At 38.2% G+C, this 232,044-nt stretch overlaps 2 protein-coding genes across 3 annotated transcripts; one reads left to right on the top strand and one right to left on the bottom strand.

The window, feature by feature from the left end:
• The first annotated feature begins 33,716 nt into the window (after positions 1-33,716).
• On the top strand, positions 33,717-86,009 carry Prosalpha6 (Proteasome alpha6 subunit). 2 transcript variants are annotated; one of them, XM_090381839.1, is made up of 8 exons: positions 33,717-33,831; positions 41,675-41,821; positions 55,701-55,804; positions 61,967-62,055; positions 65,699-65,769; positions 81,049-81,178; positions 82,902-83,053; positions 85,777-86,009. In XM_090381839.1, the coding sequence occupies exons 1-8, from the start codon at positions 33,829-33,831 to the stop codon at positions 85,921-85,923; spliced, it is 843 nt and encodes a 280-aa protein (XP_090237965.1). In that variant the 5' UTR covers positions 33,717-33,828; the 3' UTR covers positions 85,924-86,009. The 2 variants fall into 2 exon arrangements, with proteins under 2 accessions (XP_090237965.1, XP_090237966.1); XM_090381840.1 differs by lacking the exon at positions 33,717-33,831 and adding an exon at positions 40,431-40,451.
• Positions 86,010-95,154: 9,145 nt separating this feature from the next.
• On the bottom strand, positions 95,155-219,620 carry LOC150080439 (centrosomal protein of 290 kDa-like). The gene is made up of 10 exons (XM_090380693.1): positions 219,550-219,620; positions 196,378-196,452; positions 186,115-186,339; positions 179,620-179,784; positions 163,723-163,911; positions 139,179-139,400; positions 127,124-127,297; positions 110,279-110,386; positions 101,596-101,721; positions 95,155-95,286 (listed from the first exon to the last, which is right to left on the bottom strand). Exons 1-10 carry the CDS (start codon positions 219,601-219,603, stop codon positions 95,155-95,157), a joined length of 1,470 nt encoding a protein of 489 aa, XP_090236819.1. The 5' UTR covers positions 219,604-219,620.
• Between the last annotated feature and the right edge of the window lie 12,424 nt (positions 219,621-232,044).

The raw sequence follows: 232,044 nt of genomic DNA, 5'->3' as shown, positions 1-232,044 counted from the left end.
TCTAAATTTGTTCTTGTTTTAGCCCTAGCCTATACACCAAGTTTTTATTGATCGATCACTAAATTTTAAACTTTCAGAATTTCACCTCTCAGTTTAGTGCTCTGTTTTTGGGATAGCTCTGAAATTGGGAGCATGTGCTTTACTTTTTCTCATTCTACTCTGATTTAGGTAGCAACCCTTTGATATTACTGGTCTCTAGGTTCCTTGTACTGAAACTGTTTTATTGGATTCTAAAGAAAATTTTCTTTAGAATACCGGTACAAAATACCGTGAAAAAATTAAGAACTCCACAAAAGCTTGCACTTCCATAATGTTTTGTGGGAATGCAGATGGCCAGTTTGCTCCACTTTATGTGAACTACAAGTCCAAGCATTTGTGGAATACACGGACTGAAGCTGGTCCTGCAGGTGCAAGATATAACTGCACTCCTGGATGGTTTGACTACAATATGTTCGAGGACTTCTTCACCAATTTAATGCCTTCTATTCTGAGAAGACACGAGGGACCCAAAGTGTTAATTGGTGATAATTTGAGCTTGCATCTGAACATTGAAGTTATTCGACAGTGTGAGGAACACAACATTTCTTTATAGCACTGCCGCCGAATGCTACACATTTGCTGCAGCCTTTAGATGTTGCATTCTTTTGACCACTGAAGAGAAATTGGAAGGCCACTTTAGCGGAGTGGAAGGAGTCAGTTGTTGGAAGCAGGAGCATCATGATACCTAAGCAGGAATTTCCAGCTTTGCTTTATAAACTGGTAGAAAAAGTCAAGGAGAATAGGAGAAAGAATCTGAGTTCCGGATTCAGAAAATGTGGGATTTAGCCCCTAAATAGAGAAGAGGTCCTGAATTGGCTATGCAGTCGTGTTCAGGAAAAAGAAAACGAAACAATTCGACAGATTGTAAGTGACAGCTTTGTAGAGCACCTTGTTCGAAAGAAGACTGAAGTGACTGAAAAAAGGCAAACAAAAAAGAGAAGGGTTAATGTCCCACCAGGCAAAAGCATATTAGAGTTGGATCTGCAGAGTTCGTCAGAGATGAATATTCCTGCGCCACTCGAAACCAGCACAGATAATCCGAAGAACTCAGGTCGTAAAATTCGCAAAATCAAAACTTCTGATGAGAGCGATGCAGATAATATAGTGTATGCAGAATCAGATGACAACTGGGAAGAAGAATCTGAGTCTGAAGTCCAGCACACACCTGACATTGTGCCCTTCAGTGAAGAAGATAAAGTTATGTTGTCACTTATGAGGGAAAATATTATCTGGGAACAATAACTAAAATTAGTAAGAAAGGGACACAAATCAATGTAATGGAACCAGCAGGTAAACACTGGAGATGGCCTGCGGAAAAACACGAAATTTGGTATGAAGACAAGAAGATTGTATGTAAAATAAATGCTCATAAGCAGAGGGAGAAGCGAGCAATTTTTGATGTTCCAGAAATAACCCAGTTGTTTTCAGTGAATGAGTAATGTACCAAATGCTTTGAAGGGTTTCTTTTTGTTGTTTTTAGTAAAGTTTCTGCCCTATGTTCTATAAAAAATGTTTGTGCTGAAGTACTGTAACTTAACATTAATAAAATGCATTCATGACATAGTTCCATTGAAAATACTGAATGATTTGCTTCCTTTTATCCTTTAATTGTCCTAAATTAGTCATTTACAGGTACAACATTGACAGATGTTGAAATACAAAGGAGTGATAGCAGAATGTTGGTTGTCACAAAGTTGTCCTACAAAGGAGTGTAACATTGTGACACCTAATTTCTCAAATTCTAACTGTTCTAATACAAATTTGTAAGTAAACGTAATGGTATTCTGAAGATGAGAGGTAATTATACCCATAATCATAATCGGAATATCATTTCTTTTATACTTACATCTATTTATTTTTAGAAAACAGCAAAAAGTATCACAAAGTTGTCTTGGTTTACAGTATTGTTCAGAATATTGTGTATAACATCTTTATCTGTCCATGTTGTTTCCTTAATTCCGAACCAACAGCAACTCCAGTAACAACCACTCTTTCTGTCCCTGCTACTTCTTCAGTTTTTGATGCCATCACTTCTCCTATTTAAATGGGTCGAACACACTGAATTCTGATGGGATCCTTCCACTTCTTCAGATTACGAACCTAAGGGGACATAAATTCAAATTAAGAAAGGACAGATGTAGAATAGATGTGCGGAATTTTGCCTTTAGCCAGCGGGTGGTTAATTGCTGGAACAAACTTCCATCTGCATCTGTCGTTCTGGAAGTTGATAGGTTGAATAAATTTAAGGAGGAACTGGAGAGGCATGTGGAGGGAATGGTGTGATTTTTTTTTTTTTTTTTGGCTGATGCTGCATAAGCTCATACACTTGCTTTCTTGCATCACATGCCGCTCCTACTACTACTACTACTGCTAATGTGAAGAGCATATCGACTACTTCTACTGCCTTCCAACGAACTATTTCAGAGCTGTACAGAACCTTCCCTGAAGTTCATATGCCTTTGATATCAGTCCACTCAATGTTGACTGTTTTTACTGGTAACCCTGGTGGTTGAAACAGAAATTTTATTTCATTACTTTTTTAATAATATTTTCCATCCTGACACTGGCTTTGGTCAGTGCGGGATTTATTTATTTCCTCTTTTTTTCTATCCTGCCTTCTGTTTCATTCTTTTTTATCTAGATGTGAAGGTATGTGACACCTGTGTGTAAAAAAAAAAGCTAAACTATTAGATTAGGGTCACCTAGAAAGTCACTTCAGCTGTCCATGCATATTGTGTCTGTAAATTGCATGTGTTCTCAGGTTGATTTGTCTGCTTTGCTGGATGAAAAACTCTAGTTTTTCTTGGGGGAATCTTGCTATTTACACCTGAGACCAACTAACTTGTCCACGGAGTGAAACCCCATAAACATTCCTCGTATTATCAATGGGATTCAAACCTGTGTGTTTTCCACAGGTGTAGGGGAGGACTGTGATGATACCACTGAGCTGGCAGCAGCTAGCTGGTGCAGGATTTTTGTTTGTCCCTCTTTCCTTGGGGCATTCAGTAAACGTTTATCAAGGCTCACCTCCTCATGGCAGTGATGGATGCTGGAAAGCCATTTGGCTAGTTGCTTGTGCTTCCTACCAGCTAAGTATTAGCATTAGCATTAGCATTAGTAGAGGCATTTGATGCAAGAAAGCAAGGTTATGCAGCATCAGCCAAAAAAAAAAAAAAAAAAAAAAAAAACCACTTCCACTTCACCCCTCTGTTCGTTCCAAATACCTGTCCAGCTGAGCCTTAAACTTATTTAGGTTATCAACCTCCACCACAAGGGATGGAAGTCTGTTCCACCAACCAACCACCCGCTGGCTAAAAGTGACCAATTCCTACCAAATAAGTGACCCAAACTTCACTTCTACCAGAAAACACTTTACTCACATTAGCATTAGCATTAGTAGAGGCATTTGATGCAAGAAAGCAAGCTTATGCAGCATCAGCCAAAAAAAAAAAAAAAAACCCACTTCCACTTCACCCCTCTGTTCGTTCAAAATACCTGTCCAGCTGAGCCTTAAACTTATTTAGGCTATCAACTTCCACTACAAGGGATGGAAGTCTGTTCCACCAACCAACCACCCGCTGGCTAAAGGCAAATTTCCGCACGTCTATCCTACATCTGTCTTTCCTCAATTTGAATTTATGCCCTCTCATGTGATTATTCTGAGCTAGAGGAAGAATCCCATCAGCATTGAGCATGCTCAAACCATTCAAGGCTTTATACACCTCTATCAGATCACCTCGCTGGTGCCTAGTCTCCAGACACTGTAATTTGCAAAACTTAAGCCTTTCTTCGTAAGAGCACCCCTTTGTTCCATTCACTAATCTTGTTGCCCTTCTCTGTACTCTTTCCAGCAGCTCTACATCCTTCTTGAAATGAGGCCTCCGGACCTGTATACAGTACTGTAGATGTGGCCTGACCATTGCCTTATACAAGGGAATAATCACCTCCTTATCCCTGCTGGAAAAATTCCTCTATATCATTGACAATACTCCATGAGCTACTCTTGCAGCCCGTCTGCACTGCTCAGAGAACTTCATATATGCCTGCACAACCACCCCCAAGTCCCTTTCAATTCTCTACCACTGTCAGTGTAGTACCACAGAGTTGATACGGTGCTCTGGGGTTACTGTTTCCCATGTGTAGTACTTTACATTTGTCAATGTTAAACTTCATTTGCCACCTCTCAGCCCATCTGCTCAACCTTTCCAGATCCTGTTGCAGCAGCATAGCATTAGCATTAGCATTAGCATTAGTAGAGGCATTTGATGCAAGAAAGCAAGCTTATGCAGCATCAGCCAAAAAAAAAAAAAAAGTAACATAAATAAATAAAAATAACCACTTCCACTTCACCCCTCTGTTCGTTCGAAATACCTGTCCAGCTGAGCCTTAAACTTATTTAGGCTATCAACTTCCACGACAAGGGATGGAAGTCTGTTCCACCCACCAACCACCCGCTGGCTAAAGGCAAATTTCCGCACATCTATCCTACATCTGTCTTTCCTCAATTTGAATTTATGCCCTCTCAGGTGATTTTTCTGAGCTAGAGGAAGAATCCCATCAGCATTGAGCATGCTCAAACCATTCAAGGCTTTGTACACTTCTATCAGATCACCCCGCTGGTGCCTAGTTTCCAGACACTGTAATTTGCAAAACTTAAGCCTTTCTTCGTAAGAGAACCCCTTTGTCCCATTCACCAATCTAGTTGCCCTTCTCTGTACTCGTTCCAGCAGCTCTACATCCTTCCTGAAATGAGGCCTCCAGGCCTGTATACAGTACTCTAGGTGTGGCCTGACCATTGCCTTATACAAGGGAATAATCACCTCCTTATCCCTGCTAGAAAAATTCCTATATATCATTGACAATACACCATGAGCTACTCTTGCAGCTCGTCTGCACTGCTCAGAGAACTTCATATCTGCCTGCACCACCACCCCCAGGTCCCTTTCATTCTCTACCACTGTCAGTGTAGTACCACAGAGTTGATACGTTGCTCTGGGGTTGCTGTTTCCCATATGTAGTACTTTACATTTGTCAATGTTAAACTTCATTTGCCACCTCGAAGCCCATCTGCTCAACCTTTCCAAATCCTGTTGCAGCAGCATAGTGTCAGTAGTGTCCTTGACAACCCTGCCAACCTTCGTATCGTCTGCAAACTTGGACATTAAGCCTGATATACCATCATCAATATCATTTATAAATACAGAAAACAATAAAGGCCCCAATACTGAACCCTGAGGGACTCCACTAATAACATTAGTCCACGATGAGCAGTGTCCATTGATTACCACTCTCTGTCTTCTCCCCCTCAACCACCCCTTTATCCATAGCAGCAACTTGCCTCCAATGCCACACTGCTCCAATTTGTGCAGCAGTCTTCCATGTGCAACAGTATCAAAAGCCTTTCTAAGATCCAAGTATATAATATCAAAGTTATTCCCTGCATCCAGTTCTTTTGTGACTGCATCATAGTATCCAATCAAATTGGTCAGGCAAGACTTCCCCTTAACAAAACCATGCTGTGTCCTAGCTATAACTGAAGTCTTGTCTAGATGATCCTGCAGTGCTTCTTTCACCAGTGCCTCCATTAATTTTCCGGGAACAGAAGTTAAACTCACAGGTCTATAATTACTTGTGTCAGCCTTTGATCCCCCTTTGTGAATTGGGGTCACATTTGCACATCTCCAGTCAATGGGTACCTCCCCTGAGTCCAAGGAAGCTCTCATAATTATGGCTAAGGGTTTGCTTACCTCCTTTGCTGCCTCCTTTAATATAACTGGATAGATCCCATCCACCCCAGGTGCCTTTCTTGTGTTTATCTTCAACAATTTCTCCTCCACTTTGCTCTCAGTTATTACAAGATTCTCTAGCTTACTGCTAGAGTTGAATACACCTCTGGCATTCCCCTCGCTGAATAACTCCTCATGTGTGAATGTCGATGCAAAATATTCATTTAGTTTGTTAGCTACCCGAGCAGGGTCATCAACAGTTGACCCATCGATCTCAAGTGGACCAATCTGATTCATCCCCTTCCTTCTAGAGTTTACATAAGTAAAGAACTCTTTGCTGTTTTTCTTCGCATCCCTTGCCAAGGATCTCTCGTAATCTGCCTTCGCCTGCCTAACCTCCTTTGTAACTTGGTTACAGATCAACTTGTATCTATCATAGGCGTCCGTGTCACGTGTTAATTTGCATGTATCCCATGCATTTTTCTTCTCTGCCATATGCCTCATTAGTTCATCTGACAACCATTTAGGCCTAAACCTTGAACAATATTTCTTAGTTGGTATGTAAAGCCTAGTAGCTTCCACGATAAGTTCTTTGAATGCTTCCCATTTTGAATTTGCTGTTGGCAATATCATCAGTTGATCCCACTGTATAGAATTTAAATACTGTCTCAGTCCATTGTAGTCGCCTTTACGAAAGCAATACCCCTTCCCTTTACCCCTAATGGTAGTTACCTCTTTGAGTAACTCCCACTTCAGCACACTGTGATCACTGCCACCAAGCGGTTCATTTATCTGCAGATTCTTAATGCATGAAGAATCACTACTGATAATCAAATCAAGAGTATTACTCCCTCTAGTAGCCTCCCGAACATGCTGATGTAGAAAACAATCATCCAATAAATCCACAAAAGCCCTGCTAGTGTGTGAGTAACCAGCCCCCAAATTCCAGTCAATATCTGGGAAATTAAAATCCCCCATTATAAGACTCTCTGATTTACTGGCCCACTCTATTTCTCCGAACAGTTTCTTATTATACTCATCAGAGTCATTAGGCCTATAGCACACTCCTACTCTCAATTTTGATCTCCCAATGCTTATGTCACACCAAACTGACTCGACACTGCACTGTCCAGCGATGTCGACTGGCTTCACTTCCTTGGATTTTATGTGTTTTTTAATTAATAGCATAACCCCTCCTCCCTTCCTATCCTGTCTATCCTTTCTGTAGACATTGTACTCCCCAAATTCCAGTTCTGCATTTCTTATATCTGTGTGACACCACGTCTCTGAAATCCCCACAATATCTGCCTTTGATGTTTTGAGCAATACCTCAAATTCATCAAATTTATTTACTAAACTCCTAGCATTGGTGTACACACAAGTATACATGCACCTGTTCTTTTTCTTAGCTACCCTAACACAACCCATGTGTTTACTTGTACCCCAATGATTCCCAGCAGTCTCTGAAATATCCTGCATCTTATTTTCCAGGCTGCGGCTCATTCCAATAGAAGCAGTGCAAGAATCACTTTCACCTCTGCCAGTGGCTACTGTTAATCTATTAGTCCTTGTATCCCCCCAATCTAGCAGTTTTCCGACCCACCTAACATTGCCTCGATAGCATCAGCAAACATTCTTGCACCCTTTCTATTTAAGTGTATCCCATCCCTGTAGAAGCAGTCTCTCCTGTTAACAAGTACAGACCAGGCTGAAAAAAATTCTACCCCTTGAGCCCTGCACAATCTTTCCAGGGCCGAATTGATTGACAGGGCTCTCATCATATACTCCCTCGTATCGTGTCTGGGCAGAATTGCAGACACTTTCAATTTCAACCCTAATTCACGGCTTTTTTTCATCAGTGACCTGTACTTGTCAAGTAATTCCGCCGGTCTCCTACTCTTAATGTCATTAGTGCCAACGTGTACAACTATATCACCTTTTGTGCCCTTAAAAGATGATATCCGCTCTACAACATCATCAACATTTGCCCCTGGCAGACATACCCTGGTCCTATTCCACCTATCCTTTTTACAAAGCATGTTTCCCGTTTCCCTGACAATAGAGTCACCAACAACTACTAGTTCCTTTTGAGCAGTGTCCATTGATTACCACTCTCTGTCTTCTCCCCCTCAACCACCCCTTTATCCATAGCAGCAATTTGCCTCCAATGTCACACTGCTCCAATTTGTGTAGCAGTCTTCCATGTGCAACAGTATCAAAAGCCTTTCTAAGATCCAAGTATATAATATCCAAGTTATTCCCTGCATCCAGTTCTTTTGTGACTGCATCATAGTATCCAATCAAGTTGGTCAGGCAAGACTTCCCCTTAACAAAACCATGCTGTGTCTGAGCTATAACTGAAGTCTTGTCTAAATGATCCTGCAGTGCTTCTTTAACCAGTGCCTCCATTAATTTTCCTGGAACAGAAGTTAAGCTCACAGGTCTATAATTACTTGTGTCAGCCTTTGATCCTCCTTTGTGAATTGGGGTCACATTTGCACATTTCCAGTCTATGGGTACCTCCCTGAGTCAAAGGAAGCTCTCATAATTATGGCTAAGGGTTTGCTTACTTCCTTTGCTGCCTCCTTTAATATAACTGGATAGATCCCATCCACCCCGGGTGCCTTTCTTGTGTTTATCTTCAACAGTTTCTTCTCCACTTTACGCCCAGTTATTTCAAGATTCTGTAGCTTACTGCTAGGGTTGAATACACCTCTGGCATTCCCCTTGCTGAATAACTCCTCATGTGTGAATGTCGATGCAAAATATTCATTTAGTTTGTTAGCTACCTGAGCAGGATCATCAACAGTTGACCTATCAATATCAAGTGGACCAATTTGATTCATCTCCTTCCTTCTAAAGTTTACATAAGTAAAGAACTCTTTGCTGTTTTTCTTTGCATCCCTTGCCAAGGATTTCTCGTAATCTGCCTTCGCCTGCCTAACCTCCTTTGTAACTTGGTTGCATATCAACTTGTATCTGTCATAGGCGTCTGTGTCATGTGTTAATTTGTAAGTATCCCATGCATTTTTCTTCTCTGCCATATGCCTCATTAGTTCATCTGACATCCATTTTGGCCTAAACCTTGAACAATATTTCTTAGTTGGTATGTAAAGCCTAGTAGCTTCCAAGATAAGTTCTTTGAATGCTTCCCATTTTGAATTTGCTGTTGGTAACATCATCAGTTGGTCCCACTGTATAGAATTTAAATACTGTCTCAGTCCATCGTAGTCGCCTTTACGGAAGCAATAACCCTTCCCTTTACCCCTAATGGTAGTTACCTCTTTGAGTAAATCCCACTTCAGCACACTGTGATCACTGCCACCTAGTGGTTCGTTTATCTGCAGATTCTTAATGCATGAAGAATCACTGCTGATAATCAAATCAAGAGTATTACTCCCTCTAGTTGCCTCCCGAACATGCTGATGTAGAAAACAAGCATCCAATAAATCCACAAAAGCTCTGCTAGTGTGTGAGTAACCAGCCCCCAAATTCCAGTCAATATCTGGGAAATTAAAATCTCCCATTATAAGATTTTCTGATTTACTAGCCCACTCTATTTCCCTGTGCAGTTCCTTATTATACTCATCAGAGTCATTAGGCCTATAGCACACTCCTACTCTCAATTTTGATCTCCCAATGCTTATGTCACACCAAACTGACTCAACACTGCACTGTCCAGCGATGTCGACTGGCTTCACTTCCTTGGTTTTTATGTGTTTCTTAACGAAAAGCATAACCCCCCCCCCCTTCCTATCCTGTCTATCCTTTCTGTAGACGTTGTACTCCCCAAATTCCAGTTCTGCATCCCTTATATCTGTGTGACACCACGTCTCTGATATCCCAACAATATCTGCCTTTGATGTTTTGAGCAATACCTCAAATTCATCAAATTTATTTACTAAACTCCTAGCATTGGTGTACACGCAAGTATACCTGCACCTGTTTCTATTCTTAGCTGCCCTAACACAACCCATGTGTTTACTTGTACCGCAATGGCTCCCAGCAGTCTCTGAAATACCATGCATCTTGTTTTTCAGGCTTCTGCTCATTCTAATAGAAGCAGTGCAAGAATGTCTTTCACCTCTGCCAGTGGCTACTGTCAATCTATTGGTCTTTGTCTCCCCCCAAGCTAGCAGTTTTCCGACCCACCTAACACTGCCTCGATAGCATCAGCAAATATTCTTGCACCCTGTCTATTTAAGTGTATCCCATCCCTGTAGAAGCAATCTCTCCTGTTAACAAGTACAGTCCAGACTGAAAAAAATTCTACCCCTTGAGCCTTGCACAATCTTTCCAGGGCCAAATTGATCGACAAGGCTCTCACATGATTAGCTTTACAGAGATCTATATGCAGGATAGGTTTACACAGCAGAGTTCAACATCTGTTGTTGAGCGGCCCTTCCTTAGAAACAAACATACATGCTTTTTCTTTATACACATTTTACTCACCATTTCAAATTCTACATCTCTTATGTCTGAGTAATGCCATGTCTCTAATATTTCTACGAACGTCCCCATTGGTTGAAATAACCAGTACTTTAAAATCTTCAAATTTATTTACTGTGCTCCCAACATTAGTGTACATGAAAGTATACATGCACTCATTCTTATTCTTAGTAACCCTAAAGGAGCCCATATATTTTATTGATGAAAACCTCTAGTATGCCTTCAAATTCCCAATGCCTTGCGTTCTAGGCTGCTGCATGTTATAGAGGCAGCACAATAAATTGCTTACACCTCTGACTGTGGTGTTAACCTAATAATCTTTGCATCCTCCAAGATAGTGCTTTCCGATCCACCAGCACTGCCTTGATAGCATCAGCAAATATTCTTGCAACCTACCCCTTTCACTTGTGGAAATGGAAGGGTGCAATCACTTCTACCTGTCAGAAGCTCTAAATTTTTAGTCATTTCATTCTCAACAACTGCTTATCTTTACAAAACCTATCCATTAAATTAAAGAATTTTACTGCAATGGTACTCTGAATTATTAGACAAGACTTGCGGTTAAACACCTAAACCCTACATTTATTTTAAAAACCTGTGAAAATCCCAATTACAACCTATATCACCAGTCTGGTTTAAGCATAATGCACTTAAAACTACAAACTATGTTATACACTATTCATCATTGATTTCTTCTTCATGCTTGTCGAACACTATCAACACCAGTTCTACAGATCCTTGTGGGCACTTTACCACTGGACCTGCATGTTCCACTTAAAGGCCTTTGTTTTTAATTTGGTGAAGCATTTTTATGGAATTTCATAGTTACTCCTCAAGCTAACCCAAAAAGTGAATAAACCAGATGCTGAAATTTATTACTTGACATTTGGCAGAATTGATGGAATTCTACAGAAAAAGGAGCCAACACCAAAAAATTCCATTGCAATTTAATTATATTCTTGCCCCAATATAACGATATTGTAAGAGTGAATTGGGAAATTACCAGCCATTCAATCTAATTGTTTATTTGGATTTCATCAAAGCCTTTGACTCAATCCCACACGAGCCGGTACGTTATAAGCTGGAATAGATTGGAATCACAGAAAATCCTTAGATGGATAGCAGGATGGCTTCAGGGTAGGAGGCAGAGGGTTGTGATAAATGGTTATTCCTCAGATTTGGTTGATGTGGGGTTCCCCAAGCATCACTATTGGGACCGCTGTTTGTGATTTTCATAAATGGCATAGTTGAATGGGTTAGAGGGCATGGTGTCTAAATTTGCAGACTTCAGGGATGGTCAGAAAAATGGCAGCTATGCTTTAATCCAGTAAAGTAAGGTAGTAAGGTACTAGGACGTCACCTGGAGAATAGTAACCCAAAAATAACCTATGCACTTGGTGCAGTTGAACTAAAGCCAGTAGTGGAGAAAAGGGACTTAGGTGTTCTGATACAGCCAGACATGAAGTTCTCCGAACATTGTAGACAGTTTGCAAGGAACGCTCATGGTGTCCTATCAGTGATTTAATGAACATTTGCTTGTAGTGATAAGGACGTCATAATCCCATTATATAAGGCTATTGTTAGACCACTCTTGGAATACTGTGTTCACATATGTAGACCACACCTAAACAAAGACATTGAGCTTCTTGAAAGGATCCAAATATGGGTAACTAGCCTGGCGAAATCGGCAAAAGGGTGTTCGTATGACGAAAGGCTTTGAATATGTGGATTGCAAAGCTTGGAAACTAGGCACCTTAGAGGAGACATGATTGGTGTGTTTAAGGCTTCTGAGAGACAAGTAAAATGAATGAGGATGAAATTTTCCAGTTATAAATGATTCTAGAACTAGGACCCATAAATTCGTTACGGGGGAGATGTTTAGACTGGTAGAAAGAAGTGTTTTATCCAGCGAGTTATAAATTACTGGAATAAGTTACCTACATGGGTGGTAGAGGCTGATAGTTTGGGGAAATTCAAAGGTCAGCTGGATAATTACCTATGGGAGAAAGAAAATGCATAGGTTGTCTATTTCCTCTCCTTTTATTATTTTTATTTATTTATTTATTATTATTAGCTTTTTTTTTTTTTTTTTGGCTGGTGCAGCATAAGCCATAGGCTCCTTTGCACCATGTGACCATTGCTAATATTAATGCATTCTCTTATGTTTGAGAAATACATGGATGTGAGCAGCTACTCACGTCTACCAAATTATAGATGGAAATGAGTAGCTGCTCACATCCAGAATACAAGTTTGGAATGGTTGCCTTCTTTATGAGGGCCTAAGTTTGGAGGCAGCAGTTCCAAACTTGTACCCTAAATGTGAGTTGTTATTCATTCTTATCAATGATTTCTGGGCTCTTCAAACCTGCAATGTTGTTTTTAGAACTTCCACCACAATATTAATGCAAACAATCAAATTGAAACTACATCATATGTGTAAATACATCCTCTTGGCTCGTCTGTCATACTGATGACTTCACGAACAAAATTTGGCGAAGGTAAAAGCCTGCACGAGAACGACGATAAACGTCGGATAACTTACGCGGAAAATTAGTTTCCCGATACGGCACTCTAGCGCTGCTCACTCGGTAAACAGACGATAGGTGTTATCGGTCTGGAGTAAAGTCGAGAACGATATAGTGGTAGGCGTAGCAAACGATGTGCTGATTGGTGCGCGAACCCAACACACGATAACATCGGTTTAGTATCACTTTAGCAGCACTAATGACATGTCCTAATCGCACATGTCATAACCTTTTTTCACCATTACAGTAATTCGTAATGTGAAAAAGGTCAGGTTACCTCGACTTGAATACCATGGGAGCTTGAACCGCTTCCGAAGTGGAGGGGCTAAATATGACCTTTCTTCTTTAGAATCAGTCATATTTAGAAATACATTCAAAAAAAAATTATGACTGTATTTTTATTTTCTTGTTCAATAATGATGAAAAGAGGTCAGGTTACCTTCACTTGAATCCCATGGGAGCTTGAACCCCTCCTGAAATGGAGGGGATAATCTAACCTTTTTTTCATAAATTGTTTATTAAAATATTAATTTTTTATTGCTGTACTTTTATTTTGAAAGACACTCGCGCCAATACACACGTATCATAACGTCAATCAGCACCTTAAAAGATTCATCACTACTATTACCTGTTCACCGTTCATTACAAAACTATTATGCACCGTTCTTTACTGGTAAATAAACATCATAATGCCAACCAATGACTACACAGTACCTTGTCGTCTGTCGTGTCCACCACCAATCATTTCATCGTTTGCCACGCCTACCCGTCAATCAATATATCCTTCTCGATTTCTGCTCCAGTCCTGTGTCGGGAAACTAATATTCCGCGTAAGTTATCCGACGTTTCTCGTCGTTCTCGTGCAGGCTTTCTTTACCTTAACCCAAAATTTTTTCTGGTTTTTCAAGAACATGCTAACAGATGTAGTTCTCCAACTTCAGGGGCTCACATCTGGTCAGTATGGGCTTGGCGCACCCAGGGTTGTGAGCTGGATATCATCATTCTTCTCTTTCTTGGTGATTCCTCTCTCTCTCTCTCTCTCTCTCTCTCTCTCTCTCTCTCTCTCTCTCTCTCTCTCTCTCTATCAGGGGTCACTCGGGGATGAATTTTATTTGGCTGGTGCAGCATAAGCCTCAGGCTTCCTTGCACCACGTGGCTAATAATAATAATATTCTTCCTTTATTAAGTGTCTTTGCAACTCAAACCTTTCCCTCAGTTGCCAATGCAACATTGAACACCAAACCAACCAACTGAAACCTGCCTCTGCACTAGTAATTGAAATACCTTAATCAACTAGTACACAGTAATACCTTAATCATCTGGTAATCGGCGCCTCCGTAGCCAGGTGGGAAGGAGCAGATGTGTACTTGTCATTACGAGTTCGGAGCTTTCAGGTCTGGTCGTCAAGTGTGTGGTTATCACTGTACTGTGTCACTAGTACGGGTCTCTTCTCGGATTTTTCCCGTGTGTTAAGTCAAAATTAGAGATGTGTGTTCACTGCAGTCTGACTTCGGGGGGTTTTAGGGCTTCCGTCCATTTGGTCACTGGGTCAGCAGAGCTGCCTAATATCACAGTTCGTAAAGAATCTAAATCAGGAAGGTCCAAAACAGTGTTGTCATTCATGGGACAGAGGTCCCGTCCCATAATCGATGGTAGTCGTTGAGAGTCCTGCTTGAATTTTGGTAAGACGAGTTAGTCAGGTGTACGTTCGTTCCAGCGGTAGGGATCTTCTTGTGAAGAGCTCCTGGCAGTATTGCGAGAAGGCCTTGTACTCTCTGTCGCTGTCCAACAAGTAATGCTCCGGTAGTTTTGGATTGAAGTTAATTCTGGTAATCAGAATGCAGCGAAGGTCCTCATACAAAGGGTAGTCATACATTAGGTTAGTCCAACTCTCCAGCTCTCCACAGTGGCAGAGGGAATCATCAATAATTCCAAGGCTTGAGAGTTTGGCTCTGATGGATCCGTGACATGTTAGCAAGAAAGTTGCGTACAGGCCGGGGGAGAACCATGATGGAAACTTGGGATATACCTTATTGATATGTGGAATAAATTTCCTAGTGATATCTCCTTTAGTAGAATGTACTACACTGACAGTGGTAGAGAATGAAAAGGACCGGGGGGGTATTTGTGCAGGCAGATATGAAGTTCTCTGATCAGTGCAGACGGGCTGCAAGAGTAGCTCATGGAGTATTGTCAATGATATACAGGAATTTTTCTAGCAGGGATAAGGAAATGATTATCTACTTGTATAAAGCGATGGTCAGGTCACACCTTCAGTACCGTATACAGGTCTGGAAGCCTTATTTTAAGAAGGATGTAGAGCTGTTGGAACGAGTACAGAGAAGGGCAACAAGATTAATGAATGGAAGAAAGGGTTGCTCTTACGAAGAAAGGCTTTAATTTTGCAGATTACAGTGTTTAGAGACTTGGCACCTGCGAAGTGATCTAATTGAGATGTATAAAGCCTTGAATGGTTTGAGCATGCTCAATGTTGATGGGATTCTTCCTCTTGCTCAAAATAATCACCTGAGATGGCATAAATTCAAATTGAGGAAAGGCAGTTGTAGGACAGATGTGCGGAATTTTGCGTTTAGCCAGCGGGTAGTTGATTGGTGGAACAGACTTCCATCTTTTGTTGTGGAAGTTGATAGCCTAAAAATTTAAGGGTGTGAAATCTGAGCGTTTTTTTTTTCTTGGCTGATGCTGCATATGCTTGCTTTCTTGCATTGTATGCCTCTACTAATGCTAATGCTAATGCTAACATTCAATTTCCGCATCTACTTCTGCGTAATCTTTGAAGCTCAAGTTTTCCTGTAACTTTAGATGATGATGCACACACTCAAATATTTTTTCCAATTTTTGTACTGTTAATAGAGAATTGTCGCAATTAATAGAGGAAGAAGCATACGAAATTTCACACATTGCATCATTCAAGGCGCAAATTAGCATGTTGGAACGAGTACAGAGAAGGGCAACAAGGTTAATGAATGGAAGAAAGGGTTGCATGGGATCCGGATGTCAAATTCGCATTGAAATTTGCTTTTCAAACAGCACAATTTTGTTTAGTAGTATTCTTCGTTAGTTTTTCTTTAAACACTGGCTTACACTTGCTGAAGAAGTGACGTCATATTTGTTGTTAGGGGTCGACAATGATTGCACGTAGGTCGTTACTTGACACTGAGGGGATATACCTCAGTATATCAAAACATCAAAGGCTTGGGATATCAGAGACATGGTGTCACAGAGATATAAGGAATGCAGAACTGGAATTTGGAGAGTACAATGTGTACAGAAAGGATAGACAGAATAGGAAGGGAGGAGAGTTTATGCTATTAGTTAAGAAACACATAAAATCCAAGGAGGTACAGCCAGGGGTGTAGACCGTGCTGATTGAAAATTACTGTATAATTTATGTAGCTTATGATCATTCCTACAGAATCATCCACATTTTCTGCCTCCACAAAGAGCAAAATTTTTCTTCTCTTCTCACTCATCCTGCGATCAAGGTCTCTGATATATTCTTCGTAGATTTGCGATGTCGTCCATGCCTTTTGGTTTGCTCGATAAATGTTGGGTAATGTCTTCAATCCTCTAAAGCATCGACGCTTCTGAGATTTCCCAATGAGATTCTTCTGAGATTTCCCAACTCTTTTCTCGCAGATTTCTCTAAACTTTCACTCTTTTTTGACCTTTCAGAATAGTAAACAGAGTATTCTTAGGAATGCTGAACTGTTTGGCGATGTCACTCTTAGTATGTACTCCATTATCTACAGTTTGCAAAATCCTAATTTTATCTGCGATTGGCAAAGCTATCCACTTTCTTGGAGCCATACCAATAAACATAGCTCGAACTAATGAAATGAACTTCTAACCGATATTTATTTCATTATACTGCGAGAAAAGAGTGTGGGAAATGATTTCTCGCGGTCAGGCTGCAAGTTCCTCAGTAACTTCAATAAACCCCAGGGGCTCATATCTTGTGAGTATGGGCTTGGCAAACCCAGGGTCCTGAGATGGATATCATCACTGCCTCCTTGCACCACATGGCTAATAATATATTTGAAGCATTCTGTCATTTTTAAACGCAAATACGTATTGTAATAAAAAAGTAAAAATCCGGATTAAGAGAAATAAATTCATGGTCGTTTTAAGGAAATCCTTTTGTTTTCAATGTCATTATAATGAATGTAAAAAAGCATTAGGTAAATGAGAAATTGGCTGGGACTGACCAAATAGGACGTTATAAAGTGTTGGGACGTTAAAAAGAGGTAAAGAGTTTCGACTATATTATGAATAGTTTTTTTATTTTTAACAGTTTAATTTTTTTTTATGTATATAAAAATATTAAAATCATTGATTGATTGATTTTAATTTAATGCTAACGATTGCATTATTACTGAAGTGTTGATACAAATAAGATTTAATACAAATTCTCTTAATGCGTCATTTATTTATTTTTGGCACTGGGGATTATGGATAAAAACTGTGCCAATCGGATTTGGGCACAGTTCCAGTTGCTGGTGCAGTTATAATGCAGAAGGACTATGGTTGCGTATAATGTGGCCTAGAATGTCTACATTCCATGAAAACCTAGCTGTTGTGAAATTTGTGAATATTGTCTGCGTGCATCCTATGGTCGATTTCTGTGCACTAGATGAAAAACCTTAGTTTCAGGAAAAGGAATATGCCTTCCCCTTATCGAAAATCAATCAGCTCGTTAAAAGTGTGAAAATAATTCATGCATAATTATGCCAACATAAGACACGATAAATCATGCGAACTCGCACTGGAACAAAAGCATTCAATTGACAAATCCTCAAAATACAAACAACAAAAATAAATATTTATCATTTTATCAGCATTTTTTTTTCTCATAAAAATATTTGTGCGATTATATGTTCTGTAGGCCATGCTGCTCTTGCTACTGCTATATGACGTGTTAAGCGACAAAATAGCTAAGGGTAGGCAAGAGTGTCGTACAAATTGACTGGTTGATTCGGCAGCTCTCTGGATTTAAAATGCGAATTTTCAGTAGAAAACCCGTGCACCTCTTGCCTGAGGCCGACTAAATTAGCTACATTGTGGAAAAGCCTATATAAATTCCTTGAGTCTTTGAGGGAATTTGAACCTGGGTTTTTCCCCGGTATGGTAAGAACTGTAATTATATCCAACATGTATCTCCGAGGGCAAGAATTGCTGTTCTTCTGGACCCAATGGCGGGAGGGAGCCCACTGGGAAATTTTCTGGTGGCTCAATCTGTCCCATTTATAAGAGTCCACCCTTCGGGGGTCCTGTATCATCTCAGGTAATATAAAAAAATATTTTCTGTCAGGAAGGGACTTTCTGATGGAAAGTTCAGAAAAGGCTCAATCCAAGTTTGCCCCTATTCATAAAAGTTCCCTTCCTGATAGGAACTAATTTTTGATATTACCTGCGATGGTAAAAGACTCTGGAAAAGAAATTTTTATCATTGTCTTGTAACTTTTATTACTGGATGAAATTTTGTTCATAACTACACTGCTCGACAAATTTAACAGTACAAAATGTTTTTCATGAACATTTTATTGTTAACAAGTGTCAGCGAAGGCGTATATTTGATACAATAGGCATGCAAATTCCGAATATCCAATAGAAATCAATCTACTATCTTACAGAGCCGCACATTATTCAAATTATTCATACCTATAAAAACATGGGTTGAACCACATCACTTCATTCCTGCTTTTTGGCTTGCTCAGTGGGACAGCCACATCTCCAATACTCAGGATTTCAAGTCGTCGTTTAAAGGATACTTTGAGATGGCGAGCTCTTGGACGACTTGAATCCAGACAGTCTCAGGTGGAGGTGGCACGTTGGCTTAATGTTTTATGCAGTGTCGTCTCGGCATTATGAAAGCAGTTAGTCCGAGTGTGCAGCAGAGTGGTATCGTCACCGTCCTCCCCACACCAGCTGGAAAACCCCGGTTCGAATCCCGTCGATGACGCCAGCAACTTTAATGGGCCTTTTTCACACCGTGGCTGAGTTAGTCTCAGGCGTAGATAGCAAGGTTTTTCCCTGTTTTTCGAACAGCAAAACAATAAAATCGACTAGAGAACTCACGCAATTTACAGACACAATACACATGGGTAATTGAATTAGCATTCTGGGTGACCCTAATAAATACTTTTTTTTTTCTTTTATGGAAGAAGTTATTCATGCCAAAAATACACGGGTTTTCACGACTTCACTTCATTCCTGTTTTTGGGCTTGCTCCTGCCGCGAGTATAGAAATTTTAAGAGCAAACTGACAAATCCTGCAAACCCCCGAACAGCATAAAACGAGGAAGTGCCAAAACTGCACACTGATTTAAACCAATGAGGACAAATAATCAAACTAGCATAACCTCCTATGCCGCAATTATGAAACAGACAAGACTACTACCGAAAAGATTATCCCATAACCCAACTGAGACACCACCGAAAAGAGAAAGTCACACCACGCCAAATGGCAAACAACCTGTGGAACCCCCACTCAGGCACTTTCGATTCCCTACCCCCTTCCTTATTTCTTCACCTGATGGAGGTAACTTAATTGTTCTGGGGGATGCAAATTTCACCCGCATATTTCAACCTGTTTCCCCCTTTTCATTATAACAACACTCCACATACTCTAACTTCACTTTTTTTTTGCTCTCTGTCAGAAAGCTCAGGCGACCCTGTCAGACACCAGCTAGATATTTTTGAATTGCTGGACTACCTCCCAGAGGTAGTCCAGCAATTGCAGGCATCGTGGGGTCCCATTAGGGGTCCCTCGGCAGAAAGCCAGATGAACAAGACAACCCAACACTACACTTACATAAGCAACTCACACTCTCAGAGAAAAATAAATGTCGTCGCACCGTACAAAAAGCTGACCAGACTGGTTTGCAGGGACTACCCCCCAGGGGTATGTTATGAGGCCACTCCTGTGGAACATGATTGTAGATGAGTTCATGGCTATGGATCTTGGTGACGTCAGCTCCCAGGCGTTTGTTGATCACTTAATTTTGAGGATCGCTGCAGACAGCAGGGCCCAACTTGAAACAAAGGCAAACCAGGCATTGAGGATCCTACAAGACTGGGCACAAACCCACTTCTAAACAATCTCACCAACCAAGGCGTTCTTCATCTTACTTAAGAGAACCCTCAGCCTACAGAGACCACCACAGATAAAAGTTTATGATACAACTATCAAACTGGTAAACCAGCTAAAATATCTTGGCGTCATCTTGGACCCTAATCTATCATTTCAACACCACTTGAAGCACATAAGAACAAAAATCAAGAATTACTCTGCACTGGTTGCCAGAATCACAAGACGGGATTGGGGACTCAACAAGTGCACTCTGTCACTCTATTATAAGACTACATTCATACCTGCAATAACTTACGCCTCTCCTATTTGGTTCCGTAAAGCTGCAACTGCAGTAAATCGAAGAACATTGGACACAATCCAACGGTCGATACTACTCAGCATCTCCCTTGCGTGCCGTGCAACCAGTACACATGCCCTCCAGGTGCTTGCTGGGCCTCTCCCATTGGACCTTGAGATAATCCGCTGTTGTATGGCATATTACATTGCCAAGGGATTGCCCTGCAACTTTTTGAATTTCATCATACACCCAACAGCTAATCAGAAGGCAGAGAAAACTAGACTACAAAAGCATCTACAGTAGGCATGGCAGGATCGATGCACTGCATCAACAAAAGGCGAAATCACAAAAAAGTTCTTGCCCAGTATTGACCGGGTGTATCCCAAGCCCCAACCTGGTTCCATCCCGGACTGTTCACAACTTATCTACTGACAGGCCATGGATCATTCAACACAAAATTAACCAACTTTGGGATCATCGAGGACCCATGCTGCACATGCAGGAAGGCAGAGCCCTGGCACCACCTTATGTTTGACTGTACCCATTATGAGTACTTTCGCTGACGGTTAATGACAACAATCACTTCCCGCGGAATCTGGAATCACAGCTACTCGACTCAGCAGAACAGTACAAGGCTTTTACTAAGTATGCACAGGGCTTTTTGCCCGATGCAGGATATTAATTGCCATCCACAGAGACCACTAGCATGGACCTTACTGATGCATGCCATGGAATTGACTATATGACTAAAGTGATGAGAAATGGACAAGCAACCTAGACAAACTGACCTGACATAAATGACCAAAAAAATAAATAATTCTAATGAGAGGCAACTGAAAAATGAAAACACCCGACTTGGCAACCCTGGACTTGAAACTGCACCTTTAAAATAACACTTACTGGACAACATACCCTAGGGACCCTTTGGGAACCGATATGTGCTACTATCAAATTACTGACTTGAAACAATTTATATCTTTATTGCAGGAAGTGAATGGTTACATAACTGATTGATGCAATAATACCCGTAACAGCGACAATGCTAGGGGTTTAAAATAAAATAACTAATACAGGAAAAATTACATAAAACATATATTAGAATAAAATGTACAATTACATATTTTACATATAAAATTAATATTAACATGGGAAATGAAAGAACATGAAAAGCGATAAAAAGACGATAGCAGTCACTCTGCTGAAGACGAAAGCTGTTCCCTGATGATGAGTCTTCTGTAGGATTTGTCCTCTATGTAATTTTTGTAGCCCATATCCATCTCCTGGCCATTGTGGAGCATCTCCGTGGGCAGGAATTTATCGCCTATCTGGGCCTCCAAGCTGCAGACTGCAGAGAGAGGAGAGGGCTCTTAAAGGTTTTGGAGGGATTCTCCAATTGCAGATCTGCCAAAAACTTTGCATATTCGCTTCACCCGCTATCCTTTTAATTGACACGAGCAAGCGGAGGGTGAATATCCGTTTGGAAACTTTTCTGTAATTTAGAAGTTGGGTGATATCTAAACTGTGCGTGAGGGGTGGCAGTTTATTCTTGAAAAGGGCCCACCGAAGAAGCCAGTACTCATCAGATGCAATGGTTTTCGTTGCCGACGCCCACATTTCTGAGCCGTAGTTGAGGACTGGCTCCAGAAACCGGTATATGTATTGGATCGTGTACTCAGGTATTATGACATGAAGGATTATTTTATGTTTAATAAAATGTTGTTTGCCAAGCCATCTGGATCTGCAGACCTTGTTGTGAATATCTGCAATATGGTGTTTGAAACTGAGTTGGAGGTCGAAGATAACGCCGAGATCTCTCAGCTTGGTTACTGGGGTGATTGGCGCCTCCGTAGCCAGGTGGGAAGGAGCAGCAGTGCGTAGCACACGCTTCTTGATTAGACCGGGGTTCGAGCCCGTCACCACCAAATACGGAGGATGCGGAAAGGTCAGGGAATGACCACCGCATATCCCGGAGCAATATGGCCTTAGTTGCTAATGCTCCTAAAAATTAAATAACAAAGAGACAAAGACTGGGGTGATGGATATTCCATGGATTTCCAGGTTTAGTTGTATTGGGTTTGATTTGAGTGAGAATACCATTTGTGCAGATTTGTTTGGATTTATCTCAAGAGAAAACTGTGCCCGGTATGTAATAAGATTCTTAATGCTGTTAATTATGGTTTCAGAAACAGAATCAGGTCAGGCGGTACCGTGTATCCGATAGAGGAGCTTCAAGTCATTGCATAACTGATAACTTCTGTTTGCTGGCACAGGAATGGGTGGATGGCAGCCGTAAAGAGAACCCCTGATAGAACTCCGCCCTGGAGAACAGCTACACAAACTTTCCTTCTGAATGATTTTTTATTCATAGTCAGGTGAAGGACCCTGGTCGTAAGTAGCGACTTCAAGAATTCCAGTATATTGCGTTTTATTTGGTATCCCTCCTCACAAAGTTTCAGGAGGGGCTAGATGTCTCTGCTGTCGAATGCAGACTGGATAAACAGATAACCAATTGCCATCTGAGCTCTATCTTGTAGAGCCCCAGAATGGTGTTGGTGGTTTGCAGCAGGTTGGTGATGTTGGACCTGCATTTCAAGGCATAGTGAATGAACGGTGATTCACATGGCAGAACCAACCAGGTTCTGCCATGAACCAACTCAAAGTCATGGAGAAGTGCCATGGAAGAAGGCACTTCTCCATGACTTTGAGGAGGTATGAGGCTTTCATTATTGGTCTGAATTGTGAAACTGAGGTCGCTCCTTGTGTTTTGGGGATTGGTCGGACAATATATTGGTTCCAGGCTGTTGGGAACCTTTGCGTTGTGAGGATTCGATTAAAGATTCATAGGAGGGCATCAATGATGTAAACACTAACGCTCTTAAGGATGAATTGTGGGACCCCATCATATCCGGTGCAAGATGTTGGTGGGGTCCTCTTTACGGCTGCCATCCACCCATTCCTGTGCCAGCAAACAGAAGTTATCAGTTATGCAGACGACTTGAAGCTCCTCTATAGGATACACGGTACCGCCTGGCCTGATTCTGTTTCTAAATTGATGGCCTGAATAAGCTCTCTTTTTGTGATGATGATGGAAGCGAGAAAATCTCGCTGACAACTGTTGTGAACGCTCTTGAGGTCTGACACTGACTTTGCCTTAAATCTTGTGATGTAGTGTAGCCATTCGATCGGATTAAGTTCTTGAGGGAATTCGTCATGCCTTGCCTTAAACGGTGCCTTCTCGATCTTCATTGTTTTGTCGATGTAGGCTTTCATGGCTTTAGATTTGCTTCTATTGAACTGGGCACGGGCTCTTCAGTATGCAATCCTGTCTACTGGGTCTGATGTTTCCATTTTACACGTAGCCTTTGTTTATTCTGAAATTTAAGGCTGAGCTCTTGGGTCCACCATACTTTGCTCCGACAGGTTGTTGTTGTTATTTGGTTTTTTAGGAGCATTAGCAACTAAGGCCTTATTGCTCCAGGGATATGCGGTGGTCATTCCCTGACCTTTCCGCATCCTCCATATTTGGTGGTCACGGGCTCGAACCCCGGTCTACTCAAGAAGCGTGTGCTACGCAGTGCTACTCCTCCCACGTGGCTACAGAGGCGCCTTGCTCCGACAGGAAATTGAAACTGTCTTGACGCTGCAGTTCGAGCAATAGACTGCAGCCAGCAGGTAAGAAAGTGCAGCCTGAGCTGTGGATGACATTGGTTTAGGGCTTCCTAAGGAAAAATGGATGCTGCGAAGCAGCATTTCTGTGGATTGAGGAGTAAAGGGATAATCATTGTCTTCTTAACTGATGCCTGTGTTGCCAGGATGTCCTGGATGTGATTGGAAGAATGAGGGTTACTGCTAGATGGTCTGACATGAAGGCTGTTTCAGGCTGGCTGTCGACGGTGAGGGTGTCTGTTGCATAGATTAGATCAAACAGGTTAGTGCCTCTGGTAGGGAAAAAATTCCGGAAGGTCAGACCTACTGCAGATTAGATGACGATGCGAAGACTGTTTTGGCCTATGCTAATATTAACGTCTCCACACACAAGTAATGTTTCTTTGGGGTGGCATTGATTAATGATCCAGTTGGAGACCTCTTGTAAGTGTTCTTTATTGTGGGAGGGGGGGATGAAGACGGTGCATACGTCAAGTCTGTGGCCTTGAATGCTGAGTGAGGTTCTAGCAGCTTCAAACAGTTCTGTTTTTATTAGTGCTAGAGTGGCTGAGCTAGTCAGGAAGAATTTTTGGGGGTAAAAATGCCTAAAAAGGAAGCGAGTTGAGAGAATGTGAGGTCTTCTTCATTGGGGAATAGCCATGTCTCTTTGATACAAATGATGTCATACAACCTTGACAAGCGAAGAATTTCTATTGTCTGAAGTTTATTTCTCAGGGTTCTGATATTTTGATAGAAAATTGTGCACATTAAAGAAGTTTGTATGTATGTCCTTGTTGGAGCTCCGAACGCCTTTATAAATTGTCTATGATTCGTTCTGGAGGTAGTTCTCACCTCAATCTTCATATGTCCTCCCTCAGGCGTTAGTGGTGGGTGATCATGTCACTGACAAGCTTCTGTGAGAGTGTTTGAACCTTTATGAAGGTCCTGTTCAGTATAACCTGAATGTTCCTCCCCGAACTTTGACTTGATGAACAGGTCTGAGTCAGGTTTTCCCTCATAATTCGTTGTTTCAATCCGTCGAGGATACTGCATCCTGGTAGAGGTATATTTGTAATACAGAAATGTTTCACGAGTGCCCCTGCAGGCCAAGATGATGCAAGGGTGAGTAGTTTGTAGTTAGATTCTGCTGTAGTGATTTTGAATAATGCATAGCATGGTTGTTTGGTGGTGAGCCTAGTAACTTCTGTGTCTACGCCTAAATCTTCATTCAAATAAGACCACATCTGTTCAACAGTTGTCTGTGGAAAAAAAAAGAAAAAACCCGGAGACAAAAATTGATTTTTCATGTGAAGAAATTTTCAGTGGAATCGCATGTATTTTCGGTGAGTTAGCGGTCCCAACTGTGGGCTTCATGTTGTAGTTTGGCTTTTCTAGTGCAGTTACTTGGTTTTTTGTGAATTTCTGCTTCCCTTTGCAAGGCGTCATTTTCTTAGGAAATTTTGGGTGTCTTGGTTTGGTTGTTTCTTCGATGTGGCAGCGAGATGAATAATTTCGGGATGATTTCCTGTGGTGCAGAAATTGCGGGGTGCGATTTGGTTGTGAGAGAGGCTTCGGTGCCAGATTGTAGACCTTGCACGCTGGGAATTGGTTGCTCCTCTTCTTCCGGTGCGTGCGGCCTAATCCGTAAGCTAGGGGCATTCTTCCAAGGTGTCCGGACGGTTCAGTGATTAGATTTAAAGACATCTGCAAATGTAGCACATCGGCTTACTTCTGAGTCTTGGACGGAATAGTTTTGTTCCCGAGACGGGAGAGAATGGGTGGTGCTGTTCTTCTGTGATTGATGTGAGGAGGGGTAAGAGGAGGTTTGGAGTTCAGACGCTGGTTCTCTGGGGGGGGGGGACCGTTCATTGCGTTGAAAACTTTTATTCGCTCCCAACATTTGTTCCTTAAATGGCTCGGTATTGATCTTGGGTGGGTGGTGCAGTTAATTTTTCCTGAGTGGGGGATGATATTCATCAGTTGTCTTTTCCTGTGATCGATAATGCTTTTTCCCCAGGGAAGAACAGTGTTCGTTCTTGCCTTTTGAAGAGGGCTGTTGGAGACCAATGGATTGGGCCTGATAGGCGATGTCGATCGAGACCTCCACGGAATCGCTTCTTCTGGGATTTGTAGAGGAAGGAACGTGAGCAGATTTCCTTTTACACTCAAGAGGAATAACACGACATTGGTCTTTTCATAATTTTTATAAATCTTAATAAGGTCCTGTGCGTTTAGAAGGTTGGAAAGCTCTCTATTATCCTCAGACTTATTCAGTTCGATTTTATTGTATATATCTAGAAGAATAAGCTTGATGTCTTTGTTACATCGGTGCAGAAAGGTGATGTTCTGCGAGGTCTGCTTTCATCATACTGAAGCTGGATTTCATTTTCGAAATGACGTCGGATGAGGTCTCCTGGAGGTTCCTTAACTCGTTTTCAATGAAGTTGACTCCTGACATCACGATTTTGGAACTGCTGACAATCGCATCCATGACGGTGGAATTATTTGCCGTTGTCAATTTATGATGATGTTCGAGTTTTGCGACTACATTCTCTGTCAGACGCATGTATGTGAGCATCTTTTAACTGATCACATACATGTGTCTATGTGATAGCGGATACTAATTCCGTAACCCTGACTTGAATTGGGTTCACAAGGATTCTCAGTTCATCCCAGCCAATGGGATCAGTCTGTTCCGAAGGTTTTCTGTTCTGTAAAAGGTGGGATGTGCTGTGTTATCTTTATCCATGTCATTATTGATCGTTTTGCAGGCATCACATATCCAAGTAAGTTTAATCTTCTTTGCAAGCTTTTTGACATCCGAATATGGGCTACAAGGTCCGCAGAGACATTTCTGCTTACAGGAAGAACATACAAGTAGAAAATCTGCTTGTTTGAGACATCCGGTACACATCAGATTTTCGCCCATGCCGAATAAACTGAAATGTAATGTCAAGGCTGGCTTAACAAGGTTGGTGAAAGATTAAAATATCTTCCATCTTTTTACGTTAAACTGAGGAAACTGTAATAAGGTCACTTCGAAAGTGTGCCCTGGGGCGGCTAGTGTTAACAAGCTCTCCTGTTATAGTGCATTCGCCGGGAAACCTTTATCACCTAGCGATTAAGACAATCAACTATTACAATTACTCAACATTCAAGTGTATATAAAATGGTTTTCCTGACGAACTCATCACTAACATTAGCATTCCAGGAGGCCTGAGCTTCGATCTGATCGACTAGCGATTTAGTTAGGACAAATTAATCTAGTGTTCTAAATTTACTCTGAGAAGTAAAGAGCAATTGCAACATCTAGACGCGCTGTGATTTTCATCCAGAGGTCCCTCTTAGATAAGGGGCCCCCTAAATGACCGCAATTAATGATTCTTTTTTTAAAAAAAGATTGTTAAGTGAATTGTGTGTATCTAGAAAAATGGTCTTAACGTAAATATTAACAAACTAAAAGGGTTTATTTAACATATATGTATACAACTGAGTACAATATAATTGGTACATAAGTTAGATTAATTGGTATGTAATTGTTAAGTAAACTAACTGGATAGCAGTATCTTGCTTTAGCAATATTATAATTTTGTAATGTTCTTCATGTGACTTTTACACTAACTATCCATCAAGTACAAAATTCTTTGTGTTTGTCATAACATAACCTTGTTCAAATACTAGACAGGGAATTATATTAACTTAATAGTGTAATTAATATTCAACAATTAAATTAGTAAGTTGCATTATCAATTAAACTGAGTTCTAAGAAAATAATACAATTGTCGGGGTATATTTATTTACATTTATGTGAGGAAAGATGTCTTATAAATGCATTAAAACGTATGCGGGTAATAGGTCCGGCTTTTGGGTGATTTAATACAGTTTGTTATTAAACAATAAGGGTTGTCTTACCCGAAAATATTCTGCAACGCCTCGGGGGGGGGGGGGAAATCTGTTCCAGACATCAATATAGTTCTTTTCTCATCTTTTCCCTCGTAATCATTAATTTACCTCTTCTTTACACAATGCCAAAAATCGGTCAAAACTATCACTACTCTTTCTTCAGTCATGTCTTGCTCAAAGATAACTGCGTGTGTGTGTGTGTGTCCTATTTTTCCCCTTTCAAATATATACATCTCCGCTTCCCCTCAACTGCGCTCCCTAAGAATTGTCTTATTCTCACGAGTCAACTATGCGGGGGGAAGAATTAAATGGATACTGTACCATGCACGGAGTTACACCGGAAAACAGGTGACGTCACTGAGTGTAGCATTACGGCGAGCGCACCCCTGGGGTGTTTGAAATCGAAAGTAAAAGCTTAGCTCTGTCAAGTGACGCTATGTTCGTTGTACAGACCGTAAAAAAAAATATCAGGCGCTATTAGGCAAAATTACTTCTTGAAAGCAAGCGAAAGGGCTGAAAAGTGAAAATATTTTTCACACTAGCATTTAGCAGGGCGCAGGAGACAATCAGCAGGGAAATGCGCTGACCTTGTCCACAACTGGAGCTCGCTGGAGTGACTTTCTTTGTCAGAGGTAGAAACAACGATAAAAATTATAAATATTACTTTAATCTGACGACCTGATGCAGCGTGTCCAGATCTAGAGATCCTTTGTGAGTTTAGCCCCTGGTAGACGAAAAGACAATGACAGTGAAATCAAACTGTTAGCTGACAGACACTGACATGGACCTTTTAAATGCACACCATGGAACTGACTATATGGCTATACTCAAACTCATCAGAAACTGACAAACCATTTGGACGAACTGACAAAATAATGATGCTTCTAATGAGAGACACAGGGAATTGAAACCACTGTATTTGAAAACCTGGGCTTAAAATTGCATCCTGAGAATAAAAACACCTCTGGATGGATCAATACCCTTGGGACCAACTGAGAATTGACATATCCTCCTACTGATTACCTTTGTTGACTAGGAACGATCTTACAAGATCGGATATGTCGTACTTCGATCAGGAAACAGCACAGCCACTGGATATGCACCATGTTTGTCCTTGAGAAATGGAAACGGAGACCATCAAATTCTAACTGTGACTTAGTCCTATTAGAGGAAATTAAACTGGACCTAATATCTCCGGACAATGGCCATTGACAAGGCAAGGAAGACCGAAGAAACACCCGGAGGAGGAAAAATTACACTAAATGCCAGACTCGTGAATGTACGTCTTGTCTGGGATAATGGATTCATTATCTGATAGTGACTGTTGACATTGGCGACCTGAACGGTGCGCTCTAGCCCAGTTCACTTTTAATACCCGTCCTTTGGGCAGGGGGAACGGTTTTCCGTCTCCTCCCTGCTCCCTTCTTTTCTCCTGGTGGTCTTGTCCCCACTGACCAATTTGGGGTTGCCTGCCCTATTATTCCCATGTTTCTGCCTGTCCCCCTTTCCTTCAGATTACCCCTACTCTAACTTGTCACATTTTTTTCCTTTATTAATTTTATTTTTTTGTTATTTTTCTTTTTATTATTATTATTTATTTTTTTTTAGGCCCTTGACACTGAAATCTACCGAAATTAGGTGTCAGGCCTTGCCAGAGTACTTAAGCGATCCCTCTGCTGCCTGACCTGCCTCTTCGAGGAGAAGTGTGGGCAATGGGGTTCCACTAGGGGGCCCAACAACTAAATGGTTAGAAGAACAACATAACACGACTCTACACAATGCTAACGCACACACACACACACATTACACTTTTTTAAACCTCTGGCCTACACCGAGTTCCGTGTTATACAAAGTAGGCAACGCGGAGATGGAGGAACCCCTGGGGCCGTTAGGCATAGAACAGTTTACACTTTACACTTTACACAACTCACACTTCTAGCTTATATAGAGTATTGTTTCACCGAACAAGAGAAGCCGGTGCGGTTGAGGGAAACCAGAGTTGGCACCCCTCCCACCAAAGCACTATGCCTATATGCACTTTGGAAGCAGTTTCAGGAGACTGCAACATTACAAAAAGCAGGGGCGTATTCAGGGGTGGGCAGAGAGGACATTGCCCCCTTACCCAAAAATTTGAAATTAAAGAAAAAGAACGTAGGGGACGTTGTGAAAAAATACCTCAAAAGCCTGATCAGCATCTCTCCCCCTTACGATGAATCCTGACGATACGAAGGTTGGCGTGGTTGTTAAGGACACTAATTACAGTACGCTGCTGCAACAGGATCTAGAAAATTTGGGCAAATGGGCTTAAAAGTGGCAACTGAAGTTTAACATTGACAAATGCAAAGTACTGCATATGGGTAGCAATAACCGTAGAGAAACGTACCAACTGTGTGGTACTACACTCAGGGAAATCGAAAGTGAAAAAGACCTGGGAGTAATTGTGTAGTCAAATATGAAGTTCGCTGAGCAGTGCAGAGGGGCTGCCAGGGCGAGTCATGTAGTCTTGTCAATGGTATATATGAATTTTTCTAGGAGGGACAGGGAGATGATTATCGCGTTATACAAGGCAATGGTCTGGCCACACCTAGAGTACTGTGTACAGGTCTCGAGGCCTCATTTTAGGAAGGATGCAGAGTTGCTAGAACGAGTACATAGTCAGGCAACAAGAGTGGTGAGGGAAACAAAGGGGTGCTCTTACCAAGAAAGGCTTAAGTTCTGCAAATTTCAGCGCCTGGAGAGTAGACATCTGCGAGGTAATCTGATTGAGATGTATAAGGCCTTGAATGGGCTGAGCAAGCTGAATGCTGATGGGATTCTTCCTCTTGCTCAGATTAAGAACCTGAGGGGGCATAGATTCAAATTGATGAAAGACAGTTGCAAAATAGAAGTGCGGAAATTTGCCTTTAACCAGCGAGTAGTTGATCGGTGGAACTGACTTCTACCTTTTGTTATGGAAGTTGATGGCCTAAATAAATTTAAGGCTGAGTGGAAAGGCATTTAGAACGAATGAAGGGGGTGAAATGGGAGGGTTTTTTTTCTTGGCTGATGCTGCATAAGCTTGTTTTCTTGCATCGTATTCCTCTACTAATGGTAATGCTAATGTGTCTGGCCGTTCTACAGAGTTTTATATCATCACCGAGTAACAAGGTGGAGATGCTGCCAAATGGGGCACAGTTCTGTTTTCTGTTGAGTCCCGTTTTATCCTAAAAACAGATCCAAGACGTTTTTTCATCTGGAGAGAACGAGGAATGCCGTGTCATACCTCCAACATCGAAGAAAAGGACACTTACGGTGGAGGCGGTGTTCTTGTGTGGGTTGGAATAACGATCAACGGTCTCCACCCTTCTTCACGAGTTTGATTGGGGTAACGTATTTGCACAGAAGTACCGAAAACAGACCCTCAAACTGTATGTGCGACTTTTTAGGGGTGACGCTTGCGCAGATTTTATGTTCACGACCACGTCACTGCACATAGAGCTGATGTGGTGGGGGAGTATCTGTAAACTGAAGATCTAACGACCGTCGTGGCCAGCACGATGTAAATACTTATTGTGATCGAATATTTGTGGGACTCCCTTGGGGCGTCGCATTCCATGTCGAGAGCCAACCCCTCGGTAAGTTGGACAGGCTAAGTTCTGCGCTGGTGGAAGTATGGGATTTATTGCTACAGAATCTTATTGACACCCTTATATCCAGCATGGTTCTCTGCTATCAGGCCTGTTTAGCTATTGAAGGGATCAATACGCCGTACTGATGTCATGTGACCATATTTTCGAACATCTTGTATCGACTTCTCTAATGTGACCATTTTTGGTAATTCTTAAGATACTATAAATGTCCCTTATACCTGTCCAAAGTTTCAGGTTGTCTCCTCGTTTCATTGTTGTTCTATGGTACACTACATAATAAATTTTTCCAACTTCATAGCAAGCTGCACGAGTTACTCCACGTTTTTGTGTTTTTTTTTAAAATTTTGTCGAGCAGTGTATTCCAATCGTGGACAAAAAAAATTGCGTCGACTTAAAAAAAGTAAAATTTGTAGTTAAACGTATAAGATATTGTTTGATTACAGTCAATTACAGTCAAACGCGTCATTGTATTGCGCGTCAGATAGCGCTTCTATTGCATCAGTGTTTTATATAAATACGACGTTGGAAGGGTATACACGCTCATTAGTAACCTGTTTTGCGAAGGTGTAAGCATGGCTCCATATGTTCAATTGACACCAAGAAAAAAAAGGGTAGCTGTTGCTCTGTCCCAGGAAGGGCTACGCGTGCTATCACTGATAAAATAGGCTTCCACCATTCAACGGTATCCCAGGTGCTGAAATTAAAGCCTGAAACTGGTGATGTGATGTGAAGAGAAGACCTGGATCAGACCGTAAGAGAGTGACTCCGCCTTTCCAAGGGCGATATTTGAAACGGCTATGCCTTCGTAATCGTCATGCTAGTGCTTCTAATCTAAAAGTGGACTTTGAGATGGCCTCTGGTGTTTAAGCAAGTGCACTGACTATCTAAAGACTGCTTTTAAAATGTGATCAGCATGCCTATCGGCCCAAGAAGAATCCTTTGTTGATCCAAAAAATGGGGAAGAAGCGACTTGCTTGGGCTAAAATGCATGTTTCATGGACAAAAGAGCAATGGGGCACCGTCATCTTTTCTGCCAAATCGAAATTCAACCTGCATGGCTCAGATGGGAAGTGATATATCAGAAGACGAAAATCGGAGGCTTACCATCCTGACTACATAACACCGACTGTAAAGTTCCCTGCCGGTCACATGGTCTGGGGATGTATAGCAAGCAAAGCGGTGGGCGAATTAAGTTTATTAATGGAACGTTGGATGAAGAAACCTACAGCGCTATCTTGGAGGAGTGCTTGAAATCCGTTATTAGGGATCAGCACACAGACGTCCAAAACTGCATTTTTCAACAGGACTCAGCGCCTTACCACACAGCAAAAGTGGTAAGTTTTATAATATTTAGATTTAATGATGAGTTTGTCTTCTTGTCTCACAAGGCTTAAAACATGCTTACACCAGTTTTCCGTCGTTTTTCTCCCTTAAAGTCCATTCATACCTCAGAAATGCTGTCATTACAGTGTTAGACTGGCCCGGCCGACAACAGTCCACATTTGAACCCACATTTGAATTTGAATTGAAAATTGCTGGTACGTAATGTCGTCTAAAATTGCTCTGAATCTTACTTGCAGGCAACAAGTAAGATTTAGCATTTTAACGGTGTGGTTCCACGAAATTGGGTAACCGTATATCCAGAAGGTGATTAACCCCCCCCCCCCCCCAGGGCTCACATCTGGTGAGTATGGGCTTGGTACACCCAGGGTCCTGAGTTGGATATCATCATTCTTCTCTTTCTTGGTGATTCCCTTCTATTTCTGACGTTCCCCCTCTCTCTCAGGGGTAACTCAGAATTTTTTTTTTTTTTTTTTTTTTTTGGCTGGTGCAGCAAAAGCCTCAGGCTTCCTTGCACCATATGGCTAATAATAATAATAATAATAATAATAATAATAATAATAACTCTATGCGAGATCATTGCAAGGCTGTAATTGCAGCTCGAGGAGGAACAACAAAATATTGAGGACTTATTTTGCTGATTTGCAGTACATGATACTATTACATTAACTTGTCATTTCAGTTTGTACACGTAAATGCAATAAAATGTATGTTTGGTTGTGACGATTGCCACTTTCATGATTTCTCATATTTCCATTAATTACGCATTTTACCCTTTCGGAAGATATTTATGGCAATTAGGTATATCAGGTGGAGTCTTTTTATTGGATTTCATTCGCGGAGATATATATGTCCCATCTAACATATACATTTTGAACATTTCTGCAACCCACAATGCAGCTCAAAACACATCATGTCCAAAATTCACAAATGATGCAGTTTTTTTGTCCGCTACTGTAGATTTAAGAATGACGTGACAACATAAAATGATCTTCAAGTGGATATATCGCTGCATTAACCCTTAAAAATAGTGGCGCTTTGGGCTATATTTTTAGTGTTTGAGTGAATCACTATGACAGTGCGCTATTCGAAGTGTTAGAGGAGTAGAACTTGGGTTGTGTGGGTCTTGAGTTGATATTTTTGGTAAACTATTGTGGAGTGTATATATAAATATTTAAAAATGGTAAGCGTGAATATATAAATTATTTAAAAATGGTACTAATCACCTGCACCGCAGGAAGCTGTTTCCCTCATGGTTACTTGCTGTTAGACAATTTTATTTCATTTCCATGCATCTGCCGTTTCCAAGATTTGGCTAATGGAAAGCCAAAGGTTAATTCATTTCTATGTTGTAACAGCATTAAGGTAGCTCGTGAATTTAACTAAAGTAATGCGAAATAAAATACTAGGGAGTATCATTTTTGTGCATAATATGAATTTTAAGAACGGAAATTTTTTCTGTAGATTTATTTAGATTTATAAACGTTACTTGCATACAGAAATATGAGTATTATCAGTAATTCGCTTCAGTACCAGAAATGTGAGTATTTTAAAACCAGCAATTTTTTTTTTTTTTTTTTTTTCTGTGCTTAAGTGTATAAAGAAACTTCCACTTGAGTGTTACTATAAAGCCTTTACTGCTGAGGTGGCAATTTTGTACAAGCATTAAAAAATGACCTAAGTGCCAAGGTGAACTATAACCAGTGTGAACGTTGAGGCTTTTCAAACAGGCATCTTTCAGATATCAATTGTCCTGCTTTTCAAGTTAACATAAAATAAGTGCATGTGGACCAAGTGCTTACAGCAATTTTGTCAGGTCACTCTTAGGTTAGTCATTGTGGGTGTGCTTATTCTAAAGCTTTCTCTCATTCAAAGAGTTTCACTCTTTGGAAACCACAGCAACTGCACCCAATGTTACATGTAACTACTGTCAGTAAGCTGTGTCACAAGGTGTTACACATAAAGGGTTTTATTACTTATTATGCATCCAAATTAAAAATGCAAAACAATTAGCATCATACTCAAAATGATTATGATGTAGAGTATCACTACTACTACACAATGTCCTTGTGTAGAGTAGTGATAGTCAACATTACATGTATTGTTTGTGTAGGTACAGTATTGGAGTATCAAATAAAGGAAAAAAATGGCTTTATCAGACACTGTAACTGAAAAACAAATGAACTTTATAAAAAAAGTTTTTTTTTTTTTTTTTAAATTATTATTATTATGTTGTACACCAAAAAATCATATTTCATTCTATTAAAGTTGGTGTTTTCCTTATAAGAGAGAAGCCAATTTTGGTGTTCTCCTTGGTGGCAAATGATGCAAGAAAATAAGCTTATACAGCATCAGCCAAAAAAAAAAAAAAAAAGGAAGCTTATTTCAATAGTCAGCCACCCATTTCTTTTGGCTGAAGGCAAACTTCCTCATATCTATTCTGCATCAATCCTTCCTCACTTTGAATTTATATCTCCTTGTGTACATAGTCTGAGCAAGAGGAAGAATCGCATTAGCATTGAGTTTGCTGAAGCCATTTAATGTCTTAAACACCTCAAGCAGATCCTCATGGGTGCCATCTCCAGATGCTACAATTTGCAGCATTGAAGCCTTGGTAAGAGGACCCCGCTTTGCTCCCCTCACCAGTCTCGGTTTACTTCTCTGTTACCTGTTCCAGCAGCTCTACATCCTTCCTAAAATGAACCTCCATTACTATATGTGATACTGAAAATGTGGCCTAACCATTTCTGTATACAATGGGATAATCACCTCTTTATCCCTGCTAGCAGAACTCCTGTATATCATTGACAAAACCCAACGAGCTGGCCTGTCAACCTGTCTGCACTTCTCAGAGAACTTCATATTAGACTGCACAGTTATCCACAGGTCCTTTTCATTTTTTACTAACCTGAGTGTAGTACTACACAGTTGGTATCTTACTCTGGGATTACTGCTACCCATATTACTGCTAACCTTTCATTTGTCAATGTCAAACTGTAAAGTATGCATATGGTTAGCAGTAATCCCAGGATAACATACCAACTGTTTTAAATGTGATGGCTCTAGGCAAGTGACAAGACCCAGGGCTTGTGGTTCTTCATTTATCTCATAGGGGCTATTCTCAAATTATGTAATGCTGTTTTCTTATTTTTTCAGTCCTTTCCCCCCCTTACCATATTAATACAGCTGACAAAGTGACAACACTTAAAATAAATTGCAATGTGATTCTCATTATTCCTCCTTATTCATCTTTCACCAAAAGTTGTGAATTTAAGAGACCATTCACAGATCATGTAGCATGGGTGGGGAAATGAAGAAGGCAAGCATGTCTCAACAGTTGTATTTCGATTCATCTCCAAAACGTCTAGGGAAGTTTACAGCTTTAGTGCACTTTTTTTTTTTTTGCAATGAATATACAGTAACAGTACTAGCGCTATAGTTAACAACATAGAGAAGTATGTTACTGTGTGGTTCAGTTGCACAACGAGTATTGCCACAGTAGTAATATAAATTGTGGTAAGATTAGGGTGACCAGAAGTTATCTCATCCCTGGAGCCACCACGTGTTTGGTACTTGCAGCTGCTAGGCTGAAACACTCGGCAACTTGACCTAATTTATATGATTTGAGTTCATTGCGGGTCATAAGTAATTGGGGACCAAATTGATATGGAAAATAGTAGGTCGTCCACTACTCTTCTGTAGGAGTCGACCACTCTCGTTTCGATTTCAGAGTGCAGCGTTTTTATTTACCCGCTAAGCAGTTATTTTTATTCCAATCTCATTATTTTTGTATCAGTTTCGATTCTAGAGCCCAACATTCCTGGTGCCTCCGTAGCCAGGTGGGAAGGAGCAGCAGTGCATAGCACACGCGTCTTGATTAGACAGGGGTTCGAGCCTGTCACCACCAAATACGGAGGATGCGGAAAGATCAGGGAATGACCACCGCATATCCCGGAGCAATATGGCCTTAGTTGCTAATGCTCCTAAAAACCAAATAACAAACAAACAACAAACCAACATTCCTGTTCCTTGTGCAATCACCTAACGGGATTCCTTTGCAATGCGACTTGTTGCCAAGTCCCATTTTTTTTTTAATTAGTGCACGTGATTTTAGTGCCAAGAGTGATACACAGGTTTTTAGAATGTATTATTAATTATACAGATTATGAACTAAATAGAAGCATGGGGTGATAGTTAGGTGAGTAAGCTATCTTGGTCTTCTGAATGTTGAGTAGGGGTCCATACTACCATGAGTTAATGAAAACAAAAATTGGAGGTGAAAGAGAGGTGCTTTGTCTTAGGGCCCATGCTGGCTTTTGACAGCATAGCGTAATATTTCATAATACATGGGGTCCCCAGTATCATTATCCAAGTCCCTGCAGTTATGAGGATTAGAAAATTAAAGAATTAAAAGAAGTCCTTGAAAAAAATTGATCGAACACTTGAATATTTTTCTGAGAACCCTATTCATGATCTTGCAGCAAAAGTTAAGCATGAAGTTGACTTTATTTAAAAAAAAAGGCAAAAAAAAAAAGAAAGAAAGAAAGAAAGAAAAAAAAACAACTCTAGATTCATTCTTTATTCATAAAACTGAAAAATAGTGCAACTTCAATGAACTCTACTTAACTTTAATTGTTTAACATATAATAAATATGTAATAAAATAATTGTCATTTTTCAGTTCCATAAATACATTTTTTAATATGTACAAGTACGTAATACACATTATGAAAATTTGGTCCGTTTTAAGTGGAATTTTCTAGAACCAATTATTCTCGGATATCAGGACCCCCCCCCCCCGTGCTATTATTATTATTATAGATAATTTCTTTATAATGCGTTAAATACTGTTTCTTCATTGCTGTTATTATTGTACAGAGTAGTGAAAATTTAAGCACTTCAATCTATAGGTTGAAATCTGTGTGTAATTTCTAGAAGAAATGCAGATAATTCTCAATGTTTTGTGGTACCACTTATATGATTTCTTCAGTGACAAAATTGTAATAAGGAAGTGTAATAAGGACAGCAATAGGTGGTAGATGACTCATCAACCAGTGCAATACCACCACTTTGCTTATTGGAGGCTTGTTGGAAGTGGTGAAACCCATGTTTATTTTCTAGATCAAAGTTTCTGGCACCCCCCCCCCCCCCATAAAAAATTAGTACTGGCATATGATGCAAGAAAGCGAGCTTATATAAGCCAAAAAAAAACCACTTCCCATTTCACCTATCTTGCACTTATGCACTTGCCCTCTGATTGCTTGTCTAGTTCTTCCTTGAATTTATTTAAGCTATCAACTTCCACAACAGATGGAAGTTTGTTCCAGCAACAAACCACTTGCTGGCTAAAGGCAAACTTCTGCACATCTATTCTGCAACAGTCCTTCCTCAATCTGCAGATAAAGGAACCACTACGTGACAGTGATCACAGTGTACTGATGTGGAATTTACTTAAAGATGCAACTATCATCAAGGGTAGAGGGAAGGGTTTTTGTTACGTAAAGGTGACTACAGTGGTCTCAGACAGTTTTTAAATTCTATACAGTGGGATCAACTGATGATGTTACCAACTCTGAATTCTAAATGAGAAGCTTTCAGGGACTTAATCTTGGAGGTTACTAGGCTTTTCATACCAACTAAGAAATACTGTTCAGAGTTTAGGCCAAAATGGATGTTGGATGAATTAATGAGGCTTGTGGCAGAGAAGAAAAATGCATAGGATTCATACAAATTATCAGGCGACAGAAACCTATTGCAGATATAAGCTAGTCTGTAATCAAGTCAAAGGACGTTAGGCAGGCGAAGGCAGATTACGAGGAGTCTTTGGCAAAGGACACAAAGAAAAACAGCAAAGATTTCTTTATTTATGTAAACTCTAGAAGGAAGGGGATGAATCAGATTGGTCCATTTAACATAGATGGTTCGACTACTGATGATCCTGCTCAAGTAGCTGATAAACAGAATGAGTATTTTAATCTACATTCACGCATGAGGAGTTATTGAAGGAGGGCAATGCCAGAAGTTTATCAAACTCTAACTGGGAGCAAAGTGGAGGAGAAATTGTTGAAGTTAAACATAAAAAAGGCACCTGGAGCAGATGGAATCTATCCAGTTATAATGAAAGAGGCAGCAAGGGAAGTAAGCAAACCCTTAGCCATAATTATGAGAGCATCCTTAAAGTTGGAGGTCACCATGGACTGGAGATGTGCAAATGTATTTCCAATTCACAAAGGGGGTTCAAAAGGTGACACAAATAATTATACACCTGTTAGTTTAACTTCTGTTCCGGGTAAAATAATGGAGTCACTGGTTAAAGTGGCGATACAGGATCACCTAGACAAGACAGCAGTAATAGCTCAGACACAGCATGGGTTTTGTTAAGAAGTCTTGTCTGACCAATTTGATTGGATACTGTGATGTGGTCACAAAGGAACTGGATGCAAAAAATAATTCTGATATCATATACTTGGCTTTCAGGAAAGATTTTGATACTTTTTTTTTTTTTTTTTTAATGTAAACCCCAAACACGAGAGGTATTAGAACCTATAGTACTTAGTACCGTGCTTGGGTTGGAGGTTGAGAAGACGAAAGAAGATATTTGTTGACATTGGACTTGAACTTCTGTAGACTGTAATTTTCAGAAAATACGTATGAAGGAAGGTTGTTCCAGAAAACGGCAGTTGAATGAATAAACGAGGAAGATGAAAAGTTGGTTCTGTGAGTTTGGAGTTGGACAGTAAATGGATGTTGGCTGGTGGCGGCACATGTTCGGACTGTTTTGAAAGTTGTTTTTAAGGAAAGTTTATTAATGTAAATTTAGCAGAATCAATTGAATTATATCAAAAACAAGATTGATATTATCAAAATTAAAATGATTTAAAATTAATTTATTTTTATATTATTTGTTTAAAACTTTAAAACTCAGGATAACATACTTCTCTCAATGTATGTAATCCTGTGTGTTAGTGTTTAATAAAAATTTCTCATGTAAATGCATTTTATTATATTCCAGTAAGCAATGGATGTAAGATACAAATGGTTGGAGCATTAGATACATTATGTAATAATGGGCAAAAGGTTCTATGATTAGAAGGGTTGAAAAAAAAAAAAAAAAAAAAAAAGGGAAAATTACTTTACATAATATACCACTACTGGAGGTTTATCTTATAAGAATTTTGAGCAGAACAGTCGTATGTTTGTGGGTGCTCTTTCTCTCGAAGTAACAGCTAAACATCAATATTTTCAAAACTACTGATATTGATAAAATTAATAATGAACATCTCACTTATGTGGGGGGTCCTAAATAATTAAAGTAAAATTCTTTACAGTTATACAGAAAAGATACCTGCCAAATGGGAAAGAGTATCACAGTTCCAATTCTGATAAAAGGATATAAAAATAAGCCAGAAAATTATATAGGAATATATTTATTATGTACCATATTGAAGTTATACACGAAAATAATATCAAAATATCTTGTGAATAATTTTGAATTGGTGTGCCTCAAAGTCTTAAGAAATACACATTCACATTCTGAAAAATTAATAGTTTGGTGTCATATCAGCAATTTAAATAGTTGTTTCACATTTCTTTGTGGACACCAGCACTGATGAGATCATAACCATTACTTCTGGTTGCTGTATTGAAATGTTCCAAACATTTTTAGAACCAGAATTACACTAACTGAATGTTGAGAAGTATTCTACTGGGTTTTAACAGGATTTTTTGGGGGGGGCTATGGATAGTAGCTCCCCCCCCCCCCAATAAGGATTTTGGACTAAAGATGAATATGGCTAAAACAAAAGTAATGAATGACAAGTATGCCACAGAAAGGGAAATAATGATTGAAGGAGCAATAATTGAAAAGGTGGAGTCATATACTTATCTGGAACAAGTTATTAGCTGTAATAATGATAAATGGCTGGAAGTCAAGAGAAGAATAAATTTTGGATGGATAGCATTCAGGAAATATAGTCACATACTGAAGAGCAATATCCCAGTTTGTCTGAAACGTAAAATAATGAACCAATGTATACTCCCCACCATGACTTATGGAAGTGAAACTTGGGCACTCACTAAAAGAGTGGAAGAGAAGCTGAGAACTACACAGCGAAGAATGGAACGAATTATATTGGGAATCAGACTGTTAGGTAAGAAGAGAAACACGTGGATTAGGCAGCAAACTCAAGTAAAGGACATTCTTATCAAAACTAAAGAATTAAAATGGTCCTGGGCAGGACACATAGCTCGAAGACATGATGGCAGATGGACTAAGAAAATAACAGAATGGTACCCAAGACGAGCTAAGAGAAAACCTGGAGAAGACAAAGGCGGAGATGGATGGATGAAATTCGTGAGTTTGGGGTATTAAATGTGCTCAAAACAGAAGGAACTGGAAAGCTGCTGGAGAGGCCTTCATCCTGCAGTGGATTTAAAATGGCTGATGATGATGACTATCCATGTTACAAAGTGTAGACTCTTAAGTGTGACAGTGTAAACTTTTCACACAGTGTGTCTCCTCAAAAAGTGACCTCCTACACTAGCAGTATTTATTTCCTGGTGGGAATGCCAAATTTGTCTTCACCAGATTATTACTTATTGGAAAAACCTGAAAAACAGTTTTTATAACATTCCTGCAAGACTTTTCTCATTTGAATTACATTTAGACATAAATCAGCTTATTCAATTAGTCATTAATAATGGGATTGTTGCATCCAGTTATTAATGACTTTTACAGAAGATTGACATAATGTGAATGAGAAAATTATGTGTATTATTTTTTCATATATAGACTTTGCCACAAAAAAAAAAAAAATCATTAATAAAAAAAAAAGAAAGTTTGCCACAAATGCCACCCAGTATTTCTGAAAGAGATGTTTTAGTGGACAGTGAAGCATGCAGTACATGCAGAATTAAAATGTTCATACAGAATAGTTACTTGATTTGTTTTAGTGTTCTGTGCTCTTTTTTTCCAATTTTATAATACTTTTAATCTTATCGTCGTTATTTTTATTAATTATTTTTTAGTTTCGTAACCAGTATGATAATGATGTGACTGTTTGGAGTCCACAAGGAAGGCTACATCAAGTAGAGTATGCAATGGAGGCTGTAAAACAAGGATCAGCTACAGTAGGATTAAAAAATAAAACTCATGCTGTTCTAGTAGCTCTTAAGGTATTTAATTAATAAAATCCTAAGAAGCCTTTAATATGTAATTTCTTGAATTTCGTTAGTATCATTTTTATTAAAAAAAAAAAAAAAAATGTACAGAGTACAACAGATATCAAGTGCTGTGGTTGCCTGAAATAATCAAATTAGCATCTGGTATTTTCTTCAGTGTTCTAAGGTTTTTCTGCATTCATGCATTCTTTCATGTGTAAGAACACATGAAAGAATGCATGAATATGAAAAGTGTGTGATGAACTGCCGACCATTATGGCAGCACTTGTCATATTACTAATCTTTCTGGTGGTATTGTCAAGTATCATGAAAGACAAGAGGACTGTAACCAATAATATTTGACATTTCTTTATGATAATGTGCAAATGAAACAGTTATCTAAAGAAATATCTGCTTTTGTTATCTAGCACATCTAGCAAATAATATTGAGTTGTAATTGATTTTTTTGTGTGTTTGTTTTTCTATGGCATAAAATTCTATATTATTTAATTCAAATGTATATTCAAAACTAAATGCTAATATTGCAAATGTCTTAAAATCTTTTATCTGTTAGATTGATGTTAGTGTGAGCCATAGTATTCCCTTGGAATACCAAAACTCATACTAACATTTTAACTTTTGATCTGCATCATTGACGGAGTTTTAGAATTGTGGAAGTATGGCCATTAAAATATCAGATTCACAAGTATACTCTGATTATTGTTGCTTTATGTGCCTTTCTTGTGTAAAATATATTCATTGTTCTGTACAATCACAAGAAATTTGCTGAAGTAGCATGTAAATTAAACACCTTTTCTCTGGACTTGCGTATTCCCTCAAGTGGTATTAAATCCATATTGAAAGCCACTGTTTCAAATTATTAACCCCCCTAGCTGAAAGCTAGAATTTTTTCAAATAAGGAGTTTGCTCAGTTTAAGTTTTCTTAAGTTTAATCACCATGCCAACCTGTAGAGTGATGCGAGCCACTTGATTAATATTGGAAAACAGGATGCTATGACAAGTTCCCATGATTTTGTACAATTTGAATTTGTAGGAATAAATTACTGAAGCTGCCCTATCATCATAGCACTTAGTAGTGGATAGGATCATAGAGTATCAGAGTTTTTTTTTTTAGTAATGATTTGTTTTTTCTTTACTTTTTTTTTTTTTTTTTTGGCAATTAAAGTGCAGCCATTATCAACTCACTGCAGGATGGAAGCCTCCTCAACAATTAATGCTGAGGGAAATGGACCATAATCTGCCACGCTGGTCCAGTGCGGGTTGGCAGATCGACCGTATTCAGCAGTCAGGGGCTTGAACCCCGGTCTACTCAAAGAGCGTGTGCTACTGCACTCCCGCTTCTGACCACTCGGCTACGGAGGCCCAATTGCCAAAACTGGGTATAAGTTTGTACCCTGGTTATATATTTTAAAAATAACATTAGAGGACATTTGTTTTATAAATCAGACTGTGGTAAGATATGCTATTTTTAATTATTGTGCATATTTCATATCATTTTTTTTTTTTTTTTTTTTTTTTTTTTTTTTCATCCTGTATCTACACACAGTAATTATTATTGTTATACTACCTTTTATGTTAATCTCTGTAATATGGCAAATTTTCTATGATGGGAAGATGTCTTGATTTCTTCAGAGGAGGTGTGCCTGCCATCACATTGACTTTTCAAGGGACAAGATCTTTGATCTTCTCTCTTGGAAATCTTATAAAGGAAATTTAAGAAGAGCAATTTCTTCAGAATCATATAAAGCTGCTGTCATTCCTTTTCTTTCAGAAGTATTGACACAAAATTCCTTATAGGAAATAAAGCTGTACTTTGCAATTTGGTCTCTACTCTGTGTCAATGAGATATTCATATTTCATCCATTGTAATAAGATGTATAAAGTCTTAAAGGGGGCGCCTCCGTAGCCAGGTGGGAAGGAGCAGCAGTGCGTAGCACACGCTTCTTGATTAGACCGGGGTTCGAGCCCGTCACCACCAAATACGGAGGATGCGGAAAGGTCATTCAGGGAATGACCACCGCATATCCCGGAGCAATATGACCTTAGTTGCTAATGCTCCTAAAAACCAAATAACAAACAAACAGCCACATCACTTCCCGTATTTTTGCCAACCGGGCTAGCCGAGTGGGTAAAGTACCTTCCCGGCAACCCAAAGGTCGCGGGTTCGATTCCCGCCTCGGGCTTGGATCAAAGTACAGCAAAAACCTTGGGAGGTGCAATATGGCCACAGAAGCCGATGCGCCAACAACTACCAAATCAAAAATCAAGTCTTAAGGATTTTTTATTTTTGAAATGACCCCAAATATGATTTCTGTAATCAAATTTGATTTTATTAACATCCTTGAAATCATAATTTGCTAAGCAATTCTAATAAGAACCATATTGATGACACATATTCAGTGTCTTAACCCAGTATCTTATTCTCTCAGTATTCAAAATAGGCGTCTCTGTAGCCAGGTGGGAAGGAGCAGCAGTGCATAGCACACGCTTCTTGATTAGACCGGGATTCGAGCCCGTCACCACCAAATACGGAGGATGCAGAAAGGTCAAGGGAATGACCCCCGCATATTCCCGGAGCAATATGGCCTTAGTTGCTAATGCTCCTAAAAACCAAATAACAAACAAACAGTATTCAAAATATGAAGTTTTTGTACCACTCTCTTATTATTATACTAACAATTTTTGCAAATTTTTTCTTTCCCAGTCTGTCAGCCCATGAAAACAGAGAACCTCCCTCCCAAGATCACAGAAGACAAGAAGGCATGCTGGAAGAAACTTATTGGAAAATTACTGAGGGCATAGAGATCAATTTAATCAGAGCGGTTACTTGGGATCATTAATTAATGGAAAATGACAGATATCACAAAACTATCTTAAGAGGCCTGATTCATTGGTGTCAATAAGAAATATAGGGTTGGTGCTTTGCATAACCTTGGAAATGTCTCACTCTGGCCTCAAAGATGCCGCCCTTAGCACAGTCATTGTACTTTTCAGCTTGTCTTTGTACAGTTTCTTATGCAGAAAGTATGTTCAGAAATCTTTTAAGGGTTGCTTTGATACTAATGCCTCCATTTTTTTTTTTCTTGTATACTACTGCAGATATGTCAGTTGAAACAGTATGTTACATACTTAAAATCTTTTTAAGTATTTACATTTATTTTTCCACATATTCACTGCCACTCTATACATTTTTCTCTACTGCTGAACCAGAGCCTGCATTCCCCCTCCCCTTTATAAAAGTTGCTGCTAGCTTTGAAGGGCCACTATTTGACAGCTACAATGAAAACATTGTCATTGGTGAAGTGTTCCTTACAAAGGCCATCCTTCATAGGGCCAAACAAATGAAATGTGTGTGTTGCAACGTCAGGGCTATATGGGGAATGTGGCAGAACATTCCACCCAAGTTCTCCATCTCAGGATGCTGGTTTGAGGTCTGTCGTGCCGAAGGTGAACATTTAGTTTCTTCTCTGGCCTCACTCATGAATTCATGTCATTTACTTCTTCAGTGAATGACATGAATTCAGCTGAATAGTAGGCAGAATTGATTGTGTACCCATCCAGGAAATCTGCAAGGATAACTTCTCTCCTGCTCTTTTTTTGCTGATGCTATATAAGCTTAGTTTCTTGCATTATTTGCTACTATTATTTATACTAATTATTCATCTGCAAAAATTAAGTAGACTAATACAAATTCTGCACAATACATAAGCCATTTCTCTTAAAAAGGTGACAAAAAATATGTCAAAGTTATATATCTGTATGCTTAATAAATTATAGATACCAAAGAATTAGTCACTTTTGATATTTAGGGTATATAACAGCTTGAATAATATATCTGCTATGCTTGTTTGCCTACCTATTAGAGAAATTAGATTAGCAAACCTGTTTCCTTCATTTAAAGTATGCCAGCTGTGACTGAAGAAGGAAGGATTTTCAGTATGAAATATGGAGCACTGTAAAGATGTTAATGAGTGCAAAATAGTGATAGCATTTGCCACGTCTAAAGGATAACCTGTTAAAGATGTACTGAATTTCTTTTGTTTCAGAAAGAACAGTAATAAGAGTTTTTAGGTAATTGATTGAAATCAATCAAAATTCAGTAGCAGAAGAATAAATCCAACATTTACTTATACAGTTGATTCCGGTTATTTGGGACACATTGGGACTAGTGCATTTTGGCCCGATTAAGCGGCTGCCCCAGTTATCTGAAGTTTCACATAAATAGTTAAAAGTACAATGAACCCCTGCTTTACAATTGGTTCGCTGTACAATCAAATCGCATTACGATGGACTCACCATAGTAATGTACTGTTCACTGTACGATGTGTAATAAGCGTCGGTCATTGTGATCATGTTTGTGAATTGAATTTTAATTCTATTAAACAGCGATTCTAATTAGCGAAAATAGGAGGAATATTATCCACAGGCTATAAAAGTAAAGATATATATTAAGCACAAATTTCAACCTTTATTATCTTACCAATTAAAAAAAATGTTACGTGAAAATTGGAAGAATATACGTGATAATCGGAATAATTAATACATACTGTAATATGTACATACTAACTAGTTGACATTTCTGTTCACTGACATTTGTGGGTAGAGGTTAAAATTTAAAACAGTAAAAAGATAAGCAATCAATAACAAAGAACACGGCACACACAAATTGCAAGTAACACGATATGCGCAAGTGAGAATGGAGTAACAAGTTACGAAGCTTTAAATATAGGAATGAAGAGAAGATTATGAAAATTAATTTTTTTATATGATTGAAGATTTCGTGGAAGTGTAAACACATTTCACCATAACCCACAGAATTCCAGCTGTTGGTATTTTCGCAAATTCAATAAGATCGAGTTTACCACCCGTTTATGATAGATTGCACTAACAGAAAAGCCCAATAAACAGGTGACTGCTAATTGTTTTTATTGTTCTATGGTTATGATCTCCAGAAATCCGGCTGACCGGGCTAGCCGGGTGGGTAAAGAGCCTGCCTGGCAACCCAAAGGTCGCGGGTTCAATTCTCACCCCGGGTTTGGATCAAAGTACTGCAAAAACCTTGGGAGGTGCATTATGGCCACAGAAGCCTATGCGCCAACAACTACCAAAAAAAAAAATCCAGAAATCCGACTGATCCCCACGGTACGGTCGGAGACAATCGTAGGGTAATCTCCAGTGCTGCGGTCTCTTGCTCCCAATTAAGCGAAGTAAACCATGGCTATTTTCTCGATTGGGTTCTGTTTTTTTAAGATTTGTCCCAAATAAACGACTGCCCCGATTAACCGGTGGCCCAAATAATCAGAATCCACTGTATTCACAGAAAAGTAGCCAAAAATTTGATATATAACTAAGTTTGAAAATCAGTGGTGTTTTAGAATTTTACCTAGTTATCTAAAATTCCATGTTCACCACTGATTTTTAAGCTTAATTGTTTTCTGTAATTTATTTATACATATCATGTGTGTGTGTTGCTTTAATCTTTGAGTGTAACTACTAATTTTTATTGTATTTCATTCCAAATTTCCTATTTTTATTTATAGATAATTGTAGTATTTTATTATTTAATTATTCCATATACAGTTGTGCCCCCGTATCCGCTGGATCAGTTACTCGCTTGTCAAATACAATGCTTCCCTTTATTTTTTACAATGTCGCGTATGGTTTGGTCACCAACATTATAATGGTTCTTTAGAGATTTAATGGATGCACCATTTTCAAACTTTTGAATAATTTCAAGTTTTTGTTTAATTGAAAGCACAACTCTTGCGTTTGCCCATCATTTTCGCAATTTCTAAACAAAAAAAAAAAATTCCAACATCCCTGACAAATAATGAAACAAAATTTGTCCTTTTGTGGTGCAATGGAACATAACAATTGACGTGACACACTAAATCAAACTAAACATTTGGTTGGTCTCGTTTTTGTTTTGAGCGGGGGTTGCAAGATAATAGGTACACTAATCTCACAGTGACTACTTATAATGCCGGTTTTTGTTACTTATTTACGACTTGCAAAATATCTGTTTATACCGCTTCTAGTTATTACTTGAATTTTATGATTTCTGGTTGTTTTTTTTTTTTTTTTTTTAATTGGAGTCTTGAAGTGTCCCGGTTAATCCAGTCCCAGTAAAGCGAGAGTCTGCTATACTTGATTATTACCATATGTACTGTTGGTAATGGCTTACTGTGTTCTTATTTTATCAATTAAACTTTATTATACATATGTATTTTATGTACAAGAAAATCACGTTATATATGGGGTCAGCAGGTAGTAGTAGTAGTGGCATGTGATGCAAGAAAGCAAGTGTATCAGCTTATGCAGCATCAGCCAAAAAAAAAAAAAAAAAAAATCACACCATTCCCTCCAAATGCCTGTCCAGTTCCTCCTTAAATTTATTTAACCTATCAACTTCCACAACAACAGATGGAAGTTTGTTCCAGCAATTAACCACCCGCTGGCTAAAGGCACATTTCTGCACATCTATTCTACATCTGTCTTTTCTTAATTTGAATTTATGCCCCCTTAGGTTCGTAATCTGAACAAGTGGTGGCGCCTCCGTAGCCAGGTGGGAAGGAGTAGCAGTGCGTAGCACAGGGTTCGAGCCCGTCACCACCAAATACAGAGGATGCGGAAAGGTCAAGGGAATACCACCACATATTCCCGGAGCAATATGGCCTTAGTTGCTAATGCTCCTTAAAAAAAAAAAAAAAAAAAAAAAAAAAAAAAAAACAACCAAAAAAAAAACCTGAACAAGTGGAAAGATCCCATCAGAATTCGCGTGCTCAACCATTCAAGGCCTTATACACCTCAGTCAGATCACCGCATAGGTGCCTAGTATCCAGCCACTGCAATTTGCAGAACTTAAGCCTCTCTTGGTAAGAGGATCCCTTCATTCCCCTCACCAATCTTGTTGCCCTTCTCTGTACACGCTCAAGCAAATCTACATCGTTCCTAAAATGAGGCCTCCAGGCCTGTACGCAGTACTCAAGGCACAGCCTGACCATTGCCTTATACAGAGGGACAATCACCTCCTTCTCCCTGCTAGCAAAATTCCTATACAGTGAAACTTCTCTTAACGGACACCTCTCTACAACGGACATTTTCAAATTCCCCAGCTCTCCTCTATTGGTTTTAACGTGTTTTCAGCTTCTGTCTAGCGGACATTCTCTGTAACGGATGCGGACAGGCAATCTGCACTGTTTCGTTTAGATTAGCACTTAATTTGATCTCCCGATAACGGACAGCGGGCAAGCTCACGGCCCTTTTTCTAGGAACTTTTCTTCCACGTATTGCCTCAATCGTGTGTTTATTTTCTATTTCCGATTCTCTGAATTGTATCAAGGTTTACGTCGCGGTTCTAAACCCCTTTTCAAGAATTTTAAGGCACGTGTAAAACTTCTGATGAATTCAGTGTGTGCAGGGGGGGGGGAATTTGGTCAGCCTTTCGTCTTTTGAGTTTCAGTTTTGTTCAGTGTCGTGTGAAGTGCACAATGTCTTCTCGTAAACATTTAACTTTAAAAGATAAAGTCGAACTCATTAATGCGTATGATCGGCAAAAAAAAAAAGTGTTTGCAATCTCGCTGCAAAATTGAAAATCGGGTAGACGCAGGTAAGCGACATCCTAAAGAAAAAAAATGAACTGCTCAAACAATTTTGGCAACACTGAAATGATCAGGTTCAAAAAATCATTCCCGAAAACTGTTGGACTTCAAATTGGCAATGTTACGTATGAGTGGTTTTGTCGCGCACGTGCTAAAAAAAATTTCCCATTAATTATTAGGGAAAAGGCTTTGGAGGTTGCGAAATCTATGGGAGTAAATGAGTTCCAAGCTTCTGTGGAATGGCTAGACAAGTTCAAAACTTGGCATAAAATTTCTTGGAAAACCATAAGTGGTGAAGGTGGATCTATTGATACTGGGGTTGTAACAGAGTAGACTGTCAAATTGGAAGATTTATGTTGTGATTTTGAAACTAAGGATATTTACAACTATGACGAAATAGGGTTGTTTTTTAAAGCTCTTCTTGGAAAACTAATGAGTCTAAAAAACGAAAAGTGCCAGGGCGGAAAAATTTCTAAGGAATGCTTGACTGTACTATTGTGTACAAATATGCTGGGAGACTTTGAACAACCTCTTGTTATAGGAAAACCACAAAATCCTCGTTGTTTCAAGGGCATAAAGTTGAATCTTTTGAATATTGACTGGAAGTCTAATAAAAACGTGTGGATGACACGAGATGTCATGAACGAATGGATAAGTCACTTTAACCAAAACAGAAAAATTATTCTTTTCATGGATAATGCTGCATCTCACCCGCACGTTGAATTGTCCAACATTCAAATTGTTTTTCTGCCACCAAACACAACTGCAGAGTGTCAGCCCTTGGATCAAGCGATAATAAAAAATTTTAAACTTCACTACAGAAAACGTGTTTTAAGACATCTCATTGCAAACATGAATGATGTAACGTGCGAGTGACCTTGCAAAGAAAATCAGCATCCTAGATGCGATTCAGTGGATTCCTCTTCAGTAAATGCAATTAGAAAACAAACTGTCGTGAACTGTTTTGTAAAGTCTGGCTTCTCAAATGCAAAAATTGAAGTTGTGAACAGCAATGTGGAGCAACAAGAAGAACGAGAACTTCAACATCTATTGATAATGTATACGATACTTCAGCTACAAGTGACCCTGGCTACAAAGATATAGACTCGAACCTCACTACAAGAAGATGGTGCTCTAGATATCAACGACATTATCATCGATATTGTTCAAGAAGTTCCTCATGAGGATGAAGAATATTAACGACGAACCACCGATGAAAATGGAAGAAGCGCTCATACAAATCAATCGTTTAAAAATGTTTTTCGCCGCTGAAGAAGATACTGAAGGACTTTCGATGGTTTCTTCACTCCAAACAAATGTTGAAAACAAAATTATCAGCTGGAAGGTGCAGAAGAAAATAAGTGATTACTGTATGTATTTTTCTTAAGATAAAGTCATAATATGCATAGCACAATTGTATGTATATTATTTACAAAAATATTGTGCAAACTCTGTATATAATTTAATTTTACATTAAACGTTTGACGATTTTTTTTTATCTCTTGTTTATGTAATTGTATATTATTTACAAAAATATTGTTCAAAATCTGTATATATTTTAATTTAATTTTACATTAAACGTTTAACGATTTTTCTTTCTTTCTTTTTTTTTTTATCCCTCAGACTTCTTGTTAGCGGACACTTCTCTCTAATGGACAAATTATCGTTCCCCCATGGCTGTCCGTTAAAGGGAAGTTTCAATGTATATCATTGACAAAACCCCATGACCTGCCCTGGCAGCCTGTCTGCATTGCTCAGAAAACTTCATATCTGACTGCACAATTACTCCCAGGTCTTTTTCATTTTCTACCACCTTAAGTGTACTACACTTAAGGTGGTAGAAAAATGTACCAACTGTACACAGTTGGTACATTTCTCTGGGCTTACTTCTACCCATATGCAGTACTTTGCATTTGTCAAGGTTAAACTTCAGTTGCCACTTCTTAGCCCATCTGCCCAAATTATCTAGATCCTGTTGCAGTAGCACACTGCCATTACTATCATTAAGAACCCTGCCAACCTTTGTATCTTCTGCAATCTTCGACACTAAGCCTGATATACCTTCATGAATATCATTGATAAATATACAAAACAACAGAGGACCCAACACCGAACCCTGTGGGACTCCACTAATAACATTAGTCCACAAAGAGCAGCACCCATTAATTACCACCCTCTGTCTTTTCCCACTCAACCATCCTTTTATCCATTGTAGCAACTTACCCTTAATACCATTCTGCTCCAATTTGTACAATAGTCTTCCATGCGCAACAGTGTCAAAAGCTTTCCTGAAATCCAAATACAGTAAACCCTCGCTATTCGCGGGGGTTACGTTCCTGAGAAATGTCGCGAATACCGAAAACGTGAATACTGAGTTATGGCTCTCATAGTAATAAAGGGGTTCCGTTCCAAAGTATGTAATATATAAGAAAAACTAGTCTAAAATTTTGTCTATGTATGTATTATATGTACCTTCATAATATGACTATGTACATAGACAGTACATAGTGAAATGCAAGCATATGGCATCGAAATGAAAATAAGAAACAATTTAATATTAAATGTAATATTTATTAGAAATTTCAAACAAATCTTTCAAACCAGCGCCTTTGCTAGCTAAAACACTTATCCCGCCAGTGCTATCACCAGTTTCGCTAAAGTGTTGATAAAGGAGTTTTGCTTTTTCATGAATGATGAGTGAACTTAACGGAATTTTATTTTGAGTTCGGTCTTTTATCCACAGATTTAAACCTTTTTCCATTTTTTTCTAATTTAATATCACTAGTTACAGAGCAAATTTTTGAAGCAATTAGCACGTTTTCACAGACACTACGGCGGATTTTTTCTTCCGATTTTTTGATTGACCATACTGTTGACTCATTGATTTTATAATGTTTTGCCACTGAGGACACTTTCACCATTAGAAATTTTGTCTAATAACTCGATTTTATTCGCTAATGTCATCACCTTCTTTGATCTTTTCACATTTCCCTTGTTATTCGTAGCCATATTTTTGTACGGGTTAGAAAGAACTTGTCCACAATAAAGTCACTTTCTTCTGTTAACACACTCGAAAGTCTGTTTTGCACTGAAAAATGGTAGATTTATCACTTTTGTAAGCATATCAATTTATAAATTGATAAATTTATTCAATTTATAAGCATATAAATTAAAAGCAAACGATGAAACCTTCCATGACAAGCTCATAACACATACTGAACAAGGATTAGCGAGAAACATCCACGCTCGCGATTTTGTCGCCCCTCTCCCCCCCCACCCACTGAGTGCTGTTTTGACTGGGAAAGATAATTTTAGCCACGTCCATGTTTTTTTATGGTGGAAAATATTCACGGCACTTTAAAATTCACATTTTTTTAGGTTTCATTTTATATTAAATCAGCGACCGCGAATGCAGATACTGCAAATAGCGGGTGTTTACTGTATATGATATCAAAATTATTTTTTGCATCCAGTTCCTTTGTAAACACACATCATAATATCCTATCAAATTTTTCAGACAAAACTTTTCCTTAACAAACCCATGCTGTGTCTGAATTATTGCTGCAGTCTTGTCTAGATGATCCTGCAATGCATCTTTAACCAGTGACTCCATTATTTTACCCAGAACAGAAGTTAAACTAACTGGTCTGTAATTACTCGTGTCACCCTTTTATCCCCCTTTGTGAATTGGGGATACATTTGCACATCTCCAGTCCGTGGGAACCTCCCCTGAGTCGAAGGATGCTCTCATAATTATGGCTAAGGGTTTGCCTAGTTGCTTTGCTGCCTCCTTTAATATAACTGGATTGATCCCATCCACCCCAGGTGCCTTTCTTATGTTTAACTTCAACAATTTCTCCTCCACTTTGCTCTCAGTTATTACAAAATCATTAAGTGTTCACTTATATCCGCGGTTTCAGCCATCCATGGTAGGTCTTGGAACGTATCCCCCGCGGATACGGGGAGTCTTACTGTATACTTGACTACAGCCACAAGGGATCAGAGGAGGTGCCAGCTTTATTGTAACTGCCAAGTGCAGCTAATAAACCAATGTAACAATGGACTTTGCATTTTTTTGAGGTAGTGATGGTCTGTCTTGCAATGTGGTGGTCTGTCATATCAATGTTTGCATGGCATACATTAGCAAACTTTAGTTTCGGTGTTTGGAGTCCTTTCTTTTCTATAAGTGCAGTAAACTTTGTTACAATTCCAGTCATTCTTATCCAAAAAAAGCCTTGTATTGAAATGTAAATTTCTTTCTTTTATTTATAATAAAGAATACTCTTTCTTTTAGATTAACTGAAACATTGTAATGATTCAAAGTTTCCAACATTTCTACAGTTAGTGATACCAGATATAGTACTACTGGTATGTAACTAGGGGATTGAATCTCCTTTGTGCCATCTCCTCAAATAAATGGCGCTTGTTCATTCAAAATTAGACTACAGGTCCCAAGTGTACGCATTGGCTAGAAATAGCGTACTACGGTGGCTAGACCCACCTCATCACCAAGCCATCCGTACTGCTACTGGAGTATTTAAAACATCCCCTGTCCAGAGTTTATATGTCGAAGCTGGTGAACCACCACTATTGCTCCGACAAAAGCAGTTGTTGCTAAAATATATTTTTAAACTAAAATCCCTGCCAGACAACCCACCGTAGACTTCGTTTTTGAGCCACCGTGGGAAACTCTTTATAAAACCCATCAGACTGCTAACCGTCTCTTTGGCATCTGTGTCCAAGAGCTGCTCAGAGAGCTTAATATCACTTGGTGATATTAAGCTCTCTGAGCACTTGGTGACTGGACAATGTTGCCCAGTCACCAAGGCATCTAATTCCACCCTGGCATGCTTGCTTACCATCATGTGACTTTTCCATTAAAAGTTGGGGTAAGGCCATAACTCCATCCTCTGTCTACCAACAACTCTATGCTGCCCACTGATCTGATTACTCTGATTTCTTGCCTGTGTTCAATGATGGCTCGAAGTCAGAGTTGTCTGTTGGACCTGCTTTTGTCTTTCCAGATAGTATCTATATCTGGGAAGATTCCCCACAAATGCAGCATATATACAGCTGAGTTGTATGCTATAGAGTTAGCCTTGGACCACAAAACCTGTAAGCACCAAAGATGTATGGTGTTACACTGCAGGCTTTATCGGGGGATGAGGTATAATCCTCATCCATTCGTCACCTGGATTCAGCAAACACTATATTCTCTGTTTGAGTGTTCATTCGACATCCATTTCTGCTGGATCCCAAGCCACATTGGGATCAGGGATAATGAACTGGCAGATGCTGCGGCCACCAGAATACCACAGCACTCATTGTCTGTTAGTCCCTTATATAGACTAGACTACAGGCAGCTAATACATGCTAAATTACTCTCCCAATGCCAACAATCTTGGCATGAGCCAGTCACAAGCAAACTCTATCAGATAAAGCCTGAAAGTCTAGTCTGCATAGGAACCGCAGAGAGGAAGTTGTTCTTGTTCGCCTCTGCATAGTTATCTCACACTTGCATTTCTGCTGAGGGCAGATGACTCTCCTATGTGCGAGAACTGTGGCACCATTTTAACTATTTGTCACATTTTAACCGAGTGTCCACGTTTTAGACATCAATGTGATTTATATTTTAGCACTTTTAGTCATCTGGCTGAGCCTTACACACAGATTTTATCTGACAATGACCATGTGACTGCGGTTTTTAGCTATTTAAAATCAGTAAACGTTTTTACCTGTATTTAAAATTTCCTTTTTATTGCTATTTCTTTATTGATTTATCTTTTATATTCTTTATACCTTTGTTATTATATATCTTGACATGGTGATCTAACTAATTAGGGCGCCTCCATAGCCAGGTGGGCAGGAGCAGCAGTGTGTAGCACATGCTTCTTGATTAGACTGTGGTTCGAGCCCGTGAGCCACCAAATACGGAGGATGCGGAAAAGGTCAGGGAATGACCACCGCATATCCCCAGAGCAATATGGCCTTAGTTGCTAAGCTCCTAAAAACCAAATAACAACTAATTAGGTCGCTGAAAACTTAAATTTTTTATATATGACCTGTTCTTGGCACATTATAGCCTTAGTTGCTAATGCGCCAGTAAAATCCAAACCAACCAACTGGTATGTAACTTGAATAAGATAAACATCCTGACATTTTTAAAATGATTTCGCATAATAATGTAACATTTTAAATGTAGTTTTTATTTATGATTTTTATAACTGAAGAATATTTTTGATTATAAATATAATTTTTACACATATTTTAAGAGAGCATCTTCAGAGTTATCAGCACATCAGAAGAAAATTATTCCTATTGATGATCACATTGGGGTTTCAATTGCTGGTTTAACTGCTGATGCTCGACTTTTAAGGTAAGAAAAACCAAAAAAAATTTAACATTTTCAACTTAATATTTTATTAGTTTCTCTTGAACAAACTCAAGGTTTATATTTGTTTCTTTTTTCTTTTTTTTTCTTATATATATAATTTTTTAGCTTTTTCATATGGTTCTAAAATTTTAATGAGTTTTATGGTGAACTACATAATTTTTGACAGTGCAATACATTTAGCTTAGAATGGTAGGAAAACAGCTGACCTGTATACTTTAGGATGTAGATATGATATATGATTCTAAATGTTTGGGATTTGATTCGGAGTACAAAAAAAAAAACTTTGAATGATCTTGTTAGCATTACTGAGTCTCTTGGTCTCGTTTGTATTCCTCTTGGGATTTGTTCTATTTAAAAGCATTTATGTATATAGTTTTATCATTTTTATAAACTTTTTTTTTTTTTTTATATATATATATATAAACCCCAAAGAGAGGTGTTAGATCCTATAGTACTTAGAACCGTGCTTGGGTTGGAGGTTGAGAAGATGAAAGAAGATATTTGTTGACATTAAACTTGAACTTCTGTAGACTGTAATTTTCAGGAAATACGTACGACGGAAGGTTGTTCCAGAAAACGGCAGTTGAATGAATAAACGAGGAAGATGAAAAGTTGGTTCTGTGAGTTTGAAGTTGGACAATAAATGGATGTTGGCTGGTGGCGGCACATGTTCCGACTGTTTTGAGAGAGAGCGGGAATTATAGAAGCCAATTCAGAAGAACAGTGCCCATGGAAGTATCTGTAGAAGAGGCATGCAGCAGAAAGAATACGTCTATGAGACAGCAAGTGGAGAGACTCTGTTAGAGATGAATCATTAATTAACCTAACTGCCCTCTTCTGAATGGAATCAAGAAGCCTGAGAGAGGTTTTGGGGAAACCACCCCAGATGTGGGAAGAATATTCCATGGCAGGGCGGATTTGCGATTTATACAGAGTGAGCAGATGTTTGAAAGAAAAGTAATGCCGAGAGCGAAAGAGAAAACCAAGTTGATGCAGAGGAAGCAATATTTGTAATGTGCTTGTGCCGAGAGAGATTAGAAGTCAGGGTAAATCCCCAAAAGAGATATATCATTTTGCCTATAAATCGGAGTGTCACTAAAGATAAGCATAGGAGCAGAAGAATCCTTTTTGCGAGATATAAGACAAGACTGAGTTTTAGAAGGGTTGAAATCAACTAAGTTGTCTTTGCCCCACTGGAGAATTACCTGAAGATCGGCATTTAAGGAACTGGCAGCAGATTTTCGAGAACTTGAAGCTGATTGAGCAGGACAAGGTTTCTCAAAATAGAAAGTTGAATGCAATGTGCTATCATCGGCAAAACTATGGATAGGATTTCCAGTCAATAGAAGAAGGTCATTAATATACAGGGGGAAAGAACTGAACCTCTGGGACACCGGCATTAGTGGAGAATATAGAAGACAGAGAGCCATCTATTATCACCCTCAGTGAGCGATCAGAGAGAAAACTGGATAACCAATTACTAAAAACAGTTGGCAAACCATAAGATGGAAGCTTGTTTAGAAGACCTTTATGCCAAACACGATCGAACGCCTTTGAGATGTCAAGAGCAACTACTTGTGTTTCACCGAACCTTTCCATTGAATTAGTCCATAAATTAGTAACATAAGCCAGAACATCACCAGTGGATCAACAGTTATGGAATCCATACTGGCAATCATTGATCAGACTGAAGGTTTCTAGGTAGTTTAAGAGTTGGCGGTTAATTGATTTCTTCATTACATTAGAAAGAGTAGAAGTAATTGCAATGGGACGATAATTGGATGGGAGGGATTTGTCACCCTTTTTAGGAACTGGCTGGATATGAGCAAATTTCCAAGCAGAAGGAAAAACACCTTTGGAATAAGAAAGTGAAAAAAGGCGGCAAAGAATAGGAGTAAGTTCAGGAGCAGGTTTTGAGAACAAGTGGAGAAATACCATCGGGACCAGGAACTTTCTTAGCATCAAGATTCGTCAAAATCCTTCTGACATCCTTTTGACGGAAGACCACAGGAGGCATTGAATGGAGTCTGTTGGGAATGGTGGGAGGTGTTTTACCAAGATCATTAATACATGAGTTGGAAGAAAAATGGGATGCTAGCAGGTCAGCTTTATCCTTGGCTGAAGTGACAACAGAATCATCTGGTTTGGACAGAGGTGGGAGCAGAGATGGGCAAAAGTTGTAGCCAATAGCTTTGGCAAGGGACCAGAATGCCCAGCTACTATTAGGGCAAGAAGCAAGTTTTCTACTCTTAGCCTGTTCAAACACTAGTTTGGATTGATTAATAATTGCTTTACAATTGTTGCGAGCTTTGGTATAGGCAGAAAATGAAACTGAAGAATTAGAAACAAGCCAATTACGATATGCAACATTCTTCTCTTGAACAGCCTTAGCACATTTATTGGAAAAGCAAGGTTTAGATAAAGGGCGAGATTTTAAAGTGGAGTGTGGTATAAAGGATTCCATTCCTGCAAGAATAATTTCACTGACACGATCTGAGCAAACGTTGACATCAGAAGATTTGAAACAGTAATCCAACCAAGGAAAAAAATAAAAGAAATCTCGCAGGTCATCCCATTTTGCATTCTTTTAATGCCAAACAACACAAGGTTGGGAATAGCCATGAGATAAAGGCTCCATTAGAGAAGAGACAATCACCAAGTTGTGATCTGAAGTGCCTAAAGGACCTCCCACTTCGACCGTGTACTTAGAAGGGTAGTTTGTGAGAAAAAGATCAAGTGTGTTGGCTGTATGATTAGGATTGTCCGGTATTCTTGTAGGTAAATGAACAATCTGTGCAAGGTCATTAGTAATTGCAAAAGCCTCAGCATCTCGACCAGCTGAGAAGATCAAAGAGAGGAGATTCCAAATTGCCAATCTCTGACAGGGAATATCAGAACAGATATATGCACAAGTACCACCTTTGAGGCGAAAGGAATCATACAGCGAATAATTTGGGCAGTAGTTGAATCAACCAATAATTGAGATTTTGTCAGAAAAAGTACATGGAGTTTGCTAGAGTGCAAGTTGAAATGGACATCATTAAGATTACAATTGAGACCACATATATTTGTGAAATGAATTAGGAAGTGCTTGGCGGATTAGATCTTTTCGCAGATAAGCTTGCTCTATTAGTTTGACAATTCACGATGTATTCCATAGTAAGAAAAAGTGGGTGGGACATACTGTATGAAGTAATGAAATTTTTGGATATGGTGTACACATGGCAAGAATATACCCAGATCCTTGGTATAACGTGGCCTCGACAATGCTCCCCACATACACGCTACTCGGACTCCCTCCAGTCAGTATCTGGCAGAGTAGAGGTAGCAAGATTATACACTAACTGATCTGGGCACCTCCTAGAGAGTTACCAATAGGTTTGGTCCGGTATACTAACTAGCAGCCGGCCTGCGAACACCGTTTTAGAGCTGTACCCTCGAAATGTAAGGAATATTGGATCTCGCCACGATGTTCATCATAACCTCAAAAGTCATCAATCATACTACATGATGGAAGAGATACGGAAGGGTTGACCTTAACTTAGCTCTAGAGACTAAACATGGGTTCCACCACTTCAAGCCTCCAGTAAGTAAAGTGGTGGTATTGCACTGGTTGAAGAGTCATCTACCACTTAGTACTGACTGATAACATAGAGGGGCAGCATTCCTCTATGTGGTGTGGGTGCCACACCTCGACCCCTGCGTACGTTGGTTCACACCTGGGTGGTCACCCACCATGTACTTGTTTCTGGAGGTTATACCCAGGATTACTAACAGTCCCACCATCGTGAAGGTGTAAGCAGAGGATTTGGCTGTCACAGACTGTCTGGACTTTGCTGAAATTGGGTCCACTTGACTTGAGTGTCACCCGAATATCAGTTCCGTCAGCGTTTTAGACGCCCAGGTAGCAAGTGCAGCTTGTCTGGCATATCTGAGAGAATGCTGTGGCAACCTCAAGGACCAAAAAACTTCTAAATTCCTTAAAATAAATTCACTCCAAGTTGCTTCCATGTGGTCCATAAACAAACTCATGAGAGATGGAAGCAATTGGAGTGAGGTTTTTGTTAAGAAATTTGTAAAGTTTTTAAAAATGAAAAAACTATATACATAAATGCTTTTAAATATAAATTTTTTCTATGTTTTGACTTTACATCTGAATATTAGAGTAGGGTTGTTGTTGAAATTAAAATGATCAAGATTTTGTGAAAAAATCTTTATTCGTTCTATTTTTAATTCTAAAAAAAATTAAAAAAGTCAATCATTACCTTTTTTTTTTTTTTTTCTTTGCAATAATATCCTCTACATTTATATATGTATTATTTAATTTGGTTTGAACTTCTGTGAACCGAATTCCAGAGAATTTTTTCAATTTTAGCTTGTGCAAGTCTACATTCTGTCTAATCGTGTTGAAAATGTATGCCTCTTATTTTGAGTTTCAAAACTGTCATAAATATTAAAACAGATATTACTTTTAAACACAGTTGATAGACAGCAGCACATTTCTGTACAGTTTCTAGAGAATCTCTTTATATACAGATGTGATTTGTTGATATTGTGTTGAAAGGACTTGCAAAATGTATGAAAAACTGCATGTATACTTATGAAAAGATGAATGTTCATTAAGATCCTTGCAATGGCAGAGTTTCAGTTATATATGAACACTGGAAATTAGATAGAAATTCATTTTTTTTTTTTCTAGGAAGTTGAAGTTGGGCCGATTTATTAGTGATAAATGATGACTGATTTAAAAAAAAAAATCAAAAGAGTTGAAGAAATTTAGCAAATGATTGAGTAGTAGTAGTATTCAAGGTAGTTTGGTTAAGGGAAGCTTTTGATGAAGTGAATGGTAAGGCCAGAACTTACATCATCAACATAAGTAGTGAAGTTAGCCAATTTAACTGCTTACCTGACTTGTCCATATGTGGCAAGATGGCCAGATGCGACAATTGAAAATTGATTTGCCTGTATGTGGTATGTGCACCATGCATTTCATTATCTCAGTTTTGCTTTGAACAACACAAATATTCATTAAACTGTCATAGGGTTATGTGATTTGCCCATAAAACACCGTAATTATTTTCTATTGAAATGTAACATGCGAGTTGATAACATTAACTTCCTTGTTACATTTTATGTGAATGCATAGGTTATTTCTTTAAATAGCATTGAGAAGTGTTTACCTTTGTCATTTTATTATTGACACAATGAAAAACATGTGCATACTCTGAGCATAGGCATTGTAATTACTTTTATATTATGTTGATTATTGTAAATGAAAACTGGCAGCTCACAGTGAGTTAGAAATCAAAATTTCATTAGGGAATCAAGTACTGGATCATTACATACAGGGTGATTAAATACTATGTCATTAGATACTCACAAAGCTAGAATTGTACAGAACTGGTTCCAGGAACATGAGTGAATTCAGCATATTCACTCTTTTGGCCAGGTTATTAGATCTCAGTGCAATAGGTTGTGGGATGAGGTGGAATGAGTTCTCCAGAGGAGAAAACTGCAACCAGCCAATTTGCAACAACTGTGAGAAGCAGTTGAATCAGTGTGGCACAACATTTGGATCAGCATCCCTGTGAAATGCTTTTGACAACTCATCGAGTCCATGTCTCAAAGAATTCAGGCTGTTTTGAGGGCTAAAGGGGCTGTCTGTTTGCTATTAAGTAGGAGTACCTAATAAAGACCAGGCCTCCGTAGCCGAGTGGGCAGGAGCGGGAGTGCAGTAGCACACGCTCTTTGAGTAGACCGGGGTTCAAGCCCCTGACTGCTGAATACGGTCAATCTGCCAACCCGCACTGGACCAGCGTGGCAGATTATGGTCCATTTCCCTCAGCATGAATTGTTGAGGAGGCTTCCATCCTGCAGTGGGTTGATAATGGCTGCACTTTACTTTTACCTAATAAAGTAGCCAGTTAGGATAATTGTGCATAAATAATGGGTTATGTTGTTTAATAAAAAAAGAAAGTGTAATGTTGCCTTGGAAATAATTTCTGCCATTTTGGCTTGGCAAAATTTGTCCGAAAATTGTTTTAAGATTTTCCTTAGCTTTGTAATAATGTTGAGATATATAATGAAAATAAATATCACACTCTGAAAAGCACTTTTGAATATGTATTTTTTTTTTTCTTTCAGCAAATTTATGCGTACTGAATGCCTTAGTAATCGTTATGCTCATGATGCTCCACTTCCCATTAGTCGATTGGTAGCACTATTAGGAAATAGTATCCTTTTAATGAATACATTACACATTTAGTAGTATTTCAAGTAGTATTTTTACATTTAAAAATACTACTTGAAAAGTACATTTACTAAAAGTACATTTAGTAGTATTACCAGTGTATTGTGACACAACGAATAAGCACACTTATGCAGGTTGTCAGTGATATCAGCTTGGTTTGCAGAGAATAGAACCACTGTGGGATGAACTAGAAAGGTGTATGTTAGTTTGTCTGTAGCAAGCAACATCATTTGTCTAATTAAAACTGTTCTACTGGAAGAATTAATACCACTAACTTTTCTTAAATTGTTGGAAAGTCTTTCAGAAAGATTACTTGCAGCATTATAATTCAAACAGGAGGGCTCTCTTATTAAAATGTGATCTGTAAACTATTTGCCTTTTCTCTTAGTTTCACTAAACTTTTGGTAATATGATGTATATAAATAAATAGGTTCTCATTTGAAAAATTTCATATTAATGGATTTCTCGGTTAAATAGTAAAGAATATGATTCCTTCGCATGATTCTGTAAATAAGATGATACTGCCTGTAAAATTAATTTTGGATATGTTTATTATATCCTCTACAACAATCCATAGAAACTTGTAAAATAGCATTGTAAGCTAATACCAGTTTTTATTAGCTAGCTTGTGTTTACCAACCAGTAGGAAGAAATGAGAATAATATTAAAAAGTATGATAACATTTGAGCAACAAGATGTTAGTGAGCATTGCCCAGTGGCAGTCATTCTTTTTTACTACAGTTGGTTGAATGATAGAATTCCAAAGAGGATTCAGATATGTCACCAAAAATCTAATCAGTATAGTCACTGGGTATAATCAGTGTTGGTTATTCATGTAATTAATTCATTAAACTAATAATTTCATGTAAGAAAATAGAACCACAGTGGGATGAACTTGAAAGGTGTGTTAGGGCTTGTCCAGGCAACATCACTTGTCTAATTAAAAAGCATTCTACTGGAGAATAGTTCAAATTAGTATACTGATTTCACACATGTCATTTTGTGAGATCATTGTTGTTATTTTTCACCTAAAGTATGCAGTTATTATTAGTAGTGGCATGTGATTCAAGGAAGCAAGCTTATATAGTATCAGCAAAAAAAAAAAAAAAAAAAAGTAAATAACACCCACCTCATCTCTAATAAATTGTCTAATTTTTCTGATTCTTCTTTAAATTTGTTCAGCTACCCATTTCAGTAACACAAGATGGAAGTTTGTTTCAACAGGCATTTGCTCTCTGGCTGAAAGCAAATTTTGCACATTTATCTTGCAACCATCCTTTTTCAATTTAAGTTTATGTACCCTTATGTCTGAAAAAGAGTAAGAATGCCACCAGAATTTAGTTTGTTCAAAACATTTCAATCAGGTCTTTCAGGGTGCCAAGTTTCTACCCTTTTGTGTCCTTGACTAAACTTGTTGCACTTCCCTGTGCCTTTTCAAACAGATCCATATCCTTCATAAAATGAGGATTCCAGACCTGTATGCAGTACTAAAGATGTGGCCTAACCATTTCCTTATACAATGTGATAATCACTTTCTTGTCACTGCTTTTAAAATTTCTTTATATCATTGATAGAATCCCTGTGGCCTGTCCTAGCAGCCTGTATTAATGAAAGTATGAGGCTTAATGTCAAATTTTGCAGATGATACAAAGGTTGGCAGGGTGGTTAATTACAGTAATCAGGGTATACTATTGTAACAAGATCTCTACAAATTAGGTACTTCTTATAGGTAGCTGTTGTTGGTTCATTATAGCCTATGTTGCTGGTGATCCAATAAACCACAAACCAACCAACCAATCTTATCGGTAGCAGTAGTCCCAGATTAGTGCACCAACTGGGTAGTGTAGAATGTTAAAAGGCCTATGAGGAATTGTGCCGTCAGAGATGAAGTTCTCTGACAGAAGTGCAGATGGACCTAGGACAGCTTGTGTGGTTTTGGGAATGATGTGAACGAATTTTGTAAGGTGTTGGTTAGGCCACATCTTGAATATGGCATACAGCTATGGAGGCCCCTATTTTAGAAAAGATGTGAATCTGTTGGAATGGTTGTGGAGAATAGCAAGGAGATCAGTGAGAAGAACAAAAGGGTACTCTTTGGCTTTGGTTCTGTAAACTAGCATCTGGAGACTAGGCACCTGTGAGGTCAGATTGAGGTGTTTAAGTCTTAAACTACAACTGAGGAAGGAGGGTTGATTGTGGAAATTTTCCTTCAGTTAGCAGGCAGGCAATTGTTGGAACAAACTCCCATCTGTGTTGTAGAGGTAGGTAGATTGAATAAATTAAAGGAAGAACTAGACAAACAGAAGAGATGGACAGGTGATATTGGGAAGTGGTGGCTTTTTTTTTTTTTTTTTTTTTTTTTGCTGATACTGTATAAGCTTGCTTTCTGGTATCATTTGCTAATACTAATATGCAAGTTACACTTGCTATAGCATTTGAGATATATTAGTTATTAATTTGGGAGAAAAGTCTGGGAATGCTGTTTGGATACTGGTGGTATGCAGTTCTGCTATGCTCTGACTAAAGCCAGATCTCTTAACTGTACTATTTTTGATGTTGAAATGGTGCCTAAAGTAGAACTTCTGTTATTGTTTATTAGCAAAGGTTTGTGGTTGAGTTTTGTGTTAAACTATGCAGAACTCCAGGTTTGTGGAATTTTGACTTATCACAAGGTGACATATGAGATGATTGAAGAAATCTACAAGTTAAAACAAGGGCAAGCAAGGAAGTGGCTGACTGAGCTTCTGTAATAACAATGCAAATGTTGCAAGAATGGAACAACTGTTAAATAAGTGGAAGAAGACTCATTGCGAGAATTTAGCAGCAAAATGAAGTGTACTCTTTAACTGATATTATAGTATTTTTGCTGTGGCATCAGCCACACTTCGTTACATTTAAATATTAAAATTATGTTAATGCAGATTATTGAAAATTATAGCCTTGGGAGCTTTTAGTTATCCAAATACTAATAAAAATATATTTAAAACTTCTTTTTACAAATAACTCACCCCTGTAAGTAAATCTGCATATCTAAAATTCTCATGAGGAAAGTTTTAAAATAAATAAAAATAAAGGGAAAAAACTAAGAAGGTTGGAAAACTATTAAAAATTCAAAATTCTACCTGTTCTGATCCAGTCAAGTTTAAAGCCACCAAGAACCAGGCATTAAAAATAAAACAAACGAGAGAGAAAAGTAATTTAAAAACATACTAGCAAGAAGAGCAATTAATCTTTTTGTAATTTCGTTATGAGTTGCCATACAGATTGTGTGCATGTTAGGAAATGATTTAAATACTCGAGTGGGGGGAGTCAGCTATTTGGATTTTGTGTGGATTTTCCATTTATACTTAGTTATGATGAGTGCTTTAGTAGTGCATAATTTGTAATCATTACTTAACTTATTATAATTTTATTATCTAATTAGGGTCTGTGTGGAGAATCCTTCAGATTTTCAGAGTATGGCATCTGTAGCAAGATGGTGGTTCAGCTTTCATCATATTTAAGGGATTTTTAAACTAATTGAAAATAATTTTCATTTAGTTAGTTTTAAAACTGCAAAAAAAAACTTTATTATAATAATGCAAATATAGGATATCTCAGGGTTTTTTTAATCCTTAATTATAAAGAAATGCAGGTTTGCACACAACGATATGATCGCCGTCCATATGGAGTTGGGCTCTTGGTTGCTGGTTATGATGTAAGTAATAGAATTAATGTATACAAATATTTTTATTTATTTTATATAAGATTACTATTTAGTTTAATTTTCATTTTTAGATTGACTTTTTAAATAAAGTTTTGTCCTTATGTTGCTTACAGGTTAGAATAAGTAAGCATTATAAATTTTTTGCAAAGGAGCAGCTGCCAAAATTTTGTCATTAATGAAATTAGTAAAAATAGTGCAACAAAAGCAGTGTGTATCTACAGCATTATGCACTAAAACCTGAATTTATAATATAGGATGACACAAATAAGATGGATCCAACTGTCTGTTAATTGTGCTAAAATTTTATATTTGTTCATTGTTTTCATTTGATATTGTACTATAAACAAAAAAATATTGTACCATTAAAAAAAAAAAAAAAAAAAAGCCTAATTATTTAAATTGGTGTCCATTGCATGAGACCTTTATAGTCCCTTTCAAAAATAACTGCTGCCATTAACTGTTAATTAATGATTAAAAATCTGAATTTTTTCCCACATACCTAAATATAATTAATATTTAGTCAATATTCCATACATCTCAAACTTATTTGAGATGGTTTGGAAGTGAAAATTTGTTTATTTGGAAATATATATGCAAGGAACTAGTGAGGTTCTGTATGACTGTTTATTTTTTGCTTTGTGTTTCAGTGTGCCAGTTTTGCTTTTAGTAGAGATGCTGAAGAGATTGACTTTTAAGAGATTAAACATGTTGCTCACATGTTTGAAATTATCACATCAACTGCTGTAGAAAGTAGTTCTCTTTGTTTTGTTTTAATTGTTGTGTGAAATGTATTTTTTGTCTCAGTTATTACTGGTGTAAGATTATTGCTTTAATTGATATTTATCAGTTAATTCCTTTTATTCATTTGACAAAACATATTAATGTGTGCGTATGTAAGTTGAGATTTTATACCCTTAATGGTTTTCTGATTTGGAAAATTGAAGTGATTATTAGTTTCATGTTTTTATTTTATGACACATTTTTTTCCACCAGAATTAACATTTTTTGTTTTTTTTAAATATGTAAAAAACACGGCATTTAAATTTTTGATTAAAAATTAAAACATTTACATTGAATAGGTATTGCAATTCATTAAGAAAAAAAAAGAAATATTGTATACTGCAAGGAAATTTTAAAAAAGCCAAAAACTTTTTATAGAAATAAAAACAAAGTTTGGCACCTTTGAGGTTCTGCACCACTATGTTTGAGTGGCACAACTGCTGCTGGGTTAATAACAGTTAGATTCACCTTATTTGTATCACCTTATACAAAGGAGTGCTTAAATGATTAACAGAATCGGATAACTGTTATTTTTTGATTGTTTTTTATTATATCATATTCACTAGGATATAGCACATTTAACTGTTGAAGTCTTTCTTTTTCCTCTTTACTAGGAGAACATGCCAGTGGTACAGATGTCACTTCATCCATTGTATATTTTTATAATGCCGATACTTGAATATAATCATATGCACACAGTAGCACATAAGACTTTAGTTTAAATCTCACACTGTAATGTGACTCTTCCTTCTTCTACTACAAAGGGTACCAGGAAAGTTTTGCAATACAGCTTTGTTTATTTAATTTTTTCAAAGTAATTTCCTCTACATTCAATACACCTCTCCATCCTCCGAAACCAATCTTAAACCAGTTCTGCCAAGTTTCACTAGGGAGTAAAGCACACTCGTTGTCCCAAGCCCGTAGAAGGTCCTCATCACTGGAAAACCGCCTCCCTTTTAGCTTCATTTTCACATGCGGGAACAGTGCAAAGTCGCAGGGAGCAAGGTCTGGACTGTAGGGAGGGTGCTCGAGAAGTTTCAGTCCTGTCGTGGTCAAATATTCGGTGCAGGCTTTGGCGCGGTGAGCTGGAGCATTTTCGTGATGGAGGTACCAGGTGTCCATTCTTGACTTTGGCCACAGGTTCTTCATAGATCCAATGACTTTAGGCAGGCATTGTTCAGTATACCACTTAGCTGTGACCGTCTTCTGCGTGTCCAAAATGACACGTTCCACAATTCCACTCGATTTGAAAAATACAGCTATCATTTTCTTCTTTACAGATCGGGATTTTCTGACAATTACGGGTGTGTCGTCATCATCAAAGACCCAAACTTTGTTTTGAGCCTTGTTCGGTAGATCGTAATAGTACAGCCAAGTCTCGTCACCTGTCACGATGCTGTTCACATACCGAGATTGTCCCTTATCAAATTTTTTTTTAACATCTCCCGGCACCAAGTCACACGTCGTGTCATCTGCTCTTCAGTCAGTTGATGCGGCACCCAGAGAGAACAAAGTTTCTTCACGTGCAAATGATCTTGCAGAATCGAACGAATTGCTGGTGCATTTAGGCCCAAAGTATCCTCTATCTGTTGGTAGGTCACTCGCCTGTTTTTGTCAAGCATTTTCCTCACAGCAGTAACGTTTTCCTCCGTAACTGACGTTCGTGGCCTTCCCGGACCCTCAGAATCCTCCAGAGTGAAATTTCCCCTTTGGAATTCTCTATACCACCTGAATATTGTTGTACGATGTGGACAATCATCATCTAGTGCAAGAGTCATTTCTTCTAAGCACTGGTCTATGGTTAAACCACGCACGAAATTATACCGCAAAACTGTCCTTATCTCATTTCGTGACCACGATGCCATCGCAAGCACTTTACACTCTCACTACTAATGAATAACTGAGCCCATCGACTTGGCGCGGCGGCTACTATGCACGTATGAACATGTCTCAACATGCAGCAACAAGCAACTTCCTGTGATTCATTGTTGCGTCATATTGCAAAACTTTCCTAGTACCCTTTGTACTACGCAAATGGAATATTCCTAGCACATTAACAGCAAGGTGACTAACTGAATTGAATATAATGGTACATTTACACATGAAGTGTTTAGGGATGGATACCAGAAGTATAACATCATATTATTTTTGTGATAGCTAAAAGAAAAGTGCAAGAGAAATTGTTGAGGCCAAAAATAAGACAGCTGGGGCTGTGGGATTCTATCCAATTATATTAATAGAAAAAGAAAAAAAATGGTACATAAATCTTTAGATATAATTATGAGACCATCTTTGGATTCAGAGGAGGTCCTTATGGATTGGAGATATATGAAAGTCTCTCCAGTTCAGTGTGGGGGTCCGTTCCTAGTATCGCGTCATGTCGACGACTGTTTACCCTGTTTGCCACTAAATATGAATGGGGCACCATGTTTTCACATCCCTGTAGTCTTATCTTGTCTCTAACTATATAATCGGTGTGAATTTCTTCAGCACCTACCCCTTCCACTAGAATTTCGCGGCAACATCTTATATCTCCCTTATTTCACCCTTTGCAGTATCTGATGAGGTAATCCCACATTAAAATAGACCTTGAGGCTCCTGTGTCCACCAGAAATTTACCTGGTACCCCTCCTAAGCTGCCCTTTACATATAACAGGTTGTTTCTCCTGCCATTATCACTTACAGCACCTAAACATATGTTTTTTCCTTTGGCTGTGTTTAAGTGTAATGCTTGCCTCTCCCAGCGGGCATGTCTAAAAGATCTATGTCTTTTAACTACGGCATTGTTAATGCGCTCTCGTTCATTCCTGTACTTACCATGTTTAGCGCAATGCCTTTGCTCCCTTGCTCCCTTTGCTTGTCCATGTTTCTGGGGTTTTTAAAGTGTGGGTACCTGTCTCGTTCCCAAAACTCTCCCCTTTCCCAGTTATCTTTAGCACCCCGTCTCACTTTGCAGTCGCGGGTCCAATGGTCGGTGTTCTGGCACTTATAACACCATTTACAACCCCCATCCTTGTCTCTCCCCTCATTTGTTTGTGAATCTATACCCAATCTTTGTTTCACTTCAGTTTGTTGCTGATTTTCTCTAGCATCATTGCTTAAGGAGAGCCTTTCCATCATCCATTCCATCTTTCTTTCGATGCTATTTAAATGTTTAGATAACCCTTCGATTTCACTTTCCCACTCCCTTGATTCCTTCCCTGTTTCTGGCTGTTTTCTGTCGGTCATTGCGTTTATTTCCTTTGCCCCCGTATTTCTACTAAAGTTTTCAAGTCTTTCCTCCTCTAATGAAAGGTTGTAGGCTTGCGTTAATGTTTCGGGTTTTTTCCTTAGTACTTCCTTTTTATAATTATGCCGGAGCCCTGTGATAAATTGCCCTGTTAGTATCTTCTGGAACGCCTGTTTCTCTACTCCTGTTGTTTCTGTATTTAGCTTTAAATTTAGAAGGCGCTGGTGGAATTCGCTTACTGTTTCGCGAATGGTCTGTGTGTATCCTCCCAATTTTCCTACGCTGGTTAACAAGTCATTCTTTCTCCCAAATAATTTTCTTAATGTTTCTACGAATTTGTGAAGCGTTTCTACTTCTTCTGCCACTGTAGCCTGCCTGTATTTTTCTAATGCCTGTCCTTCTAATTTAAATTCTCCTATCGTTATGATATCTATATCGCTTAACCCTTCTTTATCCTTAATTAGATTTAATTTATTAATGAATTTTTCCACTCTTTCGCCCGATTCCCCCTTAAATGGTTTCAAATAATCACTGTATTTGATTTGCCCTGACCCCTTGGCTACCATGCTTACCATTCTCACCTCTGGATCTTCTTGGCCTTCATATTCATTATTGTGGCCCCCAAAATTTTCGCAATCCTCACCGCGTCTCCTACCCTTTCTTGGCATTTTTATATTTATTACTCTCTAGCTATCAACTTTAACTAATCAATAAGTCTGCCGCTTAATCTTTCTACAATTCCTTACCTATATTAGATAATCCAATTCAATCTACCATTAACATTTACCTGCTTGATCAATAATCAATTTGCTAAAAATTCAACAACCAATAATTATAAAAATTAATTTTTTATTTTAATAATTAAAAAAATCAATAATTATCTCTTTACATCCACAACTATCTATCCTTGAAGTTTACCTGATCAATCTCAATAATTAATTCAATGGTACATAAATAATAATTTCCAATTCAATGCTAAATCAATACTTGCCTATTCAAATCCACAGTTATTTACCTGTTCAATCTATAATCCATTCAACGATAATCAACTCAATAATACATAAATAATTCTAACTTACACTTTCTGGCTCGCCAGCTGAATTTTACAGTTTCAGCAACTGATTATAATGAATCTTTGTTTTGTCATTCCTAAACACAGCCTTCCGTTGAGGAGTTTTCCTGGCTGGCATATCGCCAATTGTGGGGGTGGGGTTATGTATATATATATATTTTTTTTTATTTCTTTGCTTTTGTTATATTATATTATTTATCATTTATTATTTAATCCCCACTTTGCATCTGACTTGTTATCTCACAGAAGAATTCCTGTTCTGAGGGAGTTTCTATATTAGTGCACTCCTCCTTTGGGGTTTGCTGTGTGTTCAGAAATGACCAAACTCCATTTTCATTAAGTGAAATACAATCAGTTTATTATACATACTTACAAATAAAAGATAAGACAAATCATTACACATTATTCACTTCATATATAGGTACAGGGCATGGATCACGTTCCTGGTCATTAGGCTCTCCCATCCATCGTCTTCTTCTTACTATAGGCCCACTAACATCTCGTACAATCAGTTTAATTTAACTCTTTCTTAATTACAGTTGACATTTATTATTTATTTATTTATATCTTCCTTTTTCATACCTATCTAGCACAATCCTACATTCTTCTTCATGGTTGAAACAATTCTTCTTCTGGAATTATGTCCACTCTACAAACTATTCTATTCTATTCTCTCCCCAGCACTTTAAAGTTACATGTTAGTGAAATTTACATGGGATTATTTATTTCTTCATTCCCTCAGGTAAACTTCAGCATATAGCGACTAATTTCTCTACTTCAGTAACATTATATAAATAACATACAACTGTACCTGCTCTATAGGCTAACCCGTCCAAAATTATTACTTTTACTCCATTGATTAATCAGTAAATAAATCATAACTGTAAACCATCCTTCATTAACTATTTCTATGATATTTCCTTACTTATCTCTACCTTAACTTAACTCTTAACTGTATGCTTCCCTAAATCTCACTTAATATTTATCTCTATCTTCCCTGCAGTCCTTTGCAATTACATAGAGGTAAATTCGTTGTTTAACCACTTACTTCTGGGGATTTGGATCTTACCGCTAATACAACGTGTGGCCTGTGACTTTCTGCTCTGCATCGGGTCCTCCATTGGTTTGGGAACGTTCTTCTCCGATTCCGGAATGTTAACTTCGGCCAGGGACACTATTCGCTTTGCCGATCATCCTGGTGTCGCATCCTTCTTTGCTGTGCCGGATCATTCAGTAGGAGTCGCTTCCCATCACTTTATTTCTACAGGATGGTACGGTGTTCTTCTGTTAGCATTATCTCGCTGCCCTCCTTTCAAATATATTTCTCGGTAGACGCTTTCGGACTTCTATGTTCCATCTCGAGAAAGTTCCCCTTTCCGTAACTTATCTACACTTTATTAAAACTATCAGAATTTAGTGAACTCACCATAACTGGTTCTACTGGTGGGTTGCTTCCGGGGACTGTTTCCTGGGCCTATCTTTCCAAAAACACCCTTTTCGCCCTCCAAAGAAACTTCATCACTCCCAAAAAAAACTTTATCACCTTCCGAAAAACTTTATCACACCTATCTAAAACATCTTATCACCAAAAAAACTTTATCACATATCTAAAACATCTTATCACATTCCTTTTTGTGCGCGCTCTTCCCCTTTTATTTCCCAAAATTTCGTAACGCCCCTCCCTTTCTCAACCAATCATCTCCATCTGACCGTCGTCATCTCCCTTCTCATTTGCCTATTCCACATGACAGGAAGGCCGAGTTCCTTCCAGTGTAGAAAGAACTTCCGTTTCTAGAGAATTCTCGATTATTCTGGAAATGACCAGAAATTTCTGGAGCTCGGAACCCATCCGGAAAACACCTGCATCCATTTACTTGATTCGTCTCGCCTTATTATAAAATGACCACACCTGCTCTGTTTGCAGTAAACAAAAACGCTTACACCTGTTACCTCTATTGTAATCTCTGGAGCACTCCGTCCCTTTTGCCATGCCATAAATTAACCCCCCACTGTTCCGGCTCGATATCTTCACTTGCTGCTTCAGGTAGTGGGCGCTGATCCTATATCTGTTTCTAATGTTTATCTTCAAGGTATATTTGCTTGTACATTAAATTTAACCTTCTCTTAAATTAATTCCATTAGCGCGAGACCCATTATCTTAAACAATATTTGTGACTTTAAGTGTTTTCTTGTAAGGTCTATAATATCACTCAATCTAGCGTTCTATCATAAATTATATAGACATTTAATTTAATTTGTAAGACTTTGTGTCTTACACATCATATTATTTTTGTGATAGCTGAAAGAAAAGTGCAAGAGAAATTGTTGAGGCCAAAAATAAGACAGCTGGGGCTGTGGGAATCTATCCAATTATATTAATAGAAAAAGAAAAAAAATGGTACATAAATCTTTAGATATAATTATGAGACCATCTTTGGATTCAGAGGAGGTCCTTATGGATTGGAGATATATGAATGTCTCTCCAGTTCAAAAAGGGGATCAAAGGACGAAGTGAGCAATTACAGACCTGTATGCTTGACTTCTGTTCGAGGGAAAATAATTGAGTCAACGATCAAAGAAGTAATGTAAGATCAACCAGACAGGAGTGCAGTTATATGTCAATCACAACATGGATTTGTTAAAGGGCAATGTCTGAAAAATCTGATTGGCTACTATCATGTCAAAGAGAATTTTAAATCATATACAGCTAGATCAGGATTAGTACGACTACTGAATCCCATGAAGTAGTCGCATTATTCGAATTCGCACTATTTGAAGTTATAATTATGTGTAAAATATGGTAATTGGTTCTAGCTCGATGGAAATAGGTAATGAAAAATTTTAAACAAGTTTTTATATTTTTATTAACGAAATATAACAGTAAAGGATAAAAAGAATATACTTATAATTTAAATTTATTAACAAAGTCAGTGTACTGTAATTATAAAAATCAAAATAAAAACAAAATTCTAAATATCATTCCTAAAGGTAAGCTTACACTGATGAAAACATCTTTATTGTCTTTCGAAATATTTTAGCAGCGTAGACTGAACTGTTTTTTTCTTTCTTTAAATCTTTGTACATATGCTGGTAGATGCAGAGTGCTTTATCCACATCTTGGCAAATTGGCATGCTTCAGTTAGGATCAGCATCCATAATTTTTTGTTTCATGACTTCTACAGCTTGAAAGATATCTTCGAATTCCTTGAGAATGAACTCCTTCACTTGCACTTTATCTCGTTCTTTGGCATCATTATCAACTTCTTCAAATGCTCTTTATTGATCTAAAAGTAGGAGATCATCATCAGTCAATTCTTCCGAGTATGAATTGAGCAGTTCCTGAACATCGTCATTTTCTAGTTCATCAAATCCAAGTTTTCTTCCAATATTTGTTTTTTCTTCTATAACAGTTTTTTCTTCGAAACCACTACTATTTGCACAATGATGCAAAATGCGCTTCCACACTCCACCCATGTTGTTTGCAGTTATTTGTTGCCAAGCATTCTGAATATTTTCTATTGCATGTCTGATATTATAATTTTTCGAGAACACTGTTAAGGAAATTGTATTGTCTCCTGTAGTTTTAGCAATTACCTGTTCAAATGTTTTTCTTATGTAGTAGGCCTTAAATGTTGCAATGGTCCCTTGATCCATGGGCTGCAACAAAGATGTGTTTGGCGGCAAAAAAATGATTTTTACATTTTCACATAATAAACCGAGTGTAGTTGGATGACCTGGAGCATTATCTAAAATTAGTAGTACCTTAAATGTGATGTTGCTTTCCTTGCAATATTTTTCAGCAGCTGGGCAAAAATAGCTTGAAAACCAGTCAGTGAATACAGCTTGGGTCACCCATGCTTTCTTATTTGATCGCCTAATAACTGGAAGTGATCTATGGTTGTAGCCTTTTAGAGTGCGAGGATTTGGAGACCGATAAACAAGCATCGGTTTCAATTTAAAATTGCCTTGAGCATTGCCTCCCAATAAAAATGTTAGGCAATATATGGATACTTTAAATCCAGGTTGAGTTTTTTCTTTCTTAGAAATGTAAGTTCTGGAAGGCATTTTTTTCCAGAATAAACCGGTTTCATCCACATTACATATTTGTTGATCAGTGTATCCACCATCTTCAATTTTTTTTTTTTTAAACATCAGGATATTTAGTTGCTGCGTCCTCATCTGCACTGGCCGCCTCGCCAGTAATTTTAACATTATGTAGCTGAACTTGATTTTTAAATTGATCAAACCAACCAACACTTGCACTAAACGTTTCTTCTACTTCATTATTTTTGTCTTTCACTATCTTAAACAAGGTTAAAGCCTTTTGTATGAATGGCTGCTCTGCTAAGGGAATGCATTTTTGATTATAATCCTCAATCCATAGAGTTAAAAGACGCTCCATTTCTATCAGTAATATTTCTATTGCTTGTAGATGTTTACAAACCACAAAAAGCTGATGCAACTTTACATTTTTCTTTTATTTTTCCTTCGTGTTTTAATATTCAGTACCGTGGATTCAGGCATTCTGACATCTCGTCCTATTTTAGAGTTGCTATGACCACGTTCATGTTGTTCAATCACATCAGTTTTTTGCTCTAATCTAATAACAAGCCTCTTCTTTTTTGTGCTCGTAGTGTTTTTATCTGAAGGAACCTTCCCTTTTGTCCATTTTGTTAAGGGCACTTAATTAAAACAAATCGTGAAAACTAACATATATTATGACAGACAGACAGACTGCACAGCGAAGATAAACAAGTGTGAGGCTAGCTGCACTAGCCTCGCATTAACTGAATTTTGGTTCACATTAAATGCGACCTGGTATTGTTATAAAATTTGCACTAAATCAAATATTGCATTATTCAAACTCGCATTAATTGCGACCTAGCTGTACTTAGATTTCAGAAAAGCATTTTGTACTGTTCCACGTGAAGACTTATACAAATTGGAGCAATATGGCATTAGGGCAAATTTCTGGTATGGTTAAAGGGATGGTTGAGCTACAGAATGGTTATAAATGGGCAATGCTTTTCTTTGACTAATATTATTAGTGGAATTCCTCAGGGTTAAGTACTGGTGTCTTTATTATCATCAATATTTATTAACAATATTGATGAAGACAAAATTTAATGTCAAATTTTGCAGGTGATACGAAGGTTGGCAAGGATGGTTAATTAGCAATAGTGGCAAATGATGCAAGAAAGCAAGCTTATACAGAATGAGCAAAAAAAAAAAAAAATCCTTTTCATATCACCTGCCCATTTTCTCTAATAGTTTGTCTAAAATTATTTCTTAAAGTTATTCAAAGTACCCATTTCATTTCCACAACATCATATGGAAGTTTGTTCCAACAATAAACTATCCACTAGCTGAAAGCAAATTCTGCATATCTTTCCTCTAACCATCTGTTCCTCAGTTTAAATTTATACTCCCTTATGTGTACTGTCTGTAAGTAAGGGTGCAGTAAGCAACAGTAAGGGTGCCCAAGTGTTTAGGTTACTAAATCCTCAATCCTTCTGCACTTCCTGGAGAATTTCAGATCTAAGTGCACATTACCATAGGTCTTTTTTTCATTCTCTACTATCCTGAATAGTACCATACAGTTGGTATGTTATTCTGGGATTACTGTTACCCATATGTAGTACCTTCCATTTTTCAATTTTAGACTTCAGTTGTCTCTTCTCAGCCCCTGCCTAATTTTTCTAGAACTTTTTGCAGTAGCATACCCTGATTACTGTCATTAACCAGCCTGCCAATCTTCGTATCATTCACAAACTTAGACATTAAGCCTGATATGCCTTCATCATATCATTAATAAATTTAGATAAATAAATTTTATTTTAATAAATTTAAAACAAAATGATGACACTGAATCTTGGGAAAATCCACTAATAACATTAGCCCAAGAAGGGCATTGCTGACTGATGATCAGTCTTTTATGTACAATATAAAAGTATCAAAGACTTTTCTGAAGTCCAAGTATAGAATTAGAATGTGTCCGAATTATTTTTTGATCCAGTTTCTTTGTTACTGTTTCATAATATCCAATAAGATTGGTTAGACAAGATTGTCCCTTAACAGATCCATGTATGACTACAGTATAAGTGCATTCCTGTCTAGATGGTCCTGCATTACTCTTTTAACCAGTGTAATTATTTTCCCTGGAACAGAAGTTAAACTTACAAGTCCATGTTTACTCTCTTCACCCATTGATCCCCTTTGTGAATTAACGATAATTTCAATGCCAGTCTGTAGGGCCCTCTCCTGATTCCAAGTATGCTCTTGTAATTATGGCTAAACATTTGCTTACCTCTCTTGCTGACTCTTTTAATATAATTGGATAGATCCTATAATGACAGAAATCAGGATATGATGCTGCAAGAAGACCTAGAAAATTTTGATGTTTGTTTGTTATTTGGTTTTTAGGAGCATTAGCAACTAAGGCCATATTGCTCCGGGAATATGCAGTGGTCATTCCCTGACCTTTCCGCATCCTCCGTATTTAGTGGTCACGGGCTCAAACCCCAGTCTAATCAAGAAGCATGTGCTACACAGTGCTGCTCCTGCCCACCTGGCTACGGAAGCGCCTTAGAAAATTTTGGTCTTGCAGGTGGGATGAGAAGTGGCATTTGAGGTTTGACATCAAAAAATGCAAAGTCCTGAATATGGAAAGAAACAGTAATCCCAAAATAACATACCAATTGTGTGATATTAGCGAACAAAAAAAAAGACCTGGCAGTAATTGTACAGGCTGCTAAGCCAACCATTGAGTTTTTTGTCAGAATGGATAAGGAGTTAATTATTCCACTGTGAAGGTCGTATTCTTGATGACTATATACAGATACAGAAGCCTCATTTTTGGAAGGATGTTGATCTGTTGAAAAGGTGCAGAGATGAGGAACAAAATTAATCAAGCATATAAAAGGGCATGCTTACCATACCCTTGCAGCACCTGGAAACTAGGCACCTGTAAGGAGATGTAGTGTTTAAGGCATTAAATGGATTGAATGAATTAAATGTGGATGGCATCCTAACTCTTACTCAGTTGACTCATATAAGGAAATGTAAATTGAAAAAGGATGGCTGTGGAATGGATGTGTAAAATTTTGCTTTCAGCTAGAGAGCTATTGATTGTTCAAACAAACGTCTATCTGGTGTTGTGTAGATGGGTAGTTTGAATAAATGTAAGGAAGAATTAGACAACTTACCCCATTATTTGCTACTAAAACTATTGTGACAAGAATCAGAAATATAGCAATGTTAAATTTAGTGTTATGTTCTTGTATCACTACATTAGTCCTGCAGCAAACTGAATTTTGACAATAATCCCACATGGACTTAATTGTTTTCTGTACATAAATTATGGAGCTTGGTATTTCAAGTTTCTAGAAATTATTTACAAGCAACCCCTGTATAACATGGTACTTCTACAACACAGTTTTGCTCTAACACGATTGATGAAATGCGGCAATCCGCGCACAACACGGTATTTATAAAACACGGTTTCGCTCTAACACAGAGAATTGTGACAACCTCACATAACAGTATTTTTGAACTTTTGTGCAGGGAAAACTGCTATTATGTTGGATGTAATTTATCAACATTTCTATTCTTTTTTGTGAATCCCTGCTTTTTGGCTTGCTAATTTTTATGATAAAAAAAAAATATTGGGAAATTCCCGTGTTAGGTTCTGTGGTGCTATTAAAGTTGGTAGGAGGAGGTTTTTATGATATAACTACTGAAGCCCTCGTGGTAGCACAGTTGGTAGAATTGCAGTCATCCCCACACCATATGGAAAAGACCTAAGTTTGAATCCTGTCTGATGGGAGGAATTTTTATGGGTCTTTTTCTCAACGTGGCTGAGTTAGTAGGTCTCAGGTGAGGATAGAATTTTTTTTTCCTCCCGGAAACTCTGGTTTTTTGTCCAGAAAAATAGAAAATCAACCTCAGAACATGGAGCAACATAGCCTTGGTTGCCAATGCTCCTAAAAAAAAAAAAGATGTTACTAAAGACATTCAAGAATTACTACTGGTAACTGGTAGAAAAAGAGGCTGGCAAAGAGGATATGGTGGAAATGGCATTGGAGGCAATCAATTCAGAGGATAGTGCAAATGACAATTCTAAACTTCCAAATTTTACACTGAAAATTGTAAATTCCGTTTACATTGTAAACAGAAAGGCATAAAGTTAGCCAAGCAATTAAATCTTTCTTTTTGAATTCAGATTCTTTGACTGAAAGAGCCCCAAGTTCAAAAGGGAGCTTCAAAAATACAGTTCCATATGACGAAATTACAAAGATCTATCAAGCAAAAGCACACAAATCCAGATTGCTGATTTTTTAAAGAGAGCAGAAGATACACAATCTAGAATGGTATATTTTTGTTAGCTCTTGAACTTAACCGCCATTTTTGTACTGGTTCTTAGTCCCGTATAACACAGTTTTGCACTACATGATTTTTTTTGGACCCTAACTACCATGTTGTACGTGAGTTACCTGTATATAGGTATATTTAAAGAAAAATGACATGGCTAAAAATTGCTAATTTTTGAAATGTATTACTGTGAATATTGGTGGTTTGCTACAATTAATGTTAAGTGCTTCCTAACAGGTACTTATTTTATGTGCAAATACATCACAATCAACTTTGCCTTAAACTGCAGCACACTTTGTATTAGATGAGTAATTTGCAAAAAATATCCCTGCTCTAATACAGTCAGTCCTCGTATAACACGTGCTTACACTACATGAATTCGATCATACACGATTTATAAATAGGAGAACGATATCTTATATAACACGAACCGAATTCACTTATGCACGATTCGCCTTTGTGTTTACAAGAAATGACAGTCGAACCATTTTTACAAGAAATGGCAGAATCACCCCAACCAAATGCAACACGATAGGAATGAAGAGAAGATTCTGAAAATGTATTTATTTGTTTTTTACATCAGTGAAGGGGGAACACATTTCACCATAATAATGTAAAAACCCACACAATTCCAGCTATCGGCATAATCGCAAATGCAATTAGATCGAGTTTACTACCAGTTTATAAAAGATTCCACTAGCAGAAACGCAACTGGAAATTGTTTTTATTGTTTTATGGCAGTAACCCCCAGAAATGTGCTTTAGTAAAATGTGAGGTGTTAATAGTGTATCTCTGCCTTTACGGTGTTGTTTATTCAGTTGCTACACGCGCACAGCTTTGTTTATGTGTATCAAGCGTGCCTCCTCATTTTGTAATTGTGCTTTATTCCCTAAAAATTAGTAAAATACTTAAAAGGTGTGAAAAGGAAGCGTCCTGGTGAAGACACTACAGATTCAGAGAGAAAAAGAAAAGCGATATCGATAAACAGAGGCGGACTGGATCAATAATTCTTACCCGGGAAAATTTATAGTGGCCTCATACTATGGTTTATGGCCAAAATCACTCCGGCCCACCGGGGTTTCCCCGGAAAGGCTTATGACCAGTCTGCCTCTGTTGATAGAGGAAAAATATGAAATTGTGAAACGCTTTGAGCAAAATGAAAGACCATGTGATATTGCACGTGCTACAGACCTAAATGAGGCAACGCTGAGAATTATAAAGAATGCAGAGAAAATAAAAACAACTTTCATAGCAGGAACAACTCAAAGTGTAATTAAAAACTTAGATTAAGACACAAAGAATTGAAAGAGATGGAACGGCTGTCATCTGTTTGGATAGAAAATTAAACAAAAAACAAGTTTGCTTACGATAGAAGCAAAAGCATTAGCAATATTTTATTACGTAATAGTTGTAATAAAATACGTAAGTATTTTATTCGTAAAAAATACTTATGTATTATTTATTATATTATAATAAAATATAATATTATAATAATAAAAAATATTATAAAAATTATATTTTTTATTACGTATTTTAATCGTTATAAAATACGTAAGTATTTTATTACGATTATTTATTGTGTTTGGTAATGTTTTGGTTACCAATGTGTGTTCAATCTTGGGTGGTCGGCACCTAACCCTATTTTTCCCATAGGGCCTGTTGTTTATATTGCACGATTTTGCATTGCACGAGGGTTTCTAAGAACACGACTATCTTGCTATACGAGGACTGACTGTATATGGCATGTTGGATTATAATTTTTTATTTATTAATTTTTTAATGTTTATTATTTATTAATTAATTTTAATTTTTTATTCAGGATATGGGACCACATATTTATCAGACCTGTCCTTCGGCAAATTATTTTGACTGCAAAGCAATGGCTATTGGAGCACGTTCCCAGTCTGCTCGTACTTACCTAGAAAAACATTTTGATGACTTCAAGTCATGTAAGCATTTGTCAATTTTTTACGATTGTCAGCGAGACCTAAATTATTTCTATAAATATTATCACACATGATTTTAGGAGGGCCCCCTGTGTGCATGTGTTCCCCTCTCATCCCTTCCTTGTAAGCACTCACCTTATGTATATCTCTGTGCAGAGTACTATTAATGAATGTATTCAATTTTTTTCCTTGTTCCAAAGTGTTATGTTTAAATACGATATCAACGCTTGTGTGTGCTTTTGTAATTGATCAAATTAAAGTTTGTTATATGAAAAAGCCAAGTCTTTTTTTTATTAGGCACATGATCTCTCTAAACTTTAGTAATTTAGGAACTTAGCCTCATGTCTGTCTGTAAGGTCAGATGGTAAGATACACTGACTATACCTGTTATTTGAAGTTGGTGGTGGAATTGTTTCCTGGACATTCTACACACCATTTATAGTGACCCAATGACATTTCAGGGATGTGCTGCAGGCCATTTTTCAAAAGCATTTTTAGCAGTGGCCTTCCAGAGCTTGTGAATTTGCACTCCTGTAATTTTTTTTTTTTAGTTTGTAATTTATAATTAGATAATTCACAGGGAGTGAGGTCTAGACTAGAGCTTGAGTGTTCTACCAGTGCTCAATAGGATATCTTGTGTTACCTTGATGATATGAGGTTTGTGTTAGCCTACAAAAGAAGCCACTGCTGCTGCTTCACTTTAAATTGAATCTTTTTTTTTTTTTTTTTTTTTTTTTTGCAACTGGTCCTACCCAAATAAACTCACATTGTGTTAACATAATAAGAACTATTATTCATTTAATGTCAAAAAAACAACTATTGTGATTATTTGTTGAACAGTAACAGAAACACTTTTGCTTTGGCCACCATAATGATTTGTACTTCACCAAAAAAACTTCACTACATAATAATGAAACAAGTTAGAATGAAGATTACAAACATGCCAACCAAAGAATGATTACTCTATCACACTGTGCACTTGCTGAATTGATTTTAACTATAGCAACAGAAAAATGTTCTCAGTTCACATATTTTTTTGCTTGGTTCTCATAACTTACTATTTAAACATGGTAACAAGTGAAAGTAGCCTGACAGTTTGAGATCAATTGCCTACTAAACATTTATTTTTTTCTAGCAAACTTTAGTTTGCTTTTACTTATTGATCAAGAAAGCACATGCAAGTGTTTTAGTTATGTCTAAATATAAAAGTTTCAGATGAAGCATAGACTTTTGATTATATATAGTCTCGTTTGGATTACTTTTACAGTGTTTATTGAAAAAATTGTTTGATTCCTGTTCATTTAAAAATTTAAGGGGAAATGTTTTTAAAAAAATAAGGGAATGCCCAGTGGAAATTGTTTTAGGTGATCTTATAAAATGGATACTTTGTATAACTGATCAAAGTGAGTGAAGGAAAAGAAAGGGGTAAGGCCAAATCTAATCACTACTGGAGAAATGATAGGTCAGTTTCAAAAAAATTGAGTGAGATTTCTAGAAAAAGGCAGTAAAGGAAATAAGAAAGAGCAAGCGACAGGTGAGAAAAGGAGAAACACCTTATAGAACAAAGATGATAAAAGGTACAGGTACCCAGCAAGCAGCACAGAGAAAAATGTATATTTTGCATTGGGAGTGGTGGGGGCAGAGGTAATTTTGCATTCAACATAGAATATGTTGAAATTTTGCAATTACCATATAAATCATTGAATAACTTTTGTTTTCTTTCTAGGTAATCTGGAAGAACTTGTAAAACATGGTCTTCGTGCTTTGCGAGAATGTTTACCTAATGAGGTTGGATTGTCCGTAAAGAATGTATCTGTTGCCATTGTTGGAAAGGACACAGCTTTTACCATTCATGAAGATGATGCTGTTAGGCCCTATGTATCCTTTTCTTTACTTTACATGCTTAAAAGCATGTTTGGTACTTTTTTTTTTTTTTTTTTCATCTGTAGAAGATTAAGAGAAATTTGCCTCAATATGATACATAGAACACTTCCATATGACTCCCCAGAAATTAAAATGAATGAAAGATTAATGCAAAATGATTACAGTAAAAAATCAATTGAACACAATTCAAAAAATAATTAAAATTAAAAAAACAATTTTCCTTCTTTAGGAAGGAAAATCATTTTTGAACAATTCAAAAAGGAATTGATTTCCAAAATTTACGTTTAACTTTGATTTTTTTAAAAATTGTTTTTTGAATTTTAATTATTTTTTTGAATTGTGTTCAATTGAATTTTTACTGTAATCATTTTGCGTTAATCTTTTGTTTTAATTTCTGGAGAGTACCATACGGAAGTGTTCTGTGTATCATTGAGGTAAATTTCTCTTATTCTTCTACAAATATTGATATCAACGTAGAATGCATTGAGCACCATAGCTCTGTTATATACTTTCTTTTTTTTTTTTTGCCTAAAAAATATTTTAAGCTGTAGAAAGGACAGAATTCATGAGGTTCCTGGGCAGTGCAATGCTGTCACCTCTCTCGCTAGTGGACGAACCCACCATATAGGCACACTGCATTCATGTAGACAGTAATTCGATGTCAGTATGGATAAATGTCGTGAGTTAACTGACTTTGAAAGAGGGATGATGTGGGTGCCTGGGTCACTCTATTGCAGAGGTGGTACATAAGTTGTACTATCCCCGTTCGACTGTATCGGGAATAGGTACAGCCTATTCTGGAATAACATCTCATCGTGGATAGCGCTGTGGGCAGAGAAAGGTGGTGGATGAACGTAGCCATCGACGTCTGTCTCGCATTGTTTCGGCCAACTGGAGCGTGACAGTGGCACAAACCACTGCTGACTTCAATAAGGTAGGTGCCAGAAATGTCTCCATCAAGGTGATCATTAGACACAATAGGTTATGGGAGCCGCTGACCCATCAGAGTCCCTTTGCTAACACTACAACACTGGGCGAAAGAACATCGGCACAGGACTCTACGCCTCAACTGGGCGAAAGAACGTCGGCACAGGACCTCTTGGATGATTGGAGATGGGTCTCCTGGTCAGATGAGCCCAGTTTCCAGTTATTTCGAGTGTACGGTATGGTGCATATTTGGCAGAAACTGCATGAATCTATGCACCCATCATATCAACAACTGTTCAGGCAGGTGGACAGTCAACATGTGCCAGTTGAACATGCATGTTAAACTGGCACGTGTTGGGACCTCTGCTACATCTAGATGCATCTCTGAACGGTCCAGGTTACGTGTCCATCCTTGCAAATCATCTGCATCCCCTTCGTGGTCATCGTGCACCCACAGAGCAGTGGTGTGACAGAGCCACGGTTCGAAGAGCATTCCACAGATTTTACCGCCGTGGAATGGCCTCCCTGTTTACCAGGCATGAACCCTGTGGAGTATCTTTGGGATGCTGTGGAAAGATCCATTCGAGCTTTGGATCCTCCACCCAGGATTGCAACAGAATTATAGATAGCGGTGCAGCAAGCATGGATGGAAATACCTGTCGAACGTTTTGTTAACTAGTGGACTTAATGCCTTGCTGTATGACTGTCCTTATCCAGGAGAAAGGTGGGCCTACTACTCAGCGTATATAATGTAAGTAGTGCAAATGCATTGTTCAGTATTGCAACTGTAACAGTAAGCCAAAATTTGCACACAAAACCGTCGTACATTTCATATTTTGAAACAGATCACAACTGGTTACGTCACTTTTGAACTTTGAATATCCCCCTACAGAGAAGTACATGTGAATTTCAGTTGCAGCTAAGTATAGAATGATGCTTCTCATTATTTATTAAAACACTTATGTACCTTCCATAATGTGAAACTTTTTAGCTTTAAACTTATATGGATTTAAATCATCTACATCCTCTGGCATCTCTCTTATTGTGGGAATTTATCACAACTGAAATGTGTGCTCTTAAACTGAGGAAACCTAGTTACCCACCAATAAAAGAACAGTAATCTCCAAAAATTGTGTGTCTGGGCAATGGCACTAACCAAGAAAAAAAAAAAAAAAAAAAAAAACTTCTGTGTTTTTGCTATTTATTTAAAGTTTTTCAGTGAGGCGACACTGTAATCTGCCTCAATATGAGATGTTGGTTTGCTATTATTAGAAGATGACACACTAGCACTGCATGTAGCACTGCATGTTATATATCTTCTGTAGCTTTAAGCTTTTTACTGTAAACTTTTAAGCACATTTAAATTAACTACTATTATTGTTTACAGAAATAAACTTAGTTAAATTGAATCTGGTTTATATATTAAATTAATTTCATATCTTTGGTAAATTTTGTTTTATGTCGTATCAGATTTCACATCCAATGCTAAATGTGAATTTAAAAGTACACTGAATAACTTTTTTCCTTTCTGAAAGCTGCTATATCATTTGTGGCTTATATTTGTCTAATTGTTTAAAAGACTACATTATGGTTACTTATTTAAGTAACCTTAAATCAAAATGCTAGGTAGAAGAGCAGTCTTGTGTTATATGGGAATAGTGGAATAAAACAGTGGCCTTAATTAGTTTTGAATTTGCTGACTTGGAATTATCATAAAAATTATTTCCTTTTGCTTTATAGCAAAACCGATATTTATTATTATGGAAGAGAAATTCTTAATTAATAATCAGCTAGCTGGCATTGAAGGAGAAGAGAGAGTACGCCATCCAGTTCCAGAAGAGAGGTCCGTTAAGATGGAAGAAGACCTAGAACCTGTACCTCCTGCAGAACCCTCTCCTGAAGTTCCATTAGTAGAAGAGAGGATGAACATTGACTAATTTCTCTTAATCAGATTCATTGTTGATAGTAGTTTGTAGAATGTGTCTCTAAGGTATTTTGTTTTTAATAAAAAAATAAAGTTTTAGTGTTTGCATTATTTGATGAAAAGTATCCCATATGGTTATGTTTAGAAATAGTAGCCATTTCTAAACTTTTCTTCATTAGTGTAATAATTTACTAGCAGTGGAATATACTTGGGTTTTTATTGAAAATGTCCCAACATACAAAGGGTACTAGGAAAGTTTTGCAATACAGCTTTGTTTATTTATTTAATTTTTTCAAAGTAATTTCCCCTACATTCAATACACCTCTCCATCCTCCGAAACCAATCTTTAAACCAGTTCTGCCAAGTTTCACTAGGGAGTAAAGCACACTCGTTGTCCCAAGCCCGTAGAAGGTCCTCATCACTGGAAAACCGCCTCCCTTTTAGCTTCATTTTCACATGCGGGAACAGTGCAAAGTCGCAGGGAGCAAGGTCTGGACTGTAGGGAGGGTGCTCGACAAGTTTCAGTCCTGTCGTGGTCAAATATTCGGTGCAGGCTTTGGCACGGTGAGCTGGAGCATTTTCGTGATGGAGGTACCAGGTGTCCATTCTTGACTTTGGCCGCAGGTTCTTCATAGACCCAATGACTTTAGGCAGGCATTGTTCAGTATACCACTTAGCTGTGACCGTCTTCTGCGTGTCCAAAACGACATGTTCCACAATTCCACTCGATTTGAAAAATACAGCTATCATTTTCTTCTTTACAGATCGGGATTTTCTGACAATTACAGGTGTGTCGTCATCATCAAAGACCCAAACTTTGTTTTGAGCCTTGGTCGGCAGATCGTAATAGTACAGCCAAGTCTCGTCACCTGTCACGATGTTGTTCACATACCGAGATTGTCCCTTATCAAACTTTTTTAACATCTCCCGGCACCAAGTCACACGTCGTGTCATCTGCTCTTCAGTCAGTTGATGCGGCACCCAGAGAGAACAAAGTTTCTTCACGTGCAAATGATCTTGCAGAATCGAACGAATTGCTGGTGCATTTAGGCCCAAAGTATCCTCTATCTGTTGGTAGGTCACTCGCCTGTTTTCGTCAAGCATTTTCCTCACAGCAGTAATGTTTTCCTCCGTAACTGACGTTCGTGGCCTTCCCGGCCTCTCAGAATCCTCCAGAGTGAAATTTCCCCTTTGGAATTCTCTATACCACCTGAATATCGTTGTACGATGTGGACAATCATCATCTAGTGCAAGAGTCATTTCTTCTAAGCACTGGTCTATGGTTAAACCACGCACGAAATTATACCGCAAAACTGTCCTTATCTCATTTCGTGACCACGATGCCATCGCAAGCACTTTACACTCTCACTACTAATGAATAACTGAGCCCATCGACTTGGCGCGGCGGCTACTATGCACGTATGAACATGTCTCAACATGCAGCAACAAGCAGTTTTCTGTGATTCATTGTTGCGTCATATTGCAAAACTTTCCTAGTACCCTTTGTATGTAGGGTCAGAAGAAAACAACTTTATTCTGACCCACAAGATACAGAAATTTCACAAACCATTCCTGTAGACCCAATTTTAATTTTGTCTGGAAAGTGTAGGTAACCTGGTGTTGGTGTCATCAGTTACTTGAACTGTTATTACATGACTCAGCCTCTCTGTCCTTTAGAGTTTAGAGAAGGGACCATGCTGCCCAACACAGATACTTATAGATTTAGAGTTCATGGTCAGTCAGATTTTGGGATTGTTTCTAAAATTTTATTTTTGGGGCAGCATGAAGTTTCATTAGTTTTAAACTGTGTTTTATGTTAGAAATGATATTATAATAAATTGTTTTTTGTACACAATTTCCTCAACCTGGAACATTCAGTACATTAAATTTTTTGATGTTTTTGTTTAACCTGCTTTGTGATTCTTATTTGAAGTATGATGAGAAAAGATTGATCAAATTCCGATGGGATTTGATTATACGAATCTGACATTTTTTTATCATAGTGTCCCATTTGACCACCCAAATGGTGGTCCCATTTGACCACCCTTTTTAACCAGATTTATATTTTTTTCAGGCTTGATACATTATTCACCAGTCAGTATAAGCTTGCTAATAGACACCAGTAATTCCTTAAACAGCTGACAACAGTGCCTGAGGGTGCTCTCACGTAGAACGCAGGTGACCGCTTACTTGGAACCAGCAGCCTAAATGAACGATGTAAGTCAGTGGGAGTGCATACAATAAGAGCGTGTGGACAGCGGCATCGCTTGTGTTAATCCCCCAGCTTACCTCAACAAATTAAGCTTACTGGTTCTCAGGGAAGTACAGATATCACTCAATTGGGTATGCGTTGTTCACACCTCTGATATAAATCTGGCCTTCGGGCAATTTTTAGAACTGCTGTTGCTGTAGAAAGCACGAATTCACGGAGATGTAGAGAAAACTTGTAATCCAAAAGTTTTAAACATGGATACTGAAAATTTTATTTCAGACTGACTTTTATGGATTTATGTCAAACACGCAATATGGGACAAAAGTGTCAAACTGCATTAAACAGGAATACATGGAGAAATGCTGATAAAAAAAAAAAAAACTATTTTTTTTATTTTCTCAAAGTAACAACAGTTCTTTGTTTTCTTCTTATATTTATTTGTAAAGTGCTAATAAATACTGTATGTAGAAGTAGTCGGTCAGTCAGTGTTTTTATTATTCGAATTGGAAACAGTTTCTCTATTCATTCTGAATATTTAGAAACTTCCAATTCATTACATAAATTATGATATTCAAAATTTTGCCTGCTGTAATGTACAGACATTGGGTATGCCAATCAGTTCCTTATTGTTTTCAAATCTTGAAAAAAAAATTAAATAAATAATCATTATGACAACAAAGAAATAGTTTTGGAATATCTAAAATGAACTTTTCATTACTTCAGTTTCTAGATTTATACTTATTGTTTCTAAAAACATCACATTAAATTTTATCATTGAAAACAATAAGAAACTTTTTAAACAAAAGTTTCTTATTGTTTTGTACAACAAATTGCAGACTGCACGGTGTATAAAATATGCATTATATTTTAAATGAAGACCTTAAAGAAGACTAACTGATAACACCCGTCGGTTTCATATTTCCTCCCTTCTAATTAATCTCGGTTTTCCTTCTGCAGTTAACATTAAATGAAACTTAATTAATATGAAAAATGCATATTGTATGATTTTCATTACTAAGTTATACCTAAAAATCACTGATAATTATCCAAATTTAATCCATCCACCAAGTCACGCGAGACAGTGGGGTCCGCAAAAACGTATCGGAATTGGTTAGTGCTGGTTGTGCTAATCCAACTGCTTGCTTAAATGAATTTTTATTTAAGCTCTCTGGTTGTTGACACCACACATTCATTGCAACATGGACATTGAAGCTTTTATTTCCAAGGTGTATCTTCGACGACCAATATGGGACAAAACAGAAAAATTGCATTTGAACAGGAATGCTGTGGAGAAATGTTGGAAAGAAATAAGCCAAGAAAATTAATTACAACAGAAACTTACAATTCAAAAAATTCACTATATATTTCTATAACAATTTGTTGATTTATGTATGCAGTGCATTACATAAATATATATAGCTATATAACATCTATATATATATTTAAATAACGATAACGTATAAATCCAGTAAAATATCTTATATGTATATGGTATGAGGCACAGAATTATATAACCTGTTTAATGTTTGTATTATGCTGTTTTTTTGATTTTCTTTATAAATATTTGTGTGGACTGTATCATCATTTGTATAATCGAAAATCGATGATATTAGATTATTTGACCAAATTACGATGGATACTTTAATCAATGCAAGAGTTCCCAGATATGTTCCAAGCTTTTAAATATACATTTCAATCTATATATATATATTGCTCACAATGGAACATAGAGCATGTATTTTCATTAATGGAGCAACATTATAAATAATATGGAGACAAATACTGTGAATAGTATTTCGTTAACTTTTTTGTGCATATAATTTCAAAATGGATTGAAAAACATTTTATAATTACTTACTTTGTAATCCAAACTTATTGAAAATAATTGGCAGTAAGAATAAGTATGTATTTTAATTTTTTAATAATAATTATATCATTTTTAAAACTAAAAGTGTCCTAGATTTTCAATTCTATCTAGATCTCGTAACCTCCCCCCCACCCTTTCGGAGATAAGTCTTAAAAAAGAATGATTGCAAGGAAACCGATATTGTAAATTTTTTTTTTTTTTTTTTCCTGTGCAATTCTGGTGTTTCACACTGGAAGAGACTCCAGGATTGCTCACCGTCCGACAATATACTTATGAATATAATTCTATTTTACGTTTAAAATATATTATTTTTTGTCTTGATTGTTATGCTTCATTTTTCGATTTGTAGCTATGCTACCTCCTCTCATCTTTCCAGTTTTTTTTTTTTTTTTTTTCATTCTCCTCAACTGTTATCAATACATAAGACGTATTCATATGTAGTAACTTCTGAACACTTTGCAACTTTATTATTATTTTTTTCCTTCGATAAATTTTAAATTCTTCCCCTGCAGAAACATTATTCCCTTCCTCTTTCAATTATTTCAGTGCTCATTCCAATGAATATTTTATCGAATGTCCTGCAATGGGCATTAGTAAACAACCCGCTCCCTCTCTTTTCCCCTAATTATTTATCTTTTGATAAGTTTTCACCTGAAAATTACGGGACACCCGCTGAATTGCAGGAAGAGATAATTGGAAATTTTATGGTAGCCATTTACCCGAGAGCTAAAGGGATTACCGTTCCGCAATACAGTAGTGCCCGTAAAATCTACCCCAGTGAGAAGTTGCACCGGTCAGACTTTCTATGTGTTCATACCCAGTGAGAAGCTTCAGCTGTGTGTCGCTGCCGGTTCCAAGTAAGCGGTCACCTGCGTTCAATGTGAGCGCACCCTTAAGTTGTAAATAAATAGAGCCTAAGGCAATTTCTGATGATGATATTAGGAATTTAGTTTTATTTGTGGATGAGTTTCATCAAATGTGAATACAAGTTGAAGCCATGAAGATGAAAAGTCTGCCTTTTTGTTGCTGTAGGAACCAAGGTGTGTTTAAGACAGATGTTGAATGCAGAAATGTCAGATTATTTTTTCATATATAATTTAAGAATATTCTCGGTCATTTTTGTCACTCAGTGACATATCACTTGCAGTGGAGTACCAAGAAATGTACAGAAATGAGGGCCTCCCAAATTATGCTCACACTATCTTTCATTGCCCAGAGTAACTGATGACACCAATACCAAGTTACCTACATTGTCCAGACAAAGTTAAAATTGAGTCCACAGTGTTTCACCAGTGAACCTTTTTTAATGTGACAAATATGCAAATTTTCCTAATGTTGATTCTGCTAACTAGTCTCCATTCAAACTTGTTTTGGGGAGAAGAAACAGTCCAATGCACAGAAATTCTTCTGTTTAAACTATTAGTTAAGCATAAACTGGTTTCAACACTGGAATAATATGTAATTAAAAGTGGTTCTTATTATATTGGGGTATCAAGATGTTATTTTGTTTTGTAGTTATACAGTGTAGTGCAATATCAGTACCATTTAAATTACCAGTATAAGTAATTTAAAATGTGAGCAAATAAAATACATGAACCTTGATTTAATGGATTTCAGAAAAAAACGGACAGAATCCAGGTAATATAACTGCCTCAGTCTAGTGTTATTTACTCTCAGTTAAAATATTTTCACTTCTAGGAAACTATATGAATCTTCAGTTGAGGGTGCTTGAGAGCACTTTCATAAGCTGTATCACATAGGCAATTTCCACTGACAATGTGACAGCAATTCAAACTCTTACTCCATACAATAAGTGCAGTAAAATACATTATTATGACGTTTTCATAGTACAGTGCTTTTAAACATTCTAGATATGGCCCATTAAATTGAGGTTTTACTGCAAGTATATTAGACATTGTATAATAGATTGAATGCTTTGTAGTTTTATAGTATCAGTGACATCATATGGAAGTTGATTGATCAGGTAAGAGTCTGGGTTCAGGCCTCAGCAGTCGCATACAAAATAATAACATCTGAAGTTATCAAATGATTACCTAAGAGGTCGGTGAGTACATTAGGAGAGTGTGTCATGGTGCATGTATTCACAAAATTGTATAATTTTTAATTGTTTTCTGTTATTGCAAATATGATGGTTTCAGTCCCACATGAGAAGTTATTGTATAAGTTGAAACATGTTGAAAATCACAAGGGGAAGAGCTTCAGTTGGGTGACAGGAGACAGAGGGTTGTGATTACTTTCAGATTGGGATAACCTACGAAGTGGGATCCCTGAAGGATCGGAACTGAAATTTTTGTTTTTCAGATTTTTTTTTTTTTAAAGTGACATCAGCTGAAGGAATAAAACGCAATGTCAGAATTTGCAAATGGTGATCAGCACCAAGTAACACTATTTTAAGATGATGTAGAATGACTTAAATAGGCTTCAGGCATGGTCAGAAAAGTGGCAGCTATGTTTTAATGCAGCACTTGGTGGGGTTCAATTTTAAAAAAAATGAAATAAATTGATTTGGGGTGGGGGATACAGCATGTGCAGTTGGCAAGGAGAGCCTGTGGTGTCCTATCAATGGATTGTCCAGCACTTGTCTATAGAGATAGGGAGGTCATAATCCCACTGTACAGGGCAATTATAAGACTACACCTAAAACAAAAACAGTTTCTTGAAATGGTCTAAAGAAAAGGAGTGATGCCTGGGTAGATTAGCAAACGGGCATTCATAAAAGGAGAAACTTTGAATATGTGGGCTACAGTGCTAGGTAACTAAGCATCTCAGAAGAGAGCTAATTAATCTATAAATTCTGAGAGAAAATAATGTAAATGATGGCAAAATTTTCACTCGTGAATGAATCCAGAACTAGAGGCCATGAATTCATATTATGAGGGAAGAGGTTTAGACTGGATTGATTGCAGCAAGTTTTCTTTTAGCTAGTGAATTGATAATTACTTAGTATAAGTTGCTTCAATGGGTAGTTGAGGCTGACAGCCTGGGGAAATTCAGAGGTCACCTATGTGAGGTGGCCATTACAAAGGTAGTTCATTTATTTATTTATTATCTGGCTGGTGCAGCAAAGGCCTCCTTACACTTATGGCTAATGCTATCTGTTTGGTGAATATCAGCAATTTGAACTACAATAACTTATATTCTGATTAAAATGATGATAGGATCTTGTCATTGATGGTAAAAACTTAAGTCTTGCAGGTTTACAGATATAGTACATTAATGCTTAACAGCCTCACCTATTTCTTAATCCAAAAACCCATCTCACTATCTTGAGAACTCTGGTTCTCCCCATGAACAGGGAAGTATAGTGATCTACACTGCTCTACCATTAATATCCAGACACTTGAATGTCTACAAATAACCTTTATTTACAGAAAAACTATTGTGTGCTGAAACCTCTAACTTATATGTCAGCATCTGCACTTTATGGACCCCTCTCCACCAGTTTTTGTAAATGCTCTGCTATTTCTTACCATCTGGCCTTCAAAGCAGCAACCAGTTAAGTTTTTTTTTTTTTTTGGCACACTCACCTCATAATCCAGTTCACCCTAGAGGTCCTCTGTAGGATTGAGGTCAGCTCTGACCAGTTCTGACCAAAACGAGCAGTATAATATGGATTGTTCTGCAGATATAGGTATGAGCTCTCCTCAATATGCTGCCACAATGTAGGAATGCATTATCTAGAACATCTAGTTTGACTTCAGCATCAAGGTTTTGTCCAAAACAACCAATTGTCCCAGACCATTGCACTGCCTCTGCTAAACTTCATTGTTGGGATGACGTAGACCAGCAGCAGGTAGCTTTCTCTCGACATCTGCCACCCCTCAAGTATGGCCATCAGACTGGTAGACCATGTACCGTCACCAATTACTTCAAAGCTTTCTATGCATATACAGTCCAAGAACTGTGGGCCTTACACCCAGCTAGATGCCATCAACCATTAGTGGCATGATCTTATCCACATCATGCAGCATCCATTACCCTGTACTGGTGCTGACGTGTCCCAATCATCTCACTGAGGACATGTGCTGCAACGTCAGCCCATGTTCTGAGTAGACGATTCTTTGCAGGGCTTTCCAGTTATGTTTCGTCAACAGGTTTTCTAGGTCATTTTGTGGAAGTTTTAGCACCAGTCTGCTTCTATTTGCAGATCACCTCACCAATAGTCAACCATTTTCAACATTTCAACAGTGCTGTTGAAATGTCACACACATGGATTGATTGCTAATGTGGCACCCTATTATCATTCTGCACTGGCAGTCTGTTAAAACCATCAGTCGTAGCATCTTTCATTTACAATTGTACTACTGTCTCCTTGAAAGCCTACCTGTAGTTGTCTGACATGTGCTTGGGTATGATGTGATCAGCTATCAACAGAGGGGTGTCTGGTATTAATGGTAGAGCACTGTATATTCTCAGAATCAGTGTTGATAGATGTGGGTATTTTAGTGTTGAACAAGTGGTAATAGATTGATGTATTGCAGTACAGTAGAATCTCAGTTATCTGAAACAGTTGGAAGGTATTTCAGATAATCTCATTTTAAATCACTCAATCTGCTATATGAAAGGGAAGCAGGGAAAAAAATTGAGAGCAAATTACAGTAATTCATTTATAATTTACACATATTGTACAGCTTCAAAATAATTGCCAGTGTTTGTAGATGAAAAATTCTGTATTTTCTTCATTGGTTCATGTTCAGTTCCCCTTATGCATCACACCAGACCGATGTGATGCATAAAAGTCATGCTGGGAATAACAATGGCTACAAATTGACTATTAACATAAATTTTTATTTGCAGTGATTTATGTAATAGCAAATTTGTAGCTTTTATTATGATGAAGTTTTTATGAATTATTTCAGAATGGCTGGTATTATACTTGAAATTTACTCTTCTTTGCTTCATTCATAAACTTTACATAAGTGGAATCATGATTTTATGATATTCATATATATGTGATGACTGTTTTTTTTTGCACACATATATCAAATGTGTCAATTTCTTTGAGTGAAATTTGGATGACTGGAATTCTTCATTTCCAGAATACAAATAAACACTACAGTGCAAAATTATTTTATTATAAATATACAATATAGTTTGTACAAAAATAATTTAAGAAACACACAATAAAATCTATTTAAATGTGATCATGTTAACCCAAAATGCTGTTTTAGTTGATACAATTCCATTTCACGTTCCTGATCTCTTAATGCAGCTTCCAAGCATTTTTGGTGTAGTTCATCTTTTTGGATCTCAATATCTGATATGGCCTTGTTTAGCTAATGAAAAGTTTAATTTGTTAAAACTACAGGAAATTGTAACAAAACAAACAAAAAAAAAATTATTAGCTTCATATTACAATATCTGATATACAGCTCACGTATATGTTATTAGTTACAATTGGGTTATTCAGTAATTTTGTAATTTATCACTCTATAATCTCTTTGGGTGCCTCATCTGTTACAGTTTTCCAAACATTTGTGTCTATTGTTTTTACTGATTCTAGGCAGGATTGTTTTCCAAGCCTCCCTTCTTCGTAGCATTCCTCAGTAATGTCATTCTACCCCCCAAACATTCTTAGGGCAAAGAATTGCTTTTAACTAATTTCTGACCCATTCTTATTCTTTCAAGGATGATTTTCAGTGTGTTGGCTACATTGACTGGTACCAGTTTTTTTGAGAATAGCAATTAGTTCAAATGAATTTAAATTGTCAGGTATCTTTCCTATAGAAATTTCATTTGCAATGCTAGTGACTTCCTCTAGTCCAAATTACTGTAACCCTAATATCCATTCTGTTATGACTTGATATGGACCATCCAGAACCCTGGAGGATTCTTTCCTCCTGAAAGCATCTCCGCTGTCAAAACCAGGATATAACCTGCTATGACAGTTTAAGATTTTTAAAAAAATCCTTAATGTAAACTCTGTATCGAACAGACGGGGTAGAAAACTTGCCAAAGCTATTGGCTACAACTTTTGCCCTGTATTCTTCTCCACTGTATTCTCATCTAAAGCTACCTTATTAGCAATCTGCTTTTTAACTCTTTCATCAATGATCCCCTCCAATCTTTGTTATCTTTCCTAAATACATTATTTGTAGCGTAGTTGAACTCATCATTCTCAATTTCCAGGTGGCACCACGTTTCTGTTAGCCCTATTATATCAGCATTAGTTGTACAAAATTTAGTTTTAACTCCTAACCAGGAGTTAAAATTCAACCGTTTTATTGACAACACTGTAGACACTTAAGACTAAGTAGTCTATCAACTCTGATACACCCCTTGAAGTTATTTAGAAAGCAAGCTTATTGCAGCATAAGCCACAAAAACCTTCCCATTTCACCCATCCAATTGCTCCAAAAGTTTGTCCAGTTCTTCCTTGAATTATTTAAGCTATCAACTTCCACAACAAAAGATAGAGGTTTGTTCCAGCAATCAACTACCTGCTGGATAAAGACAAATTTTCGCACATCTAAGCTACAACAGCCTTTCCTCAATTTGAGTTTATGTCCCCCACCCCTCGGGTTTGTAATCTGAGCAAGAAGAAGAATCCCATCAGCACTGCGCCTGCTCAAACCATTCAATGCCTTATATACCTCAATCAGATTATCTAGTCTCCAGATGCTGGACTTTGCAAAACTTAAGCCTTTTTTTTGGTAAGAGCACCTCTTTGTTCCCCTCACCAATCTTGTTGCCCTTCTCTGTACTCTAGCAACTCTACATCTTTCCTAAAATGAAGCCTCCAGACCTGTATGCAGTACTCAGGGTGTTGCCTGATCATTGCCTTATACAAAGGGATAATCATCCCTCTAGCAAAATTCCTGTATATCAGGAATTTTTGACAAGACCCCATGATGTGCCCTGGCATCCTGATTGCACTACTCGGGAAACTTCATATCTGACTGCACAACTACTCTCAGGCCTTTTTAATTCTCCGCTACCCTGAGTGTAGTACCAAAGTTGGTACATTTCTCTGAGGTTACTGCTACCCATATGCAGTACTTTGCATTTGTTAAACTTTAGTTGCTACTTCTTAGCCCATCTGCCCAACTTTTCTAGATCCTGTTGCAGTAGCAAACTCATTAAAAACGCTGCCAACCTTTGTGTCACTGCAAACTTCTACATTAAGCCTGATATATCTTCAGGCGCCTCTGTAGCCAGGTGGGAAGGAGCAGCAGTGCGTAGCACATGCTTCTTGATTAGACCGGGGTTCGAGCCCATCACCACCAAATACGAAGGATGTGGAAAGGTCAGGGAATGACCACCGCATATCCCGGAGCAATATGGCCTTAGTTGCTAATGCTCCAAAAAAAAACCAAACAACCTGATGTATCTTCATCAATGTCATTGATAAATATACAAAACAACAATGGGCCCAACACCAAAGCTGGGGGACTCCACTAATAGCATTGGTCCACAAAGAGCAGTGTCCATTGATAACCACTCTCTCTGTCTTCTCCCACTCAACCATCCTTTTATCCTTTGTAGCAACTTGTCCTTAATGCCATACTGCTCCAATTTGTACAGTAGTTTTCCATGGTATGAACATCAGCTGTTGTGGCAAATGCAAGCATTACTTTGATAAATGTGGATCTAAATAACTTCTCCCCACTACCTAGCAGTTTCTCTGAACCCTTAAAGTATCCTCAGTGATACTGGATAAAATCCTTGCACCACCTTTGTTCAAACGAATACCACCTCTACAAAATAGATTCCTTCTACATACAAATGTGGGAATACTGATAAAAATTCCCCCAAGTCTTGAGTTAATCCACAATGATTTCAGCATATAATTCCTCCTACTGTATCCAATTGCAATCCAACCTAATTTGCGGTGCCATTTTTTTCATAACGTGGTACACGACCTGACAGATGGTCAGGTCACATATGTTTAATATCATTAGTCTCCACGTGAATAACAATACTCTCTTTCCCTGCCTTAAAATCTGATAATCTGTTGGTAACGTCATCAGTTGTTGCTCCTAGCACACTATAGTCCTGGACCACTTATCTTTATTACAAAAAATGTTACCCATTTTCACTACAATAGTCTTCCAATAAAACTATGTCACCTTTGACCAGAGCAGTGTGTATTGGAGTATTCTTTTCTAGGACCCGAACTGAGGATGCATCACTTGACAGTTCACAAGATATTCGAGTTCCTGACGAGCTCCCAGTTACATTTGTTTCTAGAGCAAGCACTCATTTCTTCGGTGACTCAAACTCTCATAACGTATGAAGTTTTAATTTGAGATCAGTACCCCCTTACATCAAATGCAAAGAAAAGAATCATCAATCGAGCTAGGTCTGTCTGCTAGACCAGCCTTAGAATGCATACCACAGGCTATACAAAAGATGAAGTAAACTCACTCTGGAAATGCCTGCAGACATTTCCACCTGAGTCACAACGTCCTCGGACTTTGTATTGTAAGTGGATCTTGTAGCAACCATTATTGAAATTTAAATTTACATATACAGTAAACCCCCGCTATTTGCGGTCGCTGATTTAATATAAAATGAAACCTAAAAAAGTGTGAATTTTAAAGCGCCGTGAACATTTTCCGCCATAAAAAAAATATGGGCATGGCAAAAATTATCTTTCCCGGTCAAAACAGCGCTCAGTGGGTGGGGGGAGAGGGGTGACAAAATCGCGAGCGTGGATGTTTCTCGCTAATCCTTGTTCAGTATGTGTTATGCACTTGTCATGGAAGGTTTCGTCGTTTGCTTTTAATTTATATGCTCATAAATTTATCAATTTATAAGCTTACAAAAGTGATAAATCTACCGTTTTTCAGTGTAAAACAGACTTTTTCGAGTGTGTTAACGGAAGAAAGTGACTTTATTGTGGACAAGTTCTTTCTAGCCTGTACAAAAATATGGCTACGAATAACAAGGGAAATGTGAAAAGATCAAAGAAGGTGATGACATTAGCGAATAAAATTGAGTTATTAGACAAAATTTCTAATGGAGAAAGTGTCCTCAGTGGCAAAACATTATAAAATCAATGAGTCAACAGTACGGTCAATCAAAAAATCGGAAGAAAAAATCCGCCGTAGTGTCCGTGAAAACACGCTAATTGCTTCAAAAATTTGCTCTGTAACTCGCGATGTTAAATTAGAAAAAAATGGAAAAGGCTTTAAATCTGGATAGAAGACCGAACTCAAAATGAAATTCCATTAAGTTCACTCATCATTCGTGAAACGGCAAAACTCCTTTATCAACACTTTAGCGAAACTGGTAATGGAACTGGCAGGATAAGTTTTTTGGCTAGCAAAAACGCTGGTTTGAAAGATTTGTTTGAAATTTCTAACAAATATTACATTTAATATTAAATTGTTTCTTATTTTCATTTCGATGCCATATGCTTGCATTTCACTATGTACATAGTCATATTATGAAGGTACATATAATACATACATAGACAAAATTTTAGACTAGTTTTTCTTATATATTTCATACTTTGGAACGGAACTCCTTTATTACTATGGGAGCAATAACTCAGTATTCGCGGCATTTCTCAGGAACGTAACCCCCGCGAATAGCAGGTGTTTACTGTATTGCAAAATTTATGTTAACAAAATACAGTCGAACTTGGTTATAACGAGCATTAAGGGACCAACAAAATTTCCTCATTATAACCATTGCTCACTATATCAATGATGAGTTAAATCTACCTCCTATTTTTTTTTTTTAATTCTCAATAACTTGATAAAAAGATAGATTCAAAAAAATAAATAGAGAGAAAAAAGTAATATTAGTATATACCTACATATTTGTATTAATATGCTTGTATTTGGTTTTTAAATCGATCCAGCTGACCCTTGTTACGTACAAAATCATTGCGTCCAAATTTGTTTAGCAAATTTTTCTGCTTGAGCCTTTGAGATCGGACGTCTATTGAAAATCCAACACTTCTTTGTGTAGTGAACTATTCAAGCAATGCTTCAATGTTTGTAACCTTGCACTTTCTTTTTTTTGTTTTTTTTCCAGTTGTCTTTTCTAGTGCCGATATGTAAACATGTTTCTGAAGGAAGGGTTCATTTCTAACTGATTTTACTTTAAAATGACAGTAAAGCGACCTGAATACAAAATTCTTAGAAGTCGCGAAATAAATTTACGGTTCAGTGAATACAAGACAATCTGTAAATATGTAATGCGACAAACAGAATGCCAATGCACTATTGTATAGCTCCTCCCGTCTGAAAGGAGAAGGTCATAAACTGGCTACTAATCAAATGTGGGTGGTCATAAAAGCTAAGTCACCCTTTTCATTTTTGTCTATTCCAAGAATTGGGTTTTTTTGACTAACTAAGCAATTAAGAATGTTTGCATAGTTACTAAAATTTGTACGGTATATCAGTGCAGTACACTATAACAGTGAGCAATTGTATGGAAACATGCATAAATTAAAATCGTTATGGTTCTTTGCTCATTGCAGCTGTGATCTCGTTATTTCTGTGCTTGTTATAACCAAGTTCAACTGTATTACAGAAATTAAACTGTTGACAAAACTTTAACCATTAAAGAAGTTAAGCTGCCAAAGGCTATATGAATATTAAGTCATAGCTTTCCCAATACTTGACAAATTCAAACTTACAATATACTATAGAATTAAAATTAACAAAGTATTACAGAAGTTATACAATTGACAAATTTTAACCACTAGTGAAATTAAATATAAGTTATCCAATGAAAGCTGAAGTTCGTCAAAATATCAATATCAAAGGCTATCTGAATGTTAAGCCGTAGCTTTCCAAATACTTATGGTTATCTAAATACAAAAATAAACTAACCTATGTGACTACAGTTTAGTATGTAAAAAAAAAAATTATTACAAAATGTGTAGCCTGCTATGAAGAGCTTCAGAAATATGAATTAACTTTCAACTGGGCATTTTTGGTGTACAGCATCAAACAAAAAACAAAAAATTCAAAATTTGTTTGAATTTTTGAATAACTGAAAATTTTAGTATTCCACAAGTACAGTTAAAATACCCACCCTCTCCATTTGCATCATTAATTATTTTTCATCGGAGAAATATAGCCATAAATTGTTTAATACTCCTTTTTGGAACAAAATTTTAAACTTAAATTTTCCACAGAGCTGTTGGCAAAGCAGAGAAAAAACTTCCTTAAGGGAAATTATTATGTATTTTATATATATAAATACATATTAATTATTATATACATAATAAAAATTATGTATTATTAATTAAAAATACATAATAAACTTGTTTCTAAAGTTAATTATCCAATATAGTATCAGAATTAAAAATAATTTGCAAAGCTTCTCATTTTAAATTATTTCATGCCATTTATTCCAAACATTGAAAACTGGAGGGCATGAGACCTTAATGGAAGGAGATCACCTGAAGAGACCACACTGGAAGTGCTAAATTCTACCCACTACTGCACTCGCTGTTAAGACTTTAAAAACATGCTCTTGGTCAAAGGTTAAATGGCTATATACCTTTCTACAAGGTTAAGAATACATTAATTTCACAGGGAAGGGAAATATAACAATTTAACAATTATTTTAACACAAAGAAGAAAATCTTTTGATAACATCTTTATTATAAAAATACACACCTCTTCTATGTCTACTTGCTTTCTGTTCAACTCCATTTGTGTAGTTCGAAGTTCAACTCTTAATTCAGCATTTTGTCTTAAAAGCTGTTCAGAACGCTCCTGCTTTGGTGAACTCATATCAGAAAGCTGTATAATAAGAATATAGCCATGAATCATTTATGATATAAATGAGCATGCATATATGTAACATGTCTGTTTTAACTATTTCAGCACATATGCTTATACATACATTCTGCAAAGCTGTTTTATATGTGTCCATTTGTAAATTAATTGTATTATGTTTCAGAAGGTGCTGCCATCTCTTATCTTGTTTCCAAGTACTGTATATTTCAGCACAAAAGTTGACTTCTATTTTTTGCCTTGAAAAATATGCTTAATCAAATGTTTGTTGTATAATTCTCTTTCATACAATCAACTTTTATATTTTACTTAGTGGTGTTATTACAGTAAAATCTGCATTAAGGACAAATCTACTTTTTAGTTCAATTTATTTGTGCTTTTTTTAAAAAAGTTTTTATTATATTATGACAGTTTATTATGCTTCACAGTAATCCGAAGAAAGCGATACACATATACAGTACTCTCTTGTGTATACGGTTATGAAACTAAAACCTATAGCACAGGTGATGACACGACATTGCTCTTATTGATGCATCATCTTTGATTTTGTAACTGTGCCTTTCTTTATTGCCTCTTTAGTAAAAAATAAAAAAATATATATTTCTGTTTTTGTACTCTGGAAAACCCACTTATGATCAGAGGAGTTAATGAGACATAAAGAATAAAAGAACAGCACTGAATTTAGCAGTCAGTGTGAGCTATGGCAGAACTGTACCACAAATTGGTTTCTCCATAAAAAATGTCTCAATATGGAAGTGCATTTCTTAAAAGAAACTGAAAATCTCAAATCTCAAAAGTTTTACTTAGAGAACCCAAAAAAAATTACTTCCAAAGAATTCCATGAACTGTTTTCATCTGATGAATCTGAAAAAATTCTTGAATTTTAAAAGATGAGCAATGGTAAATTTGATTAATCCGGTGATTATGAATAATTACCAGTTAATATGTATAATCACCAATAATATTGGAGAATTTAACAAATATATAGCAATTTATTAAATATACCAGTCATTTTACATATTCTCCAGCGCTCGCTGATGTATTTGATAAATAGGACAAAAATCATATGAATGAAATGAAGGGAAGTGCTTCTGCGCACTGTCGAGCCGACTAGCCGCTTCTAAAACCTATAATATACTGCCATTTAGTTAGTGTAGCACTGTTGGGCTGAACGAGAACGACCACTGTGTCTACATTTCTACCGTTTAGTGCAACATACAACAACACATCAGCATTTAGTTAGTGCAGCTTTGTTGGGCTGAACTAGAACGACCACTGAGTTTGCATTCTTACCATTTAATGCAACTTTATACTTATAGATAAAGTTAATAAAGTTAAACGTATTTAGTTTATGTCCATAGGTAAGTTTTCTTTGAAAAACAATTAGAAATTAACATGTAATGAAAAGTTTTGTAGTTTGCCAAAGTGTAACGGTTATGGATACCATTGAAAGAATGAAAGAAAGTTTTACTGCAAATTTAACAAAAGTAATAGAAACAAAATGCACTAACAAAGGTTTTATAATGAAAGAAAAATATATACAGCTGATAAATGACATTTTTGCACTAAAATTGAAAAACCACAGGGAAAACTCCAGAAGATTACCAAAGACTCAAGTGCTATGATATAATTAAAGTAGGTGATTGTAATAAATTGATTTACCCTGTTCAATAAAATAACCAAAGCATAAAATATTATGTCTGCACCGAGGAAATTTTTGATACAATACATAATATTCATATAGCTATTGGCCATGGGGGAAGAAATCAGATGATGAACGAAATTCAAAAAAAGTATAAAAATATAACCGCTGAGTCTGTAATGGTATATTAAACTTATGTGAGCCTTGTGAGAAGAAAAGTAAAATTCCTAAAAAAGGCTTAGTGGTTAAGCCAATGGTGTTTAACGAAATGAATAGTAGGTGTCAGGTAGACCTGATTGACATGCAAAGTCAGCAAGACAAAGGATACAAATTTATTCTTGTATATCAAAGACCACCTAACAAAATTTGTACAATTGCGGCCCTTAAAAAGCAAACATGCTGAAGAAGTTGCTTATGTTTTATCGGATATATTTACTGTTTTTGGAGCTCCTTCTATCCTGCAAAGCGATAACGGTTGCGAATTTGCGAATAAAGTTATCGAAGAATTATGTTCTTCTTGGGAAGAACTCAAAATTGTACATGGTAAACCTCAGCACAGCCAGAGTCAAGGTTCTGTCGAGCGTGCAAATCAGGACATAGAGAATATATTGAGTATGTGGCTAGAAACTAATGAAACACGCAACTGGAGTGAAGGATTACGATTTGTTCAATTAATAAAAAATAGAGCATATCATCAAGGAATTAAATGCAGTCCCTACGAAGCTATGTTTGGTTCTCCCATTAAAATTGGCCTCAAAACCTCATGGCTTCCCAAAGAAGTTCAATTTAGAGGAAGAACTAGAAAACATAATGAAGCAATTTAAAAATGATCATAGGAGAAGGAATCAAATATTTATGATTCTGGAGAGATTGCAGGAGACACTAGCATAAAGAGTATTGAAAATGACAATATAATGGAGAACATTGAAGAGAATATGGAAAAAGTTGAGGAGAATATGGAGAACATTGAGGAGAATATGGAGAATATTAAAGAGAATAACAAGGACTTGGATAATATTGTTGCGAATAGGAAAGCACAAACATACAGAAAACGTAAAATAGTAAAAGAAAATCTTAAAATACAAGCTAAAAAAATGATAACCGTGTCTAAAAAAAAGTTTCCTACTGGAAAAGTAGGTGATACGGTACATAAAAGAATTCCTGATGTTGACAGAGCCAGAAGCGACCCAAGAAATTGCTTGGCAGTTATTATGGATATTGACAATAGTGGACTATATAAATTGGGTACAAAGAAAGGGAAATTGGCCAACATTTATACCAGAAATGAGTTTTCTATATGCCATGAAAAATTTATAAGTGCCACGGAAGTTCCAGACTCAGAATTGTGTTAAGAAGTTTTCCATATTTGGTGGTCAAGGTTACAAAAAATGTAATTGTAAAGGAAAATGCAACAGTAATAAATGTAGTTGTAGAAATAGTAACAAACTGTGCAATTCAAAATGTCATCATAGTTTATCTTGTAATAATAAATAACATTAAACTTTGATTTTTTTTTGTATTCTGTTAGCATCTAATTTCAATTAATTACCAATTCTCCAATTGGTAATTAATTGGAGAATAATCTCCAATGATTACCAGTAAGCATTGGAGATTATTCATAATAGCCAGTATGTTTGATAAATTAAGCATATTCTCCAATATTATTGGGAATTATACATAATAGCCGGTAATTATGTATACTTTCCGATTTATCATATTGCCCGTAACATATATACAGTAAACCCCCGCTATTCGCAGTATCTGTATTCGCGGTTTCGCGTATTCGAGATCGCCAATATGAAACGAAGGACACCGAACAAAACATTAGTCACTTGTGATATTTAGGGTATGCAGCAGATTGAATGTTTATTCTTCTATGCTTGTTTACTTATTGCATTGAAATCAGAATACGAGGTTAACCCCTTTTCTCTATTAAACAGCTATACCAGCTATGACTGTAAACTTTGTTGCCTGACAGCATTAGAGTATTGGCAAAATTTGGATTTTTCAGATGTCACAGCTTTCCAATCATCAACAATCCAATTTTTATGCCTTTTAGCTCATAAAATAGTTGGGCTTTTTTCAGTGCACCTGTTAACATTGGTCTTTTTCTGGAAACCCTACTCCAGATATCCATGTAAGCCAATCTTTGCTCTCTCAAAGATTATATGATTACGTCTTTGGTTAACTGTTTACAGTAATTCTTGTCTTGGAATCGTTTTTCATTTCATCATCATCAGCCATTTTCAATCCACTGCAGGATGAAGGCCTCTCCAGCAACTTTCCACTTCCTTCTGTTTTGTACAATGGCCATCCATTTACTACCCACAAACTTATGAATTTCATCTATCCATCTCCGCCACTGTCTTCCAGGTTTTTTCTAGCTCCTCTTGGGTACCATTCTGTTATTTTCTTAGTCCATCTGTCATGTCTTCGAGCTATGTGTCCTGCCAACCATTTTAGTTCTTTAGTTTTGATAAGAATGTCCTTTACTTGAGTTTGCTGCCTAATCCATGTGTTTCTCTTCTTATCTAACATTCTGATTCCCAATATAATTCATTCCATTCTTCGCTGTGTAATTCTCAGCTTATCTTCCATTTTTTTGGTGAGTGCCCAAGTTTCACTTCCATAAGTCATGGTGGGGAGTATACATTGGTTCATTATTTTACGTTTCAGACAAAGTGAGATATTGCTCCTCAGTATGTGACTATATTTCCTGAATGCTATCCATCCAAAATTTATTCTTCTCTTGACTTCCAGCCATTTATCATTATTACAGCTAATAACTTGTACCAGATAAGTATATGACTCCAGCTTTTCAATTACTGTTCCTTCAATCATTATGTCACTTTCTGTGGTATACTTGTTCATTACTTTTGTTTTAGCTATATTCATATTTAGTCCAAAATCCTTACTAACTCTGCATAACTAATTAAGATTTTCCTCTAATTCTTTGGGATTGTGGCATATGACCACAGTGTCATCTTTGGATTTCTTTTTACCTATAGGTTTCTTGGGCTTTATCACGTTCAGAAAGTTGTAATATTCCTCGTCAATATCTTGGTCCTGAGCAGTCTGCAGAAGCTCAAACTTGTTCTTAAGTTCCAGCACATACTGCTTTTTCTCCTCTTCTGTTGTCTCAAAGATCGTATTATTTACTTGAGTCAGTTTTTTTCTTTCTTTTCTTACATCTATATCGTGTGCATCTTACCATTCTGTGTTCACTTCCAACATTTACCTTGTTCAGGACGGTAACATCATTCACGATATATCTTCTGTTAGTGAGGATGAAATCGATTTCATTAGTTGTTAATCCATTTGGACTCTTCCATGTCCACTTTCTGTTCACCCTTTTTTTGAAAAAAGTGTTCATTACTGACATTCCTTGAGATTCTGCAAATTCCACAAGTCCTTCACCTCTTTCATTTCTTTCACCAATTCCAAAATTTCCTCTAGTTTCCCTTTCTGCACTGTCTTTTTGTCTTTTGTCTTTTTCCAACCTTAGCATTGAAGTCCCCCATAATGATAGTGTAGTGGGTTTTCTGCTCATCTAGAAGACTCTCAATTTTGGTGTACGAAATGTATATCGAAATTGAGAGTCTTCTAGTTGAAGAAATTGATTTTTTCAACATCTTCATCATCATGACTCAATGTTGGTGTATAAATCATTATAACCTTTAGCTTGTACCTCTTAGAAATCCTGAGTCTTGACACTGCTAGTGATGTACTTTTGAATTCCAAAATGGTTTTCATATCTTTATGGACCAGAAAGCCAACTCCACCTTCGCTCCTTTCACTGTTTCCATTGGTGTACAGCAGATTTCCACTTGATAAACTTTATAAGTGATTCATTTCTTCTTGTTTAAGCCAAACCGATGATATTCCAATTCACGTTTTCTAATTCCTTTTCCAGCTCTAATATCCTGTTTTCACCGATAAGCGATCTTACGTTGTAACAGGCCAAGTTCATTTTACGTGCATGGCAGCCTGGTTGTACCCAGAGATTCTTAGCACCCTCTGCTTCCACTCTGATCCTCTCACTGCCGTAAGAGGGAGAGTGAAAGCCACTGGGGACTGAGAGCCATTTGTTTCATTGTGCTGGAGGGTTTGGTCTTTTCCTCTTCATGCTGACCAGGCGTCTTGAAGAGAACCACTCTACACGTTCGTTGCCACCTAAGTGATGTAATAGGGCTTACCATCGAGAAGGTGTGCATGAGTGGATTTTAGGGAGGCAGGGCAACAAGACTTCTCCTGAATTTGTAATAGAAAGATATTGGATCCATCAGTGTTTTAGATTGAGTGTCTGATAACGCACAGAATACCTGTTCTCCTCTAAGCCCCTTTTCATTTACTAAATGTAAATAAAATATTTGTGGTGCTATCACTTCTTTTTGCTACTCACTAATATCTTTTCCATACTACATCTCTTTTGGTGGAAACCCTTGCTTTTACAGTCATAGCTGAATTACAGTCATAGCCTTTACTAATACTAATGCCAATAACCATAAATTTCAATCTTTTAATCTGAATTTTTTCTTTTTATTTCAATATTCACATTGAAAAATGACAGAATGTGTAAAATAAGTAAAGTAATTGCAGCCTGTCCTGTCTTGTCTGTGAGAAATCATTTGTTAACATTTCCCACGCTCTCTTCTTGCAGTGCAGTAATGAAATGAACATCGGCTAGAAGTTCATTTCATTAGTTAGAATGTATGTTCATTGGTATAGCTCAAAGAAAGGGGATAGCTTTGCCAATTACAGATAAAATTAGGATTTTGCAAGCTGTAGATAATGGTGTACATTCTAAGACTGACATCGCCAAACTGTTTGGCATTCCTAAGACTACTCTGTTCACTATTCTAAAAGATCGGAAAAAGATTGAAAGTTTAGAGAAATCTGCTGCTCCAGGTAAGATTCGAGCATGAAAGGTGAAGTATCCAGATCTTGAAAGGCACTTTTCGAATGGCTAATGATGATGCATGCAAAAAAATGTTCCCCTAGATGGTAATCCTTCACTAAGGCTGAATTGTATGTGCATCGATTGGATATTGAAGATTTTTAAGTTCAGATGGATGGTTCCACAAATTTAAGACTCATCATGGCCTGTCTTTCAAAAAAGTGTGTGGCGAAAGTGCAGCCGTGGTGGATATTGATGCTACAAAGGAATGGAAGGAAAATCATATAAAAAATGTTTTGCTGACAGATGACCACAATGACATTTTCAATGCCTTGAAATTGGACTTTTTTTTTTTTTTAATTGCTACTGAATAAAACACATTTAAAGGTGAGCAAACTAAAAGGCATCACAAATCTACAAAGAAAGGATCAGAGACTTAGACTGCAGGATGTGAGAAGAATAGAAAAATTTTGCTGTTTGTGGATAACTTCACCCCTCATTGTCAAGTAAACAAAATATGTGCAGTTACTGTCGAGTACCTAACACCAAATATGACATCACTTCTTCAGTCACTTGATCAAGCTGTAATCCAGTGTTTTAAGAAAAATTACGAAGAATGTTATTAAACAAAATTGTGCTATGTCTTGAAAGCAAAATTCAATGTGAAATTGACACCCTGCAGGCAATGTGTTTATGTTTCAGTATGGGATGAAATTGATGAAAAAGTGATCGCCAACTGCTTTAAACAGGCTAGATTTACTGCCTTGAATGTGTGAAGTTTCGCATGCTTCTTCCTATATTAATTGCAAAGAACAGTCTGATAATAAGGAAGAAATATTTGAGCATGTGCATCATCACCTAAACTTACAGAAAAACTTACGCTTTAAAGATTACGCAGAAGTGGATGCAGATATTGATATGCTGGTTGTTGGATGGTTTGGATTTTATTGGTTCAGGATATGCATGAATGAAGAGGAGCTCATTGCAGACATAATGGAATCTTCTGAAATTTGTAGTGATGAAGATGAGGAACCTACTTTGGTTGAACAAGAAGTTTCGGTGAAAGATGCTCATGAAGGATTAGAACTTATACATTGATTTTTTTCAAATGCAGCCTAACTGTGAAAGTGAAATAACTGCTGTCGCACTTTCATAATTCTCTTTAAAAACATGCTCTGCCATTGAAGCAGCATAATTTATTTTAAAGTATGAAACAATTCTCTTATTAGATCTTGATAGATATGTAGCTTATGTAGTGAAATTTGCAATTTAATTGTAACCTTACTGCATTCTACAATCAAAGCAAAAATTTACAATCATAATTTCCTTGTTTAATACTGTAATATATATTATAAATAAGATTATACTATATTTTTGAGAGAATTACATTACATGTTCAAGCTTTTACTTATTTTGTTGCTGATTTTATAAACGATCGATATAACGTCCCTCCGATCTAACAACTGTTTTTCTCATTCCCCTATGCGGTCATTATATAGAGCTTCAACTGTATTGCATTAATAAAAAGTAGCGAATTTTGTTTTGTTTTTTTAATTCTGATTTGATTTTTGACAATAATTTCACTCTGATGTTGGGCAATCAAGTCAAAACAGGAAATAACATTTAAAAGCATTATGTAAGAGGTTTTCATTTTTACAAATTCTCAAAATTCCACAAAGACACAGAACATATCTGACTCTCATAGATATGTTCTGCAAACTTATACACCCAAAAGGGTTAAAGTAGGTATGACAAAATGATAGTTAATGGCTGGGATTTGTACACATGTATGTGTAAAAATTTTATACAGTAAAATCCCAGCCATATTCTTTTCGACTTGTTTAAATATGTTATTTGAATCTTGCAAATATGTTATTTGCCAAAAATTTCTTATTAGAGCTTTCTTTCTACTTGATATATCTGTGACTTGGTTATAATCATGTTTGCTTTTTTATAAAATAAACTGTAATTTCATAACTGACAAGACCAAAATAATTCAGAGCTACTTTTATTTAGCTCACTACCTTGATGCTATGTTCTGTTATTTTATAATCCTCTTTTCCTTGATGACTGCTGGATTGTAACTTCCATGAAGGGATATGTTTCCTAAGTCTTGCAGTTAACTCATGTACCTGTTCAATAACAAAACCAAACAAAAATCACTCAGCATTACAAATCAGTTGATATCAATTATTTATATAACAAAACATAAAATATCTCTTTCTGACAGGCAGTTAAGATGATACAGACATTTAACAAAATTGCAGCATATTTCACTCTATTTATGCCTTAAAATTAATTGAATCAAGAAAGTTTTTTTTTTTTTTATGAGAACCCCAAACAGAAGAGGTATTAGAACCTATAGTACTTAGTACCGTGCTTGGGTTGGAGGTTGAGAAGACGAAAGAAGATATTTGTTGATATTGGACTTGAACTTCTGTAGATTGTAATTTTTAGGAAATACGTATGAAGGAAGGTTGTTCCAGAAAACGGCAGTTGAATGAATAAATGAGGAAGATGAAAAGTTGGTTCTGTGGGTTTGTAGTTGGACAGTAAATGGATGTTGGCTGGTGACAGCACGTGTTCGGACTGTTTTGAAAGAGAGAGCGGGAATTATAGAAGCCAATTCAGAAGAACAGTGCCCATGGAAGTATCTGTAGAAGAGGCATGCAGCAGAAACAGTGCATCTATGACAAAGCGAGTGGAGAGACTCTGTTAGAGATGAATCATTAATTAGCCTAACTGCCCTCTTCTGAATGGAATCAAGAAGCCTGAGAGAGATTTTGGGGGCACCACCCCAGATGTGGGAACAATATTCCATGGCAGGGCGGATTTGCGATTTATACAGAGTGAGCAGCTGTTTGGAAGAAAAGTAACGCCGAGAGCGAAAGAGAAAACCAAGTTTTTTAGATGCAGAGGAAGCAATATTTGTAATGTGCTTGTGCCAAGAGAGATTAGAAGTCAGGGTAATCCCCAAAAGAGATATATCATTTTGCCTAGAAATCGGAGTGTCACTAAAGATAACCATAGGAGCAGAAGAATCCTTTTTGCGAGAAATAAGACAAGATTGAGTTTTAGAAGGGTTGAAATCAACTAAGTTGTCTTTGCCCCACTGGAGAATTACCTGAAGATCAGCATTTAAGGAATTGGCAGCAGATTTTCGAGAACTTGAAGCTGATTGAGCTGGACAAGGTTTCTCAAAATGGAAAGTTGAATGCAATGTGCTATCATCGGCAAAACTATGGATAGGATTTCCAGTCAATGGAAGAAGGTCATTGATATACAAGAGGAAAAGAGTGGGGGAAAGAACTGAACCTTGGGGAACACCGGCATTAGTGGAGAAGTTAGAAGACAGAGAGCCATCTACCATCACCCTCAGTGAGCGATCAGAGAGAAAACTGGATAACCAATTACTAAAAACAGTTGGCAAACCATAAGATGGAAGCTTGTTTAGAAGACCTTTATGCCAAACATGATCGAAAGCCTTTGAGATGTCAAGAGCAACTACTTGTGTTTCAGCGAACCTTTCCATTGAATTAGTCCATAAATGGGGAACATAAGCCAGAATATCACCAGTGGATCGACACTGACGGAATCCATACTGGCGATCGTTGATCAGACGGAAGGTTTCTAGGTAGTTTAAGAGTTGGCGGTTAATTGATTTCTCCATTACTTTAGAAAGAGTAGAAGTAATTGCAGTGGGACGATAATTGGATAGGAGGGATTTGTCACCCTTTTTAGGAACTGGCTGGATATGAGCAAATTTCCAAACAGAAGGAAAAACACCTTTGGAATAAGAAAGTGAAAAAAGGCGGCAAAGAATAGGAGTAAGTTCAGGAGCACAGGTTTTGAGAACAAGTGGAGAAATACCATCGGGACCTGGAGCTTTCTTAGCATCAAGATTCGTCAAAATCCTTCTGATATCCTTTTGACGGAAGACCAAAGGAGGCATTGAGTGGAGCGTGTTAGGAATGGTGGGAGGTGTTTTACCAAGATCATTAATACATGAGCTCGAAGAAAAATGGGATGCTAGCAGGTCAGCTTTATCCTTGGCTGAAGTGACAACAGAACCATCTGGTTTGGACAGAGGTGGGAGCAGAGATGGGCAAAAGTTGCGGCCAATGGCTTTGGCAAGAGACCAGAATGCTCGGCTACCATTAGGGCAAGAAGCAAGTTTTCTACTCTTAGCCTGTTCAAACTCTAGTTTGGACTGATTAATAACTGCTTTACAATTGTTGCGAGCTTTGGTGTAGGCAGAAAATGAAACTGAAGAATTAGAAACAATCCAATTACAATATGCAACATTCTTCTCTTGGACAGCCTTAGCACATTTATTGGAAAACCAAGGTTTAGATAAAGGACGAGATTTTAAAGTGGAGTGTGGGATAAAGGATTCCATTCGTGCAAGAATAATTTCACTGAAACGATCTGAGCAAATGTTGACATCAGAAGTTTTGAAACAGTAATCAGACCAAGGAAAGGAAGAAAAGAAGTCTCGCAGGTCATCCCATTTTGCATTCTTGTAATGCCAAACAATACGAGGTTGGGAATAGCCATGAGATAAAGGTTCCATTGGAGAAGAGACAATCACCAAGTTGTGATCTGAAGTGCCTAAAGGACCTCTCACTTCAACCTTGTACTTAGAAGGGTTGTTTGTGAGAAAAATATCAAGCGTATTGGCTGTATGATTAGGATTGTCCGGTATTCTTGTAGGTAAATGAACAATCTGTGCTAGGTCATTAGTAATTGCAAAAGCCTCAGCTTCTCGACCTGCTGGGTTGGTGTGACTAGAAAACGGAAGCCAGCTGGAGTTGTGAACGTTAAAATCACCAAGGAAAATTACCTCACTGTTAGGAAAGTTGGACTGGAGAAAGTCAAGTTGCAAAGAGAGGAAGTCAAAGAGCTCCAAGTGATTAGTGGAGTTGGGAGAACGGTAGAGACAACAGATGAATTTTACACAATGAGGTAGAGAGATTTTAAGCTAGAGAAGATCAAAGAGAGGAGATTCCAAATTGCCAAGTCTCTGACAGGGAATATCAGAACGGACATATGCACAAGTACCACCTTTGAGGCGAAAGGAATCATACAGCAAATAATTTGGACATCTCAGATGAGCAGTAGTTGAATCAACCGATAACTGAGATTCAGTCAGAAAAAGTACATGGGGTTTGGAAGACTGCAAGTGGAAATGGACATCGTTGAGATTGGAATTGAGACCACGTATATTTGTGAAATGAATTAGGAAGTCCTTGGGAGGTTTAGATCTTTTCGCAGATAAGCTTGCTCTATTATTTTGACAATTCATGGTGTATTGAATAGTAAGAAAAAGTGGGTGGGACATGCTGTTTGAAGTAATGAAATTTTTGGATATGGCGTACATGTGGTAAGAATATACCCAGATCCTTGACATAACGTGGCCTCGACTATGCTCCCCGCATACTCACTACTCGGACTCCCTCCAGTCACTATCTGGCAGAGTAGAGGTAGCAAGATTATACACTAGCTGATCCGGAAGCCTCCTAGAGAGTTACCAATAGGTTTGGTCCGGTGTACTATCTAGCGGCCGGCCTGCGAACACCGTTTTAGAGCTGTACCCTCGAAATGTAAGGAATATTGGATCTCGCCACGACATTCATCATAACCTCAAAAATCATCAATCATACTGCATGATGGAAGAGATAGGGAAGGGTTGGCCGGAACATAGCTCTAGAGACTAAACATGGGTTCCACCACTTCAAGCCTCCAATAAGCAAAGTGGTGGTATTTCACCGGTTGATGAGAGTCATCTACCACCTAGTACTGCCTGGTAACATAGAGGGGCGGTGTTCCTCCATGTGGTGTGGGCGCCACACCTCAACCCCTGCTTACGTTGATTCACACCTGGGTGGTCACCCACCATGTACTTGTGCATGAAGGTTATACCCAGGATTACTAACAGTCCCACCATCGTGAAGGTGCAAGCAGAGGATTTGGCTGTCATAGACCGTCCGGACTTCGCCGAAATTGGGTCCACTTGACTTGAGTGTCACCCGAATATCAGTTCCATCAGCGTTTTAGACTCCCAGGTAGCAAGAACAGCTTGTCTGGCATATCTGAGAGAATGTCTGTGACAACCTCAAGGACCATGATAGAGTTAATCTAAGTTAATCTTAGATAAATTAACTTATTCGAAGTTCATTTATAAAATATGTTTTTGGCCTATTCAATAGTGATAATTACTAAAAAATAATGATGACATAAATACACACACAAAAAACCGCTCACAAATATCTATAAACGCATAGGACCTAGAGGAGTAATAAATTATGGATATATACTATCCTACCTTCGTAGCCGAATGGTCAGGATCGGGAGTGCAGTAGCACACGCTCTTTGAGTAGACCGGGGTTCAAGCCCCTGACTGCTGAATACGGTCGATCTGCCAACCCGCACTGGGCCAGCGTGGCAGATTATGGTCCATTTCCCTCAGCATGAATTGTTGAGGAGACTTCCATCCTGCAGTGGGTTGATAATGGTTGCACTTTAACTTTACTATCCTACCAAAAGTTATGGGACTCCCCTCTGCTTTCAGGAAATTATCACTATGAAATATGTAAATATTTTGGCTCATAAAGGCAATAAGTAGTTAGCCTGGAATTCATATCAAAATTTTTTTGAATTTTGATATAAAAAATATTTTCCCCATGACATCCTGTGAGTGTGTCATTGAAAAAAATGTCTATTTTCTATTGCTCAGAAATGAAGCATTCCAAGTTAACGATGCAATAAATGAAAGTCAAGAGGTGATGCCTAGCCCAAAAAATGAATAGGTTAAGCTTGAAACATGGACTGACAGGAGATGATGCACCCTGAGATGGCTAGTTACCTCATCTCACAATCAGACCTTAGGGAATGTGAATTTGTACACTCATGCCTAAAAGTTTACAATCACATTTCATTTTCCATAATTTTCAAAGTTTTTATTAAAATAGGACCAACTTCTTTACCAATTTTTATTAAAATATTTTCTATTACAGGAACTCACTGACTTACATAAGGGTTGCGTTCCATGGAATGCTACGTAAGTTGGATTTTACATATGTTGGAATTTACCTAAATAAGCATCTAGGGAAATTCCGCACTGGAACTATGTGTGCTGAATTTGATAGAAGCAAAAAAGAAATGTTCGACGAACATGTAAATAGAATTATTCAATTTTTTTATCTCATGTGTAGAAAAAATTACAAAAATTTAAAAATTATAAAATTACAAAAAGAGAAGACACAGGCATAACGTCAGGAAGTTTTACCTTTCAAGCATCGTTGCCAGAATTAACTCTCCAGCTGATAAGCACGCCGCTGCGGAAGTTGAGGGCTGTGGAGATTTAGAAGGGATTTTTTCCAACATATCACAAATTTTCTCTGCATCTGCAGAATCAGCACTGGCAACTTCGCCACATACTTTAATGTTTTGGAAACCAACGCAATGCTTGAACCTATTAAATCACCCACTGCTTGCCATGAACTTGGCTTGGGTTTCGCTGTACAGTAATACCCCGACTTACGCTACCCCGACTTACGCGAACTCGGAGTTACGCGGTTCTTGATTTTTTCGTTTGGCAACGCTGCCGCCCACTATCTTCAAGGTCGTTTTTCATATGTTATCGATATACGGTGCAACGGCGTAGAATGAGAGCGAAAGTTGAACAAAATTCAACTTTGCTGCTTTTATGTTTTTTATATCAGTGAAGGGGAAACACATTTCACCATAATAACGTAAAAACCAACACAATTCCAGCTATCGGTATAATCGCAAATGCAATTAGATCGAGTTTACTACCAGTTTATAACAGATTTCACTAGCAGAAACGCAACTGGATTTTTATTGTTTTATGGGAGTAACCCCTAGAAATGTGTGGTGTTAATAGTGTATCTCTGCCTTTATGGTGTTGTTTATTCAGTTGCTACATGCGGGCAGCTTTGTTTATGTGTATCAAGCGTGCCTCCTCATTTTGTAATTGCGCTTTATTCCCTAAAAATGAATAAAATACTTAATTAAAAGGTGTGAAAAGGAAGCGTCCTGGTGAAGACACTGCAGATTCAGAGAGAAAAAGAAAAGCAATTATCGATAAACAGAGGCGGACTGGGTCAAAAATTCTTACCCGGGAAAATTTATAGTGGCCTCATACTATGGTTTATGGCCAAAATCACACTGGCCCACCGGGGTTACACTGGCCCCGGTAAGGCTTATGGCCAGTCCGCCTCTGTCGATAGAGAAAAAATATGAAATTGTGAAACGCTTTGAGCGAAATGAAAGACCATGTGATATTGCACGTGCTACAGACCTAAATGAAGCAACGGCGAAAAGCACATGACAATTGCAAACTTGACAGGTTGAAAATTGAAAAGGGCTCAATTGTAAAGGGCTTAAAAATTTTAGAAAACATAGACTCCAACGAAGAACGCGTTATAGCTACAAAGCAAGGAATAAAAAAATTATTAGCTTGCTACGAAGAAATTCTGCGTGAAAAAAAAGAAGGCGCGTCAGACGAATTTGTTAGATTTTATGAAGCCATCGACATCGAAATAACTTTTTAACGTAAGTCATTTGTTTTTTTAATACATATTTTGTATTAAACTGTATAAAGAACTGCAATTTTATTAATATTTTTCTTCTAAACTAGTGTTTTTGTTAGTCCCTGGTCCCAATTAAGCAAAATTTATACGTATTTATATGCAAAGTTGTACCCCGACTTACGCGAATTCGACTTACGCGATTTTCGTCGGACCCACCTATCGCATAACTTCGGGGTATTACTGTACTTATCATAAATCTTCATAAATACTTCTTGCTTTTGCTTGAATGGCCTTTGGACTCAGGGGCACTCTCTTCTGAATCTGATTTTCCATCCATATTATTAATAGTTTTTTCATCTTCAATATAGTACCTGAATGCTGTTTTGTGATCACTGTTGGGGCAGACTGGCTCCAGTGTGAAATACATTGATCCTTTAGCATGTTCTTTTATATACGCACTGTCCCTTAAAATAGTATTCACTGTTGAAACAGCAAGACCTAATTGCTTGCAATAGATGACAAACTTTGTCTTGCTTAATTTGTTAAAAGGAGAGACTGCTTCTACAGGGATGGGATACACTTTAATAGAAAGGGTGCAAGAATGTTTGCTGATGCTATCGAGGTAGTGTAAGGTGGGTCGGAAAACTGCTAGATTGGGGGGGGATACAAGGACAAAAAGATTAACAGTAGCCACTGTCAGAGGTGAAAGTGATTCTTGCACTGCTTCTATTGGAATGAGCAGCAGCTTGGAAAATAAGATGCAGGATATTTCAGAGACTGCAGGGAGTCATTGGGGTACAAGTAAACACATGGGTTGTGTTAGGGTAGCTAAGAAAAAGAACAGGTGCATGTATACTTGCATGTACACCAATGCTATGAGTTTGGTAAATAAATTTGATGAATTTGAGGTATTGCTCAAAGCATCAAAGGCAGATATTGTTGGGATATCAGAGACGTGGTGTCACACAGATATAAGGGATGCAGAACTGGAATTTGGGGAGTACAAAGTCTACAGAAAGGATAGACAGGATAGGAAGGGAGGAGGGGTTATGCTATTAGTTAAGAAACACATAAAATCCAAGGAAGTGAAGCCAGTCGACATCGCTGGACAGTGCAGTGTCAAGTCAGTTTGGTGTGACATAAGCATTGGGAGATCAAAATTGAGAGTAGGAGTGTGCTATAGGCCTAATGACTCAGATGAGTATAATAAGAAACTGTACAGGGAAATAGAGTGGGCCAGTAAATCAGAGAGTCTTATAATGAGGGATTTTAATTTTCCAGATACTGACTGGAATTTGTGGATTGGTCACTCACACTAACAAGGCTTTTTTTGTGGATTTATTGGATGATTGTTTTCTAAATCAGCATGTTCGGGAGGCAACTAGAGGGAGCTTTTGGTTTGGTTTGGTTTGGTTTGGTTTTATTGGCGCATTAGCTACTAAGGCTATAATGCGCCAAGACCATGTCATTTATAAAAAAGTTTAAACTTTCAGTGACCTAATTCATTAGGTCACTATGTCCAAAGGTATAACAAATATATAAAGGAAAAGTGTAAATGTTAAATTCGATTAAAAATATTTATTGATTTTAAAAAGCTAAAAACAGCAGACACATTGTCATTGTCGGATAAAATCTGACTGAGTGTATACGGCTCAGTCAGATGATTAAAAGCAGTAAGACGGATATTTCTAAAATCTGGACAATCAATTAAAATGTGTCTCATGGATAAAACTGTGCCACATTTCTCGCACATAGGACAGTCATCTGCCCTCAGCAGAAAAGAATGTGTAAGATGACTGTGTCCTATGCGGAGACGAGTTAGAACAACTTCCTCCTTACGATTCCTGCGCAGACTCGACTGCCACGGTTCAATTACAGGCTTTATATGATGTAATTTATTCGCAGTCTGTCTATTCCACGAATCCTGCCATTGGGAATGTAACTTTTGATGTACTATTTGCCTGTAGTCTGTATAGGGGACTAACAGGCAGCAGTTATTATTGGGAATTGCTGATTTGGCTGCGGCGTCAGCCAAATCATTTCCCCTAATCCCAATGTGGCTCGGAATCCAGCAGAAGCGGATGTCATATTTGCTTTCATGGAGAACGTGAATCTTCTGCTGAATGCTAGACAGAACTGGATGAGGATTATACCTCACAGATATTAATGCCTGTAACACACTGAGAGCGTCGGAATATAAAATGAACCGTTGGTATTGGCATTCACTAATATGATCCAAGGCTAACTCAATAGCATGCAGCTCTGCAGTAAAGATACTGCATTCAGAGGGAATCTGCTCCGATGTAGTGCTGTCTGTAAAGACAGCAGCAGATCCCACGTATGATTCCGACTTCGAACCGTCTGTGTAGACTGGCGCGAAGTCGGGATGTTCAGCTCGGTGTGCTGAATAAAGCTGCAGGTAGACCGATGATGGAGTGTCCGACTTCCCCCAATTTCTAAGGGACAAGTCACAAGCAGGGAAATGAGCATGCCAGGGTGGAAAGGGTTGCTTTGGTGTTTGGGCAACCTTGTCTACCTTCATATTAAGTTCTTTAAGTAGCTCTTGGAGACGAATACCAAAAGGACGATTGGCAGTCTTACGGGTGTTGTACAAGTTTTCCCATCGTGGCTCAAAAACGAATGGCCACGTAGGATGGTCTGGCAGGGATTTCAGTTTTAAGGCGTACTTTAGAGACAACTGCTTACGACGAAGCGATAACGGTGGTTCGTTTGCTTCGACGTATAAGCTCTGGACAGGAGATGTTCGAAATGCTCCAGTAGCGATACGTAGAGCCTGATGATGGACAGGGTCCAGCCATCGAAGGGCACTGTCTCTGGCTGAAGTATATACTTGGGACCCATAATTTAATTTGGATCGCACAAGTGCACGGTAAAGCCGTAGCAGGGTGCATCGGTCTGCACCCCAAGATAAAGAGGAGAGCGAGCGGAGCATAGTAAGGCCTCTTGTGCACTTGGTGCGGACTTGACGAATATGATCCAAGAAGGTCAGTTTTTTATCGAATATGAGTCCCAAGAATTTTGTATTCGCTGCTACTGGAATAGCATTTTGTCCGAGCCTTAATTCAGGTTCAGGATGATGATTACGCTTGCGACAAAAGTGTACGCAAACGGTCTTCTCCGGCGAGAACCTGAAGCCATTAGCAAGTGCCCAGGAATTCAGATTATCAATGGCTTTCTGCAGTTGTCTTTCAATAACCCTCATGTTGCACGACTGGCAAAAAATGCTAAAGTCATCAACATAGAGGGCACTGTTTACAGTTGGAGGAAGTTGTTCTGTGATGGAATTTATTTTGATGGCAAAAAGCGTGACACTTAATACTGATCCTTGTGGTACTCCCTCCTCTTGGCCAAAGGAGCGAGAGAGTGAGGATCCCACACGAACTTGGAACGATCGTTTGGCGAGAAAGTTTTGAATAAAAAAGGGGAGATGCCCTCTAAGGCCTAGGTTATATAAATCTTTTAAAATGCCAAATCTCCAAGTTGTGTCATACGCTTACTAGAGGGAGCAATACTCTTGATTTGATTATCAGTAGTGATTCTTCATGCATTAAGAATCTGCAGATACAGGAACCACTAGATGTCAGTGATCACAGTGTGCTGAAGTGGGATTTACTCAAGGAGGTAACTACCATCAGGGGTAAAGGGAAGGGTTATTACTTTCGTAAAGGCGACTACGATGGTCTGAGACAGTATTTAAATTCTATACAGTGGGACCAACTGATGATGTTACCAACAGCAAACTCAAAATGGGAAGCATTCAAAGAACTTATCTTGGAAACTACTAGGCTTTACATACCAACTAAGGAATATTGTTCAATGTTCAGGCCTAAATGGATGTCAGATGAACTAATGAGACATATGGCAGAGAAGAAAAATGCATGGGATACATATAAATTAACATGTGACACAGAAGCCTATGATAGATACAAGTTGATCTGTAACCAAGTTACAAAGGAGGTTAGGTAGGCGAAGGCAGATTATGAGAAATTTTTGGCAAGGGATGCAAAGAAAAAAAAAAGGGAGTTCTTTACTTATGTGGACTCTAGAAGGAAGGGGATGAATCAGATTGGTCCACTTGATGTCGATGCTTCGACTGTTGATGATCCTGCTCAAGTAGCTAACAAACTAAATGAATATTTTGCAATGAATGATCCTGCTCAGGAGGCTGACAGACTGAATCAATATTTTGCATCTACATTCACACATGAGGAGTTATTCAGGAAGGGGAATGCCATAGATGAAGTAAACACTGGCAGTGAGCTAGATGATCTTGTAATAATTGAGAGTAAAATGGAGGAGAAATTGTTGAAGATAAATACAAGAAAGGCACCTGGGGTGGATGGGATCTATCCAGTTATATTAAAGGAGGCAGCAGAGGAAGTAAGCAATCTGTTAGCCATAATTATGAGAGCTTCCTTGGACTCAAGGAAGGCACCCACAGACTGGAGATGTGCAAATGTAACCCCAATTCACAAAGGAGGATCAAAGGTTGACACGAGTAATTATAGACCTGTGAGTTTAATTTCTGTTCCAGGAAAATTAATGGAAGCACTGGTTAAAGAAGCACTGCAGGATCATTTTGACAAGAATTCAGTTATAGCTCAGACACAGCATGGCTGACCAATTTGATTGGATACTATGATGTAGTCACAAAAGAATTGGATGCAGGGAATAACTTTGATATTATATATTTGGATCTTAGAAAGGCTTTTGATACTGTTGCACATGGAAGACTGCTGCACAAATTGGAGCAGTGTGGCATTGGTGGCAAATTGTTGCTATGGATAAAGGGATGGTTGAGTGGCAGAAGACAGAGAGTGGTAATTAATGGACACTGCTCATCGTGGACTAATGTTATTAGTGGAGTCCCTCAGGGTTCAGTGTTGGGTCCATTGTTGTTTTCTGTATTTATAAATAATATTGATGATGGTATGTCAAGCTTAATGTCCAATTTGCAGACGATACAAAGGTTGGAAAGGTTGTTAAGGGCACTACTGACGCTATGCTGCTGCAACAGGATCTGGAAAGGTTGAGCAGATGGGCTGAGAGGTGGCAAATGAAGTTTAACATTGACAAATGTAAAGTACTACATATGGGAAACAGCAACCCCAGAGCAATGTATCAACTCTGTGGTACTACACTGACAGTGGTAGAGAATGAAAAGGACCTGGGGGTAATTGTGCAGGCAGATATGAAGTTCTCTGAGCAGTGCAGATGGGCTGCAAGAGTAGTTCATGGTGTCTTATCAATGATATACAGGAATTTTTTCTAGCAGGGATAGGGAGGCGATTATTCCCTTGTATAAGGCAATCGTCAGGCCACACCTTGAGTATTGTATACAGGTCTTGAGGCCTCATTTCAAGAAGGATGTAGAGCTGCTGGAACGAGTACAGAAAGGGCAACAAGGTTAGTGAACGGAACGAAGGGTTGCTCTTACAAAGAAAGGCTTAAGTTTTGCAAATTACAGTGTCTGGAGACTAGGCACCGGCGAGGTGATCTGATAGAGGTGTACAAAGCCTTGAATGGTTTGAGCATGCTCAATGCTGATGGGATACTCCTCTTGCTCAGAATAATCACCTGAGAGGGCATAAATTCAAATTGAGGAAAGACAGATGTAGGATAGATGTGCGGAAATTCCCCTTTAGCCAGCGGGTAGTTGGTTGGTGGAAGAGACTTCCATCCGCTGTTGTGGAAGTTGATAGCCTAAATAAATTTAAGGCTCAGTTGGACAGGTATTTCGAACGAACGAAGGGGTGAAGTGGAAGGGTTTTTTTTTTTTTTTTTTTTTTTTTTTGGCTGATGCTGCATAAGCTTGCTTTCTTGCATCATATGCCTCTATTTGAAAAATAGAGTCATATGATGCAAGAAAGCATTAGTAGATGATTAGAAATTAGCATTAGTAGATGAGCAAAAATTTTGAAATATTTGGCTCCTTTACTAATGCTAATTCTAATCATCTTCATTTCTAAATCAATTTTGTTTCGTTTTGTTTCCTAGCAGTGCCAGCACTTGCACTTTCCGTTGGTCACTTTCCCTTCATGATTGTGATAAGTAAACAGAATGAAGAGAAGGTTTTGAAAATTTATTTATGTTTTTTATATGATTGAAGATTTCAGTGAAGGGGAACACATTTCACCATAATAATGCAATTTCACCATAAAAACCCACACAATTCCAGTGATTGGGATTATAAATGCAACAAGATCGAGTTTACTACCTTTTTATAATAGATTGTGCTAACAAAAAAGCCCAATAAACCGGAAAGTGCAAATTGTTTTTATTGTTTTATGGTAGTGACCTCCAGAAATTTGTTTTAGAAAAATATCACAAAGGCGTTCAAAATTGATTCTTATGATGGAACGTATGATAACGATAAAAGTTTAGTGCAATTTCCATTGTAAAAATGATAGAGAGATAAAGAGCTTAGTTATGTTTGTTATTTGGTTTTTAGGAGCATTAGCAACTAAGGCCATATTACTCCGGGATATGCGGTGGTCATTCCCCGACCTTTCCGCATCCTCCATATATGGTGGTGACGAGCCTAGTTATATAGCGAAATTTTCAACTTCCAAGATCGTGGAATGAATTACCAAAAAAAAAAAAAAAAAACTGTGTTATTGGGTTCACATTGCGACACTTTCAAGATACCTCCATTTATTCCTATAGGATGCAAAATACATACATTTCCACGATTTTTTTAAGTTTGCACCTGGTGGCAAACTTACATAGAGTCGAATATGCGTAATCAAGTATTACGTAAGTCGGGGAGTTTCTGTACATATAAAAATAAAAAAAAAAAACAAATAATATTTAAAGAATTTTTAGAATAGTCAAAAATACTCCAAAAAGTTGTAGATGATTCCTGAATGTGGTAGAATGTTGCAAATGATTCTAGAATATGTTAGAAAGTGGGAGTATTGTTTTGATATTATGGAAGATTGCAAGTGGAAGATTTTAGAGTGTTTTGCAATAATATAAATTGAGGAGTAGGAGCCATAACTTTAAAATTGAACTCCCATCATTAAGAAAGAGCATTTGTGTAAGTTTTATGTGTTTTGTGATAAGCATGGTAGGAAAATGTTGAAAAAATAAGTGCTATTATAACTGTGTATAAAGAAAGTTATTCCATAAGAAATATTGGCAAATAAACTTCATTTAAAAAGTACAAATTATGATTCAGCGAGACTGGCAGTTTTAAAGGACAAACCATGATCATAAGACCAGAAACACCAAATAAGACAACATTGATTTCTAAATGCAATTGATGACATACTACACTTGAAATCTGAACTGAGTTCAATAGGAACAGAGAAACTCCTAGGTCTACATCCACTGTGAAACTTCGTCTTAAACAAGCAGGACTTGACAGTCATGCAGCAGTCGAAAACTGCTATTAAAATTGGAAAATTGAAAGAAATGAATGGGCTAAAAGCTATCAACATTGGACAATTGAAGAGTGGAAAATGTTGATGGATGAATCCAAATTTGAAATTTTTGGCTCCAACTGTAGAGTTGATTAATTGAAGGAAAATAATGGTGCCACATTGTTTAGTGCCTATCGTCAAGCATGGTGCTAGTTCCATCATCATGATCTGAGGTTGCCTCTGTTTATCTGGAGTGGATGACATTGTCAGAATCAAAGGAATCTTAGGAAAAGAAGACTATAAAAACATCCTTGAACATAATTGCAATAGCCTGTGGAAGAAATTTCCACAAAGTCAAACAAGATAATGACCCAAAATATTATAACAGGATAATGACCCAAAGCACAGCTCTAAGCTGTTCAGGGACTTTCTAGCAAATAAAAAACAGGAGGGGTATTGCAAATTATGGTGTGACCACCCCAGTCTCTTGGCTTAAACCCAATAGGGCTTTTATGGGATCATCTAGACCATCAAGTCCATGATGTCTCTCCATCTTCACTAAATTTATGGGGAACCTTGCAGATCACAGAATAACGTTAGTGAAGACACTAATCACCAGAATGTCACATCTGTAAGGCAGTGATAAAATCTCATGGAGGATATTTTGATAAAAAATCCATATAGTTGTTAATATTAATCATTTAAATTTTTTTGCTGTGAGCCTTCCAATGATTAATAAAAAATCTTAAAATATTTTGAAGTGTATTTTTTTATATATATACAAAGGGTACTAGGAAAGTTTTGCAATACAGCTTTGTTTATTTAATTTTTTCAAAGTAATTTCCTCTACATTCAATACACCTCTCCATCCTCCGAAACCAATCTTTAAACCAGTTCTGCCAAGTTTCACTAGGGAGTAAAGCACACTCGTTGTCCCAAGCCCGTAGAAGGTCCTCATCACTGGAAAACCGCCTCCCTTTTAGCTTCATTTTCACATGCGGGAACAGTGCAAAGTCGCAGGGAGCAAGGTCTGGACTGTAGGGAGGGTGCTCGACAAGTTTCAGTCCTGTCGTGGTCAAATATTCGGTGCAGGCTTTGGCGCGGTGAGCTGAAGCATTTTCGTGATGGAGGTACCAGGTGTCCATTCTTGACTTTGGCTGCAGGTTCTTCATAGATCCAATGACTTTAGGCAGGCATTGTTCAGTATATCACTTAGCTGTGACTGTCTTCTGCGTGTCCAAAACGACACGTTCCACAATTCCACTCGATTTGAAAAATACAGCTATCATTTTCTTCTTTACAGATCGGGATTTTCTGACAATTACGGGTGTGTCGTCATCATCAAAGACCCAAACTTTGTTTTGAGCCTTGGTCGGCAGATCGTAATAGTACAGCCAAGTCTCGTCACCTGTCACGATGTTGTTCACATACCGAGATTGTCCCTTATCAAACTTTTTTAACATCTCCCGGCACCAAGTCACACGTCGTGTCATCTGCTCTTCAGTCAGTTGATGCGGCACCCAGAGAGAACAAAGTTTCTTCACGTGCAAATGATCTTGCAGAATCGAACGAATTGCTGGTGCATTTAGGCCCAAAGTATCCTCTATCTGTTGGTAGGTCACTCGCCTGTTTTCGTCAAGCATTTTCCTCACAGCAGTAACGTTTTCCTCCGTAACTGACGTTCGTGGCCTTCCTGGCCTCTCAGAATCCTCCAGAGTGAAATTTCCCCTTTGGAATTCTCTATACCACCTGATTATCGTTGTACGATGTGGACAATCATCATCTACAGCAAGAGTCATTTCTTCTAAGCACTGGTCTATGGTTAAACCACGCACGAAATTATACCGCAAAACTGTCCTTATCTCATTTCGTGACCACGATGCCATCGCAAGCACTTTACACTCTCACTACTAATGAATAACTGAGCCCATCGACTTGGTGCGGCGGCTACTATGCACGTATGAACATGTCTCAACATGGAGAAACAATCAGCTTCCTGTGATTCATTGTTGCGTCATATTGCAAAACTTTCCTAGTACCCTTTGTATATATATATTAAACCTTACATTGTCATTGTGATTCCAAACTGTTAGGCTGGAGCGTAGGCTGTGGGCAGCCATAAACTGTACATATTTCTATGCTTTTGAGAGCTATATTACATGAAATTTCATGGAAGGTTGAAGGTTTTCATAGAAGCTGCAACTCAAAAGTTTTAATAACAAAAATTTATATTGCCAGTTGGCATGTTGCAAGGCCTTGTGTGCAACCGGTTATAGTGAGTATTTTGGTAATTTGAAAGTCACTTTTATGATTATAAAGTGCAATAGTGAGAAATTCTTAAATCTGATATCTGAAAGGTGTTCTTTAATGGAAGATTTCTCCTAGTGGCCACAAAAATCATCTGCATTGGAAATAAAGCTGATAAGCTGGGCCACTTATGAGATATGAAGTTTGGATGCTATTTGATAGCTTATTTTTGTATTGAACAGTACAGAAACATGTATTGGCAGAATTTAAGTTTTCTACAGTACTGGAAATATTTTTGATAACCATTGTTAACAACAATTCTGGTAATAAGCTCTTTTTATTCTGAAAGTGTCTTGGAAACCCTAAAGATTTCCATGCAAAGGATCTCATAATGCTGTATGAGTATGAAAGAGCTTGTTGAAGCTATTTCATATTTGAGTTACTATTTGCAACAGCTACTTCATGATGATCTTTCTCAGTTAAAACCAGATAATCATCAATCCATGTTTATATAAAAAAAAAAAAGAGTTTGGTGTTATGAGTAGAGACTGAATCAGATTTAAAATAGTAACTATGAAATGTAATTTAAAGTTTACACTTTATAGTCAAATGTGACTGAACACGGAAAATTTAATCCAATCAATTTATATATCAAACAAGCACAAAACAAGGTAATAATTACCTCTTTTTCTAAATCTTTATTCTCAATGATTAATTTATCTTCTTTCACACATGATTCTTGGAGGAGAGTCTTAAGATCAGATACCAATTGTACCTGGAAACAATGGCATAATGGAAAAAAAACATAAGGAAACACATTATTACCAATATACATTTGTAAAAATGTCTTATTACACTGAGTGGACAGAAATCATTGGATACCTACCTAGTAATGGGTAGGCCCACCTTTTGCCCGGATAAGGGCAGTCACATGGTGAGGCACTGAGTTCATGAAAGCATTCCACAGGTATTTCCATCCATGCTTGCTGCACCATCTATAATTCCATCACATTCCTGAGTGGAGGATCCAAAGCTCGAATGGACCTTTCCACAGCATCCCAAAGATGCTCCACAGGGTTCGTGCCCAATGAATGGGGAGGCCATTCCACGGTGGTAAAATCTGCAGAAAGCTCTTTGAACCATGTTCTAGTGACCTGTGGGGAGGTGCATTGTCCCTCTGGAACAGTCCATTGCCCTGTGGGTGCACGATGACCATGAATGGATGCAGATGGTCTGCAAATATGGACACATAACCTGGACCATTCAGAGATGCATCTAGACGTACCAGAGGTCCCAACGTGTGCCAGTTGAACATGCCCCAGACATTACTGACTGTCCACCTGCCAGAACAGTTCCTTGTTGACATGACGGGTGCATAGCTTCGTGCAGCTTCCGCCAGATGTGCCCCCTCCTGTCCACTCGAAATATATGGATGGGACTCAATGGACCAGGAGACCCATCTCAAATCATCCAAAGTCCAGTGCCGATGTTCTTTCACCCAGTTGAAGTGTGAAGTCTGGTGTTAGCAATAGGACTCTGGTGGGTCGGCGGCTCTTATAACCTATTGCAGCTAATGATTGCCTGATGGTCATGGTGGAGAAGTTTCTGGCATCTCCCTCATTAAAGTCCGTGGTGATTTGTGCCACTGTCACTCTCCGGTTGGCTGAGACAATGCGAGACACGTCGCCAGCCATGTTCATCCCCCACCTTTCTCCACCCACAGCACTGTCCACAATGAGATAGATGTTATTCCAGAATTGGCATATTCCCAGTACACTCTTGATACTGTCAAATGGGGATAGTGCAATTTCTGTACCACTTCCACGACTGGGTGACGGATGTGTTGAGCACCCACTATCATCCCTCTTTCAAAGTCGGTTAATTCAAAATGTTTATCCATACTGACATCAAATTACTGTTTACGTGAACGCAGTGTACTTATATATATGCCAAACAGTGGGTTCTTCCACTAGCGAGAGGGATAACAGTGTTGCATTGCCCAGCAACCAAGTATCCCTTGAATTCTGTCCTTTCAGTGTACATGCACACGTTCTTAACAATTAGTCACTGAGAAATACTGAAAGAGCTTTTATTAAGTCTTGATATCATTTACTAAGTTCAAAATACCTAAAGTTATAGGCTTACAAACTTGTGAAGGGACTTTTAGCATTAGTAGAGGCATAAAATGCAAGAAAGTAAGCTTATGCAGCATCAGCCAAAAGGAAAAAAAAAAAAAAAGAAACGCTCCCATTTCACCCCTCTGTTCATTCCAAATACCTGTCCAGCTCAGCCTTAAATTTATTTTGGCTATCAACTTCCACAACAAAATATCGAAGTCTGTTCCACAAATCAACTACCAGCTGGCTAAAGGCAAACTTCCGCACATCTATCCTACAACTGTCTTTCCTCAATTTGAATTTATGCCCTCTCAGGTGATTATTCTGAGCAAGAGGAAAAATCCCATCAGCATTGAGCATGCTCAACCAGTCAAGGCTTTATACACCTCAATCAGATCACCTCGCACGTGCCTAGTCTCCAGACATCTGCAAAACTTAAGCCTTTCTTTGTAAGAGCAACCCTTTGTTCCATTCACTAATCTTGTTGCCTTTCTCTACTCGTTCCAACAACTCTACACCCTTCTTAAAATGAGCCCTCTAGACCTGTATACAGAACTCAAGTTGTGGCCTGACCGTTGCCTTATATAAGGTGATAATCACCTCCTAATCCCTGCTAGAAAAATTCCTGTATATCATTGACAAGACACCATGAGCTACTCTTGCAGACGTCTGCACTGCTCAGAAAACTTCATATCGTTACTGCTTCCCATATGTAGTACTTTACATTTGTCAATGTAAAGTACTACATATGGGAAGCACTTCATTTGCCACCTCTCAGCCCATCTGCTCAACTTTTCTAGATCCTGTTGCAGCAGCATACTGTCATTAGTGTCCTTCACAACCCTGCCAGCTTTCGTATCGTCTGCAAACTTGGACATTATCCTGATATACCATCACCAATATCATTTATAAATACAGAAAACAACAATGGACACAACACTGAACCTTGAGGGACTCCACTAACAACATTAGTCCACAAAGAGCAGTGTCCATTAATTACCACTCTCTGTCTTCTGCTACTCAACTATCCCTTTATCCTTAGCAGCATTTTGCCTCCAATGCCACACTGCTCCAATTTGTGCAGTAGTCTTCCATGTGCAACAGTATCAAAAGCCTTTCTAAGATCCAAATATATGATATCAAAGTTATTCCCTGCATCCAGTTCCTTTGTGACCGCATTGTAGTATCCAATCAAATTGGTCAGACAAGACTTCCCCTTATTGAAACAATGCTGTGTCCGAGCTATAACTGAAGTCGTGTCTAAATGATCCTGCAGTGCTTCTTTAACCAGTGCCTCCATTAATTTTCCTGGAACAGAAGTTAAACTAACAGGTCTATAATTACTTGTGTAGCCCTTTGATCTTCCTTTGTGAATTGGGGTCACATTTGCACATCTCAAGTCCATAGATACCTCTCCTTAGTCCAAGGAAGCTCTCATAATTATGGCTAAGTTTTGCTTACTTCCTTTGCTGCCTCCTTTAATATAACTGGATAGATTCCATCCATCCCAGGTCCCTTTCTTATGTTTATCTTCAACAATTTCTCCTCCACTTTCCTCTCAGTTATTACAAAATCATCTAGCTCACTGCCAGAGTTTAATTCGTTTCCAGCATTCCCCACTCTGAATAACTCGTGTGAATGTAGATGCAAAATATTCATTTAGTTTGTTAGCTTTCTGAGCAGGATCATCAACAGTTGAACCATCAATATCCAGTGGACCAATCTGATTCATCCCTTTCCTTCTAGAGTTTACATAGGTAAAAAACTCTTTGCTTACTTTACCAAAGATTTCTCATAATCTGCCTTTGCCTGCCTAATCTCCTTTGTGACTTGGTTACAGACCAGCTTATATCTATCATAGGCTTCCATGTCACCCATTAATTTATATGTATCCCATGCATTTTCCTTCTCTGCCACATGTCTCATTAGTTCATGTGACATCCATTTAGGCCTAAACCTTGAACAATATTTCTTAGTTGGTATGTAAAGCCTAGTAGCTTCCAAGATTAATTCTTTGAATGCGTCCCATTTTGAATTTACTGTTGGTAACCTCATCAGTTGGTCCCACCATATAGAATTTAAATACTGTCTAAGACTACCTAGTTTGCCTTTACGAAAGCAAAAATCCTTCCCTTTACCCCAGATGGTAGTTACCTCTTTGAGTAAATCCCACTTGGGCACACCATGATCACTGCCACCTAGTGGTTCCTTTATCTGCAAATTCTTAATGCATGAAGAATCACTACTGATAATCAGAATAAGAGTATTACTCCCTCTTCTTGCCTTCCGAACACGCTGATGTAGAAAACAATCATCCAATAAATCCACAAAAGCCATGCTAGTGTGTGAGTAACCAACCCACAAATTCCAGTCAATATCTGGGATAAAATCCCCCATTATAAGACTCTCCGATTTACTGGCCCATCCATTTCCCTGTACAGTTTTTTATTATACTCATCAGATTCATTAGGCCTATAACACACTCCTACTCTCAATTTTGATCTCCCAGTGCTTATGTCACATCAAACTGACTGAACACTGCACTGTTCAGCAATCTCGACTGGCTGCACTTCCTTGGATTTTATGTGTTTCTTAACTAATAGCCTAACCCCTCCTCCCTTCCTATCCTGTCTGTCCTTTCTGTACTCCCCAAATTCCAGTTCTGCATTCCTTATATCTGTGTGACACCACGTCTCTGATATCCCAATAATATCTGCCTTTGATGTTTTGACCAACACCTCAAATTCATCAAAACTCCTAGCATTGTTTGTCTGTTAGTTATTTGGTTTTTAGGAGCATTAGCAACTAAGGCTATATTGCCCCGGGGATATGCAGTTGTCATTTCCTAACCTTTCCACATCCTCCGTATTTGGTGCTCACGGGCTCGAACCCCGGTATAATCAAGAAGCATGTGCTACACACTGCTGCTCCTGCCCACCTGGCTATGGAAGCACCTGCTCCTAGCATTGGTGTATACACAGATATACATGCACCTGTTCCTATTCTTAGCTACCCTAACACAACCCATGTGTTTACTTCTACCGCAGTGACTCTCAACTCTTAATTCATAAATTTTTATGAATTAAGATCTGATATATCAGTGATATATCAGGCTTAGAGGGGAACAGGTATCCTGTTTGTTATCAGACACTCAGCCTAAAACACTGATGGATCCAATATCTCTCTATTACAGAAGATTTAGGAGAAGTCTGGTTGGCCTGCCTCCCTAAAATCCACTCATGCACACCTTCTCGATGGTAAGCCCCATTACGTCACTTAGGTGGCAACAAACGTGTAGAGTGTTTCTCTTCAGGACGCCTGGTCAGCGTGAAGAGGAAAAGACCAAACCCTCCAGCATATGACAGCACGACAAAAGAAATGGCCCTCAGTCCCCAGCAGCTTTCACTCTCCCTCTTAAGGCAGCGAGAGGATCAGAGCGGAAGCAGAGGGTGCTAAGAATCTCTGGGTACGACCAGGCTGCCATGCACGGAAACTGAACTTGGCCTGTTATGATGTAAGATCACTCATCAGTGAAGACAGGATATTAGAGCTGGAAAAGGAATTAGAAAATGTGAATTGGAATATCATCGGTTTGGCTGAAACAAGAAGAAGGAATGAATCACTTATAAGTTTATCAAGTGGAAATCTGCTGTACACCAATGGAAACAGTGAAAGGAGTGAAGGTGGAGTTGGGTTTCTGGTCCATAAAGATTTTAAAAACAACATTTTTGAATTCAAAAGTACATCACCAAGGGTGTCAAGACTAATACTCAAGATCTCTAAGAGGTACAAGCTAAAGATTATAATGATTTATGCACCAACATCGTGCCATGATGATGAAGAGGTTGAAGAAATGTACACCAAAATTGAGAGTCTTCTAGATGAACAGAAAACCCACTACACTATTATTATGGGGGACTTCAATGCTAAGGTTGGAAAGAAACAAAACAGCACAGAACGGGATACTATAGGAAATTTTGGAATTGGTGAAAGAAATGAAAGATGTGAAAGACTTGTGAAATTTGCAGAATCTCGAGCAATGTCAGTAATGAACACTTTTTTCAAGAAAAGGGTGAACAGAAAGTGGACATAGAAGAGTCCAAATGGTTAACTACTAATGAAATCGACTTCATCCTCACTAACAGAAGATATATTGTGAATGATGTTACCAACCTAAATAAGGTAAATGTTGGAAGTGATCACAGAATTGTAAGATGTACACTTGATATAGATGTAGGAAAGGAAAAAACTGACTCGAGTAAATAATACAAAGGTCTTGGAAATAACAGAAGAGGAGAAAAAGCAGTATGTACTAGAACCTAAGAACAAGTTTGAGTTTCTGCAGACTGCTGAGGACCAAGATATCGACGAGGAATATTACAACTTTCTGAAAGTGATAAAGCCCAAGAAACGTATAGGTAAAAAGAAATCCAAAGAAGAAAAAATTAGGCAAGAAACACTTGTCATGATGAACCGAAGACGACAAATGAAAAGCAAGAAAAATACTGACAGAGAGAAAATTGAGTATACTGAGTTATGCAGAGCCATTAGAAAGAGACTCAGAGAGGACATAAGAAGATTTAACACAAGAAAGTAGAACAAGCATTAAGGGAAAACAAAGGATTTAAATCAGCAGCCACAAGCTGTACTTGCTACCTGGGAGTCTAAAACGCTGATGGAACTGATATTCGGGGGACACTCAAGTCAAGTGTACCCAATTTCGGAGAAGTCCGGACGGTCTGTGACAGCCAAATCCTCTGCTTGCACATTCAGGATGGTGGGACTGTTAGTCATCCTGGGTATAACCTCCATGTACAAGTAGATGGTGGGTGACCACCCAGGTGTGAACCAACATAAGCAGGGGTCGAGGTGTGGCGCCCACACCACATGGAGGAACGCCGCCCCTCTACGTTACCAGGCAAGTACTAGGTGGTAGATGACTCTCATCAACCAGTGAAATACCACCACTTTGCTTATTGGAGGCTTGAAGTGGTGGACCCCATGTTTAGTCTCTAGAGCTAAGTTACGGTCAAACCCTTCCCTATCTCTACCATCATGCAGTATGATTGATGACTTTCGAGATTATGATGAACGTCGTGGCGAGATCCAATATTCCTTACATTTCGAGAGTACAGCTCTATAATGGTATTCGCAGGCCGGCCGCTAGTTAGTACACCGGACTGAAACTATTGGTAACTCTCTAGGAGGCTTCCAGATCAGCTAGTGTATAATCTTGCTACCTCTACTCTGACAGATAGTGACTAGAGAGAGTCCGAGTAGTGTGTATGCAGGGAGCATTGTCGAGGCCACGTTATGTCAAGGATCTGGGTATATTCTTACCATGTGTACGCCATATCAAGGCGCCTCCGTAGCCAGGTGGGAAGGAGCAGCAGTGCGTAGCACACGCTTCTTGATTAGACCGGGGTTCGAGCCCGTCACCACCAAATACGGAGGATGCGGAAAGGTCATTCAGGAATGACCACCGCATATCCCGGAGCAATATGGCCTTAGTTGCTAATGCTCCTAAAAACCAAATAACAACAAACAAACAAATGCCATATCAAAAATTTCATTACTTCATACAGCATGTCCCACTCACTTTTTCTTACTATTGAATACACCATGAATTGTCAAACTAGTAGAGCAAGCTTATCTGCAAAAAGATCTAAACCACCCAAGAACTTCTTAATTCATTTTACAAATATATGGGGTCTCAATTCTAATCTCAACGATGTCCATTTCCACTTGCAGTCTGCCAAACCCCATGTACTTTTTCTGACAGAATCTGAGTTATTGGTTGATTCAACTACTGCTCATCTCAGATGCCCAAATTATTCGCTGTATGATTCCTTTCGCCTCAAAGGTGGTACTTGTGCATATGTCCGTTCTGATATTCCCAGTCAGAGACTTGGCAATTTGGAATTTCCTCTCTTTGATCTTCTCTGGCTTAAAATCTCTCTACCTCACTGTTTCAAATTCATCTGTTGTCTCTACCGTTCTCCCAACTCCACTAATCACTTGGAGCTCTCTGACTTCCTCTCTTTGCAACTTGACTTTCTCCAGTCCAACTTTCCTAACAGTGAGGTAATTTTCCTTGGTGATTTTAATGTTCACAACAGCAGCTGGCTTCCGTTTTCTAGTCACACCGACCCAGCAGGTCGAGATGCTGAGGCTTTTGCAATTACTAATGACCTAGCACAGATTGTTCACTTACCTACAATAAAATACCGGAAAATCCTAATTATATAGCCAATACGCTTGATCTTTTTCTCACAAACAACCGTTCTAAGCACACGGTCGAAGTGAGAGGTCCTTTAGGCACTTCAGATCAAAACTTGGTGATTGTCTCTTCTCCAATGGAACCTTTATCTCATGGCTATTCCCAACCTCGTGTTGTTTGGCATTACAAGAATGCAAAATGGGATGACCTGCGAGACTTCTTTTCTTCTTTTCCTTGGTCGGATTACTGTTTCCAAACTTCTGATGTCAACGTTTGCTCAGATCGTATCAGTGAAATTATTCTTGCAGGAATGGAATCCTTTATCCCACACTCCACTTTAAAATCTCGTCCTTCATCTAAACCTTGGTTTTCCAATAAATGTGCTAAGGCTGTTCAAGAGAAGAATGTTGCATATCGTAATTGGCTTGTTTCTAATTCTTCAGTTTCATTTTCTGCCTACACCAAAGCTCGCAACAGTTGTAAAGCAGTTATTAATCAGTCCAAACTAGAGTTTGAACAGGCTAAGAGTAGAAAACTTGCTTCTTGCCCTAATGGTAGCCGAGCATTCTGGTCTCTTGCCAAAGCTACAGGCCGCAACTTTTGTCCATCTCTGCTCCCACCTCTGTCCAAACCAGATGGTTCTGTTGTCACTTCAGCCAAGGATAAAGCTGAACTTCTAGCATCCCATTTTTCTTCCAGCTTGTGTATTAATGATCTTGGTAAAACACCTCCCAACATTCCCAACACAGTCCATTCAATGCCTCCTGTGGTCTTATGTCAAAAGGATATCAGAAGGATTTTGATGAATCTTGATGCTAAGAAAGCTCCAGGTCCTGATGGTATTTCTCCACTTGTTCTCAAAACCTGTGCTCCTGAACTTACTCCTATTCTTTGCCGGCTTTTTTCACTTTCTTATTCCAAAGGTGTTTTTCCTTCTGCTTGGAAATTTACTCATATCCAGCCAGTTCCTAAAAAGAGTGACAAATCCCTCCCATCCAATTATCGTCCCATTGCAATTACTTCTACTCTTTCTAAAGTAATGGAGAAATCAATTAACTGCCAACTCTTAAACTACCTTGAAACCTTCCATCTGATCAATGATCTCCAGTATGGATTCCATCAGTGTCGATCCACTGGTGATATTCTGGCTTATGTTACCCATTTATGGACTAATTCAATGGAAAGGTTCGGTGAAACCCAAATAGTTGCTCTTGCCATCTCAAAGGCTTTTGATCGTGTTTGGCATAAAGGTCTTCTAAACAAGCTTCCATCTTATGGTTTGCCAACTGTTTTTAGTAATTGGTTATCCAGTTTTCTCTCTGATCGCTCACTGAGAGTGATGGTAGATGGCTCTCTGTCTTCTAACTTCTCTATTAATGCCGGTGTCCCCCAAGGTTCAGTTCTTTCCCCCACTCTTTTCCTCTTGTATATTAATGACCTTCTTCCATTGACTGGAAATCCTATCCATAGTTTTGCCGATGATAGCACATTGCATTCCACTTTCCATTTTGGGAAACCTTGCCCTGCTCAATCAGCTTCAACTTCTCGAAAATCTGCTACCAATTCCTTAAATGCCGATCTTCAGAAATTTCTCCAGTGGGGCAAAGACAACTTAGTTGATTTCAACCCTTCTAAAACTCAGTCTTGTCTTATATCTCGCAAAAAGGATTCTTCTGCTCCTATGCTTATCTTTAGTGACACTCCGATTTCTAGGCAAAATGATATCGCAAATCCACCCTGCCATGGAATATTGTTCTCACATCTGGGGTGGTGCCCCATAAACCTCTCTCAGGCTTCTTGATTCCATTCAGAAGAGGGCAGTTAGGTTAATTAATGATTCATCTCTAACAGAGTCTCCACTCGCTTTCTCATAGACGTACTGTTTCTGCTGCATGCCTCTTCTACAGATACTTCCATGGGCACTGTTCTTCTGAATTGGCTTCTATAATTCCCACACCCTCTTTCAAACCAGTCCGAACACATGCCGCCACCAGCCAACATCCATTTACTGTCCAACTTCAAACCCACAGAACCAACTTTTCATCTTCCTCATTTATTCATTCAACTGCCGTTTTCTGGAACAACCTTCCTTCATTCGCATTTCCTGAAAATTACAGTCTATAGAAGTTCAAGTCTAAAGTCAACAAATATATTTTCTCATCTTTTCAACCTCCAAACCAAGCATGGTACTAAGCTATAGGTACTATAATACCTCTCGTGTTTGGGGTTTCCATAAAAAAAAAAAGACCTTCCTTCGTATGTATTTCCTGAAAATCACAGAGTACAGAAGTTCAAGTCCAATGTCAACAAATACCTTCTTTCGTCTTCTCAACCTCCAACCCAAGCACGGTACTAAATACTATAGGTTTTAATACCTCTCGTGTTTTGGGGTTCACATAAAAAAAAAAAAAAGTAATACAGAAAGACAAATGATACTGAAACTGAAGAATAGCGATGGTGTACTTATAAACAGCAGAGAAGGCATAATTCAAATAACAGAAAACTACTATAGAGAATTATACCAGGAGCAGGGGAATGATGCCAGAAGTGGGGAAGATGGATTGCAAAGTAGCAACACATAGGACATACCCGATATTCTTCCTGATGAGGTAGAACATGCATTGAAGAAAATGAAGAATCAGAAGGCCCTGGGGGAAGATGAAGTTACTGAAGAGTTGTTAAAATTGGGAGGAAGAGACATAACACAAAAACTGGCAAGGCTCTTCACAAAGTGCATTAGAAAAGGTGTGACGCCTAAGGAGTGGAATAATGCAATCATAGTTTTGCTGCATAAGAAAGGAGATATATCAGAAATTGGAAATTATAGACCAATTAGCTTGTTATCCCACATCTACAAGTCGTTCACAAGGATCATTACCAACAGATTAGAAAGAATACTTGATGAGAATCAACCAAAAGAGCAAGCTGGCTTTAGGACAGGATTCTCATCTATGGATCACCTTCACGTAATATCACAGCTAATGGAGAAAGCAAATGAATATAAAACACCATTATGCCTGGCATTTGTGGATTATGAAAAGGCATTTGACTCCATACAGCATAAGTTGTTGTTTGGTTTTTAGGAGCATTAACAACTAAGGCCATATTGCTCTGGGAATATGCGGCGGTCATTCCCTGACCTTTTCGCATCCTCTGTATTTGGTGGTGACAGGCTCGAACCCCGGTCTAATCAAAAAGCGTGTGCTACGCACTGCTGTTCCTTCCCACCTGGCTACGGAGGCGCCCATATAGCATTAGGCAATGTTTCGGGCACTGCAAAGACAAGGCATAGATACCCCATATATTATGATTTTGAAGAAAATTTATGAGAGTGCTACCACCTTTATTAGACTAGACAAAGACAGTAGGAAATTTAGAATTGAGAAAGGAGTTTGACAAGGAGACACAATATCTCCGAATCTGTTTACTGCTGCCCTTGAGGAAGCTTTCAGAAGACTAGACTGGTTGCAGAAAGGAGTCAGTGTGAATGGAGAGTACCTAAACCATTTACGATTTGCAGATGACATTGTGGTCATAAGCCACGATCCCAAAGAATTAGAGGAAAATCTTAATCAGTTATGCACTGTTAGTAAGGATTTTGGACTAAAGATGAATATGGCTAAAACAAAAGTAATGATGAACAAGTATGCCATAGAAAGGGAAATAATGATTGAAGGAGCAGTAATTGAAAAGGTGGAGTCATATACTTATCTGGGACAAGTTATTAGCTGTAATAATGATAAATGGCTAGAAGTCGAGAGAAGAATAAATTTTGGATGGATAGCATTCAGAAAATATAGTCACATACTGAAGAGCAATATCCCAGTTTGTCTGAAACGTAAAATAATGAACCAGTGTATACTCCCCACCATGACTTATGGAAGTGAAACTTGGGCACTCACTAAAAGAATGGAAGAGAAACTGAGAACTACACAGCAAAGAATGGAACGAATTATATTGGGAATCAGACTGTTAGATAAGAAGAGAAACACATGGATTAGGCAGCAAACTCAAGTAAAGGACATTCTTATCAAAACTAAAGAACTAAAATGGTCTTGGGCAGGACACATAGCTCGAAGACATGATGGCAGATGGACTAAGAAAATAACAGAATGGTATCCAAGAGGAGCTAGAAGAAAACCTGGAAGACAAAGGCGGAGATGGATAGATGAAATTCATGAGTTTGTGGGTAGTAAATGGATGGCCAGTGCTCAAAACAGAAGGAATTGGAAAGTTGCTGGAGAGGCCTTCATCCTGCAGTGGATTGAAAATGGCTGATGATGATGATGATGATATCAGTGTAGTATATGGACTAAATGGATTTATGCATTTATAATTTTTCATTTCATTTAACAGAACAAAATTAAAAGATTTAAAGAGAGGAAAATATGATTTTTTACCTTTTGTTTTAATTCCTCCTCTAGCTCTTTCACCTTTTCCTCAGCCATTTTTGCAATTACATAATTTTTATATTGTTCAGGCTCCATTGTATGAGGTGTAGGTAATTGACTACGAAGTTTTTCTAGCTCACATTTACATCCCTCAATTTCTTCAACTAATTGTTGATTACTGGTTTCCAAGTCTTTAACTTTTAATTGTAAGTCATCTTTTGTGCTCTTTATCTATATAATGTTAAATAAATTATTATTTTTCCTGTCCAATTTTCCAATATGTGTATAAAGAAAAATGCTACATACTGAAAAGCAAAATAACACTCTCATGAGGATATGACTAAAACATATCAAATTATTAAGGAATAAATAAATGCTCACCAAAATGATGGAGGCATATTTATATTACAGTGGTATACACAATTTTTGCTGACCAGAATCTGCAACCATAGTTTTATTTCTCATCTACTGAGATTATCAGAAACCACTGTCATTTTTTACCCCTGCATATTAAATTTCTCAAAAAAAAAAAATTACATTTCCTTTAGTGCACTCAAATTGAAATACAAAATATATTATAAATTGTATTTCTTAGTGAAGAAGGAAGTGCTGCAGGTGTTTTAATTATTAATTAAGGATTAATATGTATTATTATTATTATTATTATTATTATTAATGTAGTAAAAAACACTGTAATATCACATCCTAATTTAGCGATTAAGGTCATACTTAGCAAGATGTGAATTTAATTTTCTGTCACCCAAATTACCATAACAATTAAAATAAAATAAATGAATCAAAATTAAATTAAAGAAAAACTAATTGCTAATACTGACACCCACCTATAGTAATGCACATACATGATCATTCAATAAATGAAGTTAACTTAAAAAAAAACAATGATAAAAGAATTAAAATCAAGGCAGGAAACCCACAAAGACTACATTCATCGGGGAATATCATCCTTTATGAGTTCCTTAGTCATTGCAAGAGTGACACTGTTATCAAGCATAGATGTCTTTGTACAAGGCAAATAAATAATAAACAAATCGAACTCAAAAGTATAAACTATATGGCATGGCCATTGCTCTCTATAGCTGAAATTAACAAAAAAAATAAATAAAATAAAATTCAAATTTCTATGCAAAGACTCCAACCAATCAAATGAAATGCAATTATGCAAAATAACAAAACAAATCAGAATTAACAAAAATCAATTATTTGTATTAATTTTTATAATTATATAAAAAAGTAATTAAAGAAAATTGAATGAAAGATTAAGTTAAAAATTAATGGAGAAAGAGAGGTGGTCATGAACATACAAAATTTTTTAAATAGGGGGAGGGAGGAAGAGCAATACAAATTTAAGATAGAGACAAAAGTAACAATGCAGACTTAAAAGGTTGAAACGAAAATGCAATGGATCACATTATGAGTTGCATTGTCCCTACTGGAAAGCAGTAGAGAAAGAAGCATTATATTTAAATACAGATATTAGAATAATCTGATGACATCATGCATTGTCTGCATTCCATGCAGACAATGCATGACAATGTCTTAAGGACATTCTGGTCTTTCCAATGATGACTACAAGGGCAAAAAGGATGTTAATAGTGTGGTGCCCTTGATTTTAAATTAATAGCAACTTTACTTCTTTTGGTAATGCTATTTGACTAAAAACAATATCAGTAATTTAGGTTAACTTGAGAATAACAATGCTGTCTCTAAAGTGAGCATAAGTCCAAGCCTTGTAGCCTAAGCCAAGATAAAAAATATTACTGAAATTATACCATCTCTGAAATTATAAAATAATCAGATTAACATAAATATATGATATAAAACATAATATCTTCAGAATACCAGTAATCTTGATAAATGCTGCATAATCTTATGAAAACTGCCAGCTAACTATTGCCAGGTATTTCACTAATTACATATCTAGTGTAATGTAAGGGATAAAGTGTTTTGCTTGAAATTTACAATTAAAAATGAGTTGAACCTTTCACATTAAACAGAATTCTGAAGGCTACAAAACTAAGGATCTGTTAAGGGGAAATTGTGTTTAGATGATCAGGATTGGCTTTCCACATTCTTCTATTAGTACTAGCCGACTCATTTGATCTCTTTGAGACCATTAAAAAAAAAAAAAACAGAGAGAAGTTGAAACCACCTATAAGGTAAACTAAAATCAACTGCATAGACACAAAATGTACATAAACAATACCTAAACCAGAACTGACTAGAAACCAAAACTAAACTGAAAACAGCATTTGGTAGTGACACTTGCAGTGTGCAGCAGAAATTACTGATCCTAAAGAGAAGTTTAATAAACTTCAGATAATTAGAATGCCCTAGTCGGTGTGCCTTTCCCATAAAACCACTGGGCAGGAGGATGTGTATAGTGCATATTTTTGTAATATGCAAAAATGGTGCACATGACTGCATTTATTTAATTTTTCACCTACAGCATTGAATAATCATAGTGTTTTAGAACCACGGACACAGGAAACTTGTGCCAGTAAAAACAGCAACTGAAAATTAAGAGATGTAAATTACTTGTGTGCATGAAAAATAACATTTGGGGCAATAAACAGACACTTTTAAAGTTTCTCCTTGTCATAAATTAGAAATGTTTTGCTGCATTTCCAATTCAACCCTTTTTTGTTAATTGCGGTATCAACTGTAAACAATTTTTAATAGAGAAATCAAAGAACTCAGCTCTGAAAGTATGCACAATGAATCACAGTTGATTAGAAAATGTATTCAAAGAGCATTAAAAAAAGTTTTTTTCCAATTGTGCATCAAATATACAGACTGCTATAGCAAACAAGTGCTGAGTGAACCACACTATAGTGGAGGGCAACTGTATTTTATTTATTTATTTATTAAATTTTACTATTTATCTTTATATATATATTTTTTACATGAACAGTTCAAAGCCGTTTTGCTGGCTACGTTTGGGAGCTCTGGCAATTTCAGCCAAAATTGCTTATTTTCAAAGTCTTTGTGCAAGTGGGATGCTGCCATCAGATTTAATGGGCAGAAGAATACCAGCGGTAAGATTTTTGTCCTCACAGATTTAGGTTGCTAAGCATGAGAAGTGAACATGAGATATCGTCATTTGCATTTAATGCTTTTTCCTTATGGGTCTGGCTATTCAGTCAGAAGCAAGGATATTAAGGCACTTTTGTCTGCTACAGGGCACTTTCTATTAACTCTTTTAATTAGAATCTGCAGATGTGCTTTGTTTTTACTTTTATGCAATTATTTTTGAGATGTGGTCTCTCATTCATACTGTTGATGATTCTGCTCAGGTAGCTAACAAACTAAATGAATATTTTGCTTTGACATTCACACATGAGGAGTTATTCAGCGAGGGGAATACCAGAGGTGTATTCAACTCTGGCAGTAAGCTAGAGAATCTTGTAATAACTGAGAGTAAATTGGAAGAGAAATTGTTGAAGATAAACACAAGAAAGGCACCTGGGGCGGATGGGATCTATCCAGTTATATTAAAAGAGGCAGCAAAGGAAGTAAGCAAAAGAAGTGTATTGCCATAATTATGAGAGCTTCCTTGGACTCAGGGAAGGTACCCACAGACTGGAGATGTGCAAATGTGACCCCAATTCACAAAGGAGGATCAAAGGCTAACACAAGTAATTATAGATCTGTGAGTTTAACTTCTGTTCCACGAAAATTAATGGAGGCACTGGTTAAAGAAGCACTACAGGATCATCTAGACAAGACTTCAGTTATAGCTCGGACACAGCATGGTTTTGTTAAGGGGAAGTCTTGCCTGACCAATCTGATTGGATACTATGATGCAGCCACAAAAGAACTGGATGCAGGGAATAACTTTGATATTATATACTTGGATCTTAGAAAGGCTTTTGATACTGTTGCACATGGAAGACTGCTGCACAAATTGGAGCAGTGTGGCATTGGAGGCAAATTGCTGCTATGGATAAAGGGGTGGTTGAGGGGGAGAAGACAGAGAGTGGTAATCAATGGACACTGCTCATCGTGGACTAATGTTATTAGTGGAGTCCCTCAGGGTTCAGTGTTGGGTCCATTATTGTTTTCTGTATTTATAAATGATACTGATGATGGTACATCAAGCTTAATGTCCAAGTTTGCAGACGATACGAAGGTTGGCAGGGTTGTCAAGGACACTACTGATGCTATGCTGCTGCAACAGGATCTGGAAAGGTTGAGCAGATGGGCTGAGAGGTGGCAAATGAAATTTAACATTGACAAATGTAAAGTACTACATATGGAAAACAGCAACCCCAGAGCAATGTATCAACTCTGTGGTACTACACTGACAGTGGTAGAGAATGAAAGGGACCTGGGGTGGTTTTGCAGGCAGATATGAAGTTCTCTGAGCATTGCAGACGGGCTGCAAGAGTAGCTCATGGTGTATTGTCAATGATATAGGAATTTTTCTTGCAGGGATAAGGAGGTGATTATAAGGCAATGGTCAGGCCACACCTAATTTCAAGAAGGATGTAGAGCTGCTGGAACGAGTACAGAGAAGGGCAACAAGATTAGTGAATGGAACAAAGGGGTGCTCTTACGAAGAAAGGCTTAAGTTTTGCAAATTACAGTGTCTGGAGACTAGGCACCAGCAAGGTGATCTGATAGAGGTGTATAAAGCCTTAAATGGTTGAGCATGCTCAATGCTGATGGGATTCTTCCTCTTGCTCAGAATAATCACCTGAGAGGGCATAAATTCAAATTGAGGAAAGACAGACGTAGGATAGACGAGCGGAAATTTGCCTTTAGCCAGCGGGTGGTGGTTGGTGGAACAGACTTCCATCCCTTGTTCACTTAGCATCCAGGAATATTCTTCTTCTTTCTCAGATCTTACCAGTGCCCATTTTTGAGGCTTATTTGTACTCCACATGCTGGATAAAGAAGATGGAATGACCAACATGAAATAACTGTTGAACATCTACTTTTGTATGAGACTGTAAATAATTTCCCTTTTTGTTAATAAATGACAACCCCTACCTATCATTACATTCTATACTGTCCAACCTGTGCTGTCTGCAGAATTTCTTCCCAAACAACACAATCAACCTTTTCAATTCATTGGCAATAGACCCGGTGAAATATTCCAAAAGCAAGCAGTGAAGAGTCTCTCTGAAGTGCACAGCTTACTTCAGCTATAGAACAGGAACAACCCCCGAGGAAACTAATAGGATAAAGAAGATAGAATGACCAACATGAAATATCTGTTGAACATCTACTTTTGTATGAGACTGTAAATAATTTCCCCTTTTAATTTGTCAATAATCGCATTTTGTAAATATATGCACTTCTGTAAATATTGTAAATAATTGCAATTCTTGAATTTTTGTACACCCTTCTAGCCGGTCGGCTGTGTAAAAGGATTTGTTGTTTGTTTGTTTTTTGGTTTTTAGGAGCATTAGCAACTAAGGCCATATTGCTCCGGGGATATGCGGTGATCATTCCCTGACCTTTCTGCATCCTGCGTATTTTTTTTTTTTTTTTTATGTACACCCCAAACACGAGAGGTATTAGAACCTATAGTACTTAGTACCGTGCTTGGGTTGGAGGTTGAGAAGACGAAAGAAGATATTTGTTGACATTAGACTTGAACTTCTGTACTCTGTAATTTTCAGGAAATACATACGAAGGAAGGTCGTTCCAGAAAATGGCAGTTGAATGAATAAACGAGGAAGATGAAAAGTTGGTTCTGTGAGTTTGAAGTTGGGCAGTAAATGGATGTTGCCTGGTGGCAGCACGTGTTCGGACTGTTTTGAGAGAGAGAGAGTGGGAATTATAGAAGCCAATTCAGAAGAACAGTGCCCATGGAAGTATCTATAGAAGAGGCATGCAGCAGAAACAGTACATCTATGAGACAGCAAGTGGAGAGACTCTGTTAGAGATGAATCATTAATTAACCTAACTGCCTTCTTCTGAATGGAATCAAGAAGCCTGAGAGAGGTTTTGGGAGCACCACCCCAGATGTGGGAACAATATTCCATGGCAGGGCGGATTTGCAATTTATACAGAGTGAGCAGCTGTTTGGAAGAAAAGTAACGGCGAGAGCGAAAGAGAAAACCAAGTTTTTTAGATGCAGAGGAAGCAATATTTCTAATGTGCTTGTGCCAAGAGAGATTAGAAGTCAGGGTAATCCCCAAAAGAGATATATCATTTTGCCTAGAAATCGGAGTGTCACCAAAGATAAGCATAGAAGCCGAAGAATCCTTTTTGCAAGATATAAGACAAGACTGAGTTTTAGAAGGATTGAAATCAAATAAGCTGTCTTTGCCCCACTGGAGAATTACCTGAAGATCGGCATTTAAGGAATTGGTAGCAGATTTTCGAGAAGTTGAAGCTGATTGAGCAGGACAAGGTTTCTCAAAATGGAAAGTGGAATGCAATGTGCTATCATCGGCAAAACTATGGATAGGATTTCCAGTCAATGGAAGAAGGTCATTAATATACAAGAGGAAAAGAGTGGGGGAAAGAACTGAACTTTGGGGGACACCAGCATTAACGGAGAAGTTAGAAGACAGAGAGCCATCTACCATCACCCTCAGTGAGCGATCAGAGAGAAAACTGGATAACCAATTACTAAAAACAGTTGGCAAACAATAAGATGGAAGCTTGTTTAGAAGACCTTTATGCCAAACACAATCAAAAGCCTTTGAGATGGCAAGAGCAACTACTTGGGTTTCACCGAACGTTTCCATTGAATTAGTTCATAAATGGGTAACATAAGCCAGAATATCACCAGTGGATCTACACTGACGGAATCCATACTGGTGATCATTGATCAGACGGAAGGTTTCTAGGTAGTTTAAGAGTTGGCGGTTAATTGATTTCTCCATTACTTTAGAAAGAGTAGAAGTAATTGCAATGGGACGATAATTGGATGGGAGGGATTTGTCACCCTTTTTAGGAACTGGCTGGATATGAGCAAATTTCCAAGCAGAAGGAAAAACACCTTTGGAATAAGAAAGTGAAAAAAGGCAGCAAAGAATAGGAGTAAGTTCAGGAGCACAGGTTTTGAGAACAAGTGGAGAAATACCATCAGGACCTGGAGCTTTCTTAGCATCAAGATTCATCAAAATCCTTCTGATATCCTTTTGACGGAAGACCACAGGAGGCATTGAATGGACTGTGTTGGGAATGTTGGGAGGTGTTTTACCAAGATCATTAATACACGAGCTGGAAGAAAAATGGGATGCTAGAAGGTCAGCTTTATCCTTGGCTGAAGTGACAACAGAACCATCTGGTTTGGACAGAGGTGGGAGCAGAGATGGACAAAAGTTGCGGCCAATAGCTTTGGCAAGAGACCAGAATGCTTGGCTACAATTAGGGCAAGAAGCAAGTTTTCTACTCTTAGCCTGTTCAAACTCTAGTTTGGACTGATTAATGACTGCTTTACAATTGTTTGGAGCTATGCTGTAGGCAGAAAATGAAACTGAAGAATTAGAAACAAACCAATTATGATATGCAACATTCTTCTCTTGAACAGCTTTAGCACATTTATTGGAAAACAAAAGTTTAGATAAAGGGCGAGATTTTAAAGTGGAGTGTGGGATAAAGGATTCCATTCCTGCAAGAATAATTTTACTGACACGATCTGAGCAAACGTTGATATCAGAAGTTTTGAAACAGTAATCCGACCAAGGAAAAGAAGAAAAGAAATCTCACAGGTCATCCCATTTTGCATTCTTGTAATGCCAAACAATACGAAGTTGGAAATAGCCATGATATAATGGCTCCATTGGAGAAGAGACAATCACCAAGTTGGATGTGAGGTGCCTGAAGGACCTTTCACTTCGACCATGTACATAGAAGGGTTGTTTGTGAGAAAAAGATCAAGCATGTTAGCTGTATGGTTAGGATTGTCCGGTATTCTTGTAGATAAATGAAAAATCTGTGAAAGGTCATTAGTAATTACAAAAGCCCCAGCATCTCGACCAGCTGGGTCGGTGTGACTATAAAACAGAAGCCAGCTGGAGTCGTGAACATTAAAATCACCAAGGAAAATTGCCTCACTGTTAGGAAACTGAGATGAGTAGTAGTTGAATCAACCGATAAATGAGATTCTGTCAGAAAAAGTACATGAGGTTTGGCAGACTGCAAGTGGAAATGTACATCGTTGAGATTAGAACTGAGACCACGTATATTTGTGAAATGAATTAGGAAGTGTTTGGGAGATTTAGATCTTTTCGCAGATAAGCTTACTCTATTAGTTTGACAATTCATGGTATATTCAATAGTAAGAAAAAGTGGGTGGGACATGGTGTATGAAGTAATGAAATTTTTGGATATGGCGTACACATTAGCATTAGTAGAGGCATTTGATGCAAGAAAGCAAGCTTATGCAGCATCAGCCAAAAAAAATAAAATAAAATAAAATAAAATAATTAATAAATAAAAAAAAATAAAAAAAATAACCACTTCCACTTCATTCCTCTGTTCGTTCGAAATACCTGTCCAGCTGAGCCTTAAACTTATTTAGGCTATCAATTTCCATGACAAGGGATGGACGTTTGTTCCATCAATCAACCACCGGCTGGTCAAAGGCAAATTTCCGCACGTCTATCCTACATCTGTCTTTCCTCAATTTGAATTTATGCCCTCTCGGGTGATTATTCTGAGCAAGAGGAAGAATCCCATCAGCATTGAGCATGCTCAACCATTTAAGGCTTTATACACCTCTATCAGATCACCTTGCTGGTGCCTAGTCTCCAGACACTGTAATTTGCAAAACTTAAGCCTTTCTTCGTAAGAGCACCCCTTTGTTCCATTCACTACTCTTGTTGCCCTTCTCTGTACTCGTTCCAGCAGCTCTACATCCTTCTTGAAATGAGGTGTGGCCTGACCATTGCCTTATAATCACCTCCTTATCCCTGCTAGAAAAATTCCTATATATCATTGACAATACACCATGAGCTACTCTTGCAGCCCGTCTGCACTGTCCAGAGAACTTCATATCTGCCTGCACAACCACCCCCAGGTCCTTTTCATTCTCTACCACTGTCAGTATAGTACCACAGATTTGATACGTTGCTCTGGGGTTGCTGTTTCCCATATGTAGTACTTTACATTTGTCAATGTTTAACTTCATTTGCCACATCTCAGCCCATCTGCTCAACCTTTCCAGATCCTGTTGCAGCAGCATAGTGTCAGTAGTGTCCTTGACAACCCTGCCAACCTTCGTATTGTCTGCAAACTTAGACATTAAGCTTGGTATACCATCATCAATATCATTTATAAATACAGAAAACAATAATGGACCCAATACTGAATTCTGAGGGACTCCACTAATAACATTAGTACACGATGAGCAATGTCCATTGATTACCACTCTCTGTCTTTTCCCCCTCAACCACCCCTTTATCCATAGCAGCAATTTGCCTCCAATGCCACACTTCTCCAATTTGTGCAGCAGTCTTCCCTGTGCAACAGTATCAAAGGCCTTTCTAAGATCCAAGTATATAATATCAAAGTTATTCCTTGCAACCAGTTCTTTTGTGACTGCATCATAGTATCCAATCAAATTGGTCAGGCAAGACTTCCCCTTAACAAAACCATGCTGTGTACGAGCTATAACTGAAGTCTTGTCTAGATGATCCTGCAGTGCTTCTTTAACCAGTGCCTCCATTCATTTTCCGGGAACAGAAGTTAAACTCACAGGTCTATAATTACTTGTGTCAGTCTTTGATCCTCCTTTGTGAATTGGGGTCACATTTGCACATCTCCAGTCCATGGGTACCTCCCCTGAATCCAAGGAAGCTCTCATAATTATGGCTAAGGGTTTGCTTACTTCCTTTGCTGCCTCCTTTAGTATAACTGGATAGATCCCATCCACTCCAGGTGCCTTTCTTGTGTTTATCTTCAACAATTTCTCTTCCACTTTACTCTCAGAGATTACAAGATTCTCTAGCTTACTGCCAGAGTTGAATACACCTCTGGCATTCCCCTTGCTGAATAACTCCTCATGTGTGAATGTCGATGCAAAATATTCATTTAGTTTGTTAGCTACCTGAGCAGGATCATCATCAGTTGACCCATCAATATCCAGTGGACCAATCTGATTCATCCCCTTCCTTCTAGAGTTTACATAAGTAAAGAACTCTTTGCTGTTTTTATTTGCATCCCTTGCCAAAGATATCTCGTAATCTGCCTTCACCTCCCTAACCTCCTTTGTAACTTGGTTACAGATCAACTTGTATCTATCATAGGCTTCTGTGTCACGTGTTAATTTGTATGTATCCCATGCATTTTTCTTCTCTGCCATATGTCTCATTAGTTCATCTGACATCCATTTAGGCCTAAACCTTGAACGATATTTCTTAGTTGGTATGTAAAGCCTAGTAGCTTCCAAGAAAGGTTCTTTGAATGCTTCCCATTTTGAATTTGCTGTTGGTAACATCATCAGTTGGTCCCACTGTATAGAATTTAAATACTGTCTCAGTCCATCGCAGTCACCTTTACGAAAGCAATAACCCTTCCCTTTACCCCTAATGGTAGTTACCTCTTTGAGTAAATCCCACTTCAGCACACTGTGGGATTTCAGAGACGTTACCTAGTGGTTCATTTATCTGCAGATTCTTAATGCATGAAGAATCACTACTGATAATCAAATCAAGAGTATTACTCCCTCTAGTTGCCTCCCGAACATGCTGATGTAGAAAACAATCATCCAATAAATCCACAAAAGCCTTGCTAGTGTGTGAGTGGCCAGCCCCCAAATTCCATTCAATATCTGGGAAATAAAAATCCCCCATTATAAGACTCTCTGACTTACTGGCCCACTCTATTTCCCTGTACAGTTACTTATTATACTCATCAGAGTCATTAGGCCTATAGCACACTCCTACTCTCAATTTTGATCTCCCAATGCTTATGTCATACCAAACTGACTCGACACTGCACTGTCCAGCGATGTCGACTGGCTTCACTTCCTTCGATTTTATGTATTTCTTAACTAATAGCATAACCCCCTCCTCCCTTCCTATCCTGTCTATCCTTTCTGTAGACATTGTACTCCCCAAATTCCAGTTCTGCATTCCTTATATCTGTGTGACACCACGTCTCTGAAATCCCAACAATATTTGCCTTTGATGTTTTGAACAATACCTCAAATTCATCAAATTTATTTACTAAACTCCTAGCATTGGTGTACTCGCAAGTATACGTGCACCTGTTCTTTTTCTCAGCTACCCTAACACAACCCATGTGTTTACTTGTACCCCAATGATTCCCAGCAGTCTCTGAAATATCCTGCATCTTATTTTCCAGGCTGCAGCTCATTCCAATAGAAGCAGTGCAAGAATCACTTTCACCTCTGCCAGTGGCTACTGTTAATCTATTAGTCCTTGTATCCCCTCAATCTAGCAGTTTTCCGACCCACCTAACACTGCCTCGATAACATCAGCAAACATTCTTGCACCCTTTCTATTTAAGTGTATCCCATCCCTGTAGAAGCAGTCTCTCCTGTTAAAAAATTCTACTACTGAAAAAAATTCTACCCCTTGAGCCCTGCACAATCTTTCCAGGGCCGAATTGATCGACAGGGCTCTCATCATATACTCCCTCCTATTGTGTATGGGCAGAATTGCAGACACTTTCAAATTTAACTCTAATTCACGGCTTTTTTTCAACAGTGACCTGTACTTGTTAAGTAATTCCGCTGATCTCCTACTCTTAATATCATTAGTGCCAACGTGTACAACTATATCACCTTTTGTGCCCTTAAAAGATGATAGCCCCTCTACAACGTCATCAACCTTTGTCCCTGGCAGACACACCCTGGTCCTGTTCCACCTATCCTTTTCACAAAGCATGTTTCCCGTTTCCCTGACAATAGTCACCAACAACTACTAGTTCCTTTGGGACCAGCGCATTGTGTCTTGGGGGCTGCCTCTGTGTTGCGCGATGACTAAGTGCAAGCTCTTGCATTGGTGTGGGCAGCTGGGAGTTTGATGGGCCCCTTACTTTTAATCCTTCGAGGGAATCCACCCTGTCCTTCAAGCTCTCATATAGGCCCATAAGAATGCTGAGTTGTTGCCTGATTTCCTTACACTCCTTGCATCGCGCGCAAAGACATCCCCCATGGCAGTATCATGTCCCGTACCCGACTGCTCCACAAACATCAAGCAAGTAGTGCATTTTAAAAAGCTGTGATTCAGAGGGCAACTGCCCCCCCCCCCCCTCAGTTCTCCTCTGAGCCACAGCACACCCATTAGCTTGAGACTTTTGCTTTGCTGCTCTGGTTTGAGTCATGATTTCGATTTAATTTCAATAAAATTTCAATTTCAATACAAAATTAAAACCCTAAACTTGTATCCCAACACAGTTATAACGCTATATTTATGTTTCAGTATTGAGTGTTATCTTCTAAATCCCTTTATATAACTTCCATATCAAGTTAGTATTAATTATTTATTTTTATAATTATTTATGTTACGTAACCTAAGTCGTTATATGTATAGATAAAAGTACAATTTAATTGACAATGAAGTTCAACAAGAGTAATAGATTTTACTGATTAATTGACAATATTATGTACTATACTATATTAAGCTTATGCTATCTAGTTCAAGATATTTTGTATTGCGTTACAATGGCGGCAATTTACGAACGGGCAACACGTGGATTTGATACCCTTACCGATACTAAGTAATACCTACAAATCTCTATCTAAGTTACTTTAAACAAGTATCGTAAATAGGAAGCTATTCTAGAAAATAAGTTAATATGCCAAGTTAAGCTAATAAAACAGAAATAAATCAGAAAAAACTTCTCTGTTCCAGGAGCGGCAAAAAGCTACATCTGCACAGGCTACCCTCGTTCTGAAACATCTATGGTAAGAATATACCCAGATCCTTGACATAACGTGGCCTCAACAATGACCCCTGCATACACACTACTCAGATTCCCTCCAGTCACTATCTGGCAGTGTAGAGGTAGCAAGATTATAGAGATAGCCTGCGAACACCATTTTAGAGGTGTACCCTTTAAATATAAGGGTACAGCTTTAAAATGGTGTTCGCAGCTGTACCCTTAAAATATAAGGAAGATTGCATCATGCCACGATGTTCATCATAACCTCAAAAGTCATCAAGCATACTGCATGATGGAAGAGATGGGGAAGTACTACATATGGGAAACAGCAACCCCAGAGCAACGTATCAACTCTGTGGTACTACACTGACAGTGGTAGAGAATGAAAGGGAACTGGGGGTGTTTGTGCAGGCAGATATGAAATTTTCTGAGCAGTGCAGACGGGCTGTAAGAGTAGCTCATGGTGTATTGTCAATGATATATAGGAATTTTTCTAGCAGGGATAAGGAGGTGATTATTCCCTTGTATAAGGCAATGGTCAGACCGCACCTAGAGTACTGTATACAGGTCTGGAGGCCTCATTTCAAGAAGGATGTAGAGATGCTGGAACGAGTACAGAGAAGGGCAACAAGATTAGTGAATGGAACAAAGGGGTGCTCTTAGGAAGAAAGGCTTACGTTTTGCAAATTACAGTGTCTGGAGACTAGGCACCAGCAAGGTGATCTGATAGAGGTGTATTAAAGCCTTGAATGGTTTGAGCATGCTCAATGCTGATGGGATTCTTCCTCTTGCTCAGAATAATCACCTGAGAGGGCATAAATTCAAATTGAGGAAAGACAGTTGTAGGATAGATGTGCGGAAATTTGCCTTTAGCCAGCGGGTGGTTGGTTGGTGGAACAGACTTCCATCCCTTGTCGTGGAAGTTGATAGCCTAAAGAAGTTTAAGGCTCAGCTGGACAGGTATTTTGAATGAACAGAGGGGTGAAGTGGAAGTGGTTATTTTTTATTTATTTATTTATTTTTATTTTTATTTTTTTTTTTTGGCTGATGCTGCATAAGCTTGCTTTCTTAGCATTAGTAGAGGCATCAAATGCCTCTACTAATGCTAATGCTAAAAGGGTTGACCGGAACTTAGCTCTGGAGACTAAACATGGGTTCTACCACTTCAAGCCTCCAATGAGCAAATTGGTGGTATTGCACCAGTTGATGAGAGTCATCTACCATCTAATACTGCCTGGTAACACAGAGGGGTGGCATTCCTCTATCTGGTGTGGGCGCGACACCTCGACCCCTGCTTACGTTGGTTCACACTTGGGTGGTCACCCACCAAGTGCTTGTGCATGGATGTTATACACATGCTCTCATAATTAAGGCTAAGGGTTTACTTACTTCCTTTGCTGCCTCACTTAATATAATTGAATAGTTTCCAAGGTACCTCTTTAGGTTTAACTTCAATAATTCCCCTTCCATTTTCCTCTAAACTATTACAAAATCATTTAGCTCCGAGTTAGAATTTGATAAATTTCTGGCATCCACTTTTGAATATAGATGCAAAATACCTATTCAGGTTGCCAGCAACCTGAGCCAAATCATCAAAAGTTAAACCATTGATATCAAGTGGATCAATGTGATTTAACCCCATCCTTCTACTGTTAATATAAATAAAGAATTCCCTGCTATTCTTTTAGGAATTCTTTGCCAGACTTTCTTGTAATCTTCCTTAGCTTGTCGAAGAAAGGTTTTTTGCATTTACAGTAAAATGGGCAAGCGAGATATTATTATTGCATATGTTATATGAAAATTTAAAAAACGTTTTTTGCATTTACAGTAAAATGGGCAAGTGAGATAGAGACCAGAATCGTAAATATCCTAGTGGATCTGAAAAAAGAAAATCCCCAGAGGGCTTATATCTGGTGAGTATGGGCTTGGCACACCCAGGGTCCTGAGCTGGATGTCATCATTCTTCTCTTTCTTTTTGATTCCTTTCTACTTTTGACACTCTCTCTCTCTCTCTCTCAGGGTAACTCGGTGAATTTTTTTTGGCTGATGCAGCATACGCCTCAGGCTTCCTTGCACCATATGGCTAATAATAATAATAATAATTTCTGGTGAACTCCAAGAATAGAACTCCCAAAGGTTCTCACTGAAGGAATCACATATCTGAAGGCTAAAGACGAAGATTTGTATCTTCGTTTCTTGTGAAACCCACTGAAATGTACGCCAATAACCTGCCTCCCAACAATGTACCTGACCGACTGCATAACCAGGAAGATATCAGACTACTTGGAGAGCCAGAACATAATGGTCGAATAGCAGAAAGGATGCAAGCGGCTGAGCAAAAGATGAAAGGAGCAATTAACCATAGATGCTGCGGTTATAGAGGAAGCCTACAAGAAGCACCGCAACATGTACACAGCCTACATTAGTTACCACAAGGCCATCAACTCTGTGCCTCATAGCTGGCTAATAGAGGCGCTGAACATCTACAAAGTCAATTCGATAGTGACAAACGTCCTAGGAGAAATGATGGCGAAATGGAGTACCACCATTAAGGTCAAAAACATCACAACCAGGCCAATCTCCATTAGGAGAGGAATCTTTGAGGGGCTCAGATGCCCTAAGCCCCTCAAAGATTGGGCTCACAATGGGCTCAGATGCCCTGAGCCCATTGTGATTCTGTCTAGCACTTAACCCGCTATCTACCATGCTTAACAGAAGCAAGTATGGATATAACCTCAAAGGAGGAAGGAAGAATCTGTACATCCTCACCCACCTGATGTACATGGATGACATCAAGCTCTACACAGGAACTGAGAAGCACCTCCAGAAACTACTCCAGATCACCGAAGAATTCAGCAATGATATTAGGATGGAATTTAGTCTAGACAAATGCAAGACCCACAGATTGCTCCAGGGAAAATTAGTCAACCGAAACTACCAGCTGCAGACTGGTAAAGAGATCGAAGCCATGGCAGAGGAAGAGGCTTACAAATACTTGGGGATGATGCAGGCTCAGCAGTTACAGCACAAGGAAATTAAGGCCTGCCTGATTGAAAAATATCATCAGAGACTCAGAAGCCTGCTGAAAGCAAAGCTGAATGGAGGGAACGCAGTTAAACCCATAAACACCTATGCCGTCCCAGTGCTAACATACTTCTTCGGGGTCACAGATTAGACTAACACCAAGCTGGAGGATATCATGAGAAAGACAAGGACAATGATGACCAAGAGCCGCCAACACCACCCGAAATCTGCCATGGAGAGACTGACAATTGCCTGAGAAGCATTAGCATTAGCATTAGCATTAGTAGAGGCATTTGATGCAAGAAAGCAAGCTTATGCAGCATCAGCCAAAAAAAAAAAAAAAAAAAAAAAAAAAAAAAAAGTAACATAAATAAATAAAAATAACCACTTCCACTTCACCCCTCTGTTCGTTCGAAATACCTGTCCAGCTGAGCCTTAAACTTATTTAGGCTATCAACTTCCACGACAAGGGATGGAAGTCTGTTCCACCCACCAACCACCCGCTGGCTAAAGGCAAATTTCCGCACATCTATCCTACATCTGTCTTTCCTCAATTTGAATTTATGCCCTCTCAGGTGATTTTTCTGAGCTAGAGGAAGAATCCCATCAGCATTGAGCATGCTCAAACCATTCAAGGCTTTGTACACCTCTATCAGATCACCCCGCTGGTGCCTAGTTTCCAGACACTGTAATTTGCAAAACTTAAGCCTTTCTTCGTAAGAGAACCCCTTTGTCCCATTCACCAATCTAGTTGCCCTTCTCTGTACTCGTTCCAGCAGCTCTACATCCTTCCTGAAATGAGGCCTCCAGGCCTGTATACAGTACTCTAGGTGTGGCCTGACCATTGCCTTATACAAGGGAATAATCACCTCCTTATCCCTGCTAGAAAAATTCCTATATATCATTGACAATACACCATGAGCTACTCTTGCAGCTCGTCTGCACTGCTCAGAGAACTTCATATCTGCCTGCACCACCACCCCCAGGTCCCTTTCATTCTCTACCACTGTCAGTGTAGTACCACAGAGTTGATACGTTGCTCTGGGGTTGCTGTTTCCCATATGTAGTACTTTACATTTGTCAATGTTAAACTTCATTTGCCACCTCGAAGCCCATCTGCTCAACCTTTCCAAATCCTGTTGCAGCAGCATAGTGTCAGTAGTGTCCTTGACAACCCTGCCAACCTTTGTATCGTCTGCAAACTTGGACATTAAGCCTGATATACCATCATCAATATCATTTATAAATACAGAAAACAATAAAGGCCCCAATACTGAACCCTGAGGGACTCCACTAATAACATTAGTCCACGATGAGCAGTGTCCATTGATTACCACTCTCTGTCTTCTCCCCCTCAACCACCCCTTTATCCATAGCAGCAACTTGCCTCCAATGCCACACTGCTCCAATTTGTGCAGCAGTCTTCCATGTGCAACAGTATCAAAAGCCTTTCTAAGATCCAAGTATATAATATCAAAGTTATTCCCTGCATCCAGTTCTTTTGTGACTGCATCATAGTATCCAATCAAATTGGTCAGGCAAGACTTCCCCTTAACAAAACCATGCTGTGTCCTAGCTATAACTGAAGTCTTGTCTAGATGATCCTGCAGTGCTTCTTTCTCCAGTGCCTCCATTAATTTTCCGGGAACAGAAGTTAAACTCACAGGTCTATAATTACTTGTGTCAGCCTTTGATCCCCCTTTGTGAATTGGGGTCACATTTGCACATCTCCAGTCAATGGGTACCTCCCCTGAGTCCAAGGAAGCTCTCATAATTATGGCTAAGGGTTTGCTTACCTCCTTTGCTGCCTCCTTTAATATAACTGGATAGATCCCATCCACCCCAGGTGCCTTTCTTGTGTTTATCTTCAACAATTTCTCCTCCACTTTGCTCTCAGTTATTACAAGATTCTCTAGCTTACTGCTAGAGTTGAATACACCTCTGGCATTCCCCTCGCTGAATAACTCCTCATGTGTGAATGTCGATGCAAAATATTCATTTAGTTTGTTAGCTACCCGAGCAGGGTCATCAACAGTTGACCCATCGATCTCAAGTGGACCAATCTGATTCATCCCCTTCCTTCTAGAGTTTACATAAGTAAAGAACTCTTTGCTGTTTTTCTTCGCATCCCTTGCCAAGGATCTCTCGTAATCTGCCTTCGCCTGCCTAACCTCCTTTGTAACTTGGTTACAGATCAACTTGTATCTATCATAGGCATCCGTGTCACGTGTTAATTTGTATGTATCCCATGCATTTTTCTTCTCTGCCATATGCCTCATTAGTTCATCTGACAACCATTTAGGCCTAAACCTTGAACAATATTTCTTAGTTGGTATGTAAAGCCTAGTAGCTTCCACGATAAGTTCTTTGAATGCTTCCCATTTTGAATTTGCTGTTGGCAATATCATCAGTTGATCCCACTGTATAGAATTTAAATACTGTCTCAGTCCATTGTAGTCGCCTTTACGAAAGCAATACCCCTTCCCTTTACCCCTAATGGTAGTTACCTCTTTGAGTAACTCCCACTTCAGCACACTGTGATCACTGCCACCAAGTGGTTCATTTATCTGCAGATTCTTAATGCATGAAGAATCACTACTGATAATCAAATCAAGAGTATTACTCCCTCTAGTTGCCTCCCGAACATGCTGATGTAGAAAACAATCATCCAATAAATCCACAAAAGCCTTGCTACTGTGTGAGTGACCAGCCCCCAAATTCCAGTCAATATCTGGGAAATTAAAATCCCCCATTATAAGACTCTCTGATTTACTGGCCCACTCTATTTCTCCGAACAGTTTCTTATTATACTCATCAGAGTCATTAGGCCTATAGCACACTCCTACTCTCAATTTTGATCTCCCAATGCTTATGTCACACCAAACTGACTCGACACTGCACTGTCCAGCGATGTCGACTGGCTTCACTTCCTTGGATTTTATGTGTTTCTTAATTAATAGCATAACCCCTCCTCCCTTCCTATCCTGTCTATCCTTTCTGTACACATTGTTCTCCCCAAATTCCAGTTCTGCATTTCTTATATCTGTGTGACACCACGTCTCTGAAATCCCCACAATATCTGCCTTTGATGTTTTGAGCAATACCTCAAATTCATCAAATTTATTTACTAAACTCCTAGCATTGGTGTACACACAAGTATACATGCACCTGTTCTTTTTCTTAGCTACCCTAACACAACCCATGTGTTTACTTGTACCCCAATGATTCCCAGCAGTCTCTGAAATATCCTGCATCTTATTTTCCAGGCTGCGGCTCATTCCAATAGAAGCAGTGCAAGAATCACTTTCACCTCTGCCAGTGGCTACTGTTAATCTATTAGTCCTTGTATCCCCCCAATCTAGCAGTTTTCCGACCCACCTAACATTGCCTCGATAGCATCAGCAAACATTCTTGCACCCTTTCTATTTAAGTGTATCCCATCCCTGTAGAAGCAGTCTCTCCTGTTAACAAGTACAGACCAGGCTGAAAAAAATTCTACCCCTTGAGCCCTGCACAATCTTTCCAGGGCCGAATTGATTGACAGGGCTCTCATCATATACTCCCTCCTATCGTGAAGAAGGAGGAAGGGGCCTGATAGAGCTCATTGAGCAAACAGTGATAGTTAACCTGAAGAATTACTTCCAGAAACACAAAGCAGCACTCCAGCAGGCCATAAGGAAGATAGACAAGCAGTATACCCCACTCAACCTAAGCGAGGAGTCCCCCCAACCAGGAGATACAAACAAAGCTAGAAAGATGGGCAGAGAAGACACTCCATGGCAGACACTACAATAATCTCCATCAAGATCACATAGATAAAATTGCTTCCAATGCATGGCTCATAAGTAGGACGCTCTTCCCCAAGACTGAAGGATTCATGCTCGCCATCGAAGACCAGGTAATCAACACCAGGAACTATAGAAAATACATTGCAAAGGAGCCTGGAGTGTTCGATGACACATGTCGATGATGCCACCTGGCCTCAGAAATGATCCAACACATCACCACGGGATACAAGGTGCTCACCCAGACTGGGTACACTCATAGACACGACCAGGTAGCCAGGATAATACATCAGAAGCTAGCAAGGAAATACCAGTTGATCGAAGAAAGTGTACCATACGAACTCCAGTCAGTACTAGAGACCCCAATCCACAAGCTGTACTGGGATCATGCCATAATAATGGATAGAACAATCCCGCACAACAGACCGGACATAACCCTTGTGAACAAGAAGGAAAAGGTTACCTATCTGTACATAGTGGTACCCAACACTGGCAACCTGCAGGAAAGCCATTGGGAAAAAATCAGGAAGTACACGAACCTAAGACAGGAGATAAAAGAGATGTGGCATATGAAACAAGTAATGACCATCTCAATCATCATGTCAACGATTGGTATGGTGCCAAAGACCCCACATAACAGCCAGCAGCAATAGGTCTCCCAGCAAACACCTACATGGAACTCCAGAAAGCCGCAATTCTGAACAGATGTAGGATAGTCAGAGAGTTCCTTGACCAACAGTAACACCAGACATAACAACAACCACCCTGTGTACTTGGTAGCAATACCAATCACGAGGTGGAACCCCCAATCAGGGAGAAATAACATCATAATAATAATAACCTCACTTTGTGACTTGATTACAGACTAGTTTATATCTACCACAGGCAACTGATAATTTATATGCATCCCATTCATTTTTCTTCTCTCCCCCATGTCTGATTAGTTCATCTGGCACCCATTTAGGCTTAAACCTTGAACAGTATTTCTTAGTTGGCATGAAAACCTAGTACCTTCTATGATTATTTCCTTGAATGCTTCCCATTTAGAATTTGTTGTTGGTAAAATCATTAGTTGGTCCCCAAATGTATAGAATTTAAAAATTGTTTGGGAACACTGTAGTCTCCTTTATGAAAGCAAAATCCCTTCCCTTTACCTATGACAGTAATTATGTCTTTAATTAAATTGCACATCAATACACTGTGATCAATGCTACCTAGTGGTTCTTTTATCTGCAGATTTTAAATGCATGAAGAATCACTGCTGATATTCAAGTCAAGAGTATTGCTTCCTCTTGTTGCCTATTTAACATGCTGTAGAATACAATCATCCAATAAAACAACAAAAGCCATTCTAGTATGCAAGTGACCAATCCAGAAGTTACAATCAATATCTGGAAATTTAAAATCTCTCATTATAAGAAATTGATTTACTGGCCCAATCTATTTCTCCGTACAATTGTTCGTTGTACTCATCAGAGTCATTAGGCCTATAACACACTTCTACTCTCATTTTTCTTTCCCAGTGCTTATGTCAAACGAAACCCATATCCACTGGATGCACTGCCTTAGATTTTATGTGCTTCTTAACTAAGAGCATAACCCTCCTCCTCTTATGCTGTCTGTCCTTTCTGTATACATTGTAATCCCTATATTCAAATTCTGCATCCCTTATATCTGAGTGACACCACATCTGATATCCGAAGAACGTCTGCATTTGCATCTACTGGTGAAGCAGACGAAGAACGTCTGCTTCACCAGCACTTCAAATTTATCAAATTTATTAAATATACTCCTAGCATTGGTATATATGCAATATACATGCATATGTTCTTATTCTTAGTTACCCTAACACATGTACTTACTTGTTTCATGATGACTCCCAGCAGTCCTTGAAAATCCACAGTACCTTTCTTCCAATGCTGTTGCTCATTCCAATAGAAGCAGTGCAAGAATCACTTTCACCTCTGCCTGTGGCTATTGTTAATTTATTAGTCTGTGTATCTCCCCAAGCTAGCAGCTTTCCAACACTCCTAACACTGCCTCAATAGCATTAGCAAATATTCTTGCACCCTTTCTGTTTAAGTGTATCCAATCCCTGTAGAAGCAGTCTCTCCTGTTAAAATGCACAGACCATGCTGAGAAAACGTCTACCCCAATCTCTCCAGTGCTGAATTGATTGACAAGGCTCTCATCATACACTCCTTCCTAAAGTGTCTAGTCAGAATTGCACACTCTTCCAAATTTAACCCTAACTTGTGACATTTTTCAACATTGATCTGTACTTATTAAGTAAGTCTGCAGATCTTGGAAGCTACTTATCTTGGAAGCTACTAGGCTTTACATACCAACTAAGAAATATTGTTCAAGGTTTAGGCCTAAATGGATGTCAGATGAACTAATGAGACATATGGCAGAGAAGAAAAATGCATGGGATACATACAAATTAACACGTGACACAGAAGCCTATGATAGATACAAGTTGATCGGTAACCAAGTTACAAAGGAGGTTAGGGAGGTGAAGGTAGATTACGAGATATCTTTGGCAAGGGATGCAAAGAAAAACAGCAAAGAGTTCTTTACTTATGTAAACTCTAGAAGGAAGGGGATGAATCAGATTGGTCCACTTGATATCGATGGGTCAACTGATGTTGATCCTGCTCAGGTAGCTAACAAACTAAATGAATATTTTGCATCGACATTCACACATGACGAGTTATTCAGCGAGGGGAATGCCAGAGGTGTATTCAACTCTGGCAGTAAGCTAGAATCTTGTAATAACAAAGTAAAGTGGAGGAGAAATTGTTGAAGATAAACACAAGAAAGGCACTTGGGGTGGATGGGATCTATCCAGTTATATTAAATGAGGCAACAAAGGAAGTAAGCAAACCCTTAGCCATAATTATGAGAGTTTCCTTGGACTCAGGGGAGGTACCCATGGACTGGAGATGTGCAAATGTGACCCCAATTCACAAAGGAGGATCAAAGACTGACACAAGTAATTATAGACCTGTGAGTTTAACTTCTGTTCCCGGAAAATTAATGGAGGCACTGGTTAAAGAAGCACTGCAGGATCATCTAGACAAGACTTCGGTTATAGCTCGGACACAGCATGGTTTTGTTAAGGGGAAGTCTTGCCTGACCAATTTGATTGGATACTATGATGCAGTCACAAAAGAACTGGATGCAGGGAATAACTTTGATGTCATATATTTGGATCTTAGAAAGGCTTTTGATACTGTTGCACATGGAAGACTGCTGCACAAATTGGAGCAGTGTGGCATTGGAAGCGAATTGCTGTTATGGATAAAGGAATGGTTGAGGGGGAGAAGACAGAGAGCGGTAATCAATGGACACTACTCATCGTAGACTAATGTTATTAGTGGAGTCCCTCAGGGTTCAGTGTTGGGTCCATTATCGTTTTCTGTATTTATAAATGATACTGATGATGGTATATCAAGCTTAATGTCCAAGTTTGAAGACGATATGAAGGTTGGCAGGGTTGTCAAGGACACTACTGATGCTATGCTGCTGCAACAGGATCTGGAAAGGTTGAGCAGATGGGCTGAGAGGTGGCAAATGAAGTTTAACATTGACAAATGTAAAGTATTACATATGGGAAACAGCAACCTCAGAAACATATCAACTCTGTGGTACTACACTGACAGTGGTAGAGAATGAAAGAGACCTGGGGGTGGTTGTGCAGGCAGATATGAAGTTCTCTGAGCAGTGCAGACGGGCTGCAAGAGTAGCACATGGTGTATTGTCAATGATATATAGGAACTTTTCTAGCAGGGATAAGGAGGTGATTATTCCCTTGTATAAGGTAATGGTCAAGCCACACCTAGAGTACTGTATACAGGCCTGGAGGCCTCATTTCAAGAAGTATGTAGAGCTGCTGGAACGAGTACAGAGAAGGGCAACAAGATTAGTGAATGGAACAAAGGGGTGCTCTTATGAAGAAAGGCTTAAGTTTTGCAAATTACAGTGTCTGGAGACTAAGCACCAGCGAGGTGATCTGATAGAGGTGTATAACGCCTTGAATGGTTTGAGCATGCTCAATGCTGATGGGATACTGCCTCTTGCTCAGAAAACCTGAGAGGGCATAAATTCAAATTGAAGAAAGACAGATGTAGGATAGATGTGCGGAAATTTGCCTTTAGCCAGCGGGTGGTTGGTTGGTGGAACAGACTTCCATCCCTTGTTGTGGAAGTTGATAGCCTAAATAAGTTTAAGGCTCAGCTGGACAGGTATTTTGAAAGAACAGAGAGGTGAAGTGGAAGTGGTTATTTTTTATTTATCTATTTTATTTTATTTTATTTATTTATTTTTTTTTTTGGCTGATGCTGCATAAGCTTGCTTTCTTGCATCAAATGCCTCTACTAATGCTAATCTCCTACTCTTTTAATATCATTAGTGGCAACATGTACAAAAATATCACCTTTTGTGTCCTTAAAAGATGATATCTGCTTTACAATGTCATCAACTTTTGCCCCCCCCTGGCAGAACCCTGGTCCTATTCCACTATCCTTTTTGCATATATAACAATGAAAGTGGAGAAGCTATTATCATAAGGTGTTTTCATGGGTAAAACTATTTGCTTACTCAGAAAAATGTTCTAAAATTAGTAATCTTATTTGTTTGACTTTGGTGCAATCAAAAAATCAAAAATTTTAGGGCATGAATTTTTGTAATAATGTATAAAAAATAATGTTAAAGGTAAAAAAAAAAAAAGACTTTTAAAATACTTTTTAGCAATATTCGTTTAGATTCAGAAATTCAATTCAGAAATTAATTGATGCTCCTTCCCTCTTCTCCCCCTCCACAAAAAGTTCATAAAGAGATTTTCCTGTATAATTAATGCACACTAAAATTTTATGTTACATAATATCAATTTTCATTACTAATACCCTTGTAAGTTCTTTCCTTAGTCTATTGTTTTCTGAAACAGCTTTGGAAATTTTATCATCTACAGCTGCAGCATTCTTCATTTTCAATGAATGAAACGTTCCTTTTCTGTTATCATTTCTTGCACTGCTACCATGCCCATGTTGCACAACGTTAGCCTCCATACTTATTTGCTTGATATTTTCTGACACCTACATATATATAAAAAATAAGCTTTTGATAACTATTCTAGTACACTCAGCAGCATTAATTATATAAATTTTACAAATATAAATCTGGCAATATGAGACTTTTCAAACTTAATATGGTATGGATTCAGTGGTAATAAAGTGTATAGATCTCAATTACTGTAGAAAGTTTATGCAAGGTTCCCACAGAGTGGCAATGCAAATTGGCCACTGTCACATTACAGAATTTCACTTACTTTGGGAAATTTTCCTCAACGTCGCACTCTAAACTTTAGAATGTGATGCTGAAAAGAAAGTATAAATAATAAAAAATTGCCACAGATGCGATTGTAAATATGATGCTGTAGCCTCTGAAAGAGGCTACAACATCATATTTAGTGTCGATCAAATGCATGCTACGGTATAACTGAATGGTCTATTTTTCTGTAAGTGAAATAATCATCAAACAAAATGGTAATAAACAATTAATGATCTGCTGCATGCAAATTATTATGTGGTTTGCCACTTGAACAGACTCTCTACTATTACAACTATATAAAATAATTTATTTTTTCTAGTTTATTGAACAAATTTAATACATAAGTAAGTATTACACATATTTTACCATAACAGATACTATGGCTGGTTTTTCATATCCTAATTTCTAATCACATTTGCTTAAAAACTATTAATTTTATATAAAATAAGCTTCAGACAGAAAATGTATATCTGATTAGGAGCTATGATATATCAGAAGTACAGAAAAAATATATTTTTTTGATTATGGTTTACTCAGAAAATTTAATTGATTTTATTAATTCTTATATTACTGTAACTACAACTGCCTTCCCAGATCTTGACTTTCGAACCACAGTCATGAAATAATAAGTAGTTCTACATAAAATATATTTCGGGCAGAAAATATTTCTCCAAATGAAACCCAAACTTTGTAATTGATATTTTTCTTCTATCTCCCACAGATCTAGGTACAGGATTTGAAGACAGAGTTTGAATGGAGTTCAAAAATTGATCATTGGGAGAAGGAAAGTGGGTTGCTGTCCATCAGTGGCTTAATAATATTGCCTCAACCTCAACAATGGGAGTTTGCTGACGAGGCTAGTGGGAGCCAGACACATTCAAAGCTGCTAAGTGAACTTTTTTATTTATTGATTTGAAATTATTGTTTTTGTATAACTTTTGATTTAAATTTAGTAGTATACTTTTTAAGTGATTTGCTGATTAAATTTAATTTATTTTTTTACTCAGCCTTGTAATTGCATAGAAAACCACAGTCGGTGAAGGTAAAGAAAGTCAACACGAGAACCGTCGGATAACTTACGCAGAAAATTAGTTTCTCAATATGCCACTCTAGTGCTGCTTGCTCGGTAAACAGATGGTAGGTGTTATCAGTCTGGAGCAGAAGTCGAGAATGATATATTGATTGACAGGTAGGTGCTGCAAACAATGTGCTGATTGGTGCGTGAACACAACACACAATAACATTGGTTTAGTATCACTTTAGTAGCACTAATGATCAAAGCACTAATGATCAATTGCCCTAGTGAACGCTTTCCATAATGGTGAAAAAAAGTCAGGTTACCCAGCACTAATGGTCACTTGCCCTAATCGCACATTAGTGAACACTTTCCATAATGATGAATAAAGGTCAGGTTACCTCCACTTGAATCCCACGGGAGCTTGAACCCCTCATGAAGTGGAGGTGGTAACCTAACCTTTTTTCTTTAGAATCACAGTCATATTAAGAAATACATTCATAAAAAAATAAATTTTTTTATGAATGTATTTTTATTTTCTTGTTCAATAATATGCCCTAATGGTGAAAAAAGGTTGGGGTTACCTCCACTTGAATCCCATGGGAGCTTGAAACCCTGCTGAAATGTTGAGGGTAGCCCAACCTTTTTTCTTTAGAATCATGGATGGACTAGCGCATAAATTGTTTATTAACAAAATATTAATTTTTTATTACTGTACTTTTATTTTTAAAGACACTCATGCGGATACATGTGTATCATAATGTCAATCAACACCTCAATAGCTACTCACTACATATATATATATATACAGGTGAACCCCGCTTAACACTGATAATTCGTTCCGTAAAAACAGAGCGCGAAGTGAATCCGCGATAAGCGAGCGCCACATTCCCATAAAGTAACATATGTATTTGTGAGTTGCGGTCGGTGCCATAGGATATTTCCTAATCAATAATAAACGGTAGTGAAAAGATGCACAAATGTCAGTCAGTCAAAATATTTAATATTCAAATATTTGTACATATAAAATATTCTGCATTACATATGTATATAATTATGTGGTAACTACTTACGTATCAAAATTAAACTTAAAATTCCAATTAAAATCATGAATTTAATTCATCTAAATTGATTTAATTTAATTAATGAATTTAATCAAGGAAAATGTGTCGATTTTGGGTTGAACTTTGGCCCTCTTCCAAATAAACTAAAAGGGGTTTAATTTTAAATCCTCCGCAGCATTACCACCCAACAATAAAGTCGCCTGATCCTTTGCCGCCTTGAAACCTGGCATGTTTTTTTTTTTCTTTTTTCAATATGAAACTTCTTTTAGACATTCATTTCCACAAAATTCCTGCTTCGAATATGTTATAAACTTGTTGAGAAGTATAACACATAATATCCCTCTTCAATAATTTTAACAAGTTCTTTTTTGAAAGTTTCGGCTCCTTAATCTGCACTTACGGCTTCTCCCTGGATTTTAAATCTATTCAACTAGCCCTTACTAGTTTTAAATGGTTCCACATTTTTTTTTTTTAGGTGAGTTTTCTTCAGATCATCATATTGGCTAATCTCTCTCTCTCTTTTTTTTTTTTAATAATATTTAACTTAACTGAATTCTGCATTGGATATTATCTTCAATAAAATTAGTTAAGTCTTTCCATTTCAATCCTAATAGCCGACCTAGCCCTAGTTGCTTGCAGTGGAACAGCTATCTTTCGTAGCCAGGTGGGGAGGAGCAGCAGTGCGTAGCACATGCTTCCTGATTAGACCGGGGTTCGAGCCCCTGACCACCAAATACGGAGGAAGGATGTAGAAAGGTCAGGGAATGACCACCGCATATCCCTGGATCAATATGGCCTTAGTTGCTAGTACTCCTAATAACCAAATAACAACAACAGCTATCTTACCCGCTGCTAAAATTAATTCATTTTTTTATAATTGTTCTTACAGTTAAACTTGCGAGTCCTAAATTATGGCACGCATCCGCTTCTCTTTGACCGGAATCGATTCGCTTCAAAACGTCTAATTTAATTTTCAAATTAAGTCTTTTTCTTACATTTATAGTCTTCGTACTGCGCTCAGACGTTGTTGCTTTTTCATTCTTATCTGCCATTATTAACTCTTCGAAAATGTAACTGCGTTGGTTGCATTAATTATGATACAATGTTCAAGTAAGGGGCTTAGAGGGGAACAGGTATCCTGTGTGTTATCAGACACTCAGCCTAAAACACTGATGGATCCAATATCTCTCTATTACAGAAGATTTAGGAGAAGTCCGGTTGGCCTGCCTCCCTAAAATCCACTCATGCATACCTTCTCGATGGTAAGCCCTGTTACGTCACTTAGGTGGCAACGAACGTGTAGAGTGGTTCTCTTCAAGACGCCTGGTCAGCGTGAAGAGGAAAAGACCAAACCCTCCAGCAATGAGAGCACAACAATACAAATGGCCCTCAGTCCCCAGCAGCTTTCACTCTCCCTCTTACGGCAGCGAGAGGATCAGAGTGGAAGCAGAGGGTGCTAAGAATCTCTGGGTACGACCAGGCTGCCATGCACGGAAATTGAATTTGGCCTGTTATAACGTACGATCACTCATCGGTGAAGACAGGATATTAGAGCTGGAAAAGGAATTAGAAAATGTGAATTGGAATATCATCGGTTTGGCTGAAACAAGAAGAAGGAATGAATCACTTATATGTTTATCAAATGGAAATCTGCTGTACACCAATGGAAACAGTTAAAGGAGTGAAGGTGGAGTTGGGTTTCTGATCCATAAAGATTTTAAAAACAACATTTTGGAATTCAAAAGTACATCACCAAGGGTGTCAAGACTAATACTCAAGGTTTCTAAGAGGTACAAGCTAAAGATTATAATGATTTATGCACCAACATCGAGCCATGATGATGAAGCGGTTGAAGAAATGTACACTGAAATTGAGAGTCTTCTAGATGAGAAGAAAACCCACTACACTATTATTATGGGAGACTTCAATGCTAAGGTTGGAAAAAGGCAAAACAGCGCAGAAGAGGAACTATAGGAAATTTTGGAATTGGTGAAAGAAATAAAACAGGTGAAAGACTTGTGGAATTTGCAGAATCTCAAGGACTGTCAGTAATGAACACTTTTTTCAAGAAAAGGGTGAACAGAAAGTGGACATGGAAGAGTCCAAATGGATTAACAACTAATGAAATCGACTTCATCCTCACTAACAGAAGATATATTGTGAATGATGTTACCGTCCTGAATAAGGTAAATGTTGGAAGTGATCACAGAATGGTAAGATGTACACTTGATATAGATGTAGGAAAGGAAAGGAAAAAAATGACTCGAGTAAATAATACAAAGGTCTTTGAAATAACAGAGGAGGAGAAAAAGCAGTATGTACTAGAACTTAAGAACAAGTTTGAGCTTCTGCAGACTGCTCAGGACCAAGATATCGACGAGGAATATTACAATTTTCTGAAAGTGATAAAGCCCAAGAAACCTATAGGGAAACAGAAATCCAAAGAAGAAAAAATTAGTCAAGAAACACTTGTCATGATGAACCAAAGACGACAAATGAAGAGCAAGAAAAAAACTGACAGGGAGAAAATTGAGTATACTGAGTTATGCAAAGCCATTAGAAAGAGACTCAGAGAGGACATAAGAAGATTTAACACAAGAAAAGTAGAACAAGCATTAAGGGAAAACAAAGGATTTAAATCAGCAGCCATGAGCAGTAATACAGAAAGACAAATGATACTGAAACTGAAGAATAGCGATGGTGTACTTATAAACAGCAGAGAAGGCATAATTCAAATAGCAGAAGACTACTATAGAGAATTATACAAGGAGCGAGGGAATGATACCAGCAGTGGGGAACATGGATTGCAGAGTAGCAACACATACGACATACCCGATATTCTTCCTGATGAGGTAGAACATGCATTGAAGAAAATGAAGAATCGGAAAGCCCCAGGGGAAGATGAAGTTACTGTAGAGTTGTTAAAATTGGGAGGAAGAGACATAACACAGAAACTGGCAAGGCTCTTCACAAAGTGCATTAGAAAAGGTGTGATGCCTAAGCAGTGGAATAATGCAATCATAGTTTTGCTGCATAAGAAAGGAGATAAATCAGAAATTGGAAATTACAGACCAATTAGCTTGTTATCCCATATCTACAAGTTGTTCACAAGGGTCATTACTAACAGATTAGAAAGCATACTTGATGAGAATCAACCGAAAGAGCAAGCTGGCTTTAGGACAGGATTCTCAACTATGGATCACCTTCACGTAATATCACAGCTAATGGAGAAAGCAAATGAATATAAAACACCATTATGCCTGGCATTTGTGGATTATGAAAAGGCATTTGACTCCATACAGCATAAGGCAATGTTTCGGGCACTGGAAAGACAAGGCATAGATACTCCATATATTATGATTTTGAAGAAAATATATGAGAGTGCTACATCCTTTATTAGACTAGACAAAGACAGTAGGAAATTTAAAATTGAGAAAGGAGTTCGACAAGGAGACACAATATCTCCGAATCTGTTTACTGCTGCCCTTGAGGAAGCTTTCAGAAGATTAGACTGGTCGCAGAAAGGAGTCAATGTGAACGGAGAGTACCTAAACCATTTACGATTTGCAGATGACATTGTGGTCATAAGCCACGATCCTAAAGAATTAGAGGAAAATCTTAATCAGTTATGCACAGTTAGTAAGGATTTTGGACTAAAGATGAATATGGCTAAAACAAAAGTAATGATGAACAAGTATGCCACGGAAAGGGAAATAATGATTGAAGGAGCAGTAATTGAAAAGGTGGAGTCATATACTTATCTGGGACAAGTTATTAGCTGTAATAATGATAAATGGCTGGAAGTCAAGAGAAGAATAAATTTTGGATGGATAGCATTCAGAAAATATAGTCACATACTGAAGAGCAATATCCCAGTTTGTCTGAAACGTAAAATAATGAATCAATGTATACTCCCCACCATGACTTATGGAAGTGAAACTTGGGCACTCACCAAAAGAATGGAAGAGAAGCTAAGAACTACACAGCGAAGAATGGAACGAATTATATTGGGAATCAGACTGTTAGATAAGAAGAGAAACACATGGATTAGGCAGCAAACTCAAGTAAAGGACATTCTTATCAAAACTAAAGAACTAAAATGGTCTTGGGCAGGACACATAGCTCGAAGACACAATGACAGATGGATTAAGAAAATAACAGAATGGTACCCAAGAGGAGCTAGAAGAAAACCTGGAAGACAAAGGCGGAGATGGATAGATGAAATTCATGAGTTTTTGAGTAGTAAATGGATGGCCAGTGCTCAAAACAGAAGGAACTGGAAAGTTGCTGGAGAGGCCTTCATCCTGCAGTGGATTGAAAATGGCTGATGATGATGATGTTCAAGTAAACTGTTCGTTTCGCACGATGTCTAATACGGTACTGAGTGATGACTAGACTTCGGATAAGTGCATATAACGCAAATAGTACAAGCAATATACTTGGTCATTTTAAAAAATGTTGATCTCGGAACTACGTAACAAGTCACTGTACTGCAATTAAATTAGCGCGTGAGAAAATTTCACTGAGCGTGGGAAAATTTCTCAAGTCAGCGTGGGAAACGCTTTAATGCTGTTTTTCTATTCATTTTTAAGCTATCAACACCATCAAATGAAACGATTTTGTTAAATATGCCAAAAATGCAATCTGTAAAAGAGCGTCATAGTGATCTGTGACAGCATTATAGTCAGATACGGGTTATAATATAAGAACAGCGTTATAGCAAATCAGCGTAAAGCGAACCGCGTTATAATGGGGGCCTGCTGTATATAAAGAATCTTTCTTTCTTTTCCTATTATTTCCTAACCTAACATTTAAGGTTAGGTCACGAAATATAAGGAAACCTTTTCTATTATTTCCTAACTTACCACGCCTACTGCCAGGTTACGAAATATAATGAAAAATAAAGAAACCTTTTCCTTTTTTCGTAACCAAACCTAAATCAACAATACAGTAAAAACACTCATGAACCCCAAAAATCACCTTTTAATAATGGGAAAAAACATAATGAAGAACATAAAAATGAATGGAATGAAACTTTTATTAATTAAGTTTTCGTCAAAAAATCAACCAACATTTTATTTTCCTTACAAATTTCTTCCATCTTTAAAAGATTCATCACTACTATTACCTGTTCATCACAAAACTATTATGCACTGTTCTTTACTCATATATACACATTATAATGCCAATAATAGCTTGTCATCTGTTGCGCGTACCACCAATCATTTCATCGTTTGCCACGCCTACCTGTCAATCAATATATCCTCCTCGATTTCGGCTCCAGACTGATAACACCTACCGTCTGTTTACCGAGTGAGCAGCGCTAGAGTCTGGTGTCAGGAAACTAATTTTCTGCATAAGTTATCTGAAGTTTCTCATCATTCTTGTGTTAGCTTTATCATTATCAGCCATATGGTGCAAGGAAGCTTGAGGCTTTTGCTGCACCAGGGGAAAAAAAAATTTCCAATTTACCCTGAGAGAGAGAGAGAGAGAGAGAGAGAGAGAGAGAGAGAGAGAGAGAAGGAAATCACCAAGAAAGAGAAGAATGATGATATCCAGCTCAGGACCCTGGGTGTGCCAAGCCCATATTCACTAGATGTGAGCCCCTGACTTTCTTTAACTTAGCCCCACAGTCAATTTCTGCTGGCATTGTATCAATAGTAGCAGTGTAATCAGTATCAGCAAATGATTATAAATCATAAATTATACCACTACTTACATGATTTAATAATTTAACTTGTCACGTAGATTGTAACGTAGGACAGTAATATTCATAGAACTTTTAGAATCGGTGATTAGGCATAGATAGCTAGCAGAGAGTTCAAACCACATGGGTGGCAATAGATAGTTAAATTTATTATCTATTATAACTACTTAGATTTTACAAACGTAACATTATAAATTAATACATATAAATCGATAGCAGATATGAAATTCATATAATATAACTCGGTTGAAGTTAATACTCGATACTGAAATATATACCTTAGCTGGATATCATCATTCTTCTCTTTCTTGGCTTTCTTGTTGATTCTCTTCTATTTCACTCACTCACTCACTCACTCTCTCACTCTCTCTCTCTCTCTCTCTCTCTCTCTCTCTCTCTCAGGGTAATGGATTTTTTTTTTTTTTTTTTTTTTTTTGGCTGGTGCAGCATAAGCCTCAGGCTTCCTTGCACCACCACATGGCTAATAATAATAAATATATATATATATACATTATGAAATCAACAGGGATTACCTTTATTTTTGATATCGGATGCTTCTTTTCCAACCAACTCACCTAGTCCAACGAGCTAACACTTCTTTGTGAAGGCGATACAAATTTTATAAAAAATGTGAAACATCTTCCCCACTGTCAGAAGAGTAGTATTCTAGACCCCCTCGGCCTCAATATTGAGCACTATGGTGGTATGGTGGTATGGTGTTTGTAGACAGTACCTCTGCCAGCAAGGAAAACATTATGTAGATTGACATTAAAATTAAAATTTAAAGGTCTAAAAAGCTTAATGGAGAGAATAATCGCTCCATATTCATTAAGCTTTTTAGACCTTTAAATTTTAATTTTAATGTCAATCTACATAATTTTTTCCTTGCTGGCAGAGGTATGGTATTTGTAGACAGAAGTTGGGTTGAGCGCTCAATATTGTTTATAGCTGTTTATTATACTCATCAGAGTAATTAGGTCTATAACACACTCCTACTCTCATTATCATTCCCTCAATTTTGCTTTCCCACTGCTTATGTCACACCAAACTGACTCGAAACAGCACTGTTTCGAGTCCTATCCTGTCCATCCTTCCTGTACACATTGTGCTCCCCAAATTTCAGTTCTGCATTCCTTATATCTGTGTGACACCATGTCTCTGATATCCCAACAATATCTGCCTTTGATGTTTTGACCAACACCTCAGATTCATCAAATTTATTTACCAAATTTCTAGCATTGGTGTACACAGCCCATGTATTTACTTGTTCCACAATGACTCCCAGCAGCCTCTGGAATCCCCTGCACCTTGTTTCCAGGCTGCTGCTCATTCCAATAGAAGCAGTGCAAGAATCACTTCCATCTCTGCCAGCAGCTACTGTTAATCTATTAGTCCGTGTATCAGTTTTCTGACCCACTAACATTGCCTTGATAGCATCAGCAAATATTATTGCACCCTTTCTATTTAAGTGTATCCCATCTCTGTAGAAGCAGTCTCTCCTGTTAACATACACAGACCAGGCTGAGAAAAATTCTACCCCTTGAGCCTTGCACAATCTCTCCAGGGCCGAATTGATTGACAAGGCTCTAATCATATACTCCCTCCTATCGTGTCTGGGCAGAATTGCAGAAACTTTCAAATTTAACCCTAACTCATGGCTTTTTTTTTTCAACACTGACCTGTACTTGTTAAGTAAGGATAGAGTTAAATTCTGTCAGTTGCAGCATCTGGAGACTAGGCACCTGTGAGGTGTACAAGGCCTTGAATGGTTTGAGCAGTCTCAATGCCGATACTTCCACTTGCCAAGATTAAGAACCCGAGGAGGCACAGATTCAAATTGAGGAAAGACAGTTGTAGAATAGATGGGTCTGTCTTTAGCCAGCAGGTAGTTGATTGCTGGAACAGACTTCTATTTGTTGTGGTGGAAGTTAATAGCCTAAATAAATTTAAGGCTGAAGTAGACAAACATTTGGAGTGACTGGATGGGTGAAATGGGAAGGGTTTTTTTTTTGGCTGATTCTCTATAAGCTTGTTTTCTTGCATCATTTGCCTCAACTAATGCTAATTCTAATGCTAATTGCTGCTATGAATAAAGGAATGGTGGAGTGGGAGAAGACAGAGAATGATAATAACCCCAGGGGCTCATATCTGGTGATTACGGGCTTGGCACACCCAGGGTGCTGAGCTGGATAAGCTGGATATCATCATTCTTCTCTTTCTTGGTGATTCCCTTGTCTCTCTCTCTCTCTCTCTCTCTCTATTAGGGTAACTTGGGAATTTTTTTTTTGGCTGGTGCAGCATAGGCCTCAGGCTTCCTTGCTAATAATAATAATAATAATGAGAAAAAGAAGAAGAAAAAGAAGAAGAGCATCCTCAAGAGAGACAGCGTCCACAGCAAACATGAGACCAGAAATCAGAGAATAAGAGAATACTTGGACACACTGAAGCAGAACCTCCTCGCACTCAGCAAGAGACTACACCGATATAAAGAGAGCTCCCAGAGGAAAATAAACAACTGAATCTTCGATGAGGACCAAAGAGCCTTCTACAGGAAACTGGGTGAACATGAGAGAGAGCAGGAAATGGATCACCCGAGAAGAAGACGATCAAAGAGTTCTGCGGAAGTATCTGGAGCAGTGAAATAAGACATAACAGCAGAGCACCCTGGATAGAAGTAGAATGGAAGAAAATGAAGGACATACAAGAGATGAGAGAGAGTGGGAGTGGCCAATCCCCATTAGAAGAAGAAGTAAAACAATCAATCAGGAACATTCACAACTACTGGTACAAGAAGCTCACTTGCACACACAAGCACCTAGCAGAGCAGTTCACTCGAATGATAAGCAACCCGGATACAATCCCGAAGTTTCTCAATGAAGGAGTTACATATCTGAAGCCTAAAGATCAAAATACAAGAAACCCGGTAAAATACAGGCCAATCACATGCCTCCCAATGATGTACAAGATCCTGATCAGCTGCATAAATAAGAAAATATCAGACCACTTAGAGAGTTAAAACATAATGGCCAAACAGCAGAAAGGATGCAAGCAGAGGAGCAAAGGATGCAAGGAGCATTTAACCATAAATGCCGCAGTTATGGAGCAAGCCTTCAAGAAGCACTGCAACCTATACACGGCTTACATCGATTACTACAAGGCCTTCGACTCCGTACCTCATAGCTGGCTAATAGAGACCCTGAAGATCTACAAGGTCAATCCGATAGTGACAAACTTCCTAGGAGCAACTATGGTGAAATGGAGTACACCATTAATGTCGAGAACATCACAACCAGGCCAATCCCCATTAGAAGAGGAATCTTTAAGGGAGATGCTCTGAGCCCACTATGGTTCTATCTAGCACTCAACCTGCTATCCACTATGCTCAATGGCAGCAAGTATGGATATAACCTCAAAGAAGTAAGAAAGAACCTCTACACCCTCACCCACCTGATGTACATGGATGACATCAAGCTCTACGCGGCAACCTAGAAGCAACTCCAGCAACTACGCCAGATCACCAAAGAATTCAGCAAGGACATCAGGATGGAATTTGGTGTAGAAAAATGCAAGACCCACATACTGCACCAGGGAAAATTAGTTGGCTGAAACTACCAGCTGCTGGCTGTTAAAGAGATCAAAGCTATGACAGAAGGAGAGACCTACAAATACCTAGGGATGATGCAGGCTGAGCAGTTAGAGCACAAGGAAATCAAGAAGTGCCTGACCGAAAAATATCATCAGAGACTCAGAAGTCTGCTGAAGGCAAAATTAAATGGAGGGAACACAGTTAAAGCCATAAACACCTATGCAGCTCCAGTACTAACAAACACATTCGGGGTCATAGATTGGACTAACACCGAGCTAGAAGATATCACACAAAAGACAAGGACAATGATGATCAAGAGTTGTTCACCACCACCTGAAGTCCTCAGCGGAGAGAATAACAATACCTCGGAAAGAGGGAGGAAGGGGCCTGATAGATCTGATAGAACAACAGAAAACAGCGATAGTTAACCTGAGGGATTACTTCGAGAACAACACAGCACCACTCCACCAGGCCATAAGGAAGATAGATAAGTGGTATACCCCACTCAACCTATGCGAGGAAACCCCTCCCGCCCATGCAGTACAAGAAACAAAGTTAGAAAGATGGGCAAAGAAGACACTACAATAACCTCCATCAAGATCACATCAACACCATTGCCTCCAATGCATGGCTCACAAGTGGGACGCTCTTCCCTGAGACTGAAGGATTCATGCTGGCCATCCAAGACCAGGTAATCAACACCAGAAACTATAGAAAATATATCGCAAAGGAGCCCGGAATGTCAGATGACACAAGTCAACGATGCCACCTGGCCTCAGAAACGACCCAAAACATCACCGCAGGGTGCAAGGTGATCACCCAGACTGAGTACTCTCATAGACACGACCAGGTAGCCAGGATAATACATCAGAAGCTAGCGAGGAAATATCAGTTGACCAAAGGAAGTGTACCATACTACAAGTACGAACCCCAGGCAGTACTAGAGACCCGAACCCACAAGCTGTACTGGGATTGCGCCATAATAACGGATAAGACCATCCTGCACAACAGACCAGACATAACCCTTGTGGACAAGATGAAAAAGGCTACCTACCTGATTGACATAGCGGTGCCGAACACTAGCAATATCCAGAAAACCCATGAGGAAAAAATTAGGAAGTACACGAACTTGAGAAATGAGATCAAGGAGATGTGGCATATGCAAGAAGGTGAATCATCCCAATCATTGCGTCAACCACTGGTGTGGTACCAAAGACTCTACATAGCAGCCTAGCAGCAATAGGTCTCCCAGAGAACACCTACAAGGAACTCCAGAAAGTTGCAATCTTGAACACCTGTAGGATAGTCAGAGATTTCCTTGACCGACAGTAACACCAGATATTACAACCACCCTGTGTACTTGGTAGCAGTACCTGTCACTGAGTGGAACCCCCAATGAGGGAGAAATAATATAAGAGCAACAACAATATTAATAATAATACCAGTTGACCAAAGAGAGTGTACCATACTACAAGTACGAACCCCAGGCAGTACTAGAGATCCGAACCTACAAGCTATACTGGGACCACGCCATAATAAAACGGATAAGACCATTCCGCACAACAGACTGGACATAACCCTTGTGGACAAGATGGAAAAGGCTACCTACCTAATTGACATAGCGGTGCCCAACACTAGCAATGTCCAGAAAACCCATGAGAAAAAATTAGTAAGTACACGAACCTGAGACACGAGGTCAAGGAGATGTGGCATATGCAAGAAGTATCGACCATCCGATCCTTGTGTCAACCACCAGTATGGTGCCAAAGACTCTACATAGCAGCCTAGCAGCAATAGGTTTCCCAGAGAACACCTACAAGGAACTCTAGAAAATCACAATCTTGAACACCTGTAGGATAGTCAGAGATTTCCTCGACTGACAGTAACACCAGACATTACAACCACCCTGTGTTGTTGTTGAAGTGGAATTTATTGGCACAAGGGAACCACCCTGTGTACTTGGTAGCAGTACCCGTCATGGAGTGGAGTCCCCCAGTCAGGGAGAAATAATATAAGAGGAACAATAATAATAATGATCATTGGACACTGCTCTTCGTGGACTAATATTATTACTGGATTCCCCCAGGGTTCAGTGTTGGGTCCATTGTTTTTTTCTGCATTTATTAATCATATTGATGATGGCATATCACGCTTAATGTCTAAGTTTGCAGACAATATGAAGGTCGGCAAGATTATTAATGACACTAGCATTAGCAGAGGCATATGATGCAAGAAAACAAGCTTATGCAGGATCGGCCAAAAAAAAAAAAAAAAAAAAACGCTTCCACTTCACCCCTCCCCGTTCGTTCGAAATACCTGTCCAGCTGAGCTTAAATTTATTTAGGCTATCAACTTCCACAACAAGGGATGGAAGTCTGTTCCACCAACCAACTACCCGCTGGCTAAAGGCAAATTTCTGCACATCTATCCTACATCTGTCTTTCCTCGATCTGAATTTATGCCCTCTCAGGTGATTATTCTGAGCAAGAAGAAGAATCCCATCGGCATTGAGCATGCTCAAACCATTCAAGGCTTTATACACCTATATCAGATCACCTTGCTGGTGCCTAGTCTCCAGACACTGTAATTTGCAAAACTTAAGCCTTTCTTCGTAAGAGCAACCCTTTGTTCCATTCACTAATCTTGTTGCCCTTCTCTGTACTCGTTCCAGCAGCTCTACATCCTTCTTGAAATGAGGCCTCCAGACCTGTATACAGTACTCAAGGCGTGGCTTGACTATTGCCTTATAAAAGGGAATAATCACATTCTTATCCCTGCTAGAAAAATTCCTGTATATCATTGACAATACACCATGAGCTACTCTTGCAGCCCGTCTGCAATGATCAGAGAACTTCATATCTGCCTGCACAATTACCCCCAGGTCCTTTTCATTCTCTACCACTGTCAGTGTAGTACCACAGAGTTGATACGTTGCTCTGGAGTTGCTGTTTCCCATATGTAGTACTTTACATTTGTCAATGTTAAACTTCATTTGCCACCTCTCAGCCCATCTGCTCAACCTTTCCAGATCCTGTTGTAGCAGCATAGCATCAGTAGTGTCCTTAACAACCCTGCCAACATTTGTATCGTCTGCAAACTTGGACATTAAGCTTGATATACCATCATCAATATCATTTATAAATACAGAAAACAATAATGGACCCAACACTGAACCCTGAGGGACTCCACTAATAACAGTACGCTACTGTAACAGGATCTAGAAAAGTTGAGCAGATGGCCTGAGAGGTGACAACTGAAGTAACCCCAGAGTAACGTATCAACTGTGTGGTACCACACTGATGGTGGTAGAGAATGAAAAGGACCTGGGGGTAATTTTGCAGTCAGATATGAGTTTTCTGAGCAGTGAGGATAGTCTGCAAGAGTACCTCATTGTGTCTTGTCAATGATATACAGGAATTTTTCTAGTAGATATAAGGAAGTTATAAGGAAAGTATACGGAAATATAACGCAATGGTCAAGCCATACGTTGAGTACTGCATACAGGTCTGGAGGCTTCATTTTAAGAAGGATGCAGAGCTGCTGGAACAAGTACAGAGAAGGGCGACAAGATTAGTGAATGGAACAAAGGGTTGCTCTTACGAAGAAAGGCTTAAATTTTGCAAATTACAGTGTCTGGAGATTAGGCACTTGAGGTGATCTGATTGAGGTGTATAAGGCCTTGAATGGTTTGACAAGCTTAAGTGCTGATGGAATTCTCCATCTTGCTCAGAATAATTGCCTGAGAGGGCATAAATTCAAATTGAGGAAAGACAGTTGTAGGATAGATGTGCAGAAGTTAGCCTTTAGCCAGAGGGTGGTTGATTGCTGGAACAAACTTCCATCTGTAATTGTAGAAGTTGATAGCTTAAATAGATTGAAGGTAGAACTAGACAAACATTTGGAGCGAGTGGATGGGTGAAATGAGAAGGGGTTTTTTTTTTTTTTTTTTTTGGCTGATGGTGAATAAGCTTGCTTTCATGCATCATATGCCTCTACTAATGCTAAAAAAAAAAAACTCTCATCATCCTAAAATCACTGTTTATATGTACTAACATGAATTTTGAAAGAATTTAATGATTACTCTAATAATTAAATTATTACCTGTACTGCAGCATCTTTCATTTCTAATGCCTCTTCTACAATGGATTTTTCAAGTAAATTTTTCTTTGGATAGTCACCAGTTTTTTTTAAATTTCCTTCGCATGTATGTCCTCTTTTTGAAACAGCATTCTTTTCCACCTTTGTCACATCATATCCTACTAGAGGCTAATGAAAAAAAGCATACTTGATTAATTTTTTATTAGTTGAAATGTTAATGGGATCTTTAAAACAGAACTTTAACTTTCATTTTTCTTAGGGGCAGGGGTTCCAAGAATGATGAAGGAATACAGAAGTGAAAGTTTTCTGGATTTAGTGGATTGACTATTTTCTACACCAGCATGTTAGAGAGGCTGTTATTTGTTATTTGTTATTTGTTATTTGGTTTTTAGGAGCATTAGCAACTAAGGCCATATTGCTCCGGGATATGCGGTGGTCATTCCCTTGACCTTTCCGCATCCTCCGTATTTGGTGGTGACGGGCTCGAACCCCGGTCTAATCAAGAAGCGTGTGCTACGCACTGCTGCTCCTTCCCACCTGGCTACGGAGGCGCCGTTAGAGAGGCAACAAGAAAAACCAAAGCTCTTCATCTGATTATCAGCAGTGACAATTCATACAATAAGAATCTCCGGATAAAGGAATCACTAGGTAGCAGTGATCAGAGTGTACTGATGTGGGATTTACCTAAAGATATAACCACTACTTTCAAGAGTAAAGGGAAGGGATTTTGGTTTTGTAAAGGTGACTATTTAGAGAGTTTTAAAATTCTTTTCAATTGATCCCATTGACACCAAATGCAATTTGGTTTCAGTGGGATCAACATACCAAATGCAATTCTAAATGTGAAGCAGTCAGTGAGGTAACTGTAGAAGCAACCAGTCTTTTTATACCAATTAAAAGATACTATTGAAATCTCAGACCTAAATGGCTGTCAGATGAACTGATGAGATGAATAAACACAGATATATATACACTAAGCAAAAATTAGTCTGCAATCAAATCACTAAGAGAGGATCAGGCAAGCTGGGGCAGATTATGTGAAGTCTTCAGCTAAGAATGCAAAGAAAAGTAGCAAAGAATTCTTTGCTTATGTTAGCACTAGAAGGAAAGGGATGAATCACATTGAACCAATAGATATGAATGGCATAACTACTGATGATTCTGTTCTGCTGACATATGGAATAAATATTCTGCATCTCCATTCACACATTAAGTTTTTAAGGATGGGGTTACCAAAAGTATACCAAGTTATAACTAAGAGTTAAATGATTTTGTGATAACTGAGAGAAAAGTGAAAGAGAAACTGTTGGAGCTAAAAGTAAATAAGGCACCTGGGCTGATAGAATCTATCCAATTATGTTAGAAGCAACAGCAGTAAATCAAATCTTCAGACATCATCATGAGAGGATGAGTTCAGCAATGTTCTATAAATTAAAATGTACAAATGTCTCCCCTATTCATAAAGGGGATCAAAGGGTAACATAAGTAATTACAGACCTGTTGGCCTGACTTCTGTTCTAGGGAAAATAATTCAGTTAGTATTAGTTGAAGCATATGATGCAAGAAAGCAAGCTTATACAGCATCAGCCAAAAACAAATCTTCCCATTTCGCCCATCCAGTTACTAGCTGATGGTTAAAAAAAGTAATGCAGGGTTACCTTGACAGGAATGCAGTTATATGGTGATCACAGCATGGATTTGTTAAGAGGCAATCTTGTTTGACCAATCTGATTAGCAACTATGGTGCAGTAACAAGAGAACAGGATGCAAAAAATGTTGACATCATGTACTTAGATTTCCATAAAGCTTTTGATTCTGTTCCACACAAAACACTAATGTATAAACTGGAGTAGTGTGGTATTAGGAGCAAGTTACTGCTAAGCATTGGATGAGTGGCAAAAGATAAAGGGTGATTATAAATGGGCACTGCTGTTCTTGGATTAATGTTATTAGTGGAGTCTCCTCAGGATTCAAGTGCTGGGCTGGTTGTTGTTTTCAAGGTTTATTAGTGATATTGATAAAGACATCTCAAGTTGAATGTCTTAAGTTTTCCGATGATACAAAGGTTGGAAGCATGGTTAATGGCAGGAATCAGGGTATATTTTTGCAACAAGAAGAGAAATTAGGCTGGTAGCTGTTAGATTTAATACTGATAAATGCAAAGTACTGCATGAGGGGTGCCTCACAGCCAGGTGGGAAGGAGCAGCAGTGCGTAGCACATGCTTCTTGATTAGACCGGGGTTCGAGCCCGCCACCGCCAAATACGGAGGATGCGGAAAGGTCAGGGAATGACTAACGCATATTCCCGGAGCAATATGGCCTTAGTTGCTAATGCTCCTAAAAAACCAAATAACAACTGCACGAGGCAGAAATCTCAGAAAAATATACCGAGTGGTGCCATACTAGAGGTCATAGAAAACAAACATCTAACATATGATGTAGTAACAAGGGAACAGGAAATAGTTTGTTGGACATCAAACTCTCTGAGCAGCACAGATGGACTGCTAGGACAGTTTATGGGATTTTGCCAATGATATAGAGGAATTCTGCCTGCAGGTATAAGGAGATAATTATTCCATTGTAAAAGTCAATGGTTAGGCTACATCTTGAGCACTTCATACAGGTCTGGAAGCAACATTTTAGGAAGAATGTAGATATCATGGAACAGGTGCAGAGAAGAGCAACAAGATTAGTCAGGGGCACAAAATGGTTCTCTTACCAAGAAAGATTTCAGCTCTGCAAATTGCAACATCTGGAAACTAGTCACCTGGAAGGAGACATGGTTGAGATTGAAATACTTAAGGCTTTAAACAATCTGAACAAACTAAATTCTGATGGCACCATAGCTCTCTCAGATGACACACATAAGGGGGCATAAAGGGTTGCAGGATGGATGTGCAAATTTTGTTTTCAGCCAGCGGGTAATTGACTAGTTGAACAAACTTCCATCTGGTATTGTTTTAATAAATTTAACATGTTCACTGTCCAGGGAATCACATGTGATGCACAATAGTTCAGGCATCATATGTGATTTCCAAGGACCTTGCCAGCTTAAACATTTTTAAAAATTGAACTTCTGACTTCTGACCTATGTTTTTAATCTTTTCTGGACTAATACAAGAAAATATATTTTTTTAGAAAAGTTAATGAACCTGCGTAAAAGTTTCCTAGTTTTTACACATAGCTACATCAAATATTTCAAATTACATGCAATGTTAGGAGTAAATAAAACAGATTTCAAAATGTGAAGAAAAGTGTATTTTATTTCCGAAGTACAAAAAACTGAAAAAAAAAAAAAAAAGACTAATTTTTATGTTTATTTTCAAAACATTTCATACAATATGGCTTCTCACATGATTTACATTCAGTATGAACTTGCTTAGCAGCCAATTTGGGATTTTTTCCAGCAATTTTTGCTTCTTCGTGACATCCATGACACTTTTTCCTGTGAATTTTACCATGGCAAAGCCTCGGAATTTCTGACAGAAAATGCTGAGATGAGAATTGACAAGTGGTTGTACTAGAGATTGGTTCCTTTTTGATTCCCATCAATTCTTTAGTGATTGCCTCTCTCACTTCTAAAAGAGACATTTTGTCTTTCTTCTCTTGCTGCAATTCATTTAAAATTATGAATGTGTTCACAATTGCTGTCCCAAAAACTAATTCTATTGCAATTTTTTTATACCATATCAATGATTTTCTCATTGGTGACTGGTAACTTGAAAGTTGGTCTGATACCTCGATCCCCTTTTTTGCCTTATTGTATTCAGTTATCATTTCTGGTTTTACTTGTTCATTTCTTCTTCCACACTTCTTTATTTCATCACCAAAACATGTTGACAACATCAAAACATCTCTCTTATCATGCCACTTAGTGATCACAATATTATCTTTTTGCATTGTTATTTTTTCACCCCTGCGTAATTTTTTCTGGTTTATTTCCTTAGGAACTCCCAATCTATTACTACAAAGTGTACCACATAAATCTGTTTTATTTGATTTCAGGTAATTTGCAAGAGGTATGCTAATATAATAATTATCTGCAACTAGAAGTCGCCCTTCATTTATTAGTCTGTCTAATAGCTTTATAACCACACATCCAGGTTTATCGATTCCTGTCAGGGTTTGCGGGGTTTGACCGATGTACACATCGAAAGACCAAACATAACCATCTTTTGTACACAACTTGTATACTTTCAATCCATATTTGTTACTTTTTGAAGGGTTATATTGCCTGAATAGAAGCCGACCTCTGAACGATATCATAGATTCGTTGATAACAACAACATTCCCGGGAAAGTATAAATTATGTAAATTTGTAATTACTAGATCAATAAGGGGTTGAATTTTATACAATCTATTAGAATGTTCTGCTGTGTTATCTGCAAAATGCCAGCATCTTAGTAGGTTAGTAAAACGATTGTAAGTCATTCCAAAATTATGTAACAATGGATGATAGTACATAGGGTCTGTTTTCCAATAATACTCCCATCTCGGATATGAAACAATACCTGAGAATAAGATGACTCCCAAAAACTTTTTCATTTCACTTTCATTAGTATCTTTCCATCGTTGCATTCTTCCTTTCACTGTTACTTGACTATTCATAACCTGATGAGCATATAAATTTGTCTGGTTCACCATAAGATTTATGACGTCTTCATTTATAAATTTATAATAAATGCGGGTTATAGAAGCTTTACTATTTTCCATTACACTGTCAATATTTTGGATACTGGATGAACCTATGAAAGTTTCCTTCTGAGGAGGAGAAATGTTGTAAGTCCAATGACTTTTACTAACACTAGCAGAACCTTCATGTTGCCCTGATGTACCTGCCATATCCATCAATTGTGTTAATATTTGTTTCATTTCATTTCCACTGTCAATATCAGGCTCTGAAACTGTATCTGGTACGTAATCGTCGTCGCTATTGCTAGAAATTGGCTCGTAGTCACTTTCCTCCAATATTCTTTGCAACTCCTCATCACTAAGTCCACAACTACCCATTTTCACACTAGAAAGTAACTAATAACTTGAGACCATGGCCGAAACACTTCAAGGTCAACAATATAACCTGAAAAGTAATAAAATTGGCGGGTAGTTGTAAACGAATCATACATGATTCATTTACAACTATATGGAGTTGTAAATGACGTGGAGAAGTAAATTTGTATTCACAAGTCCGGGCATCACATATGATGCATAGTAAAAAAAAAAAAAAAAAAACACATAAAAAACACTACATACAATATACAAAATAGCTATATGTACACACTTATGTACACACCTTGATTAATCTGATAGTTTCATATCTGGACTTCTGAGGTCACACAAATGTAATGTATGGGGACAATGAATGTGTTAAGAAATGATTAGATAAGTTATTAGAGGGGATAGACAGGTGATGTTGGTAGTGTTGCTTCCTTGCATCATTTTTGCTATTACTAAAACTAAGCCAAGTTATCACCAGTGGATAGAAATTGATGGAATACATATTGGTAATCTTTGATCAGATGGAAAATTTTGAGGCAGTGTAGCAGTTAGCAGTTGATGGGTTCCTTCATTACTTTGGAAAGAGTTATGGTAGATGCAATAGGATAATAATTGGAAGGGAGGTTTGTTTGTTATTTGATTTTTAGGAACATTAGCAACTAAGGCCATATTGCTCCGGGGATATGCAGTGGTCATTCCCTGACCTTTCTGCATCCTCCATATTTGGTAGTCCCAGGCTCAAACCTCGGTCTAATCAAGAAGCGCATGCTACGCACTGCTGCTCCTGCCCACGTGGCTACAGAAGTGCCTTGGAAGGGAGGGATTTGTTAAATTTTTTCAGGAATTCACTGAATATGAGCAATTTTCCATGCAGAAGTGAAAAACACTAAAGGATTAAGAGAGTGTAAAAAGGAGACATAATATGGGACTAAACTCTGGTGCACTGTTTTTGAAAACAAATGGAAAAATACCATTGGGACCTAGATAACTCTTAGCATCAAAACTGTTCAGTATTTTCCTGATGTCCTTCTGTCAGAAGACCACAGGAAACAATGAATGGAATGGTAAGAGGTGATTACAAAGATATTTAATACAAGAGGAGGAAAGGTAGAATAAGTCAAATTTATCTTTAGTCAAAGATGCAACAGAAACATTAGAATGTATCAGAGTTAGAAGTATGGATGGATGGACAGAAATTGCAGCCAATAGCCTTAGCAAGAGACCAACAGGTCTGAACTATTTAGCATATTCTTAATCAATTTTGGACTAATAACTTTTTTACAACTCTCACAAGCTTTAATGTAGGCAGAAAATGAAGTTGGAGAATTTCCGACTGTACCTTGTATATATTTATTATTCACCTATCTTTTCATGAATTTTACACAGTATCATGGCAATAAGCAAATTTCACTAAATAAGTATTAAGGAGTCATTTCATCATATGAAATAAATAATTTAATTTTGTTTTAAATGAAAAAATGACTGTAATGCTGTATTTCTTACCCTGGTAATAGTGTAAGTTGATCCTAATGAATTTTTGTCCTCCTTAATAAGTGTAGCAGATCGAGAACTCTTCTCATCAGTCTGCTGCCTCAATGAAAGTTCATTTTTTAGCACCTCAACATATTCTTCAAGGTCTGATATTCTATACTTTAAACGTGGGATATCTACCTTTAGTTGTTCTACTTCCAATTTTAGTTCTAGGTTTTCTCCAGACAATTTTCGACACTATAAGTAAAAAATTCCTTAAGGATTTAAAGCACATATAATACCCATAAATGAAAGTTTGCAGTAAAGATTTCATACAAAATAAAATATTTCAATGAGTCAGTTTTATAAAATGATTCAAACTTACATATAATTTGTGCATTTTATGCTAAGATTAATTTGTAGAAAAATCTGGTTTTATAGCAAAGACATATATTTAATATTCCTGTGTATTTCAGGCAAAGCAGTCAATAATTTCCAAGGAGAATAAGCAACTGACATTTGAGTAGAGGAAACACAAATTAAAAGTGATTAAGGAATTATGGAAATTCTAAAGAAATTCAGACGTTCAGTATGCATGGGAAGGTCAATAATGACAAAAGTGAAGACTCATCTATGTGATAAATCTGAAGAGCAGGGAACTGCTGGCATCATAAATAAATAGATGTTGAAAGAAAAGAATGCCAAAAAGTGCTGAAAATGTTCGAGCTGTCAAAGATCCTTGGGAATCATCAGAAATCAAAAAGATAGAGGTCTCAAGAGCTATATGAATTGATAAAGTGCTCTTAAAAGACTAAACTGTAACACAAACATGCATTTAATAGTTTTTACAAGCATTTTATTGATAATTAATTCCTACTCTGAACAAATAAAACCACTTCTAAGGTGGCCATTTATAATACTTGACACTATATCAGTGGGCATTAGCCAAAAAAAAAAACCCTCCCATTTCACCGATCCATTCACTCCAAATGCCACTCTAGCTCAGCCTTAAATTTATTTAAGCTATCAACTTCCACAACAACAGATGGAAGTCTGTTCCAGCAGTCAACTACCTGCTGGCTAAAGCCAAATTTGCACAAAATCACTACTTTCCTCAATTTGGATCTATGCCCCCTCAGGGGGTATAGATCCAAATTGAGGAAATGTGGTTCGTAAACTGAGCAAGAGGAAGAATTCCATCAGCATTGAGCTTGCTCAATGCGTTCAAAGCCTTATACACCTCAATCAGATCACCTCGCAGGTATCTAGTCTCTAGATGCTGCAATTTGCAGAACTTAAGCCTTTCTTGGTAATCTGCCAAGTGAACTTGGCACTGTTTGGTGAACTTAAGCCAATCTTGTTGCCCTTCTTTATACTGGTTTTAGCAACTCTACATTCTTCCTAAAATGAGGCTTCCAGACCTGTACACAGCACTCAAGGTGTGGCCTCACTATTGCCTTGTACAATGGAATAATCACCTCCTTGTCCCAGCTAGCAAAATTCCTAAATACCATTGACAAGACTCCATGACATGCTCCAGCAGCCTGTCTGCACTGTCAGCGAACTTCATATCTGACTGCACAATTACTCCAGGTGTTTTTCATTCTCCACTTCCCTGAGTGTAGTACCACACAGTTGGTACGTTTCTCTTGGGTTACTGCTACCCATATGCAGTACTTTGCATTTGTGAATGTTAAACTTCAGTTGCCACTTCTCAGTCCATTTGCCCAACTTATCTAGATCCTGTTGCAGTAGCATGCTGTCCTTACTGTTGTTAACAACTGCCAACCTTTGTATCATTTGTAGTTACTTGTGTCACACTCTGAATCCCCTTTGTGAATTGGGGATACATTTGCACATCTCTAGTCCATGGGTGCCTCCTGTGAATTGAAGGAAGCTCTCATAATTATGGCTAAGGGTTTTCTTACCTCCTTTGCTGCCTCCTTTAATATAACTGGATAGATCCCATCCACCCCAGGTGCCTTCCTTATGTTTAACTTCAACAATTTCTCATCCACTTTGCTCTCAGTTATTACAAAATCACTTAGCTCACTGTTAGAGTTTGATAAACTTCTGGCATTCCCCTCCTTGAATAACTCCTCACGTGTGAATATAGATGCAAAATACTCATACAGTTTATCAGCTACCTGAGCAGGATCGTCAATAGTCAAACTGTCTATGTTAAGTCGAACAATCTGTTTCATTCCCTTCCTTCTAGACTTTTCATAAGTAAAGAGGTCTGTTGTTTTTATTTGCATCCTTTGCCAAAGATTTCTCGTAATCTGACTTCACCTGTCTAACTTCCTTTGTGACTTGATTACAGACTAGCTTATATCTGCCATAGGCATCTGTGTTACTTGATAATTTATATGCATCCCATGCATTTTTCTTCTCTGCCACGAGCCTCATTAATTTATCCAACATCCATTTAGACCTATACCCTGAACATTATTTCTTAGTTGGTATGCAAATTCTAGTAGCTTTCAAGATTAATTTCTTGAATTCTTTCCATTTAGAATTAACCTTTTGTAACATCATCAGTTGATCTCACTGTATAGAATTTAAAAACTGTCTGAGACCATTGTAGTCACCTTTACGAAAGCAAAAACCCTTCCCTTTACCCCTGATCATAGATACATCTTTAAGTAAATCCCACATTGGTACACTGTGATCATTGTCACCCAGTGGTTCCTTTATCTGCAAATTCTTAATGCATGAATAATTACTGCTGATAATCAGATCAAGAGTATTACTCCCTCTCATTGTCTCTTGAACATGCTGCTGTAAAACATAGTCATCCAATAAATCCACAAAAGTCTTGCTAGTGTGCGAGTGACCAATCCACAAGTTCCAGTCAACATCCGGAAAGTTAAAATTCCCCATTATAAGACATTCTGATTTACTTTCCCACTATATTTCTCTGCACAATTGTTCATTATACTCATCAGAGTTATTAGGCCTATAACATACTCCTACTCTCATTTTTCCTTTCCCAGTGCTTATGTCACACCACACTGACTCAACATTACATTTCCCACTAATGTCAACTGGATGTGTGACAGATGTGCTGTCACATATCCAGTCATAGATGTGCTGTCTGTGTGACAGCACATCTATGATATCCCAACAATATCTGACTTTGATGTCTTAACCAGCACTTAAAATTCATAAAATTTATTAACCATACTTCTAGCATTGGTGTACTACATGTAATTATACATGCACCTGTTCCTACTCTTAGTTAACCTAACACAACTCATGTATTACTTATTCCACGATGACTCTCAGCAGTCCTGGAAATCTCCAGCACCTTGCTTTCCAGGCTGCTGCTCATTCTGATACAAACAGTGCAAGAATAACTTTCGCCTCTGCCTGCAGCCACTGTTAATCTTTTAGTCTGTGATTCCTAAGTATTAACATGAATGGGTGTACAAAAAAGAAACATGTGGGGAATTAAGTATGACATTGAAAGTAGAAGAAAAGCAAATAGCAAAAAAAGCTTTCCTCAATTAATCTAATAACTTAAATTGAGAGAGAGAGAGAGAGAGAGAGAAAGAGAGAGAGAGAGAGAGAGAGAGAGAGAGAGAGAGAGAGAAAGAGAGAAACAGAAATCTGAAAGAATACATACCTTTACAAGCTTTCATACTTCAAACACTTTTCCAACAGAGAAGTCTATTGTTACTTATTCGCAGTATCACCACCCAGAGGCCATTTAAGGATTGGTTGAACCCCTCATAAGTGTATGTGGGTATGTATCCAAGGTATAAGATGTGACAATCCAGTTGTGACTTATTTACACAATATGAGAGATATCAAGAGGTGATTTCTAGGGTTGTACAGTCTCATATTACAAAAAATTATTAAAGTTTATTTGCTGCCTGATTGCGTTTGGTACAAAATTTAAGCCAAATAAACATTGCAAACAAAGTCCTCTAAGAGGTCAATTTATATATGTCACAAGCTGTCTCCTTACTTTCAAAATCAATTGAATATCATAAAAATTGCAGAACAGATAATAAATTTAAATGATTTCTTTAAAAAGAAGAGTGGTAACTGAAATGGAGCATAAATGAAGAAAATTTTATGATCTACTTTTTCAACATTTTAGAGAACACAATACAGTCAAGCATAATGATTAATTTAAATTTCTATATAATTCGAATTGTGGCACAGAAATAAACAATGACAAGCTGCATAACAATTTTATGGTTTAGAAATTCTGTGTACAGATGGCAATCAGAAAAGTATCTCTTGTATCGATTTATACAAATTTAAAATATTTGCAAAACTATTTTGAAGACAGTCATTCTCCACCAAAAATCATGAAATTCGTATCCTCAAATTTTACAGTATCATTGTCAAATCTTTTTTTGTGGTGCTGAAAATTCTGTAATTCTCAGAATTCTGAGAATTGCTAGTATCAGCAGCCATCACCAGAATTTTTCAAAGATGAAAGTTAATCACAACTTAACTCTGTTCTATGATGATATAAGATTACTTGAATGGGTTGGCAACTTTGATAACTGAAAATGCCACTGGCAAGGATTTAGACTTGGATGAAATGATCCAAAGATTTGCTGCTGTTAAGGCCAAGAAAAGTTAATCTTTGAAGCTGAAATTAATTACTTGTTTATTAAATTTAAATTAATTAATATGATAACTAAATTTAATGAGATGCACACAGTTCATACCCATTCATACTCTCTTTTTAAGGCAATTGGAAATTTTCAGCTGGGTAAAGGTTTTATTGTATCGCTGTTTCATAAGGTTATTTCTTCATATCTCTCAGAGCAGCAGTTCTCAACTTTTAAGGAGAGTCAAACTTTTTTTGTCAACAAGCCAATACTGATGAAAATACGATGATAAAAATTGTGTAGGCTGTATATAGGATTAATACTGTGATATCACTGATATGTATATACATTGCACAATATACATATTAGAAAACAACATTTCTCAATAAATTTCAATATAATTGGCAAAAAATGTACATAAAATTACCAAATTTTCACACAAAACCTTGAATGGTATTTTTTAAGTGAAGCAACATAAAATTTTATGTTAATTGTAAAGCAATATGAAAAACAATTAAATGTAATAATGATCATGAATTTAAATTATTGAAAAAAATGCAAAGAAATATTTATGAACTGTAGTGTTACAAGAAAAAAGTTTAATGTTTTGTAGCATGTGATTTACGGAATTGATTTTTGTTTGAGATTATTTCCATCAGCCTGGGTTCTAAAGATGTGTGGATATATAAAACACATGCGAGAAGACTATCCATTAATTTGGATCTTAATTTAGACTTATGTTCATTGTAGAGAATGTTTTTTCATAGATATAAGTACAGCCACTCCCTGACATACGTAAGGGTTGCGTTCTGTGGAACTCTACGTAAGTCGGAATTTCCCTAAATGCTTATGCAGCACTCGCAAATCTGATTGAATTTGATTGAAGAAAATAAATTTTCAACGAACATGTAAATAACCACAAGGGATCACATCTGGTGAGTATGGGCTTGGCACACATAACATTAACAAGTTTTACCTTTCGAACATCATTGCCAGAATTAACCCTCCAGCTGATAAGCACCCGCCACTGTGGAAGTTGAGGGATGTGGAGATTTAGAAGGAGTTTTTTCCAACACATCACAAAATTTATCTGCAGCTGCAGAATCAGCACTGGCAATTTCACCGCATACTTTAATGTTCTGGAAACCAGCATGATGCTGGAACCTATAAAACCATCCATTTCTTACCACAAACTTGGCTTGGGGTTCGCCATACTTATCCTTAATATCTTCATAAATACTTCTTGCTTTTGCTTGAATGGCCATTGGACTCAGGGACACTCGCCTTTGAATCTGATTTTCCATCCATATTATTAATAGCTTTTCCATCTTTGATATAGCACCTGAATGCCGTTTTGTGATCACTGTTGATCTTAAGTTCATTGATCCTTTAACACGTTCTTTTATACACACACTGTCCCTTAAAATAGTATTCATTGTTGAAGCAGAGAGACCATGCAATAGATGACAAACTTTGTCCTAATTCCGTGCAATAGATCACAAACTTTGTCCTGCTTCGTACTTCTTAATCATCTTCATTTCTAAATCAATTTTGTTTCATTTTCTAGCGCTGCCAGCACTTGCACTTTCCGATGGTCCCTTTCCCTTCACCATTTTAATAAGTATATAGGAATGAAGAGAAGATTCTGAAAATTTATTTATGTTTTTTATATGATTGAAAATTTCAGTGAAGGGAAACTCATTTCACCATAATACTGTAACATAAAAACCCACAGAATTCCAGTTATCAGTATTATCGCAAATGCAATAAGATTGAGTTTACTACCTGTTTATAATATACTGCGCTAACAGAAAAGCCCAATAAACCAGAAATTGCAAACTGTTTTTATTGTTTTATGGCAGTGGCCTTCAGAAATGTATTTTAGGAAAATATCACAAAGGCATTCAAAATTGATTCTTATAACGGAAAATATGATAATAATGAAAATGTAGTGCAATTTCCATTATAAAAATGCCATTTTAGAGAGATAAATAAATAGCTTAGTTATAAGCTATTTATATTTAATTACTTTATTTAGTTATTTAATATTGTAGGGAAAATTTCAACTTCCGAGGTCTTAGAGCGAATTACCTAAAAAAACAATGTGTTATTGTGTTCACATTATGATTTTTTTACGATACCTCCATTTATTCCTATAGGATGCAAAATATGTTTCCACAATTTTTTTAAAGTTTGCACCGGCCAGCAAAAACTTACGTAAAGTTGAATTTCCTTAAGTCAAATATATTACGTAAGCCAGGGAGTGTCGGCATTACTTCCAAATAATGAAGCCATTTGATGTTAGTGCACAAATCTTATGATTCTATAGAATCTGAACAAAGATTTTCTTTAAATTTATGCATAACATTATAAAACAGCTGTGGGCCACATACAAAAAACTCACAGGCTGCAGAAGGCCCGTGGGCCACACTTTGTGAGCACATCATTTAATAAGAGTATCAAGGCAGCTTCTGGTTGTGAAACTTCTTACTTTATTCTTCTATTTCTTCACTTCACACTTCAGCTACATATTTTTAACCTTGAAATGCTATTGCTATTTCTTCTTCTGTTCCATATGATATCTGACCCTATCTTCATCTTCAAGCTCTTCAACTCTGATTCCATCTAAATCAGTAAGGATATAGATATCATTTAATAGCTTTTTTTTTTTTTTTACATAGACTTGCTACTGTAATCTGCTGTAGCAAATTACAGTACTTCATACCAGCTTGCACCCCAGTTGTAAATAACATTTCTCACGTTATAATTTTTAATATTGGGCATTTTCTTTTCTCCTCCTGTTTCCTGATTGTCAAAATGGTCAAAAAAAAAAAATAATAATAATAATAAAAAAAAATCATAAATCCTTCAGTTGTTTCTTTCAATACAAATGTACCCAGCTTAGTATGCCTTCTTGATTCTACAAGCTATACGAGAACTGTAGCATTGGAAGGTATGATCCTTATAGCTCAAACACAGCATGGTTTTGTTAAGGGGAAGTCTTGCCTGACCAACTTGATTGGATACTATGATGCAGTCACAAAAGAACTGGATGCAGGGAATAGCTTTGATATTATATACTTGGATCTTAGAAAGGCTTTTGATACTGTTGCACATGGAAGACTGCTACACAAATTGGAGCAGTGTGACATTGGAGGCAAATTGCTGCTATGGATAAAGGGGTGGTTGAGGGGGAGAAGACAGAGAGTGGTAATCAATGGACACTGCTCATCGTGGACTAATGTTATTAGTGGAGTCCCTCAGGGCTCAGTGTTGGGTCCATTATTGTTTTCTGTAGTAGTAGTAGTAGTAGTAGTGGCACTTGATGCAAGAAAGCAAGTGTAGGAGCTTATGCAGCATCAGCCAAAAAAAAAAAAAAAAAAAAAAATCACACCATACCCTCCAATTGCCTGTCCAGTTCCTCCTTAAATTTATTTAACCTATCAACTTCCACAACGACAGATGGAAGTTTGTTCCAGCAATTAACCACCCGCTGGCTAAAGGCAAATTTCCACACATCTATTCTACATCTGTCTTTTCTTAATTTGAATTTATGTCCCCGTAGGTTCGTATTCTGAACAAGTGGGAGGATCCCATCAGAATTCAGCGTGCTCAACCCATTCAAGGCCTTATAGACCTCAATCAGATCACCGCGCAGGTGCCTAGTCTCCAGCCACTGCAATTTGCAGAACTTAAGCCTCTCTTGGTAAGAGGATCCCTTCATTCCCCTCACCAATCGTGTTGCTCTTCTCTGTACACGCTCAAGCAAATCTACATCCTTCCTAAAATGAGGCCTCCAGACCTGTACGCAGTACTCAAGGCGTGGCTTGACCATTGCCTTATACAGAGGGACAATCACCTCCTTTTCCCTGCTAGCAAAATTCCTATATATCATTGACAAAACCCCATGGCCTGCCCTAGCAGCCTGTCTACATTGCTCAGAAAACTTCATATCTGACTGCACAATTACTCCCAGGTCTTTTTCATTTTCTACCACCTTAAGTGTAGTACCACACAGTTGGTACGTTTCTCTGGGGTTACTTCTACCCATATGCAGTACTTTGCATTTGTCAAGGTTAAACTTCAGTTGCCACTTCTTAGCCCATCTGCCCAAATTATCTAGATCTATATATATATATATATATATATATATATATATATGTATATATGTATATATATATATATACATATATATGTATATACATATATACATATATATATATATGTATATATATGTATATATATATATATATGTATATATATATATATATATACATATATATATATATATATACATATATATAAATGATTTATATTTATAAATATTGATGTGTTTATAAATATTGACTGTATTTATAAATGATATTGATGATGGTACATCAAGCTTAATGTCCAAGTTTGCAGATGATACAAAGGTTGGCAGGGTTGTCAAGGACACTACTGACACTATGCTGCTGCAACAGGATCTGGAAAGGTTGAGCAGATGGGCTGAGAGGTGGCAAATGAAGTTTAACATTGACAAATGTAAAGTACTACACATGGGAAACAGCAACCCCAGAGCAACATATCAACTCTGTGGTACTACACTGACAGTGGTAGAGAATGAAAGGGACTTGGGGGTGATTGTGCAGGCAGATATGAAGTTCTCTGAGCAGTGCAGATGGGCTGCAAGAGTAGCTCATGGAGTATTGTCAATGATATACAGGAATTTTTCCAGCAGGGATAAGGAGGTGATTATTCCATTGTATAAGGCAATGGTCAGGCCACACCTAGAGTACTGTATACAGGTCTGGAGGCCTCATTTCAAGAAGGATGTAGAGCTGCTGGAACGAGTACAGAGAAGGGCAACAAGATTAGTGAATGGAACAAAGGGGTGCTCTTACGAAGAAAGGCTTAAGTTTTGCAAATTACAGTGTCTGGAGACTAGGCACCAGCGAGGTGATCTGATAGAGATGTATAAAGCCTTGAATGGTTTAAGCATGCTCAATGCTGATGGGATTCTTCCTCTAGCTCAGAAAAATCACCTGAGAGGGCATAAATTCAAATTGAGGAAAGACAGATGTAGGATAGACGTGCGGAAATTTGCCTTTAGCCAGCGGGTGGTTGGTTGGTGGAACAGACTACCATCCCTTGTGGTGGAGGTTGATAGCCTAAATAAGTTTAAGGCTCAGCTGGACAGGTATTTTGAACGAACAGTGGGGTGAAGTGGAAGTGGGTTTTTTTTTTTTTTTTTTTTTGGCTGATGCTGCATAAGCTTGCTTTCTTGCATCAAATGCCTCTACTAATGCTAAATGAAAACGCATTTGATATTGCTATCATCATTTGATAAAGTTTCAGCATAAAGATGAATTAAAATATTAATTGGATGATGGCATTAAATAAGAATATCAATGCCTTAATGTTTTCATTGTGAAATCAGAAATCATTTTTAAAAACAAAGTTTAGAATTGTATCAGTAAATTCTCTTTTAGAAAAAATCTTCATTTTGCATAAATAAAATAAAGAAGGCATTCTGAATCATAGCAGTTTTACTGTAATAAGCTACTGTTTCTACTTTATGATTCTTTTAGATCCAATTTCTGGATGCACATATTACATCACTATTTTGCATATCAGTTCTACCATAGTAATCTCAAGAAAAAGAACTACAAATTGTGCTAAACTTTGTTATTTTTAATGTACTTCTATTTCCATAGAAATATAACATTATTTAAGACCCTACCTTTTCTTTGTATGCATTCTCTGTTTTTTCAGTAAATGGATCTTCTGAACTTGGCTTTGTTTCTCTGACAGGTCTCTAAAAATAAGATGTTCAATGTATCTGCTACTATAGAGATGCAATTTCTGTCAAATATTTTCTAAATATAAGTGCGTGTACAAGTATGCACAACATATTTAGGAAAATAAAACGAGAATGTGTAATACATGTATGGAATACAACTACAAATACAGAGGATTTTTTTAAATTAATTGAATCAATTTTGCATATATTATGAAATTATATGATGAATAAGAAATCATCCTGTGAATGTTTAGGGTTATTATTGTATTAGAAATAAAGGGAGAGAAGACAGAAAAAGAAGATATACAATTAAGTATACACATAAATTTGATACAATTAAAATTTTAATTTGAACAAAAAAAGTATAAGATTTATGAACAAAAAAATACCCACATTACATTACATTATTAACAGTTGACATTTTTGTTAATGGAGAAACTGTAAAAACCACACAATAATTGTTTGCATTTGGTACTATTCTAATTTTCACTAATTTTAGAAAACTATTTAAGAAGATACATAAGGCTTGCTGAGACTGACTTGTATCCTCTATATCCAGCACTTTCAACGTTTGTAAAATTAAATAAAGAAATAAAAATAAAATAAAACAGAAAACAAAGTAAGATAGAAAATATTCTTGTGGTTCCTAACTAGAGGAGACAGGACAGATAAATCCTTTCAGTTGCACAGGGCATAACGTATTCATGTATTCTTGAAAATACATTCAGAAGAGATCTGCAACTTTCAAAATAAACAGCCTGTCTTCCAGTTTGCTATCCTCAGACACAAAGTCTGGCAAAAAAACTTTTTTTCATACAGTTGAATCGGTATTTGCATCACCTCTTGAGTCAATGGTTAATCGAACTGTTGGCATAGGTTGGTTATTTGGTTTTTAGGAGCATTAGCAACTAAGGCCATATTGCTCCGAGAATATGCGGTGATCATTTCCTGACCATTCCGCATCCTCCGTATTTGGTGATGATGGGCTCGAACCCCGGTCTAATCAAGAAGCGTGTGTTATAATATTGTAAATATCCTGTACGAGAGTTCGAACCACATAGGTGGCAACAGATAGTTAAATTTATTATCTATTATAACTACTTAGATTTTACAAATGTAAGGTTATACCTTAATACATATAACTTAGACTTGATAGGAGATATGGAATTTATATAACGTTAAATTGGTAGGAGATAAAACTCAATACCGAAATATATATATGTATATAGTGTTATTATTGCATTAGGATATAAATTTAATGTAATATTTTTAAATGTATTGAAATTGAATTGAAATCAGACCGGAGCAGCAAAACAAAAAGTCTCAAGGTAGTGGGAATGCTGTGGCTCAGGGGAGAACTGAAGGGGCCGGTTGCCTTCTGAAACACAGCCTTTTGAAATGTACTGCTTGTTTGATGTTCGTGGAAATTTCAGGAACGGGACATGATATTGCCAAGTGGGGATGTCTTTGTGTGTGCTCAATGTAAGGAGTGTGAGGTGAGCGGACGCGCTCGTCAGGGCTCCTCAGTTAAGTGGATTGGATTACTGTGATTAGTGCTTTTAAATATTTGATTTATTTAGATATTGTTGGATTATTTTGTTATAGGTTTTCCTGTAACAGTTTGATTTTTATAATATTATAGATATAATTTTTTAAAGTTAATTTTCATTGATATTTAGCTAATTTTAATAATGGTAGTTATGAGATCTGCCTTAAACACGTCACAGGGTATTGTGACTCACACGGAAATAGCCGATGGCGATTTACGGGTGAGTAATGATTTAATCCATTGCAGAACCTGCGGAATGTTTTCCAAGGTCGACCTGGCGACTAATCATAACTCACCTGGGGATTCTTTTCTTTGTGATCGATGTAAGGAGTGCAACGATCTTAAATTACAATTTAGTGCACTGATGGAACAATTTGAGTCACTGAAAAAACAGGTGCTTGTCCTCGAGAATAATGCATCTGGGAGCTCATCAGGGACTCAAGACTCCAGCAATCTACCAAGTGATGCACACCCGATTTGGGTCTCAAAACAGAAAAACCAAGTGCAAACTACTCTGGTTAAAAAGGACATTGTTTTATTAGGAGACTCCATTGTCAGAGAAACAGGGAATATTTTTTGTAATAAGGATAGGTGGAGTAGAACCAGGGTATGTCTGCCGGGAGCAACTATTAATGATGTCACCAACAGATTGTCAGATTTTAAGGGGTGTAAAGAGAATATTACTATTCATGTGGGGACTAATGACATTAAACGAACACGATCTGACGATTTGTTGGAAAAATACAGGACCATGCTGAGGAAATGCCACGAGCTAGGCCACAATATGTCTGCAATTCTGGCCTGACACGATAAGAGAGATTATACGTTAAAAGCCTTGTGGATTAACTCAAGACTTGAAGGACTCCGCAAGGCTTTAGGGGAGAAATTTATATCAGCATGGCCCACACTTGTAGGTAGAAGGAATTTGTTTTGTAGAGACGGGATACACTTAAACAAAGGTGGTGCAAAAGTTTTTGCCAGTATTATTGAGGATACCTTAAAGGTTCAGAGAAACTGCTAGTTGGGGGGGGGATGTGGGTAATACTGACACGCATTTATCTGATAATATTGGTCAAAGTAACTCTTGCACATACCTCAAGAGTTCTTATCTGTTACCCCAACTGGACATATTATCTAGATGTTCTGGGGGCAGAAACGTTTCAAGTGAGCGGGTAGCTAATGCCAGGAAAGAGAGCCTAAAAAACTTCAAGGGTTGTGTTAGGGTAGTTAAATATACAAGAACAGTAAATTTTAATTGTTGTATAGTAATGTTAGAAGTGTCATCAATAAAATGAGTGAATTCGAACTGCTGGTTAAAACAAGTAACGCGGACATAATAGGGCTTACGGAGACGTGGTTCCACCCGGAAATTGGGGATGAAGTTTCAGTACGGCTTGTATAATGTATTTAGGAAGGATAGGGTAGATAGAAGGGTTGGTGGGGTAATGCTTCTTATCAGAAGCAGCCTGAGTGCGATGATAGCTTTCCCTGATTCAGATGTTTCACATGCTAGAATAGAATCTGTATGGTGTGAGATAGTTGCAAAAAAAGGTATAATGAGAGTAGGAGTAATCTACAGACCAGGTGATTGTTAAGATTATGACGAATGCCTCTACATGCAAATGGAATGAGCAAGAAAGCATCAATGTCTTATTATAGGTGATTTCAATTTGCCTCTAATTGATTAGAGTAAATGGGAAGGAAACTCGACATGGGGAACAAAATTTTTAAATCAACTAGATGACTGTTATTTGTATCAACATATCAAGGAAAGTACTAAAGAAAAGAATATCCTAGACCTCATCATCACCCATGAATCAGATGACATAACAGGGCTGACAGTAGAGGAACCAGTAGCAGAAAGTGATACGGAGTTCTACGGTGGATGATGATGAGAGAGGTAGCAGCAGTAAAAGGCAAAGGAATGGGTTTTAATTTCAGAAAAGGAAATTACGATGCCTTAAGGTACTACATGGCCTCTATTAACTGAGCAGATATCGCACAGAGAATGAATACAATTGAACTGTGGTATGCTTTTAAAATATTAATCACAGATGCCTTGAATGCATATTTATCATTAAAAAAATACTCCACGAGGAGGGTTCCAAGTTGGATAAACAGTGAAGTTGCCACATTACTTGAGCAAAAAAAAGGTGGCATGGAAAGGTTACAGAGCAATAAAAAGTACAAAAGCCTTAACAGCTACAAGATGATCTGTAATAGAGCCACAGAAAACATTCGACAGGCAAAGGCAGTTTATGAGAAATCACTAGCAAACAGAGCAAAGAGCAAATAAGGAATTCTTCACATATATAAATGTCATGAAGAGCAGGACAAACCAGATCGGACCTTTATGTAAGGGAAAGGGGATAGTATTAAATACACCAGCTGCCATTGCAGATGTAAATGAACTCAACAGTTATTTTGCATCGATATTTACAAATGAAAAACCTTTTGTGGCAATGGGAAATTGTGGGAGCAAGGTTGAAAAATATGTAATTAATGATATTGAAATTTCGCAAGATTATTTAATGAAAAAACTTTCGAGCCTACAGGCCAGTAGGGCTCCTGGAGTTGATGGAATATACCCTATAATCTTAAGGGAGGCGGCCAGTGAGTGCATTGAACCATTGAGGTTAATTATGCGAGCATCACTAGACTCTGGGGAGATTCTGTTGGATTGGAAAAGTGCCAATGTATCTCCCATACATAAGGGTGGCTCTAAGAGTGAAGTGGGAACTTATCGACCTGTCAGTCTGACTTCAGTGACTTCAAAGACTTTGAATATGTGGGTTGCAGAGTTTGGAAACTAGACACCTTAGAGGAGATTTGATTGAGGTGTTTGATTGATTTGATAATCATGGAGGCAATGATCAAGGGTGGAATTCAGGATCATTTGGATCGAATTGAAATTCTCAAGGATACTCAGCATGGTTTCGTAAAGGGAAAATCATGTTTAACAAATCTGGTGCGCTATTTCGAAAGGGTCACTCACGAGCTGGATTTAGGGAATAATTTCGACATTGTTTATTTAGATTTCAGCAAAGCTTTTGACTCAGTCCCACATGAGCGGTTGCTTTATAAGCTGGAACAGGTTGGAATCACTAGGAAAATCCTTAGATGGATAGCAGGATGGCTTCAGGGCAGGAGGCAGAGAGTTGTGATAAATGGCTATTCCTCAGATTGGGTTGATGTAAGAAGTGGGGTTCCCCAAGGATCAGTATTAGGACCACTGTTGTTTTTAATTTTCATAAACGACATTGATGAAGGGATAGAAGGCGTGATGTCTAAATTTGCAGATGATGTTAAAATTGGTAGAGTAGTTAATGATCACTGTCAAGCTGAGCTTCTTCAGAGAGACCTAGATAGACTTCAGGAATGGTCAGAAAAATGGCAGCTATGCTTTAATCCAACAAAGTGTAAGGTATTACACTTGGGAAACAGTAATCCCAAAATAACTTATTCAGTTGGTGGAGTTCAACTAAACCCAGTACTGGAGGAAAGGGACTTGGGTGTTACGATACGGTCAGACATGAAATTCTCTGAGCATTGTAAACAGGTTGCAAGGAAGGCCCATGGTGTCCCATCAATGATCTATCGAACTTTTGCAAGTAGAGATAAGGACATGATAATCCCATTATATAAGGCTTTTGTTATACCACACTTGGAATACTGTGTTCAAGTATGGAGACCCCACCTAAAGAAAGACACCGAGCTTCTTCTTCGTGCCAAGATGGGTAACTCGCCTGGTGAGATCGGCAAAAGGGCATCCTTATGAAGAAAGACTTTGAATATGTGGGTTGCTGAGTTTGGAAACTAGACACCTTAGAGGAGATTTGATTGAGGTGTTTGATTGATTTGATAATGAGGACGAAATTTTCAAGATTATAAATGATGCTAGAACTAGGAAACATAAATTCAAGTCACGGGGGGAAATGTTTAGATTGGACTGCAATAAGTTTTATTTTAGCCAGCGAGTTATAAATTACTGGAATAAGTTGCCTACATGGGTGGTAGAGGCTGACAGTTAGGGGAAATTCAAAGGTCATCTGGATAGTACCTTTGGATGAGGGAAGCGCATAGGATGATAGGTTTAATTTCCTTTTCTTTTATTAATTATTATTATTTATTTTCATTATTTTTTTATTTTTTGGCTGGTGCAGCATAAGCCATAGGCTTTCTTGCACCATGTGGCCATTACTAATACTAACTGAGCATTGTTATGGGCCTTTACAAGAGCTTGAAGAACAGGACAGATGCCCTCAAGGGATTTAAATTGGGGGCCCATCAAGCTCTCAGCAGCACACATCAAAACCAGAGCTTGCACTTGATCATCAGGCAACACAGTGGCAATCTTCAAGGCAGAATGCGCTTGTCCCACAGAAACTAGTTGTTGTCGGTGACTCTATTGACAGGGAAATGGGGAATACATTGCACATAAAGGATATGTGAGACCAGGGTATGTCTGCTGGGGGAAAAAGTTGATAATGTTGTAGAGCAGATATCATCTTTTAAGGGCACAAGAGGTGATATTGTTATAAACATTAGCACTAATGACATTAAGAGTAGAACTGTGGAATTACACAATAAATGCGGAATTACAGGTCAATGTTGAACAAAGTGTGGTGAGTTAGGGTTGAATTTGAAAGTGTCTGCAAACCTCCCCAGAAATGACAGAAGGGGGTATATGATAAGAGCCTTGTCAATCAAATCTTAATGGAGAGACTGTGCAAGGCTCATGAAGTAGAGGTTTTCTCAGCGTGGTCTGTGCTTGTTAGCAGGAGAGACTGCTTCTACAGAGATGGGATACACTTAAATAGAAAGAGTACAAGAATATTTTCTGATGCTATTGAGGCAGTGTTAGATGGGTCAGAAAGCTGCTAGCTTGGAGACATACACAGACTAATAGATTAACAGTAGCCACTGGCAGAGGTGAAAGTGATTCTTGCACTGCTCCTATTGGAATGAGAAGCAGCCTGGAAAACAAGGTGCTGGGGTTTTCAACAACTGCTGTGAGTCATCGCAGAATAAGAAAATTCATGGACTGTATGAGGGGGTAACCAAGAAGAGGAACAGATGTATGTAAACCAATTCTAGGAGTATAGTAAATAAATTCGATGAATTTGAGGTGCTGGTCAAAACATCAAAGGCAGATATTGAGATATCAGAGATATGGTGTTGCACAGATATATAGGGAGTGCAGAGTTGAAATTTTGGCGAGTACAATGTGTACAGAAAGGATAGACAGGATAGAAGGGGAGAAGGACTTATGTTGGTAGTTAAGAAATGCAAAATCTAAGAAAGAGCATGGAGTTCACATGGGTGGACAGTGCAACATTGAGTCAGTTTGGTGTGACGTAAGCACTGGGAAAGAAAAAATGAGAGTAAAGGTTTGTTGTAAGCCTAATAATTCTGATGAGTACAATGAACAACTGTACAGAGAAATAGAGTGGGCCAGTAAATCAGATTGCCTTATAATTGGGGATTTAAATTTCTGAGATATTGACTGGTAATGGATTGCAAGATTGTTTTCTGATAATCAGCAGTGATTCTTCATGCATTAAGAATCTGTAGATAAAGGAATCTCTAGGTGGCAGTGATCAGAGTATGCTGATGTGGGATTTACTCAAAGATGTAACTACGATCAAGGATATTGGCTAGAGTTTATGCTTTCATAAAGGTGACTACAGTCAACTGAGACAGTTTTTAAATTCTATATAGTGGGACCAACTGATGATATTACCAACAGCAAATTCTAATTGGAAAGCATTCAAAGAATTACTCTTGGAAGCTACTAGGCTTTTCATACCAACTAAGATATATCGATCAAGGTTTAGAGCTAAATGGATGTTTGATGAACTAATGACACTTGTGGCAGAGAAGAAAAATGCATGGAATGCATATAAATTATCAGGTGACACAGAAGCCTATAGTAGATATAAGCTGGTCTATAATCAAGTAACAAAGCAGGTTAGGTAGGCGAAGGCAGATTAAGAGAAATCTTTAGCAAAAGATTCAAATAAAACAGAAAAGAGTTCTTTAATTATGTAAACTCTAGAAGGAAGAGGATGAATCAGATTTGTCTACACTATTGATGGTTTGACTGTTGATCATCCTGCTCAGGTAGCTGACAAACTGAATGAGTATTTTCCATCTACATTCACACATGAGGAATTATTTAGGGAGGGGAATGCCAGCAGTTTATCAAAGTCTGGCAGGGAGTTAAATGATTTTGTTATAAGTGAGAGAAAATTGTTGGAGAAATTGTTGAGAGAAATATAAGAAAGGCACCTGGGGTGGATGTGGGGATCTATCCAGGTATATTAAAGGAGACAGCAAAGGAAGTAAACAAACCCTTAGCCATAATTATGAATGCCTCCTTGGACTCAGGGGAGGTCCTCATGGACTGGAGATGTGCAAATGTGTCCCCAATCAGCAAAGGGGGATCAATGAGTGATATGAGTAATTACAGACCTGTTAGTTTAAATTCTTTTCCGGGAAAATTAATGGAGGCACTCATTAAAGAAGCACTGCAGGATCATCTAGACAAGACTGCAGTTATAGACGAGACGGTAATCTCTTTTCTTTCTAACTAGCACGGGCGCGGACATAATAACAAAGATCTGCTACAAAGGCCGCCGTAGCCTAGTGGTTAGGCGCGCGGGTGCATAAGTACACGTGCCTTGAGTGACCGGGGTTCAAGCCCGTGACTACTGAATACGGTGCTGTTTCTTGTAATCTATCTATCTTGTGAACTCCTCTGACTGTTTGGTCGTCCCGGAGTATAAACAGAAAATTTATTTATTTATTATAGTTCAGACACAGAATCGGTTTGTTAACGGGAAGTCTTGTCTGACCAATTTGATTGGATACTATGACGTGATCACAAAGGAACTGGATGCAAAAAATAATTTTGATATCATATACTTGGATTTCAGTAAAGCTTTTGATAATGTTGCACAAGGAAGACTGCTGTACAAATTGGAGCAGTATGGCATTAAGGGCAAATTGCTGCTATGGTTTGATTTTTTTATTTTTAGGAGCATTAGCAACTAAGGTCATATTGTCCGGGGATATGCGATGGTCATTCCCTGACCTTTCCGCATCCTCCATATTTGGTGGTCACGGGTTCGAACCCCGGTATAATCAAGAAGCGTGTGCTATACACTGCGTCTCCTGCCCACCTGGCTACGGAGGCACTGCTGCTATGGATAAAGGGTTGGTTGAGTGGGAGAAGATCGAGAGTGGTAATAAATGGGCAATGGTCTTCGTGAACTAATGTTATTAGTGGAGTCCCCCTAGGGTTCAGTATGGGGCAAATTGTTGTTTTCTGTATTGATTAATGATACTGATGAATTTATATCAGGCTTAATGTCCAAGTTTGCGGACGATATGAAGGTTGGCAAGATTTTTAATGACAGTATGCTACTGAAACAGGATCTAGAAAAGTTGAGCAGATGGGCTGAGCAGTGGCAACTGAAGTTTAACATTGACAAATTTAAAGAACTGCATATGGGTAGCAGTAACCCAGAGTAATATGTATCAACTGTGTGATACTACACTCAGTGTAGTGGAGAATGAAAAAGACCTGGGAGTAATTGTGCAGTCAGATATGAAGCTTACAGAACAGTGCAGACAGTCTGCAAGAGTAGCTCATGGTGTCCTCTCAATGATATACAGGAATTTTTCTGGCAGGGATAAGAAGGTGATTATACCCTTCCCTTATATAAGGCAATAGTCAGGACACACCTTGAGTACAGTATACAGGTATGGAAGCCTCATTGTAGTAAGCATATAGAGCTGCTGGAATGAGTACAGAGAAGGGCAATGAGATTGAAGAATGACTTAAGAAATTGAAGAAAGACTTAAGTTCTGCAAATTGCAGTGTTGGAGAGATTAGCCACCTGCAAGGTGATCTGACTGAGGTGTATAATGCCTTGAATGGTTTTAGCAAGCTCAATGCTGATGGGATTCTTCCTCTTGCCTAGATTAATCACCTAAGGGGACATAAATTCAAATTGAGGAAAGACAGTTGTAGAATAGATGTGTGGAAATTTGTCTTTAGCCAGCAGGTGGTTGACTGCTGGAACAAACTTCCATCTGGCATTGTGGAAGTTGACAATTTAAATAAATTCAAGGCAGGACTAGACAAACATTGGGATTGAATCGATGGGTGAAATGGGATTTTTTTTTTTTTTTTTTTTTTTTTGGTTGATGCTGTATAAGTTTGCTTTCTTGCATCATATGCCTCTATTAATGCTAATGCTAATTGCATATGGCATTGAAACTCCGTATTTCACAGGGGTGTACAAATTTATCACAAATTCTTCAGTATTTGTAAAGTGGGACACAAGATGATAGCAGATTATTTCCCAGACTCAGTAAAGATATTACTGTATAATGAAAATTATACTTCGCTTAATAAAACATCTTTCTCCTTCAGAAAAGACTGAATAGAATTCAACTTTAGAAGACCAACGTGGAACAGAACATCAGTGTTCCACAAATTCTTTCCAAAATAAGAAATTGCTTGACTCTGATGAGATGCAGTCATTAATGAAAGACTTTTAACTGTTCCTACTAAAAACCTTTTAACTGTTCCTACTAAAAAAGTTAAAAAAAAACCTAGAAAATATGGTTAAAATTGAAATAATATGTTTTGTAGATAAGGATATAAGGTGGTAAATCTGCAACTTGTCTACAACTATCTCAGTACAGTACAATAGCATCATCCAGCATAGAATCCGAAAGGCTGTTTTCTGTTGTTAATCAAATCTGTACCAAAATTAGATCCAGGTTAAATGATAACACTATTGATTGCTTATGTTTCTTAAGAGCTCACTTTATTCAGATAGGTAATGTAGATGCTTAAACATAACTAAAATTTTCAGTATCAACATGTATATTTTTTTTGTTTTCAAATAATTGTATTTTTAATAATTTTTGTCAGAATATTTATTACTGTAATAAAAGTTTGATTTAAAACTATGAATTCAAGTAATTGCTTGTTTTTTTCCTTACTTTATTGACAAATAAATTTGAATTGTGATCAAATTTTATTGAGAAAAATGTTTGTTTTTGGAATACCAGTATCCCGGTTTGGTAAATTAAAAATACTGAAATACCATTATTAAGATTTTTACTGGCATTGTGAGCCCTAGATACAGGGCAGAACATTTTTTCATATACTGTTAGCTTCAAATTTAAGGTGTTAAATTATGTCAAAGAACATGGAAACAGGGAATGAGAAAGACACTTTGGTTGCCCTACGACACCAAGATAATGACACCTTTAGTTGTGAATTTTTATTCTTACTATTTGCAATAACATATTTTATCCAAAATTCTCCTTCTAAAATATAGGTATATCTTATGGTCCAGCATTTCTTATCATCCAGCAAACATGGTATATTCTTTCATTAAATACTCCTTGCAAGTTGAAAAGAATTTTCCCATATACAAAACTGAAACATACAGTTCACAAAAATGTTAAAAATATTTTTTTACAGTATCATCAATGTATTGAAGCATGATGCATTATTTAATACATGCATCATGCTTTAATTTATATGTAGATTATAACACAAAAAAGTAAAGTGGGTACAGCAATATGTTATCCAATTATAGAAAAGGCAGTACAATTTTTGATAAGGTTTCATTGCATAATCTATGCAGTGGTCTGGTTGCAAGGTTATGGGATTTGGAAGATTATACTTTAGGATAAATATCAAGAAAAGAATTTTCAGCGTAAGATTAACAAAAAAATAATGAAAATACCATTGTAAAAACACCTTATTTTACAGGAAAAGATTTGTATAAAGGCACCTAAAAATTTGAAGACTTTCCTTACAGGTGCAATTTTGCAGATCTCATCAAGGACTGCTCATCTTTTGACCCCTGCAAGAAGCTCAATGTATTTTTTTTGTTATGTGTGTGTGTGTGTGTGTGTGTGTGTGTGTGTGTGTGTGTGTGTGTGTGTGTGTGTGTGTGTGTGTGTGCGCGCATGCAATAAGTGTATGTACTCCTTTATCGGCTTGTGTGCATTTTTTTTTTTTTTTTTTTGAGGCTGGTACTCCATTGCTAGACCACTATCTTTCTCCTATATGGTGGAGGGAAGCAATGTAACTGTTTCTCATACTGACCAAAAGGGTTGAGGAACTGATATGTATATGCAGTATATGTTAAATTATTTCTTTATTATTATTTTATTTTCCAAAGATCATTTCCCATGAGATGGATAATATCAATCCTCCATTTTCACCTCCACCCACAAAGGAAAACAGCTGGCACAGTTAAAGTCTCATGATCAGGATCCCCCAGATCTGCATGGGACTATATCATAGAAGAAAAATTAACTTGGAATAGAAACAGATTAATATAATATACACCGATGAGCCAAAACATTAAGACCAGTGAGTCGTTATGCAAATCGAAGCAACTGCAGGTGAACTACAGCGCATGTGCGGGCTGGGACTTGGTACAAAAAACACCTGATACTGAGCTCCGTTAATCAGTGTTACTCTTGTTCTTCAGATGGGAAAGGCAGCGGACTGAAGCGAGTTTGACAAAGGTCAAATTGTAATGGCCACACGAATGGGTCAGAGTATATCTGAAATGGCACAGCTGGTGGGATGCTTGTAGTCAGCCGTGGTTAGTGAAAGTGGTCTGAGGAGGGGAACCCATGAACTGCCGGCGAGGTTGGATGACCACAGCTCATATGCTCGAGGTGAGCGAAGACTCTCTTGGATGGTATGTGGCAACAGAAGGATGACTGTGGTGCAACTTTCCGGTAATTGGAATGCTGGTGACAGGAATAATGTGTCTTAACACATATCAAACCCTGCTGAAAATGGAGCTGCATAGCAGCAGGCCACTCCGAGTGCCCAAGCTAACCATGGTTCACTAGTGACCGCACCTACAATGGGCATGCAAGAATCGAAACTGGATTTTGAGTGATTGGAAGAAGGTCATCTGGTCCAATGAATCACATTTTCTGTTGCACTGTGTGGACGGCCGAGTACGTATGTTTCGTTTACCTGGGAAAGTGATGGCTTGGATGCACCTTGGGACGAAAACAAAATGGTTGGGTTTGGTGTCATGCTTTGGGTGATGTTCTGTTGGGATACCCTGGTCCAGTCATCCATGTGCCGGGCACTCTGATGTCTATCACCTACCTAAATATCATCAGGGAGGGCACTGACAGTTGTGTTTTGTCCAGACACACAATTCCTGTGCTCCTTAGAATATTGTGCTAAATAGTGTTTGAATTCTGTGTTTTGAGAGTTCTATTCATCAAGATCTATCTGCAGACAACTATATCGTCAAGATCGGCAAAGGTAACCAAAAGATATGACTATTTCAAATTTTGATTTTGACGTATGCTAGGCAATATGGCAATGCTTTATACGCTGTTCATAGATTAACATTGTAGAATTTAAATGCCTTTGGTTGTGTTCTTTTTAATATAATTAATCTAAATACAGGAATTTTTCTAGCAGAGATAAGGAGGTGATTATCCCCTTGTATAAGGCAATGGTCAGATCACACCTTGAGTACTGTATACAGGTCTGGAGGCCTCATTCTAAGAAGGATGTAGAGCTATTGGAACGAGTACAGAGAAGGGCAACAAGATTAGTGAATGGAATAAAATGTTGCTCTTATGAAGAAAGGCTTAAGTTATGCAACTTGCAGTGTCTGGAGACTAGGCACCTGTGAGGTGATCTGACTGAGGTGTATAAAGCCTCGAATGGTTAATGGTTTTAGCATGCTCAATGCTGATGCGATTCTTCCTCTTGCTCAGAATAATTGCCTGAGAGGGCATAAATTCAAATTGAGGAAAGACAATTGTAGGATAGATGTGTGGAAGTTTGCCTTTAGCCAGCGGGTGGTTGATTGCTGGAACAAATTTCCATCTGTCATTGTGGAAGTTGATAGCTTAAACAGATTCAAGGCAGAACTGGACAAACATTTGGAGCAAGTGGATGGGTGAAATGAGAAGGGTCTGTGTGTTGTTTTTCTTTTTTTTTTGGCTGATGCTATATAAACTTGCTTTCTTGCTTGTTGTTTGTTTGTTTTTTTGGTTTTTAGGAGCATTAGCAACTAAGGCCATATTGCTCCGGGATATGCATTGGTCATTCTCTGAACCTTTCCACATCCTCCGTATTTGGTGGTGATGGGCTCGAACCCCGGTCTAATCAAGAAGTGTGTGCTACGCACTGCTGCTCCTTCCCACCTGGCTACAGAGGTGCCTTTGCTTTCTTGCATCATGTGCCCTTGCTAATGCTAATGCTAAATTGAGTTAAGATATCAAGACAAACATTCAATTTCTGAAAATATGATTTTTATAAAGACTGATGCTATATCTGGTTTTTATTGTCAGTTTTATACATATATGTGTGAAATAATTATGTCACTTGGAGGTGGCCATAACTTCCTCGAGTGTTAGAACAAGGGACTTTCCTTGTTTTTCTTTTGACTCGACCTCATATCACGTGACCTGAACCTGACCAGCTCATTGGCTGAGATCCATCACCAACTATAGTGAAAATAAGGTAAACCAGGTAATAAAGATTGACTTTGATAATCAACATAATATGCTGTTATTGTTGGTTGTTATTTGGTTTTTAGGAGCATTAGCAACTAAGGCCATATTGATCCAGGGATATGCGGTAGTCATTCCCTGACCTTTCTGCATCCTCCATATTTGGTGGTCATGGGCTCAAACCCCGATCTAATCAAGAAACGTGTGCTACGCACTGCCGCTCCTTCCCACCTGGCTACAGAAGTGCCTAATGTAATATGTAAATGAGTACAGAATATTTAAGATAAATGGTTGTGCCTCTGGGACACACAGTAATAATATAATAGCAATGTAGTAACATATACAATATATAGAGTAATTTTGCAAGCTATAAATAATGATCACTTGTCTAACTTAATACCATTATAATGGCCATATAGCACATGACTGATAGGGAAAATCCTATTTGTGGTAGCTGTTCTTGTGTAGCACTTTTATAAGTTGATTCACCTACTAACTTGCAATGGGTATAACTGTCCTCATTTTCCGAGTTTGCTGTGAGACTGCCTTGTCACTCGTTCATCCACAGTGAACTCGCCAACCCATATCTGCTCAAAATGGAGGTCAAATCAAGGAAATCAGCTGCAAACACAACCCTGCCAGTGACCAACAACCCTGAAATAGTAGAGTAACACGAAGAACATGAAGGATCTCAAATTGATTACCCCCCCCCATTAAGAGGTACAAAAAACCAATCGCTTCCAAATCTGATCGGGAAACCAAATCAAAATCTCAAAACAGAGGGACCATGGAACCCCCTTTCTCCCAAACTGAGGATACAGACAAGAGACAACCTGACCTCCCCTGGACCCTAACATTCCTGAGGGGACAGTTATCTAACAATTGCTACAACTCAAAGTAGCACTGGAGAACTTGCTCAAAGAGCCAACTGAGTTACAACACTTCTTAGGGCAGAAATCATGGAATAAGCCTATGGAATAAGCTGGAATCACTGCTTATCCAGACTCACCTGGAAAGTGAAAAAGCAACCACAAAATTGGAAGCCTACACTGACTGGAGTAAAACAAATGTGACAGCACGATTCCACATATGCTCAAGCGCTTAGGAACCCACCACCGGACTCTATTCCCGGATCTCAGGAGCTAGGCTACCAGACAAACCCTGGTGCCAACCTATGGTCTACACTGAAGAAAATACTATCACACAGACCTAATAGTGGTACTTAAACCCCCTCACCAATGAAGGTCATATGTCCAGTGAGGAGGTCAAGAAGACCATCATGGAATCCTTGACAGATGACTTAAAGAACACTAAAATCAAGCCAATTCGCAAAATGCGAAATACAGGAGTAATTATAGAGACAGTCACAAAAGAGGATGCTGAATTGATTGTTAAGAACCCTAAAATACCATCTTTGGGACTCCTGGCCGAACTCCCAGATAAAAAGGCCCTTGTATACTGGTACTAGATGTAGACAAGGAGGACTTGCAAAATGAAATTTTCCACAGAAACTTAAACCAGGAACTCCAGGATGAAGAACCAACTTCTCACATAATCCCTAAATTCCAAACAAAAGCCAGAGCTGGGCACACCATTAAATGGGTCTTTGAGCTATCACCCAAGGCCTGGAAGATCTTCTCCCAGAAAACAAGAATTTACATCAAGTGGGGTAGCCATCGCTTTAGGGAGCATGTGGCTGTCCCCAAATGCTTCAAGTGCCGCTGTTTCGGCCACACCATGCACATGTGCAGGCAAAATCAGTCAACCTGTGGCCACCGTGCCAAAACGGGACATGAGTATGCTACATGCCAAAAATATCTCAACCTCCCACATGTGCCAATTGCAAGGCCCTAAAGGTGCCAGCCAACCATTCACTCTGTGACAGCAGTTGCCCAGTTTATCTCAAAGCCGGAAGCGCTCAACAATCAAGAATAGAATATGGGGAATAACAGACCAAATCTAAATATCCACACTGTGAAAACAGCACAACATAATGCTCAGAGGTCCAAGGCTGTTGCTGCACAACTGTTCAAAAAGGCAGAAGAAGAAGAGAACCTAGATGTGCTGCTCCTTCAGGAGCCATACACTCATAACAAGGCAGTAAAAGGCTACCCCTTGAGATTTAAAGTGGTCCAGGTTGATGGTGACACACCCTGGGCTGCGATCATCATTCGCAGTCCTGAACTGACTGTCACCAAAATCACTGATCTGTGTACCAGCTGGGCTGTGTGCGCGCATGTAATCTAACCACTGGGGAAATTCTACGTAGTTCGATATACTGTCGACCAGGGAAAGATATTCTTCCTGCCATTTGATATCTACAGACCATCCAGCTACAAATGCCAAATGCAAAACTCATCGTGGGGGCTGATGTTAACTGCAAGTCCCCGGCCCGGCACAGCCAAACTGAAGATCACAGAGGAAACAGAAATGGCCAATCTTGAGGACTGCCTGTCTAACAGCAACCTGGTCATTCTTAACAAACTTAACTGCTTGCCAACTTTCTCCAGTACCCTGTGGGAATCTACCATAGATGTGACCTTAGCCTCTAGCACCATTGTCCAACACCTTGCAGCCTGGACAGTCCGTGAGGACTGGATCACCTCTGACCACAGGGTACTTACTTTCCAACTTCACTAGTCACCCAATCAATCAACTGAACTCAACGAAGAAGATATACTCTGAATAAGGCTGACTGGAACCTTTTGAAGGAGGAATTGACCAGCACAGTTAGCTGCTTCAATCCTAGCAGCCTCAGCCCAGACCAGCATCGATGCACAATTACACAGCTCATCACTAATGCTGCAAACAAGGCTATCAAAAAGAAGAGATTCACATCTGGTGCTATCCCCTGGTGGTCCCCTGTACTCCAGAAGAAACAGAGGCTTTACTGCAATAATATCGAGTGACCAGGAACCAGTACATCACAACAATAAAACAGCACAAAAGGCACTCGTGGGAAGCCCTGGTAACCACTGAAGGGAACACCGACCCCGGGGGCTGTGTACAAGGTGACCATTAACAAGCTCCCCAGAGGTAAGGTCGTATCAACCACAAAATTACCGAATGGACTTTACACCAGATCGTGGCAAGACACTGTCAACAATATTCTAGAAGCTACAGCACTGCACCAAGAATGAAACATATCGCACAACTGCCATTGAAGGACCTTCACCTCAACTGAGCTCAACTTAGCTGCATCTAGAATCAGAAACAAGAAAGCTCTGGGCAGAGACATGCTCGATCCAGAAATCGTCCAGAAAGCCATTGAACTTATTCCCACTACCATACTCAACCTGTTAAACCACTGTCTCCACCAAGGATTCTTCTCCACAGTGGAGGACTGCAACCGTTAGACTTATATTGAAGAATGCAACCAAGCCACATGATCTGCCACAATCTTACCGGCCCATTGCACTGCTTCTAGTCTTCAGAAAACTTCTTGAATGGATGATCTCCCATAGAATAGAAGCCCACTACAATGACACTGGTCTCTCCTCGCCTAACCAGTATGGTTTCCAGAAAGGATGCTCCAAGGTAGATCCACTGGAAACAATCATTGAAGCTACTACCAACTGCAACTCCAAATACTTCCTATTAATCTCCGTCGACTTTGCTGGTGCCTTTGATTCCCTCTGGCGGCCCAGCATTCTGGGCAGGCTACGGAGTGTGCAAGTCCAAGAAAACTTATATCAATGCATTCAGACATACCTCCAGGACCAGTGAGTTATCGTGTCCGTTCCCCACTGCAGTGGGGAGTGGACATGATAATGCACTGCTCCCCACTGCAGTGTCTCCAGACCAGTCTTCTGGAGGATGCCCTCAGGGATCTGTCCTGGGGCCTCTCCTCTGGAATCTGATGCTGGACAATTTCTTGAACATCAAACTCAACAATGTACAGACCCAGGCCTATGTGGCTGACCTGGTCATGCTCTTTTCTGCCGATAACAGAGCCCAAATGGAAGTGACTGTCAACCAGGCCTCTCTACCCATCAAGCTTGGGAAGAGCATAACAACCTAAAGATCTCCTTGGAGAAAACCAATTCGATCCTACTAAAAGGTACCCTTGATCCAAGAAGACCACCCAAAATCAAGGTCAATGGTGTTACAGTCAAACTAAAAACAAAGCTTAAATATCTAGGTTTGATCTTAGATAAAAATCTTTCCTTCACCCCTCATCTAGACCAACTCAGGATTAAGATCAGGAAGTATGCTGTCCAAGTCTCAAGAGTTGCCTGGAAGGACTGGGGTTTGAAAAAGAGAATGCTTGCCCTCTTATATAAGGCAGTTTTCATCCCGGTTATCGCCTATGCCTCTGAAGTCTGGTACAAGAAGGCCAATACAGTTGTAAACAGAATGAGCCTAGGAACTATCCAGTGCTCTCTTCTCCTCCTGTCCTTGCATGCCTGTCACATTGTCAGCAGCCATGTGCTTCAGGTCCTCACTGGATCCCTTCCCCTGGACCTGGAGATTGTTCTTTATGGGTTGCTCTACCAATTGGCCAAAGGAAGAGCAGTTACCTGCACTGGTTTCACCACTGACCCAGCAAATAATAGAAACACTGAAAAGAAGAGACTTAATAAACACCTAAGAGACACCTGGCAAGAAAGATGGCAGACCTCAACTAAAGGCACTGTCACCAAAAGATTCCTCCTGGATGTCAGGGTCTCTTATCCCTTCACATCTGGCTGGTTTTCACCGGGACTCTATGCTACCTACCTCCTCACTGGACATGGCTCCTTCCAGAAAAAACTACATGACTTCAGAATTACAGACTCAACTCACCCTGCTGTCACTGTGGAGAGGATCAGATGTGGGAGCACCTTGCCCACAGCTGTGAAATCTATAAGGACTTAAGGATGATCCTAATAACAAAACTGCACTTCAACTACCAAAACCAAGAGCACTTCACCCTACAGAATGAAGAAACTTACCGAGCCCTCACTCAATTTTCAATGGACCTATTCATCAGGCAGAAAGCACTACCACCACCATAGTATCCATATCAATAGGTCAAAACAACCATGGCTGCCAATTTTTGCTGCACATCATTGAGCCTTGGATGTTAATGCCTGGACCAAACTTACACAAGACTTGATCAACAAACCATCTGGCGTACAGAACCCAACTTGACCCCTCACATTTTGAATAGTCGACTGGTCTCACCACTTGAATGGGACAACACAAGCAGTGAAATCAAAGACAGGGTCCTCACATATCTTGACAAATTCCTCATCATTGACTCCTGGCCTAACTTCTCCTCCCACTGGACGTGATACATCTCATCAAGAAGAAACCTAACATCGGTCCCTGGACTTGACCATCCTATCTTGCACTCCCGGTTTTGACCTCCCCACCATTCATTATCATGGACTACTGGACCAGCCTTCAGTCTGGATGTGACACAGACTCATCAAATGGAGTTCCCAATGATGACACCTGTACTTACCCTGCACTTGTGGGGTATCTCTTTTTTTTGTGTGAGGGGTGGGTTTTTTGTCCCACTGCCACCCTACTCTTCCCTCTGGTTAGGCATTGGGAATGCACCTATCTTGGACTCCCGGTTTTGACCTCCCACTATTCATTATCATGGACTACTGGACGACTAGCCTTCAGTCTGGATGCGACACAGACTCACCGAATGGAGTTCTCATTGATGACACCTGTACCTACCCTGCACTTGTGGGGTATCTCTTTTTTTTTGTGTGAGGGTGTGGTTTTTTGTCCCACTGCCACCCCACTCTTCCCTCTGTTTAGGCATTGGGCATGCACACTGTCTGCAGGGACCATCTTTCCTCTCGGGCCCCTTCCTTCTACTTCTGTTTCATACCCTCCACTCTTTGCCTCCCCCATTTACTTTTCTCTTACACAACGGGTTTCTCTTTTTTTTTTTTTTAGTCTCCCCGCCACCACAACTTCCCTCTTGTGAGGCAATGGGCATGCCACACTTGCATGCAGGAGTCATCTTCCCTATTGGCCCCTTTCTTCTGCTTTTGTTTCCTACCCTCAAGTCTTCTGTCTCCCCCCCTTACTTGTCTCTTACACAACGTGTTTCTCTTTTATTTTTTTTTGTGTGTATGGGGTGGTTTTTTGTCCCCCCGCCACCCCACTCTTTCCTCTGGTGAGGCATTGGGCATGCCACACTGTCTGCAGGGACTATCTTCCCTGTGGCCCTTCCTTCTGTTTCCTACCCTCCAGTCTTCTGCCTCCCCCACTTTTCTCTTACACAAGTTTTTTTTTCATACCCCACAGGTCTAAATCTAAATACAGGTAACGCTCGTATAACATGGTTATTAGGTTCCTGTAAAATGTGTTGTGCAAAACCGTATTACACAGGACTAAAAAAAGTAAAAAAAGGGGGGGGTTATGTTCCAAAAGATAATAAAAATACACTATTTTGTTAAAAAAATGTTAACAAAACTAACAAAAATACACCATTCTAGATTTAGTGTATCTTCTGCTCTTTTTAAAAAATCAGTAATCTGGGTTTGTTTTCTTTAGCTTGATAAATCTTTGTGAATTTCATCGTATGGAACTAAGCATTTCTGAAGCTCCCTTTTGAACTTTGGGCTCCTTTCATTCAAGAATTTTGAGTGCAAATTCAAGAATATGCGCTCAAAAAATAAGATTCTAATTGCTTGGCTAACTTTATGCCTTCCCCTATGCTTTTTAATGTAAAATTTGGAAGTTTATAATTTTTAATCTGCGATACGGATCTGAATTGATTTGATTTTACCTCCGATACCATTTGCACAAAATTCGCTACGCTGGCTTCTTTTTCTATCAGTAATTCTTGAACGTCTTCAGTAATCATATATTTTTTATTTTTTTAGGAGCATCAGCAACTAAGGCCATGTTACTCTGTGTATATTGTTTATAAAATTATAAATTGTCTATTTCTGTATATTAGAAACTTCCTTTGTTGTTGTTGTCATAGGGTTTTAGGAGCATCAGCAGTTACGGTGATATTGCTGTGTGTGTCCTGAGGTCGATTTTCTGTTTTGTGGGTCAAAAAACCATGCTACCCTTGCCTCAGCCCAACTAACTCAGCCACGTGAAAAAGACCCACAAAAATTCCTCCCTTCATCGACGGGATTCGAACTCGGGTCTTTTCCTGCTGGTGTGGGGAGGAGGCGATTCTATCAACTGTGCGACCCATGAGGGCTTCAGTAGTCATATGATCAAAACCTTCCCCTCCTACTGACGTAGCAAGTGCTACTATTGCACTTATTCCGTTTTCTGCCTGTTCGATCATATTTCCTGAATGAACTGGCTCTGGCCATATATTTTATCATACGCATTTAACATTGACGGTTTTACTTATTTCAGCAATAAAGCTATGATTCTGATACACACCACAATTTAGAAATGTTTCCATGCCTCCATTACTTCAATAGATTCAGAATCAATTTTTTCAAAAATCCATTGTAACGATTTTCTGATGGAATGAGTTTTAAAGGTTGATATAATGCCTGAATGAAAGAAGTTGTATTAACCCAGTACAACTGTGGCGGTAGGAACATAACTTCAATGTTTGGATGACAAATCTTTTGGATGGCCTGGTGTGCTATCCAATAGTAATAAAACTTTGAAATCTAGATTTTTCCACAAGTTCAACAAGTGCAAGTTCAATAGCACAGAACATAACATGGGAATTTCCCAACAAAACAAAATAAAATACAGGGATTTCTCAATAATTTTTTGTTGACTAGCAAGTCAACAGCGGGGGATTCAAAAAGAGTGGAAACATTGAAAAATTACATCCAACATAATAGCAGGGTTTCTCCCACACAAAAGTTCAAAAATATGCTGTTATGCAAGGTTTACCGAAATTCTCTAACCATGTTAGAGTGAAACCGTGATATATAAGTACCGTGTTGTGTGACGATTGACGCAATTTATCAATCATGTTAGAGCGAAACCGTATTGTAGAAGTACCGTGTTATATGGGGATTGCCTGTACATCAAAATTATTGCCCAACCTATTAGGCCCCAGAACAAGCTATCAGTGAAAAGCACTATGCTCTGTTAAAATTACGACCATTGCTCAAGAAACAGTGATCATCTCATTCTCAAATCTGATCCTAGCCACTGAAATCTCAGGAAAGTAGGTGGCAAGACCTGCCAGAGTACTCTAGCATCAGTGGTACACCCGGTCATCCTCCTGCGGCATGGTATGGTAATGTCGGTTCCCACTAGAGGCTTGGCGGCTATTAGACTGGAAGAACAAAGAGCACAACACAATATACAGCACATCACCCCCACATACCTTCAAATCTCTGCCCCAATATTATGTTTGTTATTTGGTTTTTAGGAGCATTAGCAACTAAGGCCATATTGCCCCGGGATATGCGGTAGTCATTCCCTGACCTTTCCACATCCTTCATTTTTGGTGGTCGTGGGCTTGAATCCCGGTCTAATCAAGAAGCGTGTGCTATGCACTGTTGCTCCTGCCCACCCGGCTATGGAGGCACCTCTCTGCCCCGATACAATGTACACCTGTGGAGATGGGAGAAATCCCAGGAGCTGTTAGACACTAACATACCTTGCACCTAAACATTGCTGAACAGGTACAACATTTCATGGCAACGTTCTTCATCTCTGGCGGTGCCGTCTTTCAGCAGGATAATGCATCATGCTACACCGTCCAGATTGTTCAAGACTGGTTTACAGAACATGAGGAAGACCTCCAGGTATTGCCCTGATCTCCAAATTCCCCAGACATCAATCCCATTGAGCATTTGTGGTTTGTGTTGGAACAGCAACTCCGATCTGCGGCGTCTCAACGGACCTTACGGTTAATGCTGGTTGTGTGTTGGTACCAACACGCTGGTTGAAATTTAGAAATCTTGTAGTGTCCATGCCTCGCTGGGTATGAGCTGTTTTGGCTGCACGTGGAGGATCAACATCATATTAGGTAGGTGGTCATAATGTTTTGGCTCATTGGTGTCACAAGTAGTAAGTTAGATTTGAAAACAGAGGAATCACTGTATTCTACTCTTATCTCAAAATAACATATTTACCCGTGTCTTGGAGATCTGCAAGGAAGTATCACTGATTTTCGATAGAAGTTCCATCTGTGAGTTCTGGCTAACTTTTAACTCATGTTTCAAGTGGGACACCTGAAATACAACATGATAAAATTTCTAATAAAGTTAGATGATTTAAAAGAAAGATCATCCAAAATATATAAGTGAGATCATAATAATATTTTCATATTAGCTTCCTGTCTTTAAGGCTGTGTGGGACTAGTAACTTTTTCAATATAATTTATTAAAATGTTGCTTTTCAGAATGTGAATAATCACTTAGGAGCTATAATGCAAATTTATTACTGCCACATTCTGTCTAAGAAGGAATGCACTACAGGATGATTATTGAGCCTTGCAGCTCTGTCATTTATTAATTACTTAATTTTTGATGGAATGGTTAAGTTGTTTTTAAGTATATTTTTATTTCAATGCACTGTAATCACCCAAAATATGCTTTGTAATCAATCATTTGTTGGATCCTAGTCTAAAACATTTAGCTGACATAAATTATTAATAATATGCTGTTAAATTATGGGATTTGCATTACTAATAATCATACAGTGCAAGGAAAGCACAGATGTTTACTGCAATAAACAAAAAGAGAGAACTTTCACTATCCCCCAAGATACTAAAAGTCTCAACTACCTATGAAAGTAACTTATTCTAGTAAGCAATAAGTTTCTGGCTAAAAGAAAACTCTCAATAATTCCAATCTAAATCTTTTTCCCTACAATTTCAGTTTATGGAATAATATGAATTTATGAAGTTCTGGAATTATTTATAATAGCAAAAACCTCTTGTTCATTCATTTTATTATAACTCCTAAGGAACTTGTTTGCCAAGCTCCATAGCCCACATATTCAAAGTCTTGCTTCATACAGATGCCCTTTCTCACTATGCATACTGCTCATCTTTGGAACTTCTCAAGAAACTCAATGTAATTTTTTTTATATCAATGTAATTTTCAGGTCAAACGGCACTAGGGGGTTCCCCCATCTCAGTGTAGTACATTGTCGAGTGATACAGTACACTGTAAAAGCAAGAGATTTAAAAGTGTGTGGATATTGTGATGTGTAATGTTTTTGTACCATTATTCATCTGGCCTTTTAGCTGTTGGGCCCCTAACGGGATCCACCATTGCCACTGATTTATAGTGGTGTGGGCTATAAGCTTAATAAACTATATTATTAATTTCACATGGTATGAGAGTGGTTATTAATAATAGAAATTAATCTTCGTGGAAAACAACCACAATGTCCTTTCCTAACTATTTCAGTTTGGTGTTTTCTTTATTTTTGTTAATAATTTTAGGTTGATTCATTGTTTGATTCTTTGATTCAAATTGCAAAATCACAAGGTAATGAAAAGCTGTCTCACTGCCAAGAGAGACATGTTGGAACATGACTTGGCAGACAACTAGGGAATGGTTCAAGGTGAACTGCTGTGCCTTTGTTTCACCATTGGCACCTGATGTGTAGTAGCTGAGTGGACAGCCTTGTTATTTAATAGCCACACTTCATATATTAGTAGCATTTGGTTTTATAAGACATATATGGATAACATTTCAAGTTATAATCATAAAATGTTTGCTGATCTGTTCCCAATAAGCACAATAATAATAAAAACACAATAATAACAACAAACTTAAATTTCTGCTGTGCACTGCACAGCAGAAACTTAAGTCAAAATAGAGTCATTCATTCTGTGATGGATACTTACTAAACGTACGGGATACAACGTTATATCCCATACTAGATAGCGTTAGCTTAGTATAGTATAGTATAGTATAGTATATAATATTATCAATTAATCAGTAAAATTTATTAATCTTGTTAAACTTCATTGTCAATTAAATTGAACTTTTTTAACTAAATACATCTAATGACTTAGATTTTACAAACATAATATTATTAATACATAACTTGATATGGAAGTTATATAATGAAACTCGGAGATAATACTCGATACTGAAATAAAGAAGAAAAAAAAAAAATATATATATATATATATACAGTATATATATATATATATATATATATATAGTCAGGGCCGGACCGAACAAAAGCGGGGCCTTGATACAAATTCGTACAACAAAATAATTTAGTGCATTTTGATATTTATTACATTGCACAAATTGGTTTAGTAAGGATTACATGAAAATGATAAATAATTAAATTATTTTAACAAACTTAATATTTCAATCACAAAAAAACCTTTAATAAATCAAATAAGAAAAATAATTGCTTCATATACTTATAAAATACAATTTGGTATGCGACTTAATCGAATAAGGTCACAATATGTGATTTTTGTTTCATTTTCTTACATGTTTTATAGCAAATTCATTGATAATATCATCATAATTTAGTTTTTTGGCTATTTCGGATTCGATAGATAAAATGGCTAAGGAGGTAAATCGTTCTTGATTAATGCTAGATCTCAAGTAATTTTTTATTATTTTCAATCTTGAGAAAGATCTTTCTGCAGATGCAACAGTAATTGATAAGGTTAATATAATTTTCAGAACAGTAACAAAATTTGGATACAATTCAAATAAATTATTTTTCAGTAAATATTGTAATATTTGTAATACTGTGATCCTGGAAGGCAAAACTCGACGACAAATTTTGATTTCGTTAAATAAATCAATGCAATCGATATCGTCTTGCAAGGTAGCATTTAAGTCTTTGCAACATTTAAGAAGATCGTTTTCAGTCAGTTTTTGAATATTATCCGAATTATATAAAAAACTATATGATGTCTCATGATCGTGATAAATTTCGAATCTTTTCTTAAAAGAAATAATAGCACTATCGATTATGACTAGAAAATATTGAATTCTGAAATATTCTTCGCCTGATGAAATAGGCTGATCGGTTCCTTCATAACAAAATTGCTTTGTTTTTCGTCCAGTTCTTTGATTCTTAAATTCAGATGTCACTTGTAATTCTTCAGCTATTTCCTTTGCAGTTATTAAAGAAGATTTGAATCCCAATTCACGATGCCGCCGTAGCCTAGTGGTCAGGCGTGCGGGTGCATAAGTACACGTGCCTTGAGTGACCGGGGTTCTAGCCCGTGACTGCTGAATGCAGTGCTGTTTCTTGTATTCTGTGTATCTTGTAAACTCCTCTGACCGTTTGGTCGTCCCGGAGCGTAAACAGAAAATTTATTATTTTTTTATACTGTTCAAAAAAATTTAAAAGGCCTTTTAAATGTGAATTTGCAGTACCAATATCTATATTTGAATTTTGAAATATCTTGCTCACAATATTTACTTCATTCAGTATGTCATACCAAATAACCAAACTTAATAAAAATTCAATGAAGTAAGTTTATTTTCGATTGATTGGATTTCGGATTTCATTTTCATGTCACTGGTATGTTCATAAAGGTATTTCAAAGCTAGAGAAAATTGTGGTACTTGGTATCTCACACATTTCACACTTTCGAGGCGACATTCCCACCTCGTTGCTGACAGTGGTTTTGGAGTAAGACATTTGACATGCTCTTTTAATATATCCCAGCGTATCACAGAACTTGCAAAAATAATATATATGCTTTGTAAAGTCCCAAAGAATGAATTTGCAAGAGAAGATAATTTTGAAATGTCTCCAAGAACTAAATTCAAATTATGACTTCCGCAGGGCATATACTGTGCTTTGGAATTCTTTTGCAGGATAAGTGCTTTGGTCAAACCAGTATTATTAACTTAAAATTTTCTCAAAAGAAAATTTAAGTCGACTTTTTGAATAATTTCAAAGTCACTTGATCTCTCGAAGGTAGAAAGCGAAAAAGGGCCGAGAAAACCTAGTCGATGGTATATATAGTCATTAGAGTATGATAACTATGCAAACACTGGCAACATATAATCGTACGTCTGAGCAACTTGTAAGGAGAGATATTTTAAATATATTTGAAAGAAAATATATTTTTCCGTATTCTTTGGAGAATTCTTGGTGGGCTTTCAGATAATGTTAATAACATGATTATTGACATTTTATTTGATAATGATAATGGATAATTTATTTATCCCTATTTTGTGTTACAATTGTTGGAAGATAATAGCAAGAAGGGAGGGAGAACACATAAGCCAGAGGCTTCTTAGGGGGCGTTCCCTTTGAAAAAGATAACAATAAAACCAGATACACCATGAATCAGACATATTTCTACATTCCATTACAGACTTCGTAAACCAACCACACATGTCACGTGGTTAACAACAGTACTTATAATTACATCCCTGGTGATGTGTTCAGTCAGGAGCTTCTTGAACCTGTTTAGTGAAATGGCATTTTTGATATTTTTAGGAAGATTATTCCAGGTTTTTGCACCTTTGTATTTTATATTTTTCTGATCTATGGCTTTTCTAAAAAGCGGAACCTTCAGGGTTGCTTCATTTCTTAAATTATATGTTATTCCTTCTTCTTCTATTGTTATAAAAAATGATCTGAAAAGAGGAGGAAAGTTTGCTGTTTTCAAAGCATTGTAGACAAAGACCACCTCAGCTTTTTGTATCAGTTGGTAGATGCTTAAGAATCTCGCTTCCTTATATAAAAGTCTCGATTTCTTATGTATATTAAAAACATGGCCATTTTATGGCGATGTTGCTAGATTTTGCGACAGTATTAAAACAAAAAAAAAGAAACCATTTTTATTTTGCAAAATCAGTCAGCGGCGCAGGGCCTTGTGCGCTCGCACCCCCCTCGGGCTGGCTCTGTATATAGTTTTATAACTGCATTGGGATATAAGTTCAGGGTTATAATTTTGTACTGAAATTGAAATTTATTGAAATTGGATTGAAATCATGACTCAGACCAAAGTAGCAAAGCAAAAGGCTCAAGCCAATGGGAGTGCTGTGACTCAGGAGAGAACTGAGGGAGGCAGTTGCCCTCTGAATCACAGACTTTTAATATGCACTGCTTGTTTGATGTTTGTGGAGTAATCAGGTACGGGACATGATATTGCCAAGGGGAATGTCTTTGTGTGTGCATGATGTAACTCAGCATTGTTATGGGCCTATACGAGAGCGTGAAGGACAGGGTGGATGCCCTCAAAGGATCTAAACTGAGGGGCCCATCAAGCTCTCAGCTGCCCACATCATTGCACTTGATCATCACGCAACATAGTGGCAACCCACAAAGGCAGAATGCGCTGGTCCCACAGGAACTAATAGTTGTGGGCGACTCTATTGCCAGGGAAAAGGAGAACATATTGTGTAAAAAGGATAGGTGGAACAGGACCAGGGTATTTCTGCCAGGGGCAAAGGTTGATGACGTTGTATAGCAGATTCCACCTTTCAAGAGCACAAAAGGTGCTATTGTTGACTAATGATATAAAGAATATGAGACCAGCGGAATTACTTAACAGGTAGAGGTCACTGTTGGAAAAAAGCTGTGAATTAGGTTTGAATTTGAATTTGCTGTTGGTAACATCATCAGTTGGTCCCACCGTATAGAATTTAAATTAAATAGGATAGACAGGATAGGAAGGGAGGAGGGGTTATGCTATTAGTTAAGAAACACATAAAATCCAAGGAAGTGCAGCCAGTCGACATTGCTGGACTGTGCAGTGTCGAGTCAGTTTGGTGTGACATATTACCCCAGGGGCTCACATCTGGTGAGTATGGGCTTCGCACGCCCAGGGTCCTGAGCTGATTCCCTTCTATTTCTCTCTCTCTCTCTCTCTCTCTCTCTCTCTCTCTCTCTCTCTCTCAGGGTAACTCGGGAATTTTTTTTTTTTTTGGCTGGTGCAGCATAAGCCTTAGGCTTCCTTGCACCACGTAGCTAATATTAATAATAATAATAAAAGCACTGGGAGATCACAATTGAGAGTAGGAGTGTGTTATAGGCCTAATGACTCTGATGAGTATAATAAAAAACTATACAGGGAAATAGAGTGGGCCAGTAAATCAGAGAGTCTTATAATGAGGGATTTTAATTTCCCAGATATTGACTGAAATTTGTGGGTTGGTCACTTACACACTAGCAAGGCTTTTTTGGATTTATTGGATGATTGTTTTCTAAATCAGCATGTTCGGGAGGCAACTAGAGGGAGTAATACTCTTAATCTCATTATCAGTAGTGATTCTTCATGCATTAAGAATCTGCAGATAGAAGAACCACTATGTGGCTGTGATCACATTGTGCTCAAGTGGGATTTACTCAAAGAGGTAACTACCATCAGGGGTGAAGGGAAGGGTTTTTGTTTTCGTAAAGGTGACTATGGAGGTCTGAGACAGTATTTAAATTCTATACAGTGGGACCAACTGATGATGTTACCAACTCAAATTCAAAATGGGAAGCATTCAAATAATTAATCTTGGAAGCTACTAGGCTTTACATACCAACTAAGAAATATTGTTCAAGGTTTAGGCCTAAATGGATGTAAGATGAACTAATGAGACATGTGGCAGAGAAGAAAAATGCATGGGATACATATAAATTATGGTGACATGGAAGCCTATGATAGATATAAGCTGGTCTGTAAACAACTCACAAAGGAGATTAGGCAAGCAAAGGTAGATAATGAGAAATCTTTGGCAAAGGATGCAAATAAAAACAGCAAAGAGTCCTTTACCTATGTAAACTCTAGAATGAAAGGGATGAATCAGATTGGTCCACTGGATATTGATGGTTCAACTGTTGATGACCCTGCTGAGGTGGCTAACAAACTAAATGAATAATTTGCATCTACATTACACACGAGGAGTTATTCAGGGAGGGGAATGCCAGACGTGAATTAAACTCTGGCAGTGAGCTAGATGATTTTGTAATAACTGAGAAGAAAGTGGAGGAAAAATTGTTGAAGATAAACATAAAAAAGGCACCTGGGGTGAATGGGATCCATCCAGTTATATTAAAAGAGGCAGCAAAGGAAGTAAACAAACCCTTAATCATAATTATGAGAACTTCCTTGGACTCAGGGTAGGTACCCATGGACTGGAGAAGTGCAAATGTGACCCCAATTCACAAAGGAAGATCAAAGGGAGACACAAGCAATTATAGACCTATGCGTTTAACTTCTGTTCGAGGGAAATTAATGGAGGCACTGGTTAAAGAAGCACTGCAGGATCATCTAGACAAGACTTCAGTTATAGCTCGGACACAACATGATTTTGTTAAGGGGAAGTCTGATCAATCTGATTGGATAATATGATGTGGTCACAAAGGAACTGGATGCAGGGAATAACTTTGATGTCATATATTTGGATCTTAGAAAGGCTTTTGATACTGTTGCACATGGAAGACTGCTGCACAAATTGGAGCAGTGTGGCATTGGAGGCAATGGTTGAATTGAAGAAGACAGAGAGTTTTCTGTATTTATAAATGATATTGATGATGGTATATCAGGCTTAATGTCCAAGTTTGCAGATGATACAAAGGTTGGCAGGGTTGTTAGGGACACTAATGACAGTATGCTGCTTCAATAGGATCTAGAAAAGTTGAGCAGATGGGCTGAGAGGTGGCAAATGAAAGTTTAACATTGATAAATGTAAAGTACTACATATGGGAAGCAGTAACCCCAGAGTAACGTATCAACTCTGTGGTACTACACTGACAGTGGTAGAGAATGAAAAGGACCTGGGGGTAAAGGACCTGTGCAGGCAGATATGAAGTTTTCTGAGCAGCGCAGACGGTCTGCAAGAGTACTCATGGTGTCTTGTCAATGATATATACAGGAACTTTTCTAGCAGGGATAAGGAGGTGATTATCCCATTGTATAAGGCAATGGTCAGGCCACATCTTGAGTACTCTATACAGGTCTGGAGGCCTCATTTTAAGAAGGATGCAGAGCTGCTGGAACGAGTACACAGCGCAAGATTAGTGAATGGAACAAAGGGTTGCTCTTATGAAGAAAGGCTTAAATTTGAAAATTACAGTGTCTGAAGATTAGGCACCTGAGGTGATCTGAGGTGTATAAGGTGTTGAATGGTTTGAGCATGCTCAATGCTGATGGGTCTCTTCCTCTTGCTTAGAATAATCACCTGAGAGGGCATAAATTCAAATTAAGGAAAGACAGTTGTAGGATAGATGTGCGGAAGTTTGCCTTTAGCCAGCTGGTAGTTGATTGGTGGAACAGACTTCCATCTTTTGTTGTGGAAGTTTATAGCCTAAATATATTTAAGGCTGCACTGGACAGGTATTTGGAATGGATGGAGGGGTGAAATGGGAGCGGGTTTGTTTTTTTTTTTTCTTTTTGGCTGATCTTGTATAAGTTTGCTTTCTTGCATCATATGCCTCTAGTAATGCTAACATGTCTAAAATAACATGCAGCAGTCATGCGTTTGTGCAATTTGCACTTTCACAAAACACAGTCTCATGTATCACAATGTTAGGTCAGCAGGTGAGTCCTGTTTTTTATCTTTAAAATTTGGTCACATTACTCTGAGAGAAATGAAGAATGACATTATGAAACAGCAATACAATGGGACCTTTACCCAAAAGAAAATTTCTTATTTTTTTTCAAAAAAAATTCATCTACATCTGATTAAATTTGTAGTTATTAGTGCTTAATAACTAAAATTTCAATATATTTCAAACAAATAAGTGCACTGAGTATCCAGTTTACTAGGAACATACCCATCATCCCAGGAGCAGACTATTCCATCATAAGTAGTTATCACATGTCCATATGCCAGCCTACATAATGCAGTTAGGTAGATACTTAGAGAGTACATGTGTGTGGATGTACACAGTTCATCATAAGCTAATTGACTTGATTACAGTTTGACAGCGGTACTAGACATGATTGTGTTAATTCATGGACACTGCCACAGATGTTGATATTTGGTTTTTAGGAGCATTAGCAATTAAGGCCATATTGCTCCGGGGATATGCGGTGGTCATTCCCTGACCTTTCTACATCTTCTGTATTTGGTGATCACAGACTCGAACCCCAGTCTAATCAAGAAGCGTGTGCTATGCCTTACTGCTCCTGCCCATGGAGGAGCCACTGCCACAGAGCTGGGATGTTCACACACACACACACACACACGCACACACACACGCACACACACACACACACACACACACACACACACACACACACACACACACACACACACACACACACACACACACACACACACAGAACAGCATCACTTACTAGGTAGTAACAGATGACTGCACTAAGTTCCAACTTTGTCAGCTAAAAACAAATGGCTATGGGCATAATGGGCACAGGAACACTGACACTGGACATTTTGAGAATTGGAATGAAAAAGGTTTGCCTGGTACAAGATATGTGATTCATGGGCACTGCCACACAGCTGAGAGTTTTCACACACATAGAACAGCATCAATGTTACTAGGTAGGGCAACGGATTTCCACCTTCAGAAGTTGGAACTCAATGAGCTCCACCTTCAGATAAAAAGCAGTAACTATGGGTACAATGGGCAGAGGAACAGTAACAGTGGATATTTTGAGGAATGGAATGGGAAAAAAATTTACTGGTCCAAAGTATGGTGACAGAATCAAGAATCAATTGAGCCATCCTGCCTTGTCATGAGTACCATTCATAAATGATTCTAGGAGTGTGCGGGTCACTTCAACATGCTTCAGTCCACTCAATCATCAGGTCTCAACCTGACTGAGCATTCATACAGTGAAACAGATTGAGCTGTTCATCACACAGATCTGTCACTGTCCAGTCTGAGGGAATTGCAAAAATAAACTAAGCCTGCATGGGCCAGAATCCATGTGGAATACTTTCAGCACCTCATGGAGTCCAGGACCAATCCAGGAGGTGCCTACTTGCTATTAAGTCAGTGTACATTAGCATTAGTAGAGGCATTTGATGCAAGAAAGCAAGCTTATGCAGCATCAGCCAAAAAAAAAAAAAATAATAATAATTAATAAAAAATTACCACTTCCACTTCACCCCTCTGTTCGTTCGAAATACCTGTCCAGCTGAGCCTTAAACTTATTTAGGCTATCAACTTCCATGACAAGGGATGGAAGTCTGTTCCACCAACCAACCACCTGCTAGCTAAAGGCAAATTTTCTCACGTCTATTCTACATCTATCTTTTCTCAATTTGACTTTATGCCCTCTCAGGTGATTATTCTGAGAAAGAGGAAGAATCCCATCAGCATTGAGCATGCTCAAACCATTCAAGGCTTTATACACCTTTATCAAATCACCTTGCTGGTGCCTAGTCTCCAGACACCGTAATTTGCAAAACTTAAGCCTTTCTTCATAAGAGCACCCCTTTGTTCCATTCACCAATCTTGTTGCCCTTCTTTGTACTCGTTCCAGCATCTCTACATCCTTCTTGAAATAAGGCCTCCAGACCTGTATACAGTACTCGAGGTGTGGCCTGACCATTGCCTTATACAAGGGAATAACCACCTCCTTATCCCTGCTAGAAAAATTCCTATATATCATCGACAATACACCATGAGCTACTCTTGCAGCCCGTTTGCACTGCTCAGAAAACTTCATATCTGCCTGCACAACCACCCCCCAAGGTCCCTTTCATTCTCTGCAACTGTCAGTGTAGTACCACAGAGTTGATACGTTGCTCTGGGGTTGCTCTTTCCCATATGCAGTACTTTACATTTGTCAAGGTTAAACTTCATTTGCCACCTCTCAGCCCATCTGCTCAACCTTTCCAGATCCTGTTGCAGTAGCATAGTGTCAGTAGTGTCCTTGACAACCCTGCCAACCTTCGTATCGTCTGCAAACTTGGACATTAAGCTTGATATACCATCATCAATATCATTTATAAATACAGAAAACAATAATGGACCCAATACTGAACTCTGAGGGACTCCACTAATAACATTAGTCCACGATGAGCAGTGTCCATTGATTACCACTCTCTGTCTTCTCCCCCTCAACCACCCCTTTATCCATAGCAGCAATTTGCCTCCAATGCAACACTGCTCCAATTTGTGCAGCAGTCTTCCATGTGCAACAGTATCAAAAGCCTTTCTAAGATCCAAGTATATAATATCAAAGTTATTCCCTGCATCCAGTCCTTTTGTGACTGCATCATAGTATCCAATCAAATTGGTCAGGCAAGACTTTCCCCTTAACAAAACCATGCTGTGTCTGAGCTATAACTGAAGTCTTGTCTAGATGATCCTGCAGCGCTTCTTTACCCAGGGCCTCCATTAATTTTCCTGGAACAGAAGTTAAACTAACAGGTCTATAATTACCTGTGTCGCCTTTTGCTCCTCCTTTGCGAATTGGGGTCACATTTGCACATCTCCAGTCCATGGGTTCTTCCCCTGAGTCCACGGAAGCTCTCATAATTATGGCTAAGGGTTTGCTTACTTCCTTTGCTGCCTCCTTTAATATAACTGGATAGATCCTATCCACCCCCCAGGTACCTTTCTTGTATTTATCTTCAACGATTTCTCCTCCACTTTACTCTCAGTTATTACAAGATTCTCTAGCTTATTGCCAGAGTTGAATACACCTCTGGCATTCCCCTTGCTGAATAACTCCTCATGTGTGAATGTCGATGCAAAATATTCATTTAGTTTGTTAGCTACCTGAGCAGGATCATCAACAGTTGACCCATCGATATCAATTGGACCAATCTGATTCATCCCTTTCCTTCTAGAGTTTACATAAGTAAAGAACTCTTTGCTGTTTTTCTTTGCATCCCTTGCCAAAGATTTCTCGTAATCTGCCTTCGCCTAACTAACTTCCTTTGTAACTTGGTTACAGATCAACTTGTATCTATCATAGGCTTCTGTGTCACATGTTAATTTGTATGTATCCCATGCAATTTTCTTCTCTGCCATATGTCTCATTAGTTCATCTGACATCCACTTAGGCCTAAACCTATGTAAAGCCTGGTAGCTTCCAAGATAAGTTCTTTGAATGCTTTCCATTTTGAATTTGCTGTTGGTAACATCAGCAGTTGGTCCCACTGTATAGAATTTAAATACTGTCTCAGTCCATCATAGACACCTTTACGAAAGCAATAACCCTTCCCTTTACCCATAATGGTAGTTACCTCTTTGAGTAAATCCCACTTCAGCACACTGTGATCACTGCCACCTAGTGGTTCATTTACCTGCAGATTCTTAATGCATGAAGAATCACTACTGATAATCAAATGAAGAGTATTACTCCCTCTAGTTGCCTCCCGAATATGCTGATGTAGAAAACAATCATCCAATAAATCCACAAAAGCCTTGCTAGTGTGTGAGTGACCAGCCCCCAAATTCCAGTCAATATCTGGGAAATTAAAATCCCCCATTATAAGACTCTCTGATTTACTTACCCACTCTATTTCCCTGTACAATTTCTTATTATACTCATCAGAGTCATTAGGCCTATGGCACACTCCTACTCTCAATTTTGATCTCCCAATGCTTATGTCACACCAAACTGACTAGATACTGCACTGTCCAGCAATGTCGACTGGCTTCACTTCCTTCGATTTTATGTATTTTTTAACTAATAGCATAACCCCTCCTCCCTTCCTATCCTGTCTATCCCTTCTGTAGACATTGTACTCCCCAAATTC

This window comes from Mastigoproctus giganteus, chromosome 9, assembly GCF_048544385.1.
Source record: "Mastigoproctus giganteus isolate SK-2022 chromosome 9, ASM4854438v1, whole genome shotgun sequence".
NCBI classification, from domain to species: Eukaryota; Metazoa; Arthropoda; class Arachnida; order Uropygi; family Thelyphonidae; genus Mastigoproctus; species Mastigoproctus giganteus.
This window is presented reverse-complemented; position numbering and strand designations above follow the sequence as displayed.

Bases quoted from the DNA above. Each gene is read 5' to 3' on its own strand.
- LOC150080439 (XM_090380693.1), bottom strand. From the start codon at position 219,603: ATGGAACTTCTATCGAAAATCAGTGATACTTCCTTGCAGATCTCCAAG. The intron at 186,340-196,377 runs GTAGGGTCTTAA...TTTTACTTATAG, and splicing joins AGAATGCATACAAAGAAAAG to TGTCGAAAATTGTCTGGAGA. The intron at 163,912-179,619 runs GTAATAATTTAA...ATATATATGTAG, and splicing joins TGAAAGATGCTGCAGTACAG to GTGTCAGAAAATATCAAGCA.
- Prosalpha6 (XM_090381840.1), top strand. From the start codon at position 40,431: ATGAATATGGCTAAAACAAAA. The intron at 81,179-82,901 runs GTAAGCATTTGT...TTTTCTTTCTAG, and splicing joins TTTTGATGACTTCAAGTCAT to GTAATCTGGAAGAACTTGTA. The intron at 83,054-85,776 runs GTATCCTTTTCT...ATTAATAATCAG, and splicing joins ATGATGCTGTTAGGCCCTAT to CTAGCTGGCATTGAAGGAGA.